We start from the raw sequence: 224,214 nt of genomic DNA on the forward strand, positions 1-224,214 counted from the left end.
AAAGCTCATTTCGCTTCTGAAATATTACTGTGTCTATCGTTTATTTGATAGATTAAAATGAAGTTGCTGATACAAACACCCAATGATTTCTAAATGAAAATAATGGAAATTGTCTAGGGTGCCCAAAATTTTTCATATTACCGTGTATACACCCACGAAAGAACTGGACAATGCATAGAATTCATAAATTTACCTACCTTGTCAGAAGATCGAAATATAACCCCATTTCAAAAAAAAAAGTTGTGATACTGTAAAATGTAAATAGAAACAGAATGATGATTTGCAAAACACTGCAACCCCATATTTAACTGAAAATAGTAAAACAACATATCTGCTGTTGAACTGAGCAATTACAATGTTTTTTGACAATCTTATTCTCATTTAGAATTTGGTGCCAGCAACACGTTTCAAAAAAGTTTGGAGAGGGTCATGTTTACCACTTTGGTGCATAACCTCTTCTTTAACAACATACTGTAAGCGTTTGGGAACTGAGGAGACCAATTGCTGTCATTTAGAAAGTAGAAAGTTTTCCCATTCTGATGTATGATTTCAGCTGTTATGTTACGTTTGTGTTTCATAATGTGCCAAACATTTTCAATGGCTGACAAGTCAGCACTGCAGACAGGCCAGTTTAGCACATGCACTTTTTTACGATGGAGCCATGCTGTGTGGTTTAGCATTGTGTTGCTGAAATAAGCAAGGCCTTCCCTGAAAAAGACATTGTCTACTTGGCAGCATATGTTACTGCAAAACCTGTATATATCATTCAGCATTATTGGCACCTTCACAAATGTTCAGGTCAATAAATACTTCAGCTGTGAACTAAAGATTTCTTTGGTCTGTTCTTGGACTTCCAATAAAAGAATTGGGGCTAACAGTGGCAGCATTTCTGGATCTGGTTTATATACGCTTTCCTCTTTGCATGGTAGAGTTTCAACTTGCATTTGTGAATGCAGCAATGAACTGTGTTCACGGACGATGGTTTTTAGAAGTGTTCTTCAGCCCATGCAGTGATGTCCACTAAAGAATCATATCTGTTTTCAATGCAGTGCTGTCTGAGGGTCAGAAGATCATGGCCATCCAGTATTGGTTTTCAGCCTTGTCCCTTGTATACAGAAATTTCTTCACATTCTCTGAATCTTTTAATGACATGTACTGTAGACAATAAAATCCCTAATTTTTTTTGTAATTTTATATTGAGAAACATTATTTTTAAAGTGTCACACTATTGGCCAGTGCAGTTTTTCAGTCTATTGTCTTTGTATTATTTTAAATTAAATATGGCATTTCAATATTTTGCAAATCATCACTTTTTGTTTCTATTTATCTTTTTTACGCAGCGTCCCAACTTTTTTTTTGAAATGGGGTTGTAATGATATTACTGAAATTTTATTAGTCAAGCATTATTTTGTTATTAGTCAAGCTGTAAGTATGAGTTATATAAGTAATATGTAACACTGATTATAAAGTGCTATTATGGGATGACAGACACCATTGAAACATAATTCCAAGACAAGGTATTCATAAATTTTTAAGCCATCTATGCATCTATACAGTTAGGCTCCCAGCCATTGGTCAACCAGTGCAGTTACTGTCCTAGTTGATGCTGTTTTTCACCTTTCTTCCATTTTCCACGCTTTCAGGTATTTATATTCTATTCAGCTTTTAGCTCTTCATTCATACTTCAAGCAAGAAATTAAATTCAAACCTTAAAAAAAATCAAATCTCAGCGAGCCCACTCTCACTGGGACAAAGCTGGTATCAGTGTGAGGATCAAATTCTCTGATGACTCTGCAGTTGTGTGGTTTGTCAGTGGTGGAGAGGAGACTCCACCACTGTGGAAGGTGGTGGTAACACTGCAGGAAGCGAGAGAGCAGACTATTTATTGAGGAAGCTTTGGCCCTTTAATATGTACGGCAAGATGTTGCAGATATTTTGCCAGTCTGTTGTTGCAATTTTGTATTTTTCTTTTCAGCCATCTTCTTAATCTTATTTCTAAATCTATTTTTATTCTATTTATTTTTCTTAATTTTATTTTATTTACTTTTGTTTTTGATGTCCATCCAGCAGAGCCTGATACTGTATCATTAATTTGACCAGTAATGTTATCTCAAGGTCCAAATGAGTCTGGAAAATTTTGAATCCAATAGAAGTTCATTTGAACAATACTTATTTGTCCAGTGCTTGTCTCTCAGCAGGTCAGCTGTAGCACTCTGCTTTAAAATTAATATAATAAAACTAAAACGAACATCTTAAAAACAAATTACTGACCACCTTGTACTTCTTGAATCATGTATTTAATGTAACAGTGTACATTTATTATTTATATTGATTAAAAAAATAAATCCACAGCAGGCGTTGACATCTAAACATGATTAGGAAATTAGTCAGCAACTGTCTGTGTGAAGATGCTCATTCTTCAGCTACTCCAGGTGAGTCTGAACCCTGAAGGCAGGGTGGCATACTGGGCTTGGAAAACGATGCAGACTTGATGGGAGGAGGCTGTGAATGGAGCAATGATGGTTTCCTGAATAAACAACAGAGAGAGGAGAAATAATTAACATACTTGCATATTCAAATTACAAATATATGTATTACAAAGATAAGTATGCTGTCTATTAATTGAGAAATGCTCACAAAAACATTGTAATATCTCATACATTTCATCACACATATGCTATGTGATGTTAGAAATACTGTGATGTCTAGTCTGTAACTGTCTTTGTGTCAGTCAGAATTTCTAAAGGCAATATATGTCAATATATTTTTTAAAACTATGTCTGTGCATGATGGATACTTCATTTTGAAAACGTAATTACTAAAAAGTGCTCATATAATGGCTACCAAACTGCAGCGCTGTCTTGTTACAAGGATAGAAGAGGAGGTGCTGCATTGATAAATTTAGGGATTAGATATATTGCACATTAAAGTGATGTACAATTTACACAGGCTCACATGCTAGTGGCAGTGAACCTAACCATTTGGAGCAATTTAAGGTTCAGTATCTTGCTCAAAATGAAATGTGTGGAGAGTAGGAGCTGTGGATTGAACTGCTAACCCTGTGATTCATGGACAACCCATTCTAACAGCTAAGCTACATCTGCCTAATGGCAACAACATGCTTCTTCGGGGCACCAGTTACTAAATGTGCACGGGTGTAATTTACAGATGTTCATGTAGTTGTTTATTTCATATTTTCTATAAGTCTGTGTGTGATTTAAATGTGAATGTGTATTTCTTTTCCACTTTAAACAAGCCACAGCAAGGTGGCTCAACCAATCAGTTTTTTTTGTGTGTGTGTCCAAGGCTTCACCTGTTGTTGAGGTTGTGTGTGTGTCTGTGTGGCTCCTCTGAGAGCTGTGTCTGTCATCGAAGGACATTAATTCCAATTTTAAGCTTTAACTTGAAATTAAAAAAAAAAAAGCTGCAGTGATGTAATCAATTTTTACACCATATTAGATGTGTCTCACATGTGTCTGTTTTTGAGCTCCTATATCACTGCATACAACTCTGGACATAAAGGGATTTTTTACAAAGGTTTTGCAGTACACTTTGTGCACTGGTAAAATGGAAGAAAAAGCAGCACTGCTGAAAACTGACTCATGCACTGTGTTGTCTCATGCAATGTATAGTTTAAGGCTTTCCTGTTTTGAGGCATAAAATATGGGAGGCAGGAATGGAAATTCATACAGAAACATGGGAAACAGCATCTTAAATTTATTGTCTGAAAAATGTGCAGCAGTACTTTTTCAGATGCACATCAGTGGAGAGAGACTATAGAGCAGGTAGAAACAGTGAGTGAAAGCGATGGACAGAGAGAGAGAGAAACATAAACTGAAAGACAGTTTGGAACTAAACTAGAGCTGTCTGCTCAGCATAATAACATATGATTTTTTTTTTTTTTAATTAAGAACTGTCCCCTTGAGTCGCCCTCCTGCTTAATTTTAATAGTAAAAATTCCCCTAAACCTGCTACATTACAGCTGAAGTAGTTTACATACCACTCCACAGTAAGGTCCAACAGGCAATGAGGAGGTGTCTGGGCCATCATACAACTTCAAGAAATTGTGCTGGCAATCTCCAGGGTCATCAATACTGATCTGGGCAAAGGTGATGGTGACCACATGACCTCTTGTTGCCACGATGCCCCATTCACAGTGGCTACCATTGGGGTAGGTGCCTGGGTAGTTGGGACTTGAGAATGAACCATGGTCTCCATACAGAGTGCCACCACAACCTAGTACACAAACATATTAAAACAAAGATGCTTAAGACAAATAAAAAGCAGTGTAAGCAAATAGGAAGGCATGAACAATTTCAAGTAGAAAAAGATCTAGCCAAGCTTCACTGAAAACAAGAAAGCCCGGGTACAACACCATCCACATCCTCAAAACCACCATGCTGTACAGAGGTAAGCAAAGTATTCATCACTCAATTTCAGGCGCTGCATCATAGCCTGGATTTCAGTGAGGAGCAAATAGATGCTGTCACTATGGAAAACAAATCGCTACAACATTCTGTCAACACATTTGGACAAATTATACATAGATGGACAGTTATACAAGGAAATAACGCCTTCATTTTCCTGTAAAAAGAAAAACAAAAAAACTAAAAATCAAACAACTTGAAAACATTAATTCAAGTAATAATAAATCTGGTAAATACAAAGGAAGGCTGGGTCAACTTTTCCTCAAGTAAAGAAAACGTGGTAACAACAGCCCAAACATTAAAATTTCGTATCATTAGTTACAAAATGAAACAATAAATTATGTTGATCCTACTAGACTGAGTTTCCTAATGATGGCCCAATCCTGCTTCGCTATCAGTGGAAGTGGGGAACTGCAATTTAATCCCTTTCTTTTTTTTTACTTATCTACCTTCCTTTATTTTCCCAAAGTTTTCTTTCTTTTATCCATCCACCCAATAGATCAACTGTTCAAAATGCAGACTTCTATTAATTTTCTGGAGACAAACCCTAACCCTTACCATAACACCACCCTTACCATGTCCCCACAACATGAGTAATACAATACATGGTCTCACACACATACAGGCACACCAACATCAAACCAGCTGTTTTGTTATTCCCTGTGAAATTCAGTCAACTGGCCTGCTACTGGATTTACTGTTCTTGTCTTCCTTGTGTTTTGTCTTAATAGAAAAAAAAAAAAAAATCATCTTTGGATTTAAGACAGGTTTAAAGAGAATGCCTGTGTTTCAAACTGGGGATGTGTAATTCGAAAGACATGGGTGTTAGCAAGTAGGCAGAGCTTAATGATTATGCTATCTAACTATGCTATGACTATGCTGTTACATCATAGGAAATGAAGGACACAGTTTGGAGTTTGGGTCTTACTAGGGACTTAAACCGAGGATATTTTTCCTGCTACGGCTTTGTTTTTTTTTTTTTAAATCGCAAGTCTCCAACTTGATGGAATCTCAATACTAAATTGCTGGAGTTCTCCTTAAACCACCAGTTTTCTGACCCAGGAAATTATATTCAGAAACATGAAGCTTATGAAAACAGGAAGATCCACAGAAGAGAATTTCACAGTCATTTCCAAACATTTTGGAACAGGGTTTGGGAAATTTTAATATTTTTTCTTAATGAGTGAGAGTTTTGAGTGTCCACAATGAAAGCCAATGTGTTTTTAGTTGTGGCTTCTCTCAGTTTCTCAACAAAGTATCCATGCATCTACAAAAAACACACCATGGTAGGACCTGAGTTGTGAGATGAAGGGCTCTATTTTCGACTCTGCTGCCAGCGCGGCGCAAAGTCAGGTCTGCTTCACTGATGGGGCGTGGTGGCGGAGACTTTGGTATTTTCGTGCACTGCGCTGCCGACGCATCTCCTCCTCCTTCTCATCTCAGTCCCACCCGCGTGCCAACTCAGAAAGAGGGAGGGAATCTTCACCAATCACACCAGCTCCTCGCCTCACCTTTAAATATGCCACTGGCGAGGCACATGGCAAGTTTCGAGGATGACTGAGCCTGCGCAGGAAAGAGTCTGATGCCCAAACTTCTCCCAGGATATATATATATATATATATTCTGTTCTATATTTTGTGGTATATTTTGTTTATATATATATTCTCAATATAAATATTTTGTTTTTATATTTGATTTTTATATATATAGTTCTCTCTCTTTTCTTTCTTTTCAAATTTAATTCTTATTCTATTCTTGTAAGGAGCACTGCAACAAAAACAATTTCCCTTCTGGGATAAATAAAGGATTTCTGATTCTGATTCTGATGTCTAAATATGAGGTCCTTAGATGGTAAATCCTCGGCCTCCTCCTCATCCTCCTCAAAGCAATGATGTATTCCATCTTTGTAGATTTGTTGATCGAAAATACCACTGCGCCAGGTGCACGGCGGAGTCGAAAATAGAGCCCGAAGTGTGTGGCTGCCTTACTGTTGGGTCTGAGCAGAGAAACCCATCAACTAAATCAGTCACAGTTTGAACCCAGTGAATCATAGATTTCACTCATAATCTTCTTAGCATATTATGAGTGAGTTGCTTCATTGGTGATAGCAACTATTCAAGTCTTTGGTTGGAATGAAAACTTGCAATCTCTTGGTGTTTCATGGAACTTGGTTTGAAGTCAGAAAGAAATCAGAAATCAGAAACAGTTCAGTTCTGACCATGAGGGGACGATGTCCATGTGGCCTCGAAGCCATCTCGGGCGTGGGAGAAGTCACTCTTAAAGCGTATGTAGAGCAAGTTGAATTGTGAGAAGATGGGGCTGGGCAGGGTGCTGCCACAGATCCGATCAATCAGTGGAGAGTCCACTGTACTGCCATTCCGGATCTGAGAGACAATTGAGTAGAACAGACTTACTACATGGCCAAAAGTATGTTAACACATTTTAGTCCTGGGTTGTTTTTCCTGATTTAGACCCCTGAGTTCTAATGAAGAGAAATCTTAATTGATTACCATTGCGATATTTTAGACAATAGTCAAAATAGACAATACTTAAAACCTTGTGACAAAGAGGCCCTTCAGTGTTTCAATATTAATTATGATAGATAGATAGATAGATAGATAGATAGATAGATAGATAGATAGATAGATAGATAGATAGATAGATAGATAGATAGATAGATAGATAGATAGATAGATAGATAGATAGATAGATACTTTATTCATCCATATTTATTCATCCTATTCATAAGGGAATTTCACAATAATAATAAGTCATAATAATGTAGTCATTCAAAGTGTTTGTGTGTCTCTGCATGTGGTAGTTGTTTCACCTCCAGGTAGTCAAATTCACAGTTGCTGTGGCTCTCCACATCAAAATTGTTAAAGAAGACTGAGATGTAGCTGTTCTGTGGTGCCTTCAAGATGATGGTGCAGTCTATGTTGTGGGGGTAAATGTCAGGCCAGCCCGGACTCTTCAGGTAGCCGTATTCCTGTTCATAGATTCTGCTACAACCTGGAGACCATGACAACCATAGTCAGAGCACTTATCTACAACCAACTTCCATCAGTATCCATTGTACCCACTGTTTGAAAATATTTTCTGCAGTTTTCACTGGGATTGTTTCTTCAGGAAAATTTTAACTGTGTGTGCTCTGTGGATTATCCAGAGTAACATATTCTGTATCTGGAAACAGATGTTGAATTTTGTCAAATGCTGTGAACAGCACAAACAAAATTCTATTTACCTCCCCCATATTGGGGTGTAGGCAGATATCTCAAAACCTGAAAATTAAACCCAAACTATCTGCATGAACAGATACCACTAGGGGGAAGAGGGGAAAAAAATCCTAACGTTTTTTTCTGTAATTTGGGTGCCCAAACCTTTCAAAATAGATAGCACTAATTTCACAGTATTTACAAAGAAAAAGTAATTTCATAAGGCCTGTTTCAGACAACACGATTTTCTTGTCTTTAACAACTGTCACAGTGTCAGATTTAATGATCACAACAGAAACTCATGCCATGTCTTGGTCGGGTGACTGGCCAGACAACATGAATGACCCCGATAAATCATGGCACGTCTCATCTTACGATCATGCACGATCAGATGTCATTGAGGAGGCAAGTGAAGCAGTCAATCAATCAATCAATCAAACCGACAAGAGCGGCTGTTCATGTACATTAAAAGCAAACTGAAGAGGCGATTTAAACTTTAAACTTAAACATTCGGTCATTATTTATATATCTACTGGCAAGCATCTGGATAACAATTACAGGTACAAGGAGTTTCACATAGAATAATTGTATTTCCACAGTTATTTATTCTACAATAAGCAGGCTTGGCTGTTTTGGCTGCATCAAAGATGCTACTTTAACATCAGATCTGGAATCAGTAATGATAAGCATATTCCTGCAGTTCGGACTGGGGATAATGTTATGACAGCATGGCCAGCTACTTGCCGAGCTACCCCACCTAACCGCAGCAACCTCAACATCCTTGACTTTGTGTTGGGGTGTCATGCGGCACCACATGACAGGTTGTTCTGCGTGTCACACTACACAAGTACAGGCGGACCGATTGTCGTTCATGAACAGCCACAACAAAATCAGGGTAAAATTCTGTAGTCTGATCCAGGCCTAAGTCTCAGTCAGTGAAGCTGTGTTGACTGGTGAGATGGTGTAAATACGCCCTCTATTCGCAGCCAGCTACTGGTACACGTGGGTCAAAGTTTCCATTGTTTAATATCCATTCTTTTCTTTTTTTTTTAACCAAACTTGCTCACATCTATACACATTTGATGCCCAAAGCTATTTAATGAAATATACTGTATAAAAGATATACAACTACAACTAAGTAATAGTATAGCAGGATATTATGGTTCTTTTTTTCATCTTGTGACAGGTTTAACACAGGTACGTACTGGCAATCTTATAGGTGAAACTCAGGCCATTTCCTGTCACGAAGTTGTCAGATTTGAAGTGCACGAGGATTGTTCTACTGTAGCTGTAGAAGTCTAGTGGATGACCATCCAATGGACAGAACTTGTGTGACTGTCCATAGTCTTCCTGGAAACACAAGAATCACCTCATTCAGAATGCATATTATAATATTTTAACTGTGCACAAGGTTTTTATTAATAAATCCAATCAACTTCACCTCTCTGCAGTGATTATGGGTGCTTTTGCACCACATATGTTTAAACAAACTCTGGGGCATTGGCCATTTAGTTTGTTTTTTTTTTAGGCTGGGGTGAAATATGTGAGTCAAACAGACAAACATCCATCCATCCATTATCTATACCGCCTATCCCTTTCGGGGTTGCGGGGGGCTGGAGCCTATCCCAGCTACAATGGATGGGAGGCGGGGTACACCCTGAACAGGTCGCCAGACGATTGCAGGGCCCAAACAGACAAACAATTGGACTGATTTTTTAAGCAGTGTATATAAAGTGCCAAATCACAGTAGAAATTGTCTCAGGACACTTTCCTGGCACAGACCATACTCTTTATCTACAGAGACCCAACAATTCCCTCATGAGCAAGCACTTGGTGACAGTGGCAAGCAAAAAAAACTCAGGCAAAACCAGGCTCTGGGTGGACGGGCATCTGCCTCGACCGGTTGGGTTACAGAAAGAGGGAGAGAGAACGAGAGAGAGAGAGAGAGAGAGAGAGAGAGAGAGAGAGAGAGAGAGGCAGACGGAGAGACAGAGACAGAGATGGACAACCAGAGAGGGAGAGACAGACAGAGAGAGAGAGAGAGAGACAGAGAGAGAGAGAGAGAGAGAGAGAGAGAGAGACAGAAATGCAATCAGTGACAGTTCTAAAAATAGACAACTATATGTAGTATATATTGCATAGTATATACAAATATGATATATTTATGGATGTCATATATCCACATATATGGAATTGATAGTATATGTACGTAATACAGCACAAAGGATTTGATACTAATGGAAGTACTGTATGACTGATAGTAGTAGCAGTCACAGTGAATGTCAGTGAATGCCATGGTAGGAGATGTAGCTACAATCCACAATCGAGGTTCAGTCACTATCCATGGGAACCTGCAAGACGACAAAGCACAAAGACTCTGAGGAAGAAGCTGAGTTAGTAACATGCTTTGATAGGGCATGAAAGCGTGCAAGTGGAGAAGCAGAGAAGAACAGAGGAGCTCAGTGTATCTTTGGAGGTCCTCTGACAGTCTAATAGCAGCATAACTAAGGGCCAGTCCAGGGCAAGCCTGAGCCAGTGCAGTGCAGGTGGCGAGGCAGAGAAGAACAGAGGAGCTCAGTGTACCATTGGAAATCCCCCAACAGTCTAATCCTATAGCACCATAACTATAACGCCTGGTCCAAGGCAAGCCTGAGCCAGCCGTAACTGTAAGCTTTATCAAAAAGGAAAGTTTTAAGCCTACTCTTTAGAGACAGTGTGTGCCTCCTGCACAAAGACTGGAAGATGGTTCCACGGGAGAGGAGCTTGATAGCTAAAGGCTCTGACTCCCATTCTGCTTTTGGAGATGTTAGGAACCGTAAGTAGGCCTGCATTCTGGGAACGCAGTGTTTGAGTGGGGTAATAAGGTACTATGAGCTCTTTAAGATAAGATGGTGCCTGACCATTTATGGCTTATAGTACCTTTTTATCCCAATAGAATGTTCCCAAAAGCCAGGCTTTTGTCAGAGCCTTTAGCTATCAAGCTCCTCTCCCGTGGAACCATCTTCCAGTCTTTGTGCAGGAGGCAGACACTGTCTTTACATTTAAGAGTAGGCTTAAAACTTTCCTTTTTGATAAAGCTTACAGTTACGGCTGGCTCAGGCTTGCCTTGGACCAGGCGTTATTGTTATCCTGCTATAGGATTCGACTGTTGGGGGATTTCCAGTGGTACACTGAGCTCTTCTGTTCTTCTCTGCCTCTCCACTTGCACGCTTTCATGTTTACAATGGCATGTTACTAATGTCTTCCCCAGAGTCTTTGTGCTTTGTTGACTCGCAGATTCCCATGGATAGTGGTTGAACGTGGATTGTGTATTGTAGCTACGTCTCCTGCCATGGCCCTGCCTGACATCCATTGCAACTGAACTGCTATTACTATTAGTTACACTTCCATTATTATTAGATCCACAGCATTGTATTATCCACATATACCATCTGTTACCAATACCTACATATATCACATACATAAACATATCATATATGTGTATACCAAGCTATATACTATACGTACTACATAGAATTAAGAGTTTATTTATCAGAGATTCTTATAACTGTTGCTCATTTGTCCCATCAGTATGGGTTTTGGGGGCTATGATAACAGCACTTTTTGGTCCAGTTCTTGTCTGAACTCACCATAGGCCAGTCCTTCATTTCCAGGTAATTTGTTGAGCAGCTCTGGTTAGGCTGGAGGACAAAGGTCTGGACTGACACTTGGATGGTTTCCTGGGCCGGAGCATCCACGATCCAGCGGCAGAAAGTATAAGGGGGATAAGCATGGGGGAAGGATGGTGAGGTCAAGGTCTGAGGGGTGGTTGTGGCATTCAGAGTCCCGCCGCAAAGCACTGAGGGAAGGCAGATAAATAGAAAGGTTTGGAAAATGCACAGTTCCTCTCCAACTGCCCTTTTGCAGTAAATAACTAATTGTGAGTTGGTATGATATACAGATTCGTGTTGTAAAAGCACTTTGAGAGAGTCATTTACATTTACAGTCCATTTACCATAAACACTATCAGTTTACATGCCAACTACTCAGCCCAGACATTCTGGATTACCATCACAAATAAATCTTTGACTGTGCAGTGCAGAATTCCGGTCTCTCCATCTGCATGCCTTCTAAGAGCCCTATCACCAGTTGAACAACCATTAAAATACGTACAACCCACATTGATCACCTTAACAATTGCTAAGACAACTAATTTTAACAGGAGAAATAGGAAAAAGTTTTGATCATCCCTGTGGCAATACTTATAATCTGTGTATTTCTTCATGGAAAGACAAAATACATCAAAAGACATCAACAAACAACCATTTCGACTCATTAAACTCTGTATTCAATTTAATTGGTCCCGTTTATCCGCACCACTCCAGGAGACTGAAACAGTATGCGCAATGGGACAAGTAATGAAATTACCAATAAAACCACAAAACCATCCAATTTGACAGGCTGATTCAGAGGGCCTCTGTCCAGTAGTGGCCCAGGAGGTAGGTGATGGCACATCAACCTTACTTTTGTGGTTAATTTTCTTTATATTTACTTAAATATTATTAGCTATTTTGATTCATATTATATTCCTATTATTATTCCTTCTTTCTTTTTTCAATTTTGGTGTTTTGTTCTTTGTAAAGACACACCACTCCTATAATAAGATATCATAATAGATAATGACCATAAAGAGGTAATCATGAAACATATAGAAAATGCTTCATTTTTCCAATGCGAAGTACCTTTCTCACCATGTTTACCACATTTATTAAGAATAACCTAACTGTAACCTTAGCCAATGAGGTTGCTGCAGATGGGTAATTCAACTCAGTCATTTTGAAATGAAAAGTGAGCTAGATGGTATCTTATAGTTTAAAGCTTTGCTGGTGAAAAGGAAGCCTTGTTTCTGTAGCAAGTACAGGTGTAGTAGACAGAGAGTAGAAAGTGTCTTACATGGCACTGCTCTGTAGGTAGCATTGAAGCCTTGTCTCTGTACTGAACTATCAGTGACGAAGTGGATAGTCAGTAAGTTTCCGCTCGATACAAAGTAAGACGGGATGAATTCTCCACAGAATTTTCCAACCAAAGGAAAATTAATGTTGTCACCATCAAACACCTGATAGACATACACATATATTGAAAACATGAATCAACAGAAAATACCAAACCCATTGTTGCCATAGTAGTTGTTATTGTCTAGGTAGTATTCTATAATGAGTGTTACAAGAAGGACTTATGTGACAAATTTTGTCTGATTTTTACACTTGGCATCATGAATTGCAACTGTAATCCACAAATGTAAATTGATACAAATCCAAATTATAATTAGTTGGATAGTTATCATTAGATCACACTAGCAATCTACAAATGAAAACATTATGCAGTATCTGATGCCTACATGTCATTGATAATTCCTTGTGAGTTGCAACAACATAACACAGCATAGTTATATGTCGTGCAATGGTCAGTACTCAAATGATCTTCTAACAAAAGTCATATTTGCAATTAATATTTCAATGTCTGTGGTTATGGTTCTTTACTTTGACATAGTCATAGCGGCAAGTAAAGGAGCTTTCAAGGTCAAAAGAGTTGAAAGTCAGGTTGATAGCCCTGTTGACTGGCATCTCAATGATCCACAGGCAGTCCATCCAGGGCTCATAGCGCCCATCCAAGTTTGGATCTGGAGAGCCAAACATGCCTATGGGCAAGGACAGGTAGCCACCACATCCCTGCGCTGGACCTGCAGGAAATTCAGAAACAGATGCTTTTTAACCACTTATTAAAACTTATGTGTTATACCATGGGCACATTCAGACTAGCTTCTCAAAGTAGAAAAAAAAAATGTCTGGGAGGATCAAAATATTTATATGTACACAGTACCACAAATATGCAGGTAATGGCAGATTGCATGCTTTTGATAGCTGAATTTATGTTTGTGGAAATATAGTGTGTATTATTGTAGTATTGTGTTTGTATATTTGTGTTGGTATGATTGCCACAGAAGGAAACTCTGACATTTGTCTTTGCTGGCTCTTGATGTGTTGAACCAACCTTGCATTTTAAACAAACTATCACTTTTTGTCTTTGCTGGCTCTTGATGTGTTGAACCTATCTTGCATGTTAAACAAACTATCACTTTTTGTAATGTTTCATTTGGTAAGCAGACAGATTCAAAATCAACTGCTCAACATTTGTTTCAGAAGTGATGCCAAGGTGGGGCATTCCAGAAAAACTGTGATCGGACAGTAACTTCCATTGTGTTAACAGTACAATCTTGCATTTGGCAGGAAAAAAAAGGTATTGATTTTAGAAAGCAGTTGGTTTATTATTTGCAGAGGGAGGTGTGCTTGAAAGAGATATAGGGTGTTGAAAAACAAACTCACAAACTTATGGAAGAGACACAATTGGATTGAGTCTTCCCTTATGCTAATGTACGTGAGGACCTGACGCCACTCTACTGTATCACCACGTCACTGACAGAATCTGATGGAAGATTCAAGAGATTCATGTTGCAAGAAGCAATGATAAATGGTGATAAAAAAAGGAGGTGAAGACAATTATTTGAAACCAGTGATGACTTACATGCAAATGTATCTAGATCAACGTGGATTGGTAGCAGTACAACCTACTGTGAAATTTCCTTTACTAAATACACTGCTGGATGCATGTTTACTGGTTGATGATTAATGTGAGGACATTGATAATGAAAACTTCTATCATGCTGCTCAGATAGCGTGACTGGCTACTCGAAATGTTTGTGGTTCCCCTGAGATAGCCACTGTGGGCAACCTGGAGAACACTACCAGTTCCATTTGGCTGCGAGGGAATTATGTCAGACGCAAGAAGAGCAAATGAGAACAGTTTAATCCCAAGTATTATGTTTTATTGCACATGATATTGTGTATTAATTTTATTAATCCTTGAGGATTGAGTTCTGTTAAACTTGTGAACCCAGGTGCAGACACAGACAGGTTTGACATTAGAGATATTTAATCACAGGGCAAATGAGATGGATTATGAGTCAGGGTTGAGCCAAACAGAGACCAGAGAAAATCTGGGGAGAAGCTGAGCTGAGGTTTGAGACAGGAGCAAGGACTGGAGACAGGGGCTGGAGCAGAGCTGAGTTTTCCCCAGGACCAGATGGGAAAACTGGCAATGGGCAAGAGTGGCTGGAAATGCAGACTGCCTGAGAAGGTACACTGTAAAAAGGGATTTTTGAGGGTGGTAAATGGGATGCAAATGGTTTAAAAATTTCTTAAGTATATTAGTCAGCAAGTGAAATATATAATAATGGGTCAATTCTACCCATGCTACTTATTTGTTAATATTAACAACTACAAAATAAAAAATATCATAAAATATACTCCAAGACTCTTCTCTGCAATGTGCACATATGTCATTGCTGGTTCTTCTCCTGAGTGCTACTGCTTTGTCCAAGTAACGTTAACATAACGTAGCTGCAGAGTGTCGAGTTGCAAGGTTGAAAGTAAGATTCCTGCTGTATATCATATCATGAATGCAAATGTTAACATAGGTAAGAACTATCACACGATTCTAGTCTAGTCTAGTCTAGTCTGTATGCTTATGTGCCATGCATGCACCTGACACTGAGTGTTTGAATAGGCGGGTGGCGCCATCTTGGCTGCTCTAATGTGTAGAACATGGGAGAACTTGCTGAGAAAAAACATAACCATTAGGATTTCAATCCAATAAGGGGCAACTGCTGGTAAGTGGGGGTTGTAGCTGGGTTAATATGTGCGTTAGTATATTTTACAAGACAAAGTGAGCATGCATGTGTGTGTTTATTTGCTGCACGCTGCCTTTACAATTACAGTTGCAATTACAGTTAGCTTCCAGCTAACAACACAATTGTGCTGCTAGGTAAAAAAGTATGAGCATTTGTTTTATGGGCGCCTTGTTTCTCTGTGTCTCAACATTAGATTCTTTTGTGGTGGGCAAATTCTATTTCTCCGCCTTTTTAGAGAGTGTGTAATTTTCCGCTAGTGTTACTGTGGCTGCTAATTTAGTTCACCCCACTTGATGGTGCTGACTATTTACTAACATTTTCCAAACAGATTGACACTTGTAGCAGGCACGGCGCCAGGATTTAAATTCTGGGTAGGCCACAGCAGGGGCGGACTGGGACAAAAAAATCGGCCCTGGCATTTTGGACCAGACCGGAAGGTGTGCATTATCAAATGTGGCCACATTTGATAATGCACACCTTTTTGGTCTTTTCGGTCTCTTGAATGTGTATACCAACTGTGCAACTCTTTAAAACCACGTACCTTAAGCCATGCAATGAGTTAACAGGAATCAGTGAGAGTGGACACATTAAATGCTTCCAAAAAGTCTAATTTATTAACACTACAAAAAAGTATACACCACCACTCCATCACAGTAATGGATCTTTAAGCAGAATTCATCCTATTGGGTGTACCTATGTGTTTCAAGGAGGAAGAAAAAAGAATAGAGATGAGAAATGATGGATCAGATGTTGACTCTTCCAAGAGTAGTATTCAATAAATTGTGAACCTACCCAGTCCAAAAGGATCAATGTAGCTGAACTCCTGAATGAACTTTGAACTCTGTGTATGTATGTTTGAGAGAGAAAGAGAGAAATAGATTTAATTATTGGTCAATCTTCAAGATAAAAATAGCAGTGTAGGAACTGAAAACTTAAGAGGGATGACACATGAATGAGGGAGAGGGCTACATACACAATGTCTTAAAAAACTTACTTATTAGAATACAAATTAACCTGGCCATAGAACATTAGCCAAAAATATGTTATTGACATTTTATCAATGTCAGATTTACCAAGGGCCTGGGTTGCTTTACTCATTACAAGTGTTCTGAAAGCAGTCCAGCTTACCGCAGGTTTTACTGCATGTCGCTGTGCAATGTCGCCGCCACCACCACCACCGCTGTCATCGGCCATGGGAGCTGATGAAGGCCCTGCCGTGGCAAACATATCGGAAATTTTTGTGCATTTTGCAGCGCTGGCTTGAAGAGCCATCTCCTTTTTCTCTTGCAGTTTCTCTGCACCTCCTTTTCGTTTTCTCTCCATTCTCGCAGATCCTAACAGATTATGCTACCACCGTAAAAGAGGGGAAGTGTTTCATGAAATGATTGGGTGAGGTGAGCCCTGTCACGTGTCAGTGAAGAAAATAACCTATTGGTGTGTGTCGAGGGCCGGTCGGTGTTTAGGAACAAACTCTTGGGCTGGCTTTTTTTGTTTGTTTGTTTGTTTTGCTGAATGTACTACGCCGCAGGGCCAAAGTGGGTGTTTAACGATGTGATTGGGCCAGCCCAGTGTCAATCGGGCCGCTGATCAACTGTCTGTAGGGGCCGGTCAGACCAATATTTAAAAAAAAAACAAAACCTTACCTTATTTCAAATGCACTGGCTGTGCAAAATATGTTTCTTCACAACAACAAAACAACCGAAAGTGTAGATACAACTTGGGCATTTTGGTAGAAACCTGTCCATATGCTATCTCCATTCTTGCCCTTGCACCTTTGGAACATGGGGTCCACTAAGGACACATTTGTCCACGTGTCACGTGGAGAGGCTCTGCTCTGGCACACCTCTCCACTCAGACAATCACAGAAAGACAGAGAGCAGCAGAGTTGCTGCATGCCTGTCAATCCTCCCGTTTTTCCTGGGATTTTCTGGTACTGGTACTGGTACTTCAATATTTTCCTGTATCTACTTTACAGGAAAATATTGTTGTTTCTTTCTAAAAAAAGAAACAAAATTAAGTTGACAGGGGGCATAACCACCTATTTACTGATTTAATGTGTTTGCTACATTCCCCTATCAGTTGGCAGTGTGTAGAACAGCAGCCTCTCTCAAAATCACAACTGAATCATAATGTGTCAGTGATATGTACATGTCTTTCAAGTAATACATAAATAAACCAAGTGCTGAATTCATATGCCCTTTTGTTTTTCAATTATATAATACCGGGATGTTCACAGCATTTCACTTTCAAGCAGGTATCTGATTCTGACCACCTAACTGTAGTCACTTAATGTAGGAACTTGTTAACCCAACCCTTGTTGCGCCGATATTTTAAAGTAAGTACCTGCCTTGTCATAATTTTAAGGATTTACTGTGTCTAGCCTTGTCTAAACATAAGGAGGATGTGGACGTTGGTAAGGTTAGTGGGACCAACTTCCCTTATTTTCAGATTTTAGTGTTGACAGGTATGGGTTATACTGTCTTATACTTTCGAGGATGACTGAGCCCGCGCAGGAAAGTGTCTGACGCCCAAACTTCTCCCAGGAGGAGACTGACGTCACTCATGTCTAAATATGAGGTCCTTAGATGGTAAATCCTCGGCCGCCTCCTCCTCCTCCTCCTCCTCCTCCACCTCAAAGCGATGATGTACTCCATCTTTGCAGATAACGTTAAGCATTACTATGATTACATTTGTATTTGGAATGAAATGACGTGGGTAATAGCAGACAACGATCATCACTTAGGTTTTTTTCCATGTGTCTGTCTCTCTCTGTCTCTCGAGTGCTCTGAGATAGATGCAGTGCATGCTCTGTAGGATGCCACGGCTGTTTTCTGGCACAGCGACGTTAATTGATTAGTTTGCATCCCTGTTTCACCTGTGTACTTTCGGTCAGGGTGAGTGACCATTACGCGTGCTGATTGCGTTTGCGATGTGGTCAGATGAGATACTGATCAAAATATATAAATTTAGGTCTGACTGTATGTGCTGACTCAGATAGTTGCATTGAATCGTGGCTGTTGCAAATTATTGATCGCAGTGTGTAGTCGATGACTGATCGAGCACTGCTGAAAACACCGTTAAAACCACGCTGCCGTCTTGTTGAATGTGTGATATATGGCGTCATCAACCACGTTTTCAGTGGATAGCTGTTATCACCTAGCAGCCACCCATCCAGAGGGGTGCCCCCTGAAAGACTGTAGGGATGCTAGAATTCGCCACGATGAATGAGTCATGTGCCGACCCGGGGAAATTGGCATACACGTTTGTCATCAGGCAATTTGAGTCACAGATCACCAGACATCCCTGTTTCACCCGTGTACATTTGGTCAGGTTGAGTGACCATTATGCGAGCCGAACGCGCTTGCGATGTGGTCATGTGAGATACTGATCAAAATATATACATTTAGGTCTGACTGTATGTACTGACTCAGATAGTTGCATTGAATTGTGGCTGTTGCTAATTATTGATTGCAGTGAAATGCCAGACACTGTGGAAACCTGCCTGTGAGGTATTGGTGACGTGACACACGAATCCGCCGGTTTACGAAAATCCACTTGTCCAGTGGTGTACCGCTGGCGCACAGAGTTGAACAGGTCTGGGGTAGAGCTTTCAGCGCACTTTTGCGCCCTCTACACCTTGGACTTCTTGTACAACTCCACCCTCTGTCATCTGCAGAAATTCTCTGATGACAGTGCCATTGTTGGCTGTGTGTCAGAGGAGAATGAGCAGGAGTACAGGGGGGTCATCATGGACTTCATGGACTGGTGTCAGCAGAACCACCTGATCCTAAACACCAGCAAGACCAGAAAGATGGTTATTGATTTCCGAAGGAAACCTTCCCCTCACACACCAGTGAACATCCAGGGCTCGGCCATTGTTAAGTACCTGGGTGTTCACCTCCAGAATAAACTGAACTGGACAGACAATACCAACGCCCTGTACAGGAAGGGCCAGAGTCGCCTACAACTGCTGAGGAGACTGAGGTCCTTTGGTGTGTGCAGGGCTCTACTCTGGACTTTCTATGACACTGTGGTGTGCTGGGGAGGGGGCAGCACGGACAGAGACAGGAAGAGATTGAACAAACTGGTTAAGAGAGCCAGCTCTCTCCTGGGCTGCCCACTGGACTCCATCGAGGAGGTGGTGGACAGAAGGATGTTAGCCAAGCTGACATCCATCATGGACAACTCCTCCCACCCCCTGCACCACACTGTGAAGACGCTGAGCAGCTTCTTCAGCACAAGACTTTAACATCCCCAGTGCAGGAAGGAGCTCAACCACAGGTCATTCTTGATCACAGCTATCAGATGCACAATAACATCCACACAAATGCAGGTTGTAGTGATAGCCTGATCACATCTTATTTTAACAGGCCACACACGCTTAGGTTGATGGAGAAAAGGTGGACCTGACACCCATGTTTGATTTGAGGAATGCATCTAGAGGCCACATCTGCTGGGTTGCTTGCAGTGTCTACATGCCTCCATTGAGAAGACCGTGAAACTTTGAGAATTTCTTTCAACCTGAAGTCTCATTCTTGATATATTTGAGCACAGATGCAAAACACAGAATTGTGAAGGTCCCGGTGTAGCTCTCTCTTCCACAGAACATCAATGTGGCTTGCCATAGTGGTAGTGATGAGCTCTGTACTAAGGATGAGAACAGATTTAAGTGGTGCCACCTTAGCCTTTCCCATGACAAAAGCACAGTGTACTTTTGAGCGTATGCCAAGTGATCTCCTGCACAGGTTCCTGAAGATTTCCTTAGCTGAGAACACAACAGGGCTCAGGATTCCAAGAGGGTCAGAGATGTTCTTGAGAAAGCAGTTGCTGATCAGCTGTGCGACCTTCTACACAAAAATAGTTTATTTGAGGATTTCCAGTCAGGATTTAGATTGCATCATAGCACAGAGACAACACTGTTTAAAGTTACAAATGACCTTCTAATTGCATCTGATAAAGGATTTGTCTCTGTACTAGTCTTATTCGATCTTAGTGCTGCGTTTGACACCATTGACCATGGTATCCCATTGCAGAGACTGGAAAACTTCATTGGCATTAAGGAAACTGCACTAAGCTGGTTTAAATCCTTCTTGTCAGATCGCTCTCAGTTTGTACACCTTAATGACGACTCCTCTGTGCTCGCTAAAGTCATGTCAGGACATGTCCTTTCACTCCCATGTGAAACAAATTTCAAGGACTGCCTTTTTCACCTATGTAATATTACAAAAATCAGGCATATTTTGTCTCAAAATGATGCAGAAAAACGAGTCCATGCATTCGTAACTTCCAGGTTGGATTATTGCAATTCCTTACTATCAGGCTGCCCAAACTCGTTGCTGAATATTCTCCTGTTGCTCCAGAACACAGCACGTGTTCTGACAAAAATGAGGAAGAGAGATCATATTTCTCCAATACTAGCCACTCAGCACTGGCTCCCTGTAAAGTTTAGAATAGAACTTAAAATTCTCCTCCTTACTTACAAAGCCATAAATGGTCAGGCACCTTCTTATCTTAAATAGCTCATAATACCTTATTACCCCATTCGAACACTGCATTCCCAGAATGCAGGCCTACTTATGGTTCCTAAAGTCTCCAAAAGCAGAACAGGAGCCAGAGCATTTAGCTATCAAGCTCCTCTCCTCTGGAACCATCTTCCATTCTCTGTCCAGCAGGCAGACACTGTCTCTACATTTAAGAGTAGGCTTTTTGATAAAGCTTATAGTTAGGGCTGGCTCAGGCCTGCCCTGGACCAGCCCCTTGTTATGCTGCTATAGCTTTACTGTCGGAGGACCTCCACAGACACACCGAGCTCCTCTGTCCTTCTCTCCCTCTCCATCTGCACGTTTTCATGTGCTACCATGGCCTTTAGCTTCTTCCCCGGAGTCTCTATGCTTTGTTGTCTCGCACGTTCCCATGGATAGTGGTTGAATCTGAATTGTGGATTACAGCTGCATTTCCTGCCATGGCCCTGCCTGACATCCACTGCAACTGCTACTACTATTACCACATCCACTGTCACTGTTAGTGTGATTGCATTTCTGTCTGTCTCTCTCTGTCTCTCTCTCTCTCTCTCTGACTGCATTTCTGTCTGTCTCTCTCTGTCTGTCTCATTCTCTCTCTCTTGCTCTCCCTCTCTCACCCAACCTGTCAAGGCAGATGGCCGCCCACCCAGAGCCTGGTTCTGCCTGGGGTTTCTGCCTGTTAAAGGGACATTTTCAAGTTTCAAGTGCTTGCTCACAAGAATGGAACGAGCCTTTCAGAAGCCTTTTCTTCACGTACTTGGCACGTTGCTCAACAATTATCCTGTTATTTGGCATGTTGAGTTCCTCATTCCTTAATGGTAAGCTGATCTGGTAATGACCATTCACTTGCTTTGTTAAGTATAACCAAGTCCATAAACCTATGATCCTCCCTTGACATTCCAGGTTGCTCATCCACAATGTATTCAGGGAAATCCATCTTGAATTGCTGCTGCCAAAGTTCATCCAAATTCACAACTGACACTTCACTAATTACTCTGGCTGCTCACAAAACAGTGCTTCCTCACTTTCTCCCTTTAGAGGTCCATTCACAGTCCAGCCCAACATTGTCCTGATTGCATAGGGCCCCCCATTTACACTGTGAATCACTTGCAGTGGTTCCAAAGCGTTTAGGAACATTTGTCCCAAGCACCCAACTCTGTAATTTATCTCTGTTATATCCATTGTGCTGTCTGACAAAAATGTAGCAACTTCAAAACACAAAGAGTCGCTGAGAGGCTGAGGCCGGGTCCTTCCTTTGTCTGACTCGCTTAACGGAAAAAATTACTGCGATACGGAAAAATCTGTTTAACTTTTCATTAACGAAAAACAATAATCAGCTCATGATGCTATGCACAAACTCATAATCAAAGTAATCACTTTAATAATATTACAAACAATAACAAACACCAATATTTAAACCATCATACCCATAAAAAATATGTCTAAATTCATTCATAGCTCCTACAATGTACCTACCACTAAAGTAAACATTCATGATGATATTAAGTAAATGGTACTTAATTTCATTGAAGTCATACTTTATAGTTATTTGAATTAATTAAGTAAACTCAATTTGTTTTTTTTAGATAGGAAATTTGCTTTCATCAAAATAGTAAATCTTACAATTTACTGTTATGAAGTAATTAAGGAGTTTTTTTTCTGTTTGTCATCTTAAATTACTTTGTTGTATTAAGTCAGTTTACTTACTGTAATTATTTAAATATCGTCTTCACCTCATGTGCCTCCTTGCAAAACTATGATCTTAGTTCTCCTAGAAAGTTTTTCTGAGTTTCTACCATGGAACCATACTGCCATCTAGAGATTCGTAGCGGATAGGTTTTGGATACTTGACATGAGACAACTGTAACAGTAGTAATAATTTCAATGACATTTCAACGATGTTGAAATATTATTGAAAATTGATATTTTAAAATCTATGTGATTGACCATAGTGAGAAGCAGATGACTCCATTGCATGCGATCAATAGTTAATCGTTTCTCTCTATAAGATGGAATCACAGCATTCACCTGATAATCATCCCACATACGCGTAGGTCTGTTCATCAGAGACCCGCCTTGGAGCGCTGGGTATCTACGCATCTCATTCTCTTACTGAGTTTTGGTTTTTAGTCTTCTGTGAGTCGTCTGATAGTTATCACTCTGTTCTCTTACTCTCTCTCTTAGTCATTGTTTCTTACTACGTTTTTGTTACTTGTTACTCATTTTTGTTGAGTTCATACATGTCTAGTTGCTTGACTCCTTTTATTGAGAAAAACTTTTTTTTTTTAGTTGGTGCAACTTTCATTTTTGCTTGCCACGTTAAGCTGCAGAACTTTTTTGAAGTTAAAGCCAAATCAAGTAATAGTAATTTTGCAGATGCCATCGAAAGTATTTTCAACTTTATTATTAGCTTAAAGGTTTTTTTTTTTTGCCGTACGACTGCCAACCTCTTGGGACCAAAGTCCTGCAGCCAGCCTCAGCTCATCTGTCTGGGTCAAACAACCATCGAAAAGACACTTCTCGCCTGTTGCCGACACGGGGGGTTGAAAGCCCTGAAACATCTCTGTCCAAGATTGGCTCAGCACTGCGGTTTGACTGGTTTGCCCGTGGGGCCGCAGAGCAGACCAAAGACACGAGCAACAGCCTGGGGCCCCCTTTGCGTCAGATCGGAGCAGACATCCACTGGAGCGTCGCTGGCAGAAAAGTAGGCATTTCATGTGTTTTTTAACAAAGAGTTGGTGTTTTATGGTTATAATAATTCTCATTGAACTTGCATAGTCATTCATTCAAGAAATTAACATTACGTTTGTGAAAACGACTTCTTACTATTGCCAAACTCATTCTGCAATTATTTTGCCATAGTTTCCTCATTCAGTTGTTTGTGTTACCTCATATCATCCATATTATTTGTCGTAATATTTACTGTTCATATCCATTCTCATTGTTGTGTCAAATAAACAATACTTTTCATTTAAGTCGTTGTCAGACAGTGTCCTATTGAGCTGGAAATGTACGATCCCTGTATTAAGCATTTACACTTCAGATTATCAGACTCATATACCATTAATTCATTAATTATTATTAAATCAGCATTAAAAGAAATACTAAATAAAATCCTTCTGAGCTGAGGAAGGTTGGTGCCCCTTTCATATTAACGAGTGCAACATTAAACTTCAAGGTTAAGTGATCTGATTCCCCGACACAGTATTGATGAAATAGGAACACATGTTCTTTTAATGCATCACATATTTCTTGCCTCAATTTTTTTCACAACAATAGTTGTCTCAGGACACTTTCCATACAGAGCTGGTACAGGCCAAGCTCTTTTATCTGCAGAGACCCAACAACTCCCTCATGAGCAAGCACTTGGTGAAAAATGGCGAGGGTGGGCGGCCATCTGCCTCGACCGGTTGGGTTAGAGAGGGAGAGCAAGAGAGAGTGTGAAGAGACAGACAGAAATGCAGTCAGAGACAGAGAGAAGGAGAGATAGAGAGACAGACAGACAGACATGCAGTCACAGTAACAGTGACAGTGGATGTAATAATAGTAGTAGCAGTTCCAGTGGATGTCAGGCAGGGCCATGGCAGGAGACGCAGCTGTAATCCACAATCCAGATTCAGCCACTGTCCATGGGAACCTGCGAGACGACAAAGCACAGAGACTCCGGGGAAGGAGCTAAGTTAGTAACACACCATGGTAGCACATGAAAACGTGCAGATGGAGAGGGAGAGAAGGACAGAGGAGCTCGGTGTGTCTGTGGAGGTCCTCCGACAGTAAAGCTATAGCAGCATAACAAGGGGCTGGTCCAGGGCAGGCCTGAGCCAGCCCTAACTATAAGCTTTATCAAAAAGGAAGGTTTTAAGCCTACTCTTAAATGTAGAGACAGTGTCTGCCTCCCGGACAAAGACTGTAAGATGGTTCCAGAGGAGAGGAGCTTGATAGCTAAATGCTCTGGCTCCTGTTCTGCTTTTGGAGACTTTAGGAACCATAAGTAGGCCTGCATTCTGGGAATGCAGTGTTCGAATGGGGTAATAAGGTATTATGAGCTATTTAAGATAAGAAGGTGCCTGACCATTTATGGCTTTGTAAGTAAGGAGGAGAATTTTAAGTTCTATTCTAAACTTTACAGGGAGCCAGTGCTGAGTGGCTAGTATTGGAGAAATATGATCTCTCTTCCTTGTTTTTGTCAGAACACATGCTGCAGCGTTCTGGAGCAACAGGAGAATATTCAGCAACGAGTTTGGGCAGCCTGATAGTAAGGAATTGCAATAATCCAACCTGGAAGTTACGAATGCATGGACTCGTTTTTCTGCATCATTTTGAGACAAAATATGCCCGATTTTTGCAATATTACATAGGTGAAAAAAGGCAGTCCATGAAATTTGTTTTACATGGGAGTGAAAGGACATGTCCTGACATGACTTTAACGAGCACAGAGGAGTCGTCATTAAGGTGTACAAACTGAGAGCGATCTGACAAGTAGGATTTAAACCAGCTTAGCGCAGTTCCCTTAATGCCAGTGAAGTGTTCCAGTCTCTGCAATAGGATACCATGGTCATTGGTGTCAAACGCAGCACTAAGATCTATTAATAATAATAATAAAAAAATAAACTATTTTTGTATAGAAAGTCGCACAGCTGATTAGCAACTGCTTTCTCAAGAGTTTTTTGAGAGAAATGGAAGGTTGGATATTGGTCTATAGTTGGCTAAAACCCCTGGATCAAGAGTAGGCTTTTTAAGTAGAAGTTTTATCACAGCTACTTTAAAGGACTGTGGTACGTAGCCTGTTGATAAAGATAGATTGATCATGTCTAATACTGAAGAGCTTAGTCGGGATGGGATCTAAAATACAGGTTGATGATTTTGATGATGAAATTATTGAAATTAATTGGTGAAGGTCGACAGGTGTAAAACAAAGTGTTTGAAGACAAGTGTTTGAAGACAAAACAGTACCTGTTGTGACGGCAGGAGCCGATGAATTCTGTCTCAATTAGTTAGAATTTTATCATTAAAGAAGCTAATGAAGTCATTACTGTTCAGAACTAAAGGAATACATGGTTCAACAGAATTATGGCTCTCTGTCAGCCTGGCTACAGAAAAGAAGAAGAAGAGAAACCTGGGATTGTTCTTATTTTCCTCTATTAGTGCAGAGTAATAGGCTGCCCTGGCACTGTGGAGGGCTTTCCTGTATATTTTAAGACTGTCTTGCCAGGTGAATCGAAATTTTTCCCAATTGGTAGAACGCCATTTCCTTTCTATTTTCCATGACGTTTGCTTTAATATGCGGGTTTGAGGGGTATACCATGGAGCTAACCTCCTCTATTTAATTATCTTCTTTTTTAGGGGAGCAACAGAGTCAAGAGTCATATGCAATGAGCCTGTAGCACTATCAACCAGGTAGTCAATCTGGGAGGGATTAAGGTTAGCATAGGAATCCTCTGTTGTATTGAGACATGGCATTGAATTAAATGCTGATGGGATCATATCCTTAAATCTAGCTACAGCACTATCAGACGGGAGTCTGGTATAAGAATTTTTGCCTACTGGCTGGTAGTCTGGTAATATGAATTCAAAAGTTATTAAATGATGGTCCGATAAAAGAGGATTCTGTGAGGAGACTGTTAAGTCTTCAATTTCAATGCCATATGTCAGAACAAGGTCAAGGGTGTGGTTAAAACAGTGAGTCATTTCATGTACATTCTGATGGAAGCCAGTTGAGTCTAATACTGAGATAAACGCAGTGCTAAGGCTGTCATTATCAATGTCAATATGTACATTAAAGTCACCTACAATAATTACTTTATCTGCTTTGAGGACATGGGCAGCATGTCCTCAAAGCAGATAGTAGTGATGTAGTGCGCATGCCTCACATCAAGAAGGTTGCCGGTTCGATCCCTGGGCGGGGCCTTTCTGTGTGAAGTTTGCATGTTCTTCCCGTGCATGCGTGTGTTCTCTTCTGGGTACTCCAACTTCCTCCCACAGACCAAAAACATACCCATTAGGTTAATTGGTGACTCTAAAATTGCCCCTAGGTGTGAGTGTGAATGGTCGTTTGTCTCTGTATGTTGCCCTGTGATCGACTGGGGACCGGTCTAGGTACCCCGCCTCTCGCCCGCTGACAGTTGGGATAGGCTCCAGCCCTGAACGGGATACGCGGTATAGAAAATGGATGGATGGCTTTAAGGACTAAACCTGATGGAAATTCCGAGAACCCAGCTACAAATTCGGAGTAAGGACCAGGAGAGCGGTATACTATAACAAATAAAACTGGCTGCACTGTTTTCCATTTTTCATGAGAAAGAGTGAGAACAAGGCTTTCAACTGAGTTATGGTCGAGTTTAGGTTTAGGGTTGATTAAAATAATAATAAATAATGGACGGATTACTGATACTCACACTGACACACCATACATTGTCAGTTCACAATAATTATGTTTGCATCTATGCATTAGACCAGGGGTGGGCAACCTGTTCCACAAAGGGCCACTGTGGCTGCAGGTCTTCTTTCCAACCAAGCAAGAGCTCACAGTTTGACCAATCAGCTGTCTGAAGAGTGAGATCAGTTGATTGAATGACTCAAGTCTGGGGTGCTGCTGCTTGGTTGGAAAGAAGACCTGCAGCCACAGCGGCCCTTTGTGGAACAGGTTGCTCACCCCTGCATTAGACCATCTTTGAAACTGCAAAATAGTTTTCAAACTCGTCAACACATATTGGCCGTATTTGACCACATCCAAGTCCTTCGGAGATTCAAAACTGAAAAAGATCACTGGGAAGATGGAAAGTCTGAGTGTCTGGACATTGGGAGTTCATATAAAGCCCAGCTGTTGAATGTGAGTGCAGGGTCCAATGGAGCTGTCTTTTACAAGTTGTTGCTGCAGTAAATGAGCCCCATCAGGAGTGTGGAAGCTTTGGTGGTACTGCCACATCCTGGCAGTATCTTCTTGCCTTCTTGCCAAGGAAGATGGATCCATCCACTGGATCCTCTCCATCAGTACCATGGACCACCACGATCTCAAAGATGCACTGTGTGGGCTCACTGTGGATGTCCTCCTGTATACAATTTACGAAGAAAATTTCAAGCAAACTCTATTGAGAAACAAATACAAATAGAACTGCTTCAATCATTCAAAGTGACTTAACTGTTTAATTTACAGAACAAACACATGCAAAAAAACCCCCCACATTTTTCACTTGGTTAAATGTCTAATTAAGTTAAATATAATGATAGAAAACTGCAGAACAAAGACATGTGCATTAGAAAGCTTAATACTGTAAACAACTGAGTTACATGTGAGTGGTAAACGGCACCATTTTGTGAGTGATTCCGATTGGCATCACATCCGAAGTGTGACAACAGGATGGTTGACAGGAGCACTGCTAACACTGTGATTTCAAACAATGTGTCTATGTGCAGAATCTTTCGATAAATTACTTGCTACAATGTATAAACAATTTGTCCAAATAGTCAGCATACCCACTGCCCTTACCAGCATTTTTTTTATTATTATTATATTGCTGCATTTTGATAAGTTACCCGTGAAAGTAAGAGCTTTATCATGAGCTTAATAATCACCACTTTCATTACGCTAAAGTTCACTTGACAGGATGACTCTTTCCATGTTTACCACTTATCCTCTCTGCTACTTTCGACTAACTTTCCCCTCTTTGGTACAGAGTATGCCATTATTTTTTTCTAACCTAGTAAAAATTAATAGTAACATATATTGCCTCTACCAAACATGCATTGAACTATCAAAATGGACACGAACCTGTATATTATTATACTGAAACAGAAAAGCGATAACTTACGTTATATTGGAGATAATCCTGCCATGCAGCACCTTGAAAGCAGCCCCTGACTTCTCTGGTCAAAGGCGTTCAAACGTTGAAATGGGGAACTGTGTGTCATCCGAGGGCACATGCGCAAATTCAAACATGCTCGACTTTTTACATTAAGATTTATGTAGTTTTTCTGGGTTTAAGTACAGTAACAATAAAATGTTTAAATATTATGAGTATAAGTATAATACAACTTACTCTTCTTGCACAGTTCATTTTTTACATGAATAAAAGCAATAAATATTTACATTTTTACTGAAGAAATTCTAGTTCTCACTGAATCTTGATGATGACAATAAATGAATGAATATATTTTACTATATCAAAAAGTCCTATTTTTCAGTGTCTCTTTACCATTCAAATCTGATGAAATGACACAAATGGTGGACCTTTGATTGCATAATTAATACTGCAGGCTTTGTGATCATGAAATAAGTGTGTGGAAAAAAAACAACAACAAAAAAAAACAAACAAAAAAAAGAAACAAAAAAGCTGAAGTGACTTTCAGGGCTTTCAGGCTTCACCTTTGTGAAGCCTGAAAGCCACTCCACTCCCATTGAGATGCTTCCCTATTTTAAATGAATTGCCACTTGCAGCTATATTTCTGTTCTTAATCTTTGCTCTATGTACTTTTTAATTGTTTATTTTTAGGTTCTCGATTACTATATTACTATTACCCTGTACTTTTTTTCTGCCCTTGTGCTACTGTAAACAAATTTCCGCTTTGGGCCAACAATAACTAATTATCTTATGCAGTGTTGCGAGTAACCTCAATACTTTTTGCTTGGTTTGATATATTGTTTAATCTTCCATATTTTTTAATAATTACTGGTACATGCTCTGTTGTCACTGGAAAAAAATGGTTCGCCAAAGAAGATTTTTTTTTTTTTTTTTGCGGTAATATAAAATACTTTATACACTTAATTGACTGAGATGTGAAAATATCAGATGAGGAGAGGGAGGTCAGACAGGCCATAGGGAAAACAGTGAGTAGACCCAGAATATTTTCACATCTAACTTTGTGAATTATTGCTTTATTTCAACAAAACGTTGGTGATTGTTGGAAAAGTGGAAAGACTTATCAAGATGGTTTTGGTGAGTTTTATTTTGTTTCTGTCAAGCCTGAAGTGTGCTTTTACGATAATCTGAGAGGTAAAATGACCATTTCTGTCAATGGAGTCTGTTGGCTTTGAGGACAGCAATATAGCGGCTGTTTTTACATTTTATTTAACAATAAGGTCTACCATTGTAGGGAAACTTTCCATAATGTTGTTAGACCCTTACAATAACCATTACCCCATTTGTAAGTTAGACACCAAAAAATGGAAATAGTGTAAATTTGTCAAAATTTAAATGGTGCATCTTTCAAAATAAATCAGTGTTTAACCAAACATTCACCAAAAGTTGGCCACAGCTCATTTTTTCAGCCTTTCTTTCAGTTTATTACATGTTTTATTGCAAGCATAAGCTGCTATGAAATGGAAATAGCTAATTCGTCTTCAACTGGCATCAATAAAGAGTAACACCTACCAAGTGTCTCACTGTAAGTAGCCCTCCAGCCAATCCCATTCACTGTGGCATCTGTCCTAAAGATGATGAACAGTTGGTTGGTGGAGGAGCGCAGATCAGGTGGGAGCACTGCACCACAGAATTTCCCAAGCAAAGGTGCCAAGGTGTCCTGTCCATCATACACTGCCAAATAATCATAGCGACAGGAGGAAGATGCCTCTAGGTGGAAGGTGTTAAACCTGTGCCAAGAGAAAAGGATAACTTTTCTGAAAGGGGCTGAAAGGAAACATTACATAAAGCTTTAGAGCTCTCTGTGTCTTTAAAATTATACCCTAAGCCCAATCCAGATCAACAGGGCTCTGAAAGTTTATTTTCTTCAATTGACAAACAAGGTTACATTCAGTTACATTTGGTTATGTTAATATAACAATGGTGCTAGAATGTTAGAATGATCTGCAAAATGAGTAATAATTTCAAGCTTCTGTTCCTTTTTTCATGTCTCTTCCTCTTTTCCTCTCTGCCCTCCCATTCTCTCTTTATGTTACTCAGGGATTTATTAATGCAATGTATTTTGTAGTGTATGAATATCAGTGTGAAATCAAATGTTGAAAGATTCCTTTCATTTTATTTTTAAGTATAGCAGTAGCCTTCTTTGCTTTGAAGAGCAATATTTCACCAGACTGGAAGGAATTACTGTGTTATACAAAATGTAAAAATGACCCTCTCTCCATAGCTGAAAAGGTATGTCTCAAATTCACTTTCAGTTCAATATTCTAGTCCTGCAGTCCAATTAATGAATTAAAGTTATTGCAGTTAGTGCACTCTTACTTAAAATCCACCACTCTGTCTGCTTGGACCATGATATGATAAGTACAGTTGATGTTGTGGTGGTAGTTGGTCATCAAGAGTGCAGGGCTGCTCACTGTACCTATAGTGCTGTTGAAGAAACCACCACATGCTTTAGACAGACAGACAGACAGACAGACAGACAGACAGACAGACAGACAGACAGACAGACAGACAGACAGACAGACACAGACACACACACACACACACACACACACACACATATTATGATTGCATGTACAGTTTACCAATATTGGCATGTCTACGAATAGACAATAGTGTGTCAATGCCCCTAACTTTGTCAAAGTGACTTGTGTTGAACAAAAAAAATCATAAGAAGTGCAATGGTTTACCCCTGGCCTTAACCTCACTATATGGTGTGGCTGCAACTTCCTGTGCCATGTAGTAGGATCATACTTAGGGCTAGCTCCAGTTGTAAAATTCCAAGTGAACCAGAAATTCAGCTTGTCTGCTGATGACACAAACTTTGTGGTGCAATTGGCGAGGAACACAAACATGAGATTACTTCTATCATGCTATCACACTGACATGTAGGCAGTGCACTGCACAGGCACCTGATTAAACTGTGCTCATTAGCTGTCAGACTCCCCCTGGTGTACATAAGTTATGTCATTTCTCAAAACTGCTACACTGCTTCATCCTTTAGGCCACATCTCCTGTTTTACATATAGATTGAAATGCCAAATGTTATGTAAAAAGTAGGGAGGAATAAACTATGTTTGTGCGTCTCCAGTCCTAAGAATTCCCTTTTGTTTACAAGTTCAATTTAAACATTTAATTCAAGCATTCATAATTACATTTTTCTATTGTCTATTGTTCTAGATTTCACTTTCCATTGACAAATTGTCATTCCCTGATATCTATGAGGTCTTTTTAAACAAACAAACAAACAAACAAACAAACAAACATTAGTGTAGAGTAAAATAAAAATATATTCACCATTTCATGGACAATTTGCTACAGATGTAGTAGTCAGTGACTTCCAAGTCCTTACATTCTTAACTTGTTTTGTTTAATGCAGCTGTTGATTACTTACTATTGCTCATTAAACTATATGAATTATTTCTATGCTTTACTTACGAATAGTTCTGTATTCTGCCATGAAGCCATTGTCAGTGGTCATAGAGTCAGAATAGAAGTGGAATAACATGGGGCCAAAGGCGGAGAAGGGCCCTGGAATGCTGGTACCACAGAGAGTAGCAATAGCAGGGCCGCTAGTAGCTAGGCTGTATATCTTCAGCCCATCATACAGACAGGTGGAGTGTGCTAGACAACAGACAAACCAGCCACATAGTCAATAAATAACTCATTTTTGGTTATCAAACAAGAGTGCAATACATTTACTTCCAAAAGGAAGACATGCCAATCTTTGATCATACCAAGATTATTTGTTCATACATTGCCAATTCTAACACTTGCCTTCTATTTGAAAGATCTGGAAGGTGACAATAACCACAGTCTGTGCTCCGGCATCTATGGTGTAGTTGCAGTTGGAGTGGTCAGGGTAGTTGGCTGGATAATTTGGAGAAACCACATGGCCACTTCGAGCTGTGAAGTTTGCGCCACACCCTAATGAACAAAAGACTTGAGATTTTCTTTGGATTTTGTTAAGACGAGCCAAGTTTCTAGTCAAAAAAGTGACCTTTACTAGGTATATATCTTCTGCACTGCCATGTAAAAAATATTAATTATGAACAAACACAGGTACCTTACATTCAGGGTAACTATGTTTCAGACAACACAGTTACAGTCACTCAAAATAGTCTTAGAAACACTGTGATATGAAGCTGTCTTGGCTGCCTTGTTCTTACTGGAACTGAAGGAGGCTGAGAAACCTCTTCCTGAGGCTCCAGTGCCCTGGAATCGACTTGTAATGATGTTACGTGGAGCAACGATAGGTCCTGGGGCCACCGAGCCACAGGCTGTTGACAGCAGAGCCTCAGTATTTTGGGTCTGACCTGACCATACCTGCAGGAAGAAGAAGAAGAAGAAGAAATCCCTTTATTTGTCACAGCCCACAGAGAGTTACAGGGAACTGCACACACCACGCAAGTGAAATTCTTTCTCCACTTTTAACCCATCCTGGAATGTCGTTCCTCCCCGGCAAACCGCGCCCGGGGACCCAGTTTCCTTCCATAACCATTGGTAAGGTGGTGATCTTCTTGCATGTTTTTAGTGGGGGTATTTTTTTGTATGGAGGATACCCCAGGTGAACATGGGGAGAACATGCAAACTCCACACAGATAGGCCCCTTTCCTTGAGCAGCAGACACCGAAGGCATGGTGGAGGACATGCCCCCAGTGCCCACAGCGGGAATCGAACTGGGACCTTCTAGTTGTGAGGGGACAGTGTTACCACTTGTCCCACCGTGCCACCCAAAATGCACACTAACTCAGGAACTGATGTCAAATGGAACATTGTTTTAAAGATACCTACTCTAAGCGCCTAATTAAGCCTAATTAACACCTAATTAAGCATTTTAGCATATTTTGCACATTTTCTAATCCAAACTACAAATACAGTATCTGACATTTTAAAACTAAAATATCCAAACATCATGTGCACAATATGTAAAATCACTGAAGAAACTGGACAAACTTTAATACAACAGAGTACTCCAATGCTAACTTTAGTCCCTCCAAACTGATCATCTGGTCGATGCAACAGGTTCATTGTGTATGACAGTTGACTCTATTGCCCCTCTAAAAAGGAAGATAATAAAACAGATTAAGTTAGCTCCATGGTATACCCTCCAAGACTGCAAATTAAAACAAACCATGAAAAGTTGAAAGTAAAAGGCATTCCACCAATTCAGCAGAATTTTGTTTCACCTGAGAAGACAGTACTAAGATATACAGGAAAGCCCTCTGCAGTGCTACAGCAGCCTATTACTCTTAATCACTATTAGAGACAGAATTCATCACCTCCTGCCCTCAACAGGTACTGATTTATCTTCAAACACAGAAACCTGTAGCATTTTCCCCTGTTAACCTCCACCAATTAATTTCAACAATTTCTTCATCAAAATCATCAACCTGTATTTTAGACCCTACCCCAACTAGGCTGTTTAAAGAAGTTACAGTGTTAGTGATGAAGATGAGGATGAGGACTGTGTACCCAGTGGATGAGAAATGGTGGAACATTCAGGTGATGGAGTTTCTTGATCATCTGGTGGCGCTGAATGGCACTGAAAGCTGAGCTGAAGTCAATGAGGAGAAGTCTGGCAAAGTTACCAGATGATTCAAGGTGTTGTAGGAGGGGATGGAGAAGACATGCTACTGCATCCTCAGTAACCCTTTTGGCCTTATAGGTGAACTGGTTTGGGTGCAAGAGTGGTTTGACAGTTGTTGAGGTGAGTGCAACTGGGTGGTAGTGGTTTGGTTCTGATGGGTGGGGTTTCTTGGGTATCGGTATGGTAGTGGATGTTTTTCATATGGTGGGCACTGAGGCAGTCCTGTAGGACTCCCAGAAGAGAAAGTGTACAATGCACACTTCTTCAGCACTTGTGCCTGGATACCATCTGGCCCTGGAGCCTTTTCCTTTCAGCTGCAGGCATACATCCTCCCCAATAAAGCGAACCAGGTCTGTTCCCAGGACTCAGGGATGATAACACCTTGCATTCCTCTGAGCAGCCAACGTGTCAAAGCGGGTGTAAAAATTGTTCAGGTTTTCAGCAAAAGAGGTAGGGTCAGTTATTGCATCTAACTTGGATTGTGGATCATGGCCAATGAGTGTTTTAACTTTCTGAAAAGCTTGTCTTGTGCTGAATTCCAGTTCCAGTTTTTCTTTATACCTGGGTTTGGCTCTACAGGTTTCATTTTTGATTTGGCAAGTTATGATTTTGTTTCCAGTCCTGCCATTGAAAAGCTTTCTGTTTTTCTCTGAGGCTCTGCATGATATGTTCAGTAATCCAAGGTTTAGAGTTTGGATATTTACTCGGATTGTCGGGATCCCTGTCGGGATGTCCACATATTGTTGCAATGAAGGCAGGACGTTATTGAATCTGCAACTGCTCAAATCCCCCATGATAAGCACCAGAGCCGCAGTCTGCCAGGAAAATGGTAAGGTTGTCAAGGGCCACCTTGATATCTGGGACAGTTTTGTCCAGCCAGGTTTCAGGTCAAAGTAGAGTAGAAAGGTTTACAGTTTATGAAAAATTATTCCAGTCAGGAGAGCAGTGTTAAAAGACTACTGACACCATCATTACACCAGCCACTGTCAGTATGAAAAAAACGATACCTCCGCCATTTGTTTTGCTGGAAAGTTCTGTGTCGTGATCTGCTCTGACCAGTCACAAGCCAGCCAGGTGCAGCGCTAGAAAAGTGGGAAATAGATCCAGTGGAGTTGTTCCCTTGATGTTCGATATAGTCAGTCTCCAAACAAAACAATACGGACTTTATACACTGAGGGAACCATACACAGCACCACCTTGAAATTTATGTCATTCATGCTTTCAAACATTCAACTGCTGGAAACTCTGGACTCACTATTAATTCAATTTTATTTATATTGCACCAAATCACAACAGAATTTGTCTCTGGACACTTTCCGTATAGAACTGGTACAGACCATACTCTTTATCTACAGATACCCAACAATTCCCTCATGAGCAAACATTTGGTGGTGAGGACAAACCAGCAGAAACCTCAAGCAGAACCTGCCTGGACCGGTTGGGTTAGAGAGAGAGAGAGAGAGAGAGAGAGAGAGAGAGAGAGAGAGAGAGAGAATTCACAAACTTACTGGATGAGAAGCAGACAAGTTAAACTGAAAAACTCAAAAATGCATTGTTGATGTTATTGTGTCTTTCATGGTGCAGGTACTATGGGGGAAATTGCCATGTGGCTATACCACCTTACTTGGAGGCTGACAGTGAAGATCATTGACACTCAAGAAAATACAGAGCTATGAAAAAGTATTAGCACGCTTCTAGATTTTTTTTTTTTTTTTGCATATTTGTCACACTTAAATGTGTCAGAACTCTCCCATGGATGCCATTTTTGCCCAGTCTCTTTCTTATTGTTGAATCATGAACACTGACCTTAACAGAGGCAAGTGAGGCCTGCAGTTCTTTAGATGTTGTTATGGGTTCTTCTGTGACCTCCTGGATGAGTTACGCTCTTGGAGTAATTTTGGTAGGCCGACCAGTCCTGGGAAGGTTTACCACTGTTCCCAGTTTTCTCCATTTGTGGATAATGGCTCTGACCGTGGTCCGCTGGAGTCTTAAAGCCTTAGAAATAGCTTTGTAACCCTTTCCAGACTGATAGATTTCAATTACTTTGTTTCTCATTTGTTCTTGAATTTCTTTAGATTGCAGCATGATGTGTTTCTGTTCGAGATCTCACATTGTACTTCACTTTCTCAGACAGGTTCTATTTAAGTGATTTCTTAATTGAACAGGTCTGGCAGTAATCAGTCCTGGGTGTGGTCAGTGAAATTGAACTCAGCTTTCCAAAAAATGTGGCTGACTCATGATTTAACAAGGGGGGCAATTCCTTTTTCACATAGGGTCATATAGGTTTGGATATTATTTAAAAACTGCATTTTGTATTTACTCAGGTTATGTTTGTCTAATATTAAAATTTGTGTGATGATCTGAAACATTTAAGTGTGACAAATATTCAAAATAGTAAGAAATCAGGAAGGGGGCAAATACTTTTTCAGAGCACTGTATGTTGGTCTTGCCCATTGCTTCATAACAAAAGGACAAATAACAACCTTTTGCACATACCCAAAAACCACAAGCTGAGTTCAGATACAGGAAACAGGAAAGTCAACAATAGCTTGGGCATGGGCCAGAGTTTGTTTTAACTGACCGAAATAAATTAGCTGTGTAACCAACCCAAATATCTTCCAAACAGAGAATGTCTGCTACCATTTGTGCTGCTGTAGCCAGTTTTGGCATATTGTTGGGTAATCTCAGCCATGAACTTCCCAAATACAGTTTATGAAATATAGAATATTTTTTATCATTGTTATACTTCAGGCTGCACGGTGGCGCAGCAGTGCGCGTGCCTCACAGCAAGAAGGTCGCAGGTTCGATTCCCGGGTCGGGCCTTTCTGTGTGAAGTTCGCATGTTCTTCCTGTGCATGCGTGGGTTCTCCCCGGGTACTCCGGCTTCCTCCCACAGACCAAAAACATGCTCATTAGGTTGATTGGTGACTCTAAATTGCCCCTAGGTGTGAGTGTGAGTGTGAATGGTTGTTTGTCTCTGTATGTTGCCCTGCGATCGACTGGGGACCGGTCTAGGGTGTACCCCGCCTCCCGCCCGGTGACAGCCGAGATAGGCTCCAGCCCCCCCGCGACCCCGAAAGGGATAAGCGGCATAGAAAATGGATGGATGGATGGATGGATGTTACACTTCAGTCAACAGTGCCTATCATGCTGCACTGGGTTACTCTAACCACGACATGATCCACCTGATTCCTGCGCACAGGTAGCTGAGGACATCAAAGCAGTGCAACAGTGAAGCAATGGAGTTACTGATATTCAGGCGTGCTTGGATTGTAGTGACTGAAGGCAGATAAGCATACTCAAATAGTGCATACATGATCTGTGTCCATAGTATTTCATGGCAGGCAATACAGTATTTCTCTGTGGTATATAATATTAAACATTAATGAAACATAATTAACATCATCTAACGCTTCACAAGGATCGCTTCAGGAAATCATTCCTGCCACGAGCCATCACACTGTATATTAGCAACTTAAACAGTTAGTCCACCAACCTCACAAACCCCAATATTTTGGTTGTTGTTACTGTTGTTACTGTTATTTTGGTATTAGGGTCTTACATTTGCCCTCACTTAAATAAATATACCTGTATTCTACACACTGGTCGTATAAATTCTCTTGTAACCCAGCTGAAAGTTTTCTACCATACCAATCCCACTCAAACCACCTCTAACTCCTGTGCTGATCAGGACACAACTAAATCACAATTCAAGCCCAGCTGTGATATTCAATCACACTTACAAACTCTTTACATCTAAGAGAAAAAGGATTGTAATATTGTAAAGTCAACTTGGAAAATAAGAACAATAAATTAAAAAAAATATTACTTAGAAAATATCTTTAATATATACAAGTCTATCCTGGAAGCCTGGAGGAACGTGATTGACAGCTGTCAGAAGCCCAGCTGTAGCAAGTCCAAAGCTAATTATTATTATTATTATTCAAATATTTTTATTGATTTTTCACATTATACACAGTAATACACGATACCCCAAAGAAGACGGAAAGAAAATAAATAAATAAATGAAGAAATAATAATGATGAAAAATAACTTATATCCTGAAATTTGCCCGAACTTAGTGATGAGCTCAAGAGCAAGTGGTATAGTAGTACATGTGTCTGAGAGAAAGAGGATAAGGTCATATGCATAAGTGATACTTTATGTGAATGTCCTGCCCTATGCACTCCAACGAGATTGACAGACTTCCTTAACATTATTGCCAAGGGCTCAGTAGCAATATCAAATATCTGGGGGCTCAAGGGACACCCTTGTCTTGTCCCAAGGGAGGGAGAGAGGGAAATAGGGAGGGAGAGAGGGAAATAGGGAGGGAGAGAGGGAAATAGTCCTATATTATCTTGTTTGTTCTTACAGAGGCTCAAGGTGCCATATAAAGAATTTTAATCCATGAGCAGAAAGTAGGACCAAAGCCAAACTCCTCTAGCGCGGTGAAGAGGTAGTTATATTCCATCCTGTCGAACGCTTTTTGTGCATCCAAGGACAGTATTAGCTCTGGCTCAATATTGTTCGGTTGATATATGATGTTGTCCAAAGCTGATTAGAGGGACAGTGCATTCACCTGAATGCGCATCCATAAACAGATGGAGTCAGGAGATAGCGTGAGGCGCACATGGAGGAATCCTGAGAGAGTTAAGACTCAAGTCCAAAGCGACAGGAATGCAGTGGAGCCAAAAGATGCAGCAAACGGTGCAGACCTGATCCAGAGAAGCAACTGGTGAGATGTCAGACATTTTGTTTTTCAGATTCAATAAATCACGGTCACTGTAGGAAGCGACACAAGCCATTGAAGTTTATAGTTTATTAGCGTAATGTGTAATGCTGAAGTTCGTAATCTGTGTATGATTTCGTTAAAATATTTTCAGTTAAAGAGGATGCCATGATTTCATTTGCTTAGAATGGTGTGGGAAAAAAAAGTAGCAATATTAATCACAAGGTGGTACATGTTTGTGTTTGAGGGTACAGCTAAAATAATAATTATTATAATGATAATTATGATAATGAATGAATGAAGGATAAAAGCTAAATTCATGCTGATTTTCAGAAAAATATGAAGGACTCTTTAAAACTGTTCATTAATTAAAAATATTCAGGTCATGGGGGGGAAAACTCTGACTGTTGTTTGTGCATACGCACCGAACAGCAGTTCAGAGTATTCAGCCTTCTTGGAGACCCTGAGTGGAGTCCTGCATGGGGCTCCAGTAGGGGACTCCATAGTCCTTCTGGGGGACTTCAACGCACATGTGGGCAACGACCACCTGGAGAAGTGTGACTGGGAGGAATGGCCCCCCTGATCTGAACCTGAGCGGGTGTTTGTTATTGTACTAGTCATGGATTGTCCATAATGAACACCATGTTCGAACATAAGGATGCTCAGAAGTGTACATGGTACCAGAACACCCTAGGTTGAAGGTCAATGATTGATTTTGTTATCATATCATCTGACCTGAGGCCGCATGTTTTGGACACCCGGGTGAAGAGAGGGGCAGAGCTGACAGCTGATCACCATCTGGTGGTGAGTTGGGTCTGATGGTGGGGGAAAACTTTAGATAGACCTGGTAAACCCAAGCGTGTGGCGTGGGTGAACTAAGAATGTCTGGAGGAGGCCCCTGTCCGAGAGAGCTTCAACTCATACCTCCGGCGGAGCTTTTCTGGTATCCCTGTGGAGGTTGGGGGCATCGAACCTGAGTGGGCGATGTTCAAAGCTCCCATTGCTGAAGCTGCGGCAGAGAGCTGTGCTCTAAAGGTCTTGGGGGGGCCATCCAAGCTGTGAACAGTAAGGATGGGACACTGTTGACCTCTACGGAGGAGGTAGTCGGGCACTTTGAGGAACTCCTGCATCAGACCGATACGCCCTCTATTATAGAGACAGAGCTGGAAGCTGATGGGGGATCATCGTCAATTACCCTGGTGGAGGTCACTGAGGTAGTCAGACAACTCCGCAGTGGCAAAGCCCCGGGCATTGATGAGATCTGCCCAGAAATGCTGAAGGCTCTGGGTGTTGCGGGGCTGTCTTGGATGACACGTCTCTTCAACATTGTGTGGAAGTCTGGGACAGTGCCTCGGGAGTGGCAAATTGGGGTGGTGGGCCCCTTGTTTAAAAAAGGGTGTGAGAGTGTGTGCCAATTATAGGGGTATCACACTACTCAGTCTCCCTGGTAAAGTCTACTCCAGGGTGTTGGAAAGGAGGGTTTGGCCAATAGTTGAATCTCAGATTGAAGAGGAACAATGCGGATTATGTCCTGGCCGTGGAACAACGGACCAGCTCTTTACTCTCGCAAGGATCCTGGAGGGGGCCTACATCTACATGTGTTTTGTGGATTTGGAGAAAGCATATGACCGGGTCCCCTGGGAGATATTGTGGGAGGTGCTGCGAGCATATGGGATGAGGGGGTCATTACTCAGGGCCATCCAATCTTTATATGCCCAAAGCAAGAGCTGTGTTTGGGTACTCGGCAGTAAGTCGGACTTGTTTCAGTTGGGGGTTGGCCTCCATCAGGGCTGTGCCTTGTCACTAATCCTGTTCATGATATTCATGGACAAGATATCAAGGCATAGTCGAGGGGAGGAGGGTCTGCAGTTCGGTGTGCTGAGGGTCTGCTTTTTGCAGATGATGTGGTCCTGCTGGCATCATCGTTCTGTAGCCTCTGGCACTCACTGAATCGGTTCGCTGCCAAGTGCAAAGCAGCGGGGATGACGATCAGCACATCTAAATCTGAGGCCATGTTTCTCAGCAGGAAACTGATGGATTGCCTACTCTGGGTAGGGAATGAATCCTTGCCCCAAGTGAAGGAGTTTAAGTACCTTGGGGTCTGGAATGTGAGATTGGTCTGAGAATCGGAGCAGCGGGGGCAGTAATACATTCACTCTACCGCACCATTGTGACGAAAAGAGAACTGAGCCAGAAGGCAAAGCTCTTGATCTACCAGTCAATCTTTGTTCCGACTCTCACCTACGGTCATGAGGGCTGGATCATGACTGAAAGAACTAGATCGCGGATACAAGCAGTCGAAATGGGTTTCCTCGGGAGGGTGGCTGGCCTCTCCCTTAGAGATAGGGTGAGAAGCTCATTCATCTGTGAGGAACTCGGAGTAGAGCCACTGCTCCTTCGTGTTGAAAGGAGCCATTTGAGGTGGTTTGGGCATCTGGTAAGGATGCCCCCTGGGTGCCGGTCCAGGCATGTCCAGCTGGGAGGAGACCACAGGGAAGACCCAGGACTAGGTGGAGAGATTATATCTCCACACTGGCCTGGGAACGCCTCAGGATCCCCCAGTCAGAGCTGGTTAATGTCGCCCGGGAAAGGGAAGTTTGGGGTCCCCTGCTGGAGCTGTTGCCCCCGCGACCCGACTTCCAGATAAGCGGTGGATGATGAGGATGAGGATGTTTAATTTAATATTATGACTGCATAAGGTGTTCAAAAACATTTAAGTTAAAAAGCTAACATTGTTTGAATTATTTCCAGTATTGACAAGGAGAGCCTGATTGTTTATTTCATGAATACCCCTTTATTTACGATGTCTACATTTTCTGTGCTTTGTTTAAGGTTTTTTACCTTGCTTGGTTTGCCCTGCTCTGTAAGCCAACTCTCAGTTAAATACTGAAATTAAAGGAGTAAAGAGAAGAGGAAAAGTTGTGGTTATTTGGGAGAACTGCATGAGTAAAATCCAGTTAAACTCTATGGTCTGTACCATTCCTTTCAAGTGGGGAAGCTCTGCAGAAAAATTCTATACGACTTGGCAAATATATCAGAAGAGGAAACAGAGGCATTAAAATTGCTGTCAACTAATGAAGACATCATGATTAAAAGAGCTAAAACAGGAGGAGCAGTAGTAATGTGGGGCAGAGACCAGTACATCACAGAGGCCAGGTGACAGCTGGAAAACCATAGCCCTTATTGTCTAACCCAATAGAAGAAAGACTGAACTTACAGAAATGCTCTTACAGGCAAAGAAAGAAGAGTGGAGTTCACAGAAAGACCATGATTTTCTTTTGTGTAAGAGCCCAACAATCCCTTCTGCCTATATGCTTCCCCATGGCTCGACATTAGGAAGAAGCTGACCATGGCATTTACAATACATTACAGGTCTCAGGCATAAACTCTATAGAAAACTTCATGAGGGGTGGAGACATCATTTTGGATATACACACTGAAAGCTACGCAACACCCAGGTTTGAATGGGCAACTTGATTTCTCTCTGTTTCTATAACTGCACTTTATTTAGAAATAATTATTTACGGTTTTGCCTTTTGTACCAACAATGCTGTGTATGTTTTGTTGCTACTGTGTAGCTTTAGTTTACTATTTCTGATTCTTTTCTGCTGAATATATTAGCTTATTGTACAGAGAACTTAGATATTGAAATGTTACGAATATTGTGATTGTACTTGTTTTCACCTGTGATTTCCTCTCCTGGAGAAGGCCTATCATGTGACTTCAGCCAACCTGTAGATAAAGAAGCCCGCAGGTGACAATCTCTTGTATTTGTCCTGAAGAATGCCTTACTCGTTGAAACATGTAGGTGTGTGCTTACCTGCATTTTAAATTAGTAGCCATGCACTAGTAAAGAATTTTTAATTCACTACCTATTGAGTACCTATTGAGTTCCTCAGACTACCAGTTCCAAAATGTTAAACATTCTTGAAGGAAAGGTTTAGTTTAATTCTAAACTGTGTTTTATTTTCCTAGTCTGGCCATCACTCTGTTCTACTACATTTATGCTAAACTGACCCAAAGTAATTGTGCTGAGATCTTTGAACATAATGGTATTCAAAGAAAGCTGAACAAGGCAAGCTAGCACATTAATAATTTAAGATAATGTTGGCTTAGGTGCAGGCACAGTACCAGCAACAGTAGTTTCTCTATTAACCAGTTGGTGATACCATCATAAAGAAACTTCAGTCTGTATTTCTTGTCTCACTAGCCCCTGAACTAACAGAGTATTTGCACATGTGTCTGCTGTAGTTTAGTACTGGTACCTTGATATAGCTGCTCTGGCAGCTCCCAGTGATGTCTGGAATCTGGAATTCACTGTTGAAGCTCATCTCCAGGTGGTTTCCCTCATGGGCAATGATCTGCCAGGAACACTCCACATTAGCTGGGAAGTTTTGAGGATAATTTGGAGACTCGATTGTTCCTGTATCAGCATGGATCACCCCTCCACATCCTGGCCGAGAATAAAAATATGTGACTGCAAAGTGCATATATAAAATGATCACACAAGTAATATGAAAGAAAGATTGAGAACACTAATCCACCTCATCCTGAGGTGTTGAAAATCCCCTAAAAGTAGAGAGAGCACTATTTTCAGAGTAGAGTTTGTATAGGTGCACACACACACACACACACACGCGCGTTGGGGAAAGAGCTGCAGCATGGGGGAAGTGTCTGCTTCTCTCCCCGAGGAGCTGAACTCCTTCTATGCCCGTTTTGAGGACAACAGCAAGCAGGAGGTGTTGCTGGAACAAGAGAACTGCCCTTTCCAGCTATCCCGGGTTGATGTGTGTAAAAGCTTTAAAAGGGTGAGTGTGCACAAAGCCCCTGGACCGGACAACATCCCAGGCTGCGCCCTCAAAGTGTGTGCACACGAAATGGCAGATGTCTTTACAGACATTTTCAACCTTTCCCTGCTCCAGTCTGTAGTCCCCACATGCTTCAAGAAAACCACAATCATCCCAGTACCTAAAAAGTCTAATGTGAGCTGCTTAAACTTTCGGCCTATAGCACTCACCTCCACCACCATAAAGTGCTTTGAAAGGTCAGTTAAGGCTCACATCTCAGCCTCCCTGCCCTCCACACACGACCCTTTGCAGTTTGCCTACAGGCCTAACAGGTCCACAGATGCACTCCACACTGCCCTCTCTCACCTGGACCAGAGGAACGCATATGTGCGAATGCTGTTCATCGACTTCAGCTCTGCTTTTAACTGCATCGTCCCATCAAAACTCATCATGAAGCTCAGGGCCCTGAACATCAGCTCCCCCCTGTGCAGCTGGATCCTGGAATTCCTGACGAACAGACCACAGATGGCGCAGATCAGCAACATCTCCTCCACACTGACTCTGAACACTGGGGTGCCCCAGGGGTGTGTCCTTAGCCCTTTGCTTTTCTCCCTCTATACCCATGACTGTACTTCCAAGCACAGCTCCAACACCATCATTAAATTTGCTGACGATACCACCATCATCGGCTGCATCACAGATGGCGATGAGTCAGCCTACAAAGAGGAGGTGAGAGCACTGACGTCATGGTGCAGTGACAGCAACCTCCTGCTCAACGTCAGCAAAAGATGATTGTGGACTACGGGAGGCTTCAGGGAGGAGAACACGCCCCAATCCACATCGAGGGAGTAGCAGTGGAGACAGTCAGCAGCTTCAGATTCCTGGGGATCAACATCAGTGAGGACCTCAGCTCACACGGACCTGATTGTAAGGTCTGCGAGACAGCGCCTCTTCTTCCTGCAGTATCTAAAGAGGTTTGGCCTGAACACTAGGACACTGTCAAACTTCTACAGATGCACCATCAAGAGTACCCTGGCTGGTAACATCACAGCCTGGTATGGCAGCTGCACCACCCTGGAGCACAAAGCACTGCAGAGGGTAGTAAAATCAGCCCAGCGCATCACCAGAGCAGAGCTGTCAGCCCTCCAGGACAACTACAGCCAGTGCTGCAGCAGGAAGGCCAAGAGGATCCTCTCTGACCCAGCCACCCCAACCACAGACTGTTCATGCTCCTGCCGTCTGGCAGGCGGTTCAGGAGCATCTGGACCAAAACCAGCAGGTTCAAGGACAGTATTTATCAACAAGCCATCAGACTGCTAAACAGTTGAACTGCCACACACACACACACACACACACACACACACACACACACACACATACACACACACACACACACTTGCACCTCTAGTAAGCTTCAGGGCATTCAATCGATCGCAACTGGACTTTGTCAGTTTGTCTTGGAAGACATTTCGCCTCTCATCCGAGCAGGCTTCATCAGTTCATGCGCACCGGACTAGACAGGACAGCTCTAGTCCAATGAAATGGTGTTAGGTTCAAGTATTTATCCTCTGAGTGAGGCCAACCCCCAAAACCAAGGATAGTATCACTCTATTGTGAGGCAAACGATCCCCCATTAAGGCGGGGTAGGGTGCGACCCTTGGGTGTCAACGACAGTCGTCTGCCTCGTTAGTGTCCCATTCTTGTCATTGGGAGGCGCCTTGAGCCATGTGTGAATGGCTTTGTTGTTTATTTTCAGAGGCTAAGTTTTTGAATCTCTTTGGAAGAGATGAAAGGACAGCATTGTATGTGGGAGATAGGTGGTGTCTCAGACCTCCCCCTCTGTTCAGAGATGGTTTTTCAACCTTGACATGGATGGTTTCTCTCACTCCTCTTTCAAACCATCTGTCTTCTCTGTCCAGAATATGCACATTTTTATCCTCAAAGGAGTGTGCTTCCTCCTTGAGATGCAGGTAAACAGCTGAGTCTAGACCTGAAGAGTTAGCTCTTCTGTGTTGTGCCATGCGTCTGCTCAGTGGTTGTTTTGTTTCCCCAATATATAAGTCTGTGCATTCCTCACTGCACTGGACTGCATACACCAGATTGTTCTTCTGAGTATGAGGTATCCGGTCTTTGGGGTGCACCAGCCTTTGTCTGAGAGTGTTCCCAGGTTTGAAATGTACCGGAATGTTGTGTTTGTTAAAGATTCGCCTGAGTTTCTCTGATACACCAGACACATATGGAATGACAATGTTATGCAGTCTGTCTCTCTTTTCTTCCTCTGTCACCCTGTTCTTTCTGGAAGCGGCTGAACTTTTCACAAAAGACCAACTGGGATAACCACAAGTTTTGAGAGCATCCCTCAGGTGTTTGTGTTCCTTGTCTCTGGCCTGTTGGCTGGTTGGAACATTATCAGCGCTGTGCTGGAGAGTTCTGATAACACCCAGTTTGAATGCCCTGAAGCTTACAGTGACCTGGATGAATGAGAATATTCACAGGCACCTTGCACCTCTAGTATTTTTTTCTGTTCTATTTCTATTCTATTCTATTTTTATAAAGCTGCTACCTCTATTTTATTCATATTTATTTTTATATGTAGAAATTTTATTCTTGAATATTTTGCACTGTGAAGTTGAGTTGGCACCAAGCACAAAAAATGTCATTAGTGGTGACGATGTTACATTGTTACAAGTATATGACAATAAAAGAATCTTGAATCTTTTTATCACTTGTGGGGACATTACATAGACTTACATTCATTTCCTGGAGCCTTGCCCTTATCTAAACCTAACCCTAACCATAACCACTATTTGCCCATTCCTAACCCTATACCTAACCAAACCTTACCTAACTCGTAACCCTATCCTCAGTCTTCATCCTAAAATTTAATGATTTACATTAAGGGGACCTGCATTTTGTCACCATAAGGCAGGTGAGTCCCCACAATGTGACTGTGTAAACAGATTTTTCCCCACAATGTGATAAATACCTAGTCTCACACACACACACACACACACACACACACACACACACACACACACACACACACACACACACACACCAAATGTTATCCAACAGCAGCAATATAATACGTTGTAGCATGTACTATGTTGCTAATTTATTGTCTACATTGTAAAAATGGATAAAGAAAAACAAATAATTTCTGCAGTTTCAAACAATGTTAGATTGTTTGTCCCTGTAATAAATGAATAAAAAAAATTGCTGCAGTTTCAGTTCATTTCAGTGATGAATGTGGTGGCAAAATTCAAAATAGTACATCTTCTCCACTGGACCAGGTCCTGATTATTGCCAATAAAACTTAATTTGGGCTGGGCATGCCACTGTTCAAAGCTGGCAACTGCCACATTAACCCATATAGGGTCTAGGATTGTTCCAAACTTCATGTGTACTGTACTGGAACTTTACTTTTAGTTTTACATCAAGCATTTTTACAAGGGAGAGGCTGTCATCTACCACACTCAAAAACAGTCTTTGACATATGATGCAGTTCATAAAAATTGAAGAAATAGATTTGAAGATTTATCACTGATGTGGCAGCTGACGGTAACCTATTGCAAAAAGCTGGGACGCTGTTGTAGTAGTGTGATGTTGTTGCACTATATTATGAAGAGGGCATTTTATATCTTGTAAGAATTTTGTATAAATCAAAGGACAGACATTTATTCTGAAGGGTATGGGTTAGCGCTTCCGCTATTATGTTTCCTATGTTCTTTAACTTACATTGATATGTTGTCAATATGTCCTTTTAAAATTATGTATGTAGTAAAAATGTTATTACTCTGTCTCAGACACAATAATTTTTAATACACAATGTTATTGGGTTTCATATTATGGGTACATATTCTTCTAAAAAGAGGAGTACAGCGAGTGGTTTATTTTATGAACTGCACTTGTCGCACTTTCCACTGAACTCCCTCTTTTAATGAATCCTCTTTGGTCTTTCCCTGTTTTTTGTTGTAAATGTTAAGTTATTTAAGAAAACATGTAACATAGTGTCATCACATTGTTATTTTTTAAGCACCAATAGTAATTTTTTTTCACGTGTTTACTGTTGACACTTTTTTTGCTAGCATGAGCATGATTTTACTCATGATGTTACACAGCCGCTGAGAAAATACACACGAGATGAGATTTCTGCAAAGTTGCAGGTATGTGGATTTATGTAGAGTTATTTCTTTTGTTATTGTTCTGATAAGAAATACATGTTTGGTTAATTTAATTATGCAATTTGTGTTTTGTCTACTCGTTTTGTTCTGGACTTTCCCTGGGAAGGTGATAAACCCTGTGAATGTTTTATGTCTCCACAATTGCAGATGCCATTGCTTTTGCTGCTGGGGGGCAAATAAATAGCTAAGAGACACTCCCATGAAATTTGCCCTCCTGGGAAGTTTGTCTAACACAGACTTAGAGCCACTACAAAAGCTGATTCTATGAACTGTTACTGAGGCCATTTAGTAATATCCTTTATACAATTTTATACAATTTTGTGTTTCTCAAAGTGATGAACCTTGCCACATCCTTGCTTGCAAATGACTGAGCGTTTTGGGGATACCCCTGTCATACCCAATCATGGTACTGTCACTTATTACCAATGAACCTGTTTATCTGTGGAATGTTCCAAACAACTTTCCATGCTGTTGCCCCTGTCCTAACTTGTTTGAAACCTATTGCTGGCATCAAATTACGAAGCATGTATTTACAAAACCAATGAAGGTGATGAGGCAGAACATTAAATATGTTGTAATTGTGATATTTTCAGTTGGATATATGTCAAAAGGATCAGCAAATGATCACATTCTGTTTTATGTTTCACACAGCATCCCACCTTTTTTGGAATCAGGGTTGTATGTGGAGAGAATGTGTTGATAAAGGACAGACAACGGCAATGTTTTGAAGAATGTGTGTGGCCATTGTATATACTTCTATCAAAGCATATCAGTTCAGTAGAGAACGTGTACATATTCATTTAGCTAGTATAAACTTACCTGACGAATCAGCAAACCAGGAGGCCATAAAACCTCCTCTGGACACACTATGATCAGCCAGGAAGACTACAGCAAGCTTGTTGGATCCTGACTGAATGGTTCCTGGGGAGGTGGTTCCACAGTATTGGCCAATAATAGGGGAGCCAGGGGATCCTCCATTAAAGATGGTAACAGAGTCCCAGCCACATTTAGAGTGGGGCTCCAGATTGAAGGAGCTGAAGGTTAGCTGCAGCAAAACAGGGGAGTGGGAACCAAGAACAGATTTATAGGATAGGTGGCTAGTGAACAGTACTTCCAGGGGTTTGATAAACCTCAGCAATATCTGAATACATATCTGAATGGCAACTAGCTTGACAGTCTCTCTTGATGTCTGCGATAGATATGGTACAATTATGCTATATATCTTAATTATATCACTTATAATAGGCTATAATAGGTTATATAATAATATAATAGGCTTGTAATAGGTATTATTTTGTTTTGTCCCAACACTCTATATATGTCATTTAAGCTAGTTGAACCCTTCAATTGTTCAGTGCTGGTGGTAGATCACCCTGGGTAAAACCCAATTCATATATTTATTCAAATAATTCATATTTTACACATCATGTCCACTTTGATCTGTGTGATATGATCAAGATGACGCCACGGACGGCTGCCTCGGTGTGTTGGTGTGCATTGTTTTGTTTTGTTTTGTGTTTCCAGAAAAAAAAAACAGACTTCTTTAACTTTAACTTTTAGTAGATGTGTCATGCACCAACTTCACAAAAACAAATTCCTCGAATGTGTAAGACCGTACTTGGCAATAAAGCTTTTTCTGATTTCTGATTTCTGATGTAAATATTGTCATCTGCTAGTGTCCTTATGTGTACATCTGTGTAAAACACCAAATTTTTAACAGCGCGCCCCAGGTAACGAAATGGATGCTTGTCTTGAAGAGAGGTTGTACAAGGATATCCAGCATTACCCACATTCATATAATTGGTCTTTGAAAGAATATAAAGACCGCCAAATGGCACTGAACTCCTTGGGAAATTGCTAGGAGTTAATGAGATCACCATTTTCTTTCTGCACATTTTTTCATCTTGATTTTTATGGCAGTTGGGAAACAACGCTGTGGTACATTCCAAACACTACCCGCAATGGAGTGTGGGTCAAAAATTTGGCCAGGCCGACGTGGACCCTAAATTGTACCGCATTGTAACCGCATGTCTGTCGAATGGTACTAATCTGCAGCTGTCTGTGGATGTGTATCAAGGAAAGAATGCTCAAGCCTTAAGAGTATGAATATGGAGGTAACAGGATCATGATGATAGCAAATATGATAAATGATGGTTAAAACCCTGCAGACAGTAAAACAGTGTAAATTTCTTCAATTTATTAAATTAAGTTAATGCACCAGGTCATGGTGCTGACTCACTTTAATAGTGTGGCCCTCTGGAGCCTCTAGCAACCAAGCACAATGACTACGGCTGGGGTAGATATTGGGGTAGTTAGGACTGGATAACACCCCTCTCTCACCTGTTTGCCAGCCTCCACATTCTGCAAAGAAAGAATGATCCATGTAAGGGTTGTGACATTAAAATTAGTGCTAGATTGGACAAATGTTTGTCTCATATTTAAATATACCCTATGGAACTTGAAGTTAATGAAGCTGTCAGTGTCTGTCTCACCAGAGAACATGTATTCGGCCTTGAAGCCCAGGTCTCTCAAGGAAGCGTCAGTCTGGAAATGGACCCAGAGCTCTGGGGTAAAGACCACAATGGGAATTCTGGGGATGGTCTGCCCACAAAATTTGGCCAACAGCTCCCCATCTGAGTCACCTGAGGGAGGGGGTAGAAAGTTTGGTCAATTCAAGTTTTGTATGTAGGGTGTATTGCACACCCTGGGCATGTTGTCAGTCTGTCACAGGACAGACAACTCCATTCATAGTCATAGCCATACCATGCAATGTGGAAGACGGAAGCTCTCAAATTTTCCAACATTTTTGTTTTTTAACGTTTCTATCATTATTATTATTATTATTATTATTATTATTATTATTATTATTATTATTAATAATAATAATAACCTATATAAGTATGTATTACCTATGAACCTATGACAGAAAAACACTCATCACACTCAACATTGGGAAAGGAAGCACAGGGATTGGATTAAGAACAGCAGAACTTAGGACAATCACTGCCTACAACATGTTCTGACTTTTGTGGTTGCTGACCTTTTATTGATAGTGGTTAACTTACTGGACAGTGCACTGTAGGTCACACTTGTCAGAGGAAAAAGTTCCCTCTCCAAAATACCTGGCTCCACGAGCCATGATGTAACTGGTTTAGTTATAATGGACAGTCAGGCCAATCATATAACATAGACCATAAGGCTGCTAAGTCATTTGCATTCTTTTTATTCAGAATCTGGGGTGGGGCGTGTCTGTCGTGGTATGACGTGCTTCTGCTTACCACAGAAAGAGAGCACAGTCATTCACATGGCTAAAGAATAAATTTCAGCCTATAAGTAAATTAAAATGGTAAATAATTTGACTGGTGAAATGATCATATCAGCGTAGGCACATGCAGCGATGTGCATGAACACGCTAAAAGAGCATGTTCATTGAACATCGTCATGTTTTTGGTGAACTGAATGCAAATCTGCAGCTAATGAACGTCCACTGTATTACGGTCCCCAGTATAGCAGATGGCAAATGCATGATCTACCCTAATCTGCCTCTGATTGGCTTATCCTGAAACTCTTTCCTTAACCAGTCTCCTCATGACTAAACCGAACCAACTCAAACAACAAAGGCAACAAATACTAGAGGAGGCAAAATAGGGCAGGTAACGATTTTGCTTTCCTGGGAAAAAAAAACTTGCAATGTCAGGGTGGCGTGTGCAATTGGCAATTCAGACAAAGCTATGAATGTTTGAAGTTTATTTTGAATTTTTATAAACAAATCATTATAGATTCCATTAATAAAATCACACTTTTTTATGCAAATTGTGCCCACTGCCTCTGAAAACAAAGTCAAACAATGAGATGAAGAAGAAAAAGAAAAGAAAAAAAAAAACAGGAAGAAGAAATGTGAACTAGTTAATTTTTTGGAACTGTGAACTTAGTTCCGAATTGAAAAGTGAGAAGTAATACTATGAACCAGTTTATTTCAATCTTTGTGAGCTGACCTTTAACCGAGTCCCTGTGCAGTTGTGAACTTGCACTGGGTTCGCATAGCAATGATATTGAAAATTCAGACTGGGTGTAGCCAAATCCTTTCTTGTACTGGTCATTTCTCCTTCCAACAGCAGCCCTTTTAAAATGCAAAGTAAAAGGTATTTCTGTAATCAGCCAATCTTTGGATATGCACCAATATCACTCAAATACTATAGGCCCACTATTAATTAAAATAAATGGAAAATTATATGCCCTGCGATCGACTGGAGACCGGTCCAGGGTGTACCCCGCCTCTCGCCCGTTGACAGCTGGGATAGGCTCCAGCCCCCCCCCGCAACCCCCGAAAGGGATAAGCAGTATAGAAAATGGATGGCTGGATGGATGGCTGGATGGATGGATGGATGGATGGATGGATGGATGGATGGATGGAAAATTATATATTATGGACATTACATTAAATGTTACTTGTAATTAATATGAAATATCTTTCATTTGACTCCAGAAACTGTTCTGACAGAAGCACCCCGGTTGCAATATCTCTGTTAGGACAGAAAGAGAATCATGTGGTGTTTTCTGTGCCTAACACAAAGTCAGTCTCAAAATTTAGCATATTCTCTTGTAGCAGAACTGATCTGTAACTGACCCTCTTTCCCCCTCTTTGACATTCCTTCAGGAGAAAAGGAGTTGTAAAACATCCCAACTCTCAAGAGCTATTGACCATTTGAACTGTTTACAGGGAAGGTGTTTGGAGAGAGACAAGATGTCTGGCTGTAGAACATCTCCTCACATTCCTGATGAATCATCCTGCTTATTGCACGATTTAAGAGTGAAATTATAAATTTGAGACAATAAGTTACTGGTTCACGTTAACTCATCCCAAATCTGGCTTGATTGTTAATCCTCTGGTCGAAAATTATGAGTACAGTGCATTTTTTGAGGGGTAACATTATATGTTTTGCAGTTGTTTAGTGCTAACTAATTAGCACTGGCCCACTTCTAATCCCAAAAATGATAGCACTAAACTAGCTTCATCGGCATGTAAATATCTTTATCTTGTAAGCTAAAGCAATAAGTATGTGAGTTCAAGAAATGTATATTGTATAAAATGGTTCGATTTTATGAAGTAAATAATACCTATGCACGTTATTATTGACGTTACCTGTGCAGGGCTGAACTGAGTTCAGAGTGAGATTTGGCAGTGGCAGTGAGGGGTGGGGTGGGGACGGGGGTCTGATCTGATAAATGACATATAAATTGGCACAAATAAAAATATTTATTCAATTCAGCATTTCTTAGTGCAAGTGTGTGTGTGTGTAACCCCCGCCCTTCCCCATCCTGCTCAGTGCGTAAAAAAAACCACAAAGTGGCTCCCGCTCCGGCTCCCAGGCAGGAGACTGCTCTGATCGTTCACTTCAAAGAGCGGCTCTACGAGCCATTTTGTCCGCGACCGACACATTACCACTTCCTCTACCAGTTCCACTGTTTTGTAAAATAGTGGCGCAACTTGGTGGGTGTCATCCTCGTAATTTCTCTGTGTGAGAAATACAATATATGGTATGTGAACATGTGAATGGGTTGAAATGCGTGTGTCTTATGCCCAATGGGTGGGACTTGAAAGCTTTGCCAGTGAAGTCTCTCCAGGGATGGTGGCATTGCCCTGCATGTTTGCGTCTGGGGCATGCGCATGCGCAGTTGAAGGAATCGCCGATCGATTACTTTCCCCTGCGACTCGACTGTGACCTCAGTGACATCATTTCAGCACTTTTCGAGTTATACCCGTAAACTTGAATTCGTATTCACAGTGAAGACTTCGTAGTTGTAGAAAAATTAGTTGTATTCTCAAGACTTTGCACTCACAGCTTTTAGACTCATACTCATAAAAACACTCGTAACCCGAACCCAATTTCACAGACTCACGTATATGAGAGCGGAATTTTGCGTAAAACAACTTTTATGACACACAAATTGTTAACTTTACAAATATGAAACTTTAATTATGGACACATCTTTTTGACAGCGATCTTACACCATAGAAATGTCCTTCAAAATTGATCATTGAGAATATATGTGATTGACCATAGTGAGAAGCAGATGAGTCCCTCGCAAGAATCATTAATTAATCCTCGCTTTATAAGGTGAAATCACATCGCTTGCCTGAAAGCCATCCCACATGCGCAACAGCCTATTGGTGATTAGACACGCCCTGGAGTGATATACTGTCTGCAGCATGAGGCGGACAGTCAGTCTGAGTTTTTTTTTTAGTTTAAGTTTAGTTTTCCATCTGTCCTCTTCTAGTCTAGTTTTCTTTTTGTCTTTGTGTTTTTGTTCCATCGTTTTCTAAGTCTTTTGTGCTTCTCATAGTCACGCTGAGTAGCTTGATTTCGTTCTTCAGAAGACGTATTTTTCTAGTTTTCTCTCCTTGAAACTTTAATTTTTACCCACCGCGCTAAGCCACATGATTTGTTTTTGTTTTTTTAGTAAACTTCTAGTCAAGTAATAATAATTTTGGAGACACTTTTCGACCGGCCATCGCAGAGGCTATCAGTCTTATTATTATTAAATCTAAAGTCATGCTTCGCGGTTACCAACCAAGCTAAAGACCTGCTGTTGCTGACCCACTGGTCCGGGTTAGATAACCATCTGAAGCTATTCCTTGCCTGCTGCCGACACTGTAGAGCTCCAGCTCCTGAAACATCTCTGTCCAACATCGGCTCTCAACCTTGGTGTGTTTGGTTCTCCCACTGGACGACAGCAGATCGAGACACGGACAACCACTGGAAGCCTCTTCGTGTCAGTTCGGAGCAGGCCTTGACAGGAACGTCGCTGACAAGTAGGCATGCATTAAGCGGGTTTGAATAAGAGTTGGTCCGCGAGGTTAAGATACTCTTAATTTACCTGAATTCTCTCAACCATTTATTCAAGAAATTAACTTTCCATTTGCATCCCCATTTTCCCCTTAAAACCACTTCTCACTATCGCCAAACTCATTCTGCCATTGTTTTGCCATAAGTTTTCTCTCTGCAATTGTTTGTGTTTTTTCATATCACCTATATCCTCTGTTCTGCTATTCATGATACATAATTCATTACTCATAATTTTGTTTAAGAAATAAGATATTTTATTCTAGTCGTGGTCAGACGGTGTCCTTTTGAGCTGGATATAAACGATCCCTGTATCTAGAGTTTACGCTTCAGATTATCAGACTGGCCTACTGTTGGTTCATTCGTTAGCATTACATCAGCATTACAAGAGTTAATCCATACAGTCCTTCTTAGCTGAGGAAGGTGGTGCCCCGGTGTTTCATTAACAAATGCAACATCAAATTAAGTTAATTCCCCTACACTCTTTTGTCAAAAAGTTCTCTCCTCGCTCTATCTCTCCTCTCCTGGAATATCTCTGCCAGAATGCCATCTCCTGGCAACTTCTAACACACTATGACACCTCTGGTGGTCTTCTAAACATCATCACAGAAGTGATTTCCTAAGTCAAGAAAGTTGATAAAATGCTTTTCTTCCTGGTCCTTAAATTAGGACCAAAACTGCATCACTTTGGAGGATTTGGTCAGTTAGGAGTGATTCTGAGACAGTTATGAAACAGTTGACAAATATGGGACTTCATCTCCAACATATCATGCTACACCTTAATTAAATAAAATCAGAGTATCACCAATTATGTATCCTCTGTGATTAAGAATACTGACAGCAATGTATACAAAAATTGTTCATTTTGATAATACGGTGTAGTAGAATATAGGATAGGAACTTCAATTATTTATATATCTGATATCAAATCCCATATACCCATAAGTGGTAATAAAAACCAATGTGTGGGAGCTATGGATAGGGAGAGCTGTGATACTGTGAGGACAACAAATAAACTTTCCAAAAATTGTAAAGACCATCAGAATGGACAACAATCTTCCTGACATGATGGATTGTTAGTCTGCTGACATTGAAGGGTGACCATAATTTTGTCATTCATGCATAGAGTGCAGTAAAGAAAGGATTGGATCTTGAATCATCTTTATTTCAGCAGAGACAAATTTGTTAAATTAAACCTGGATCACCCCAAATGCCAATCCTTTGGATTGGCTCGGAACATCTCCAAACAAAATATGAGGTCAAAGCACATTTTTCAGGAGATGTTGGGTTAGTTGGGTCAGTCGTATGTATCACTTCTTATGTTAATGGAATGGCATGTCTTAGAGATGGCTGCATCAATTGTTCTGAAAAAGTCTGATTTGAAGTCTCTCAATAGTCCCCAACAGTAACCCAAACTTAGATTTTCTGACTTAGATTTTCTCTCCCAAGAGGATGGTGAGTGGAAAACTGTTGACTTCAAAAACACCTCCTCTGAAGACTATGGGTAACATAGCGGTCACTGCAGTATACTATCCTACTTTTTTAGTGTTCTATGTGTGGGACTCACCTAAGCGGAACTGGAGGTAGTCTGACTCACAGGTCTGGTGGTTCTCCAGGTGCAGGTCTTCTATCAGCACTACAATAGAGGAATTGATGTGCTGTGGGTTGTGGATCAGCCACTCACAGTTGAGGTTGTTGCTGTAGTTGGACACTAGGTACCCAGGGGAAGTGAAGTTTCCGCCAGCTGGGTTGCTCAGGACTCCACCACACTCTACCAAAAGGCAACATGAAAATGAAGGGAGACAATGAGAGGCACAGACACACTAACAAGAACACAAAGACCATATCTATATCAATAGGGGTTGAGTGAATATTACAAACAGATAACATAATACAGTTAATCAGCATCACAAAATACATCCCCACTACTGAACATAAAGTTGAATCAACACTTTTCTCATCAAGTGTCAACAAAAAGTTAACATTTGAACCATTATGAAGGGATGGTGCATATTGAGTGTTTGTATGTTCATCTATTTTTGTGAGTGTGTGTGTGTGTGTGTGTGTGTGTGTGTGTGTGTGTGTGTGTGTGTGTGTGTGTGTGTGTGTGTGTGCGCGTGCGCGTACGTGCATGCTCATGTATTACTGACGTTGTGGGGACAAAAATCTGTTTACACAGTCACATGTGGGGACTTACAGTCACATGTGGGGACAAAATACAGGTCCCCACAAGTTAAATCATTACATTTTAGGTTTGTGGTTTTTCATTATCAAGTGGAAATGGATTCATCAACCATACTTTTCATTTAGTCCAGTTGGATCTATGGTCTTCAGTAGATGAATCCATTTCCTCTCCACTGCCTGTCTGTGGCCCGTGGTCCAATCCCTTCTGCTCTCCAGGCCCATGCTCTGGACATTGTGTTGGCCATGGAGTTTAAAATGTGCATATAGGACACTGGTGCCACTCCCATTGTTTATAATATAAAAATGCTGTTTTATCCTGGTTGCAATAGAGTGTTTTTCATGATCAAGTGGAAATGGATTCATCAACCATACTTTTCATTTAGTCCAGTTGGGGATAGTTGGGGATAGGGTTAGGGTCAGTCTCCAGGAAATGAATGTAAGTCTATGTAATGTCCCCACAAGTGATGAAAACCCCTGTGTGTGTGTGTGTGTGTGTGTGTGTGTGTGTGTGTGTGTGTGTGTGTGTGTGTGTGTGTGTGTGTGTGCGTGTGTGTGTGCGTGTGTGCGCGCGCGCGTTGGTGCTTAATTTTGACTTGGGTACATTTGCAGAAAAAATCAATAACTCAATATTTATTTATACTGAAACCACAGTAGAAAAAGAGTAAAAATCCTGACTCCTTCTGTATCAGTTCTGTCACCTTGTCACCCTTTGTCATATTCTCATCAAGTAAACTCTAGTGTGTCTGTCTGTATTTCCCCACGGCAGAGACGCTGCAGGCACGAGCCCAAGTATTGATATGTGATGTCACCGTCATATGGAAGTTCTTCTGTTGGCTACATATACTCATCTGTGTATGGTGGTGGCATCACCTACTGACCCTTAGCAGGTTTATTTCAGACTGCAGCAGAAAGAGCTCGGTCTGTACCAGCTCTGTATGGAAAGCGTCCTGAGACAACTTTTGTTGTGATTTGGTGCTATACAAATAAAACTGCATTGAACTGAAAGCTCTACTGCACTTGAGCTTCAGAAATGCTTGGGAAAAAATAGCTTGTGTGGACGCTATCACACTACTTGATCGATAAAAGAGCTGAGCTACTGAAAACCGATTTGATTCAGAAAACAACAATACTACCACCATGCTATTAAGAAATGTAATTAAACTAGTAATGCTGTTACTTTTAGTGTAGCTAGTGCCCAACACTGAAGGCAAGGTAAGAATATTTGCCTTTAAGGAATAAAGCAGAGCCACTACCCTTGCAGTTACTCTGGGTTGGTTTAATAAATAGTGTGAGTGAGGAGACTTTAATTCATAAAAACTTAACCAAAGCTAAACACTTAAGTAGTGGCTGATTATTGATAGGCCTGGGCTTTCAGGGACCTCCGTTGGCCCCTGGACCTCACTTTGAGAACCACTAATCTATTTTTTTTGTCTGATGTCCCGGAAATTGTGCATTTATGTGTGCAAAAACCAAAATTTTTGCAGCGTGCACGGGTGGGGTAGGGGCCCCAGGGATTTCTTGTTTGGAGCCCCAAAAGACCCTAGCAACGCCACTGCAACAGAGAATAAGCATGTTTGGGTATACAGCACTTTGTTGATTTTGATTATCTTGAATATGTTATACATTACATAGTAGTTCAGTTTTAGCTTTGTACAAGGCAGAATATTACCTGCAGGCTCCTCAGAGGAGTAAGAAGCCATAAAGCCGCCATTGGACACAGAAGCATCAGTGTGGAATACAATGGTCATAGTGTTGCTGGAGGAGTGCACCTGGGTGCCTGCTGGTACTGTACCACAGAATCGCTGCAGGCGAGGGGCATCAACCGACACCCCATTCAGAACCTAGATGAGATAGGGGTTGTCATGGAGACACAAGGGTAGATAGGGTCTGTAGGTAGGCAGCAACATTGCCAGGATCAGGTCCTCTATGATAATGTCAATGTAGGTATAACAGTGATATATTCTGAGTGTGGTCTTACACAAAGAGGTTTGTACAAAACCTTAAGATGCAATTATGAGTAAGTTAGTTTTGAGATATCTGCTGGTAATTCTTCTGCCACCATTAGAATATTTTCTGGTGAATGGAATTCATTTGTGGTGTGAAAATTATGAAATATTTAAATGAATTACGAATACAAATTACATATATTTTGTTCAACTACACCTTGGCTAAATATGAGAACATGAATGAGAAGCAAGGTAAACTGGAAGAAGGATGACAGGAACAAAGGAGGAAGTCAGATGATATAGTATAAACAGCACGAAAATCCTTATTGGAAGGAAAATGAGGTGGATAGATGTGTCAGCAAATAGAGTACTTTCACCCAGTAGACCACAAGTAGATCACAGTTTCTGGCCTATATGAAACTGAAAGTCAAATTGATATTCGTAACAATAAAAATTATTTTAATCCATGATCTTTTCTGAAACCTAAGTAGTTATGTTGTATAAACTTGACCAAATATTATTAATATTATAGAAACATTTTTGCCTATACCTAACCAAGTAATTTTGTTGCCTGCACATACAGTAACTAAACTGCAACCATTTCACAATGTTAACAACATGAGGACGAATGTCTTGCACAATAAAAGTGGAACCTTCATTGCCATAGCCTTTCACAAGCACTCAACCCAATGGTGATATTTTGTTTTGGTGTATTGACACCTGATTAGTTATTTAGGTATGAGAATGTTTTTAAAATATAGGTGGAGAGGGACTCACATCAACATAGTCAAATGCACATGAAGTACCAGAATCTTCCAGTCGCAGGTCTTTGATGGTGAGTGTTACCCGGCGGCCTGGGGACATCATCAGGTCCCAGCGACAGACCCGGTTGTGTGGGTACAAGTTGGGGTAATTGGGAGAGGAGATTGCTCCTGAGGGAGCATTTAGCTCTCCTCCACATGCTGCAGTAAGAAGAGAGGAAAAAGTAACACTTCTTAAAATTGTTTTACATACAACATGAGAAATAACATATTCTAAATATTTATTCTAAACTAAAATAAACATTTTTATGCAAATGGGAACAAATGTGGGGTCATTCAATGTAGATGAAATAGACATGCTATGGTCTTTCATATTTGGCTTACTTGGATTAAAAAAAATGTGTTTGATATAAAAAAAATACCAACTTATGTTATAATAAGTTAGAATATGAGTTTAAGGTCTGCAACTTATCACTTTCAATTTTGTGTTTACAAGCATTTGTTTTAATTTATCAATATTTAGTTTTTATTACACAAAATGTCAAAATGCCCATCACAGTTTACGAGCATTTTCATGTTGCTTATTTTGTCTATCTAACAATGAAAATCTGAAGGTGTGTCAGGTGTGAAAAAGAGCAAAGCAGCAAATAAGAGGTATAGTTTACAGTAAGTCTAATATTGCTGGCAAATAATGAGATAAATTAAGATAGTATAACACTTTACTAATCCCCCAGGAAATTAGGGTGTTACAGGCAGCAGCAATAGTATAAGGGATATAAAAGGAGACTAAAGGAATAAAATACAAAATAGAAAATGAATTAAATTAACCACATATACACATACAAAAAAAATAATATGTAATATTACATATATATATATTGCATGAATGTAATGGCAAGGGGCTCTGTTTTTGTCCTCGCCACTGGCGGGGCACAGGGTGTGCACCCAGCTCATGGTATTTTGGGTAACTCAGGCACACACTGGGATGGGCGTTGCGGCACAGTAGGGGGAGGTGTCGGCATAATCAGCCGGCGGATTTGGATTTTCGGTCCATTTCGGTCCACACTGGCTGCGTAAAAGTGTGCTTGAAAGCTTGCCACCCCAGACCTGGTCAACTCTGTGTGCCCGCGGTGCACCGCTGGGCAAGTGAATTTTCGTAAACTGGCGGAGTCATGCGCCCACGTCACCAATACTTCACAGGCAGGTTTCCACAGTGTCTGGCATTTCACTGCAATCAATAATTAGTAACAGCCACGATTCAATGCAACTATCTGAGTCAGCACATACAGTCAGACCTAAATTTATATATTTTGATCCGTATCTCATCTGACCACATCGCAAGCGCGTTCGGCATGCGTAATGGTTACTCAACCTGACTGAATGTACACAGGTGAAACAGGGATGTCTGGTGATCTCTGACTCAAATTGCCTGGTGACAGACGTGTATGCCAATTTCCCCGGGTCGGCACATGACTCGTTCATCGTGGCGAATTCTAGCATCCCTACAGTCTTTCAGGGGGACACCCCTCTGGATGGGTGGCTGCTAGGTGATAATGGCTATCCACTGAAAACGTGGTTGATGACACCATATATCACACCTTCAACAAGATGGCAGCATGGTTTTAACAGTGATTTCAGCAGTGCTCGGTCAGTCATCGAACACACATTTGGGGTTCTCAAAATGCGTTTTAGATGTCTGGACTGGACAGGTGGTTCATTAACATACAGCCCTCAGAGTGTCATTTTTAAAGGTGAGGCAAGGAGCTGGTGTGTTGGTGAAGATTGGACTCGGCTATGTCAAACCCACTCCACACCTTCTCCCCTCTCTCCTTCCGAGTTGCGCTGCTGGGTGGGACTGAGATGAGAAGGGGGAGTAGTAGAGCCGGCAGCGCAGTGCACAAAAATACCAAAGTCTGCTCCTCCACGCCCCATTGGCGAAGCGGACCTGACTTTGCGCCGCAGTATGTAAACACAGTGCTACATTAAACAGTTCTTGAGTTGAACAGTCTGACTGCAGTTGGAATGAAGGACCTGCGGTAGCGCTCCTTCTTACAGAGTGAATGCAGCAGTCTGCTGATGAAAGTGCTGCTTAGGGCCCCCACCATCTCTTGTAGGAGGTGGGATGGGTTGTCCATGATTGATGTCAGCTTGGCTAACATCCTTCTCTCACCCACCTCCTCATGTTACGATCCTGCCTTCCAGTCTCTCCCAGTATGTCTCCTCTCCCTTTTTCCCTGTTTGTGTGTCTTTCTGTCTACCCCTGGAGTCATGGCCGGGCAGCCCCTCACCTGCTGCCAGCTCCTCCCACGGCGACTCACCTGCATTCTCTCTCCCTTCATTAGGGAGAGTATAAAAGACATGGACCTGCGTCTCCTCGTTGCCGGATTATTCCTCATTCCATGTCGATGTCTGGTTGTTTGGTCCATAAGTACGAGTCTCTTTGTCTTCCTCTTCTTGTCAGTAAAAGTAATTTTTTGTCCATCGTTTTCTCCAGCCATTTATTGTGCTGTGTTTTTCTTTTGTTTCAGTGTCTGCCTGCCGCTTCCACGCGTTCCTCGTGTCAAACCCGCTCCGTCGGTGCTCCTTCTGTTTTTCCACTCCGTTTGAGGGCGCCTTTTGTTACTTCGTCTCCCACTCCTTTTGAGTGCGCTTTCTGTTATTTGTTTGTTAATAAATTTATTCTTGGTTTTACACAATTCCTGCCTCTGGTTTCTGCATCTCTGGGTCCTATTACTTGGCGGCTGCCAGCCTAACACCTCAATGATGTCCAGAGGGCAGTCCAGGACAGAACCAGCTGTCCTGACCAGTTTGTTGCATCTTTTTTTTGCCCTTCCAAAGCTCCAGCAGACTACTGCATAGAAAAATTGCAGATGCCACCACAGAGTCATAAAATGTTTTAACAGTATCCTACATACTCCAAAGGACCTCAGTCTTCTTAGCAGGTGGAGACGACTTTAGCCCTTCCTGTACAGGACATCTGTGCTATTTGTCGAGTCCAGTTTGCTGTTGAGGCGAACACCCAGGTTTTTAAGATAAGATCTTTACTTTATTAATCACCACACAACATGCACATGCTTTTTGTAATCCCCCACGATCTCAATGTCCGCATCCTGGATGTTTACTGGTGTAGACTGTGGTACCTTCTTTCAGAAATCTGGTGGTTCAGTTCACTTGACAAAGTTTGTGGTGATTTCCTTGTATTCCAATTCATTCCCCTGTGATACATATCCAATGATGGCTGCATCATCAGATAACTTCTGGGGTTAACTAAAAATTATAATAATGTTTCACAAAGATTCAACATATTAATGACAAAGTGAGATTGCCTGGGTTAATAATAGGCATTGATTTGCCAGTGTGCAAGTGAGGATGTTTGAGAGTTTCCTTTGGGGAGGAAGGGCTCATTTGTAAGCCTTCCCCTCCTGGTGTGGTCTGAATGAACCATTTGCATACTGACTGCAATGTGCTCCATGTGCATTTACACCTGCATTAACATTGACAGTACGTGTTTTATGGCAAGAAATCCATACCTATTTCCAGATCCCTGTTCATACCAGATTAAAATGGTATGGTTATGTGATAACCGAATATAGAGAAATAAAGTAAAATTGGAACCAACTGAAATTTACATTGACATTTGTAATAATGCAAATTACTAAAAGTCAATTTCTGGAATGTCATTCAGCAGTATGTGGTGTAGGTCACAGAGATGGTACATTTTTAAACATGTTATACTGTTTTTGGTGGCCTTCACAAATATTTTTTCCAAGAAGTCCAAGACTATGCTGGGTCAGTAGCTTGACCTATTGAGGTCAGTTAAGTTGAGAGCTCTGAGAACATATAGGGAGGACTGGCACTTTTTATGGCGGTAGATGAGAGCTTGGGTGGATATGATGATGTATAGTGCAACTTGATGGGAACTGCAGTTTTTGAATAATAACAAATTAGTAATTGTTCAAATGTTGACAGTACACCCCACACGATTACATTTTTCAAAAAGGCAGATGGACGAAACCCTTGGAGAGAGAATGTAATGAGTTTAAAAAGCTAGAGGAAAGTTGTCAAGGACTTCAGCTCTCTGGTGACAATGCTCCCATAACCATGCGTATTGCAAATGTAAATATCATATAATTGTCATATAGTTTATGATGCCTAAACAAACAATCTTTTCCTAATAATCTTATGAAAATGATCATACCTTCAACACTGGCTTCAAACATCAGACTGAAGCCAGCTGCATTTACGCTGCCGTCACTGACAAATTTGACATAAGCAAAACTGTCAGATGTGTCCATGGAAGCCGGAAGTGTACTGCCACAATGTCGACCCAGAAGCCGCCCTGCACACAGTACAACACAGGAAGTTTATCTCATAGCAGATCTATGTTTTGCATCTTGGTTGTCTGATCATGTCAGTGTCAAGTAATGTGGCTTTTGCCTTCCTTCAAATAACCTCCTCTTGATTTCATTCTCCTATAGTAGGAGCATAAACTTATGCTGGGAAAATAGATGTGCAGTATGATTGTTGACAATATGAGTGCTCATCATTGCTACTGAAAACCATATTTTTCGGTGGCCCTGATGACATTTCACAAAATACAGCAACATTTCACAAAACACAACATTTCACAAAATGTAACATTTTGCGTTGTGGAAAAGAATGGACCACACACAGAACCAACATGCCGCTGAAAATGTGTTTCCTGATAAATTATGTGTTTTTAAAATTGTTGTGTTCTCAAATATTTTTGTGTTTTGACCCTCAGGGCAAACTTAATATTTGTACTTAAGCACTATATTTTTTTTTACTAAAATTGACACATCTTCAACTTCTGCAGACGCATCTTTGATTAGAAATTTGTGAAACAACTTTAGAACTCAGGTAACCATGTTGAATTTTTAAAATGTTATTTAATTAACTGTATACTCTGATCCTCTTGTATTCTCACCTGAGCCATTGTACTCTCTGATCTCTACATAGTCAGCAAAACATTCTGGAGTGGTCTGCAGGCTGATGTTTCCATAGTTGAGAGTGAGGTAGTGCCCTGTTGGTACCTCCAGGTACCACTCACAGCTGGAGCTGTCAGGATAATTGGATCCTGGGAATCCAGGACTGTGGATTGCACCCCTCTGACCAATGTAGGTACCTCCACACGTTCCTGAGTGGAATTTAAGACACAAAATGAGAATATGGCCATTCGTGTTTGGCTCTCTTGCTCAATTTTTTATTTTTTTACAATCCCGATATGAATGCTGAAAGTCATGAAAGTCATTTTCAGTGCTTTTCTGTTTTAAAAGAAGATAAAGAGTACAACCTAAAACCTGTTGTCAATCCTTCACTATAGGATTTGAAAAGTTTCCTCTTTCTTTGACATCATCCACTGACAGTTTCAACTACCATATTTACTAAAACAAGAAAGCCCGAATTTGACACTGAGTGACAAGGTTTTTGCTTTTTGGCTGATCATCTTCAGATTCCCTGTAATGACTTTGATTTGCCTACCTATGGAGTACTTTGCCTTGAAGCCTTTGTGGGTAACGCTACTGTCAGTACGAAACCTGAGCATCATGGAGGAACCTGTTGAATGTTGGGTCGATGGCAGGGTGTTGCCACAGAGTCGGGAAATTAAGCCAGCTTCAGAGGTGGAGCCATCATGCAATTCCAAGTAGTCATTCACACAGCTGAGAAATACATGAATGAATACCTGAAAACATATCTTGTCACGGTCTTAATCCCCAAAGCATTGCATTGTCCAAAATGGCAGACTGTGAAACTTTTTAAAATACACCTACACCTTTTTTCAATCCTTCCCTAATGAAAGTTCAGGCTTAAGAGGAAGGTTCCTCCAACACGGAGACCCATGACCCAATTATCGGTCTCCAAAATCTCATGACCCCACCAGCCAGAGTGTTGTCAAATTGTCACATGGATTTAAGTATAGTTTAGCTATATCAAAATGGTAACTCTTTTAGAGATTGAGGAATATAAATGAATTCCACTGCATTGACCCTATCGCTAAATTATTAGATTAAACTTTAGAAAAGGAAAGCACAGCAAAACAAAGAGGTAGAATATCATTTAGCTTCCAAATACACAAATACAGTACACTGTTAAATCTAAATCTAAGCTGTAATGAGCAGGGATAAATGTAAAAATATTCAAACATCAGCCTGAAGACAAACCTGCCAGTGGGCTCAATGTAGAATTCATCTTCAAAGTCAATTTGGACAGCTTCTCCGTTGGGAACAGATATGACCCAGATACAGTCAATGTTCTGGGGGTAGTTTTGTGGAAAGTTAGGGGAGGTGATATACCCTGGAGGATCATTATCATTCAGCACAATGAAGCCTCCACACGCTGTAAAAACATAAAAAGAATATGTTTATATTGGACTTCTTCAAAACATTGATCAGAATTACTCATTGCACCCAGTCCATATGCTCCTATCATTGATAATGAATACATAAGCGGTATGAATTTACAATTGTAAAAGTCTCTTACTGGGCCCAGTACCTAAATGTATTGGCTCTCTGCGTTCATCAGAATGGTTTGAACATACCTGTGCCCAGTGTAAATTGCCAAATTTCTCCAAGTTGTGCCATGTGTGCAAGTCGGAACGACACACAACTACATTATAGACATCAATAACAAAAAAGCTGTACAGACTACCAACTAAACTGTAAATCGGGGTGGGGAACATCCAGCCTCTGGGCCACAAGACCATTTAATCCAGCCTGTGAGGCAATTCATGAATACAAAAAAGCAACTCAGAAATCAAAACAATTCTCTAGACAGCAATTGTTCCTGAAACCAACCTTCACCTAGCGTTTATGTTAATATCTTGTTGACATGCATCATGGTGACTGTCTTTTTTTCTGTGTAAAAGGCAAGACCCACATCCCCCCAGCACATCCCCACAAACTCATGTGGGGATGTGCCCACAGTGGTGAAAAAGACCAGTCTCGGGCATCATTACAGCTCAAAACATTTTGAACTGGATGAATTGCAAGGACAAATGTGCTTGGATAAAGTTAACACTCTTTGGCAGCTGTGGCTCTGGAAGTAGAGCAGCCATCCACCTACCAGGTTCAGTCCCCATTCACTCATCCATTTACCATTTGGTGGAGTTTGGGTGCCCAACAAACAGCTTTCACAACACCACATTGACAATGTTATACAGGCAAATTTCGGGGTGACAGTCTACTGCTCTCGAATACTTTTAGGGAGGGAAGAAGAACTGACTGGCAACAATAATCAGTCAGCTTCTCTAGGAATTTAGGTCTTTAAAGTGCCAGTTCAAATCGGATTGAGAAGGAGAAGAAGCCCCCCTGAGCCCTGAGGAAGCAACTCATCACTCTCCGACTGGCAGACAGCCACAGGCGTCATGCAAAAGAGATGACCAGGAAGCATGAAACCATCGTAGCAGACCCTTTTACGTTCTCCAGAGACCTACTTGCACAGAAGCGTAATGAACAACTGTCATGGCAAAAGGAGGATGTTGACAAGCATCTCCAGGACATGCATATGGATACAGAGAGAAAGAGGGACCTGGGTGAGTGTGAAATCCTTGTGAGTTCAGCATCACCAACCACAGAGTTTGATTCCAGCGAGCCTAGTCGGAAGGAGGTCCAGGAAATAATAAGAGCAGCAAAAGCAAGCTAAGGCCCTGGACCCAGTGAAGTACCAAACAAAGATTTGGATAAGCTTCAAACCAGCAAACCAGATCCTTAGTGCTGAGGAAAGGGAAAGTTGCTGAACAGTTCTGTTTTTCCCTAGGAAGCACTATGATTCCATCCATCTCAAAGAAGCTGTTATAGAGTCTGGGTAAGGTATTCGACAGCTCACTGAAGAATACTGAATCCATCAAGGCAATGGGGCAAGAACTGGAGAACCATCTGGCTACAGTAGACAACTCTGGGCTTCCAGGCAAATTTGAGGCATGAATTTACCAGCATGCAGTTCTCTCACGGATCCTGTGGCTCTTACTAGTGTACCCCCATGTCAATAGTTGAGGGCTTTGAGTGGAAGATCCGCCATTACCCCTGCAGGTGGCTGGGGCTTTCTACAAGTCTAAGCAGCACTGCTCTGTAGCTCACACTCCCATTTTGTAGTGTGACAGAGGAATTCATTGTCACCTGAACAAGAAAGGTGCTGCAGTATAGAGAATCCTGGGTATCTGGTGTTGGTATTGAGGTCAGGACAGGAAGGAAATGAATGCCCACAATGTGGTGCAATGCAAGTCCAGGCTTTGACACAGGATGCTTGTGGGCCAGAGTTAGGCAGCAACCCAACAACTAGCTGTAACCAAGCCAGCAACAGAGGAAATGCCAGTTGGTACAACAGGAAGTAAGAAAAGGTGTGGAAGAGGTGTCCAGCTTCATTAAACCTCTTCTGCTGGGGCAAAATTGAGACTCTTGCATATGCCTTGTGTTGTCAAGCTGGGACATTGGAGAACATTTTCAGCTGCTGCCCAAAAGCCCTGGGAGATGGCTGCTATCGTTGGCAGCATGACCAGGTGTTGAAGACCATAGCTGAAACCACCTGCTCTATCATTGCCCATTCCAAATGGCAGAAACCAGCAGAGCAATTTATCCCTTTTGTTAAGGCTGGATAGAGGCCGAAGGCATGCCAAAGGACACCATCAGGTCTCCTGACAACAGCTGAGGACTGACAGCTGTTGTCAAGCACAGCACAAAGGCAGCAGAAAGGGCCTCAAGATGGGTGTTGTTGAGGAGGACAGAAGCCAGAGTCTGATCAGCTCTGGCTGGGTCGCCTGGGAGAGGGTGTCTGAAACACCCAATGATCTTGGGACACCAAAGAAAAAGGTCGAGGAACGCACAAACCAGCAGGACCCAGCCACGTAACCAAATACAATTATTTTGGGGAGAGAGATGTAAGTGAGATGACAGACACAGGGAGATGTTCTCTTTTGCTCTCCCTTTTTATGAGCAGCCCCACTGGTAAACCTCCTAGTACTCTTGATGGCCACTCTTCGTCTCAGTTTATCACACCATCAACATCTGGGCTTTTCCATATCCTTAACTGTAATTGTCAACAATTACAGTAATAACATCGTTGTAATTCATTTGTCACTGATAAAGTCAACAGTTACTATCACAGTGCTGTACGAACATTAACCATATTGAAATTGTGATGAATTCCACTGACAGAAAAAAGGTGAAAAAAAGATTGGTGATTGTACCCTGACTGTAGGCTTCAAAAGTCATCTTAAAGCCACTGGCCTCATTGGTGGCATCAGATACAAAGTGAATAAATAGGTGGTTGTCAGTAGTCTGAAGGAGTGATGGTGGACTTGAACCGCAGAGACGTTCCCCCAGTAGTGGAGCTGAACAATCTGGACCATTCCTGAGCTGTGGAGAAAAATACATTTGAATGAATAATAACTGGGATCAATAAACAATAAACAATCTACCAACTGATCATTAATTGTACCAGGGTAATTTTACATAATAAAAACTACTGCAGAATTTTCTAACTTAGTCTATAACAAATTTCATGATCCACTTTTCATCATCCACTGTTTCAACAGCAAGATACATGAGTAGCTTTACAAGTAGTTCAAGGATTACAAATAACTGTAAATGCACGTTTGGTCTTGGTAAACCTTTCCCTGGCAGTTTAACTCCAATTCTGTTATGATCCGCTAGCCTGTCTGTTTCCTAGTGTTTTATTTCCCCTTTTCCCTAGTATTATTCGACTGTCTGTCTCTTTCCCTGTCTGTATAAGCTGGGCGTGTCTTGCACTTACCTGGCTCTGCCCTGTCAGCAGCACACCTGGCACGCATCAGCCTTAGGGCATCAAGTGCTAACATACTGTACATCCAATACATTTTACCCATCACATCCTCAGACCTAAACGACTAAATAGGCCGGTTGGGTTTAGGCACCAAAGCCACTTGGTTAGGTTTAGGTAATAAAACTACATGATTACCTTACCCACCTTCCTTCAAATGCGGACTTTCTTGGTCTTTATACAGTACTATGTCACCTGATTTCCTCCTTTGCTAGCATTATGATTACTATGGCCACGAGATGTCATCACCTAACAATAAACATAAATATGGGTCTTAATAACCTACTAGCACAGTGAAATATTAATGTATAGATTAATCATTCCTTATACACATCACTTCCTTAACAATTAACAATTAGCAGTTAATAACACACTTTTCAATTCATTCCAAAATCACAGATCTACATTCACACAGCGGTTAGTGTGCTTCGTTTACATACTACAAACAAAGTAGAGTCAAGTGTGGGGGTCGACAAGTATAAATCCAGCTTGTGAATCCTCACATATGTCTTACAGATGAAGATTAATGTGTGTATAAAAGAACAAGAGGGTTCATAATTTTTTCTTGCTAATGAAGCAAGGTGTGCACAAGAACAGAATGCCATAAATTCATAGTTAGGGGAATTATGTGTTCATAAGACCAGATTTTGCTTTCCATATGTTGTTTACCTCCAGGTAGTCGCCTGAACTGCATCCAGTTCCATAGCCCTGAATCTGGAAGGTTCCCTGGAAGGTGACAGAAACTGTGAAGCCAGGCATCACCATCACATGCCAGCTACAGTCCAGGCCAGGCAGATAGTTCAGGGGGTAGTAGGGACTGCTCAGGACACCCCTGTCGACATGTAGGAGGCCACCACAACCTGAAAAGGCAAGTATTATGGTTATTTTTATTAATATTATGATCATTGTTGCAGAGCAGTGGCAGTAATTGAGCAGGACAGGAAATATTGAAAAGGAAAGGATTATGATGATTATGAATTTTACTGTCCAGCAGTAAATGTCAAATACATTTTGGAAATTGGTGACGCAAATACAGAAGGTACTAAAGTGAAGCCAGATTTTATAGTGTTCATTGTCATACATTTCATTTCATATCTGCTTCTAAATAAATATCCACTTTGTTAAACATTCAAGCATTCCTGGAGTCTCTGCATCACTGCTGACAGTGAAATGCTGTTTTTCACTGACATGAAAATTTCCGAAAGCATTTTTCAAAATCTTTTACTAATTAAAATGTTTAATCCACACACATACACACAAATGTAAAAACAAGTTTTATTTTTACAGGAAGGTGAGTGGTGGACCTATTTCTTAGCCATTCCTAGAGTGGATGCCTCTCTAATGGTCATGTCAAGACTCCAGGAGGGCATTGCACTGAAGGGCTTTATTTTTCCCAAATTAACCCATCTTCTCTGACTGAAAGTGTGTTGAAATGGTTTAAACAAAACAATAGCATGGACTGTGTCAAAGTCACTGCTGCACACTGTAGAGAGAAATTCTTGCCTATAAGTGACACTTGATGGCAAGTCTGGAGTTGTTTTACAACCCTGATTCTAAAAAAAAGTCGGGATGCTGTGCAAAATGTACATTCAAAACAGAATTCAGTCATTTGCAAATAAACAGTGTTTTACTAACAATGGTTTTACAGTGTAGTGTAGTAATATCTTATATATAATTGTTTCACAAAGTGGTGAACCTCGCCCCTTCCTTGCTTGCGAATGACTTTGTGAATGCCTTTCGAGGACACCCCTTTCATACTCAGTCTTTCCTTGCCCCTGTCCCAACTTGTTTAAAACATGATGCTGGCATCAAATTCAGAATAAGCATGGGTTAAACATTAAATGTCTGTCTTTGTACTGTTTTCAATTGAGTATAAGTAAAAAAGGATCAGCAAATAATCACATTCTGTTTTGTTTTTTGTTATCCATCCCAACTTTTACGGAACCAAGGTTGTACAATACTGAGAGAAACAAATACAAGGTGTTTATCAGTTTGCTGCTGGTGCATGACCTCTGGAGTAGGAGGCATTAAAGCCTTGTCCACTAATGCTGCTGTCTGAAGAGAAGTGAATAAACATGGTGTCTCCTGTTGAGTGGAAAGTGCCAGGAGGATCTCGTCCACATACACTACCCAGCACTGGGGATAGACTTGTTGCACCTGAGAACACACACAAGCATATAGAAGAGAATCACAAGATGTCCCAAAGAACAAACAGACCTAACACAGCAACATGATAATGTCACTAAAAATATACCAGCAGCTCCACTCAGGACACATTAATGTCTGTCCACCCTGTAATGTCTATTCCTCCACAGCCTCACGAGAGCATTTTGTTACATTCTTATTCATTTGGCTACAGGAACACTGACCTCTCTCTTTCAATTCTGTACTATGGCATTGTAGACATCCTGATGCATTGATTTCTGCTGTCCATGTCACAAACATAAGAACCAGAGGGACCAGGTCACAATAATGGTGAATAAGTAATACATTTATTTGAAAAAAAAAAAAAAAAATCAAAAAAAAATCCATCAAATATCTATTGCATGATGATGTTTATGCTTAATAAGATCTAACCTGGGGTAACTTGAATTTGAAAATGTGTTCTATTAATCTTTTCTGTGATAAATTGTTATACCCCTCAATTTTGTTTACATTGGCTAGTGAAAAGACAATAGGGCTCGGGGCAAAGCTGTTATTCTGCAGGTTTTTAGTGATACAAGTTGATCACTTTCTTTTTCCGCTGGGCTGAAAAATGCGGGGACAGGCCCCCAGCCCCTGCTGTGTTCAGGGCAAAAGCACTGAACCACTATTGTTCTTCTGTGCGCTTCTTCTTCTTCTTCTTCTTCTTATTCTTCTTCCGTACAAATTTTGATTCGCTACTAGTCCTACAGTTTTGAGAGCACCCAGGCGAATGATATATCAAAACGTGCGGCTCGATCGGACTCGGTGTGCTATTATTTTTCTCTACAGAATACGCGTTTTTCGCGTCGTAAGACGCGAAAAACGCACGAAAAAATCCCATAAGAAATGAATGGGACGAGCCGAAAAATGCGACAAAATCTCCCCCTTTTTCAAAGGACTACTGCTCCGGCATACTTTGACCTAGAGACGCCGTTCCAACTTTAAAACGTAGACACAAGTCTCATGTATGGGTGTGTTAAGTCTCGTTTTGATAGGTCGTATAGTTTTCGAGCAGTCGCAGTTCAATGACCGTGAGCGTTTTGGGAGAAATTCTGAGTTTATAATGGGTGTGTATTGCACGGAATGTTCGCGCTAGAGTGGAGGGGATTAACTGCCAGAGTGGAGAGAAGCTGTGAAAATTGTGTGAAACTTTTGTCTTTCCACGCTCCTCCAAAGCACAAATTTCGCTCTACGTGCGCGAAACTTTCCAAGGTTGTAGTGCCGCTTGCGCTGATTCTCACGATGTGCCTGGCTAAGCGATAGGACTTACGGTTTTTGAGTTGTGAGCCTCTGAGCGACGAGAGCGCCTCTGACCTCGCCCATAAGGTCCAATACAAATGAAAAACGGGAGAGACAGAAACCAGCTGTTTTTTAACTCGCTGTAAAATCGGCATTTTTCAGCCCAGCGGAAAAAGAAAGTGATCAACTTGTAGAGCAAAGCCTTGTGGCTCTCACGGTAAAGAAATTTCGGCAATAGCAGTTTCGGTGTCGGCGTGAGAAGCGTTTGTTCGGAGGGTGCGCAGAGGCCAAATTCAGACGTTTCTCAGACTCTCGCAGACCTGCAGGTGGCCTGATCTCAAGTTGCCATGGCAACCTCTGAGTACCTCTCCCACACACACACGCACACACATATGGAGCTTTAGCTGCAGCTGTGCAGCTCAGTCAAATGATCAGTTCTCCATTAAGCTCTGTAGTGACATGCTAACCAGCCACAGCCAAGCTACCTACTGGTGAGTTGTATGTGTAGGTGATGTAATGAGTGATGTTGGGCTGTAGCCACAATGCTAACATGCTAATGCTAACATGAGGTCCTATGAATTTGTTGGTGCCTGGAGGTATACCTGTTGATGTCGGGTTGGTGTGCTAACATGCTAATGTTAGCATGCTAATGCTAATCTTCTAACATACGTTAAAATGAATGTTCATTGCGTTCTAATGGGGGTTCAGAGGTTTTTAATGTGATATTTTACATGCTAATGTTAGCATGCTAATGCTAACATGCTAACCTTGGCTAAAATGATTGGTAAGGCATTATAATGATGTTTGAGACCTTCTCAATGTGTTTTTTGATATGCTAATGTTAGCTTTGCGTTGTGTTTTTAGTACTGGACACTGACCTCTGTCAGCAACACGGCCCGGCGTTTGCGCACTGTATCACTCTCCAAATTTCCCGCCGAGGGGAATTTGTCTAGTTATTATTATTATTATTAATATTAATATCCCTCATCATCACATTGTTTAATTAAATGTAATACTTTCTAACAGATCTGGTAGCTTCTTCTCTAAAATGCTCAGATTGACAAAGAACATGTCAACAACTTAATTTTGTCATAAATGAGTCAATAAACATGGAAATTGTGAAGGAGGTGAGTGAAGGAAAACAAAATGTTCATGTCAGAAACTTTCTAAGGCTTTTCATGGGGCTGATTTTGATGTGTAAAATTTTTGGATATGAAATACCAATAGTCCAAAAGAATTGCACTGCAGAATTTAAATGTCTTACCATCCCTGATAACAAGACTGTCAAAGTAGCACATAGGGTCGTCCTCTATGTTCAGAGACAAGAGGTTAAATTCAACAGTTGAGCCTGGAGAATGGATCAACCAGGTACATTCTTGGTTAGGAGGGTAGGTTTCAGGCCATCCTGGAGAATAGAGGAAGCTGGGAGTCTCTCCTGTCATTATTGCTCCACCGCATGAACCTGACACACACACACAAGCACGTACATACACAGAGAAGAATAATACAGGTTCATTCACATGCACAAGTGATTCTGAAAAAAATGCCCTTGTAATCGTAATTGTAATTGTAGAAACATCTATCCATGAGATAATAAGACACAAAGACACAAAATGCTAAATTGACTGACCTGCACCTTTGCTTCAGAGTGAATTGGTTTACAAAAACCAAATTCCACACTCACCATCACACTCATCCATCACAAAAACAGAAAAAAGGGGAAAAAACAGCAACACATATTTACAGTAATGAAAAAGCTTAGTGAACTACTCCAATAAAACATGTTGCTTATTGCTATCAAAACCAAAATAGATGCCATCCTTGCAACATACACTTCTGGCCTAAACTAGAGGATTAAAAGGTGTGTAACATCCAAAATGATTTTTAATTTAACAGACAAGGCGCTACCACCAAGAATACATTGTTTTTAATCTTACATCATTTATGGAATTTTGTGATAAATGAAATGTGCAATTATTAATATGACAATATGACATGACATTGTAGTATTTTGGGGGGCATTGAGAATGAATAAGCATTTGACCAAATTAGCATGGATGAATTAATTCAAAACACTCAGTTTTCTTATAATTCCTTTGATTTCTTCAGATCAGCCCTATGGAATTATATTATCTGTTATCACTGGGATTCACAGCTTGTGACAGAATGGTTTAAAGACAGATCTCTTCTGCAGATTTGTAATAATGTGGAACAATGCTGACTTTGAAAATGCTTGCACAGATGTGTTTATTAAAAATCGAAAGGCTGCTGGAATTCAGAGGGTCATGATATGTAAATAGGTTAAAGTCTTTTCAGGAGTATCTTCATATTCCTGAAATACACTTTTATCTCTACCAGGATCAGAATGCAAAGAATATAAAGTTCAATATTCACAATCTTATTGTGAATGAAATGACCTACATATACAGCCTACATATTTTTAGGAATGATACGACTGTAATGAACATTAAGCATAATTGGAAACAGGCTCTTGGTGTTCACCTAGATGACAAGACATGAACAGTGAGTGTAGACAGTTCATAAAGGAATGTGAATGAATTTTGTAATGAAGCTAAGCCTGCGCTAACTTACACAAATCTGCCTCCATTCTTGCTATCTTCCTTGTAATTTGCCTCTATTTCTTTTTGAATGTACAACATACAGTAGCGTACAGTATGCATTTTTTATATATTCTGTGGTTTACGTAAGAGGGATCATATAGACTAACTGTCAGACCTGGTGTGATGGTGGGTGGTGGTCCAGACTCCTGGACGGCAGTCCACTCCACAAGGAAGCCTCGTCCTCCTACTGTTGAATCCGAGTGAAACTGCAGGGTAACAGTGCTTGTAGAACTTCTTAGAGGAGGGGGCAGTGCCAGACCACAGAATGTCCCAATGGGATAGTCATGAACACTGGGGCCATCAAATATCTGGAGAGAAACAAAGATTGATGGCACAATGGATGGGGCAGTATAATATCAAAAGACACTTCTTTAGGCTGTTGTTGACACCACCTCACTTTCACAAGTGCTGTGTTGTCTCTTCTCTCATACATCCTGTACACTAATGACTGACATGGTGAGATTTAAACCCCCCACATTGTCAAGTTTATAGAAGACACACTAATTTTCATTTTCACCTGCCATTGATGCCACTTTTTTTTTATAGATTTTGTCTCATCTTTTATTTATTGGCATGCTTCTCTCACTGTCAAATACAAAAGTGTTCTAAACAGGATGATTTACAATTACAGACATTTAGCAGACGCTTTCATTCAAAGTGACGTACATATGAATTCACACACTGATGGTGCAGCATCAGGGGCAGTTTTGGGGTTCAGTATCTTGCCAAGGATACTTCGACATGTGGACTGCTGAGGCCAGGGATCAAACCACCGACCTCCTGATTGGCAGAGGACTGCTCTACCTCCTAAGCTACAGCCACCCCAATGATAAGTGACTTAGAGTTTTGACATGGCACCACACGAGTGGCAGCTCATCACAGCAGCTCCAGCCATTTCTCTTTGACTAGTGTGTTTTTGTGTTTTTCTCATGTTTTTTCCATCACAAGGCTCAGTCTATCGTGTGTATGTATGGATGTACAACCCCTGAGATGATTGTTTTGCTTTTACTACTTGGATTACTTGAATAAACTTGAGGAGATCCACTGAACTTCGGGTCCGTTCTTTTCACACAAGAACAGCTGATCGCGCTGAGCATCACAAGCGTACTCCCAGTAGAAAGACTAGAGATGCCTAAGGAAATAAGGAGATGAAGGAGGGGATGCAGAGATGGGGCAAAGTGCCATGACAAGAAAAGACGATACAAACCATCCCTACCAGATCATGGGGAACATGAGATCTCTCCCTAACAAGATGGAAGAGCTAACAGCGCTAATCAGACTGCGAGAAGGGAGTACCAGGAAAGTAGTCTCATGTGTTTCACTGAAATGTGGCTAATGGTGATCACAGAGATGGACAATTTTCAACTGCTGAGAGTGGACGGGAGAGAGGTAAGAGGAAAGGTGGGGGCATAGCAATGTTTGTGAACAACAGATGTAACCCAGGGCACATCATTGTAAAAGAGCAGCGCTGCACCAGAGACACTGAGCTGTTAGCTATTAGCATTCGGCCATATAATCTTCCAAGGGAGTTCTTACATGTCATTGCAAAAACTGTATACATCACCCTGTAGGCCGATACAGCAATGTAGTCTCACAACTGCAGACATTGCACTCCCAGGCAGTCCTCCTCATCTCGGGTGACTTCAGTCGTGTTTCCCTGTGCTCCACTCTCCCCACCTTCACCAGTATTTTAAATGTCAAACCAGAGACAAGAGACTTACAGTATGCAAACACTAATCCTTAGTGTTTGCATACTGTAAGTCATTACAGCTCATGACCTCTCCCCCCGCTGCGCCGTTTTAATCGAAACCTGGTTCATCTGCTCCCTGCATACATAACTTTGGTGAAACCCCCCCCCCCCACACCAACCATCAGGTATGTGAGAAGATGGTCAGAGGAGTCCAGCATGAAACTGAGGGACTGTTTTGACCCCACTGACTAGGATGTGGATATATTCCAGATTTTTGTGGTCTGTCCAAACCCGAAAGGGCGTCTTTGTTCTCTCACGCCAGTGCCACCATTCCTCCAACGCCATCTTGACGACCAGTAGCTCCTGGTTACCAATGTCATAGTTTCTCTCTGCAGGAAACAGGTGTTGAGAGAAGAATGTGCAGGAGTGGAGCTTCTGGTCAGTGGCCAGCCGCTGGCACAGTACCATCCCTACCCCAACTGTCAGTCTGGGTTAGGTATCTGGAGGATGGGTGCAAAGGTGAACCTGGTCTTCAGCGTTTTGAAGGCCTTCTCCACCATCAGAGTCCACTGGAAAGGGATCTTAGCGAGTGTCAGGCTGGTGAGGGGTGCAGCAACAGAATTGTAGTTCCGAATAAATATTCTGTAGAAGTTGGCAAACCCCAGGAAGCACTGCAACTGTTTCCGGTTATCAGGGACGGGCCAGGAGGTGACGACGGAGACTTTTGCTGGGTCCATTTGGAGGCTGTACTTAGCCACGATGTATCCCAGGAAGGAGACGGGGGGGTGTGAAACTTGCACTTCTCAGCGAGAGAAGCGAGAGTCAGTTCCACTGTTTGTGGAAACAGCTGATGTGTCTCACAACCTACAAGATATAATCGTTGAGCTGCAAACCCAAAACAAGCTCAAAAATAGTGGCAACAACCTTTCTCTGCTCAAGTTCCCCACCCATGGATTAAATCAAAGATTCAGTGTGACTTCACAGCACACTTATCTTACTTGGTGGTACGGTACAACAAGTGGTAACACTGTCGCCTCACAGCTAGAAGGTCCCAGTTCGAATCCCGCTGTGGGCGCTGGTGGCGTGTCCTCCACCATGCCTTTAGTGCCTGCTGCTGGAGGAGAAAAGGGTCTTTCTGTGTGGAGTTTGCATGTTCTCCCCATGCTCACCTGGGGTATCCTCCATAAAAATACCCCCACTAAAAACATGCAAGAAGATCACCACCTGACCAATGGTGACGAAAGAGATTGGGTCCCTGGGCGCCGGTCGGCTGGCCCCTTACAGAAAAAACACACGAATTTCCCATATGTTTTACCTGTGTCACCTGTATACACACATACATATATGTATGTGTGTGATATACTCACACACACACACACACACACACACACACACACACACACACACACACACACACACACAGATATATTTTATTATTTATTAAATTCGACATATAAAATCTTTCAGCTCGAATTTGAACGCACCTCCTGGTTTAAGAGAGGCGAAGTGGTCAGTTTTTGTTTGTTTGTTTTGTTTTTTAGGGTGAACTCTTCTGATATACAAAAAAGGTGATTCCATACCTTCCATATGCTGTAGAAATCCAGACTAGAATAGTTGTGAAGTCAGTTTTCTAATCTGGAGAAGTTCCTCTCGAATAAAAAAATACATCAACAAGGCTTGTCCAGGACGCGGAACGAGCATGTTGAGGGCGATTATAAATGTATGCGAAATGGAAAAAAAAAAACACCTCACAAGGTTGCAGGCGATGCTACCACAGCGTTATATCAATATTAGTCGTTCTTTAACAAAACTATTTCGTTTTATTTCATGTCTTTCAGGCATGCAAAAAAAACCCTACTACTCCCTGCATGCAATGCGAAGCTCAAGGCACCATTCACAGCTCAGCTGTTATCGCGTTGATAGCTGTGGGCTGAGCTGTCTCCGTGAGTTGATGTGAGAGAATTTAGAAAAATGAAGTCGATTAGCTAGTTAGCAATAGTAACGTTAGTGTTACTAGTAACGTTACTCGGGACACGTTGGTGGATGATGTTGACGTGGAAGCTGTCCAGGACGTACGTGTAACGTCAACGGCAGTTGTTGACCCACGGGCCGGCTAACATTAGCATAAGGTGAGCGTTAGCAAAAGTTCGCAGAAGTTAGCAATAGTAACGTGAGTGTTACTACTAACGTTACTCGGGACACGTTGGGGGACGATGTTGACGTGGAAGCCGTCCAGGACGTATGTGTAACGTCAACGCCAGAAGTTGTCGACCCACGGGCCACTTAATATTAGCATAACGGGAGCGTTAGCCAAACCGCCGCCTCAGAATCGAACGACTGGGAATCCACCGTTCCTGCAATGTTAGAGTCTGCCCCCCCCCGAGGAGGCACAATGACTTGAGTGGCCAGATGGTCAATCCCTGCTGCAATTACTGTTATGGTGCTTTATTGTAAAACAGAGAGCCTTGAGGAAATAAGAAAGGCAGAGTGTCAGTGGATCGAGAGACACAATATGTGGACTCCAGAAAAACCAATGGTGTGTTGTTACACTATTGTTGAAATAGTCAGATCTAATATTTAAATTACTTACTCAATAATGAAGGTGTTATTGCAGGATGTTCAAGCTCATTTATACTCCCTCCTGTCCTCTCCTTTCCCTTGCAGTTCGCTTTCTGTTTGGTCAGACTACAGTTGCCACTGATGAAAGTGGTCCCCTCTGATGATGAGGATGACACACCTCAACGCCAGAAGGTACAGAAATGCCATACAATGTCATACATTTATCATTATGCTTTTACAAACCTGGGCATGTATACAATTTTTGGGCAGTACACATGTTACTATTCAGTCTTATACTCATCACCATAACTGCTGACCTTTTACACCCTTCCCCCACACTTTTCAGGAGGACCCATACAGGACTCCAAAACGACCAAAGGTAAATGTAACAGTTCATATTATTAAAAGTACAACTAAGGGTTTTTTTGTGTGTAGTTGTTTATTTTATTCATTGATTTTTTTAAGACAGTAGAAACAGTGTGTAAAATAGGCCTGTAACGACTTGCCTGTCAAAGAAGTCGTTTGAGAGGATGAGGTCCTGTATGTTTGTGTGACGCGCTGCTGCTGGTTCATAAGCACACTGAGTCCAGGAAAGTTTCAATCATTTAATACCTTAAAACATCACAGCTACTTCAGCGGCTTTCAGGTTACACACGCCTAAAGGATGTTAAAACGTGCACTGGCGGCGAATATGTAACAAGGCAATAAACTGAACAAAAGCGGTCAACAAAAATTGTGGCTACCTACACTCCTCTCTCACCTCACTCGTGCAAGTAAACCAGCTCCCTATATCACCTACGGCAATCATCCCCAGTGCCCACGTGACCCATGCCCTGTGCATCACCGTGGCAACCAGACCAAGCAAATCAAGAGACGAATAATCCACCAGTGACACAATACGGCTCCTACAAGGCCGCAGCACCCAACTGATTGTTGTCAGAGATCTCAGTCATGCTGTGGCTAGGCAGCAAATAAAGGCAGAAAACTAGGCAGCAAATAAAGGCAGAATCAGCAATGAAGGGAAAACCAAAAAATGTTTACTTACTGATTTTCTGCCTGTTATCATCGATACTTATTAAATTAATTGGTAGTGCCATAAGTGGTCCCAGCCCAACACAAAACATGTTGCACATCCTCTGAAGTCTGCAGATTCCAAAAATGTTAGTATATTCACTCAATGATCTTCCTGTCATCAGTAATGTTTGCCACAGTTCAGGTTTTCATTCAGTTGGAATGAAGAAGTGTGCAATTTTTCAGACCTCATTTTGGTGTTGCACTTGTTTGTTTAATGACATAGAGAAAGCAATTCGCTTGAAAACATTTCAGCAGGATTACAACACACCTTCTCCACTTGTACCAACCAGAGCATCAGATAAAAGAGAATCACAGATTTTGGGATGACAGTATATAACAAGATACTACCAAAGTTCTCCATCCATTTAAGCCTCTTCTTTTTTTATCATCTCTTTCTCTCCTGATAGAGGGACTACAAAAATGATCTAAAGGAGCTTGAGGAGAGGATAAATGACAAGAATAAGGAGATCAGGTGGTTGAGAAGGTTTAACCTTCAACTGCAAGAGCGTAAGTATGGAGGGGAGCCCTTGCAGTAACCTTGACAATATTATAATAATAATGCTACAGCTATAATAAGTGACAACTCAATTAGTGATTTTGAATAGGTAAGTGTTCCCTCTTTGACTTAATTGTAGGGCTAGCAGACACAATCGCAAAAACTGTGAAAGATGCTATACAGGCAGCTCAGCCTGCCCCCAGCCACCCTGTGCCTTCTAGCTGCCACCCAACCCCTCTTCACAACCAAATGAGAGAGACAAAGGTATCACTTACATAGTCAGGAGAAGTGATTTCATTTGTGGACCACGCAGTGTTTCCCATACATTCATTATATTTGGCCTGCCCAAATCCTCTTGTAAGCAATGAATTGATCATCTATACTTAAATTCTGCTGTCTTTTCATTTCTTCTAATTAGTGTTTGGTGATGGCACGCTAGTTACCAGCTCCCCTCCACCCCAGAACTGAACACGAACGAGCCAGAGGTGACTTTAGTGTCAAAGAGGAACAGTACAGCGGTTGTCTGGACCTGTTTTGACAATCACGTATTGTGTAGAACGACCCTTTCTGCTGTAGCTTTAAAAAGTATCACAAGGCCATGTGTGACGATTGCATCGCTAAAAACCAATCTTGACAGAAATTTTAGAGAGCAGAACTCCTTTTGAATGAGATTCAAAACGACACCGTGAAATGACCCCGGCGACAGCAGAGTTCATAGTGAAATATACGATGCCCTTCAATCCACATATTTACATATTACATGTTTACAACAAGGCTTTGCGTTATCTAAATATGCTGTTTTAACTTTTAACTTTGTTGTTGTAAACGCTCTAGAAACAACTTTTAGTTATATTTAAAATATAAATATAACAATTAATAATTATAATTCTAACCCTGTTTTGAATAGACTGAGCACACACTCATTCATCACCATGCAGTAATACTACATAGACTATTTGTGCCAAAATGATGATTTCAAATAATTCCTATATTTTTGGTGACGTGTCCTCCACCATGTCTTCAGTGCCTGCTGCTCGAGGAAAAAGGGGGCCTTTCTGTGTCTCTTTCTGAGTTTGCATGTTCTCCCCGTGTTCACCCGGGGTTTCCTCCTTAAATAACCCCCACTATAAAACATGCAAGAAGATCACCGCCTGACCAACGGTGACGAAGAAGGATGGGTCCCCGGGCGCGGGCACCGGCATCGGCTGGCAGCTGGCAGCCCACCGCTCCTGGTCTGCCGCGGAGGAACGACGGACCGAGGATGGGTCAAACGCGGAAAAAATAATTTCACATAAAGCATGGCGTGTGTACAGTCTCCTCCTCCCAGTAGCATATGTGTGCTGTGATTAATAAAGTAAATCTTAATCTTAATCTTAAAACTGCTTATTAGAAACACAGTAATAGCTAGCTGCTAATTTAGGCCTTACACCTACATATTGCACATGTGGGATGCAAACATAAGCTTCGTCACACAACCTGAACCCCAGTAAAAAAACAAAAAGTTCAGCCAAATCTTTTTATCTCACCAGCACCCATGCCAATGCCACACCTTTGAGAACTGGACTTTTTTGCATTCTAAGAGTACATGGATGTATTCTAGTATTTCTTCATCTTTGCAGAACGAGTCTGTAATGGATTTTCAAACCGCCTTGGACTATGCTCAAAGGTGTGATGGCTACAAGAAGCAGGACTGTGATGGACTCCATCTTTACTGTGGAAGAGATGGCGACGTGCTCCATCACAGGAAAAAAGGGGATTATAGTGGAGAAAAGACAGCCTTGACAAAGGCAAAGTGAAGCTAGTACTTGGTAAGCATACCTGAATATTGTTTGGGTTGGGCAAAATGCTATTGTATCAGCTTGTTAATACACAAAAATGTTGCTCTTTTTCAATTATTTCCATTAGCATCCTCATTGACACCTATCTTACACAACATGGAGTAATTGTTGAACCCCAAGTAAATTTAGTAGCATTTCATTTCTTACAGACCATGTCAAAAAAGTTCCCGGAGCCATCGGACACACTGAAATCAAAGCATGCGTGGCACAAAAATTGAAAGACACCAGGAGATGAGCTGAGAGGGAAACAGGGTAATCTATTTATACTGTATGTGATACTGTTGATGATACTTTGATTCATAGAATCAAGTTTTGGATGGCTTCTAAGGGGCCTGCTGTCGGTCTGCACAGGATCTGTGCTTGTTTATATATTTGACTACTCTACATAGACCAGTCATCATATAAATAACAGAACCAATCCTGTAATCCAGATAGAAAAGAAATGAACCTTTACTTTGATAGAATAGACTGGTGTTTGTACTGCCCTAATCTTTGATTTTGTCTTTCAATCCCAAAACAGCGAGCCTGCTGGAGGATACCCAAAGGACTGAGACAACACAAACACACAATACACACACACACTTTCCCCAGAAGACATTTTTTCGGGGCATTTTGATCCTTTTTATGGACAGTTCTGTTCTCACTTTTCATTGCATGTTTGCAAATAAACAGTATTTGTATCACTTATATTTGTCTTAACTACTTTATTTCTTGTAAAATTATTAAACTGAATATTAAACACTGGTTTAAAGTCTGCCTTTGTATGGATGGACAGATCATATCGTGCACCCTCATTTTCCTCTGCTGGGCACATCCAAGACTGCTTGCATTCCTAGTTTAGATTTGTGTTTTGTTGGTTTAAATTTTATATAGGAAATGTAAGTACTAAGACTATATTGAAACCCACTTGGTTTCACATGGGTATTTGAATCGGTTTCACATGGAAGTTTATATGGGTTACACATGTAAAAACATGAGTTTCACATGGGAATTTACATGGGTTTCACACATTACACCATGAAAAATGTTCCAAAACCACGTTTCCCTTGTTTAACATGTGCAAATCACACGTGTTCCACATTTTTCACATGTGGATTTAACATGTTTTCACGTGTTAAATTTCACATGTGCAAAATCACATGTCCATATAATCACATGTGACCACATGTGATTTGCACATGTGACATTCATGTGGTTTTTCTGTAAGGGGCAGCCCACCGCTCCTGGTCTGCCGCGGAGGAAGGCGACCGGGATGGGTTAAAGGCGGAGGACAAATTTCACCAAATTGCATGGCATGTGTTGCATGTATGTAATTGTGTGACAAATAAAGGGGATTGTCCCTCTGATTCTTCTTCTTACTTTCAGCTGGTCGTAGTGGCAGTCATACAGGTCCTCAATGTCCATGTCCAAGAAGTGGATCTGGATGTAACTGTCTCCCTCCACAGTTACAGTCCAGTGGTAATGGGCATTACTGGGGTATACTCTGGGATAAAGTGGGGATGCAATCTGACCGAACTCCCCCATCACATCATTACCATACACTGAAAAACAGTGAGGAAGACAAAGTTAGATTTCTCATTTTCTCTCAATTTGACATATTTTTTTCAGAGTTAATGTAACAAATGAATAAACAGTGTTGACAACTGTATCAGTTTAGATATTAGTAGGACAAGAGAGCATGTGTTGGTAGCATGCTATTGTGGTGAGTTCATTATTCCTAACCACCAGAGACAGTGGGTAGTGACATCAATCTCATGCATATGCAGGAGGTCTACTCTGTTACAAGTGAACGTAAAAGTGTGAAAATGATCACCATCAAAATATATTTAAAGTACCAGAGGTAAAAGTACTCATTATTGCCCATTTCAGAATTTCAGTTATCGGATTATTAGAATTATCAGTAATAATACACTTCATTTGTATTGCATCTTTCAAACAAGAAGTGTAGCTGAAATTGTTTTACAACACTGAAATCACAAGCACCAAGTGCTTCACAAAAAAAAAGACAAAGAATGAACATAAAAACAGGGGTAGAAAGGAAATGCAAAATGAGGTAGAAGACAAAATCCATTTGATGATTAAAAAAAACTGAATAAGGATAAAAACCACTGAAAAATAGTAATAAACTTAAAAACAGTACAAATGATGCATAACAACAAGTAAAATATATTTGAAAAGAAATGCAGCAGTGCATAAATGTGAGGCAAAGTGCAAAAATTTCAGGCCCATATCAGCAAGGTCATAGCTAGTTAAAGTCTAAGTTTAGTGCCTACTAGTAGGATTTTAGTGTTGTCCTCCTGAACTTCAAGAAATTATTGCTTGCTTATCTATTTATTTATTACCAAAAGATAAGTTAAGTTAATAATGGAGTCTATAGCTGTAGCATCATTTGATTCAACACAGATGTTGTGTGTCATCTGCATCAACTGTGGAAACATACACTGAACAAAAATATAAATGCAACACTTTTGTTTTTGCTCCCATTTTTCATGAGCTGAACTCAAAGATCTAAAACATTTTCTTCATAAACAAAAGATCCATTTCTCTCAAATATTGACCACAAATCTGTCTAAATCTGTGTTAGTAAGCACTTCTCCTTTGCCGAGATAATCCATTCCACCTCACAGGTGTGGCATATCAAGATGCTGATTAGACACCATGATTATTGCACAGGTGTGCCTTAGGCTGGCCACAATAAAAGGCCACACTAAAAATGTTCAGTTTTATCACACAGCACAATGCCACAGATGTCGCAAGTTTTGAGGGAGCGTGGAATCGGCATGCTGACTGCAGGAATGCCCACCAGAGCTGTTGCCCGTGAATTGAATGTTCATTTCTCTACCATAAGCCGTCTCCAAAGGCATTTCAGACAGTGAGTGGCGGTACATCCAACCGGCCTCACAACTGCAGACCATTTGTAACCACATGAACCCAGGACCTCCACATCCAGCATGTTCACCTCCAAGATTGTCTGAGACCAGCCACCCGGACAGCTGCTGCAACAATCAGTTTGCATAACCAAAGAATTTCTGCACAAACTGTTGGAACCCGCCTCATCTGCATGCTTGTCGTCCTCATCGGGGGCTCGACCTGAGTGCAGTTTGTCGTCGTAACCGACTTGAGTGGGCAAATACTCACATTAGATGGCGTTTGGACCGTTGGAGAGGTGTTCTCTTGACGGATGAATCCTGGTTTTCACTGTTCAGGGCAGATGGCAGATGGCAGACATCTGTGTGGCGTCGTGTGGGTGAGCGGTTTGCTGATGTCAGCGTTGTGGATTGAGTGGCCCATGGTGGTAGTGGGATTATGGTATGGGCAGGCGTATGTCATGGACAACGAACACAGGTCCATTTTATTGACGGCATTTTGAATGCACAGAGATACCATGACGAGATCCCGAGGCCCATTGTGTCACACCGCGGTGAGGTATTGTCTTGTTTTGGGTTTTTGTCTCATCTTTTCCTGTTTTATTTTGAAAAGTAACTCTCCTCTCGTTTCAGGTCACTAGCCCTTCCTCATGTGTCCAGTCTGATTGTCTTCCCGATTACCTGATTGTTTCCACCTGTTTACCATTACCCTCATGTGTTCAAATAGTCTGCATTTCCCTTGTCTTGTGCCAGTGTGTTTCGTCTCTGAATGATCACGCCAGCATTCTTTGCCACAGCCATAGATCCACGTATGAAGTTCTTGTTGTCTTCCTCTGTTAAGAGTGATTTTTCATTGTACCTTTTATAGACCAGTATAGTTTTCTTGTGTATATAGACTTAGGTTTTTCCTTGTTAAGAGTGATTTTGGTTGTAGTTTATATTGTTTTGTTAGATCTGTTTTTTCCTCCATTTGGAGTGATTTTCTGTTCTTTGTTTTATTACCCTAGTTAGTATATATATTCCTCCCTTTGGAGCGATTTCAGTTTGAAATATTTTCATAGCCTGTTTTTGTTTTCTTGTTTCTTTGTATATGTTTCATAGCCGGGTGATTTCCTCTAGGGAAGATCACTCGTCAGGAAAGTTTCATAGCCTTTTTGTTATTCACACTCTGCCAAGAGGTTTTGCTTCAGACTTCTTTTATAAAGGCTGAACTTGTGTACAAGAGTCTCTGCATCTGAGTCCTGCTTCGAGCCATAGCTTGACACATTGTTGTGCCATTCATCCACAACCATCACCCCATGTTGCAGCATGATAATGCACGGCCCCATGTTGCAAGGATCTGTACACAATTCCTGGAAGCTAAAAACATCCCAGTTCTTGCATGGGCAGCATATTCACCGGACATGTCACCCATTGAGCATGCTCAGAAATGGATCTTTCATGGATATAGAAAATGTTTAGATCTTTGAGTTCAGCTCATGAAAAATGGGAGCAAAAACAAAAGTGTTGCATTTATATTTTTGTTTAGTGTATATTGTGCTCTCTAATGATGTCACCAAGTGGCAGCATGTGTAGTGAGAACAGCAATGTACCCTTGTGCAACCCCAAGACAGACAGTCATATTTTTCAGACACATGATCTCCGAGACTGACACAAAACTCTCCCTTTGATGTATGTTTTAAAGTAGTTTGACACACAGTCAGTAAGATCAACCAACTGTTCAAGATTACTGATTAAGATACCACGGTGATTATTCGGCCCAAGATGACAAGAACTGAAACAACACTCTAAGTGTTTGGGAACTAAGGAGACCAATTGCTATAATTTTGAAAGTGAAAGTCATTCTTGCTTGATGTACGATTTCAGCTGCTCGTATATTATGTTTCATAATGCAGCAGACATTTTCAATGGATGACAAGTCAGGACTGCAGGTTTAGAACCTGGACTCTTTTACTACGGAGCCATGCTGTTGTAATACGTGCAGAATGTGCATGATCAGATAAATACACTAGTATCCCAATTTAGATTGTGATCTATAAACGTTAGATTTTATGTACATTCAAAATACAATTTACATTACATTAGAAATGTATTTCAGTTGTACTTAAATTGAAGAGTAACATGAGTGTGAGTGTCAAAAATATTGCGTTATTAACGCGTTAACCCAAATCAATTTTAACAGCATAATTTTTTTTATCGCGAGATTAACGCTCTTTGTGACCTAGTGTGTAGATTTTTAGAAGCTGTGGCCACTGCTAGTAACGTTAGAAAAACTACAGGATGCGTTTGTAAACCGGACACAAAACAATAGGCACGCCCCAAGCACATGTTTGGTCTTACCTGCTTGCTAGCTGTAAAAAGGTAGGCTGCTGGTTTGTGTGGATATCAAGTGCGAAACGCTGGGATGGATGCGAACAAGATACTGAATAGAAAGTTTAGTTTCAAAAAGTTGCCAGATGGTTTGACTGACAAGACCAAAGTTATCTGTGTGTATTATTAGTGTGAACTGAATTATCACTATAGCACATCCAGTCTGAAACACCTCTTGATGGCCAAACACACAACTAATGCGAATTCTCCGCCGCCTCCTTGTCAAAACCAGGCAACAATGGATGGCTTTCGACAGAGGCATATGGATACCGTAACTAATATAAGAGTATTAAAATGATAATTAATGGGACATTTATAATAGATAAAAATGTGCGATTAATCGCGAGTTAACTATCACATTCATGAAATTAATCGCAATTAAATATTTTAATCGATTGACGGCACTAAAAAGAATCTGTATATTTTCAGTATATTAATTATACTTAAAATAGCCCCATTTTAACACAGTCAAGTATACTTAATACAACTTAGGCTGGACTTTTGTACAACCTAAATACTATTTAAGTGCAAACCTAATTCATCAGATTTTTTTTTACATTTTCCACTCCACATATCTCTCAATAGGGACATGCTGTGATATTTAATCTGCTAGATACTCTATATTCATCAAATGCTAGCATTCTTACACATTAAGTAAAGTACTATTGCAGACAATGTCACCTGACAGCCTAACACCATTTCTCAGAGTACATTCTACAGGGCAAGAGACTTTGGACTGAAAATCATCTAGTTTTGCTAGCCTGTGTAGTGCAGGCCATTAGAACACATTAGTTTCCACCATTGACACCTGGCCATGGATTCAAAGAAACACTTTTTGAATTTTTTCAGAAGCAAGAACACATTCAGCTGAGAGAAGCACTGCAGCGTGCAATAGAATGCTGCTCATACATATGCGTACTGTACATACTCAGCTATTGCTGGTATAAATTCATTATGCACCTGCATTATTACTTATCTGGCTATAAGTCATGATATAGACACTAAAGGGTACCTTGTGTGTCTGTAAGAAATACAAAGGGGTGTGACAAAATTTTGGTATTTGACACCCTGGGAATGAGAGGCTTGAGCCAGTACATTTCTAAGGAAACCCCTGCACAAGTTCACATTTTCTCAAGAAAGCTTAAGCTTGTAGCTTGAAGATTTTTACATTAGTGGAAGCAGGAGTAATTATGAGCATTAGGATGTTATGGTTGGTTACACATGTGGTTGGTTACACATGTGAACCAAACTGTTGTTAAAGCAGATAGCTGTGTGTTAAAAGAGTTGGTGGTTGGTTGTTTGCAATGCTCATGCTCCAGCTATCATTGTACATCCTGTGTCTGTTGGCAATGCATTCAGGGAACTGAAGTCATATTCATAGCTCTCATTTAAGTGTGTTTTGTAATCTTTGCAAATGACCACTTGATCTGTTGGCTTTGCATTGACCACATCATTCTCTCCCTTAAATGTTATTGAACACGGATGTCATATTTCCTGTTGGAGAAAGTACAACTGTCTAAGTAACGCTAACAATATTAGTAATATAAACAAGACTGGTAATTTGTCTTCATACACAGACACTCACTGTGTGAGAAGGTGGCTCTGAATCCTGCTCCACTAATTGATGCATCTGAGACAAACTTAATCCACAGGATGTGACCAATCACAGAAGTGTAGTTGGAGGGAAGCAAGTTTCCACAGAAAAAACCAACCAGAGGCCCAGTGGCATTGCCCTCTCTGATTTCCAGATAATCATTTTGACAGCTGGAGTCTCCCTGCAGGTGGAAGATACTGAGCAAAACACAAGAAGACTGTTACTGATATTCAATAACAAAGTATCCTCTAAATACCAAACATCAGCCCAAGATTAATTCTAGGTATGAAACAAGTTAAAATGTAGTGCTGAAATAGGGAATGTGCACTGGTCATCTTGCTGGTAATCTTTACGATCTGGCTTAATTTATTTTTACTCACAGATTGTTTATAAAGCCATCATTACCATCAAAAACATCAAGACTGGCTTTCAAAAAAATCAATGTCCTACAAATGAGCTATCTGATAAGAAAAAAAGGCTCTGTTGGCTGTATTTGTAAATATCAATAGCAAACAGCAGTCACTGCCACTACCCATTCGAGAGAGTCCAGAGAAAATTGTGTAACCATATACGGCCTGATATTTGATTTTTTAACATACACACAACATAACTACTCTCTGGCCCATAAATTATTGTAGTACAGTCACAACTTATTGAACTAACAACTAATTAGTGTTTTTCACTCTTGTTTTGAAGTCCCTTTCAGTTGTATTTCAAAAGGAAACTTTTTTGTTGCAGTAGCCAATGAAAACAGTGATGACTTTTTTGTAGTATTTTACAATATGAAATTCAAATGACTGAAATGTTTTCTTCAAATTTTTTTCCTTTGTGTTCACAAGATCACAGCAATCACAATACATTTTTTGAAAATCTGTTATTAATCCTTTTCTTAATCTTATTTGTACTCACAGTCACACACTAGCCTTTTAGATCAACCTTATGTGTTTGATATCCAACATTTCACTGCAAATCTTGAATGAACATATGACAAGTAAAACCTTTAAACCTTTGAAACATGATTCACTGATCAAAGACAGAAGAAATACCTTTAGCAAACATTGACTGGCATATCTGTGATGAAATATTCTAACTTCAAAGTTCACTTAAAAGAAGCCTGCAACCTCATAAAAATTATATTGTCTGATTTTATCTACTCAACTTTGAGGATTCCTCAGTCATTGTAAACTGAATATATCTTTGGGTTTTGGACTACTGGTTGTACAAAACAGGTCAACTGATGACATCGCCTTTGATTTTGGAAAATTGTGGAAGTTTCACAGACCAAATAATTAATCACAAATACTCAGATTAACAGCAGCAATCAACAACAAAAATTAATTAGTTGCAGCCCTAATCCTTTGCTTTATCTCGTACTTTTCTATTTTTCTCTGTTGCACATGAAAATGACAGGCATTGAAACTTCTTTGATGACATTATATAGTGTTGCTTCATTTAATGGCGAACACACTGAGCGCACCACATAGAAGTAGTAGACAGTTAATTTTTTCTGTAAAGTTAGCGTATGTAAAGCACTGTCAGTGTGGGGGATTTCACTCTAAAAAAAAGCAAATGTTTCTGATGCACATCATAATCTGTCAGCTAAACATGGATGATTTGCCTTGAAGAGAAAATCACTTCCAGCCCATAGAAAATGAACTGGGGTGAACTTCACAGTCACCACAGCTAAAGTTATTTCACTGACATGAACATGGTAACATTACTGTAACTAAGTAGTAACAACAACTGAAAACAAGGTGGTTTATCTCAGTTTGAGGTACAAAATTGATAAGCGCAGGTGTGTCAGACATCAGCTGTCTGTGAACACCAGACCAAAACCAGTCACACAAGTAAGGTGCTAAAGGTAGTTGGGCCAGAGAAAGACCAAGGGGGCATTCACATCTGACACCACAGATCATTTTTGAACAGAGACAACAACTTGTTCACCAGAAGTACAGAACTTTGTTCATATTATGACACCTGAGCAAGTTTCTTTTTGCTGAAGATGGTTGTGGTATACTGTTGAAAAGATCCAGAAAAAGCTACTAAATGAAGCTTGAGCTTGGAGTATTTCATCACAGGTATGTTTCCAAGGTCAACAATGAACCTCAATGCTCAAATTGACTGACGCAAATGAAAGCTGGAGACGGTTCCCTGGTGAGCTTCTGATGGTCCACACACACTCCACATTAGGTGGATAAGCATCTGGATAGTTAGGACTGTTAAATGCACCACTCTCCATTACCAGATCTCCTCCACAACCTGAAGGAGAAGAGGTGAAAAGAATGAGTTTTCCTAGAGATCAGTTTCAGTGTGTGTTCATGAGATGAGAAGGATTTTGAACTTGTAGTGATCAGTTCTAAGTGTGTCCAGCTGGAACAGTGAACAGTACATCCTGACATGTCTTACTGGAGATGGATCCTGAGTAGGTGGCTCTGAACCCTTTTCTGGAGACAGAATGATCGGAAATGAAGTTGATCACCAAGGAGTTACTGAAGGATGTCACTGGGTAAGGCATTTCAAAGCCACAGTAGTGCCCTGACAAAATATTACATTATGTTATTATTAGAATTTAAGGCTACACATTATTTCATTAAGTGAGCAAGCTGTTGACTTCTTACATTCAACCAAATTCAGTTCAGTAATGTCATCACATACTGTGTCATTGTTAATTTATAGCTTACCTGATCATTGTCGACAGAATATGCCTTGGTGAACACACACACACAGACAGTATAACTACCTATGGAGGGAGCTTGGTAGTTGTCGCCATCCAGGATCTTTACAACATCATGGGAGCAGTTGGAGGAGATCATCTCTAACTCAAAGTCAGTGAATGACAGGGTCACATGATTGACTAGTTACAGAAAGAAAAGTCAAAAGTAAAATAAAAACCACAACATTTGTGCATAAAACAATATGTTTTTTTAGTCTGAGGGCAGACTAATGCAACTCACATGGTTCCTGTGCTATGATGATCCAACTACAGTTCTGATTGGGTGGGTATGGTGCTGGGTACTGTGGTGATGCAATGGCCCCACCATTATTGTCGGTTATGATGGTTGCACCACAAGCTGTTGAAAAGAAACAAACAAATTATATAGCTGGCATCTTCCACCCTTCAGCCATCAGAACATGCAAATTTATCTGGTTTGAATACCAACAATGGGACATGGAACTTCACTTGGCTGGTGCAACATGTAAGGACTTACAGGATGAGAATTCATGTACAGTATGCGGTCTTAATGAGACAGAAGTGGTTCTCTGCTGTTGAAATAACTGGCTTATTTCAACAAGCAGCTCAGCAGTAGAAAGCTCAGCAGTTTGACACTGAGACAGTTTCTGTTCCCATAAACACACTTCACTGAACACTTGCTCACTTGGAATAGACACGTGTGGCAAGCAAAGAAACTTTCTTACTTCTGTAGCAAGTAGCATGAAGCACCCTCCATTTTGTCTCTGCAACAAAATGCATTATTCAGAGACTCCAACTAAAGAGCATCAGTGACTTTGGGCATTTTTAGTGATGTAAACTGGATCTAGCTTTTGTGGTGCGGACAGTGGTGTGGCGAATGTGGTGTTTTTGCAACTTCAGCGAAGAGGATTGTGATGTTTACTGTAACTTCAGCAATATCTGTGTTGTTACTTTTGAATACATCTCCTCTCACTCATTGGAGCAGCTCCAGTCTCTTTGCCCATCTATGGCACAGTAGCGTACTGTGGCTGTTACTCATGCACTCACTCACTCACTCACTCACTCACTCACTCACTCACTCACTCACTCACTCACTCACTCACTCACTCACTCACTCACTCACCAATTAGATCAGAGGACATGGAGTGAGACTACAGAGTGGTGACTACAGACAGAGAGGCAACTATGTGATTATTGTGATTGCCCCCAGTGCAAATATTTTGTCTTGCCCCCCCTTTACGATCTGATTGAGTTCCTTTAATGTGAATTTTCTGAAATTATTTCTAGAAATAATTTTTATTAGTTAAATAGGCCTACAGTTTATCCAGTTTAGTTAATGAAATTAAAATTGTTCTGTTGACAATTGTGTGTGGGACCCTTTATCAGATTTCAGTAGAGAGTAATTAATGTTTCTTTTCTCCACCTCAACCTTCGTTGATGCCTGTGTATGAATCCCACCTGCACCCAGAGACCTGAGGCAATCTGCCTCACAGTGACTTCCAGTGTGTTTTCACTGAACATGAAATAATTTATATTATTATAATCAGTATACCTTGTCTGAGATCAGTTGAACCCTTATGTTAACATGAAGTAGTCTGAGACACTGGTGGTGTGAACAACACAGCAGTTCTGTTAAGGTTTTGTAGTGTGAAATGAGTTAGAGCACTTAAAGGGATGGATGGAGTTAGTAATTGATACACATATTTTAGTGACTAAAACACAGAGATTAAGGAAACCTACTTTCAGAGAACCGAGCACTGAAGCCACGGTGGCTGCGACTGGAGTCGGACCTAAAACGAACATAGATTGTGTTCTGGGTAGAGGTGATGGAGGGAGGAAGACTGGTGCCACACACACGGCCAAGCAGAGGAAAAGATATGGTTGGACCATCATGGATCTGGAGAGGGACAGACATGTTGTTTAGGGAAAGCTATGTAGCTTTACCTGTTAAGCTTATATAGTCGATGGTTAATAGACTGCATATGTATTTATAGAGTTTTCTATCTTAATGGACAAATTGCTCTACACTTTGCCTCTCATCCAGAAATTCACACAATGAAGGCAGTGGAACTACCATGCAAGCAGCTGGCCTGTCAATAGAGGGCTAACACGGTTTCAGTGATTAGCTAAAGGACATTTCAACAAGTGAACAGGAGGAACCAAAGATAAAACCACCAAGATATCAATTGAAATAGAGGGCAATAGAGGGCTATTTATTTTTATGTTACTCCAGCTATGTCATGCAGGAGCTTTCTTAATTGCCTCCATGGAAAATACTGTTTCCATTCTTATTGTTATGATCCTACAGACCTGTTTTTGTTTTGCAGTGTGCTTCCTTTTTTTTGTTACTGTAGCCTGTCTGATCTCCCTCTGTCTGTTTAGCTGGGTGTTCACCAACACCCAGTCAGCCCCGCCTCCTCAGGCATTCACCAGACATGCAAGATCCTGATTAGGCACAGAATAAAAGGAGAGAGCTCTCTCCTTCCTGCTGCCAGATTGTCCTGAATCCCTGGCGCTGTCTTTGCTTGTCTCCTTTTGAGTACTACGCTTCTTTGTCTCTTCTCCTAGAGAGCTTGCTCATGTTAACTGTTTTTGCTCAGCCACTAATTGTGTGCCCCTGTGTTTCAGTGTCTACCTGCAGCTTCAGCGCGTGCCTTGCATCAAACCCACTTCATCCGAGCTCCTTTAGTTTTTTTCCCACTCCTTTTGAGTGCGCTTTTTGTTTGTATCTCCCACTCTTTATGAGTGCGCTTTTCCCTACAACCATTGTGTTTAAAATAAATTGCAATTTTTTCAAACATCTTTGTCTCTGGTCTGCATCTTTGGGTCCCAACAAATTTACTGGGCATAAAGCCTAACATGTAAGCATGTATGTAAACCAGTTGGTTGTAAAGGTGGAGGGGTGGACAGAGAGACAGAGAGACAGAGAGACAGACAGAGAGAGAGAGAGAGAGGAGAGAGAGAGATAAACAGTGTGAGAGCGGTAGAGAGCTAGATGGAGAGAAAGGTAGTGAGAGAAAGAGAGGGAGATGCAGATGCACTGCAGTGACAGTGACAATGACAGCTATAATAATAGCTATAAAAATAGACATTTAACCAATAATAAAATCATATATGACATATGGTATACACATATTTTGCGTAGTATATGATATATTCATATATGTAGTATATGTATGTATTCATGATATGACAGATACATAACAACAACACTATGAATCTAATAATGGAAGTATGACTAATAGTAATAGCAGTTGCAGTGGGTGTCAGACAGAGCCATGGCAGAAGATGCAACAATAATTCACAATATAAACAGTTTGACTTTTCCACGTTCCACAGGAATCGAGTCTGTATGTAGACAAGTTTCCCAGTATTTAACCTTTATCAAGTGATTCATTCATTCATTCAAATTGTAAGTAACCCACATGCTACCACTGGCATTTATACATCAGTCAAAACAAAACAAAACAAAACAAAACAAAACAAAACAAAACAAAACAAAACAAAACAAAACAAAACAAAACAGAATAGGGCCAGAAAGCTCTAATAGGACAAGGTCAGGTACAAATTCCATTAAATGTCAAGTCAGTCACTCACAGCCACATAGTCCCAGGAACAGTTGCTATGAGGTTCAATATCCAGGTCAGAGAAGTTGAAAAAAACACGGTGGTTGGGATCCACACTGATAACCCAGGAACAGTCCACATTCTTGGGATAGCTGCTGGGATACAGAGGAGAGTGGATCTCCCCTGATGGAGCTATGACTGGGCCTCCACAGCCTGTAGGAAGGAGAACAGTTTGTTAAAGGTAACTAAGAGGGTCGATGCTGGAGGAAAACTGAGCAGCTTGTTATTGATGTATTCAATCTTTATATATGCATGTGGTGATGGTGATGGTTGTCTATCATATGCCTTTTGTACCTTCCTTTCATACTGCAGTCCATGTCGCCTATTGGTCAGGGGAGGCTGTTGGCAGCCAGGTGCCAGTAGTAATGCACACAGTTTGTAGCTGGTTCTTTTCCCCTGACAGTTTCTCCAGGAAGGCCTAATATTATTTTCAATTAAATTTTCAACTCAATCACCAGAATAATTGTTGACATTGTAAGTTTCTGCTAACCATGGACATGTCAATCCAATACATTTTTTTAATCCATATTTTCATGGCAACCATTTTGGATTCAATCAACTCACCAACAAATCAACACGATCCATTAATACGCGAGGTGACAGGGTCAACAATTCAATTCTAAACTGTGAAATACAGTTTGCAGCACTAATGATCTCAGCCTCAGTTGCATGTCAGAAATTTTCAAACCAAACCAAAAATGTCCGCCTCCCCCACATTTAACAGTTCATCAAATGTACATTAAATAATTACCAACTGCAATAAGTATATAAAAGTGATTTCGTGTCCATTGCTGGAATATGAAATAAAATCAAATGTAGAATTACCTTTTTTGTTTACCTTCTTTCTGTCAAAGTTTCTCTCTGCAGCTTTGTGAATATCTCTTATCTCTGGGTACTGACCAGAGTGGGTCTCTGCAGAGTGGGTCTCTCTCCACTGAGCTATACTCAACCTTAACTGATCTAATGATTACTTAACTTGTGTCTGCTATTAGAATGCTACTGTACTACACCTTTAGCTTAGACTGGTACAAGTTTGTGAATCTATTAGAACTTATTTTAGAATTTTCTAAAAGAAAAGTAGTTATCTAGGATAACATGTATACATATTCTGAGAAATTGTCTTAAGAATATTTCTAAGTAACTTTGCAAAGGCAACTGGACTTGCTTGCAGTTCGAGAAGATGTTTCACCTCTCATCTGGAAAACATCCATAAAAAGTCTTCAAATTGCAGTGTGTTTGTCAGTGAGCGTTGCATTTACCGCTGTGGTCATCAAAAATTCATGTTTTCAGCATGTCTTTGGCAGCAGAGAAACCACACTGAGCATGCTGCTGTTAGTTTAAGAGCAGCAGGCGACGGGAAGCAAAACAATTTCAACTTCTCAGCAAGGTAACCAACTCCTTTTGCAATGCCCTGCTGTTTGCAGACTCATGTTGTGTGTAGCACAATATCACATCATGGTTGCTCACAGAATGATGGAAAATGCCTATTATTGGTTGACTTGTTTTTATTATCAATACAATGATAGTATATATTGCTGTTCCCCAAGAAATCCCAAGAAACCCCACGAGACTCCATTGAAAAGACTAGCATTTCAGAGTTTTTTTTGTCTTGACATGCCTAGTGTGACAACATGTTCCTGAGCGTTTGCCAATCAGATGCTCTTTCCAGAGCGCAGTAAGGTAACATAGTGAGGAGGAGGAGGGATGCTGACATTGCTGCTGTCTGTTGGGACAATGAGAGGAAAAGTAGCAACAGTACCCGCCTATTTAATGTTTCCTCAAGGGAGTACCATGACCAAGTCAAAAAAGACAACTGTTGTTGAGAAATAGAGGAAGCACTTCATCAGACAGGTGCATAGCTGGCTATGCTGTCATAACATTATCCCTAGCTTTAATTGCAGGAATGTGCTCATCATTACTAATTCTAAATCAAACATTAAAATAGTTTGGCTGTGTTGGCTGATAGTGGGTTAGGTCCAGGTAAAGTGCATGATAGTGGGTTAGGGAGCTGGGAAGACACGGTAAGAGTTTATGGTACTGTGATCATTAGATCTGACAGAGTGACCAGCAACGAAGACAAAAAAATCATGAAGTCTGATCCCAGCATCAGCCTCTGTTGGTCATAGAGCATGGCAGGTACCTTTGCTTTGGTCGCTGCTTTATATTTAATATTATATTTTTGGACTGTTCACAAACTGCCTAACCTGTCCCTGTTGCGACCTCTCACACCCTCTGACATTCTGCCAGTGAACATGTGTTGTAAAGTCAGATGCAGATGATACTCAGCTATATTTACCAATGAAGCCAGAAGAAACTAATCAGGTAACTAGACTACAAGTGTGTCTTTAAGACATAAAGACCTGGATGACCTGCAATTTTCTGAAGCTAAACTCAGACAAAACTGAAATTATAGTACTAGGCCCTAAACACCTTAGAAACTCACTTTCTGATGACATAACAGTTATGGATGGCATTGCGCTGACGTCCAGCATCACTGTAAAGAATCTGGGAGTTGTCTTTGATCAGGACATGTCCTTTCACTCCCATGTAAAACAAATTTCAAGGACTGCTTTTTTTAACCTATGTAACATTGCAAAAATCAGGCATATCCCGTCAAAATGATGCAGAAAAACTAGTCCATGCATTCGTGACTTCCAGGCTGGATTGTTGCAATTCCTTACTATCAGGCTGCCCAAATTTGTTGCTGAATATTCTCCAGTTGCTCCAAAACGCTGTAAAAAATGAGGAAGAGAGATCATATTTCTCTGCTATTAGCCACTCTGCACTGGCTCCCTGTAAAATTTAGAATAGAATTTAAAATCCTCCTCCTTACTTATAAAGCCATAAATGGGCAGGCACCTTCTTATATTAAAGAGCTCATAGTACGTTATTACCCCTCTCAAACACAGTGTTCCCAGAATGCAGGCTCACTTATGGTTCCTAACGTCTCCAAAAGCAGAGCCAGAGCATTTAGCTCTCAAGCTCCTCTCCTGTGGAACCATCTTCCAGCCTTTGTCTGAGAGGCAGACACTGTCTCTACATTTAAGAGTAGGCTTAAAACTATCCTTTATGATAAAGCTTATGGTTAGGGCTGGCTCAGGCTTGCCCTGGACCAGCCCCTAGTTATGCTGCTATAGCATTAGTCAGGCGGCCTCCAAGGACACACCGAGTTCCTCTGTCCTTCTCTCCCTCTCCATCTGCACGCTTCCATGTCCTACCACAGCATGTTACTAACTTAGCTCCTTCCCCGGAGCTCCTCTGTGTTTTCTTGCCTTGCAAGTTGCCATGGATAGAGGCTGAATCTGGATTGTGGATTACAGCTATGTCTCCTGCCATGGCCCTGCCTGACATCCACCGCAACTGCTACTACTATTATTACATCCACTATCACTGTTACTGTGATTGCATTTCTGTCTCTCTCTCTCTCTCTCTTGCTCTCTCTCTCACCCAACCAGTCGAGGCAGATGGCCGCCCACCCAGAGCCTGGTTCTGTCTGAGGCTTCTGCCTATTAAAAGGAAGTTTTTCCTCGCCACTGTCACCAAGTGCTTGCTCATGAGGGAATTGTTGGGTCTCTGGAGCTTGGTCTATACCAGTTCTATAGGGAAAGTGTCCTGAGACAGCTTCTGTTGTCATTTGGCGCTATACAAATACAATTGAATTAAACTGAACAATGGACATATTAAGCTTGTTCAAAATAAAAGACGATGAAGCAGGCAACGAGGTGTAAGCGTGGCTAGAAGAGGTGAAGCAGAAAGAGTTATCTCCTGTAGCTGTAGCAGCAGATGAGAGTGAGAGAGAATGTGAGAGTGCCACTGCATCTACTAGCTGAGGCTGGTGAGGAAGAGGGCACCTAAACAAGTAACTAGTCCAGCCTGCACTCAATATCATAATAGTGTTAAACATATGCTTGGCATAGAAAGTGGGATGGCCTGACTTTGCCTTTGCCTCCCACATAGTGAGGACCAGAACAAGTTTTTAAACAGAGCAAGGACATTTGTGGAAAGTGAGGACATTTTGGCTTGTCCTCACAACTTCAAGGGGTTTTTTGAAGGTTAAGAATTGGTTTTAAGGGTAAGGTTAGGGTAAGAATTAAGCATTTACTTGTGATGATTAAAGTTGTTTTCAAGATGGCACTGCACGAGTGGCAGCTAGTTGCAGCAACCCTGACCACTTTTCTTTGTTTTAGTGTTCTTTTGTGCTTTTCTTGTGTTTCTTCCATCACTAGTCTCAGTTGATCGTGCACATTTAGGGATGTACAACAGGAGCAGCATTGCACAAGAGACATAGAGCTCCTAGCTGTTAGCATTCAGCCATATTATCTCCTGAGGGAGTTCTCACAAGACATTGCGCTTTAATACCACTGACTGAGTGAAAGGAAGGGGATTTTTAGATGTGGAGACAAAATATTAGCTGAGGAGGGGGCAGAGGGAGCTGTAAAGGAAGATGAGGAGAGGCACGGACAGCAATGGAGGAAGTGCCTTCACAGGTACAATGCCAGAGAGGTCTGGAGAGGCCTGAAAACCATCTCAGGCCACAACATTGAGAGCAGGACGGGCCCAGAATCTGGAGATCATAATGTGCAAATGAACTGAATCTGTTTTTCAACAGATTTGACTGCACTCCCGGTCCAGTAGGTTTTACATTGCAAATATTTATTTCCCCTCACTCAGAGTTGGCTGGTCCATGTATTATCAATATCCTTTGTTACAACAGTGTTTCTGTGACAATGTAAGTTATTATGAATAACATCAGAGGTTATGTGTTTGTGGCATTAAGATAAGATAAGATAAGATAAGATAAGATTTTTACTTTATTAATCACTGCACACACATGCTACAGGGAGGAGACTGCAGACAAGCCATGCTTCGTGAAATTATTTTTCTCCGCATTTGACCCATCCTGGTCTCTCATTCTTCCGCGGCAGACCACGGGCGATGGGCTGCCAGCTGCCAGCCGTTGCCGGAGCCCGCGCCCGGGGACCCATCCTTCTTTGTCACCATTGGTCAGGTGGTGATCTTCTTGCATGTTTTTAGTGGGGGTTATTAAGGAGGAAACCCCGGGTGAACACAGGGAGAACATGCAAACTCCACACAGAAAGGCCCCTTTGTGGAGTTTGCATGTTCTCCCCGTGGTCACCCGGGGTTTCCTCCTTAATAACCCCCACTAAAAACAACAAATATTAACTGTCAATACTGCAGTGTTTAGAAGCCTATGTGGCGGTTAGCAGGCCCCCTGAGGTTCCAAAGTTAGTCAATGAGCTGAGATGTAACCCAGTTTATTTGTCACAGTTTGCCTTCTTTATGTTAGTGGCTGTTTATTTGTTTACCTCTGTTTTCTAAGTTGAGATGGCCTATATCTGTGGGTACACAATTCTGCTAAGCTCCTGGTCCAGGCCTTGGGAACTAAAGAAAGACAAAGATGAACCTACTGCAGAAAATCTCCTTCCAGTGTTGCAGGCCTGGGAAGATGTGTCTTGTTCAGAATAGTGCAGGGATTCAGTGAACTCAGCAGTGCCGTCACGCAACTCCAGACAGTCTGTTCCGTTCACATAACTTTCTATTTGTTGAAGCCAACGCCATATTACTGTTTCATTACTCTTCCTGCCCCTACACTCATTATTTGCTAAATTTCCAATTTCATTCTATCCGCTCAGATTACTAACCCTCACATGCACAATAAATTCATGTTTGGAAATAAATCCTTCATTTGAATGAAAGAGGTTGCATTCCCTCCCACTGGAAACTTTGGCCAGTAGTGCACAGCCAGGCAAATAAAATAACTGCAGACAGTTCTGGACAGTGCTAAATCTTACAATGCCCCAACTACTGAACCAGAGCCATGGTCCACACAGGGAAGATCACTGGGAGGCTCCCTGTGTGGACCATGGCTCTATCCAGATCAGCCATCTTTGGCACAGCCTATCATGCAGCACAGAGCAACCACTAATCCTGCACTTGAGTCTGTCGAGCCTGCACCCCCACCTGTCCAGCTTGTACTCCAGTCTGCACATGCAGCACCTCAGCCAGCACAAGACACACCTCAGTTTGTTCAGTCAGCACCACAACAGCTAAGCTTCACTATGCTCATCAGGCAGCTGCTCAAACTCAACCACTGCCAGAATTAACACCTCCTCCATTAAGCCATCTTGGGTTGAGGCTAGATTCCCTTTTTGTTCTCTGCCACCTACATGGTTTGGAACAGATTATTCAACACCACACCCTGGACAGCTCCCTATGGCTCAACCACCACTCTACCAACCTAGGATTCAGACATCAGCATACTCCCCTCTCTCAACTCTGCAAGGCTCAACATGCATCACATCAGAATCAGAATCAGAATCAGAATCAGAATCAGAATCAGAATCAGAATCAGAATGAGCATTCCTTTATTGATCCCCGAGGGGAAATTGTTTTTTGTACAGTGCTCCACACAAAACAGAATTACAGATTAGAATAAAAAAGAGAGAAAGAACAAGAAGGAATAAATGTAAATATAAAGGCAATATTAAGAAACAGAATATTAATACGAAAGATATATGTAAATAAGAACTATACAACACAAATTAAGAAATATACAACACAAAATATGCAACACAATGAAATGTACAGTAATAAGTAATAAGTAAATAAGTAATATACTGAGTATAATGGATGTGCAAAAAAATGTGCAAAATGGAATCAGATGTGCAAAGTGAAATTGTAAAATATACAACAGAACAGACCAGACAGTGACAGTGAAGTCCAAGGGCCATTCAGAGGGAGGAGTTGTACAGGTTAATGGCCACAGGCAGGAATGATTTCCTGTATCGTTCAGTCCTCAGTTTTGGTGGTATTAGTCTCTTACTGAACGTACTCCTGTGCCTTGCCAGCACATCATGAAGTGGGTGTGAGACATTGTCCATGATAGTCCTTATCTTATTCAGCATCCTCCTCTCTGATGCCACCGTCAGAGAGTCACACTCCATCCCCACAATGTCACTGGCCTTGCAGATCAGTTTGTTGAATCTGTTGGCGTCTGCCATCCTCAGCCTGCTGCCCCAGCATGCAACAGCATAGAGAATTGCACTTGCCACCACAGACTCATAAAAAATACTGAGCATAGTCCGGCAGATGTTGAAGGACCTCAGTCGCCTCAGGAAATAGAGACGACTCTGGCCCTTCCTGTAGAGAGCGTCAGTGCTCTTTGCCCAGTCCAGATTATTGTCAATATGAACCCCCAGGTACTTATAATCCTCCACTATGTCCACAACGACCCCCTGGATGGAAACAGGAGTCACAGGTGCCTTGGCTCTCCTCAGGTCCACTACTAGTCCCTTAGTCTTTGCCACATTTAGTTGCAGATGGTTCTGCTCACACCACGTGACAAAGTTGTCCACAGCAGCCCTGTACTCATCCTCATCACCCTTGCTGATACATCCAACTATCGCAGAGTCATCAGAAAACTTCTGAAGGTGGCAGGTCTCTGTGCAATAGCTGAAGTCCGTGGTGTAGAGGGTGAAGAGGAAGGGAGAGAGAACAGTCCCCTGTGGGGCCCCAGTGTTGTTGACCACTCTGTCTGACACACAGTGTTGCAGGCGCACATACTGTGGTCTGCCAGTCAGGTAGTCCACAATCCAGGACACCAGGGGGGCATCCACCTGCATCACTGTCAGCTTGTCACCCAGTAGAGCTGGACGAATGGTGTTGAATGCACTGGAGAAGTCAAAAAACATGACTCTCACAGTGCTCGCCGGCTTTTCCAGGTGGGCGTAGACACGGTTGAGCAGGTAGATGAAGGCGTCCTCAACTCCAAGTCGGGGCTGATAGGCGAACTGGAGGGGGTCCAACAGTGGCTTGACCAGGGGCCAGAGCTGTTCCAGGACGAGTCTCTCCAGAGTCTTCATAATGTGGGAGGTCAATGCCACAGGTCTGTAATCCTTTGAGTCCCTGGGCCGTGATGTCTTTGGCACAGGAACGAGGCACGAGATTCCATCGTGCATCGACATTCCATCATGCATCGTCCATTCCATCCATCCATCCATCCATCCATCCATCCATCCATCCATCCATCCATCCATCCATCCATCCATTTTCTATGCCACTTATCCCTTTCGGGGTCGCGGGGGGCCGGAGCCTTTCTCGGCTGTCTATGGGCGAGAGGCGGGGTACACCCTGGACCAGTCGCCAGCCGATCGCAGGGCCATATGCCATTCCAAAGCCCAAAGTGCCTTTATTCTGTGGGTGGAATAGACATTTGTTCGCGACCCCACACCATACACAAGGCATGCGTTGAAGCAATGGTATGGTCAGCCAAAACAACTGATCCAAGGAGAGTTGAAAGCCATATTTGACTCACATCCAGTGACAGTAGGTGATGCACATGCCTTTCAATAGTTAACACTGTTGCTGTTACTGAGCCACATAGATGGGCAGGACAATCCATGGGGCTCAACTAAGACATGGCTCCTATGTAGCAAGCAGCCCAATAGTTACAGGAATAGCTTGGCTGAATCCCATCTGACAATGGGCATTATCTACAGTGGTTGTGACCACACATCAATACACCTTGCTGAATGGCTGGAAAGGCTGAAATGATCCTGGTTTCCTCTCATGCAGCATCATCCAAGACAAGAGTCCATTTGTAGAGTGTGTTAATAATAACATAATAATGTTTACATTAGCAGTGACTCCACAGCAGTCAAAAACCAACAGTCGGACTGCAGCCTCCTGCCAGAGGGGAGTGTCTCGAAGAGTTTGTGCCCGGGGTGGGAGGGATTAGCCACAATCTTTCCTGCATGCCTCAGTGTCCTGGAGGTGTACAGGTCCTGGAGAGACAGGAGATTGCAGTCAATCACCTTCTCTGCAGACCGAATGACATGCTGCAGTCTGCCTTTGTCCTTGGCGGTGGCAGCAGCGTACCAGATGGTGATGGAGGAGGTGAGGACGGACTCAATGATGTCTGTGTAGAAGTGCACCATCATTGTCTTTGGCAGATTGAATTTCTTCTGCTGCCATAGGAAGTACATCCTCTGCTGTGCTTTCTTGATGAGGGAGCTGATATTCGGCTCCCACTTGAGGTCCTGGGAGATGATAGTTCCCAGGAAGCTGAAAGACTCCACAGTGTCAATAGTGGAGTCATGGGAGCAGGTGAGGCTGAGTTCTTCCTGTAGTCCACAACCATCTCCACTGTCTTTAGAGCATTGAGCTCAAGGTTGTTCTGGTTGCACCAGGTCACCAGATGGTCAACCTCCCACCGTAGGCGAACTCGTCACCATCAGAGATGAGTCCAATGAGGGTGGTGTCATCTGCACACTTCAGGAGCTTGACAGACTGGTGACTGGAGGTGCAGCTGTTCGTATACAGGGAGAAAAGCAGAGGAGAAAGAACGCAGCCCTGGGGGGGATCCAGTGCTGATCACCTTTGAGTCGGAGACGTGTTTCCCCAGCTTCAGGCACTGTTTCCTGTCAGACGGGAAGTCTGTAATCCACCTGCAGGTGGAGTCAGGCACGCTCAGATGGGAGAGCGTCTCCTGAAGCAGAGTTGGGATGATGGTGTTAAAGGCAGAGCTGAAATCCACAAACAGGATCCTGGTGTAGGTTCCTGTGGAGTCCAGGTGCTGGAAGATGAAGTGGAGGGCCAAGTTGACTGCATCGTCTACAGACCTATTGGCACTGTAGGCAAATTGCAGGGGGTCCAGGAGAGGGTCGATGATGTCCTTGAGATGTGAGAGCACAAGGCGTTCAAAGGACTTCATGACCGCAGAGGTCAGGGCGATGGGTCTGAAGTCGTTAAGTCCTGTGGTTGTTGGCTTCTGACAATGACAATGACATCCACCTGGTAGCACTCCATGAAGTAGCATGAATTGCCAATCCAAGTGTCCTCACTATTCCTACCAATGTGGTGTGTCTGGATCATGCCAGCCACTCAGGATGTGTTATGGTAAAGGTGGTATCCATCCAGCTCCACCATAGAAAGAGAACAATGAACACTGTACATTATGAACAATGAATGTCATGATAAATGAAGGGTCTGAGTGAACCATAAAACTGGCTACTGCCACCCAGCAACTTGGTTTGCAGAGAAAAAAAAGCTGCTTAACCTGAAGAGCATCAGGCAAGATGTAGTGAAAATCCAGTGTCATTTCAGCCACAGGCCTATCACTTGTCTTGTGTCTTGTCCAGGAAAGACACTGATAAGAATAGAGAGCCATCTGAGTCCCCGTACACAACTTAACTATAGTGCACCCCATGTTACTGATTGGGTCTGATCATCCTCACTTAATAACCCCTTTCCAGCCAGTATGCCAAAGACCCTTCCTTCAGCACCCTTCCAGTGAGAGTTCTTGCCTTAATTTATCACTCTGGCTTGCATATTGAAAGACTGTGGCAGCTCATTGTGCATCACAATGGAAAGGAAAGGGTGGTGTTCATTTTTTCCTTCCACCACCAGCAGATGAGCCCGAATGATAACCTGGGCCCTCTGTTGGACAAAGAGATGAACCCATTGCAGACAAGCTCTGTCCAGTGTGGCAGGTTTGGGAAGGTGAGCTTCCTAAATTACAGGACATCACCCTGCCCCAGGGACATGCTGCAGTAATAATAATGCTGCAGGAATAATAATCAGTTATAGATCTTTACTATTTTGTGACACATTTGAGAGGTCTCATAGATCAGTAGCCTACAAACAAGTAAAGAATTGTGAAGGACACATATAAGTGCTATCAATATTTTAACATGACAATTCAATTAGTCTGGAAAGTAATGAGTAGTTTTGAGGTACACAAATAAATGTTTCAGTGATTAAAACATGTTCTAAGCCCCCAATGCCCTCAGACCCTTGAAACACCCCTGACAATTGGCTTCCACATCAAAACATGAGCGTAAACTTATCTTTTAGCAGCTGCTTTCAGTGACAGCCACAATCGTTACTTTAGTTTATCTGCTGCAAACTTTCCCTGTTAAACTTCATCTATTTGTTCAGTGTCTCATCATTATGTTTGTGTATACTGTGTCATTGTTTGTGGGGATCAGCAGTTTCTCCTCTCTCTGTCTCCTGCCAGGCCAAAGAGTTCAATCTTTGTTTCATCAGACCAGAGAATCTTGTTTATCATGGTCTGAGAGTCCTTTAGGTGCCTTTTGGCAAACTCTAAGCGGACTATCATGTGCCTTTTACTGAGTAGAGGCTTCCGTCTGGCCACTCTACCAAAAAGGTATGATTGGTGGAGTGCTGCAGAGATGGTTGTCCTTCTGGTAGGTTCTCTCATCCCCACAGAGGAATGCTAGAGCTCTGTCAGAGTGACCATCGTGTTCTTAGTCACCTTCCTGACCAAGGCCCTTCTCCCCCAATTACTCAGTTTGGCCAGGCGGCCAGCTTCAGGAAGAGTCCTGGTGGTTCCAAACTTCTTCCATTTATGAATGATGGAGACCTCTGTGCTGTTCAGGACCTTCAATGCTGCAGAAATTTTTTCTTGCCCTTCCCTAGATCTGTGCCTCAATACAATCCTGTCTTGGAGGTTTACAGACAATTCCTTTGACTTCATGGCTTGGTTTCTGCTCTGACATGCACTGTCAACACTGGGACCTTATATAGATAGGTGTGTACCTTTCCAAATCATGTCCAATCAATTGAATTTACTACAGGTGGACTCCAATCAAGTTGTAGAAACATCTCAAGGATGATCAGTGGAAACAGGATGCACCTGAGCTCAATTAGTAGTCAATTAGTCATACCAAAGGGTGCGTTTACTCATGTACATGTGATATTTCAATTTGTATGATATATTTCCTCGTCAAGTCTTCACCAAGCTTCGTAAATCACTGCTTATCAGTTGCTTCTGTTTTTAGTCATAATTTGAGACTTTAAACTTTTCCAATCTCATGTCCTCTCTGTAGATTTTGAGTCTTGTAAACTGCTAAACTTAACATTGTTAACTGTGTTAGCAATGATATAAATAAAAGTCTGAGCCTTATTTAATGTGGCTTACATTTAGCCATTTTATGTGTGAAATTCATTTTTCTTCATCAAGAGACACATGGTGGACTGGTTATATTAGGCTGCCTATATTGCTGGACGAATAAGTAATGTGGTTCTGCTGAATAAATCTGACTAACATCATATTTCTCCAAACTCAGCTACTATAACTAGAATTTTCCCTACACATGCAACAATTTGGCACTTTTACGCCACATGATACCTGTCTCATGAAGAGGACTCATTACTTACCTTAACTCAGGTATTATAAAAATGAAATCATGATACCCATACAATGGTTATATGTATGGTATATGGGCATGCAGTCAATAATGTCCACCCACCTGCTTGTACTTCAGCCCAGCTTCCACTGAAACCTCTACCACTGACATAGCCATCAGATTTGAAGCGCACTGTGACCAGGTTGCCAGTGCTTGAGATGCACACTGGGCTGGATGTGGTGGTGCAGAGCTTGGCTAGCTGAGGAGCTGACAAGTCCGGGCCTCCATACACCTAAGAGGAAGTCAAAAGTAATGCTCAAAAGTCCAACTGCAGTGCTGTTCAGTGTTTATAAAGTAATCCAAGGTCACCAGTTACACTGCAGAGTCATTCATTAAGATTAAGATTAAGATTAAGATTTACTTTATTAATCACAGCACACACATGCTACAGGAAGGAGTGGCGTGTACACACGCCATGCTTTATGTGAAATTATTTTTTCCGCGTTTGACCCATCCTTGGTCCGTCGTTCCTCCGCGGCAGACCAGGAGCGGTGGGCTGCCAGCTGCCAGCCGATGCCGGTGCCCACGCCCGGGGACATGTCCTTCTTCGTCACTGTTGTTCAAGCGTTGATCTTCTTGCATGTTTTTAGTGGGGGTTATTTAAGGAGGAAACCCCGGGTGAACACGGGGAGAACATGCAAACTCCACACAGAAAGGCCCCCTTTTTCCTCGAGCAGCAGGCACTGAAGACATGATGGAGGACACGCCACCAGCGCCCACAGCGGGATTCGAACCGGGGACCTTCTAGCTGTGAGGTGACAGTGTTACCACTTGTGCCACCGTGCTACCCATTCTACCCATTCATTAAGCCATTACTACATTTACTAGGAAATATGTTTACTTGATGTTAACACAATTGTCTTCACATGACAAATAAGTATTATGGGTTAGAGTTTGGGTTATAGAGAGCCCCTTTTGGACAGACAGTACTAAAAGGTGTCATAGGCTAGTAGCTGTGCACTGCTGTTTTACAGAGGTGGGGCAGTTAACCAGACATACATTTGCTAAACCAACCAGTTTGTCTTCATCCTTGAAGTCCTTTCTTGTTAAAAAGGAAAATTGCTATTTGCGAGCACTTCAATACAGCATAAATCTCACCCTCTTGCTGTGTCACTTCACCGAATAAGCTCTTTTCGCCAAGCCATAATGAGCTCTTTATTGGCCCCTGAGGCAGGAGGGAAGACATCTGGTGGGAACCACAGCTGTAGTGGGCATGTTACTCCTAACAGTTGAGCCCCTCCCACACTCAAACTTTGACAAGTGACATAAAGGTGCCCATAGGGGACTATAACAAATCTAAACACAAACTTGAAAATAAAAATGCAATTCCACAAAAGCATTATAATTTTCTATTCATGCATTTGCATAAAAATGCCATAATGTAATGTGAATTTCCATATGCTCATATGGCTGATTGATGACCGTATAAAAATGAAAATGGAGAAGCTGATTATCATTTCATTTTCAGTGACTTAACATGCTCTAAAGTGGACAATATCAAAGTGCAATAAGGGAAACAGCATCCTCAGGCTACTGCATTTACATTTACATTTATACCATGCTCTGAAATAAACAGAATTCAAATGAAAATATAAACTGTCAGTCCTCTCATCAAGGCAGGTCGTCAGGTAGCATGTCACTTCCTCTGTGCTGTGTTTCTCTGTGTAAACTTGGCTCTCTTAGATCCTACGTGTTTGATGCGGTAGCCTATGCCATTGACACACACACACACACACACACACACACACACACACACACACACACACACACACACACACACACATATATATATATTTCACGATGCTTTCGAGATTTACCATGGATAAATGTCAACAACGAATCAATTTCACCTGCATCCAACAGTGAACAGGGGAACTGTCATGGTTTGTGGCTATGCAAAAAAACAAAAAAACCCAATGATGTAGACTTAACAAAAGGCAGGGTGGAAGCCATCCATCCATCCATTATCTATAACGCCTATCCCTTTCGGGGTTGCGGGGGGCTGGAGCCTATCCCAGCTACAATGGGCGAGAGGCGGGGTACACCCTGAACCGGTCGCCAGCCGATTACAGGGCCACATGTAAGGACAAACAAACATTCACACTCACGAACAATTTAGAGTCATCAATTAACCTAATGAGCATGTTTTTGGTCTGTGGGAGGAAGCCGGAGTACCCAGAGAGAACCCACGCATGCACGGGAAGAACATACAAACTTCACACAGAAAGGCCCCGCCTGACCCGGGGATTGAACCGGCAACCTTCTTGCTGTGAGGCACGCGCACTACCTGCTGCGCCACTGTACAGCCCAGGGTGGAAGCCATTCAAAAGATTTATTTTTACAAAAATAAGGCAAACCAAAATCCAACTGAGTTCATCCATCCATCCATCCATTATCTATACCGCCTATCCCTTTCGGGGTTGCGGGGGGCTGGAGCCTGTCCCAGCTACAATGGGCGAGAGGCGGGGTACACCCTGAACCGGTCGCCAGCCGATTGCAGGGCAACATGCAAAGACAAACAACCATTCACACTCACACTCACACCTACGGACAATTTAGAGTCATCAATTAACCTAATGAGCATGTTTTTGGTCTGTGGGAGGAAGCCGGAGTACCCAGAGAGAACCCACGCATGCACGGGAAGAACATACAAACTTCACACAGAAAGGCCCCGCCTGACCCGGGGATTGAACCGGCAACCTTCTTGCTGTGAGGCACGCGCACTACCTGCTGCGCCACTGTACAGCCCAGGGTGGAAGCCATTCAAAAGATTTATTTTTACAAAAATAAGGCAAACCAAAATCCAACTGAGTTCAAAAGAGTTCAAATATCCCAAAACAAGAAAGTAGCTCCAGGGAAATACAACAATTATATAAGAAACAGGGCAACCAGGGACTAGACATACACAAGAATCACAGGGTCACACAAAAGGGTGTTTTTTTCTCAGTATCAAAGGCAGACCAAGACACAGGTCTAGTGTGTGTAAGACATGCTGTATGTAAGTTATGCTACAGGTCCATGATGAAGTCAGACAAGCTCCATAGTCTCAGAGTAGGATGATGATAGGAGCTTTCTGATATGCTACTGTATTTGTTTCTGTTTGGATATCTATGTTCCTTGGGATTTGGGTGATTTTATATATGTTAGAGCCATTAATAAAACATAAACTTTAATATAACTGAAAGAGGACAAGGTACCTAGTCCCCAGCCTATCCACTGCCTTGTTTTGTTTTGTTTTTGTATGCAGAGTTCACTGTTGTGTGTTTTGTCCCTTTTCTGCGTATGAGTTCTTGTTCTTCATTAGTATGAAAGTAAATGAATTGATATCAGTCTGTAGAAGAAGTTGTAAGTGTAATTTCAATACTGTGATAAAAACATGTCTAGGACCTTCCTATTTGACCCTTAAAATAGCACAATGTTATCAAACCAAAATTTGACTTCAAAGAGAATTCATATAATACAGAGGAAGACCTGAAGACCTTCTTTGGTGACTGACCGATGACATTTTTGGTTAAATTTTGTACACTTCAGAGCATGATGTAAATGTACATGCAGTTTTTGAAAATGAAAGGTTTCATGCTATTTAATTTTAATTTTTAAGTTGTTATAAAATTGCTTTTTCATTTTCTTCACTTTATAGTTTGCTGACATGTAAATGTAAATGCAAATCGATTATTGCCCACTTTAGACCAGGTTAAGTCTTTAAAAATGAAAGCTAGAAAAATGCCTATTCATTTTGATTTTGTCTACTTTAGAGTGTGATGACATGTAAATGTAAACGTAATAGGCTGGAAATGCTGTATCCCTTTTTACTTTTGAATACTGTCCACTTGGGAGCAGGTTAAGTCCTTGAAAATAAATGTCAAACAGCTTTCCATTTTCATTTTAAATTTGATTACTACATCTTCCTTTTAATTTTTACCCATGTTACCGTGGTAACGGGGAGAGCGTAGACTCACATAACACTATGCCTGTGAAAGTAGTGGGGGTAGTAAACAGACCGAGTTCTTCGGTAGTTCAACCGTTCATGTTCGAACCTGCATCGGATCCTGAAGGAGGGGAGGCTCCTACAGAACCTCAGAGAATTCAGCAGGATGCTTCTGAAAGGTTAGTCTAAATACGTCTTTCTATTTTTTTTTCTCTTCAGTATGAGCACCGCCTGTACAGGAGGCAGTGCGAGAGGCCCACAGTTCAGGCGGTCAATGCTCACGCTAGGAAGCACCAATCCTAACTTGTAGCATACCAGAATGACGGGGAGAATCTCAGCTAAAAGCCTCTACCAAGCATTGGTACCCAAACGAAACATAATTCATACCCCAAGAAATTATATGGGCATATGACGAAAACACAGAAATAGCGTATGTCCACTTTAGCGCGTCTGCTGATTTCACCACGTCACGCAAACCACACAAGCCTGGTATCATATGAAAGCAGAGAGTCCAAAGGTCCTGGTCGTTTAAATAAAGGGGAGGGGTTTTCTAGCAATCACTGAGACATTGACCGGTCTAACTGCGCTCCATCTAGTTTCAGCGCTCCATCTCATTTACGCATGAATGGGGAGAGCACACAGACGACACCGCTGACCCATTCACCTCAGGCTGAGAAAAAGTAGCTGGCTGGTAGGGCTGGGCGTATCGATCTAAATATAGATAGTATTGATACCAAGGTGCTTATCAGTATCGGATCGATACTAGCGTGATGAGATCGATACTTTTGTTGCAGTTTCCCGTCTATACGTCTGGCAAATTGCTCGGATTTCCTCAGAGTTCATGCCAGCGAGCAGCTTCTCTTCAAGTCTGTCTGTGCCATGTGCAAACAACTTTGACCTCCCCCCTCTGCCGGGGAGCAGAGAGTCAGAGCACTGAAAGCAGCCCGTGATCGCGGAGAGAAAGAGAAGCGCTGTGTAGACTCTTTTCACTGCAGCCGATAGGGTAACTGCCACATGTGATGTGTGCAAGAAAGTAATTCGCCACTGTGGTAATACCACAAACTTGCACAAACACATTAAAGCAGCTCACCCTCGGGAGAACTGCGAGCTACAAAAAAGTTAAGGAAGGAGGAGGAGGAGGAGGGGGGAGATCCCCAAACACACACAAGACCCCGGCACAGAGACAGAGGTCTCTGGCAGAGGCTTTTCAGCCAAAAAATCAGGAGAATCCAGGTAATCTCCAGCATTATGTAATGTTTTTCACAGTGTAATTGGTGATCAGAGAGGCCATTTCAGCAGACTGATTAAACTATTGTCATATGTTCAGCCAGTTGAAAAAAAATGTTTTACTGGAACTCAAAAATATACTTATATAAAAAACCCTGTTTATTTGCCAAAAATCTTTGTCCTGTGTTTTATCATAGTCATAATCAACCAACTAAAGGCAAAATCACAACATTGTTCAATCACCATGACATTTCAAGTAAAAAGTATTGGTATCAGCGATACTAGCCCTGTATTTACTTAGTATTGGATCATACCAAAATTCCCAGTTTCACCCACCCCTACTAGCTAGAGCACACACATTCAAATGTAAAAAAGGGGTGCTGTTATTGGTTGAAAATGCTGGTATGCAACGTTTATTTCTTTAGCTTTATACATGCATGAATTGTCTTTTTTTATTTGATTTTATTAGTGCAAATGTGGAAATTGTGCAACAATGCAGTCAGAGCCTGAGAACATATGCTGCCAGGAGGTGCCACAGGTCACAGTATATTGACCTGCACTTACAGTATGATCGTAGTGTATGATTGCAGATAACATGCCGCTGCAGATACTGACCTTATGTTATGCATAACAGGTTACAAGATGGCTGCAGCAGCTGGTTGAAAGGCCTCCATGCATGATCGACCATCCAGGTTTAGAACCTGTTTGCCTAAATGTGCATACAACACTTATGGCGCATTTCCATTACACAATTCCAGCTCTACTCGACTCGGTTCTACTCTACTTGGTTTGGTTGAGTTTCTATTACAATTGAGTACCTCATAGTACCTCCTCAAACAGAGCCGACAAACAATGGAGGACATCGAGGCTTTTTGTCACACACAAAGCCACAGCCATTTCCCTTGAGTGAGAATAAAGAATAAAGTCAGTGGTTGCTGTTGCCCAGCGTTACAATGGAGGGGGTGGGATAGTTTTTCCGGTGTTGGACGTCGCAGACCAGTGACGACACTCTCCGGCCAATCAGTGTCTGACAGGCTGTTGACGTCACACATATAGTATCGCTTCTACTCGCTTGGAACCTTGCCAGGTACTATCCCTAATGGAAACACAAAACAACCGGGTAGAGTCGAGTCGAGTCGAGTTGAGCCGCGCTAGTGGAAATGTGGCATTACAGGGTTGACTACAGTCCTTTACAACTATGGGGGACAGAGCAGTGAGTTTCATCTATAATAACCAACTTCATTGTTCATACGCCATAATAAACTAAATAAAGTCAGTCATATTTTTTCTTGAACATATAGCCAAGTTTTTCCTTAGCAAATACTGTATATTACACATTTATTCACATGAAGCATTTTACAGATATACAATAAATATTTATTGACCGCAGTCATGAATAGTTGTACATGGAAATACAGTACACGTGAAGGATTCACTGAATCCATATTAGAAAAATGTGAATACAGATGTTAACATTATAGAACCTGTTGACTAACATAATGTTCAATCTTCTCAGTTGTTACAGGTATCTAGCCTATAGGAGCTGGTGCTGCCTTGGGCAGAAGATTTGTGTAGTCATCAGATACACTGGGAGTTTCCTGATGCCCAGGGAACATACGCCCCCCCAACTGAATCTTGACTCGTAGCTGGCAATGGCCTCCTCCTTGTCTGGATGCTCATAGTGTGAAGACACGTCCAGCAGAATGTTTATCTTCAGAATCGCAGCTCTGTACTATGATGGGTCGACAAAGATCTTCTCCATGATCATGTCCATCAAATCATCAATATACCCTGCGCAATACACAGACACACAGAAAAACGTGAATCATTAATATCATTTGCTAGATTATTCAACAACTGTTAATATAGTGACATTTTGCACTTTGAATTCTGTAGTTTCTCAGGTATTTAAGTGTGTGTGTGTGTTTTTTTTTGTTTATTTATTGTGTTGAAAGTACCGAGTTGTGGTAGTTTGTGACATATACAATATAAATGTTTGTTTTTTGGGTGAAAAAAAAAAAGAAGTTAACACTTACGAATGAGTCTTCACTGGTTTGGCTCTGCACTCTCCCTCCATGAACTGTGGAACAAAAGTATATTTTTAGGATAACAGGGCATACTAACAGGGAGTAAAACATGACAGCACTGTTACAGTGTAAACTCAAGCACTAAAGGCTGCAGTAGCTCACTGCAACAATTGAGCAACAGCAGGTAACTGTAATGATGCACTGGCCTATATAAAAAGAGAGAAGTGACATCAACTTTATCTTACATGTATAGCTATGCCAACAGCTGCATGCAGCGTAAAAAAGGATCACTCAAAAATAAAGTCCAGAGTAAAAACGCTTGGAGTGTAAATTGTGCTGGGATGTAGCAGTCTCAACCATACACTCGTTTTGCCCTGGGCTTTCCTAACATACTCCAGTTAAGAAAACATTTCCAAATGCATTATTTTCTCAAATTCATGAAGCTTAGACCCTGCCCTGACCCTGAGTGTCTATGTATGTATAGCTTGTGTTATGTGGCAAACACTTCTTGCTTAGTTCGTGTAAAACTGCAAAATGAACACAGCTTAATATTTGTGAATGCTGGCATCTCCCTGGAACATGTATTAAATCATTTGCTAATCCGGTAATAAGGTATCCCGTGGTATCTAAAAATAGCAGCGGTATCATTTTCATTACCGTCATTAAAAAAATGCTGCGCATATAGGTCCATAGGGGTCTAACATAATTGTAGCATCGTCATAAGAAAATTAAGTCCACTCTGTTCAATGGATCTGGTTGAATTTTTACTCGAGGAAAAGGTGACTGTGCAAAAGTACGTGTTAAGAATGAACCCGAGCAGTCCTACAGATGTTTTAACACAGGTATGTCCAGGCGCTCATTTAGGCGCATCTGAGCAGAGTACCGTTATCTCGTACAAGCATACGGAGAAACTCCTCTGTTGAAAACAATTTTTCAGCCTTTTTCTGTTTGCTAGTGTTCTTAGCGCTCATAAAAGGACTAAATGCAAATAAAACAGTAAAATAAAACTTCGGGCTGCTCAGCAGAGTCCTCTGTGAGCGCCCTGCCCCTTCATGAGACGGAGCGGTGAAACTAACTGCGTGGTTACGCTGGTCAATAGCTCAGCGACCCGCCCACATTCACCATAAAAACACCAATGACGATCCAGAAGGAAGTAACCTCAGAGATAGGTTATTGCATGAAGAGTGCTCCCTCCACTCTAGATACCACCTCCTCTTTATGTAAACAAGCAGGACCTTCGTGATTGATCTCAAACTAATACAGAGTCATAGGAGGAGACATTAGCTGCGTTTTTTCGGGCTGGAATATAACTTTTGACCACAAAATAGCAAGGATAAAACATACTTTAAGATTTAGCGAAGTTTTTTTTGTTACTCTTTGGCTGTTAGCTCGCTGAGTTTTCATCGCACAGTGAGGAGGCAGATATCTTCGTGATCATCAGACTCTTTTCATATGATACCGGGCTTTTGAGGTTTGCGTGAAGTGGTGAAATCAGCAGATGCCATACCTTTGACGTGCGCTATTTTCGTGTTTTCGTTACATGCGCACATAATTTCGTGGGGTATGAATTACGTTTCGTTTGGGTGGCAATGCTTGGTAGAGGATTTTAACTGAGTTTCTCTCTGTCATTCTGGTGTGCTACAAGTTAGGACTGGTGCTTCTTCGCGTGAGCATTGACCATCTGATCTGCGCGCATGTCACGCTGCCCTGCAAAGCGATTTTTAATTAGGGAAAAAGTGGGGAAAGTTTGATGGTATCAAAATTTGGATACCACCCAACTCTATCATTTGCAAGATCAGAATTGTGATGTGATGTACCAAAAGCTACGGTAGCAGTGACCTAACGTTTGATGGCTGAAGTCATAGTCTCGAAGCTAGCGGTTAGCCTTACATCGTTCTCAATGGCAAAACACACACGCTACAACACGCAAGAGTTCGCGCTAATCTACAAAAGAAACACACAGCTAATTATTTGTATACTTACATGTTCCTCCTCTGCACGTATTCCACGCAAAGCTGGAAGTGCGCCCTCCTTCAGAGAAAGTCTCCCGGCTAATCCTGCCTCGTACTGACCGAGGTTGGAGAAACAGTCAGCCTCAAAGTGGTTAGCACACACCAACAGGTTTTTGCCAACTGTAGTGGGGACGTTGCCTTCAAAAATTCACTTCACGCCTCTCTTCTGTCCTCTTCGGCTGGGAGTCGATAGAGCGATTTGTGCTCGTTACAGCCAACAACAGAACACTGGGTGTTGGTGGCTCGACATGATGAATCTTGACATGGTGCTTTCCATAGCGAAGTCGCGCATCTGTCAGAAGGTGCCGCTGTATCTGGTGGGTGGAGAGACACTGGGGAGAGGAGTAGGGGTTGATGGCTGGCAACTGGGAGCATGCAAAGGTCGGGGCTTGTTGCGGAATAGTACTCCACGAATTTGATCGGCTCGTTTGGAAGGATGCTTACAGAAATCCGTATCACTCAAAAAAGCACGGACGGTCTTATTTCACACGTTGTATGCGTGTGGTAGCACCAAAGACACAAAGCAACACCCCAAATCCCAGAAAAAGAGGGCTTTTTATGGGACCTTTAAGGCTAACTTCCATACTTTCTTCCTTGTCATCCCCTCTGAAACAAAAGGCCAGCATATTTGAGGTACTTAGTTTATTTGAATGCTTTCATTTTATGCTACTTCAAACATCTACACAACCACATTTCAGAAATACTTCACTTTTCACTCCACTACAAGTTAAGATTTTACACAATAGATATATGGTCAATTTATAAAATATGATACATTGTTTTAGATCACTGTTTTATTGTTGGATAGTTTGAAGTTGAGGTAAGTGGTTAAAGTGACTTCAACCATCTACTGTAAAATGCTGCCACCACAGCTTCACTGAAAGTTTGTTACCCAGCTACATTGTAAAATTAACACTCGAAATTGTTACTCTTAATTAATTTCCAATTAAGCTGAACAAAATATTATGTGTTACATTTATTTTCCTGTTTTTTGTTTGTACTGTTAGACTTGTCAAGTTAATGCTTTCAGAAAGATTTCAGAACCTAGTCATGAGTAATATAAAATATTTTGTAACATAAAATGACGAGTTGACAAAATGTATATTGCGTTATTAACGCGTTAACGCAAATCAATGTTAATGGAATCATTTTTTTATCTGTGTGTATTGTCAGTGTGAACTGAATTATCACTGTAGCACATCCAGTCTGAAATACCACTTGATGGCCAAACACACAGCTAATGTGAATTCTCCACTGCCTCCTTGTCAAAACCAGGCGACAATGGATGGCTTTCGACAGAGGCATATGGATGCTATTATGCTCAAAGGAAACTTAAGAAAGGAAAGTTTAAGCCATGGATTAACTGCACTATAGCCTGAGACCTAGTTTACAAAGATGTGCACTTTATCTTGTAACACCCAGTTTTGATCCCTTAGAAAGGGTTGTTGAAGGGTTTTTTTTTGTAACCTAGTATTTTTTTTTTGTCATCTGTTTATTGACAGTGTTAAATTGTGTGAGATTTTGCTTCAGATGTGAATGACTGCTCAAAGTGAGAATGTTAGTGTGAAATATAACACTACACGTGTAGTGTTAAAAAACATTTGCACAAAGCGATCCACTTTTCCATGTTGATAAGAGTAAATCATAATTAATGGAATTAAGAATAGATAAAAATAGGTGATTGATTTGCGATTAATCGCGTTAACTATGACATTCATGAGTTTAATCGCGATTAAATAGTTTAATCGATTGACAGCACAAAAAATACATGTTGAGTTAGCCTATTATGTGCTATTTTACATGCATGTGAGATGAGTCATATAGGCTTTCCTCTGATTGAAATTCAACCAATGAAAACCATTAAGATTATATGTAACCACCTCAGAGAAGTTGCCCGGATGGCATTCTGCTAGTTTTACTGTACTGACAGTAAATTTCTGGCCTAATGATGATGGACTAAAGAAATCACCTGCTGAGTTTTTACCATCTGGCGCAATGTTGCAATAAGCACTTGCATCAACAACTATTTTTAATGAACAAGCCAAAACATAGGAGATAGGTCCATATCTTACTTCCAGCACATCATAGTTGCAATCTGGGTGGAACTCCACATCAAACTCATGGATAGTGAGGGTCATGCTACTGCCAGCTGATGTGGTGATATACCAGATACACTCTCTGTTCTCTGGATATCTATTGGGGTAGTCTGGGCTGATGAAGGAGCCACTGGGACCAGAGAGCTCCCCACCACAACCTGCAAGGACAAACACCAAGTCAGAGCGGACCAAAGAGTCTGATGCACTGTTTGGGAATATATACAGTGGGAATTTTAACAATACAACTGTATTGTATCTAATAGAGTAGAATAATTGCTTACTTATTAAATGATGATGAAGATGGAAAAAAAAATGAGCAATGAGAAATGAGCAAGTAAAGATCTCTGCATGCGGTTGTCTTATTGTTCTTGCTTGAGCCACAACAACAGAAGACACTTCCGTCTTACCATTTTGGTACCATATCATCTGGAAGCCGGACATGGACACAGAGGAGTCTGCTCTGAACACCATGGTGAGAGCTGAGCTTGTGGTGCTGTTGGCTGGGGGTGGGGTGTATCCACAGAATGTGCCAATCAGAGGAGCTTGCTCATGAGGCCCATCATAGAGCTAAGACAGTAATATTTGGAAATGGTATGAATGGAGAGTATAATACAAAATCACAAAAGTATATTTGTACAGGAAGGAGGTCATCACACAACAAAACACATTGAGTTTAGTATCATCTGCATAGTTATGATAGGAAATATTCTTCTTCTTATTAGGAATAATAAGATGGCGGTACCCTGTTCGGCTGCGGCTTCACAGGCTCGTAACAGTTATGATCAAAATATGCTGCCTAGCATGGCAAAATCAGTCAGAAAACTGAACAAAATAATATATAATCGCCAACTCTTGTTGGAATTATGATCATGCAGTGACTTCAACTGTGTAGATACAACCACTCTGGAGTATTTACATAGCCTCGCAATGCTTCGCCAGCAAGACCCAGGGGCCTACGGTGCAGCGGACTCGCCTGGCAGCTTAGGCTGACGAGATCCAAGTGGAGGCAGTGTGACCCGAGGCAGAAGCGTGGCTGCCGAGGTGGGTATCTACACCAACAACAACAACAACTGGTGTAATAATGCTAAGTATGTCTCAAGCTATTGCTCACCAGACATTGAGCTTTTGACTGTACTCTGCAGACCATTTTATCTGCCCAGGGAATTTACTGTAGTTTCCATCACTGCTGTGTATGTGCCCCCCAGCACTAACACTAAGGCTATGTGTGTTCTCTACCGGACTGTCAGTGAACTGCAATCTACTCACACTGAGGGCTTCTTCATTGTTGCTGGGGATTTTAACCAGGCCAACATGAAGACTGTTCTCCCACATTTCCACCAGCATGTGGATTTTACAGCCAGAGGAGTGAACATGGTAGACAAGGCCTACACAAACATCCAAATGCATTCAGAGCAGCCTCCCGCCCCCACCTTGGCTTGTCCGTTATGCTGATTCCTGCATACAAGCCCCTGCTGATCAGAGAAAAACCTTCAGTGAGGCAGGTGAGGGTGTGGTCTGAGGGGGCTATGGAGGCACTGCAGGACTGTTTTAGGACACGTTTAAGGAAGCTGCCTCCTACAATGATCACACAAATATTGATGAGTATGCCATATCTGTATCAGCCTACATCAGCAAATGTGTGGATGATGTCAGCACCATTAAAAACATCTTCACCTGGGCCAACCAAAAACCCTGGATGACTGTAGAGGTACAAAAGATGCTAAAGGCACGGAACTCAGCCTTCAAGTCTGGAGACGCGGAGGCACTGAGAACAGTGAAAGCCAACTTCAACCGTGCCATCAGACTAGCAAAGCGTGCCCACAGCCAAAAAATCCAGGATTTTTTCCATGACCCCATCAACACCAGGGATATGTGGCAAGGCATACGGGCTATCACAAACTACAAGATAGCCCCTCCTGCATGTGATGATGATGCAGACTTCCTCAACGATCTCAACATCTTCTTTGGGAGGTTCGATGCACTAAACAGCACTCCTGTAGTGAAAGCTGTTCCCTGGCAGGATGAAGAGGCACTTTGTCTCAGCACAGCTGATGTGCGGAGGTTTCTGAGGAGAGTCAACTCACGGAAGGCCCCAGGCCCTGACAATATACCTGGACAGGTGCTCAGAGAATGTGCAGATCAGCTGGCTCACGTTCTAAGAGACATCTTTAACACCTCATTGTATCAAGCCAAAGTCTCATCACGCTTCAAGTCTGCCACCATCATCCCAGTACCATAGGAGCCTCGACCACATCACTCAGTGACTGTTTTGTACGCATGACTGAATGGAGTGTAAACATGGTCTAGCGTGTTATCCCGTGAGTAGGAAACACCACATGTTGGTGATATTTCAGCAGAACTCTCCTCAGGTTGGCTTTGTTGAAGTCACCAGCCATGATGAAAGCAGCCTGTGGGTGTAAAGTTTCAAACTGGATGATAACTCTGTACAGGTCCTCCAGTGCCCGTGTGGTGTCCTGCTTGTGGGGGATATAAACGGCGGTGAAAACCACAGCTGTAAACTCCCTGGGCAAATAAAAAGGTCTGCATGAGATCATTAGGTGCTCGAGATCAGGGGAGCATTCCGACGATAAAGTTTTTGTGTCCACACACCACCGATTGTTCACCATAATGCAGACACCACCCCCCCTTTTTTTCCCAGACTCCACTGTTTGGTCCTGGTGATGAATGGAGAGGCCCCCTGCTGTGATTGCAGGGTTCGGGACTGAGGGATCGAGCCACATTTCCATGAAAATAAATGCTCTTCTTAATGTTCAGGGTAGCACGGTGGCACAAGTGGTAACACCATGTCTCAGTGCCTGCTGCTCGAGGAAAAAGGGGCCTTTCTGTGTGGAGTTTGCATGTTCTCCCTGTGTTGACCCGGGGTTTCCTCCGTAATAACCCCCACTAAAAACATGCAAGAAGATCACCACCTGACCAATGGTGACGAGAAAGGGATGGGTCCCCGGGCGCGGGGACCGGCATCGGCTGGCAGCTGGCAGCCCACCGCTCCTGGTCTGCCGCGGAGGATCGACAGACCGAGGATGGGTCAAATGCGGAAAAATAATTTCACGGAAGCATGGCGTGTGTGCATACAGTGTGCAACTAACTATGTGTGATAAATGAAAGTACATTTCTTCTTCTTCTTCTTCTTAATGTCCCGTTGGAAAGCCAGTCTAGTCCTTAGTTCATCCAGTCTGTTATGAAGGGATTGAACATTTGCTAGAAGGATGCTAGGAAGTGGAGGGCAGTGTTGTCTGCTCCTGAGCCTGATCAGGACACTGGCTCTCTTCCCTCTTCTCCCGCGGCGTTTCCTCCCATGTTGGACAGGTAAATTAAGTCCGGTCAGAGAAAAGCCTGGTACAGTAGAATCCGGGTTTGGTCTAAGATCCAGAAGGGTTTGCTTATCGTACTGGATAAGCGCATCAGATGTTGCAAAAAAAGTTGAAAACAACATCAAAAACACAAGAAAAGCATAAAGTTGAGGAGGACACCAAGGGATGGCAGCCATTTTCACTGGCGCCATCTTTCACACACACACACACACACACACACGCACGCGCGCACACACACACACACACACACACACACACACACACACACACACACACATATACTTTTTAAATATTTCAACCCTGTGCTGAGCCTGTTGCAATCGAAATTTCGTTAGGGCTACACTTGCTTTCCACTGAATGACAATAAAGTCTAAAGTCTAAATAATATCACCAAACACAAGCTTGTCAAGATGAAATAAAACCACCAAGAACTGAGCACTGAATGATGTCTTGTATTTTTTAGAGCTGAAATTGCAATATAGTAATAAAGACAAAGAAGTCCCTGCCAAGCTAACCAGTTTTAGTAGTTCAACCCAATTTTCCATTCTCTCAAGCAATATTTTGTGATCCACTGTATCAAATGTAGCACAGAGAAGGAGGAGCAAAGTCTTGCCTTCAGCTATGCTTGCAGAGAGATAGTTTGAAACTTTGACACAAACTTTTTGAGAACTGTGATCCCAAAGGAAACTAGGCTGGAAGGTGGCATAAAGTCCACATGATTAGTGAGTTGATTGCAAACTATTTTTTCAAGGATCTTGACGAAAGGGAGATTTGAGATTGCTCTGTGGTTACTATTAAGAGAACTATCCATTTTTAACATAGATTTGAACAAGATGGCACTGCACAAGGGTCAGTCTGTTGCAGCAGCCCTCATTCACTGCTGAGCTTCTCCTGTAGTTTCCTTAACTTTTACCAACAGACTCTTATCTGTGTGTCTGAACCCCTTGCAAGGCCATAATAAAACTTTCATGAGCAAGCTTGCTTTTTTGATTCAGATTTCCACCATCATCCATATTCCTATTAATATATAGCATCAACCCAGTATCACAGGAGAAGTAATGCTTCTTCTGTTGCGTGATGACCAAGGGAAGAGGTCGCTGTGGAGGGAGGAGAGGACAAGCAATGCTGCTTCTAATGTGGACGGCTTTTGGGCATTCTTGGGTGTATACGATCCCAAGGAGCAGCTTGGGCAGCTGATGTGTCTCTTTCTCTCCTCTGGATCTACCTGGAATTCTTGGGTATTATTATGCATCTTGGATAACATGGCAACTTTGGTTTGAGACAGCTGTCTGTCAACAGGTGACAGAGTGATAACGTCTTCACAGTGCACCCACATGGTTCTGCTTTGACAGAATTTGTCACACTGCTGGATTTTCTCACTTTGATGTAATTAAAAATTAAGGCATTGATCAGATTAGATCAGAATCCTTGAAAATGGCTACCCCTTTCAAGTTAGCTGGATATTGTTTTGTAACACAACAACAACTTCACTCGACTCCTGCCTTCTTCTGTGGGAGAGACGTGCTGAGGTAAGCGTATCGTCTCACTTCCTGTTTCTGGTTGCTGCGTTAGGAGTAGCGTGCGTCTGTTGCTCTTGTTCCTCTGAGTGTAATTTGCTCTGTGTTTTGTTACAGCGGCCTTTTATCCGCGCTCTAAAGTAACATTAGTTCTGCTCAAGCACCCATAAGTCTGTTTATTTAGCGACCATTAATTTTATTTGTCGCTTGTCTGTTCTGCTAGCTACATCAGCTTAGCCTAGCAGCTAGCGATGGCTTCTCTCTGTCCCTCTCCAGCTCTCTTCTGCTTGGTGTGTCACATGTTTAGCTACTCCTCTGCCTTCTTTAGTGATACTGGTACATGTAATAAATGTAGTTTATTTGGTGAGTTGGAGGCGAGGCTTAGTGAATTGGAAGCTCGGCTCCGCACCATGGAAACCAAACCATTAGCTGTAGTTAGCCAGGCCCCTGTAGCCGGTGCGGACCAACCAAGTGCAGCTCTGGCTAGCTGTCCCTCGATAGCTCCCGAGCAGCCAGGAAATCAGGGAGGCTGGGTGACTGTTCGAAGGAAGCATAGTCCCAAGCTGAAGCCCACAGGTCACCACCAACCGCTTCATGTTTCTAACAGGTTCTCCCCACTCTGCGACACACCCGCTGAGAAACCAACTCTGATTATTGGCAGCTCCATTTTGAGAAACGTGAAGTTAGCGACACCAGCGACCATAGTCAAATGCCTGCCGGGGCCAGAGCGGGCGACGTCAAATCAAATTTGAAGCTGCTGGCTAAGCGTAAATACAGTAAGATTGTTATTCACGTCGGCGGTAATGACACCCGGTTACGCCAATCGGAGGTCACTAAAATTAATGTGGAATCGGTGTGTACATATGCAAAAACGATGTCGGACTACGTAGTTTTCTCTGGACCCCTGCCAAATATGACCAGTGAGGATATGTTTAGCCACATGTCATCGTTCAATCACTGGCTGTCGAGGTAGTGTCCAGCAAACTGTGTGGGCTTCATTGATAACTGGCAGACTTTCTGGGGAAGAGCTGGTCTGATTAGGAGAGACGGCATCCATCCCACTTTGGAGGGAGCAGCTCTCATCTCTAGAAATCTGACCGATTTTATTTATGAACCTAACCCCTGACAACACAGAGTTGAGACCAGGAGGCAGAGCTGCAGTCCTACACGCTTCTCTGCGCCTCCATTAGAGCAGTTACCCACCCAGCACTCCATAGAGACTGTGTCTGCCCCCCGACCACATAAACTAAGTAAACCAAAAGTACAGAGAAGAGGAGTTAAACATAAAAATCTAATTAAAATTAAAACAACCACTGCAATAGTACAACAAGATAGGAGAATTAAATGTGGACTCCTTAACATCAGATCTCTGTCCTCTAAAGCTGTTTTAGTATATGAGTTAATATCAGACCATAATATTGATTTATTTTGTCTGACTGAAACCTGGCTGTGTCCTGAAGTATGTGAGCCTAAATGAAGCTACTCCTCCAAGCCTGGAGCCTATCCCAGCTGTCAGCGGGCGAGAGGCGGGGTACACCCTGGACCGGTCACCAGTCGATCGCAGTGCAACATACAGAGACAAACAACCATTCACACTCACACCTAGGGCTAATTTTAGGCAACCCAATTAACCTAATGAGCATGTTTTTGGTCTGTGGGAGGGAGCCGGAGTACCCGGAGAGAACCCACGCATGCACGGGAAGAACATGCAAACTTCACACAGAAAGGCCCCGCCCGGGGATTGAACCGATAACCTTCTTGCTGTGAGGCATGCGCACTACCTGCTGCACCACCGTGCTGCCCATGTCCTTAAAGCAGATATAGTAATTATTGTAGGTGACTTTAATGTACATATCGACATTGATGACAGCCTTAGCACTGCGTTTATCTCAGTATTAGACTCAATTGGCTTCCATCAGAATGTACATGAAATGACTCACTGTTTTAACCACACCCTCGACCTTGTTCTGACATATGGCATTGAAATTGAAGACTTAATAGTCTCCTCACAGAATCCTCTTTTATCGGACCATCATTTAATAACTTTTGAATTCATATTACCAGACCACCAGCCAGTAGGCAAAAATTCTTATACCAGACTCCCGTCTGATAGCGCTGTAGCTAAATTTAAGGATATGATCCCATCAGCATTTAATTCAATGCCATGTCTCAATACAACAGAGGATTCCTATGCTAACCTTAGTCCCTCCCAGATTGACTACCTGGTTGATAGTGCTACAGGTTCATTGCATATGACTCTTGACTCTGTTGCTCCCCTAAAAAAGAAGATAATTAAATAGAGGAGGTTAGCTCCATGGTATACCCCTCAAACCCGCAAAGTAAAGCAAACTTCATGGAAAATAGAAAGGAAATGGCGTTCTACCAATTTGGAAGAATATCGGTTCACCTGGCAAGACAGTCTTAAAATATACAGGAAAGCCCTCCGCAGTGCCAGGGCAGCCTATTACTCTGCACTAATAGGGGAAAATAAGAACAATCCCAGGTTTCTCTTCAGCACTGTAGCCAGGCTGACAGAGAGCCATAATGTTTTGTCAATAGGCTATGTACCACAGTCCTTTAAAGTAGATGTGATTAAACCGCTCCTTAAAAAGCCTACTTTTGATCCAGGGGTTTTAACCAACTATAGACCGATATCCAACCTTCCCTTTCTCTCAAAAACTCTTGAGAAAAGCAGTTGCCAATCAGCTGTGCGACTTTCTAAATAATAATAGTTTATTTGAGGATTTCCGGTCAGGATTTAGAGTGCATCATAGCACAGAGACAACACTGGTTAAAGTTACAAATGACCTTCTAATTGCATCTGATAAAGGATTTGTCTCTGTACTAGTCTTATTGAATCTTAGTGCTGCATTTGACACCATTGACCATGGTATCCTATTGCAGAGACTGGAACACTTCATTGGCATCAAGGGAACTGCACTAAGCTGGTTTAAATCCTACTTGTCAGATCGCTCTCAGTTTGTACGCGTTAATGACGACTCGTCTGTGCTCGCTAAAGTCAGCTATGGAGTTCCGCAGGGTTCTGTGCTTGGACCAATTCTATTCACCTTATAAATGCTTCCTTTAGGTAAGATTATCAGGAAGCACTCAATAAATTTTCATTGCTATGCAGATGATACCCAGCTATATTTATCAATGAAGCCGGAAGAAGCTCCTCTGTCCTTCTGTCCCTCTCCATCTGCACGCTTTCATGTCCTTCCACGGTGTGTTACTAACTTAGCTCCTTCGCCGGAGTCTCTCTGCTTTGTCATCTCGCAGGTTCCACAGTGGCTGAATCTGGATTGTGGACTACAGCTGCGTCTCCTGCCATGGCCCTGCCTGACATCCACTGCAACTGCTACTACTGTTGTTACATCCACTGTCACTGTTACTGTGACTGCATATCTGTCTCTCTGTCTCTGTCTCCCTCTCTCTCTCTCTCTCTCTCTCTCTCTCTGACTGCATTTCTGTCTGACTCTCTCTGTCTGTCTCACTCTCCCTCTCTTGCTCTCCCTCTCTCACCCAACCGGTCGAGGCAGATGGCCGCCCACCCAGAGCCTGGTTCTGCCTGAGGTTTCTGCCTGTTAAAAGGAAGTTTTTCCTCGCCACTGTCGCCAAGTGCTTGCTCATGGGGGAATTGTTGGTTCTCTGTAGATAAAAGAGCTTGGTCTGTACCAGCTCTATATGGAAAGTGTCCTGAGACAACTTCTGTTGTGATTTGGCGCTATACAAATAAAATTGAAATTGAATTGATATCTTCAGCATTCCCAATGTGGCTTGGAATCCTGCTTGGTGAAAGCAAGTTAGTCTGCAGATGAATGGACTAGTAGCCCACTTGTCAGGGACAAAGCTGAAGAGTTTTTAAGTTAATAGAGTGGCTTGTGCTTAATTTCTAGGGATGTCATCACAGTGATGGAAAAAAAGCCAATCTTGAGTGTCATTACAGCTGTAAACATAGTAAACTTTTATCGGGCATATAAATTCAAGTTATTTCTCTGATGCAATGTATTGTGGGGAGTAAGACCCTTTCCAAAAAATAAATCACAGGAATGTTGGATCATGGATCGTGAGACATGTTGGGACAGTCCAAAAGTGTCAACTACGTTATTAAGTTCTTTACCATTACTGTTTCTGTGATTGCCAAGATGTATGTTAAAATCTTCCATGAAATATGCAGTCATATTCATGCTACAGTCGCCAGACTGTAGCAAAGCATGCATCTCTTACAGATGCACAAGGTATCCTTTGGTGTTTGTGCGATGTACAAAGCCTTCCTGCCAGAAAGCCTTTCTAAAATGTCATGGTTACAGCTATGAAATACTCACAGTTTGGCACTTAATGATGTTATGTGATTTAATTTATGGCTGAATGGGCAAAGTGATCAGAGACCCCCAATATTCACAAAAAAGGGGAAAAACAAAGAACAAGATGAAGAAAGAGAAACAGTGACTACTAGCAATTATGAACAGAAATACTTTTGAGCAAAACTATGGCAAAGCTGGAACGACTATGGCAAAGATGGTAACCCATGGATTTGAAAAACATTTGCAGCAGAAAAGAGTTTGGCATGTGGCCAAAGCTGCATAGTGAACAAGTGACAGGTAAAGATTTGAAAGTAATTCAAGGGTAAAGTAGTAAATTCAGAGATTACTGTCCTCACTGAGTAAGAGCCATTTCATCGCAATGTCAGAGGAGTAATGTGTAACTAACAATGAATTATTTTGTCTGAGTAACTTGTATCATGATATACATACATAATGATATCATGATACACAGATATGTGGGTGCCATGCTATTGTTCTGTCTGCACATGATTCCGAATCAACAGAAATCTGAAAAATGTCCAATTGGACTGACAGCCCATTTTTTCCAACAACCCGTTATTCTGAAAACAAATACCCATTGCAACACCAGCCACTATCCGTTTAACCCCAGATACAGTAACTTATTGTACAAATTTTAATGTAACTGTTGGGATAGTGATGAGTTTTAGTTGATATGGTGGAATAATGTGCATATGTGTACCTTGATGTAGTCATAGTCACAACTGCTGGAGGTGGCCTCCAGCTGGAAAGCAGTGAATGTGTAGTTGACTGTGTTTCCACTGCTGGCTTGGATGGTCCAGCTGCACTGGGAGTTGACTGGATAGTTATTGGGAAAGTTAATTGACTCCACCACTCCATTGTGTTGGCCTGAGATGAGCATGCTATGGCATTCTGAAAACAAACAAAATCAAAAACTCTTCCACAATACAACACAATGCAAAACAAATGTATATTTGAATCAAATGTATATCTCACTTTGATTCTGTGGAGTTTAGCCAATATATGCTGGGGCCAAGCAAGCAGTTACATTTACTCCTTTACATGTGCTTAAGTCAATTTAAGTAAAAGTAAACTGTAGTTTTAGAAGTAGTTTCAATGCCTCAATTTTTTTTTTTACACTAAAGCATATTTTCAGATAACATCCAAAGAGATAACAAGAAAGCTGTGCTCTACCGTATATGTTCAAATGAAGTTTTCTCAGTAGATAATTTTGCACTTAGTGTTGAGTGTAATAACTGAAGTTTGTATGTATGTTTCTGTCTATGACTGAACATAGTATTTATTATATTGTGAACATGCATTTGTATTCATTGCATTAGTTAGTATTTGTGTTTATGTCGACCTGCCCAGGGGTTGCAGACAGAAAGTAAAGCACAAGCTAAATCTGGTAAAATACTTCACAATACTTTACAATGTTAAAAACACAGATTAATGTTGTTTGTGCGTAGCCCATGACTTATGCAATAAACTAAACTGCTACAGTTATGGACATACAGTTTTGTAAACACCTCAGCAGGTCTGCTAAAATGTGATTCTGGATTTTTTTTTAAAAAAAACTTACTTTTTGCTTCAGCAACGCAAAAGTTTATATTCCAAAGCTACCAAAACCTAACACAATGTGGCATGTTCAGACTTTTTGCAGTATCTTTGCAGTGTTTTCATACTGGAGATGTATGAAGCAAGGAAGCCTCCAGTGCTGATGCTGCTGTCAGTGCGCAGTTTGATGTAAAGCTGATTGCTGGAAGAGCTGATGGTATTGGGCAGCTGACCGCCACACAACTTGGCCAACTCAGGGGCAGTGCTGCTGTTACCATCATACACCTGAATGCACATGCACACACACACACACACACACACACACACACACACGCATTCTCTCAAAAAACCCAAAATGCAAAACTCTCAGGTGATGCTTGTGGTGCCCAAATAAATGTCTACACTCATATTTAAAAATGATGCAAACCCAGATAATCAATAATAAACCCAAATTTTTTAGTACACAAACTGCTGATCAGTTGAACATTGTCAAACCAAAAGAACATTTTGTCACATCACCCATGCACAGATGCATGTCCATGGACTTCATTGTGGGCATGCACAGGATACAAACAAAATGTGGACCCGTTTGATGGTGCTACAAGAACCAAAAACTCTAGTATTACTACATAGGGTACCTATGTAAAATCCACACTGGAATTTTCTTGATTACAGTGCACTCACTGTTGTATTTAGAGTCACTCTTGTTAGAACAGCATTAAAAAACCTTAAGCTGAAACCTGTATGTTTTTATCACTTTTTATCATCCTGAATCAAGGTTTTAATACTTCCAGTTGTCCCAATAAATGTACTTATACACCTCCACCGTGATGTGTTTTTCAATTTTTTCAATTTAATTCAATAAACTGTTCAGCTTGTAAACTAATCATCTTAAAAGTATTACATAATGCACCCACATGCTGTGGTACAGTACTCACAGCCAGGTAATCATAAGAGCAGGTAGAGCTGGACTCCAGATGGAAATCAGAGAAAGAGAGGAGGAGCTGGTTGCCCTGGCTTGTCCTGATGTTCCAGTAGCACTCAGCGTTTGGGTGGTAGGATAGAGGGTAGTTAGGGGAGGAAAATGTCCCAGATGCAGTTGTTAACATCCCACCACAACCTTGGAGGAAAGAATAAAATCAAATGGGCAGGTGCATTTGAGTGTGTGTGGCCATACATTCCTTAGGTTGTGGGGACATAAACCTGTTTACATGGTCACATTGTGGGGACTCACCTTCCTTGGGATAAGATAAAGCTTTATTGATCCCACGCCAGGGAAATTAAGAAAGGATACAGAATAGAATCAAATCATATATATATATATATATATATATATATATATATATATAGAGAGAGAGAGAGAGAGAGAGAGAGAGAGACAGAGAGAGAGAGAGAGAGATGTGTGTGTGTGTGTGTGTGTGTGTGTGTGTGTGTGAGTGTGTGTGTGTGTGTGTGTGTGTGTGTGTGTGTGTATATATATATGATGCTAGAAGATGATGGACTGAGAGAAGTTATCGTATTGCATTGGGAGATACAGTGCATAAAGACTGGACTCTGCAGTCATTTGCACTAACTGTGAGTAAAACCGAGATGCTGCATTATGCCAAGTCCCCTAAAAATGTAAACAAACTGGTCTGCTTTAGTAATTGTGCAAACAAGGGATAAGCCAACTTGTCTCTTTGGAGTAAAATGTTCTGAACTTTCAGCAGTATCTTTCCTTGTTTTTTTTGATATTTGCATTGGCTCTTGTGCACTTTTTTGAAATTCAACTGACATGAAGATGGGACAGATTTTTGTTGTTAATATCATTTATATTACCCATTGTTCATTTAAGAAATAATTGCCCTTGAAGCTGATATTAAATTTTAGAAGCCTTGAAGGTTTTGATATTCAACCTGCACCTTAACGTATAGGCCTGCATTTTCTTTTATTATTTGTGTTAGTGGATATTACAGTATATTATTGCAACTTTGTTCATTTAATAAGTTTACAACTTCTTTTCTAAATTCTCAAAGTGGTGGACCTGCACTTTAACATATAGGTCGGGTTTTGTTATTATCTCTGTTAGTTAGTGGGTATAAGAAAGATGTTTTTCTTTTTACTAAACTTGGAGAAAAACTGTGTTCACTCAAAGCTGAAAGAAAGTTATTAAAATGGTCTTTGAATTTAAATATACTTTCTGTGTGTTGATTCTACATTAATTCCATGATTTTCCATAAATGACTATCCATTACAAGCTTCAGTCTTAAGTAGAAAAATGCGATTAATCGCAATTAATTACAGAAAATTGAGGTATTAATTAGTTGGGTTTTTTTTTAATCGATTGACAGCCCTACTCAAAACACTTTGTAGAGTGCAATCTCTGATGATGGCCTCATGTCAGTCCTATCAGCAGCCAAGGCGATCGGTCTATTGCAAAGGATACAAGAGATGCTTGCCGCTTCCAACTTACAGCTCTACAAGATAGTGTCAAACCACCCTGACCTCTTGGAGGCCTTCCTGCCCAAAGACTGTGCAAAGGGTCTGCAGAATCTGGTCTTGAATGACAACTCCGCAACCACTGCAGTTTAGGGTTTAGGGCCCGTCTTCACCTTCAAAGTAGCAGTTACAGAGACGCCCTTCACCCGCAGAGGTGTTCCAGCCACAGTGATTAGTCTGTTCAATCCCCTTGGGCTTGTTGCGACGATCATCATTCAAGGAGTGTTCCTGCTGCAAGAACTCACCAGCGGTGAAACGCTCAACTGGCAAAGGCCTCTTCCACGTGAAAAGGAAGCTCAATCAACACTGTTGTCATGTGGTATTATAACAAAGTGGAAGCGATTGGGAACGACAACAACTCAGCCACGAAGTGGTAGGCCACGTAAAATGATGGAGCGGGGTCAGCGGATGTTGAGGTCACCAACTTTCTGCAGGGTCAATCGCTACAGACTTCAAAACTTCATGTGGCTTTCAGATAAGCTCAAGAGCACTGCGTAGAGATCTTCATGGAATGGGTTTCCATGGCCGAGCTGCTGCATCCAGGCCATACATCACCAAGTGCAATGCAAAGCATCAGATGCAGTGGTGTAAAGCACGCCACTACTGTAGTTCTCTGGAGTGACGAATCACGCTTCACCATCTGGCAATCTGATGGGTTTGTTGGTTGCCAGAAGAACAGTACTTGTCTGGCTGCTTTGTGGCAAGTGTAAAGTTTGGTGGAGGGGGGGATTATGGTGTGGGGTTGTTTTTCAGGAGCTGGGCTTGGCCCCTTAGTTCCAGTGAAACGAACTCTGAATGCTTCAGGATACCAAGAGATTTTGGACAATTTCACGTTCCCAACTTTGTGGGAACAGTTTGCGGATGGTCCTTCCTGTTCCAACACAGGGGGGTCTACGATGTCCTCCCAAGCCCATCCAACCTGTGCAGATGGGGCAAAACTGAAACACCTGCATGCCCCCTGTGTTCCTTAATAGGGACACTGGAACACATACTGAGCAGCTGCTCCAAAGCGCTGGTTGAGGGCCGGTATCAATGGAGGCACGACCATGTCCTCAAATCCATTGCTGAAGCAATCAGCAAGGGGATCAAGGGAAGCCTATACACTCAAGCCACAGCCAAGGCCATTTACTTTGTAAAGGAAGGACAAAGGCCGGAGAAAACACCAAAGAACTGTTTTGCTTGTTTGCTCTCTATGACCCAAGACGGGTGATGACCGTTGACCTGGAGAGGCAGCTGAAAATTCCACCATACATCACCCAGTCCAGTTTGAGACCTGACATCATTGTGGTCTCAGAGGCCACAAAACAACTTATCTTGCTGGAGCTAACGGTTCCCTGGGAGGAGAGGATGGAGGAGGCAGACGAAAGAAAGAGGGAGAAGTACCAGGAGCTGGTGGAGGATTGTCAGAGGAATGGGTGGAGGACCGGGTGTATGTCAGTGAAGGTGGGCAGTCAGGGATTTTCTAGTCACTCCCTGAGCAAGGCCTATGGCACACTGGGCATAACAGGTGCCAACCGAGGAAGAGCCATATGCCACAACGTGGAGGCAGCAGAAAAGTTCTCCAGATGGCTCTGGTTGAAGAGGGGTGACCAGTGGGGGCAGTAGTACAGCATTCCACTTGGTCGGGGTCTGATCAGCCTTGGTCGGGTCAACTGCGAGGAGGGTGTCTGTTGTAGGACCCGAAACACCCAGTGACTCCAGGAAATAACACTGATGATGTGTCCAAGGTTGTGCATCAGTAGCAAGGTCCATAAAGACATGGATGAGAGAGCTTGGTGTGACCTCACAAATGCGCTTCTGGAAGAATGGTCAAACATTCCCATACACACTCTCTAAACATTGTGGAAAGCCTGGAAAGAATTGAAGCTGTTATAGCTGCAAAGGGTGGACCGATGTCATAAACCCTATGGATTAAGAATGGGATGTCACTTAAGTTCATATGCGAGTCAAGGCAGGTGAGCCAATACTTTTGGCAATAAGAGAGAGATAAGATAAGATTTTTACTTTATTAATCACTGCACACATATGCTACAGGGAGGAGACTGCACACACGCCATGCTTCGTGAAATTATTTTTCTCTGCATTTGACCCATCCTGGTCTGTCATTCCTTCGTGTTCCTCTGTCGTTCCTCCAGGAGTGGTGGGCTGCCAGCTACCAGCCGATGCCGGTGCCTGCGCCCGGGGACCCATCTTTCTTTGTCACCATTAGTCAGGTGGTGATCTTCTTGCATGTTTTTAGTGGGGGTTATTAAGGAGGAAACCCCGGGTGAACATGGGGAGAACATGCAAACTCCACACAGAAAGGCCGATTTCTCCTCGAGCAGCAGGCACTGAAGACATGGTGGAGGACACGCCACCAGCGCCCACAGCAGGATTCGAACCTAGGACCTGCTAGCTGTGAGGCGACAGTGTTACCACTTGTGCCACTGTGCTACCCCATATAATGTAAATTAGGTGCAGCTTGAGTGTGTGTGAGTGAGTGTGGGCCCTTTAGTTAGGAGTTTCTAATTGACTAATGAGATAAGGTAATAAAGGTTGTAACTTTTAAGAAGGATTTAGAATCGAAAGCTAAACGTCTTTGAGTGTTGTAAAATATTTTCTATGTTCTTACACTGTACACTGTTGATTTGCCTCAGATACTCTCAGAGGTGAATTTATTGATAAAATAACACATTCAAATTGGTTCCAGTGCTTTGCATTGTGGAAGACAGTAGGTGAGGTAGACTCGGCCAAATCAGTTTGCACTGCTGATATTGCAGATAATTTCAAATACAGCCAATAGGTTGGTTTTGTTATTAGAAGCGAAAAACATGGCATTTGGAGATAAATCAGAAAAATTGTCCCTCTGTAATACAGAGAGACAATTTCAATCAATTTGCACTGTTAACTGTATCTTATAGTGCAAGGACAAACAGTGTTTTGTTAGCAGTAGTTTTTTTAAACTGTATAAACTGACTCGCTATATCTGATCAGCCTATAAACTGACCGACAGTGCACTTTTGCCTGGTGTTTCCCCAGCTCATTCAGCAAACTAAGACATGTCCATGCTCATAAATAAGACATTAGCAGACTATCAACAGACCAGGTACTTGTAGCGCTTGTCATTTACAGTTGGAATTTGGCTTCTATTGCCTAGGATATAATTCTAGGCAAACTGACCAAACTGGCATGGAAGTAAGGAAATTATTTGTTGATATCACTGAAGAACAATGCCGACACACTGAGGCAGACCTATCACCCTGCAGTTCCCATGTATTGGTTTACTGTTCCTGCAATTATGAAGAACTGGACTGACCAGGAGCTCACACTGGACTTTGCTTTCTCAAGGGAAGGGTGATACAGCCAGGGTATCTTTTTGAGGACAAGAAAGCCATACTGTCCTTCACCACTAGGTCTCATGAATTCATGTTCAATGCAAATATAATTTACAAAGTGTAGTATGGCACTTGTGTTGCAGGCCTGCTGTCTCTGTAACCATCCACCAATGATAAAATAGTGATGTTACGGACAAAAGCAAATATATTTTACACTTCAAATTATCTGATATGGTAGTATTCAAACTTACCTGTCTATATGGACAGAAAACCTGCAGCAATAGTGTTTGTAGTAATGACAAAATATAACTTTATTCCATCTGGAGATGGAGTGAATTTTTTCATCAAAGAACCCAAAAGACATGCTGAATGTCTCAGCATGGTCAAAAATGAACAATTAAAAATCAGTTGGGATTCACTGAAACACGAATTGAATGAAAACTATTTGTTTTTTCTGGTGGCCCTGCACAGGATATAGAAAATGGATGGGTGTAATTTCTGGTAGCTTTTACATAATACCATCCATCCATCCATCCATCCATCCATCCATCCATCCATCCATCCATCCATCCATCCATTGTCTATACCCAACCATCCTTTTTCAGGGTTGGGGGGTGGAGCCTATCCCAGCTGTCAATGGGCGAGAGGCGGGGTACACCCTGAGCCGGTCACCAGTCGATCACAGGGCAACATATACAAACAGACAAACCATTCACGCTCACACTCACACCTAAGGACAATTTCAGAGTCACCAACTAACCAACAACTCACTAAAATATGTTAACCACTCACCAGTCTGTGTGCCATCCCAGTGGGCATTGAATCCAGGACGTGGGATGGTAGCATCAGAGTGAAATCTCACCCAAAAACGGTTGCTATGGGATACCAAGACTGGAGGCCTCTGACTGGCACAGAACTTACCAATCAAGGGAGATGTCTCATAGCCACCATCCCTGTAAATGGACAAGTTCAAAATGTCACAGGTCATACTGAATAAAGAAAGACAGATGTGTCCTAAAAATAGCACCAAGACAACATAGAACAGAGATTTCATTGTTTTTGAAAATTCTATTCTCATTTAAAATTCGATGCCTGTAGCACACTTCCTTGCATTACCCCCCCCCCCCCCCCCTTTTTTTTTAAACCAACACTGTAAGGGAACTGAAGAGACTGATTGCTGTCATTTTGAAAGTGGAATATTTTCCCATTCTTTTCATTTTTCTCCTTTCATTATGCGCCAAACATTTTCAGTAAGTGACAAGTCAGGACTGCAGGCAGGCCAGTTTAGCAGCTGCACTATTTTACTATGGAGCCATGCAGTTGTAATACATGCAGAATGTGATTTGGCATTGTTTTGCCGAAAGGCCATCCCTCTCCTCTTTAGCCCAGAGGATGTGGCGTCCATGACTTCCAAAAAGAATTTTGATTAGTCAGACCACTTCTCTTCAGTTAATCTGAAATGATCTTGGGACCACAGAAGGCTGCAGCATTTCTGGATCTTGTTTTGCATGGTAGAGTTTAAGTTGAAACTATAGCCATTTTCTGCTCAGCCGACTGTCATTTCAGACTCAAAGGATAAAAAAAGTTACACTCCAAACACAGCTAACTCTACCATCTTAATTCTTTCCTTACCTGATTTCCACAAAGTCAAAGTTGCAAGAAGGAGGGGAGCCCTCCAACTCAAAGTAGGTGAAGTTCAGCATAATCTGCATGTTGACTTTCATAATGAGCTTGAAGATACAGTCTCTGTTGTTGGGGTAATAGTCAGGGTAGTTGGGTGAACTGAAGGACCCTGTAGGGGAGGTGAAGGTCTCACCACAGTCTGATGGAGACAAAGATTTCAGCAGAATCATATAATCTGAGGACTAGGAATTAATTTGTCCACATAAAATTGTGGTGTATACGTTCTTTGTATTTACCAAAAAATTGTTCCATTCATTTAAATACCAGAAAACCTCATTTTCTTCACCCCAAAAACCTAGACAGGATTACTTTTGCATTACATATACAGTAGCACATAGATGTAGAATAATGTCTGTGCCTACGTATCTGTGGCTAAAAATTCTGGTTTTCATGGAATTGTAAAAGATTACACAATTTTTTTTATTTATTTATTTTTTTTACGTCTTTGAAGATCCTCATTCATCCAGGTCATGGTACTTCTAAGGTACTTCTAAGTGCTTCCAGAGCCAACTAGACTTGTAGTATCAGTTGCCCTGTCCAGTGCCAAAACACCACCTTCCAACCTCTTCTTCCAAGAAAGGAAGGCACTAACATCACTACACAGCCACCTATGAGACACTGAAGCAAGATCCCATCAGCAGGTATAAGAAGAAAGTAATCAACTGCTTACAACTACTGGAAAAGGACAAAGCCATTGCCCGACCACTATATTACCATTTGTACCTCGGGGAAGCCACTCCTTGCATTTATGGGCTGCCAAAGTTACACAAGGAAGGAGCCCCGCTCAGATCCATCAGCATCAACACAGTCACCTTTAACATCACCAAACATCTATCAAACACTCCACACCACATCAAATACTCCCAGGATTTTGCCAACAAAGTGACAAACTTAAAACTGGACTCGGATGAAACTATGGTGTCCCTCTCCAACAGAACCAACCTCACCCCTGATCACATATGTACTCTGCTAGACCTCTGCCTGACAATCACCTATTTCCAGTACAACCAGGGATTCTACAGACAGAAGCATGGTTGTCCTATGGGGTCACCAGTCTCTCCTATAATGGCCAATCTATATGGGTGAAGTAGAGAGCAGAGCCCTGATCTCCTTCACAGGAACTCCCTCCAGCCATTGATTTAGGTACATGGATGACATCTGGGTCAAAATTAGAACACAGGAAGTGGAAGTTTTCACAGACCACATCAATGCAGTGGATAGCAACATCAAACTCATTTGATGTTAGACCACAACTGGACCACAAAAAACAGAGAGAGAAGAAAGGGACTATAAACGGAACAACACTGTCATCCCCTACATTGCTGGAGTATCTGAAATGCTCAGAAGGATTTTCAACAAACACCGAATCCCTGTTGAATTCAAGCCCAGCAACACTTAAAGGCAGAAACTTATCCACCCTAAGGACAAAACACCCAGACACAAGCAGAGCAATGTAATTTATGTGGTGCAATGCAGCGAGGAATGCACAGACTTGTACATCAGGGAAACAAAGCAACCGCTTCACAAACGCTTGGCACAACACAGAAGAGACAACATCTCAGGTCAAGACTCAGCAATCCACCTACATCTCAAGGACAAGGGACATTCCTTTGAGGACAATAACGTACATATTTTGGCCAGGGAAGGCAGATGGTTTGAAAGAGAACTGAAAGAAGCCATCCATGTCAAACTGGAAAGACCATCACTGAGCAGAGGAGGTGGTCTAAGACACCACTTATCAGCCACCTGCAATGCAATCCTGAGATCTCTCCCCAGGCAACATAACAACCTCAAAAACACTCCAATCAGTGCAGTCCTAGCAGGCCTGTAATTACAGGTTTGCATCAGGGGCCCATCTTTTCACAGTCTTAACTACAGGCCTGGCAGATTTCAATTTTGTCCTTTAGGTTGGAAGAAATGGACCAAACAATGATTAGAGAGCCCCAGGGTTGGACAGGGGACAGGAAAGTGACTTGCCTCCTTTAATATTGTGTAGCACTGGTCTTGTGTATTATCCATCCATCCATCCATCTATCCATTTTCTATACCGCCTATCCCTTTCGGGGTTGCGGGGGGGCTGGAGCCTATCCCAGCTGTCAGCGGGCGAGAGGCGGGGTACACCCTGGACCGGTCGGCAATCGATCGCAGAGCAACAGTCAAGACAAACAACCACTCACACTCACACCTAGGGGCAATTTCAGAGTCACCAATTAACCTAATGAGCATGTTTTTGGTCTGTGGGAGGAAGCCGGAGTACCCGGAGAGAACCCGCACATGCACGGGAAGAACATGCAAACTTCACACAGAAAGGCCCCGCCCGGGGATCAAAATGGCAACCTTCTTGCTGTGACGCACGCGCACTACCTGCTGCGCCACCGTGCTGCTTGCCTTGTGTATTATTGTTAATACAATTGTTAATTGTTAATGTGCGTTTGTGGTTGAGATTTGCTCTGTTGAAGTCCCCAAGAACAATGAGCAGGGGGTTGGCAAGCTGATCGACCATCACTCTCAGGATGGACTGGAGTTTTTCCCACTGGTGAGTAACATTACATGCATGCTTTTTCTGAATTCATTAATATTCTGCAGGATGGATGGAAATGTGGCAAGTTGCATGTGACCCGCGAGTGAGTTGACAATATGGCAGTGACATACAAAATCACATTGCAGTTGCACTTGCCTCAATGGCAGGTCCCCCACTGGCAACACAGTAGTCTTGCTGTAATGAATGAGGAGGTGTCTTTTTTGATATAGTTATAATGGAAGTTTGAATGTGGCCTTATTGACAAGAAGTGATAAACACCTCAGCTCTAAATGCTCTATGGTGTACACTTATTTAACAGTGCAGCTATTATCTGTCTAAATACCATCCATCCATCCATCCATCCATCCATCCATCCATCCATCTATCCATCCATCCATCTATTTTCTATGCCGCGTATCCCTTTCGGGGTTGCGGGGGGTGCTGGAGCCTATCCCAACCGTCAACGGGCGAGAGGCGGGGTACACCCTGGACCGGTCGCCAGTCGATCGCAGGGCTGTCTAAATACCCTAGTACACAAATTGTTGAAGACAGGGTTTGCAAGATTTATTATGTTCTGGGTTACACTGAAAGACTCCCCCACATTTCAATAACTGGTGTGGCACACCACTTGACCAATCAATTTTCAGAGGATCTTTTCCATAATTAAATTCTATGGTGGAACCTGAGCTTGTTAGTCATAGGCTTGTTGTTTAGGGATATTTTAACAATAGTCTCAAATACATCCACTTAAAACTGAAAAAGAAACTTCCTGACCAATCTGTTCTGTACCTGTGGTGGCATTTAAGGAGACATAGCTGGCAGAGAATCCCTCTGTGACTAAAGTTGAGTCAGACACAAACAGCAGGGTCAGCAGGCTGTCAGTACTGGTGATGGATGGAGGCACCGAATGCCCACAGTACCTGCACATACAAAACAGCCAAATGTCCTTACTCACCAAATACAAGTAGAAGGCAATTTTATGAATAATGTTGATTTTCAAGAGGTTTTATGTATGGTATGTATGTAGTTTGCAAAATACATCTTAAGATACACTCAGACATGTCATCAGTGAGGTGTCCTGGTGTTATACTCCTCCTCAACCACAGTCATCTTAAGGCTATACACACTAGTGTTCAAAAGTTTGGAATCGCCAGCTACAAAAGCCTGATGTGAGGGGGCTACTCTATATTTTTGAATGGTCTTTCAAGCTTATAGGCTATAGAGAGTCCTTTTTACAGATAGATGTTATTTTGAATGTGTGTGTGTGTGTGTGTGTGTGTGTGTGTGTGTGTGTGTGTATGTGTATCTTCCCGTGTCATGGCGCAGCATAGTAAACCTCGGCGTCCACCCTCCACAAACTTTAAGGAAATTAATGACTGTCCTGTCAGTTTTCCACTTTTCCTGGATGAACTTTCACGTTACAAACTACTGCCCAAACTAAATGAGAAAAACAAGAAAAACTATTGCCACCAAGCAAAACATGATGGCTGGACTTTAGAAAGAGCTCAGGGAGGAAAATGCGGCCCTGGCGAAAGTAATGGAGGTGACAATGGCAAAATACTTTACAGTTTTTCACGGTTCTTAACACACAACAATTGATAATTTGGCACAGTTTGCAAAACCCTCACTTCAAGTACCAATTGCTCGGCCCAATTTGCCACATCTAAACACTCCCTTATCTGCATTAGACTCTGACTTTCCTTCTTTACACTCTGATGTCAATTACACATCACCTTGTTGTCAAAGCTGTACACACAATGGTCAGTTGTTGCATACACACCCCAATTGAAATCTCAAAGCATCAACCCACAACACACAGTTATGCAAAGCTCTGAACACCCAGGTCAGGTGAGCAATTTGCAATCAGGAGAACTGTAGCATAAAAGGGCCTTGAGCCTCTGCTTTGTTTGGGGAGCATTGAACAATGGAGAACAACAACCAGAGAATGAGAGGGGTAAGAGTGAGAGGAGGAAGAGGAGGAGGACAAGGAGGAGGAAGAGGAGGACAAGGAGGAGGAAGAGGAGGACAAGGAAGAGGAAGAGTGGGAAAGGAGGACAAGGAGGAGGAAGAGTGGGACAAGGAGGAGGAAGAGCGGGGCAAGGAGGAGGAAGAGTGGGACAAGGAGGAGGGAGGACAAGGAGGAGGAAGAGGAGGACAAGGAGGAGGAAGAGTGGGACAAGGAGGACAAGAAGAAGGAGGAGGAGGAGAAAGGAGGAGGAGAGCAATAATTTCCAATCAGATCCGGGCCACTATTGTTGACCATGTTTCTGAATCATGGTCTGAGCATTAGAGAGGATTTTCTGTACTTTACCTCCCCCCTTATTCCCCTTTCCTAAACCCCATTGAGGAATTCTTTTCCACTTGGAGGTTGAAGGTTTATGAAAGAAACCCTCAGGGCCAGGTCCCACTGCTGCAGGCCATGGAGGAGGCCTGTGGTGACGTCTCTGCTGAGGCCTGTCAAGGCTTCATGAGGCACTCAAGACGATTTTTCCAGAGGTGCCTTGAGAGACCATCTGTGACGTGGATGAGGCCCTCTGGCCAGATAGAAACAGGAGACTTGATGTTGTCTAATTCCTCCTGTGAAAGGGGAGGAGGGGGGTGGGCATGTTTGAGGCAAAAGTGTAACCTTTTGACTTTTTTTTATTTATTTATTTTTTAAACGTACATTTTCTTGTGCATTTTCTCTGTGCCGCTTATCCCTTTCAGGGTTGCGGGGGCGCCAGAGGCTATCTCGGCTGTCAACGGGCGAGAGGCGGAGTATACCCTGGACCGGTCGCCAGCCGATCGTAGGGCAGAGCACTGAAACACTGTAAATAAAACAATGATTTGCTGCATACTTGTGTGATATTTTATGTTTGAAGAAGTGGGCCTACACAGACATTTTCCAAAAGGAAAAATGGGTAATTCTCATGAGTCATTTTAATTCACATTGGGTGTTGCATTTCTATAATTGGGTTTTCAATTTTGCACTTCAGTGTGCTGTGAATGCTTGGTAGTGTGCAGCAATTGCTGAGCTGTGTGTATCAATTGACTCGTATGTGTGTGTCATTCGAGAATGTGGCTGTGTGTACCAAATGAGAACACGAGTTCCATTTTGTGAACAGTTAAGAGATTTGATGGCAAAGAGTCATCTTGAAAAGGGAGTGTCAGGTTTAGCATTTTGTGTGTGAGGTTTTCAGGTTTGTGTGTACAATTTGAAGGAATCCGTTAGTGTTTTGAGAAATGTGTGTTAAGAACTGTGAAAAACTGTAACGAGGCTGATGAGAAATCCGAAGCCCGTTTCAACAGACCTGAGAAACTAATTGACAACATGTGCGCTACTCTGTCATGGCACACTGAAGAGAAAAGAACTATTGGCACCGAATCAGCAAATCTTTAACTGCTTTATGTCTGAAGAACCTACAAACCTATGAAGCCAAACTCACTGAAATGGAGGACAGGGCACGCAGGCTGCTGGCCCAGGATTCTTATCCTTCCAAACCGTTTTCTGTTTTGTCCTCTTATAACTGTATGCCAAACTCCAATTTAAACAAATATGAATAATATTAATATTTTGTCATGGAACTCACGGGGCCTTAATTCCCTTCAGAAGCATACAAGTACTCTGAAGCTCCTTTATAGGAAGAATATCCACTTTGCTTTTATACAGGAGTCACATTCTCTTGAAGTTGATGTTGATAGATTTAAGAATAAGCACTATCATGTGATTGCCTCCTCCTGTTACACCAAGAAAAGCAAAGGTGTTTTTATAGTTGCGAAACGTCGAATCACTTTCTGTAAAATAGCTTATAATGGTATTAAAATTGCTCTGATTTGCGTTCATGCTCCAAATTATTTTGACCAGCTATGATTCACTGACTTCTATATTAACAGATCTTTCAGAGTAGCAGCTTTTAATAGGGGGTAACTTCAATGCTGTATGGCTTGTATGATATTGATAGACCAGGGGTAACAGAAAGCAGAGGAAAACGACTGGCATCTATTGCACTACAGAAATGGTCTAAGGATTATGGGGTGATTGATATTTGACATATGATGAATCCTTCTTCTAGAGAATTTTCCTTTTTTTTCTGCCCGACATAAGACTTTTTCAAGAATTTACTATATTTTTGCATCCAAAACTCTTTTAAGTGATATCCACAGTACTGAAATGATTCCAATCTCATTATCTGATTATAGGGCTGTTTTATGTAATTTTTCATTAAGAGCTGGTCAATCTAGGGCTGTCTGTTGGCATTGTAATACATCTCTACTTCAGAATGACACTTTTAGACGAGAACTTGAGGCTGAATTGAATGAATTCATTAAAAAAAATAGCTCCTCAGTTGATGATCCATGTGCGCTATGGGATGCGGTTAAAGGTTGCATCAGAAATAAAACTATATCCTTTGCATCCAATCTCAATAAATCTAAAAAACATCATATGGCCCGTCTGGAATCCGAAATTGCAGCGCTAGAGCAAGACATGTTAAATAACATCTCTCCTGAAAACATTTGTAATTGACGAAAATTATTTGCTTACTTAACTTACTTAACAACTTAACAGCCTGTTAAGAAGGGAAACAGAATTCACTATTCATCGCAATTGGCAGAATTACTATTTGAACAGCGCTCAACCAAGCCATCTGCTTGCTTTTAAACTAAGGAAAAATGACAATCTAGCAAACATATCAGCTATAAGGACTAAGGAGGGGGATATAACATCTGACCCAATAAACATTAACAGTACTTTTCAGCTATTTTACCAAAATCTGTATAAGTCAGAGGTGCTCCATGATGACAAAATCTGCTCTGAATTCCTTAAATCATTACAACTACCTAAGATGTTAGGATCCTACCTTCCTGTCTCTCCTTTTGTGTCTCCTCCCCTCTTTCCCTGTGGGTGCTTTTCATTCCATAAATTGGTCTCCTCGTCTCCTCCACTCGCTTCCTCTCCTCGCGTCTTAGCTCCGCCCAGCGAGGACATGAAAGAGGGATGCGAGGAAGGGACGTGAGGACAGAGGAAACGAAACTCTGAAATGAAAAATCCTCGCTCCACAGCGTCAGTCCGAAGCAACGTCAATTACTGATGACGTTTGCACAGCTGTAAAAGCTGTAAAACGTGATATTATGGTCAGATCCGCAGTCAGTTCTACTCCTGATTGCTATTGATGAGGTTTCAATTATATGCCGTTAGAGGCATAACAGAGGACGGGTGTGTGGTAGATTAAACCAACAGCCTTGTAGCCTTGCTTTAAAGATCCGTAATATACCAAGAATTTTCATTAATTTCTTGGTGACAGATACAATTGTTAAAAGGACACAGTTGAAATAAGAATCAAGATTACATTTGTGAAGACCTGCTCCCGCCATGATTCAAACGTGTGCCACATACGACACGCCCCTTAAATAATAAAAGACTTCCGCGTAGGCTACACCAGTGTATCCTCACTCTGATCTCCTTCAGAAGCCTCCTCTCTCCTCGCTCCCCATCTCCTTCAGGTGCATTTAAGCAATTGGAAGATCCTTCATCATGGCGGAGGGGAAACGACTTCCCGGTCGACGAAGGAGAGAGGAGACGAGGAGGCACAATTCAAAGTAATGAAAAACACCCTGTGTGTGTGTCTGTCTGTCACCCCTGTTCCCGCGGCTGGGCATCCCTGTACCTGCAGCCGGCTCCACCTCCAGGTGCTCACCTGGAGCACACTTCCTCATTGTTTGGAGTATTTAAGGAGCATGCAGTCTTCTCCCAGTCACTGGATTATTCTCTCATCCTCCTATGATGGTGTTTGGTCTACTGGTTTGTAAGTACTACATCTCTAGTTATAATCTCTTCTCAGAGAAAGTGTTTTTTGTTGTTTGTCTACTTTCCAGCCATTTACGGTGTGCTGTGTTTTCCTTTGTTCCAGTGTTCTCCTGCCGCTTCCATGCGTGCCTCGTTCTTCATACCCGCTTCGTCGGAGCTCCTTGTGTTTCATCCACTCTGTTTTCACGTGCGCTTTTTGTTGTTGTTTTTTTCCACTCGTTGAGTGTATTTTCTGTTCCTGTTTTGTTAATAAATTTGTTTCTGATTCACATAAGTCCTGTCTCCGGGTCTGCATCTCTGGGTCCAGCTATTTGGTGGCTAGCCAGCCTAACAGAAGAAGCTATTTGTTCATCAGAGGCACCCATCAATTTGGAAGAATTAAGGATGGCTGTTAAAGCAATGAACAGAGGCAGATCTCCGGGCCTGGACGGACTACCTCCAGAATTATTTGATGCCTTCTGGCCTCAGCTCAGTCCTCTGTTGCTGAATATGTTTAATTTTTCCATCAATAAAGGTTCCTTCTCTGCCAGTTCAAATATTGCAATAATCTCTCTTTTACTAATCAAGGACAAGCCATCTGGTGACTGCTCCTCTTACAGGCCTTTAATTAAATTGCGAAGTTAAGCTTTACGCTAAGGTGTTAGCTACACGTTTAGAGTGCTACACTTGGTCCACCATGACCAAACTGGGTTTATTAAAACCAGACTAGCGTCTGATAATATCCGTCACTTGCTTTATATCATAGATTCAGCCTCAGGATCAGAAGATCAAAGTGCCATTCTCTCATTAGATGCCTAGAAGGCCTTTGACCGACTGGAATGGTGTTATTTATGGTCTGTTCTCCAACAGATGGGTTTCAGTGATAGCTTTATTTCTATGATTAAGTTATTGTATGCTAACCCTTCTGCAGTCATTATAACAGGCAGCACTTGCTCATCTAAGTTTCCAGATCCTCTTAATAGGGTTGCCCTCTGTATCCACTCTTATTTTCTCTGTCTTTGGAACCTGTTGCCCAGGCGATACGGCAGTCTGAGGCTCTCCAAGTATTATTAACACACCACATCACATCTCTCTGTACGCGGATGATATTTTGATCTTTACAAAACGTAAATCCCTTCCACATCTTCTTAAAATTTTTGAGATCTTTAGCAGTATTTCAGGTTATAAAATAAACTGGATAAAATCAGCTTTAATGTTATTGGGTGGACTGGGTGATCAGTCACCTCTCCTTAATATTCCAGTTGTCTGTAATTTTAAATAGGAGTATCTATCCATCCCTCCCTTTACTGCTGACAACTATTATAAAGTTCTAAAAGATGTTGATGACGATTTGAAAAGATGGGGTATGCTCCCTACTTCTTTTAGTCCAGACTCTCAGTCATCAAGATGAATATATTGCCTCGCATTAATTTCGTCAGTTCTATGATCCCTGTAGCTCCACCATGTGGTTACTGGAAGAAGCTATACTCTATTATAAGCACCTTTTTCTGATACAAAAAAAAACAAACAAGCAAACAAAAAAAAAACAACCCAGAATCAAAGATTCTACTCTGCCAAGATACAGATCATCAGGAGGTGTTAATCTCCCCAATTTTGAATGGTATTCATGGTGCCCCATATCTAATCTGATATATTCTAACATACCCCATAGGACAGTAAAACGAGACTTTGGGCCAATAATTTCATATCTTTTCACTGTATGACATAAAGCCGATTTGCCAAAATTCGCAATAAATTCTTTGCTTAATCTCCTATTTTTCATAATTACTGTCTCCTAATTCAGAACAAACCAATTTTGTTTCCACAATGGAGCGATAGAGGTGTATGTGTCTTTAAGGACATCATAAGGAAACACGGTCTCTGTGAATTTCATGATTTAGAGAAGTCTTATAACTTAACCGGGCACTTTTTATTTTTATCTACAGTTACGTGCAGCAATGCGTGTTCAAGATGTTCCTTGGGGCACTGAGTTGGGAAACCACCCTCTACATGTCTTTTTTGATACTAAGGGTGAAAACAATGGTATTGTCTCTAACCTATATAAATGTATAACTAAAGCCTCATACAAACCTCTATCACTTAGACTCTGGAAGACAGATATTAATCTCGAATCTCGAATCTAGACTGGCACACTATAGAGAGGGATATCAGGGATATATTTGACCAGTGGCACACTGGTCAAATATATCCCTGTCATCCAGAAATCCGGACCATCAAATGATACATTATAAATTTATTCACAGGTCTTATTTAACTCCTCGAAGATTACAGCAAATGAGATAACCCTTATTGTGATTTCTGTCCAGACAATACCATTGCTACTTACATGGCACAGCTGGAGCTATCTGCAGCATGTTTACATTATGCCAAAACAATATAGACGACTGATGGTCAAAGTTATTAGAGAAAATAAATGATATGATGTAAATACTTATGGTCAAACTGTCTTTCTCAGCTATGTCTGCATATATTTGGTCTATGTTTTCATATACTTTGTCCACTTCTTTGCTTGGAATGTTATGCAGACCACATATTGCATATGTACATAGCATTATATGCACATCATTCAGTTATTTTGTACACGTGTATACATATATTCTATGTATATTCAATGCTACATTTATGGTACTTCTGTGGATATCATCATTCCATCAAATGATGGAAGAAATTACCATTCAATCAATACTTCTGTCTGAAAGATGTCTATTTTATGTATACAAGGGACATGAGATTCCTGGATGGCAAGGGGAAAGGGTCGAGAGTGGTGTGCATGAGTGTGTGTGTGTGTGTGTGTGTGTGTGTGTGTGTGTGTGTGTGTGTGTGTGTGTGTGTGTGTGTGTGTGTGTGTGTGTTTTGTTATGTTTTGTTTTGCCTTTTGTTTTTCTTTTTTCTCTCTTCTTTTCATTGTTCAACCCCTTGATTTCATCATGTCAAGGTTTAGAGGGTGGGGACAGATTGGGTGGGTCGCAGGGAACATGAAAATGTAGGGAGCAGAGGGGGAGCAGGCGCCAGAACAAGTGATATTTCACTGTGCACTTGTCTTTTTTCATGGACTTAAAAATATGTTAATTATTCTGTTTTTTCCTTTGTTTCTTTCTGGCTGTAAAGATGCTTCCCCTCCACTGTGTAAATAATAATGATTAAATAAATAAATAAAAAATTGATCACAAAAAAAAGAGTGTGTGTGTGCACGCATGCGTGTGTGTGTGTGTAACAAATGCATCGAAGTATCATGTACCTGCCAATCTTGGTTCCAGTCTGCACAGTCCCATTGTCATACACCTCAACATAATCAAAGTTACAGTTAATGTGGTATTCCAGATTGAAGGAGTCAAACGACAACCGCACCAGGTTGCCTGGAGTAACACTGATGTACCATGTACAGTTGGCACCATGGGGGTAGTTGCTGGGGTGGCCGGGGGTTGTGATGGTGCCTGAAAGACCAGTTAGGGTATCACCACAACCTGATACAGGAAAAAAGGGACAACTGGTCAACTTTAGGGACTTTTGAGTCAAAAGTAGCCATATGAGGCATCAAATAATGGCATTTTGTCACGTCTCTTGATAACTCATAGTGATGTACATGGTACCCTTTAGTGACTATATGAGACACACCAGGCTTTTAACCAATCCAACTCTACTATAAACCCACCCCCACAAATAGTAGACGCACAGACCAAGGTGACATAGTAGAGGTGTGGAGGTCGGGGTAGAGTGGTGGGTCAAGCACACAGATCATTTCGTAATATTAACCACATGTTGGAAATGCTTCCTTGCAGGAAAGGATTTGTGGGTTGCTGGGATGAGGATGTTTTGCTGGAGCAGTTGCTCTGAGTGTCTAATATGACCAAAGATTGCTTTACATTGGGATTAGTTGAAAACCTGGTGCATCTCATACAGACGCTAAAGGGTAGCCTGTGTATCTGAGATTCTGCGGGTGTGACAAAGAATGGGTTGGCCATTTTTAAGTCTTAGAGAACAGCGTCTTTTGTTGAAATGCATTAAAAAAAGGAAAAGAATATCAATCAGGCGCACTGGAATTTACCTTTAAACAGTAAAAATGATTTAACAAGTCAAAAGATAAAAAATGTTCAGGACAACAGGTTGTTACTTTTGCTAATAAGCATAATTTGTGGTGACAAGAGATATTCTTTAAACCTCAGCAGGCAGTCAGTCTAAAATCTTTGCTAATAATGATGGCAAAAATGATACTGAATGATTGTAATACTCTCACCCTCCAGGGCAGATCCATAGGCTGCTTCAAAGCCATGGTTGCTGACAGATGAGTCAGTCTTGAAGTGTATATACATTGATCCCTCAGTTGACTGAAGCCTGGGGGGAATTGCAACACCACAAAATATCCCCAGCAGAGGAGAGCTAGACGTGGAGCCATCCCTGACCTGGAAGAAGGAGGAGGCATGTATCATTATATTGTTTATTTATTCTATATTTTTTTTTGCACTACTTAACTTATTGTTCTTTTTTGTTTTTTGTCCTCATTGAGCTGCATATCCTTTTTTCCAATGCAAGTACAATGATTGACTGAAATGTTTAACCTGGTGTCGAATCACTTGTATGTGCACACATACTTGGCCAATAAAGCCTGTTCTGATTCTGATTATAACTGATCAGCAATCACTCTTTCTATCCATCATCGACCCATAACATGTAAAAAAAAAATTCTCTTTTTTTTTTTCTTTATTATTTCTTTTATTATTACTTAGTGACAAAACACAAAGGCACCCATGGTAGCACAAAACATGACATCAAAGACTTATTTCATATTTTGTGTCACTGTGCATATATAGACAAACAAACAACACAAGTTATGAATTGGATTTGGGACAGATGCATTTGTGTATCATTATTAATGTTTAAAGGAAAATTAAAATGTGTTCATTTTTCAATTTGTATATGTATATTTTTGTATTAATACCCAATATGAGAGAATCTGGCCAGGGACATATGCATGTGGGAGGAGGAAAAAGTCAATAGAGAAGATAGATGTGCAGCATAACAGGGCATCCTGACCAGGAAAATGGCCTAATTGTCTGTGTAAGTAGGTTATTACTACTAATTTAAATTATTGACAGGTGTAATAGTTGTTATGATGATGATGTTATGAGCAGAGCAAAGGGTGTACTATAAAGAGCAAGAAAGTCCACACATGGAGATAATGAGGTGAAAAGATGGATCAAACAAACAGGACTTTCACGCAAGAGACCACTGTTTGTGTTCTGTGTGAAACAACGGAACGATGAAGATCCTGTATCCTGTAGATCCTGAGTGTCCTGTACACCCATGGCTGGTACTCTCCAACGATCATATATGTCACTTTAGTAATCAGTGGCAATCAATCTACTAAGTATTACCAGACTACCAGCCAGTAGGCAAAAATTCTTATACCAGACTCCTGTCTGACAGTGCTGTAGCTAAATTTAAGGATATGATCCCATCAGCATTTAATTCAATGCCATGTCTCAATATAACAGAGGATTCCTATGCTAACCTTAGTCCCTCCCAGATTGACTACCTGGTTGATAGTGCTACAGGTTCATCGCGTATGACACTTGACTCTGCTGCTCCCCTAAAAAAGAAGATAATTAAATAGAGGAGGTTAGCTCCATGGTATACCCCTCAAACCTGCAAATTAAAGCAAACTTCATGGAAAATAGAAAGGAAATGGCGTTCTACCAATTTGGAAGAATATCGGTTCGCCTGCCAAATATATACAGATATACATATATATATATATATATATATATATATATATATATATATATATATATATATATATATATATATATATATATATATATATATATATATATATATTCCTGTCTTAAAATATACAGGAAAGCCCTCCGCCGTGCCAGGGCAGCCTAATACTCTGCACTAATAGAGGAAAATAAGAACAATCCCAGGTTTCTCTTCAGCACTGTAGCCAGGCTGAGAGAGAGCCATAATTTTGTTGAACCATGTATTCCTTTAGCTCTGAACAGTAATGACTTCATGAGCTTCTTTAATGATAAAATTCTAAATATTAGAGACAGATTTCATCAGCTCCTGCCATCAACAGGTACTGTTTTGTCTTCAAACACAGAAACGGTAGAGACTGTTTTACACCTGTCGACCTTCACCAACTAATTTCAATTATTTCATCATCAAAATAATCAACCTGTATTTCAGATCCCATCCCGACTAAGCTGTTTAAAGACGTATTACCTTTCATTGACTCTTCAGTATTAGACATGATCTGTCTTTGTCAACAGGTTACGTACCACAGTCCTTTAAAGTAGCTACTTAAACCGCCTACTTAAAAAGCCTACTCTTGATCCAGGGGTTTTAGCCAACTATAGACCGATATCCAACCTTCCCTTTCTCTCAAAAACTCTTGAGAAAAGCAGTTGCCAATCAGCTGTGTGACTTTCTAAAAAGTTTCTAAAGTTACAAATGACCTTCTAATTGTATCTGATAAAGGATTTGTCTCTGTACTAGTCTTATTGGATCTTAGTGCTGCATTTGACACCATTGACCATGGTATCCTATTGCAGAGACTGGAACACTTCATTGGCATTAAGGGAACTGCGCTAAGCTGGTTTAAATCCTACTTGTCAGGTCGCTCTCAGTTTGTACACATTAATAACGACTCCTCTGTGCTCGCGAGAGTCAGCTATAGGGTTCCGCAGGGTTCTGTGCTTGGACCAAGCACAGAACCCTGCTTCTCCAGAACGCTGCAGCACATGTTCTGACAAAAACCAGGAAGAGAGATCATATTTCTCCAATATTAGCCACTCTGCACTGGCTCCCTGTAAGGTTTAGAATAGAATTTAAAATTCTCCTCCTTACTTACAAAGCCATAAATGGCCAGGCACCGTCTTATCTTAAAGAGCTCATAGTACCTTATTACCCCACTCGAACACTGCGTTCCCAGAATGCAGGTCTACTTATGGTTCCTAAAGTCTCAAAAAGCAGAATGGGAGCCAGAGCATTCCCCAGAGTCTCTGTGCTTTGTTGTCTCGCAGGTTCCCATGGACAGTGGGTGAATCTGTATTGTGGACTACAGCTACGTCTCCTGCCTTGGCCCTTCCTGACATCCACTGCGACTGCTACCACTGTTATTACATCCACTGTCACTGTTACTGTGACTGCATGTCTGTCTGTCTGTCTGTCTGTCTGTCTGTCTGTCTGTCTGTCTGTCTGTCTGTCTGTCTGTCTGTCTCACTCTCTCTCTGACTGCATTTCTGTCTGTCTGTCTCTCTCTGTCTGTTTCTCGCTCTCTCTCTCTCTCTCTGGCTGCATTTCTGTCTGTCTCTCTCTGTCTGTCTCACTCTCTCCCTCTCTTGCTCTCCCTCTCTGACCCAACCAGGCGAGGCAGATGGCCGCCCACCCAGAGTCTGGTTCTGCCTGAGGTTTCTGCCTGTTAAAAGGAAGTTTTTCCTCGCCACTATCACCAAGTGCTTGCTCATGAGGGAATTGTTGGGTCTCTGTAGATAAAAGAGCTTGGCCTGTACCAGCTCTACATGGAAAGTGTCCTGAGACAACTTTTGTTGTGATTTTGCGCTATACAAATAAAATTGAATTGAATTGAATTGAATTAGTTGTTCAAGTATGAGGACGTCTTGTTGAGAACAGTCCCTGGCACATAGTAGGGTTTTTATTAATCTTTTTTTAATCTAATTTTCCTTTTTTTTTATTTCTTATAATGGTCTGGAGGTGCCGCTACCTTAGGCCTCACCCTAAACTGCTCCAGCAAAATGCATGCTTCACAGGAATTAAGTCATGAGTCTAGTGGCACTTCTTGATTCCTCCACATATCCAGAAAAGATTCTGCAAGTTGTTTCCTAAGCTCACCACATATCCTTCTATAGGTTTTGTTAACGTTGTATGTGACCAGCACTGCTTTCTTCAAATCATCGTACAATATTAAAAATCTATTCAACTGTCTGGTGCTGCAGCTGTTCTCTAAGTTTTCCCTGCTGTGGGCCCTAACCAGACCTGTCTCATTTTCTTTGTCTGCTTTGTCCCGTTGTCACTCTTGCTTTCTTTTCTTGCTTTTTGACCAAACAGAAAGAAAGAAAGAAAGAAAGAAAGAAAGAAAGAAAGAAAGAAAGAAAGAAAGAAGAAGAAGAAGAAGAAGAAGAAGAAGAAGAAGAAGATGTTGCTGCTATTCTGTATTAAATTTGAAAGTAAAAAAATATTTGAAAGCTAGTATTGGTCATTTGATTTTATTTACCTCAACAAAGTCAAAATGGCAAGAGCCTCCTTCAACATTAAATGACAGGAAGTTGAGGATGACCACATAGCCCTCTGGCTGGTTAATGACCCACTCACAGTCCTTGTTGTGGGGATAGGCATTGGGGTGGTATGGAGAGCGTAACTGCCCAGTCCCAGACAAAGTGCCTCCACAAGCTGGGGAGAGAAAGGATTAAAGGTTGGTTAAAGTGGCTAATGGAATGGATTGTATGGATTCAAATCTATTCCTGAATCTGTGACAATTCCTTCATCATGATTTTCTTTTTCTCTTCCATTCTCCTGTCAAACATTACTATTATGTCTGAAACAAGCATTGCAGACTAAATATCCTACTGAATCACCACTCTTGGTTCTGATAATTTGTCAAGTGCCACATTCTTCTCAAGAATATTCCAACCTAAATTCTGATAAATTCTTTCCCTTCCTTTACTTTTGATCAGGCACATTTTTTTTTTCACACCACTAATGTTATTTAAATTGTGCATCTAATTGTATATAGGGAGAATTTGAAAACTTTGAGCTGAGATTTAATGAACTGGATAACATCAGGAATATTAAGTCCATTTAGATTATCCCTGACCTGACACCTTGCACTGCAATACACATCAGCATGTATACACAACCATTGGAAACTTTCCTGCAAAGAGTGAAAAATAGTGTTGAAACAACACCAACATCCAACAAACAACATGACAAGTATGTTCTACGCCACCCAAGAACCTATAGTTTTGTGGCTATGGGTCCTGAACCTAATACAAGAATAATCTAAAATAAAAATAAACACCATTGGAGGCACTGTTCATTGTAGTTTTTAACTAGAAAATGCAATGTGAATGCTGAAAAAAAAAAAAAAAAGTCAAAGCATTGCTCGAAATGCAGAAATATGAAGTAAATTGCCCAAATATTTGAGAGTAAAGAGCATTACACTGTATTGATGTAAAACCTGGAAACAGCATGAATTTGAAGCTGAACTACATTATAAAGAAACTAAGAACTAAACTGTAAGATGACACATATTGCCTAAAGGGGCTGAAAAAAGAAATGCTTTGATATCACACAGATCAACTGTGTTGCAACATAAAAGGCATTGGTCTAAAGAACTGAGAGCTGAAAAACATTCTGAGCAAAGCAATGCAGATGTGTGAAATTATTTACTAAAATTGGAAGATGAACTGCATTATGTAAAGAAGCTATGAGTTTAAAATGCGTGGCTAAAAAGCCGTAATACTGTCAAAGTGTTTCATTTCTATTGTAATAAACTGAAAGCGCTTAATGCTTTAAAAACTATAAAAAGTTGAAGAAGGTTGAATAGTGGTAAAAATATACTTCTCATATACTTATACAATTTTTTACATGCTTGGTCAGTGAGTGAGGAGCAGAGAGACCTGTAAAAGTTCTAGTCAAAAAGATACCAGCATTCAAAAACAATAGGTGGGAACAGATAGAGTGCACAAAAGAGAAAACAGCTTGATATCTTAGACAAAAGAAAAGGAAGAATATTGAATTGAAGCATAAATGTACTGTGAGGGGGGGAGAGAGAGAGAGACACATAGATATATGGCTTGAATTATGGATTATACCTGAAACAGCTCAAGTTATGACATCTGTTCTAAATAAGACACTACTGTCCTGAAAAGGACAAAAATAGCTTATCCGTGCAATCATTGGAAGACAGGACACACACACACACACACACACACACACACACACACACACACACACAGAGGTGAAAAAAAGTGACAGAAATTGTGATTACAGCTTAATATCTTAAAAGGTAGAATAAAGTTTAAATAGAAGCAAAAATCTCAGACCTATCTTTGAATTATGAATTAAACCTTAAAAGGCAAAGAAAGTGAGAGAGTGTGTGAGAGTGAAAATGAGAGTGAGAAAGGAGAGGAGAAGAAGAAAAGGAGGAGGAGAAGGAGGGGAAGGATAAGAGAAGAGAAAGATGAAGAGGAGGATATGATAAAATGAGGAAGATGAACAGGAAGAGAGAAAGAAGGAGAAAGAGGAAGACAACTGAACTCTTTGGCCCATTCACACTGACAAAGCAATAGTGTGACTACTGTGTGTCCATCATGAAACAAAACAGACAAAATTTCCTGAATGAAGTATTATGTATATACAAAACATAAATAATGTCATATGACACGTGTTTAAATGTGTAGAATCTCACCAACAGTGTAGACAGCCCTGAACCCAGCCCTACTGACTGAGCTGTCAGACCTGAAGCGAATCCACAAGAAGTTGGAGGACGAGAGAATAGGAGCTGGCAGGGAGCTCCCACAGTACCTCCCTATCAAGGGCTCAGTCTCCATTCCACCATCCCTAACCTAGAAAGAAATTGAGAAGGAGAAGTAGGTGTTCAGGCAGTGTTTGATTTTGTCAGTGAAAATGATGACAAAAAATAGCCACTGATTCCCTATTTTACACAACAAAAACAACCATCAAACTAAATAAAGAGTGACCTTTGAAAACAGCAACAAACAATGATGAAAAGTGTTACATTTTTTCATTAATAAATAAAAATTTAAATGACTGAAAAAATGACTATGTGGCAAACTAATTGGAAAGAAACAAAGAACCATTACTACTTTAGTGTAAAAAATCTCATTTCATTTGTTTTCTACAATATCTGATCCTGCAACAGCATGATTTATGGTTCTCTCTTCTATGGGTTAAAGATAAGGAAAGATGGGAGTCTTGATAAAATGTTGAAGTCATGCTGATTTTAAGCATGAGATGGGCTGTGTTGAGGTTTCCTAAGTCAACATCTTCCCTAACCTTAAACATGGGTTTAAAATTGCACATTGCACCAAATGTACTGGGAAAAACATTGCCAGTGAACGTAATCCAAGAAACAATTATGTTTTAAAAACATACTGACAGAGAAAATTAGTAGTATATACATTTATTTTTTAAGACATGAGATTGCAGTACTCTTGAATTATTTAAACACATTTAAGTAAATAAATCAGGACTCATGTTTGTGAGACACGAATAAGTCCTACCTCCACATAGTCAAAAGTGCAGTTGCTGTGACTCTCCAGGTTCATGTGGGTGAAGTTGAGGGCCATCTTCTCACCCATAGGCAACCTGATCAAATAGACACACTGGTGGTTGTGGGCATAGTCATTGGGCCAGTTGGGGGAGATGATGGTGCCCTGACTGTCAGTGAAGGTGCCACCACAACCAGAGTCACCTAAGACACAACACACAACAGGGTGATGACTTCAATTACCTGTGCAGTTTTTCACTTAGACCAGGGAACTGACACTGTTAGGGATAGGAGATCAATTGCTTGCTGTTATGGGTCTCATTCCCAAAAGCAAGGGGTTGAAACTTTAATTGAAGTACTTAAAAGTAGAGGAAGCTAGAATTCTGAAAGTCTCAGAGTCAGGCGACAGTGCAACTGCCAGGATGTGATCCAACAGGACTGTATAGTGTCTATCAACAACAAAAGTTGTCTTATTTAGTAGTTTTTAATATCATTGTTGAGCAATGAAGCGTCAGAAATTCACTCTGCAAACAAATATCCTTTCACTTTGTTATTTCGAATAAGTTTACTGGTTTTAGTATGTTGAAAAATTTGCCAAATGTACTTGTCCCATGTAACACTTCACAGAAGTTGGATCACGGTTTGATCTGTACACTAATTAAACCAATTACTGTCAATCCCACATCAAGGGCAACATCCACAGTAAAACAGCATTCACTTTTTCTCATTTGAACCATGAATTAAAGATGATTAACATAACACATGGTGGCATTTTTAAGAACCTGATAGCAAGCCCCCTTACATAATTAAAGCCTAAAGTTGTTTTGTCCTGTTACACAGCTCTCAAAGTCAATAATAATCTTCCAATAAATGTCATGTGAAAGACGTAGTTATGTTTTACATCGCGACATGGTATATACTGTAAATTCTTACTCAGTATGTGCAGTTTCTTACTTGGTGATGTTGTGTATGTAATGTGGAAGCCTCGGTCAGTGACACTGAAGTCAGAATGGAAGTGAACCCATGCAGCTGGGCCAGTTGTCTGCAGGGGGGCAGGCATTGCAGTACTACAGTACTTCTCCAGAACAGGATCTTCAGGTAGAAGACCATCCCGGATCTACAAAATTTGGTCAAACAAGTCAATAAATACAATAAATTATAGGCTTGTTGCATGAAGTGTATGACCAGTATGACCAGTGCCATACAGCGCACAACTTTGCCAGTGTTGCATTAGTTTGGATTCTACAGTAGGAAAGTGTATAGGAAACCAGGTACACAATTGTTGGCTTTGAGCGAGAGACTATGATTAAAGACCATTGTCCTAGCTGACACAAAAAATCTACCTGTAAAAAATGAGACAGCCTGATAAACAACTTGAAATAAAAGTAATTCCTTGAATAGCTCTGCTTTATGGTACTTAAAATAACCTGGTTTTAGCAGACCCACACAATTTCAATTATATTTTTCATAGATCTATTTTACTTAATGCAAAAATAATGGGCTATATAGCAGCATTTCTTACCTCTAGGAAGTCATAGTTGCAGTTAGGGTGATGCTCCAGACTGAGAGTCCCAAATGCAAAGGTAATGAGCAATCTGGGCTCCACTGTTACTGTCCAGTAGCAGTCCTGGCTTGGTGGGTAGCTTCCAGGATAACCAGGTGAGTTAATGTTGCCGTAGGGGGCAGTTAGTTCCCCTCCACACACTAAGATGATAAGGAGAGTTCAAGGAAGGATTGAAAATGATTTCATTTAGTCGTTCAAAACCCATCTGTGTAGTACAGGTATTTTCATTTATATAAAGCAGGGATGTTCACAGCATTTCAGCTTCTGACCACTGTAGTCACTTAATATAGGAAATAGTTAACCCAGTCCTTGTTACTCTGATATTTTAAAGCAAGTGGTTGCCTAGTGCTGATTTTTGGGATTCACTGTGTGTACTCTTGTCTAAATGTAAGGGATATGTGGACAGTGTGTCTTGTGTTTCCCCTCCTCTTTCCCTTTTCACCTCCATCTGCACCCTCCTTTGTCCCTTGATCTTGAAGACAATGTTCTTCTCATTCAGTATGGCTTTCAGTTCTGGGGACACCCAGGGTGTGTTGTTTCAGGAAACGCTGTACCTTCCTGGTATGCTTGATAAGCTGATGTAGTCCTGCCATATGGACTGCACAACACTTCCCAATTCCAAACAGTCCCTCAGTGAAATTGTGGACTCATCTGACTGTTTTCTCACATACTTTATTGTTGGTGGTTGTTTATTCACCATTGGTATGTATGCAGGGAGCAGATGACCAAGTTTGTGAGCAGAACGGCCCAGTGTGGGAAGGGGTGATAAACTGTAAGCATCCTTAGTGTTTGCATGCAGTAAGTCCAGTATTCTGTTGTATCTGGTGGGGCATTTAACATACAGAGTGAAGGTGGGGAGAGTGGAAGACAAGGAAGCATGATTGAAGTCTCCAGAAATGAGGTGGAGGGTCTGTAGGTGAGACGTCTGCAACTGTAAAACCGCAGTGTGTAGGAGCTCACATGCTGCTGCTTCATCAGCCATGGCGGGGATGTACACCATTAAATACCTAGGTGTTCACCTCAAAAACAAACTGGACTGGACAAATAACACAGATGCCCTGTACAGGAGGAGCAAAAGTCATCTGCACCTGCTACGAAGAGTGAGGTCCTTTAGTGTATGTAGGAAACCGTTAAAAACATTTTATGACTCTGTGGTGGCTTTGACAAAATTCAAGATGGCGGCGCATGCACAATGCAGGGCTCAGCGTCTCACTAGAATTCGCGATATAGTTATTATTTTCCTACTGGTTTCGAGCCTGTTCGTTCATTACAGCTTTTTGAACACTATGCCAGACAGCAACTTTCGGATCTAAGATTTCGATGCACAAGCAGTGTATTCGACAAACTTCAGCTCCCCCAAGGGATCGCCAGGACAGAGAGACCAAGTGACTCAGCTATGCTGACCAGAAGCAACCATTGGTGGCGTTGAGATCGTAAACAAAGGAGAGGGAAGTGCAGAGGTCCACGGACTAAGCTACGGCTAACCCCGCACCTGCTAACGCTACCCAGTATCTTCTATCTATCTTCCAGTATTTCTGTGGTGTGGGATCTTATCTTATTCCAATGACGTGCAAGAACTCCCTCAGAAGATAATATGGCGAATGCTAATGCTCAATGTCTCTGGTGCAGCACTGCTCTTTTATACTGATGTGCCCTGATGTACACATCTGTTGTTCACAAACGTCGCTTTGCCCCCACCTTTCCTCTTACTAGTCTCCTTTGCTCTCCTGTCTGCTCTCAGCAGTTGAAAATTATCCAGCATGCAAGTCTGGTGTGAGTTCATTCAACCAAGTTTCACTGAAGATGACTGAACATGATATAACACTCCTGGTATGCCCTCTGCAGTCTGGTTAGTGCTGTTAGTTGCAAATTAATTTCATTAAGTATACTGAAGTCTCACTAAGTCTGACTGTAATCTCAAGATTTAAGACTTCAAAATAAAAAAGTAAGATTTTTAACTTTAACCAAAATACATGAAACATCCCTACCTGGGTCCTGAGACTGCCAAGCAACTGTAAAGCCACGACCACTGACAGAGTGGTCAGAGCGAAACCAGAAATATAGTGAATTGTGGGAGCTGTAAAGCTCTTGTGGGTTATTTTGGCCACAGAATTTTCCAATTGTGTAAGCAGAGGCGCTGTCCCCATCATGAATCTGTAGGAAGTCAAAGTTGCAGTTGGTGCTGCTCTCCAGATGAAAGAAAGGAAAGGTAATATGCAGAATCTAAAGGAAGGAACACAAAATTTTAAAGATCTCGGTCAATCTGCTACATTTGAAATATAATCACATTTCCTACTAATGCTAACATTGCCAATTTATCCCTTTTTATTTTAGTTTTGGTATTAGAGCACAAAATTTGCTCTCTGTATTTCAGCTGGTCTCAGCACTCTCAGCAACTCCTTATTAATCATTAGCAAGCAGTTGTTTTCAGCAAACAAGGTTTTACAAACAGTAGCACGTAAAACAAGCAAATACATTTCTCGGGAAGGCCAGTAACATTTGCTAACGAGAAACAAGACAAGGTTGATGATGTTGCTTCCTGATTGCTAGACGAGAAAGCATTCACTTGTTTAACGGAATTGTCACTGGGCCACCATGATATATAATGTAATCATACAAAATAAAAGTCTGATTGATTGATTGATTGATTGATTGATTGATTGATTGATTGATTGATTGACTGATTGATTGATTGATTGATTGATTGATTGATTGATTGATTGATTGATTGATTGATTGATTGATTGATTGGTGTAAAAAGGAGGATTCATTTGTTTAATCAAGAGATCCTCTACAGAAGGGTATTTTAATAGCTGAGAAGCTCCAACAAGCCAACTGTGCACTACCTATACAGAATAAAGAAATACAATAGATGCAGATACAAAGTAAGCAAAGGACCACAAAAGGAATTTTCTTTCACCAAATTAAGTAAGAGAGACTGCAACTGACCTTGTTTGCATCAGTGTGGATGACCCAGACACAGCTGACCTGGTGATCGTATTCCTCATGACCTGGGGTGTTGGGATAACTGAAGGAACCAGCAGGGCCCGTCAAGTAACCTCCACACTCTGTAACACACATACACACTTAGAATAGCACTTGATGACAGTTGACATGTTACATACCCCTGCATGAAGAACGGGCTAAGCAACAGAGAAGGTAATGGATGGGCTGCTCTTGAATGTTTGTCTTTTTGTCTACAAAATACCTTTGGCACTAAATAGAAAAACAGGTAATTATGATTGGATAAAATGGAGTTTTGTCAAAATGAAAGAATACTCTTATGTGACCTTTTAAAAGATGTGAAAAGGTTACATTTTCTTCCTAAAGCATTATGTTTACATTATGCTGACTTTACCCCTGTACCTACCAATCTACCTATCTTTACGACCCACTCGGTATTTACAAATGTCTTGGACATATATGACCACATCAGGTAAAAGCTTTGTGTACACCATAAAATCTTAATTTCAGGTTTGTCAGACCAGGAGGAAAAGTAAGTGCATAATACTTTTTATTGAGCAAATTTTAGCTTTAAATGTTGGCATATTTCAGATAAGTCTTTTAATAACACATTAAAACATTGTCTGAATTATTTTAACTGTAGTTAGCATAGTATTTAAGTATTTAAAAAGTGCCCTAAAAGAAAGTTTTCAGTATTCTGATTACATTACATAGATTGGGGAATTTTTAAAAAAAAGTTGTGATTGGACTTTTTTTTTTTTCCTGGTAGTCAGGAGGATATGGATGACGATCAAATAATTAATAATAATATCACTAGTCTCTTACCACTGTCAACCAGCCAATCTAATCCCTTAACTTCTTCCTCCATGTATCATTGTACATCCATTCTAACCTCCCCTCCTTCATCTTCCCAGTCCCTCGATATCTTCTTGTCCCACAAATACCTTGCTGCGGATTCTGGCAGAGTGGTCCAGTCCATTGGGCAGTGCAAGTACATGTGAATCCATTAATGCTGTCAGTGCAGTTTCCTCCATTCTGACAGGGGTTGCTCAAACATTCATTGACATTTTGGTCACAGTTCACTCCTTGCCAGCCAGAGTTACAATGGCAGATGTAACCAGGAGCCGAGATAGTGGCCTGTGACAGGAGTGCAGACATTCATGAATTTGTTGTTATAAAGGGAGTTGATTGTGGATTTTCTTTTCAGGAGAATTTCATTAACATAAAAGCAAGGTAGGCTTTATCAAGCATTCAAAGACTCATTCATGTCCACAGCAGTCTTTGGATATGCACAATACTTGTTTGGAGGAATCAATTCAATGTTGGCTTTATGCTTAGAATATTACTAGCCTTAAGATTTAAAATTATTGTACATACAGTTAGAAACAAGATCCATGTCATAATGGCCACATAGCACCCTGCCATGTCTGAAAAAACATACATACACACAGTCAGACAAACTCACCACGCACTGTCCATTGACACACGGGTTGTTGATCTGACATATGTTGCTGGTCTGGATACAGCCAGTTGATCCATAACCATTGCCTATATAGCCTGGAGGGCAGGAACATATAGGGAGGCTTGCTCCTGGTGGATTTCAAAGAGTTGAGTAAGAAGTATATGGGTATGTCTCACATTGCACATCTCATTCTTAAAAACAGCACTTTTGTAGAAAAAAAAAAATTGGAGCTACAGTAAATACTTGTGTTGGAAACAGATTCACATGAGCTCATACCTCTCAAAAATTGAAACACACACAGTTTGCAAATCAAAACCTTCAATAATTATTCAAATCTTCTGAAATGACACTCATTTTCTCATTCTCTAATCCTTGTATGAATATAGTGACAGAGCCCATTCCCTCCAAGCAGTAGAGCCTCCGAACCCCTGCAGAACAGTCCACCAGAGGCGGATCAAGTGGCCTTCAGCTAACAGCCAGGCAGTGGTGTCACAGTTTGACGCAGATGTGAGCCAGATCTTGAAGACCACAGCCAAGGGGGAGGTGGACCGGCGGCTTAAGACCATGACGACAATCATAGTCAGCTATGCAGCCGAGAGGTTTGGCCACGAATGATCATCCATTGGCCATCTCTGCTAGTTAGCTTGTGTGCTAGCCCAGCTAACGTAAAGTGTTAGCATTAACTTTTTCATCAAACATACTAAGGAAAGGCTCACTGGCCCGTGAAAGCCTTGGAGGACAACATTTTATGTTTTTATCTACGATGTAGTTGGTTGACGCAAGCATGGTCTCCCTCCACAGCCATCTCTGAGATCCTTAGTGAACTGTCCTCCATCACACAATTCATTGAGGCCCTTGTGCAGCAGCAAGAGGACCTTGGCTCCCAGCTAGCCTCGCTTGAGCTCTGTGACTCATCTGAACCCGACCCCTGGCTGTTCCACCTGGACTTCAGTGGTCAAGGGAAAAAAGAGACCGTCCCTCCCCCTATTTGACACTGAGGACAATGCCATTGATCTGGAACTGTTGAACTTCTTCTCCCCTCTTGCTGCTCTGCCTGCATCACCTCCACAGTCGTGGAATGTAAATCCTGCTAACCAAGAAAACCCAGGTGTTTCAAAAAGGCACAGGTCTCCTGACACCAGCCCATGTTCAAGAGCCATCTCTCCCATTGACAAGCGCCAGTGACAGTGCACATCTCTGCCATGTCCCCTGTGGCGGAACTTCCACAACCAGTGGGTCAGCTGGACCCATCCCAGCTCCCTCCAAAGGATGTGAACGTTTCAGTCGGCTCTTTAGTCTTCATCACTGGCTAAAAAACTTCTGTGTTGCTGCTAAACTAAGACTAACTAAACTAAGACAACCTCTGGTAAGGCTAAGGCACCATGGAGAAATGCAGAAACCAGGAAGACACTCAAAAGAGCCTGTCGTAGATCTGAGGGTAAGAGGCTTAAAACAAAATTGCAGGCTGACTATGCCGTGTACAAGGGTTGACTCAGTAATTACAAATCAGAAATTAAACAATGTAGACAGCACTATCTTTCGCAAATTATTAACAACAATGTTAAAAATCCCAAATTTCTATTCAGTACAATTGATAAATTGGTCAACCCCTCCAGACCATTACCTGCTGAGCTGTATTCCTCAAAAAGTTGCAATAAATTCACATCATATTTCAAATCTAATCTAAGGTCTAACATCAGGAACAATATCGTTTCTATTTACACTAGAACTAGTGACTCTCATACTACTCCAGAGTGCCACAGCGCAACACTTTTTCAAATTTCAACCTTATACAGAGTCATGAACTGCAAAAAGTAGTTCAACAACTAAGTTCTGCAATCTGCACTCTTGATGTTTTATGCTACCAAGTTTTTTAAAGGTGCTCTTCATTGTCTGGAAAATGGTGTCCTTAAGATTGTTAACACCTCTCTGCTCTCCGGAATTTTCCCCACTACACTTAAGCATGCCATAGTCACTCCATTGTTAAAAAAGAACAACCTTGATCCATTAGTCATCAGTAACTATAGGCCTCTCAAATCTACCATTCCTGGGAAAAATTCTAAAAAAGGTTGTTTATCAGCAATTACATGATCACCTGTCACAACATAATTTATTTGACCTATATAAGTCTGGTTTTAGAATCAATCAGAGCACAGAAACCGCTCTTGTCCGGGTTGTCATTGATCTTATAATTAATTCCGACAACGGTAAAGTTTCTATCCTGGTTCTGCTCGACCTCAGTGCCGCTTTTGATACGGTCGACCATACTATTTTGCTTCATCGCCTTGAGCACTGTATAGGCCTCAGGGGCACTGTTCTTAACTGGTTTTCCTCCTACCTCATCAATAGATCATTCTGTTTCTCTTGGTGACCATAAATCAGATCATGTCAACTATCCTTGTGGTGTCCCCCATGGATCCATTCTTGGCCCTCTCCTGTTCAACTTATATATGTTCCCTCTCGGTTCCATAATTCAACAGCATAATATATCATTTCTACGCTGATGACACACAATTATATTTATCTGTTTCCGCTAACCACTTAAGCCCACTCAAGGATCTCATCAAATGTATTGGCAATATCCAACACTGGATGACGGAGAATTTTCTGCAATTCAATAAAGAGAAAACATAAATTTTGTTCGTAGGCCCGAAGGCTTTGAGGCATCAGGTTTCATCGTTGTTGACCCCCTTTTCTGTGAAACCCAGTGAGCATGTCAGAAACCTAGGTGTAACTTTTGGCGAAGATCTCAACTTTGAAAATCATATTTCTCATATTTCCAAGACTGCCTTTTACTATTTAAGAAACATATCTAAAGTCAGATCACTTTTATCTGTATTAGACTTCATGCATTCATTTCTAGTCGTCTAGACTACTGTAATGCTCTTTTTCCTGGCTTAACAAAACAAGCACTTCAACTTATTCAAAATACTGCAGACAGAATTAACGAAAACAAACAGGTACGAGCACATCACCCCAGTCTTAAAGTCTCTCCACTGGCTTCCGGTCAAGTACAGAATTGATTTTAAAATTTTACTTGCTGTTTTTATGTTTTTATGTATTATTGATGTTGCTGCCCCTCCCTATGTTTCTGATTTGCTCACTCAGTATACACCAGACAGACACCTCAGATCTTCATGTAAATCTCTCCTTAATATACCACGCACATATTCAAAATCAGCTCAAGGTGCTTTTAGTTTTTATGGTCCAACACTGTGGACCTCTTTGCCTTTTGAACTCCGCTCATCTCCAACAATATCCTCCTTTAAATGTAATCTTAAAGCATATCTGTTCTCACAAGCTTTTAATTAGCTTTCTATGTGTGTTTGTTTACTTGTTTTAAGACATTATCCCTGTTTTTAATATGCATTTTAAATGTATGACCATCTTGCTTTTATCCTGAAGCACAGAGCCTGAGTTTATGCTTGCCATATGAAATGTGCTATACAAATAAAATTGACATTGACATTGACGTTGAGAGCAGGAACATCAAGGCCAACTACACAATGAACTGTAGAGCCACCAAGATTCACAAACTGCGTTGAGAACTCTGAAACCTTAGAAAACAGCACAAGGTGGCAAAGTCCAGCAAAGAAGCAAAACAAACGCTCGCTGAGCTTTGCAACATCCTGAGGAAGAAGCTCATGATGCTGCGCCAGGCAGAGTGGCACTGAAGGCAGGGGAAGGAAAGAGCAAGGAAGTGCATTGCTTTCATCTCCACCCGTTTTACCTTCACCAAGAAGCTGCTGGGGGACAAGCATAGCGGCAACCTCATGTGCTCAACCGAGGATGCAAACTCCTTCCTGCATAACACCCTGAGCGACCCCAAGAGAGAACAGGAGCTTGGACCACAGAGGGCCCTTATAAGCCCACAACCTCCAACAGTGGACTTCAGCTTCAGCCCCAGGCTCCAGCGGTGTTCCATACACTGTGCGCAAGCACTGCCCGCAACTAGTTTGACTCCTTTGGTGATCTGGCGCAGGGGAAAAGTTGTAGGCCAATGGAGGTGCACAGAGGGTGTGTGGATCCCCAAGGAAGAGGACTGCAAGAACATCAGTCAGTTTAGAACCATCTCGCTGCTAAGTGTCGAAGGCAAGATTTTCTCCAGCATCTTGTCACAACAACTAACAGAGTTCCTTCTGAACAGCTATATCGACACCTCTGTTCAGAAGGGTGGGATTCCTGGAATGCCTGGCTGTTTGGAACACACTGGCATGGTGAAACTTATCAGGAAGGCCTGTGAAGGGAAAGGAGATCTCACCATACTCTGGCTGGACCTCGCCAATGTGTATGGCTCCATACCGCACAGGCTTCTTGAGCTCGCTCTTGAATGACATCATGTTCCCAGCAAAGTCACAGACCTTATTCAGGATTACTATAATAATTTAAGACTGGGTGTGGTCTACCGTGCAGTCTAAACAGTTCCGCCCTGTATGGCACCAGTAACATCCTGCAGCTCCCATTTAGTGGCCTCGCTAAAGAGTTCAAGGTGTCCAGAACATGGGAAGTTTTGCAGTACAGGGAATCCAGGGATCCAAGGGTGGCATCGGCTGGCATCCAGGTGCAAACAGGCAGGAAATGCAGGCCAAACAAAGCTCTGGAGGGGCCTGCAGGAATTAGCTACTTCCTGGCAACCAGGGTGGACAAGGCCAAGGGCAAAGAACGACAACATCTCGTTCAGGAGGAAGTACAGGCAGGCGTAGAGGAAGAATGGGCTAGCAGGATGGTGGGAATGGGGCAACAAGGAGCATGGACTAAATGGGAGAATATTCTGCAACGAAAAGATCACCTGGTCCAACATCTGGAACGCAGACTTTCATCACATCAGGTCTTTAATCCAGGCTGTTTACGATGTCTTACCATGTCCAGCCAATCTCCACGTCTGGGGCAAAACAGAAACACCATCCTGTCCCCAGTGTCCAGGATGGGATCCCTGAAACATCTCCTCAGCAGCTGCCCAAAAGCCCTTGGAAACGGCACTATCGCTGGCACCACAACCAGGTGCTTAGGGCAGTTGCTCACAGCATAGCCACGGCCATCAACACCATCAAGGTCCACCTCAAGCCAAAGACCATCAGATTCCACAGAGCCGGAGAAAAGCCCAACACTCAACCACGGGCAAAGTCTGGCCTCCTCACCTTTGCCACTGACTGGCAACAGCTGAAGTTCCCAGCCAGGATAACATCTACATGGCTCCCACCAGACTTGATCGTCATATCAGATTCCACCAAGCAGTTGATCATTCTGGAGCTCATAGTGCCCTGGGAAGAGCGTATGGATGAGGCCAATGAGTGGAAGCATGCCAAGTACCCGGAGCTGGTGGACGAGAGCAGGAGGCAAGGCTAGAAAACTCTTTGTGAACCTCTGAAGGTGGGCTGCCGTGGATTTGTAGGGCTGTCCCTCTGCAAAATATTCATGGTGCTGGGCCTCACCGGGGAGGCAAAGAGGAAGGCCGTCAGGTCTGCAACTGAAGCCACAGAGAAAGCCACACGGTGGGTATGGGTCAAGAGGGCAGATCCGTGGGCAAACGCTGCAGTGATCCCAGGTTACATTACTGATGATGTGTCCCAGCGTATCCACTAGATGTACAGTATCTCACAAAAGTGAGTACACCCCTAAGTGAAAATGGCCAAATTGTGCCAAATTAGCCATTTTCCTCCCCAGTGTCATGTGACTTATTAGTGTTACAAGGAGTCAGGTGTGAATGGGGAGCAGGTGTGTTAAATTTGGTGTTATCGCTCTCACACTCTCTAATACTGGTCGCCGCCGCCATCTTTCACGCATGCGCAGTTTGTAGAATCAATGTTATCTTCCACTTGATACATAATGCCTGTGACCTTGTGACGTAGTTTTGACAGTTACTTCACGCTTGTCAGATTCGTATTCATTCTGAAGGAAGCGTACGTCCGTAAACTGCAATCCGTATTTGTAATTTTGGAAAGTTGTAACTTTACGAGTTGCATTCTCACAGATAATTTATACACTGCATAATCTATGCATGATTTGACTTAAACAAGAGTTTACAAATTTTTTATTTATGCACAACTACAGACTAACACGCACACATTTTTAATACGTGCACGATTTTTATGTGTGCACGCACAAAACTTTTGACAGTAACCTTACCCCATAGTCCTAGGCATTACTTTTCACATTGCATTGAGGGAATTTGGCCAGTCAAATAAAATGGTGAACTGACAATGTGCACTTTTCTTCAAGTGCCCATTTTGTATTTGATTGTTTAATGATGTAAGGATTTCCTGTTTACTGTTTAAGGACTTTTTATTTTTCCATTTTACCTAGCTTGTGTTGGTTGCTCTTTAAAGATGAAAATTTTACATGGTGTGTCTGACTGTGTCTTTTTAACTATACCGGTCCTTATCCTTCACTTTGAAAGGAGCCAGCAGAGGTGGTTTGGGGATTGGCAGAAAATAGATGGCTGGATGGATGGCTTTATTGTTGGTAAATAGTGAAGGGAAGAGACAGCCGTGTGTGCCACACACTCTCATGGTACTGGCATAAATTCTGGTTTTTCATATAGCTGATTTGTTTTTATGCACATGGCCATGTGTATTAACCAAGCTCTTCAGACCTAACCCTAAATGTCTTGGTAGCAGAAGTGAAGTGTGTCAGTTCAGATCATCTGGACATGCACATGCTGCATGCACATGCTTAATGAAGACACCACATTAACATTCCAAACTGTAAACAGCTGTTGTTGTTCACTGAAATCCAACCTGCAGTCGAACATTTTGGCAATATTAAGTACTGAATTTGAATCATATCATAGGCTAAATTTGTATTTGTATTCCTTTACCCTTGTTCTACAGCACAGCACATTATCCTGCTGAAAGAGACCACAAGTAACATCCACATGGATGGCAGGACCCAAGGTTTCCCAGCAGAACATTGCCCAAAGCATCACACTGCCGGCTTGCCTTCTTCACATAGTGCATCCTGGTGCCATGTGCTCCCCAGGTAAGTGACGCACACACACCCGGTCATCCACGTGATGTAAAAGGAAATGTGATTCGTCAGACCCGGCCACTTTCTTCCATTGCTCCATGCGCATGTGCCATTTGTTGCCATTTTTGGCAATAGACAGGGGTCAGCACGGGCAACCTGACTGGTCTATGCAGCCCATATGCAACAAACTGCGATGCACTGTGCATTCTGACACCTTTATATCAAAACCAGCATTAACCTTTTTTGGCAATTTGAGCAACAGTAGCTCTTCTGTTGGATATGGACTACACGGGCCAGTCTTCGCTCCCCATGCGCATCAATGAACCTTGGCTGCCCGTGACCCTGCCGCCGGTTCACCATGGTTCCTTCCTTGGACCACTTTTGATAGATACTGACCACTGCAGACCAGGAACACCCAACAAAAGCTTCTGACCCAGGTGTCTAGCCATAACAATTTGGCCCTTGTAAAACTGGCTCAAATCCTTACGCTTGCCAATTTCCTGCTTCTAACACGTCAACATTGAGGACAAAATGTTCACTTGCTGCCTAATATACCCCACCACTTTTTTTTTTTTAAATTTATTATTATTCTAAGCTGGGAAAATAAAGACAACCCTCCCCTGTTCACCCAAAAAAGTCACACTATCGTCCCTTCAACAAATTAACAATATATATAATTCTTCCTTCTCCCTTAATAATTTTTGTACAATGCCAACTGTCATCTATTTATGAAACACAGTGTTGTGATGGAATTATGTATGATTGTCTTTAATTAGTTTACCCACAACTAATATTCCATATGCCCTTTCCCTTATGAAAAACATAGTGATAAAATTATGAATATGTTTTGTTTTTACCTGGGCTGGAGGAGCAAGTAGCTAAAGGATGACAGCCTCCATTATTGGCAGCACAAATACTCATCTGGGTGCATGTTATCCCATCCCCCTCATAACCTGCAGAAACACAAGAATTATCTTTAAAATCAGGCGGATGGTGACAGTTTCTTTTTATTTCTGGTTAAACTGATCAGATTTTGACTTTTGCAGTGGTTGTTTGTGGCTTTCATTGCTCAGGACCCGGGGGGGTCAGTCACCTAAAAGTTTGACTTGCTCAGGAGAGAGCATCACAGGTTGTTTTTAGGCTCTCTACATCCATTGTCAGCAAGAAGAGGTTCATCTTTAACAGTAATGTCACACAATGATTTTAAAATTTAAAAAAGATAGATTAGTTGTTCTCCAGGATGTGTCAGAAATATTCAGATGTTGTTTGGATTTGTCATTCTTGTCAGAACCAGCCAGTCCGTTGGATCAGGATGTGCTGATACATCCCTGGAAACCCCTGAAACTGCCTCCTGTATGCCTTTCTTCTCGTCCCACTATCCACGCTGACATCAGATAGACAGACATAAACATATAATGATACTCCAGACTCCCTGTAATCGGTCTGCAGAATGCCTTGATCTCTCCACAGGCAGAATTGTCTGTTGCAGTTGGAAGGCCACATTTGGAATCCTCACCCAGACCACCTTCAACTGTGTATTTATGACTCACTATAGAGTACCTGCAATCAGGTTAGGGTCCAGACCATACTTAATTCACAAGCATCCTCTATGAGAATAATATATGCCAACACTTTTCTAGTGTAAAGGTCAACTTATGGGCCTCTAGTGTTGTTCCTTTCCTGTATAGCCCAAGTTTTTGCAACTGTTTCTGAATCAGGGGTTCTTAGTCTCTACTAATAAGTTATATACTGTAGCCATCTTGAGTCAGCAGGTTTTAGTTGGCAGTAGATAGTAAAGCTTAATTATTTGGTGGGTTGTTTTCTGGAAGGGGTTCTGCAGTTGAGACCCCTGCATATCCTCATTGTGCCTGCGTGGGACTTGACCCCTGGATCAGGCTGACTTGATATGATTGTCTGGCTATTGTATCCGTGAAGTGAATTAGTGAGCTTCATGCATTGTCTCTTGCCGTGGAGTGTTTGTGTGGGAATTCTAATTGGTCTGGTTTTACCTTGTGGCTCAAACTCTCATTTCTTCCTAAAAGGCTCTCAGCTTTACATAGAAATCAGCCTCTCAATCAGCCACAACTAAACCTGCTCTGAGGGGTGTTCCACTGATTGACTGTAGGATCTGTAGGTCTTCATCCTGCACCACAGGAAGAATGAAATGTAACTACAGTGAAACCTCAAAAGACGGAAAATAGCAAGTGAGTGCGGAAAATTTCAAGAGTTTTGGGAAAATGAGTCAAGGTGAATTGCGTTTGCTTAATTTGCAAGCAATCCATGACAGTGATCAAAGAACAGAATTTTAGAAGAGGCAATGAAATTAAACTTTAGTCCTATACTTTGAATATTGGCACAGAGGACAAGCTATCTGGATGAATTACCCAAAGAACCACTCCCCTGCGGTGGCCACTAAAAATACAAAAAAAAAAAAAAGGCCCACTCTAAAGCCAGAGTTGCCTTTGTCCTTTTTGGGTTACTGTACAAACAAGGCAGTGCAACATGTTGGACTCTGGGGAAGGAGATCTGATCCCTCTATATACTGTATATAAAGGCTTCCTTGTAAGGTAAAAACACAAAATGAGAAGATGATTCTTATTTTCTGGTGATTATACACTACTGAAAAAATAATTATGAATATTATATTATTATATTCTATTACTGCCAATAGATTGCCCCCAAATCCTATACACTGGACATTTAGTTCATACCTCTTAAACTATTGACACACAAACCAAGATTTTACTATTTCTGGCAGAACTTACAAATTTACACATAGCATAGTAATGTTGTAAGTTGCAACTTATGCCATGAACAGCAATCAATATTATGCCTGTTTTAACTTTACTTATTTGCAGAATTACACATAACATCACAATAAATAATGTTATGTTATAAGGAGTCAAAGCCCAAGTGGGCTAGATGCAACAAATTTTGCATTGGCTCCCAGTATTACATTTTTTTATTCATGTTCTTCTCTGCTGAAAGTGTCTGCGCAGCAAAAAGTCAGAGAAAAAAACACGACGTTGCCAAATGTCACTCATGCAAGGGGCTTGGACCCCATTAACACCTGTGGGCTGGTCTACATTTGTAACTCTTTTTCTACCCTCATACCTGGAGGGCAGGGACCACAGTAGAAGGAGCCCATAGTGTTCAGACATTGCACCATGGGAGTGGTGGAGCAGCTGGCATTGTCAGTCAAACATTCATCCACATCCTGACAGCTGTAGCCATTGCCTTGCCAACCTGAGACATTATACAAATAATCTATTATAACCTATACAAATCATTTCACAAAACATTTTTTTTAGACTAAACATTTAGCCACATTTACAAGTGTGTGTACACACACACACACACACACACACACACACACACACACACACACACACACAGTGACAATTCAAAAATTACAGTATGAAGCATATTTTTTTCCAGTTGTGTGTATACGCAACAGTGCAATCGTAATTTGGCTAACTCATTTTTGTGACTTCCTTTTTTTTTTTTTACAGTTTTTTTTCTACGGCTAGAATAGCAACCCGTGATTCCATCAGGAAGAAGGCTGAAGGATGATTAATACAATTTTAATAGGATGAAATCAACCTTTGGGAGCACACAGTCAAGATGCAAAAGGAATTGTGTAATTTATTTGAGCCAGCAACAGGGATTCTTATGCTAGTACAACCCCTGGCAAAAATTATGGGATCACCAGTCTCAGAGGATGTTCATTCAGTTGTTTAATTTTGTAGAAAAAAAAGATCACAGACACAAAACTAAAATCATTTCAAATGGCAACTTTCTGGCTTTAAAAAACACTAAAAAAATCAAGAAAAAAATTGTGGTAATCAGTAACAGTTACTTTTTTAGACCAGGCAGAGGGAAAAAAATATGGAATCACTCAATTCTGAGCAAAAAAAGGATGGAATCATGAAAAACAAACAAACAAAAGAACACTTCAACACTCCACTAATATTTTGTTGCACCACCTCTGGCTTTTATAACAGCTTGCGGTCTCTGAGGCATGGACTTAATGAATGACAAAGAGTACTCTTCATCAATCTGGCTCCAACTTTCTCTGATTTCTGTTGCCAGATCAGCTTTGCAGGTAGGAGGCTTGTCATGGACAATTTTCTTCAACTTCCACCACAGATTTTCAATTGGATTGAGATCCAGACTATTTGCAGGCCATGACATTGACCTCATGTGTCTTTCTTCAAGGAATATTTTCACAGTTTTTGCTCTATGGCAAGATGTATTATGTATTCATCATCCCCAAACATCCTTTCAATTGATGGGATAAGAAAAGTGTCCGAAATATCAATGTAAACGTGTGCATTTATTGAAGATGTAATGACAGCCATCTCCGCAGTGCCTTCACCTGACATGCAGCCCCATATCATCAATGAAATTGATTTGCATGTTTTCTTCAGTCAGTCGTCTTCATAAATCTCATTGGAACGGCACCAAACAAAAGTTCCAGCATCAACACCTTGCCCAACTTGCGATTCATCACTGAATATGACTTTCATCCAGTCATCCACAGTCCACGATTGCTTTTCCTTAGCCCATTATAACCTTGTTTTTTTTCTGTTTAGTAGTGTTGTGTCATTCGTGAACGACTCATTCAAAAGAACGAATCTTTTAAGTGAACGTACTGAACCGAATCACTTCCTCAAGTGATTCGTTCGTTTTTCAGTTCAGTTGAACTGTCAGCAGCGCCAGGCGGGCAGCCGGTGACCGCGCGCACCGACTGCGCCGCGTCACCGACGCCTGAATCACTCAGTGAACTACACTCTCCTGAATCATTTTCCTCTGAGGGATACACTTTCATGGCGACCGTTGTTTTAACAGATTTAGTTTCCAAATAAACAAAATTAAAACGTTAGGCTGGCAGTAATGAGAAGAGAGTGAGACTCACCAGCTGTAGCAGGCACTAGGCAGGAGCGACGGAGGGAGATAGGGGTGTGTTGTGTTCAAGTGTACCTCGGAGAAAACTGACTTTTTTTAAACTCTGCTAAATTTGCCACCGCAATAACTCACGTACAGTAGGACACAGCATGTAACAAGTGGTGTATAAAACCCGCAGTTTGAGAAAATGCGTGACTGTCTGACAATTTGCGAGGGAACGGTGCATATTCAGTGTGAATCCTTCACTGAATGTACTGTGGGGTATACGTTCAGTGAACGGATCACTCACTGAGCCCAATTTGCAGAGTAGACCGGTTAAATAGCATACCATAGGCCAGGACACTTAAAACATCATGATTTATAAACAAGTTTTATATTTACAAGTGTGTTTGTCAAAGCAACACAGTCACAACACTCTCGTCTCCCGGTCCTGGAAGCTGTGAACTGAACTGAAACCTGAACCATTCAGCCTATATCAATTCAGGAGTTGCAGGCTCCTCCTGCCAAGCACGGAATGATTCGGTGATTCGGTGAACAAATCTTTTGAACGAATCTTTCTAGTGAACTGATTCTAGTGATTCAGTACATCTAAAAGAACTGGCGTGCCCATCACTACTGTTTAGGTGTTAATGATGGCTTTCGTTTAGCTTTTCTGTATGTAAATCCCATTTCCTTTAGGTGGTTTCTTACAGTTCGGTCACAGACATTGACACCAGTTTCCTCCCATTTGTTCCTCATTTGTTTTGCTGTGCATTTTCTGTTTTCAAGACATATTGCTTTAAGTTTTCTGTCTTGACACTTTGATGTCTTCCTTGGTCTATCATAATGCTTGCCTTTAACAACCTTCCCATGTTGTTTCTACTTGGTCCAGATTTTAGACACAGCTAACTGTGAACAACCAACATCTTTTGCAACATTGTGTTATGATTTACCCTCTTTAAGAAGTTTTATAATCCTCTCCTTTGTTTCAATTGACATCTCTCGTGTTGGAGCCATGATTCATGTCAGTCCACTTGTTGCAACAGCTCTCCAAGGTCCTTTTTAACTCCAGACTAACAAGCAGTTCTAATCTGATGCAGGTGTCAGTTTTGGGAATGAAAATTTACAGGGCGATTCCACAATTTTTTCCTCAGAATTGAGTGATTCCATAATTTTTCCCCTCCGCGTGGTCTGAAAAAGTAACTGTTGCTACCAGAATTTTTTTTCTTGATTTCTTTTAGTGTTTCTTAAAGCCAGAAAGTTGCCATTTGAAATGACTTTAGTTTTGCGTCATGTCTGTGATCTGCTTTTCTACAAAATTAAACAACTGAATGAACATCCTCCAAGACTGGTGATTCCATAATTTTTGCCAGGGGTTGTAATAATCTTTTGGTAATCTGAACTCCCTGAGTGTAAACTCATCTGTTCAATTTGACATGGAAGTCATGGGCCATCCTGTTACACCCTTTTTGCTACTTTCAAGGTTGAAGGTTCATCTTTAGTATGCAATAGAGATTTGCAAAAATGAAATACTATTTAATATTTCAAATTAGAATAGACTAAAACAATTAAATAGGCAATAAATTAAAACAAATCATCTCAAAGTTGCTCCAAAGGAAGAAATTAATGGAAATTATGGACAACTAAATTACACTTAGTAAGTAGTCACTGATCACTACATCACTAACTTGATTAAAACAGAGATGGTCTGACTTCACCTACAGATGCAGTCAGTTGCTACATTCTGTTGTGTTTGGGGTTTTCTATTTCTTACTTATTTCAGTGCTTTGGACAGCCTAGGAGCATAGTGGTGGCCAGTTTTAGGAGCTTGAAAACTATTCCAATACTCTGATAGCATCCTCAGTTAACTGTTTCAGCCTAAATTGCTCCTGCTCCAAGCCTGTTTTCTCTATTTTACAATACTGTTCTATACTATACTATACTATACTATACTATACTATACTATACTATACTATACTATACAATTCCAAGTATGCTTCTGGTCTCAAAGTCAAAAAATCAGAGCCTAGAATGAGTTGTGTTATTGAGTGTTACCAGCAGGACAGCCTCCACAGTAGAAAGAACCCTGAGTGTTGTAGCAGGGAACAGTGGGGTTGGTGGAACATGGTTTCTTAGGTAGGTTACACTCATTCACATCAGTCACACAGGCCAAGTTCCCAGCTAGAGCCTCCCAGCCAGTCTCACAAATACACTGGTATTTAGGCTGTTTATAGAGAAAAAGCAGTCACGGTGTGAAAATTCTGCCCACCAAAATCATATCTACAGTAAAAAAGAATCATTGAAATACAACAACAAAATGAAATAATACTGAATTGTGATATAAGAGCAGTTGTTTGCAACTATATACCATGACCACACCATGACATGCCGATATCTTTTGCTGGTATTTCAAATATGCACCTTCAGGAATTCTTCCACTGCTCCATTCCAGACAAATATCAGTTTCAAGTAGGTTTGGTTTGCAGCAGACAGATGCATTTATCATGACACACACACTTCATAAATACAGGTAATACACAAACATGACTTACAACTTACAACTGAGTGATGGCCACTGTTACAAACTTATTTTTATAATGCTTTACTCTAAACTGGGACTTAAAATGCACCAAATATCCTCTCAGTTACCCAGCCATGATAAAAATGCCACTATGTTTCTGTTTCTTTGTACCTTCACATTATTATAATAATATTACTATTATTATATTATACTGTGCCATATAGGTAACAAAAACACAACCATACAACAACCTACCATTTTGTTTAAACTTGTGTAAACTTGTTACTTGTGTAAAATTTTGTCTTTGTTTTTTCTTATTTGTTGACTTGCTCTGGGAAGATAGTTGGTTAGGTGACTGATTACCTGTCCAGGTATATCCCGGTCTGCATCGATACATGTGCCATGTACACACAGGTCCTGTCCTACATTCCTGCAGTCATCAAAACGCACAGTACAGAGAATCCCGGACCATTCTGGAGAACAGTTACAACTGCACAGAAACCGAAATGCAAAATGTTGGTAGCCATAATACTACTACTAATAATAACAATAATAATAACAACAACAACAACAATAATAATAATAATAATAAACTTTGTTTGTATAGCACCTTTCGTATAGGAATTGCAGCTCAGGGTTTACAAGAAAGAAATCACATGCACCAAGTGAGTGCTTTATATATATATATATATATATATATATATATATATATATATATATATATATATATATATATATATATATATATATATATATATATACACACACACACACACACACACACACACACACACACACACACACACACATATATATATATATGCATTAAAAAACTGAATGGACATAAAAAAAAGATTTAAAAAAATGAATGTAAAGTAAGATTCAGATAAGAATAAAGACAAGGCATAAAACCACACAAAAAGATATAACAATCTAACTAAAAATAGAGTAGAATAAGGCAAATCACAGCATGAAAAGATAAGTATAGGTAGGTTAAAATAGATTACATAGAATGCATAAAATTAATAATGTATAAATGTGTAAAAATACAACATTTTGAAAGTGAAGCAGTGCATAAGTGCAAGGCAAAGCACAAAAGTTTCAGACATGTATCAGGAAGTCATAGCTAGTGAAAGGCTAAAGTGAAGGGATAAATTAAGTAAGTAGTTTTCTTTTGAAAATATTCAGTAAACTGACCCTGATATCTGTATATAGTGTGTTCCAGAGTTGTGGGGCATAATGGACAAAGGCTGTGACACCAGTTTTCTTTTGCATGTTGCTGGAAACCTCCAGTAGACCAGCAGCAGCAGATTATATACAAAGGGAAGCCAGTGCAGAGCAGCCAAAATTGGATGAATGTACTGTATCCTCATGGCTCTGGTTAATAGCTGAGCTGTAGAGTTTTGAATGAGCTGAAGTTTCTCAGTTTTTTTGTTTTGTTTTGTTTTGTTTTTCAGGGAGGCCAGTAAATAGCATTACAGTCATGAAATCGGCTTGTAATAAGGGCAGGAATCAGTTTTTCAGCAAAACCTTTTTGATTTAGAAATGGTAATACTTCGAGGCTTGAAGTTTGGATCTGAGCATAGGATGACACCAATATTTGTAACCTCAGATATAATCTGGGGTGTTAATTTCCCCAGATTATTAAACACTATTTCTCTCTTTGTTTTAGAGCCGACTAGTAGGATTTCAGTTTTGTTCACAAGACATACATTGTGTTCTCCAATAACGTCAACCAGTGACAGCATGCGTTGCTCCCCCAAAACAGATGTCATGTTTCTTAGGCACATGGGGCTCTATTTTCAACTCTGCCGCCGGCGCGGCGCAGGCGCGGCGCAAAGTCAGGTCCGCTGCGCCGATGGGGCGTGGCGGCGCAGACTTTGGTATTTTCGTGAGCTGCGCCGCCAGCGCATCTCCTCCTCCTTCTCATTTCAGTCCCACCCAGCGGCGCAACTCGGAAAGAGGGAGGGGAGAAGGCGTGGAGTGGGTTTGACACAGCCAAGTCAAATCTTCACCAATCACACCAGCTCGATCATCACTTACGTTTTTTCCATGTGTCTGTCTCTCTCTGTCTCTCTCTGCCTCACCTTTAAAAACGCCGCTGGCGAGGCGCATGGCAATTTTTGAGGATGACTGAGCTTGCACAGGAAAGTGTCCGACGCCCAAACTTCTCCCAGAAGGAGACTTACTTCACTCATGTCTAAATATGAGGTCCTTAGATGATAAATCCTCAACCTCCTCCTCCTCAAAGAAATGATGTACTCAATCTTTGCAGATAACGTTAATCATTGCTATGATAACATATGTATTTTGAATGAAATGACGTCGGTGATAGCAGACAACGATCATTACTTACGTTTTTTCCATGTGTCTGTCTCTCTCTGTCTTTCGAGTGCTCTGAGATAGATGCAGTATAGGCTCTGTAGGATGCCACGGCTGTTTCTGGTTGGCACAGCGACGTTAATTGATTAGTTTGCATCCCTGTTTCACCTGTGTACATTCGGTCAGGTTGAGTGACCATTACGCGTGCCGAACGCGCTTGCGATGTGGTCATGTGAGATACTGATCAAAATATATAAATTTAGGTCTTACTGTATGTGCTAACTCAGATAGTTGCATTGAATCGTGGCTGTTGCTAATTACTGATGGCAGTGAAATGCCAGACACTGTAGAAACCTGCCTGTGAGGTATTGGTGATGTGAGCACACGACTCGCCGGTTTACGAAAAATCCACTTGCCCGGCGGTGCACCGCTGGCGCACAGAGTTGACCAGGTCTGGGGTAGCGAGCTTTCAGTGCACTTTTGCGTCGCCTGATTATGCCGACACCTCCCCCTACTGTGCCGCAACGCCCATCCTGGCGCACCTCTGTATGCCCGGGTTTACCAAAATACCAAGTGCGGCGTGCGCCTGCCTGAGCTGCACGAAAATACCACCGTGCAATGTGCGCAGCCTGCGCCGCACAGGCGGCGGAATCGAAAATAGAGCCCACAGTCAGAAAAACCAACCGACTGTTCAAGACGATTGATGAAGATACCATAGTCAATCGTATCAAACTCTGAACTTAGATCTAAGAGGACAAGAACTGAGATTTATTTTAATCAGAATTTAGTCTGAGGTCACTGATTATATTAGAGCAGTTACAATTGTGGTGTGTTCTAAAGCCTGACTGAATTTTTTTTTTTTTTTAAGAGGGGCATTTGCACTGAAAATGTCTTTTCCATTCCTTCCATTCATCCGTATCTTAGTGGAGAATAATATTCTCAAGTTTCCAGCATTCTCCGTTATAATCTTGGACAAGTAATGCTAGATGTGTTGCTTTGTTATAGACAGCCAAATTACAGTGAACTGTGAGCCCAGTTTTCTTCCATTTTCTTTCAGCTGCTGGACAAATTCTCTCAATAAAACTGCTGTTGTTTCAACATTTAGAGATTCTGAAAGTTAACCTCTTTTTAACCTTTAGAGGAACAACAGTATTTAAAACAGATGGCATTGTATTGTTGGAATGCTCAACCATGTCATTTAAATAATAATGATAATAATAATAACTAGACAAATTCCCCTCGGCGGGAAATTTGGAGAGTGATACAGTGCGCAAACGCCGGGCCATGTTGCTGACAGAGGTCAGTGTCCAGTACTAAAAACACAACGCAAAGCTAACATTAGCATATCAAAAAACACATTGAGAAGGTCTCAAACATCATTATAATGCCTTACCAATCATTTTAGCCAAGGTTAGCATGTTAGCATTAGCATGCTAACATTAGCATGTAAAATATCACATTAAAAACCTCTGAACCCCCATTAGAACGCAATGAACATTCATTTTAACGTATGTTAGAAGATTAGCATTAGCATGCTAACATTAGCATGTTAGCACACCAACCCGACATCAACAGGTATACCTCCAGGCACCAACAAATTCATAGGACCTCATGTTAGCATTAGCATGTTAGCATTGTGGCTACAGCCCAACATCACTCATTACATCACCTACACATACAACTCACCAGTAGGTAGCTTGGCTGTGGCTGGTTAGCATGTCACTACAGAGCTTAATGGAGAACTGATCATTTGACTGAGCTGCACAGCTGCAGCTAAAGCTCCATATGTGTGTGCGTGTGTGTGTGGGAGAGGTACTCAGAGGTTGCCATGGCAACTTGAGATCAGGCCACCTGCGGGTCTGCGAGAGTCTGAGAAACGTCTGAATTTGGCCTCTGCGCACCCTCCGAACAAACGCTTCTCACGCCGACACCGAAACTGCTATTGCCGAAATTTCTTTACCGTGAGAGCCACAAGGCTTTGCTCTACAAGCTGATCACTTTCTTTTTCCGCTGGGCTCAAAAATGCCGATTTTACAGCGAGTTAAAAAACGGATGGTTTCTGTCTCTCCTGTTTTTCATTTGTATTGGACCTTATGGGCGAGGTCAGAGGCACTCTCCTCGCTCAGGGGCTGAGAACTCAAAAACCGTAAGTCCTATCGCTTAGCCAGGCACATCGTGAGAATCAGCGCAAGCGGCACTACAACTCTGGAAAGTTTCACGCGCGTAGAGCGAAATTTGTGCTTTGGAGAAGCGTGGAAAGACAAAAGTTTCACACAATTTTCAGAGCTTCTCTCCACTCTGGCAGTTAATCCCCTCCACTCTAGCGCGAACATTCCGTGCAATACACACCCATTATAAACTCACAATTTCTCCCAAAACGCTCACGGTCATTGAACGGCGACTGCTCAAAAACTATACGACCTATCAAAACGAGAACTGCTACACCCATATACGAGACTTGTGTCTACATTTTAAAGTTGGAATGGCGTCTCTAGGTGAAAGTATGCCGGAGCAGTAGCCCTTTGAAAAAGGGTGAGATTTTGTCGCTTTTTTCGCCTTCTCCCATTTACTTTGAATGGGATTTTTTATTAATCTGTAGAGAAAAATAATAGCACACCATTCCCGATCGAGCCGCACGTTTTGATATATAATTCGCCTGGGTGCTTGCTTTTGTTTATGACTAGTAGCGAACCGAAAAAAGTACGGAAGAAGAACTAGACAAATTCCCCTCGGCGGGAAATTTGGAGAGTGATACAGTGTGCAAACGCTGGCCTGTGCACGTGCCTATCAGTGACAATGCTAAGCTGACATTAGCAAGTCCAAAACACATTGAAAAGGTCTCAAACGCCCTTAGAATGCCTTTACCAATCATTTTAACGTATGTTAGCATGTTAGCATTAGCATGCTAACATTAGCATGTCACATAACACATTAAGAACCTCTGAACCATCATTAGAACGCAATGAACATTCATTTTAACGTATGTTAGCATATTAGCATTAGCATGCTAACATTAGCATGTTAGCACAACAACCCGACATCACTAGTCAAACCTCCACGCACCAAGAAGTTCATAGGACCTCATTAGCATGTTAGCATTGTGGCTAATGCTAACAGGCCAACATCACTCATTACATGACTAACACATATAACTCACCAGTAGGTAGCTTGGCTGTGGCTGGTTAGCATGTCACTACAGAGCTTAATGGAGAACTGATCATTTGACTGAGTTGCACAGCTAAAGCTCCGTGTGTGTGTCTGTGTGTGGGGGAGAGGCACTCAGGCTCATAGGTTGCCATGGCAACTCGAGATCAGGCCACCTGCGGGTCTGTGAGACTCTGAGAAACGTCTGAATTTGGCCTCCGCGCACCCTCCGAACAAACGCTTCTCACGCCGACACCGAAACTCCTATTGCCGAAATTTCTTCACCGTGAGAGCCACAAGGCTTTGCTGTACACTCTGATCACTTTCTTTTTTTGCTGGGCTGAAAAATGCGGATTTTACAGCGAGTCAAAAAACAGCTGGTTTCTGTCTCTCCCGTTTTTCATTTGTATTGGACCTTATGGGCGAGGTCAGAGGCGCTCTCGTCGCTCAGAGGCTCACAACTCAAAAACCGTAAGTCCTATCGCTTAGCCAGGCACATCGTGAGAATCAGCGCAAGCGGCACTACAACCTTGGAAAGTTTCGCGCACGTAGAGCGAAATTTGTGCTTTGGAGGAGCGTGGAAAGACAAAAGTTTCACACAATTTTCACAGCTTCTCTCCACTCTGGCAGTTAATCCCCTCCACTCTAGCGCGAACAGGAGCAGTAGTCCTTTGAAAAAGGGGGAGATTTTGTCGCATTTTTCGGCTCGTCCCATTCATTTCTTATGGGATTTTTTCGTGCGTATTCTGTAGAGAAAAATAATAGCACACCGAGTCCGATCGAGCCGCACGTTTTGATATATCATTCGCCTGGGTGCTCTCAAAACTGTAGGACTAGTAGCGAATCAAAATTTGTACGGAAGAAGAAGAAGAAGAAGAAGAAGAAGAAAGACGCAGAAGAACAATAGTGGTTCAGTGCTTTTGCCCTGAACACAGAAGGGGCGAATCACTAATAATACGTATATAGCACTTTTCAGGACACTCAATGATGCTTCACAAAGAGTACTTGGCTCGGCTCTATTTCGGTTTGTATGATATTTAAAGTTACTTGGTGAACTTGTTTCGTAACGTACGCGGTGCAATTGACAAGACAGCTGAAAACGGCTCGTGTTGCGTCGGTCACTGCCTCCACTCCGGTTGGGTTTTTTTTTTTTTTTTTCCGTCTGCTTGCTCTTAGTTTGGCTGGTGATATAAAGTCAGTTGGAAAACTCTGCTCGTATTAAACGCGGTAATTTTAAAAAGACTACAGTGAACAAGGCTGACATATTATTTCCCTGTTTGCCATCACTGGATGTTTGCATGAATCACCAAGTTCACACATATCATTAAAAAATAAAGTCTTACAGACCACTTACACACATATACGCATATAGCTGAACACGCAAAGTAGCCTATATTCATGGTACCTTCTTATCTTAAAGAGCTCATAGTACCTTATTACCCCACTCGAACACTGCATTCCCAGAATGCAGGCCTACTTATGGTTCCTAAAGTCTCAAAAAGCAGAACAGGAGCATTTAGCTATCAAGCTCCTCTCCTCTGGAACCATCTTCCAGTCTTTCTCCGGGAGGCAGACACTGTCTCTGCTGGCTCAGGCTTGTCCTGGACCAGCTCCTAGTTATGCTGCTATAGGATTAGACTGTCGGGGGACCTCCAAAGATACACTGAGCTCCTCTGTCTTTCCCTCCCTCTCTATCTGCACGCTTTCATGTCCTACCACGGTGTGTTACTAACTTAGCTCCTTCCCCGGAGTCTCTGTGCTTTGTGGTCTTGCAGGTTCCCATGGACAGTGGCTGAATCTGGATTGTGGATTGCAGCTGCGTCTCCTGCCTTGGCCCTTCCTGACATCCACTGCAACTGCTACTACTGTTATTACATCCACTGTCACTGTTACTGTGACTGCATGTCTGTCTGTCTCTCTCTCTCTCTCTGACTGCATTTCTGTCTATCTCTCTCTGTCTGTCTCACTCTCTCTCTCTTGCTTTCCCTCTCTAACCCAACCGGTCGAGGCAGATGGCCGCCCACCCAGAGCCTGGTTCTGCCTGAGGTTTCTGCCTGTTAAAAGGAAGTTTTTCCTCGTCACTATCACCGAGTGCTTGCTCATGAGGGAAATGTTGGGTCTCTGTAGATAAAAGAGCTCAGTCTGTACCAGCTCTGTATGGAAAGCGTCCTGAGACAACTTTTGTTGTGATTTGGCACTATACAAATAAAATTGAATTGAATTGAATTTTTATTGTATATGGCTGCATGCAGTATCTGACACTTCATCACACCCACTTCCGGTTTAGGCCCCACCCACTTCGAGTATAGATACAGATAATTTAGATGGTTGAACAGATACAGATACAGATACAGATAGTGGTGTACTTGCTCATCCCTACCTGTTACCCCAGGATTTGTACTTGGTCTGGATGGGGGGGCGGGAAGTTTGCATCAGTGGAGTGGAATTTGCGTGTGGGGGTGTGTTGATGGAGGAGCCTGATCAGGTAGGGTGGGGCCAGGTTATTGAGGGCTTTGTAGGTCATGAGGAGGTCATAAAATGGATTCTCTGGGGGATGGGGATCCGATGGAGCTTGTAGAGGGGGTGATATGGTCACAGGTGCAAGAGTGGGTGAGCAAGTGGCAGAGGTGGCAGAAAGTTCTCGATGTATTGTAGCTTATTGAGAATTTTTGAAGCTGAACCATAGAGGAGACTGTTGCAGTGCTGATGAAGGTGTGGATGACAGTTTCTGCAGCTGTGGAGGAGAGGGATGGCTGGAGGCAGGCAATGTTCTTGAGGTGAAAGAAGGCTGTTCTGGTGATGACATGCTGGCCGAAGGAGAGAGTTTGGTCAAAGATGATGCCATGATTTTGGATGTGAGGGGAGGTGGAGCTGTTGATATTTGGGGTGGATTTAGAGAGGGTTTTTGGTTCAATGATGATGATTTCCGATTGGTCACAGTTGAGGTTGAGGAAATTGGCTTAAAGCCAGGAATTTATTTTAGTGATGCAGTTTGTCAGGGTTGAGTGGGTGGTAGGAATTGTCTTGGGGGAGATGAGGAGCTGAATGTCAACTGGAGACCATGTCGTGGATTATGTGACGGGGGGAGGAAACAGGTACATGATGAAGAGGAGGGGGCTGGGAACTGAACCTTGGGGACACCTTGGGGGGGGGGGGGGGGGTGATTTGCAGTTATTGATGGAGATGGATTGAAGTCTGTCAGAGAGATATGATTTGAACCAGTTGAGACAGAGCCGGTGATATTGAAGGGACTTCAAGTTGGGAGAGAAGGATGGAGTAATAGATGGTGTCAAAGGTGTAAAGAGCAGTCATAGCTGTGTGACTCAAATGATCTCATAATATTACAAAATCTTTTTTCAGCCTTGCATTCAAGGAATCACCTTTGAACCAGAAATTCCCTTTTAGTCTTTGTCAAGATTAGTTTGGTATAAAAAATAAACAGTGATGGTCAGAACTAGGTAATTCTAAAATTGAAATATTATTGATGTTCAACTCTGTTGTTATTACCAAGTCCTGAATGTTATTATGCTGATGTGTGGCTTCATTTACATGTTGCATGAGTTCAAAGTTGTTTTGTTGATGTGGATAGGTCTCCATTCAGGATTAATTTGCCTGTTAATCGATTCAGTTATATATTAAGTGCAATCAGCTCTAAGAATTCCTGCAAAAACACTGCTGAGTATCTTGATGGTCAATACAATGTAACAATGACCACTGTTAATTCTGCTTTCAGCAAAATATGGAGAACAGGCCTTTATCAGTGTAGCTACACTAGTAGTGCTATTTAGCCAGGTCTCAATGGTTGTCCACATATCAGAAGGTCAGTGGTTTGATCCCTGGCCTCGGCAGTCCACATGCCAAAGTATCCTCAAAATGTTCGGCTATCTTAAATAACTGCTCCTTCATGCACCATCCTAAATATTCTTCTGAGAAATCCTCAATCCCCGCCATGCCAAAAATCCTGCAAGCTTTAAAACCATGCATGGATTAATTTATAGCCATTGATGCGCTCCAGTGACAACTGCTGTTACCAAAAACAATGAAGAGATAAACTGGTAAAACTGTGTGTCACCTGCTATAGATTGAGGAAAAACTCAAAAGACTGTTATTGTGATAAAATTGTGATAAAATTCTGAATGGATGAAGGTTAATGTTAAAGAGAGTTTGCGGTTTAAAAGAAGCTTAGAATTAAGGAGATAAAATAAACTTAGATTTAAATAACACATTATTTATGTAGGCAGCACAGTGGTGCAGCAGGTAGTGTGCGTGCCTCACAGCAAGAAGGTTGCCGGTTCGATCCCTGGGCGGGGCCTTTCTGTGCGAAGTTTGCATGTTCTTCCCGTGCATGCGTGGGTTCTCTCCGGGTACTCCGGCTTCCTCCCACAGACCAAAAACATACTTGGTGACTAATTGGTGACTTGGTGTTAATTGGTGACTCTAAAATTGCCCCTCGGTGTGATTGTGAGTGTGAATGGTTGTTTGTCTTGTGTGTTGCCCTGCGATCGACTGACGACCGGTCCAGGGTGTGCATCCCCTCTTGCCCGTTGACAGCTGGGCTCCAGCCCCCCCCCCCGCAACCCAGAAAGGGATAGGCAGTATAGAAAATGGATGGATGGATGGATAATTAATGTACATTACTGTTTTGTTCAAGCACAAATTAAACATACTTTATGTACAGTGTTCAGTTTCATTGTCATTGCATTTAGATGAATCTGTGTATATGCACTGAAATATACACTGACTCACACATCAGTTGTCCATGCCACGCAAAGACGTAGTAAGAAAGAGCAGTGGGTAAAAAAAATGAATAAATAAAACCACAAGGGTAAAACAATGTATGTTGACATCCATTTCAAATTAACTTTAGATTTAAGTAAATTGTAAAACAACAACAACAACAACAACAACAAATTAGTGCACTGGGCATTTTGAATTTTAGGTCAAGCCAGCTTTTGAAGGCAGGAGTTTTACAGAATCTGGCATGTCACATATCAATCAGATTTTCTTATCTTTTCTTCTTTTTTTTTGCATTATTGTGTTCTTCTTAAGTGTAAAGTATGCTGTGTGCATTAAAAATATAACATAATATAACATTCAGATATTTTGCGCATTCTAAAGTAACTATTGGCAAATTATTTTGGCAATATAAATAAAGGGTATGTGACATCAGCAGAGCTGTACTTCAAAATCAAAGCTTGTATTCAACTAAATTCAATTTTATTTATATAGTGCCAAATCACAACAAAAACTGTCTCAGCACACTTTCCATATGGAACATGTCTAGACTATAATCTTTAAGGTGCAGATACCTGGCAACAACATTTCTTGATAGTATTCAACAAATTGGGTACAAATCCAAAAAACAAAAAAGCAAACAACATTCAGTTTATAACAATAGAATATTATAGGGAGTTCAAGACATACGTGAATGATCCAGGGGTGTTCACACATGTTCCTCCATTCTGACAACCCTGAGATGTTTCTGAATACACCTGACATTCATTCACGTCTGCTGCACAGTTAGGACCCTGGCACACACAGAGCAAGAGAGGGGAGGAGGGTAGGGGGATAAACAGACACCTTGTTCAGAATCAGCCTAAAGAGAATATTTGCTGTAGATGAGACAAGTTTTTAATGAACTTAGAATGTGTAATCATTGAACAGGAAAATATGAGTTTGTAAAATTCTGGGAATAATTCTGAGAAAGATTTTTTTGTATTGTGCTGTATCATCAATGATTTAAATTTTATGTCTTTTGATTTTCTTATGTAAATATTTTTGATTAACTGATTTTATAGAATGATCACCTGGAAGCAGCTGACTGAGGTTCAATCTGGAAATCTATCCATGCTTGCACCAATGTACTTTTGACCACTGGGAAGTGCATAAAGTATGTTTCAGCTTAGTCCAGTTTTAATAATTTTGTCTTGTTTTTCTTGTTGAAATTGTGTTCATGTTGTGCCTTGTTCTTATTTTGTATCCAGGCTTGAACACTTTGACCACTTATATTGAAATTAAATAAAATTGAAATGTTGAGACTTAGCCAAACAGTATTACAGTAGTCTGTGTGGCACCAGTATGCCCATTGGCATTGATTAATGCCTACAATTAATGCTTAACCAATGGTATTGAGTACTCCCAAAATGTAATAAACAGTTTGAAACTCACAGCCCAGTTGCTTGGACACACACAGTGGTATGAGTTGAGTAAATTCAGACATGTTCCTCCATTCTGACAGGGGTTACTGCTGCAAGACACAGTCTGGACTGTCTGGAGAAGAAAAGAGGAAAGAAAAGAGGGAGAAACATGACATGCATACATGCTACAGTCTTGAATTTGAGCCATTACAACAAATGGGTCCTATATCTTACCAATTCAAGTGCAGTCACTTTGTTCTCAAGTGTTGACATCTGGAAAGGTGGACCATGGACAGAAGCATGTAAAATATGTTTCATGACATTGTCTATGTACAATATATTCTATTCATAATAAGAAAAGGTTATTTGGGCAGACAAATTTTAAAGAGCTAGTCTGTTTGATTGTATCAAAATAACAAAATATTTTGATATAATTTTGATATAAAAATAATAACAAAAATCTGCTGAGATACTGAATGAACTATCCATCCATCCATCCATTTTCTATGCCGCTTATCCCTTTCAGGGTCGCGGGGGGGGGGGGGGGGCAGAGCCTGAGGCGGGGTACACCCTGGACCAGTCGCCAGCCGATCGCAGGGCACAAGCACACAACCATTCACACTCACACCTAGGGGCAATTTAGAGTCACCAATCAACCTAATGAGCATGTTTTTGATCTGTGGGAGGAAGCCGGAGTACTCGGGGAGAACCCACGCATGCACAGGAAGAACATGCAAACTTCACACAGAAAGGTCCAACCCGGGAATCGAATCAGCGACCTTCTTGCTGTAAGGCACGCGCACTACCTGCTGTGCCACCGTGCAGCCCCTGAATGGACTAAATGAGCAAAAATAAATAAATAAAAAATAAATATCCTACCCTCGTTTCAAGCTGGTTTAGTTTGTTGGTTACATCAGGAGTAACTCCACCTCCATGAGACTTGATGTTATCAATGTCGTCTTTATTGGTTTTGATCTGAAATCAGATAATTCATATATATATATTTCAGCATAAGAAAGATGAAGACAAAATTGTTCGAGAAGAAATCCTCCATGCACTTTACAGAAATCTGTACACAGTCGACACTTATTTTGGCCAGAGAGGACTGATGGTTTGAAAGAGGAGTGAAAGAAGCCATCTACATCAAACTTGAACAGCCATGATTGAGAACAGGTAGGTGGTCTACAATGCCATTTATCAGCCAATTACAATACAGTCCTGAGATCCCTTCCCTGGCTGCTTAACACCTCTTCACACCATGACTCATGAGTTGTCAGCGACTCACATGTGACCTCAATGACTCCTAGGGTGTAAACAACTCTGCAAGAAGATAAATGCATGGGACTCCCCACCAGTCAATTAGAATTGAAGAAGACTCTTGGATGAGAGGCAAATGTCTTATAGAACCTCCAGCAAGTCCATTTGTTTCCCTAAAGTTTCAGAAAAAGGATCCTGGATACTTAGACTTAAAGAAACAGAAGGCTACTACCATATTATCATTTTTATTATTTCTCACTGCTGAGCAAGTGTGACCTCCAAACACCACAAACCTTTTTGCTGTGTCTGTGACTGGAAACCTGGGGTCAGGACAGAGATAGCATGGCAAAATCTGTGAGCTGCACATATTATGAAAAAACTGACCTAGGGAATTATGCAGCTTCAAAGGAGGATTACAACAATGCTGCATCAAAAAATATGTAGTCATTGATGAAAATGGACTGACTTTTATACACAGGTTTACTTCAGCATTTTGGCAGAGATTTGGGTGACATGTTTCCCTGGATGAGTCCTAATGCCACTGGGGTAGCTGTTGAGGCTCTCAAACCAGCCTTCCCTGATGACACTTCTTACTGGCACACCATCAGTGTAAGACTGGCATCCACTACACATCATCGGTGGCAAAGGCAAATCGGTGGCAAAGGCAAATTCTGTAGGCAAAACTGAACAAAACTGAACAAATTGAACACTTATTAATTGATTCCAATAATGATCTATTAGGCATATCCGAAAGTTGGTTAACTCATTCATCACCGACAGCGGCCTCAATATCCTAGGATACAATGTGTTTAGAAGAGGTGTAAATTAATTGAATGGCCAACAGAAATAGATATTGAATGTATTGGCCTCAATATAACTATCCATCCATCCATTTTCTATGCCGCTTATCCCTTTCGGGGTCGCGGGGGGCCGGAGCCTATCTCGGCTGTCAACGGGCGAGAGGCAGGGTACACCCTGGACCGGTCGCCAGCCGATCGCAGGGCCTCAATATAACTATTTCCCCTGAAATGTCTTTCACTGTGATATGTCTGTACCGACCTCCTTCCTCTAAAAATAAAAATTTTATGACCAACTTAAAACTATCTTAAAATGCAGTGATCTTAGAAAGGAAATTATTCTTTTGGGTGATTTTCATGTTAACTGGGACAATAAAGCTGACAGAAAAAAACTCAAGCAACTAACAGACAATCAAAACCTCTCTCAAGTCATCCAAGGTCCAACAAGAATAACCAAAACATCTAAAACCACAATTGATTTAATATTCACAAATAAATCTGATAGGATCAGTAAAACTTTCAATCTTCTGTCTGGGCTTTCTGACCATAACCTCATCCTATGCTCAAGGAAAATCAACTGGAACCATCTTACCGGACCCACTAGAGTTAGCAGCCACCATATAATACCTAAAAGTGAACAGCAAAATCTGAAGAATGCTCTACAGGAGTATGATTGGTCCAATGTATTAACAAATAATGAAGTTGAGGACAGCTGTAGCACCTTTTCCAAATGTGTTATGGAAGTCCTGGATCGTTTCACAAAAAAAGTGGAATTTAAAAAGCGTAAAAAGGTACTACCTTGGGTGAAGGATGATGTAAGGAAACTGATGAAAGAAAGAGATAATGCGCTAAAAAAATCTCTAAAAACAGGGCTTACTTGTGACCGACAGACTTTTACATCACTTAGAAATAAAGTAATAAAACAAATTCGTAAAGCTAAGGCAGATTTTTTCATTGAAATAATAGAAGGCGGCAAATGGCAATGGAAAATTGATATAGGAACAATTAAATAAGTTAACAGGAAGAAACAAAGATACAACACCCAATGATATGCAGCTCCAGGTGAATGGCATTCTGATAAATGACTTGAACATTATCACTAGTAGCTTTAACAATTTTTTTAATAAATTCAATTGAGGAATTGACTATGAATTTTAAATGTCCAGGCACTTCATATAACCCTCTGAATAACAGCAAACCAGTTTTTAGCTTAAGGGAAATAACTGTTCCTGAGGTTTTAAAAATCATCTCATCTCTGAAAAACTCTAAGGCTAGAGATGTCTTTGGTCTGGACAGTAATTTTATAAAACACCATAAAGAGGCTTTTGCACATCCAATTGCACACTTAATAAATTTGTCTAGAAATCAGGGTAGAATGCCATCCACCTGGAAGATTGCCAAGGTTACTCCAGTTCTAAAGGCTGGTGACAAGACCAAGCTCGAGAATTATCGGCCGATAAGTATGCTGCCAGTCATTTCAAAAATAGCGGAGAAATGGATTGCATTACAGTTAACAGACCATCTTAACAATGTGCATAACCCCCTCCATCCAATGCAGTTTGGATTCCGTAAGCATCATTCAACCGAAACAGCAATTTGTTATTTTCATGAGAACATCAAAGGTTTATTGGATCAGGGTGGTTATGTAGGAGCTGTTTTCTTGGACCTGAAAAGAGCTTTTGATTCATTAAACCATGATGTACTTCTCTCAAAACTGTCCTTCTTCAATTTTTCTGATGGCGCACTCTGCTGGATGAGATCGTATCTGTTAAACAGAAAACAGACTGTTCAGATTGGAAACTCAATGTCACCTTACCTCAGCTGCTCAGCTGGGGTACCCCAAGGTTCCATTTTGGGACCAATTCTGTTCAGTCTCTATGTAAATGACCTACCTAAAGTGTGCCCAACTATTAATTTGCAACTATATGCTGATGATACAGTTCTTTAGGTCCACGCAAAAACAAAACAAGAAGCTGCTGCAATATTATCAGCAGCACTGGCACCTGTATCTAACTGGCTCAATGAATCTTGTCTGCACCTCAATACTAAAAAGACTGTACTGTATGTATGTTTTTCTCTCGTCAGTCAGCAGAGGGCGATCTTCCATCTGTAGTGGTCAATGGAGAGAGCCTTGATGTCGTGGAAGAGTTTAAATATCTTGGAGTGGTCTTTGAGACAAATTTATCCTTCAAAGCGCATGTTAAAAAAATCAAAAACATTATTAATCTCAACTTGTCAAATTTTTATCATATAAGACCATTTCTTACCTCCAAGACAGCTAAGGTCTACATGCATGCCATGATATTTTCGCACATAAATTACTGCTGTACAACTTGGACACACACAACAGAAAGTATATTAAAACCCATCAAGTCTCTCTTCAAGAAGGCAGTTAAAGTTCTTGACAGGAAACCTCTTCATTTTCATTATTGTAATGTTTTAAAAAAGTTTAATATCCTTGATCTAGACAGTCACCAGACTTTCATGGAGGCTTGTCTCATTTATAGTCTTACATGCTTCTGCCCCCCCACCATTGAATGAATTCATCCAGAAAAAAAATAATGAGGGAAGAAGAACGAGAGCACAAACTCGAGGTGACTGTAATGTACCGAGGCGGAGGACAAAATTTTGTCAAATGGTTTTATCTGTAAGAGGAACACATTCCTGGAATAAGTTACCACTACACATCAGAAACTGCGACAACTACATACTCTTTAAAAAAAAACTCAAACATTGGTTAAAAATAAAACAGACATTACGGTACATTACAGTACACATTTACCCTAAACACTATTTTTAATCTGACCCCTATTCCTGGGGCTCTTGGTCTATTGTACTGTTATCTGTAACTGTGGGTTAAAATTTTATATTATCAGCTGCTTTGATATTTTCTGTCTGTGTCCTTTTTGTTTTGATGTTGTTTGTCTATGTCTTGTTTTGTAACTGTCTATTGTATGATTTATAGCTGTGAGGTCTTAAAGTCTTCTGAGTCGTTGTTATGTATTTTACCTGCCTGAGCAATGTTTTTCATGTTATGGGACTACGGATGGAAATAAGCATTTTTGCTACAATCCGGCATGTTTACATATTTGTATGTTTATTAATGTGCACTGTCCCATCCAAATAAACAAATAAATAAATAAAATAAATAAAATTCAGTAAGAAATTAAAAAAGAACGCTCACTCCACCACCTGAGCTCTCATTGCACAACAGGTATGACCCACTGACTCTGAACTGCAAGAAGTGTGATATCACCGTGTTGAGGCCAAGGAAACTAATCACATCACTAGCACAAAGGCTGGCCCAAACCCAAGAAATAGCCACAAAACCACTGCTAGGCTGAGGGCCAAGAAAAATATTGCTAACTCCCCATCTAATGGGGGCCAGAAATAGTACTGATAAACCCACACCTGATGAGCCAGACATCATTTATTACTTCATCCCTCTTTGCCACTTCCACAACAATCACCAATCAAGGAGATAGTTAAAGATGCCACACTGAAGCTCAGTCAAATTGATGACCTATTAAACGGTAATAACCACATCATCACTCATGTCTGTCAGAAATGAGATAGACACTATGCCATTTCCTTACCCAGAGATTCCACCAGGTGCGCTTTTGGTCCGTCCTCCACATGGCAGCGAACCCCACCAGGTACATTTCAGAAGCAGAGTGTTTTGCCTCCCTGATTTTGTGGATTTGGTTGTTTTTTTTATTGATATTTGTGGTTCTACCATAGGTAAGTAGACTTCATAGTTAAAGTGTTTCTTTTTTTATTTGTCTGTTTTAATTGCAATTATTGTTGATGTACAATTAGGAGTTTGCACAAGGTGTTTTATTTAAAAAAATTACCAGATTCTCTACACCATTGCTGTGTCTGATTCCCTGTCTCTCTCAATCTGCTCTGTGTGAATGGACGCAACATCCATCAGCTCTGCCCCACAGAGAGCGACCTCTGAAACAGACACGGAACACACACAAACATTAAGTGCCTGGGAGAATTTAGGAGTTAGACATACTGGTTTCAGTTGAGACCTAGCTAAATAGCACTACTGGTGTAGCAACACTGACAGAAGCTTGTCCTTTAAATTGTAATTTTTACCAGTCAGACAGACAAAATAGGAAAGCAGAAGGGACTGAAGCCATTTTCCCATAAAGTCTGTGTGTAATGGTGTTGACCTGGGTGAATTTACATGAATATCTTGCTCTTGAGCTCAAAGCAGAATGACCAGTACTCATCATTCCATTGTATCAACCACAAAGATACTCATTGCTGTTTCTGCAGGAATTCTCAGAGTTGACTGAATTTGGTATCACTAAATATGACTACTGAATATTTATAACAACAAAAGAATGACTCCAAAGTTATGGACCTTGTGAATTTACAAGACAGTTTTGGACTTACCTAACATGTACATGAAGCCACTGATCTGCATGGTAACATTCTGGATTTGGTAATAACTACAGGGATAGTAGGGTCAGTATCACACCACCTGGGTACTGTGCACTTCAGCGTATCCAGGAACTACTCACCTGCTGAGTACCTTGTGCCTCAATTACTGGACTTCCCAGTTAGAAGTTTCCTCTTTGCACATTCAATAAATTCCTATTTCCCCTACTCCCGTGTCTGCTATTGAGTCCAATTCTTAGACTTAATTTGCCATGCCCTCTGCACACAGAGGACTTTAGTTGGTAAACATGAACAAATGTTATGAGATCTCATAGGCACGCTCGAGGAACTGAACACCAGCGTAACACTCATTAACTCACAGCTCTCTCAATTCTATCCCCAGATGGAGTCTCCCTCTGCTTCAGCCTCACGGAGCAGTCCTGTGCAGCTAACCACCCACTCTGCTTCTCCTCAATCCTCTAGAGAGCCCTTTGTTCCTCACCTGAGCATTATGCAGGAGATCTAGGGTCCTGTAACCATTCTCTTATCCAGTGTTCTCTAGCGTTTGATCAGCAGCCTAGTAGTTATCCCAGTGGTCATTCTAGAATTGCTTACATCATCAACTTGCTACGAGGGAAAGCAGGTCAATGGGCTACAGCCCTATGGGAGAGTAAGTCTTGGATTCTAGACGCGTATGAAGCTTTTGGTGTCGAGCTGAGAAAAGTTTTTGACCACCCAGTGCAGGGCCAGGCTGTTATCTCTATGCCAGGGATCAGCTTCTGTAGCCTAATATTCAGTTGATTTTTGCATTCTGGCAGCAGAGAATGGCTGGGATGAGAAAGCATTGCAAGGAGTATTTGTGAGGTGGCTTAGTGTGGAACTGAACAAAGACAAACTCGCAACCTATGATGAGCCAGAGTCTTTCGAGGAGCTGATATCCTTGGCCATCAGGCTGGATAACAGAATCAGGGAGAGTGTTGAGTCACAAAACTATCTGTCTTAGGGCCAGAAATGATCAGGCAGCTGTGTCCGACATTTAGTTAAAACATACTTCTGGATCGATTATTGGTGTCTTCATGAAGGTTTCAAGAAATAGGCTGCACAAGATCTTCAAAAGATGATGTGAGGTTGTTTATTCAAAATAAAGATAGTTCGAACAAACAATAGAGTGGACCCTGGAATCCTGCAAAAACACTCAAAAGCTATCTACCTAAGCTCTGGCTTTCTGTCTTTTACAACTATTTATATACCCTAAAAAAACTGCTGACTCAACCTCTTCCTATTCTGAGAAACCACTACCCATTCTTTTTTAATATCCAGTTTGAACCAGCTGTGCCACAATTAGGTTCTTATCTCTGGGCTGTCATACCAGTGGACATAGTTACAGACAGGTCCCCAGTTCGCATTTCAGGTTTGTCGAGCCTTTTGTAAAGCCCTGGGTGCCTCGGCTAGCTTATCATCTGGTTATCACCCCCAGTATAACGGACAAACAAAGAGAGCAAACCAGGACGTGGAGGCAGTACTACGGTGTGTTATGGCTTGTCATCCCTCTTCCTGGAGTTCATAGATTCCTTGGACTGAATATGTGCACAACTCGCTCACCAGCTCAGCTACTGGTATGTCCTCGTTTATGGTAGCTAATGGTTTTCAGCTTCCATTATTTCCCCACACAGGAAAGTGAAGCTGCAGTCCTTTCTGTACAAGCTCATCTCAAACGAGTGCATAGTGTGTGGAGAGCCGTTAGAGCAGCTCTAACACGTTCTTCCCAAAGAACCAAACACCTGGCTGATAAACACGGGTCCCCTTCCCCTCAATACCAGCCATGGCAGCAGGTAAGTCTCTACTCCCATGACCTCCCCCTCCAAGTGGACTCATGTAAATTGGCGCCATGGTACATCAGGCCATTTGAGATTGAGAGAGTCATTAATCCCACCGCTGTAAGGTTAAAACTTCCTGAGTCCATGAATGTGCACCCTACTTTTCACATGTCCCTGTTGAAGCCTGTTTCCTCCAGTGCTCAGTTGCACAGCCATGGCATGAAGAGCTCACACCATAGCACTTGACCCCATTCACCCCCTCAACCCACACTTGGTGCTCCTCCCATTTGATCGGTGTTACAGGTCACTGGATTTTTGTCCCCTCTGCCATATCAGAAAAGAACATCCATTAACAGATTATTAACAGGCCAGGCACTTAAAATTATGGATTTCAACAATAATAGTGCTATTATGCACAATAGGTGCGTATTTTGCGATAAATGACAAGTGACTAATACAGTACATGGCTTCAATATAAAGATATCTGACCAAAATATAAACATATCCAAAACTTTGGATGATAAATATGATAGCTTGTTACAGCAGCTCTGGCCATTTTCCTTTGTATTGGTGTGTTTTTGTGTCTTTCTCATGTTTTTTCCATCACTAGCCTCGGTTGATCGTGCATACAACTGGTGGGACTACAGATTTGCTTTTTTCTACTTTGTGGATTACTTTAATCAACTTCAGGAGATCTACTGAACTTCGGATCCTGTTTATACTCAGGAACAGCTGAGTACGCTGAGCAACACAAAGTACTCCCGGTGAAAAGATGGGAAATCCTCAAAGAATTAAGGAGAAGGAGAAGGGGATTCAGAGCTGAGGTGAAGTGCCAGGAAAGAAAAGACAGTTCAAACCATCCATAATGTCTGCATTTTGAGTCCAACTACTATTGTATTTAAAGGTATAGGCATGACATTGGCTAACAGCGATCATACCAGACTCAGATGTTACACTGGACAATTTTCAACTGCTGGGAGCAGACAGGAGAGCAAACGAGAGTGGAAGAGGAAAGGTGGGGGCATAGTAATGTTTGTGAACAACAGATGGTGTGACCCAAGGCACATCAGGGTAAAAGAGCAGCGCTGCACCAGAGACATTGAGCTGTTACCCATTAGCGTTCGGCCATATTGCCACCCGAGGGAGTTCTTGCACGTTATCACAATAACTGTGTATATCCCCCCATTGGCTGATGCTGCAGCAGCACGCAAGCTTCTGCACACAGTAGTCTCACAGCTGCAGACATCTCACCCCCAGGCCCTCCTCCTCATCTGGCGACTTCAATCATACTTCCTTGTCCTTCTTCATGCACCTTCACACAGTGTGTAAAATGCCCCACCTGAGAAAATAGAACACTAAACTACTGTATGCTAATCCATCACCTCTCCCCCCGCTGGGCCGTTCCGATCACAATCTGGTTTGTCTGCTCCCTGCATACATACCTTTGGTGAATGAACAACTGCCAACAATCAGGCATGTGAGAAGATGGTCAGAGTCCAGCATGGCACTGAGGGACTGCTTTGACACCTCTGACTGGGATGTTTTGTGCAGGCCACACTGAAGGACACTGACAGTTTAACAACCTGCATTACGGGCTACATTAACCTTTCTGTGAAAAACACTGCCTACAAAGAAGTTATGGTGTTTCCCAAACAACAAACCCTGGGTGTCCCCAGAACTGGGGACAAAGATGAGCTGAGCAGGGTACAGAGGGAGCTGAAACGGGAGATAAGGAGAGGCAGCTACAGGAGGAAGCTGAAGGAGCACCTCCAAGGGAACAACACTAGAGAGGTTTGGAGGGGCCAGAAAACCATCTCAGGTCACAGTAGCAACAGTGGTCATGTTCTTTGAATTCTCTCGTGCTTTCAACACAAGAGAGACATCTCCGATGTGGTACTTTGCAGCCTGGGGGCTCCACACTCTTTCCTCTTCACCCTCTACACATCAGACGTCAGACAGAACACAGACAGCTGCCACATCCAGAAGTTCTCAGATGATACAGCCATCATTGGACACATATCACAGGGGAACAAACTGGAATACAGGAAGATTATGACCAACTTTGACAAATGGTGTTTACTGAGCCACCTGCAATTAAACGTCTTCAAGACGAAGTAGATGGTGATTGAATTCTGAAGCAAGGTACCACAGACTACACCAGTGAGCATCCAGGGCTTGGACATTGACATCATGGGGCCCTATTTTCGACTCCGCCGCCGGCACAGAGCAGGCTGCTCAGTAGTATTTTCGACCGGCGCAGGCAGGTGCACGGCACACTTGGTATTTTGGTAAACCGAGGCGTACAGAGGTGCGCCAGGATGGGCGTTGCGGCACAGTAGGGGGGAGGTGTCGGCATAATGAGGCATAAAAGTGCGCTGAAAGCTTGCCACCTCAGACCTGGTCAACTCTGTGCACCAGCGGCGCAAGTGGATTTTCGTAAACCGGCGGAGTCGTGCGCTCACGTCACCAACACCTCACAGTCAGGTTTCTACAGTATCTTGCATTTCACTGCGAACAATAATTAGCAACAGCCGCAATTCAATGCAACTATCTGAGTCAGCACATACAGTCAGAACTAAATTTATATAGTTTGATCCGTATCTCATCTGACCACATCGAAAGCGCGTTCGGCACGCGTAATGGTCACTCAACCTGACCGAATGTACACAGGTGAAACAGGGATGTCTGGTGATCTGTGACTCAAATTGCCTGGTGACAAACGTATATGCCACTTCCCCAGGTTGGCACATGACTCGTTCATCGTGGCGAATTCTAGCATCCCTACAGTCTTTCAGGGGGACACCCCTCTGGATGGGTGGCTGCTAGGTGATAGCGGCTATCCACTGAAAACGTGGTTAATGACGCCATATATCACACCGTCAACAAGACGGCAGCGTGGTTTTAATGGTGTTTTCAGCAGTGCTCGGTCAGTCATCGAACGCACACTGCGATCAATATTTAGCAACAGTGACGATTCAATGCAACTGTCTGAGTCAGCACATACAGTCAGACCTATATTTTGATTAGCATCTCATCTGACCACATCGCAAGCACGTTCGGCACGCGTAATGGCCACTCACCCTGACGAAATGTACACAGATGAAACAGGGATGCTAGTCTGTTAATGTTGCTGTGCCAACCAGAAACAGCCGTGGCATCCTACAGAGCATATATACTGTATCTATCTCAGAGCACTCGAGAGACAGAGAGAGAGACACTTGGAAAAAACGCAAGTGATGATCGTTGTCCGCTATTACCCACATCATTTCATTCCAAATACAAATGTTATCATTGTAATGCTTAACGTTATCTACAAAGATGGAGTACATCATTGCTTTGAGGAGGATGATGCTGAAGATTTACCATCTAAGGACTTCACATTTATCAGAATCAGAATCAGAAATCCTTTATTTATCCCCCAGGGGAAATTGTTTTTGTTGCAGTGCTCCTTACAAGAATAGAATTAGAATAAAATTAGAAAAGAAAGAAAAGAGAGAGAACTATATATATATAAAGCAAATATAAAAACAAAATATTTATATTGAGAATATATATATATAGGTCTCAGTCATCCTCGAAACTTGCCATGTGCCTCGCCAGCGGCGTTCTTAAAGGTGAGGCGAGGAGCTGCTGTGATTGGTGAAAATGTGACTCGGCTGTGTCAAACCCACTCCATGCCTTCTCCCCTCCCTCTTTCCGAGTTGTGCCGCTGGGTGGGACTGAGATGAGAAGGAGGAGGAGATGCGCCAGTGGCGCAGCGCACGAAAATACCAAAGTCTGCGCCGCCACGCCCCATCGGTGCAGCGGACCTGACTTTGCGCCGCGCCTGCGCTGCACCGGTGGCGGAGTTGAAAATAGAGCCCAAGGTGTTCACCTCAACACAAACTGGACAGGATAAATAACACAGATGCCCTGTACAGGAGGGGCCAAAGTTGTCTACATCTGCTAAGAAGACTGAGGTCCTTTGGAGTATGTAGGACACTGTTAAAAACATTTTAGGATTCTGTTGTGGCACCTGCAGTTTTCGATACAGTGGTCTGCTGGGGTTACAGAAGCTCTGAGAGGGACAAAAAAGACTTAACAAACTGGTCAAGAGAGTTGGCTCTGTCTTGGACTGGCCTCTGGACACCATGGAGGAGTCGGGCGAGAGGTGATGATTTAAGAAAAGCTGTGCTTAATGGTAATCAATAGCTGTAGTAGTGAATATGAAGCAGTAGTAAACATGTTAGGGGTCATAGACACATTGACCCAGGAAAGTATTATGGTCAACACACCTGCCAAGGGCCTTCAGAGACATTCCCATGGCTCCAGCCCGGGTGTCTTTAGCCACATTTCCACTAGCGTGGCTCAACTCGACTCGACTCTACACTACCCGGTTGTTTTGTGTTTCCATTAGGGATAGTACCTGGTACCCGATACTATTTTTAGTACCTGCGAGGTTCCAAGCGAGTAGAAGTGATACTATATGTGTGACGTCAACAGCCTGTCAGCCACTGATTGGCCGGAGAGTGTCGTCACTGGTCTGCGACGTCCAACACCGGAAAAACAATCCCGTCCCCTCCATTGTAACGCCGGGCAACAGCAACCGCTGACTTTATTCTTTATTCTCACTCGAGGGAAATGGCTGCTCGTAAAATATCACCGTGGTCCGTCAACGAGGTCCAGACTAAAAAGTCACAAACCGAGCAGCAAATACAACATCGCCTCGATGTCCTCCATTGTTTGTCGGCTCTGTTTGCGTCACATACAAATTGATGTCATGGCAGTTTCGCGCAGCCGTGGTATGACGACCCCGCCTACGTTGAGGAGGTACTATGAAGTACTCAATTGTAATGGAAACTCAACCAAACCAAGTCGAGTAGAGTAGAACCGAGTTGAGTAGAGCTGGAACTGTGTAATGGAAATGCGCCATTAGTGGCTAGCTCAACAGGTTCATCCTAGTTTTATATGGCCTGACTGCCAGCGGCCTTTAGCCTCATACTTATACCTTATAATCATGTGTGATTGCGGATAAATGAAGTGTTCTTATAATCTTATCATGATTTTACAGATGAAGAACATGTTCTTATAATCTTGCTATGATCTGATATAATCTTAAAATACACTCAATAACCATATTGTTGCATGTTATGATCGTATAGTCTTTTTTAAAAAGAAATGAACAATTAATTAAGAAATAAGGGTGTAATTTAGAACAGATTTTGAGAAAAAGAAAAACGTGTGCCCCGAGGGTGCACTGTCACTAGGTCAACACCAGCTAAAAATAGGTGGAGACTGTTAAGGCAAGTCAATGGCCCAATGACAACCTAATGGTGTGAAAAGATGCAGACTTTGGAAAGAAATTAGCGGAGGTCCCAGAGGCAGGAACAGACCCTTACCCACCATATTGACAAAATTTGTTGTGGTCGTGATTTTGTGTTTATTCTGATTTTGCTCCCACTGACTTTCTCTCTCCCTCTCTGGTAGTGTGAGTGACAAGGGGCGGGGCGATCTCCTGGAGCGCTGTTTCTCCCGGCACACCTGCAGCTCATTTTGCCTAATCATCTGGCTTCTTAAGCCACCCTCTGGTAGTCTCCAGTGCCGGATAATTCTCACTGAGCCCCGCACGCTGAGCGCCTCCAGAGTTTTCCTGCCTCTTGTCACGAGTTGTTAGTCTATCAGTTTCTCGAGCTCCAGTTTTTGCATTGTATTACTTTTGTTGCACTTTGATCCCGGCTTTTTCCCTACTATAGGTGATTTTCTGTTGGAGTTTTAGTTGGTACTTTTCTAGTCAGTATTTCTGTTGTTTCTTTGTTTTTTGCTGTCGTTCTTCTGAACTGATTTTTCGTTGTTACTTTGTGAATAAATTATTTTTTTTTGACACTCTGCTCCTGGGTCCTGCTTCTCCATTGTCTGGCCATAACAAAATTACTTTTATAAACTGTATATATTGTGCATGTACATGGACCTATATAGTGCAATAGTATTTCTCAAGTGCAATTGTACCTCTCTTGGCAATACAATACATGTCATTAGTTAGTTTTCTCATAAGAATATTAGCAACAGTACTTTTATGGCAGTAGGATTTCTATGGCATTTACTATTTTCTTTTATAATCTGTACAAAGGTACATATACACAGTTGTTTTTCTATTCTGTACCCTGTGAATTTTTTTTAATTTTGACCTCTTTAAGCCACTGAGCTTGCTCTTTGTAGTACTTACTGGCTGTTACAACTAATCAATCAATCAATCAATCAATCAATCAATCAATCAATCAATCAATCAATCAATCAATCAATCAATCAATCAATCAAGTCTTATCTATCTTATCTTATACATATTTATGTATAGAAATATATAGTAAATTGGTGGGGGGGGGGGGGTTGAGTACGCCTACATGCACCATTCGAGAAAACATGAAAATATTTCTGTGGTACTGTTATCAATTTTTATTGAACTTGGACTAGTGTAAGGCTTCGTGATGTGGTCCCAATGTGTTTTCTAGATAGAGCCCACATTTCGTCACCTGCGTCATTTGCGCAAAAGTATTGAGGTGGGGTGTACCAAGATGACCACCACATTTTAGAAGTGGCATTGGCTGCTATAATAGTTGAACAACAAACTATGCTCAGGTACTGGAAAGTGACTGTAGCAACCTCTGTTTAGGAACAGGAAGGAAAGAATTTCATACAGGGCAAATATTTTGTTCTTATGTGTGCTTATAGATATACTGTATCGCTATGGATGGACAGAAATATATTGATTTGTCTTTGTGGATTTTGTCTTTATTGATCACTTTGTCAACATCATGTACTTATACACACACACACACACACACACACACACACACACACACACACACACACACACGCACACGCACACGTATGCATTCCTAACACTAACATCACAGCTCTTTATGCAATACTTTTCCAATTCCGTAGTTGAATTTAATTGAATTGAAAATTTATTCTGACATTGTACAGTGTATGCTTCCTGTTTGCTGTAACTATAAAATCAGTCACGAAATTGAAGTAATCATAAAGTTGTATGTGCAGTGAATTTCGGAAAAAGTCTAAGCTTACCTGACTCAAAAGTTTTGTGAGGTCTTCATTATCCACTTTAACTCGGCCTGATGCTGACGTCTGGAAGTGGATCTCTTTATTGTTACCAGTTGTGAAGACAAGGTGACCATTGTCTGACAGCATACGAGGCCTACAAGGTCAAATGACCAAAATTCCATCAACAGACTTTGTGCTAATATTTTTTTGTAGAGAGTAATTCTATTTCACAAATACATATCTTACAATGAGCCTCAGGTAATAGTAAAACAATTTATCATATTTCCCTGAAGGTCAGTGGCCTGAAGGCCACAAAAAGCTCTATAAAGTAAACAATAAACAATAAACAAAAACTAAATAACATTAACATATTTTGTCTTAGTTCTACTGGAAGTTAGCTTGTCTTGGGGCACCCACGCAAGATTTCCAAAATTAATTATTAATCAGTAATAAAAAAAAATATACCAAAAACTAACACTGGACAGCATAAAACTTCACAAGTGAGATATTTTTTGAATAATTTGAAAACCTTAACCTTAAGTTGGAAAAAACACTGAAAATGTAATGACAGTATTTTTCATTTTATATAGTGAACAACTGCATATGAACAGAATGGCTATTTCAATTTTACATAAAACAAAGCAATATGTATGATAAGTAATACTGGTGGAGCCCATATTTTCTGATTCATCACTATATAAGACATCCCCCTGTTCTCTAAAAATCCCAACTCACTGGTCATTGCTAACATTCCTCTTGTTTCTTCTTTTTTCTGTGTCCCTTGGCTCGCCTTGTAGCCCCATCAGAAGAAAAATGACCATGAAAAACAGCCATGAGAGTCGCAGTGTCACAGCCATAGAAAAGACATGTGTTGCCCACATCATTTGAAACAGCTTTACTGGGGTTTGATGTGCTGCCACATTATAATCCCCACTGCTGAGACTTTGACCTGACAGTACAACCATAAAGTTGACCTTATATTACCAAGGATGGTTAACTTTATTATTAAGTAAGACTGTCCTTCACATGATTGTAGATGATGAGTAACTTGCTTCATGTGACTTTGTGTGCATGTGCTTTGTAGATGTCAGAAGTGAGTACCACTGTGCAGATGAATATAAGCAACCATTATCCTCAGAAAATATTTTAATCAAATCTTGGCATCACTGTAAATGGTATCAGTATTATATTATGAATAATATTTATTATAGTTACGTAATAAACTTTTTCAACACAAACTGTAGGTGTGACATTTTAATACAATTTCTTCAGTCTTAAATTATCAGTTTTTTGTTTGCTTTTTTAATGTCCTCAATAAAAAAGTATTTTACCAGGAATGAAAATAGACAACAAATTTAATGGAATGAAATATTAACAAAATGATTCTGACTAAATTGTGGCAACAGTTCTCTGGTAGTGGTACTGTAAAATGCATTCAATTTAGCAGAATAATCATGTGTCATCAAAATGATAAAGCAGAAGCAATATTGATGATTGTATTGTCAGTATTACAGCTCCCCGTATTAGGCATTATTTTTCCATTATTATTACTGTTGTGCTACATTTTTTGATTATTTATTACTAGATGATGCAGGATTAAAATGTTTTTAATTTGGAAACTTCTAGTGGTTGTATCACTATATACCTTGAACATCCAGCATAATATCAACCCAACAAGTCTTGTTCATTCAGGCTTGACCATTTGTAGTCCAATGTAATATTCCTGATCAACATCACACAACGTACACAACGTACAAAGTGCAAAAGTTAATTATCTCCTCAGTTAGTGATCTCCTCAAACCATGTGAGACAGCCAATAAAGTTAACAACTTTGCCTGTTGTTACAATGTTGTACAGACCACCCCTCATATTAGCATGCGTATGACTTGCATGCCTATATTTCTATAATAAACCATGTCTCAGTTGTGAAAATGTTCAGAGCCCTCATATAGAATTCGTACTGTGCACATCAAAGGAGGAAACCCAAGGGTACACACCAAAGTGTCCAGTTTTAAATGAACTCCAACAGTTGATTTCAACACTTTTTCAGGGTTTATATAGCTCCACACTCTATAGAGTTCAAGTAACACTTTCAAAATAAAAGACACTTTTAACACAATGCCAGAGTTCTTTCTTTCACTTACAAAACAAAGTTAAGTAACACTAAAGTATTAGAAAAATAACACTGTGGTGAGTTACTGTTTTACTATTTGGGTTGTGTTAGTTTCTCTCCCTAAAGTGTCAAGCTATCTACACTGAAAAAAAAGTTAAAATTAGTGCTGTCAATGGATTAAAATATTTAATTGCGATAAATCTCATTAATGTCATAGTTAACTCACGATTAATCGCAAATTAATTGCACATTTTTATCTATTCTAAATGTCCCTTGAATTATCATTTTAATACTGTTATCAACATGGAAAAGTGGATAGGCTTGTTTTGTGCAAATGTTTTTATTGAAAACAACATGTAGTGTTATATTTCATAGTAACATTCTCACATTGAGCATTCATTCACATTTGAATGAATCAAATCTCACACAATTTAACACTGTCAATAAACAGAAGACAAAAAAAATAAATACTTGGTTACAAAAAAGCCCCTTCATCAACCCTTTCTAAGGGATCAAAACAGGGTGATCCAAAATAAAGTTACAAAGTGCACATCATTGTAAATTAGGACTCAGGCTATAGTGCAGTTAAACCATGGCTTAAACTTTCCTTTCTTAAATTTCCTTTGAACATAATAGCATTCACATGCCTCTATCGAAAGCCATCCATTGTCGCCTGGTTTTGATGAAGAGGCGGCGGAGATGGCCATGGATGTGTTTGGCCATCAAATGGTATTTCAGACTTGGTATTTCAAATAGGCTGACCCAGCAATCAAAGAAGGTAAATGAGGAGAGCAGTGAGGTTTCTGTCTGAACTTCATTTTACAATCTTACCAGGTACACCAATTCTGCCCATCAACAAAACCACACACTAAGGGTGTCTGCTCATCTAATTGGCTGGCACATAATATTTTCAGAGAGTAACACAGATATCTACATACATAAATTTACAATAAATAACTACATAAACCCATCAATGAAAATATACACATAATAATTGCTTAAACACCCAAATAAATTCGCACCAACAGCTTTCAATTTACCATTGCAATTGGCTGTAGCATGAATAGCACACTCCTCAATCAACATTTTGCCATTCTTGAGTTAAACATCACTGTGCATTATTTCCTCCTTCACAGGGCAAAGACGAGATGGACCAGCCCCGCGTCACCACAAGTTGTGTAATGATAAAATAGTAATCTCACAAATCAGCATTTATCAACTAATGGTTACTATAATAACTAACGTCACACAAAACAAAGAATTTATAATCAATAAATGCACAAAAGTAACCACAGCTTCTACTCCAACCGACATGAGGCATTAACTAGCAATTAAGTCCATACATAGAGAACACGGAAATGGAGATTCATCTTCCATATACCTAAACTACAAACTTAAATATAGAAACACATTGCATTAAATGACAGCAGCAACATTAACTGAGGTGTTTATATATTAAAGGAATCATAGAAATTAACTGAGTAAAACAATTAACGAGTGAGCCGTGAGAGAATCATTCAAAGGAAAAAGGCTTGCATGTCAGTGCGAGTAACTCCACCATCTACAAGGTTAAAACCGTAACTAAGCTATTACATATCCTTAAATAATGCTTAACAAGCTCTCGAGGTTAAGTATTCACAATATCATCATGAACGCACAAACTGGAAACTAGTGGGAAAAGAAAAGTCAATTTTTCCTCTTAGCAGTCATCAAAGACAGGTGATGCACCAGCAGGGGGCGTGGACAGGCTTTCTAACAGGTAAAGTAGACTATCACTGAAGATTTAGTAATAAGCAATTCGTTGTTACAAATTGTTTATGAAATTTAAGCGAAACATTTCACTATACTCCTTTCCTCACTTTCCAATAGTTCAAATGTATGATGATGGTGACCAAAATTCTCTGTGAACATGTTTGTTAATAAAATGTGATCTTCCACCAAAATTATAAAAGAGCTTGGTCTGTACCAGCTCTATATGGAAAGTGTCCTGAGACAACTTCTGTTGTGATTTGGCACTATACAAATAAAATTTAATTGAATTGAAAAAAAATTATATCACTTATTTGACAAAAGACTGGCACATCTTCTTCCATTGCAATGCAAATAACAGGTCCAGCTTTATACTCTACACCACCAACTTTAAGTTGTGAAAAAATGTTTTGACAAGAATTGTTTTTGTTATTTAACATTATTTTTTGAGCTTTTTGCCTTTATTGTGACAGAGACAGCTGAGGACATGACAGGAAAGAGGGCAGAGAGAAGGGACGACACGCAATAAATGAGCCACAGATAGGAGTCGAACTTGAAGACTGACAGCCTCAGTACATGGGGTGCGCTCCTTACCAACTGAGTTATAGGGGCACCCCAGAATTGTAAGCATTGTTGACCACATTCTCATCTATGAGGGAAAAATATCTAAGTGGGCTTTACTCCTTTTGTTTGAGGGCAAAGGTTTCCCAATGATAAGCAAGGGCCATCTGATGCTATACCATTTGACATGCTTAGAGTGAAAAAGGGTGAAAAAACTGTCCATTATTTTAAGTAACAAATTCTAGTTTTTGTTTCCTGCATGAATAATGTCACCAAACAACAGTGGGTTGTTTTTCACGAGACACAATGTCTGAATAGCATTACCAGCACACTCCAAAATAATATTTGTAGGACATATTTTTCTTTATAAAAATACATAATCAAAATCCATCCATCCATCCATCCATCCATCCATCCATTTTCTATAACCAACTATCCCATTTTAAGGGTTGCGGGGGGGCTGGAGCTGGAGATTTCCTGGACAGACTGGCAATGCATTTCAAACACATCTTTTCCACTAATCACCTTAAGATCATCCTTTGTGTATACACAATTTCAAACAAACAAATGTGACAGAAATGACAGCTACAGCTAAAACCAAGAATTGTGTGCATCCCTAGATTATTTCCATTAGGAAAACCATTATACCAGTGCAGAGGAAGAGGGCACTACAATGTCCTTGTAGACCAAAAACATGCTCATTAGGTTAATTGGTGACTCTAAATTGTCCTTAATGTGAGTGTGAACATGAATGATTGTGTGTCTATATATATGTTGCCCTGCAATCGGCTGGGTACCCCGCCTCTCGCCCAATGACAGCTGTGATAGGCTCCAGCCCCCCCGCAACCCCGAAAGGGATAGTCGGGCATGGATAATGGATGGATGGATGGATGGATGTAAAGAAGACAATAATATAGAGAAAGACAAACGCCAAAAGAAAAAGAACAGAGTGGATTGCCATGTCTCTACAGCTTGCTCCCGTGTTGTTATCAACATGATCGTCCTTATCCTGTCGTTGTATAAACAGTCCATTTCTGCCTCTTTTCTCGACATTGTTCTTCTTGAGTCCTTATCTTATGGGTCAGCAGATCCATTACATATATGTTACCCAAATATTTTTGCTGTCATGCTGTATTGGTGGATTCTTGTTTCTCGCAGGCTGCTAACACAATTTGCAGTAAATATCTGTCCTCGTTTAATACAACATTGCCTGACATATTGCCCAGAAACAATAATACACATGACTTGGGTATATTATAGCCCAGAATTCTAATAATTACCTGGTGAACTTCCATCCTCCATTATCTATACCGCCTATCCCTTTCGGGGTTGCGGGGGGCTGGAGCCTATCCCAGCTACAATGGGCGAGAGGCAGGGTACACCCTGAACCGGTCGCCAGCCGATTGCAGGGCCACATTCAAGGACAAACAAACATTCACACTCACACTCACACCTACAGACAATTTAGAGTCATCAATTAACCTAACAAGCATGTTTTTGGTCTGTGGGAGGAAGCCAGAGTACCCGGAGAGAACCCACGCATGTACGGGAAGAACATGCATACTTCTAAAAACCAAAATACATGAGAAGGTCTACATCAGGCGTCTCAAACTCATTCCACAAAGGGCTGTGTGGCTGCAGGTTTTTCCTCCATCCAATCAAGAACATGCAGTCTGACCAATCAGCTGTCTGAAGACTGAGATCAGCTAATGAAATGAGTCAAGTCTGGTGTGCTGCTGCTTGGTTGCAAAGAAAACCTTCAGGCACTCGGCCCTTTGTTGAATGAGTTTGAGACCTGTGGTCTACATTCATATCACCACCAACATGGCTGTGGTTCTGGGTGTGACAAAGAATCTAATCAAGTTCTTCCAACAAAATAATCTCCGAACCCATGATGATGTGGATGTCTGCTGTGTTCACCAAATATGTCGCCAATCACCTTCTGATATATTCACACCTAGTTCTCTTTCCCATTTCAGTTTTACATATGTGGTTGTATTCCCTTTTCTCTCCATTAGATGGCTGTACATTGTAGATATGATTCTATACTTCTTTGAATTGTAGGTTTCAACTAGACAATTTCCCCTGGGGAAATTTTGAAAGGGCCACGGGGGCTACTGCTGGAGTGTGTACATTGTGACAATGTGAACAGCATTGGCTTAGCATCAGCTAATGCTAATCTAACATTAGCATGTCAAATACCACATTAGAAAGATCTGAAACACCTTTACAATGCATTTAAGAATCATTTTACTGTAGGTTAGCATGTTAGCATTATCATGCTATTTATTAGCATATTAGCACAATAACCTGATATCACAAGTCAAACCTGTATACACCAACAGCTTGATAGGACCTCATGTTAGCATTAGCATGTTAGCATTGTGTCTAATGCTAACAGGCCAACGTTACTCATTACATTACTAACATTTCAAACTCACTAGTAATAGTAAGTAAGACAAGTGGCTCGTTATCAAGCCACTGCAGAGCTTGATGACGAGCTGATCATTGCTGCATAGCTGCAGCTGAAGCTACATATCGTTAGCCTCATAGCATAATTGCCTAAGTCATTTTTTGGCCAAATTGAGATATCTGCCTAACTCTACTCTCCTGACACTGCTGCTTCATCCTGCCTTATTGCCAGAAAAACCTTAAAATATGACTTAGGCAATTATGCTATGAGGCTAACGATATGTGTATTTGTGTGTGGGAGAGGAGTGCTGAGAGAAGTACTGAGGCTCAGAGGCTCAACTTGAGCTGGTTGCCATTGACGATAGATAGTTTGTCTACAAACTTGGAAAAAATCATGCGTGTAGAGTGTAAATTGTGGCTGGGAGGAGTGTGTAAGATCACTGTCAAAAAGACGTGTCCATAATTTAAGTTTTGTATTTGTAAAGTTAACAATTGGTGTGTCATAAAAGTTGTTTTACACAAAATTCCGCTGTCATATACGTGAGTCTGTGAAATTGGGTTCAGGTTACGAGTGTTTTTATATGAGTATAAGTCTAAAAGCTGTGAGTGCAAAGTCTTGAGAATACGACTCATTTTTCTTTGACTACGAAGTCTTCACTGTGGATACGAATTCAAGTTTACGGGTATGACTCGAAAAGTGCTGAAATGACATCACTGAGGTCACAGTCAAGTCACAGGGGAAAGTAATTGATCGGCGATTCCTCCAACTGCGCATGCACATGCCCCAGACGCAAACATGCAGGGTAATGCCACCATCCCCGGAGAGTAGTGATGGGCACGCCAGATCTTTTAGATGTACTGAATCACTAGAATCAGTTCACTAGAAAGATTCATTCAAAAGATTCGTTCACCGAATCACCGAATCATTCAGTGCTTGGCAGGAGGAGCCTGCGACTCCTGAATTGATATAAGGCTGAACGGTTCAAGTTTCAGTTCAGTTCACAGCATCCAGGACCGGGAAACGAAAGTGTTGTGACTGTGTTGCTTTGACAAACACACTTGTAGATATAAAACTCGTTCATAAATCATGATGTTTTAAGTGTCTGTCCTATGGTATGCTATTTAACCGGTCTACTCGGCAAATTGGGCTCAGTGAGTGATCCGTTCACTGAACGTATACCCCACAGTACAGTATGTGAGTCGTAGGCTGTGTCCCAATTCAGGGGCTGCATCCTTCAGAGGACCCTTCCTACGCGGCCCACGGAGGACGCGGAGGCTCCTCCGTGGGCCGCATCAACCATCGGTAAATGGGACGGTCTAGCCTTCGGAGCATTTCCTGATCGTGTCACAACGTCATAACTTCTTCCCTCCTAACCCGGGAAAAACACACGTACGGAGATAAAAATTTAACAGACGATAAACGACACAACAGAAATATAACCGACAGACGACGGAAACATAACAGACAGATGACAGACGACAATGGAGCCAGAGGTTTTGCGACACTGGCGGCTCGTTTATCTCCGGCTGGGAGAGCGCCGTGGGGAGGTAACATTAACCGGCTATTTTAACCCATATTAATGTTCATACATTACCCGTTAATAAACGATACCGTTAAGTGACAAACGCTTGCCATATAAACTATGGACTGACATATATGTCATTTAACCATGAGTCTTGATACTTCTGTATGCTGTAATTTTAATGCTATGTTTTCAAGATCTGAAAAGTGCTTGAATTGAATAGTTAAATGTGTACGAACCCTGTAAATAACCCTGACTTAATTCAGTAGCCTATTAAAATGTTGTGTTTTTAAACATCAGAACCATATTGAGAAGCCAAAGTGTAATAGATGGAGAAATGAAGCATTATAAGCTTTAACATTCACTAGAGTTGTCGTATCAACTAAATTCAAATTCAGTTGCTCTTGTTTAATCCTCCTGTTCTTACTCTCCTTTCTCCATCCAGGCAAGGGCGATGTACTGCTGCATAAACATCAGTGTTCCTGTTCTGCTATTATTTTTCAACAATCATGACACCAGACGCAATTTTAGGCTGAGCAGAGAGTCCCTGGAGGTGCTGCTGGAGCTTCTCCACCAGGAAAGGCGACACGGATGGGGTGCCACAATAGAGACCTTGGTCTGTCTCTTCTGGCTGGCGAGTGGGACATCCTCCAGTTGTGGTGGCAAGGGTGTTTGGGATGCCTCGCTCCACTGTTCACCGCATCGTCCATCGAGTTACTGAGGAGGTGGTGGCCATTCACCACAGGGTCATCTACCTCCCCAAGACCACAGAGGACCTGGCGGCAGTAACTCAGGGGTTTGCAGGGCTGGCAAGACACAGAGCTTTTCGAAAAGCTGCTGGAGCAATCAACGGCTGCCATGTGAGGATCAAGCCTCCAAGCGGTCCTGATGGTCACTGTTATCAGAACAGGAAACTGTTTGCTTCAATAATCTTGCAGCACCACCAGGGACTCCTGCTCAGCCTCAACTGTATCTCTAATCCATTGTGCAAATGTTGGAGGGTTACTATCTTTCCATCTGATCAAAATTTGTCCTCTGGCCACCAGCGTGCTCTTTGTCCATTTTGATGCAGTTAGCTTCATATAAGTCTTCAAGTCTTTGTGTTAGCGTCACCCCAAGATATTTCATTTTTGTTGCTCTCCAATTTAGGTTATAAGTTAGTTGTATGTTTCTGGATGGTGAGTAATTGAATGTTAGGATTTGTGTTTTAGTCAAATTAAGCTTGTATCCAGAACAGAAGCCAAATGTCTCTAGTTGTTTGATTAACATGGGAATTCCAGTTTCTGGGTCCTCTAAAAAACAAATTACGTCATCAGAAAAAAATCCAATGATGTGCTCTTCTCCCCCAACCCTGATCCCTTTGAGATCTTGGTACTCCCTGATTGCTTGAGCCAGGGGCTCGATAAAGATTGCAAACAAGGTTGGGGACAGACAGCAGCCCTGCCTCGTTGACCGTTCTAAGGTGATGCTCTCAGTCAGGCTGCCGTTTATTTTAATCCTTGCAGTCGGTTTTTGGTAGAGTGTTTTAATACTTCTCTTTTGTTTTTGTGTATCTCTTTCTCTCTCTAACTCTATATCTTTACACCTCTGACACACAAGAAACAGCCACAGTGTATGTATTGTTAGTAATATCTTTGTTTTACAGCCGCTTTATTTCTAATATGCCCCTGTTCCTGAAAAAATTGTTTTGCCCATGCTTGGAAAGAGCCAGTGAGAGCAGGTCAGCTGCTTCTGCAGTGGAGTCGCCACTTACCCAAGCTGATAACAGAGCCTCTCTGCTGTCTGCATCACAGAGAAAGACACAGGATTTACTGAAGGAAAACAGTGATGACAGTGATCAGAAGAAAAAAGTCACAGTGGGACCAACAGGTCATCAAGGTGTGCAGACAACACAGACTGAGCTAAAGCAAATATTAGTCACACCATGAATATAGTGGTGGAGTCAGTGTTGTTTGATGAGGAAGTCACAATTGATAATCAAGTTTGAAAATAAAAAAGATAGATAACAAACCAAATAATGATTTCAAAAGGAAAGATACATTAAACCAATCAAACAGTGAACAAGTACAAAGTCTGAAAGTGTCAAAGATAAACCTGACATGTTCTTTCTGTCAGTCAGAGGACAGTTTAATGATCATTCAAGAAAGTGAAAGTGACAAATGAAAATGGAAACACATGGGTGGATATGGGGAGTGTTTACTCTTTCAACAGAATCTGGTCTTTTTTACAAGATGCAAAAGGCATGAGGTTAATTAAAGTTGATGATTTCTTACCAGATTTAATGCTGTGCCTTGACTCTTTTCACGTCTCTTTTCATCAATTTTCATAAAAAACATACAAAGTACTGGCCAACCATTTAAAGTCTCTGATGTGAAAACTGAACTGAACTCACAAATAGCAAAGGATGGTTAAGTTTTGTTCGTTTTCCTCCTTTTTCTGAATCTCTCTGCCTTGTGTAAATGCAACATTATCATTAACATGTGTGACATAAAGCTGGGCACTTTAAGCATTAATACCAAGAGAGCCATTCTTTTCACTTTGTTTAAGGATAAAAAGATCAAATTGAAGTTCTCAAAAGCAAAATGTCACCTCTATTTGACCTACAGGGTTAGGATTAGTAATCAACAACTTGGTGTTTTCCATGCTATGGCATCAACTGTTATGTGTGGAGCCCCCCAGCATAGCCAGCATACAGGTAGTGTTGGTGGATTTCTTCTGGAAAAATCTGCATGGCAGCCCAGAGAGTGTGCTGTTCCTGCCAAAAGAGGGAGGAGGACATGGGCTCATTCACCTGGCCAGGAGGGGTGCTGCCAACTCCAGTTCATCCAGTGGCTCCCTGCATTGAGAAAAATGTGGAAGAATTCACCGACATATCCTCCTGACTACCAGTAGTTCAGATTTGTCCTCAGTGGAGGACATTTGTAAACCTGAATATCTCCCACCCACTGCATACTACTGAATTCATTCCTTTTGCTATCTACAGAGGTAATTTAGGGCTTTCAATGATACCAAATGTGAAGGGGTGGGGCTTTGGTACCTTTCTCTTTCTCATTAAGGAAAATGGCATCCATCAGTGCAAGCGCATTTTATGGGAAGAGGAAAAGTAAGTGCATAATGCTTTTCATTGAGCAAATTTTGGCTTGACATGTTGTTCGCATATTTTATACAAGTCTCTTAACAACACATTAAAAAATTGTGGTCTTTGGACGTATTATTATGAGTTGAATTATATGGTTGATTTGAATTAGTTTCTTGGTGTTGATTTGTCTTTCATTTGTTTTGAAGTTAAAAACAGTTCACTCCCCACCTTCCTGTGATCCAGGGACACCTCTTCAACCTGAGCCTGACCCTGCAGAGTGTCCCAGTGCTGTGGAAGACGTCCTGCGTGGTTCCTGTTCCAAAGATTTGGCCTTACGACTACTGACCCTGACTAAGGACTCACTGCCCTTACATCACTCATGATGAAGTTGCTGGAGAGGCTGGTCCTGGTCCACCCTTGACCAAAGGTGAAATCATTGCTGGACCCTCTGCAGTTCCCCTATCAACCTCATCCGCGTGTGGACAACACACCTGCTGCAGCCTGTTCACTCCCACCTGGATTGTAGTGGCAGCACTGTGAGGACCACTTTCGTTGATTTCTCCAGAGCATTTAATACCAACCAGCCGCTGCTCCTGGATGAGAAGCTGTGGGTGATGGGAGTCAATGAGCCCACAATCTCCTGGATCACTGACTACCTGACTGACAGACAGACCACAGTGCTGCAACTGTGCAGAGTTCTGTCTGAGACTATGGAAAGTAGTACAGGAATGCCACAGGGAACTATTATGTCTCCTTTTATATTCACCTTGTAGACCTCAGACTTCCAGTACAACTCCTTACTGTGTCACCTGCAGAAGTTTTTGGATGAGTCAGCAGTGGTGGGGTGTATAAAGGATGGATGAGAGGAGGAATACAGAGCATCCATCCATCCATCCATCCATCCATCCATCCATCCATCCATCCATCCATCCATTGTCTATACCTGACTATCCCTTTCCAGGGTTGCGGGGGGGCTGGAGCCTATCCCAGCTGTCAACGGGCCAGAGGCGGGGTACACCCTGAACCGGTTGCCAGCCGATCGCAGGGCAACATACACAGACAAAAAACCATTCACGCTCACACCTAAGGACAATTTAGAGTCACCAATTAACCTAATGAGCATGTTTTTGGTCTGTGGAAGGAAGCCGGCGTACCCGGAGAGAGCCAACGCATGTACGGGAAGAACATGCAAACTTCACACAGAAAGGCCCTGTCCAACCCGGGGATCGAACCGGTGACCTTCTTGCTGTGAGGCACACGCACTACCTGCTGCTCCACTGTGCCGCAAATACAGAGCAGTGGTAGACAATTTTCTGGAATGGTCAGGAGCACTTTTTTCTTAGTTTTATTCTCATCCTTATTCTTCTTTATTGTATTTTTATTTTTTATTTTTTGAAACTTTCTTTCTATTGAGTTTTCAATTCTTTTTTCAGGGTGCAATGAACAAACAAAGTAATAGCACAGAGTAACACCATATAGAACAGACAGGTTGATAAGGTTGACATGGGTTTCCACATTAGGGCAACATAGGGCTGTGTAGTGTGTACTACCTTAATTTGATGTTGCATTCGTTGATAAAATGACGGGGCACCACCTTCCTCAGCTAAGAAGGACTGCAGAAATTAACTGCTATAACGCTGATAAAATACTAACGAATGGACTAACAGTGAACCAGTCTGATAACCTGAAGTGTAAATTCTGGATACAGGGATCGTAGATATTCAGTTCAAAAGGACACCGTCTAACCAGGACTTAAATCAAAATATCATTTATCAAGCAGAATTGTGGATAATGGGTGATGTATCATGAATAATACGACAGAAGATGTGAGGTGATATGACAGAATACACAAGAAACTTATGGCAACACAATGGTAAATAAATTGGCGATAGTGAGAAGTAGTTGACAGGGAATAATGGGGACGCGAACGTAGAGTTAAGGGAATAAACGATTAATGGGGATAATTTGGACGAATTGACCGTCTCTTAACCTCACGGACCAACTCTTATTCAAACCCGCTTAGCGTGCCTACTTGATTGCTGGCGTTCCTTTGTGCTCTGCTCCAAACTAACTCGAAGACGTTCCAGATGTTCGTCCGTGGCTCGATTTGCTTGGTGGTCTGGTGGAAGGCCCAGGCACCAAGGTGTAGAGCTGATGTTGAATGGGGGCGTCTCTGGAACTGGTTCTGCGGTGTCGGTTACAGATGCGGGACGGCTCCGGATGGTTGTTAACCGGACCAAGGATCAACAGCTGGCTGCAGGGTTTGGTTCGGTTGAGTCCGTGACGGATTATTTTAGACTGATAGTACAAATTAAGAGTCTCTTCGATGGCCGGTCGAAGAAAGCTACAAAATTAGTATTACTTGCCTAAATTTACTGATGTTAAAACAAAACGTTTGGCTAAATAGACAGTTCACTTGAAAGCTTACGGCAAATTATAAGAATACGTCTTCGGAAGATTAAATCACGCTACTCGGTTTGGCTTTTTAGTAGCTCGAGGACGGGAAAAACTTAAAGAGCAAACGACTGTACAAGACTAAGACAACTAAGAAGTAACAAACAAAACTAAGACATAACATAACTTAAGACAAGACAGAGTAACGCGCACTAAACTAGAACATAACTTGACAAGACAGAGTAACGCGCACTAAACTAGAACATAACTTGACAAGACAGAGTAACGCGCACTGAATTCATGCTGCGGCTGCAGACATTTAAATCTCGCTCCAGGGGCGTGTCTAATGGGCAGGCCGTCAAACATGTGAGACGCTTTGTGACGTGCAATCGCCTCAAGGAGCTGAACTAATCAATGATTCATACGAGGGGATCATCTGCTTCTCACTATGGTCAATCACATATAATTTCAATGACAAATTTTCAATGACATTTCAACATTGTTCACAGCATGCATTAGACACTTCCTATGGTTGGGTGACAACATTAAATGATAATCCTTTCATCCCAACATGTATAATTACTCAATGTATAACTAATACCAAACAAAAAAAATAAAAAATAAAGAAAGAAATAAAGAAAGGCAGACTATATTTGCCAGAAATGATTATCACGATTACGGTTACTTATCGATAAATGTGTGAAGTCAAGCATATTCAATCTGACGGTTAGGAACCTCTGGATGGCAGTATGGTTTTGTGGTGACAATTCAGACAAACTTTTATAAAACCGTTAAAATCACAACTTGGTCATACTTCAGGTCAGAGATACTGGGAAAACATCAATATTTTGCAGACAACAAGTCCTGTAAGTTGAAAACATGAAAAATTAAGTTTAACATAAAAGTCTGGGTATCGTGGAGTATTGAGAAAAAGCACACAAACGTGTCACTAGTTGCTTCAATGGATGTCTGGTTTACGACCCATCAGCATTTGCTGATGTTTGTGGATTCCTCTGAGGCCTGCCACTTGTCTCTTCAGGCAGCTTTGTTGTATTGAGTCCTTGGGGCTATTGGGGAAGTAATTAGCATTGAGTGGGACATCCTGGGTAGGAGATAGGCGTTAACCTTTTGGCTCTCTTTCTTCAGTGTGTTAGCAAAGTAGTTTACTGAGCCAGACATCCTGTCTCTCTTCGAAATCAGATCACATTATAGGTAAACCAGATGGTCTATAATTCAATCAGTTGGCGGGTTTACACCTCCATTTCCCTTGAGTATCACCAAAAAAGGAGGGAAAGAAGGGGTCAGTTGGAGGCCGGTTCTGCTACAGCTATCTTTCACATAGCCAGTGAGTTACACTTTACGGAGTAAGAAGTCCATTTTTCCCAGTACTTAGTAAATTGTTCAGCTTTAAGTCTTAGAGTGAAAGTCAATTTTTCCATGCTTTGTATTTCATTGACGATAGTGATCCAGTCGTTCCTTGATGGTGGGTTTGGCTGTAGCCACTTCCGTGTAATGGCCTTTTTGCTTGCAGCCAAAAGTACTTTATACATGTAAGTGTCCCAAGGCCAACCGGGTTTTTACCCAGGTACAGCACAATAAAAGAAAAGTCAACTTTTAAAGTAAAGATTGATTGAATTTCGCCTGCAAGATCTTGCCAATATGGTTGGATAAGAGGACAACTCCAGAATATGTGAAAATGGTCGGCCATTGCCTGACCACATTGTCTCCAGCAATTACCCTGTCCCTGGGAACCCTGTTGTCTTGATTTCAATTTAGGGGTGACAAAAAATTTTATTGTATTCTTACAGCAAAATTCTCGCCAGGCTCTGGAGTTAGTGGTTTTAGCTTGACCTGCCCAGATGGCCTTCCAGTCATCGTCAGATATCTCCAGGCCAGACTCCGCCTCCCATTTTTGCTTAACCTGGATGGTGGAATGGGTCTTGGAGCTTTGCAGTTGTTTGTAAATTTGTAATATTATATGTTTCTTGTTTTTAGCATTATATGCATCTGTGAATACACTGATCAGATTGGTATCCATATTATCTGTTTGTTTAATTTCCTTGTTAAAATAATCTCTGACCTGGAAATATCTGAACATATCCTCCCTCTCCAGTCCATATGATTTAGAGATATGAGTGAACGACTGCAGGCCGGCCTTATTAGCTATAGTGCAGTAAGCTGTTGTGCCAATGTGTGACCATTGCCTGAATCGATTATCTAAAATTGATGGGATAAACTCTGAGTCATACGACACCCATTTCAATATTTTTGCATGTTTCTCAAGTTTGAGTTTTTTGCACGTAGAAAACCACACTTTAAGGGTAGCCCTGGTCCAGCGATTCAATTTTTCCAGGTGAGAGTCTAGTTGCTGGGAATTACCTAGTAAAGACTGTGCTGGTGTTTCTGATTGCTTCAGCTCTAAGTCTTTCCATCTAGCGACAAGCGAGGGGTCTTAGTTGGGCAGCAATGTAATAGTCCTCCATACAAGGTAGAGAGAGCCCCCCCTCATCTTTGGGTAACTGCAAGGTCTAATATTTAATTTGGGGTCTCTTACTATTCCAGACAAATCTTGATATCATTCTATTCCATTCCCTTAAATCTTTTGGGGGGATCTCTACAGGAAGTGACTGAAATAAGTACAGCAGTCGGGGGAGGACATTCATTTTTATCGGATCAATTCCATTAGACATGTCTAGAGGAAGTACAGTCCATCTATCCAAGTCTATTTTAATAGTCTTAATAACTGGGTCGTAATTTGTCTTGTACAGTTTAGAAATGTCTTTTGGAATCCAAACACCCAGGTATTTAATAGCGGGTGAGTCCCATTTAAAGTCAAATCTGCTTTTCAGGTCAGAGTTGGGCGTGAAATTGTATGTGAGTATCTGGGTCTTATGTATGTTCAAGTTATACCCTGAATAAGTGCCAAACCTTGTCAAAAGCGACATCAGTTTAGGTACACTTCTCTGAACGTCAGTTAAAGTGAGCAATATATCGTCCGCGAACAGACTTATCTTATATTTGTGATCTCCAATTGAAACCCCTTTGATCTCCAGATCCTCCCTTATTGCCTGAGCTAAAAATTCTATAAAGAGTGCAAAGAGGGCAGGGCTTAGTGGACATCCTTGGCCACTCTAGTTTGATGGTTTGAGTTAGATGGCCATTGATTCTTATTCTAGCAGTGGGATTTGAATAAAGTGATTTAATACACTGAACAGATTTTTCATTAAAGCCAACACGTTGCAGTGTTTGATAGAGAAAGCTCCATCCAACCGAGTCAAACGCTTTCTCTGCGTCTAAGTGTTGAGTGTTGTACTAATATTTTCTTTAATCACATAATCTACCACATGAAGTGTGCATCTAATATTGTCCTAAGTCTGTCTATCTCTGACAAATCCTGTTTGGTCTGGGTCTATCATTTTAGAAACAATATTTTCTATCCTTTTGGCCATAATTGAAGTGAAGAGTTTATAGTCTCTATTCAAAATGGATATGGGCCTATATGAACTGCATTCTCCCTTATCTTTGCCCTCCTTGGGAATTATTGATATTATTGCAATTACTGAGTCATCGGCTTTATCAGGTTGGGAATATAAGTCTTCATAGTAGGCAACAAAAGCTTGTTGGATTTCTTCAAGCTTATGGCAGACTTTGTTGTTTTTGGGTTTTTTATTTTGTAAACTGTTCTTTCTGCTTGTTGCTTACGCAATCTCCAAGAGGAGCTTCATAGCCTTTAGGCCAGTTTCATAATATTTTTGTTTAGTAAACCTTGTTTTCTTCTGGTTTTCTTCTTCATAAATCTGATTTAATTCTTGTTTAGTACTTTTTAGTTGGGCCCATATTTGTGGGTCTCTGTGAATTGAATGTGGGGTTTCAAGATTCTTCAGTTTAGTCTGCAGTTCTGTTAGGTGTTTATGCTTTGCCTTTTTCCTATGGGTTGCAAAGGCTATGAGTTTGCCCCTGAGTACTACCTTCCAGGCATCCCATAGCACATTCCGTGATACTGTTCCATTATCATTCCTTTCAAACTCTGTCATTCAACAAGCTTGTATTGAGTCTCCATAGAGTATCCTTTCTTTTGCTGTTTAGATGCAGAGTGAGGTAGACTCCTGAATGGTCTAACACATCTCTAACTCCTATCTTACAATCACGTATTCTGTGTCTATCAGCATCAGAGATAAAAAAAGTAATCCAGTCTAGAAAACTCTGTGTGGGGAGGGGAGTAATAAGTAAATTGTTTTTCTGTGGGATGGAGGTCCCTCCATATGTCTAACATTCCAGATTCTCTTAACATTTTTCGCATGAATATTGCGTTATAATTTCTCCTCTTGTGCAAATTTGATGAGTCAAGTGTAGGTTGTAGTTGCAAATTGAAGTCACCCCCACAGATTAGGGTTCCTGATGATTCTTGGGCTAATAAGTCAAATATTTTCTTGACCTGTCATGCCCTGGTGGCATATACACATTTAGCAAAGTGACTTCTTTGAGATCAATCTTACCTTTAACCAGGATATAGCGGCCCTCCTTATCTTTAAATTGAGAGGTTAACTGGAATTGTAGCTTGTTTGAGAGTAAAACTGCCACTCCCCTCTTGTGTCCTGATTTATGTGAGGAGTAGAATGTGTTAGTAAACCCAATCTTTTTTAATTTTTCATGTTCCGAATTGGAAAGATGTGTCTCTTGCCAGAAAGCCACTTGAATATTTTCCCTTTTAATTTTAGCGATAACTTTGCTCCTTTTCACTGGATTGTGTAACCCATTCACGTTAAGTATTATTAATTTATATTCTTGATAGTCCATTTGCTTTGTTTCTTTGTATCAATAATAACCTGTTTCAACCTTACCCTTGTTGGGTAAGAACAACTACTGAAATATGAACACAAAATACATTTGACAAAAAGCAAATTGACTTCCACTGATAAAGAACGTGCGTGTTCTTTAAGACTGAGGGGAAAGCCTGGTTTAACAAAAGGGCCCCTCTTTGAAGTTACAAAAGTTACTTCAGTTAACATGATGCTCTACCATGGCAGTCTTTGGCCTGAGCAGTCTCCCATTGTTAATCAGCCTGTTTGATTCAAGCTAAAAGGCAGTCTGTAATCGGCTTAGGAAGAAGGGGGGGGGGGGGGGGGGGGTAACAGCTATTACGAGTCATTTTATTTATCAATTCACCTGGCGGGCTTGGGAAAAATCAGATACTTTAAACAGCCTGGCGTTGGGGTCAGGTCTCCTGGGTGTTGTGCCGGAAAGCCTGTAATTTCTCTTGGATTCGCTCTGGGTGGGATTGGCGGCGCTTGTCCCCGACCCTCTCCCAAGTTAATTATTATGGAGCGCGGCGGAGCCTCCTGTGGTGATTGCGGAGCCAAGGCTCTGTGGCAGCACTGTATCTTCAGATCGAATTTGTCAGGGGTAGTCAGCTCT

General features: G+C 41.5%; 1 protein-coding gene across 1 annotated transcript; it reads right to left on the reverse strand.

Annotated features, from left to right (window-relative positions):
- Positions 1 to 2,419: 2,419 nt before the first annotated feature.
- On the reverse strand, positions 2,420 to 205,933 carry cubn (cubilin (intrinsic factor-cobalamin receptor)). The gene is made up of 67 exons (XM_070986347.1): positions 205,704 to 205,933; positions 204,993 to 205,122; positions 190,547 to 190,642; positions 189,902 to 189,940; positions 189,699 to 189,800; positions 188,955 to 189,058; positions 178,428 to 178,554; positions 177,599 to 177,767; positions 173,771 to 173,902; positions 171,514 to 171,609; positions 163,694 to 163,815; positions 163,173 to 163,365; positions 162,214 to 162,332; positions 161,253 to 161,487; positions 159,223 to 159,404; positions 158,655 to 158,817; positions 157,714 to 157,904; positions 156,879 to 157,035; positions 154,683 to 154,858; positions 150,681 to 150,846; positions 149,685 to 149,910; positions 141,451 to 141,581; positions 138,090 to 138,279; positions 137,250 to 137,410; positions 131,604 to 131,785; positions 130,794 to 130,950; positions 129,830 to 130,020; positions 120,363 to 120,522; positions 119,932 to 120,113; positions 108,729 to 108,897; positions 96,407 to 96,588; positions 94,550 to 94,706; positions 93,072 to 93,188; positions 92,858 to 92,971; positions 92,524 to 92,652; positions 92,244 to 92,376; positions 90,109 to 90,314; positions 84,646 to 84,827; positions 75,745 to 75,937; positions 74,273 to 74,470; positions 71,596 to 71,742; positions 70,255 to 70,445; positions 68,975 to 69,143; positions 65,955 to 66,129; positions 65,275 to 65,453; positions 64,721 to 64,930; positions 63,971 to 64,111; positions 59,789 to 59,973; positions 58,735 to 58,906; positions 56,449 to 56,652; positions 50,529 to 50,678; positions 50,276 to 50,397; positions 48,856 to 49,081; positions 43,331 to 43,518; positions 32,916 to 33,072; positions 32,524 to 32,673; positions 32,185 to 32,370; positions 31,066 to 31,195; positions 30,259 to 30,476; positions 13,162 to 13,361; positions 12,575 to 12,737; positions 11,272 to 11,480; positions 8,848 to 8,992; positions 7,258 to 7,439; positions 6,646 to 6,811; positions 4,001 to 4,236; positions 2,420 to 2,527 (listed from the first exon to the last, which is right to left on the reverse strand). Exons 1-67 carry the CDS (start codon positions 205,931 to 205,933, stop codon positions 2,420 to 2,422), a joined length of 10,998 nt encoding a protein of 3,665 aa, XP_070842448.1.
- Positions 205,934 to 224,214: the final 18,281 nt, after the last annotated feature.

Source organism: Chaetodon trifascialis, chromosome 18 (assembly GCF_039877785.1).
Source record: "Chaetodon trifascialis isolate fChaTrf1 chromosome 18, fChaTrf1.hap1, whole genome shotgun sequence".
Lineage (NCBI taxonomy): Eukaryota > Metazoa > Chordata > Actinopteri > Chaetodontiformes > Chaetodontidae > Chaetodon > Chaetodon trifascialis.

Coding starts and splice junctions, on each gene's coding strand:
- cubn (XM_070986347.1), bottom strand. CDS start 205,933: ATGGTTGTACTGTCAGGTCAAAGTCTCAGCAGTGGGGATTATAATGTG. Junction 12,738..13,161: donor GCCGCTATGACTATGTCAAA/GTAAAGAACCAT, acceptor TATGTCTATCAG/GTGTTTGATGGTGACAACAT. Junction 4,237..6,645: donor ATGGACATCGTCCCCTCATG/GTCAGAACTGAA, acceptor TTTGTGTACTAG/GTTGTGGTGGCACTCTGTAT.